This window comes from Cryptomeria japonica, chromosome 6 (genome assembly GCF_030272615.1).
Source record: "Cryptomeria japonica chromosome 6, Sugi_1.0, whole genome shotgun sequence".
NCBI classification, from domain to species: domain Eukaryota; kingdom Viridiplantae; phylum Streptophyta; class Pinopsida; order Cupressales; family Cupressaceae; genus Cryptomeria; species Cryptomeria japonica.
In genome coordinates this window covers 249,131,800-249,375,592 of record NC_081410.1, presented here as the reverse complement: position 1 = coordinate 249,375,592, position 243,793 = coordinate 249,131,800, and the positions used below count along the sequence as shown (strand labels likewise).

General features: G+C 38.0%; 1 protein-coding gene across 1 annotated transcript; it reads right to left on the bottom strand.

The window, feature by feature from the left end:
- Positions 1-11,529: 11,529 nt before the first annotated feature.
- On the bottom strand, positions 11,530-126,036 carry LOC131037281 (protein EFFECTOR OF TRANSCRIPTION 2). Its single transcript, XM_057969355.2, has 3 exons — positions 125,604-126,036; positions 84,026-84,427; positions 11,530-12,428 (listed from the first exon to the last, which is right to left on the bottom strand). Exons 1-3 carry the CDS (start codon positions 125,703-125,705, stop codon positions 11,799-11,801), a joined length of 1,134 nt encoding a protein of 377 aa, XP_057825338.1. The 5' UTR covers positions 125,706-126,036; the 3' UTR covers positions 11,530-11,798.
- Between the last annotated feature and the right edge of the window lie 117,757 nt (positions 126,037-243,793).

Genomic DNA, 243,793 nt, shown 5'->3' with positions numbered 1-243,793 from the left:
ACAAAAAAGACTTCAATTGATACGCAAATTCATCGCACAACTTGCAGATAAATGTCATCCTTTTTAGCATCTCCTTCATAAGAATATCAAGTTCAAATGGGATCATAAGTGTCAGCAGGATTTTCAAATTCTCAAAGATTATCTTTTGAATCCACCAATATTGATGCCACATATCCCAGGAAACACCTACTACTATACATATCAGCTACACAAATAGCATTGGGGCCACTCTTGGTGCAATAGGACAATGAAGGCAAGGAAAGAGCAGTATATTATATCAGCTACACATTGGATGGCTACGATCTTTGGTTGGCTATGAGCTTAACTACACACCGATTGAGCGTGCATGTCTTGTTGTGATTTTTGCCTTGTAGAAATTACGACATTAAATGATAATTCATAAAACAAAGCTCATTGCAAGGATAGATCCACTAAAATATCTTCTTAATAAGGCAACACTCACCGACAGATTAGCTAAATGGGTTATGATACTGAGCGAGTTCGACATTGAATATGTGGAAAGAAAACAAATTAAAGGAAAAGCTATTGCAGATCAACTGGAAAATGCACCTATGATTGATGACACTCCTATTGTTTCAAAATTCTCGGATGAATCCATTCTCATGGTGACAAATGCAAAGACTTGGCAATTATATTTTGATGATTCATACATGTAGTATGGCGCAGGAGCTCGCATCCTCTTCATCACACCTCAAGGGGACTCCATTCCTAAGTCATATCAATTGTCATTCCCTTGCACCAATAACATAGTAAAATACAAAGCATTAACAATAGGACTACGAATTGCAGTTTAGTGGAAGATCCAAGAACTTCATGTTTTTGGGGACTCTCAACTTGTAATTCATCAAGCAAATGATGATTATAAGACTAAAGATGAAAATTTAATGTTATACAAGAAAATGGTGGACGACTTCAAGCAGTATTTCACACAGATAATCTTTGAACAAATTCCAAGGGATAACAATCGAGATGAAAATGCCACAACTACCATTTCTTCATTGATTGATATGTCTCAAAATGAGACGTGCTATGAGTTCTTGGTGGATAATCTTTTGGTTCCCTCATATGAAATTACTCATGCCAAGATGATATGTGTTGTTGGTCCCGATTACCCTTGGTACAGTTTCATTTTCACTTACCTCTATGACAATATCCTTCCACCTGACCTTTCCAACAATCAACGTCGTACATTCATTCGTCAATCCTCCCGCTATGTCATCTTACCCAATACCCTTTATCATCGGGGTCTAGATGATACTCTCCTTAGATGCTTAGAAAGTGGCAAAGCTCAAATTGTGTTGCATGAGGTTCACGAAGGTATATGTGGTGCTCACTCTAGTGGCCCACCCTTAGCCAAGAAATTGATGAGGACTAGATACTACTAACATACTATGGAAAAAGACATATCAATTTGTTAGAAAGTGTAAGTAGTGTCAGATTCATGGAGACCTTATTCATGCACTAGCATAGGAACTTTAGCCATTTGCTACTCCATGGCCCTTTTGCCAGTGGGGACTCGACCTCATAGGTAAGATTCAACCTCCTTCTTCCAATGACCATAAATTCATTATTACAACTACAAAATATTTTACAAAATGGATCGAAGTCATCCCTCTCACCCAAGTCACCGGAAAGAAAATTGCAACTTTTATCCTTAATTATATCATTTGCCACTACAATGTTCCCCTTACCATTGTCATAGATAATGGGCGTCCTTTCAAGAACCAGGATGTTCATGAGCTTTTTGATCATTTCCAAATCCATCATCGCTTTTCCACCCCATACTACCCCCAAGGTAATGGTCAAGTTGAGGTGTCTAACAAAACTATTCTCAAAATCTTTAAAAAGACAGTCGATGACGCTGGCCGTAATTGGCATATCCAACTCAACCCCGCACTTTGGGCCTACCGCACAAGTGTCCACACACCTACTGGAGCTACACCTTATTCACTTGTCTATGGTGTCGAATCTATCTTGCCTATTGAGGTCGAGCTACCATCTCTGAGAGTTTCTTTGCGCAATATAACCAATGATGAAGATTACAGGGTCTCCCACTTACAAGATCTATAAAATTTATTAGATGATCATAAACAAACTACTTTTGACCATCTCAAAGCATATCAATAAAGAATGAGCCATAACTACAATCACAAGGTGAATCCTCGCACATTCGAGGTGGGTGACTTTGTTCTCAGAGAAAACCCTAAAAATCAACAAGATAGAGAGAAGAAGGGCAAGTTTGAACCAAATTGGCTTGCCACGTACGTCATCATAGCAGTCTATGGATCAGGTGCATATGAGCTCTCAACACCAGATGGAGAACCTTTAGAGGATCCTATCAACACCATGCACCTTTGCAAGTTTTATACATAGTTTTCCAGAATATCCCATTGTAAAAAATACAAAAAAATATTGAAAATACAAAAAAATCATAAAAATAGAAAAAACGTTACTCGGTGAAAACTTGGCAAACAAGAACCTTGTGATACAAAAATAATTGAAAAATAAAAAAAGTAGAGAAATAAATCCGTCCAACGGTGAAAACCACTTTGGTGGCGCCCTGGGCAGGTACCATAGTGAAAACCGGGTTACCGGTGCCATGTGTAGAGACATTGCTCCTCCCTCCTTTAGGATTCAATTTAATCCTTTCACTTTGCACGCACTCACAACCTACTCCATAATAAATTTACCCATTTCCATCATGAAGATTGGTTAGTCGTTCATAACAAACCTCCCTTTTCACCCTTTCCTTCCATAATAAATCAGGTCCAATTTGCAACTGGGGCAAAATCCTAAATCTAATGATGGAAGTGGTACCCTGAGCATCGCATGTTTTGAGGAGAATCGTCTTTTCATTCCTCCTTTTCGCGCACAATTCATAATAAAAGATCACTTGCATCACCAATCTACAATAAAGTTGTGTGCTTCTCTATAGTAAAATCATCAGTTTCATGGATTCAATTAGTTTCAGGTGAGACGCAAGTAGCAGTGGGCTTTCAACAAATCAAATATTTCAGCAGACTTTGGCAACAACAGGGTTTTCAGCATTATCTGTCCTTTATCAAGATAACAACATTGTGACTAAATCAAACATGTTAACATATGTGGCAAGAAACACAAATAACTTGAAGATTTCATTGAATGTTGGTGTCAAATCTTGGTTTTCTTTTGATTTCATCTTTTGGTGACATGTCTTTTAGCTTTTCCAAGTTGTCTTTGACTAGAGATTTGTGGATTGTCTCTTAGTAATGCTATGGCTTGTCCAAGGATATGAGAACATTGTGAGTCTAGTATGAACTGCGACATTCCTTGAAAATGGGTACAATGAACTTCTGGGTCAAACCTATACCTAGATGGTCATAACCTATTTGCCATAATAAATCTCAATGATGATAATAGCACAAGAAGCTCTTTCACTTCCATATCTTCTACCTTCCATCCCCTTTTTGGGTTGTCCCTTCCCGAGTCCATGTAGCTTATGACTGAGTATAATGACACACTAAAAAGATTTGCATTTCATATAGCTTTCACCTGCATCAATATATGTTAGCACATCATGCATATGTACCATGATAGCATCACATCCTCCATACATCATTGATTAGCATTTGCATTCTCATATAAAACATAAAAAGACAAAAATATATATCATGCATCTCATCATGTAAATAACTCACAAGCATACATTTATGTGCATTTTTGCATAACATACATATAAAATCCATAAAAGAATAAAAAATATAGTGCATTCCATCATGTACATATCCATCTCATTAAGAATCATAAGCATTATAGCATCAAAATAAAACATGTAACATGCATCATCATATAGAATCATTGCATCGCATCACATAGGAACACATTCATATAGTTTTCGCAAGGATGGATAATATCAGTGTCATGATATAATGATGTCAAAATCTCATATGGCTACAAAATCACCTGAGGGTGTCTATATCGTCATACAAAAACTAATACAAAAATGGGATCCTTGAGAGCTATGATGATGACCCTCCCTTAGAGTCGGCGGCCTCGGTGGAATTTAAGCACTCAAAGTACCCACCCTTGGCTCACCTCGTATGTCCCCTCCTCCCCTTGGTGGTACGGGTGCACCCATGACCCCACCACTAGATGCTCCCCTCATCTCTACCAGTAGTAGTAGAGCGTGAAGCTCTCCTGTAGCTCCCTGCCCTCAACTCTGGAGGTATTGCTACATAATAGAGGTTCCTCTAGTAGGCTATCTCATCACCTGCTTGGAGGCAAAAAGACAATCTTGTTGTAGTGTCACCTGCAGTTGTAGCCTTGGCAACCCATATGGTCTCCTCAGCGGTCGTATATCTCTATATGGCCTCATCTCTCTCTTGCTACATGTCTAATAGTTGTTGCATCAATCAAGTCACATCCCTCTCAAGATCCTCGTTCTCATCCACTTGTCCCATTGTGAGCTCTCGCAGCATGAGTAGCTCATCCTCCTCCTCCTCTCTGCCCTGTGCACCCTCCTCCTCCATACCTGGTTGTGGGGCATCTTGTCCCTGTCTCTATTCATGTCCTCGTCTCTATCCCTGTCCTTGTGCATGTGTTGCTACCTATAACACCTGTCCCCCTCTGCCCCTATGTGGCCTTGGTAGTCTACCTCCCTGCCCTACCTCTCCTCCTCCCTTATCACCCTCTGCCCTCCCTCCATCCCTAGGTCCACCTCTCCCTCTCACCATCCTCCTAGATCCTCCTCTCATCTTCCTCCTCCATCGGCCTCCACCCCCATCCTCATCATCCTCCTCCTTTACTGTAGGAATGGGCTCTATTAGATCCGTGAGTCTCAAAAATGGATGAGTTGCAAGATAGGCCGCATACTGATCATCCATACCCACATCAATAACATCGACCAAAATATCCCATGACATCGGTACCATCTGCTCAAACTGTGTAACTGTCGCATCATAAGACAAAATCGGTCCCCAACGACTTTGCTCTCTAATTGTCCAGACAAACTCACCTGAACCCCATGACATCCTCTGCTAACGACCAAACTACCTGCATACCCTATCGATCAAGTGTATATCTAAAATGTATGGAGTCTATCCAATCAGATATCTACTCCTGAAACAATACGACAGCTATGTAGCATCCTCCTCCTAGGCCTCGCAGTCTAAGTATGGACTCCATATAATGTTGTCAATATCATCTATAACTCTCCACCAGTAATCTACCTTCCCAATCCGTGGCTGGGAAGTAATCATGCTATATATATATGTGCATAGGACTGCTTGTGTCCTCTAAATATAAAGTGAATAGGCCTAGTCACAACAATATGCTCATATGCCCACACCTATAGAAGAGTAACCCCACATCCCAATCCGCAGCCACTGAGGTAAACAAACTGGTGCAACTCATGGTATCGATGCGGCAAAATGCATGGCCCCCATGCAAATCTCCTATGCTCTGTGATGAAGATCTCCAAAGTCATCCCCCATCCAATAGCTAACCCCTGTGTCACCCTGTCGGGACATAAGAACTCATTGATCATTCTTCCCACCACAACTGCTAGCCTTTGTCCGTTGGAATGTATAACATCCCAACTTAGGTGTCTTGGTCTCAACTCCAAATCTGGGTCTGTGAAGACTCATCGGAGTGCATCCCTATCTCTCTCTCTCGGTCATAAACTACAAGATTCCCATGGATCAGACCTCATAGTATCCTGTATGAATCCTCTAGAGTGTCTGACATCTCGCACAGTCAGCAAATAAAACATGCACGTCTCCGAGTGTCATCTCTCTACAAGAGCAGTCAACAATCTGGTGTTCGTCCTAATCTCTGACATGTATAGCACGTGTCTCAAACCCATAGCCTCAATATCAACATACTTCTCAAAGGTCAACTCTGGGTACAATCTTTGAGTCACAGGGAATCTCTCTCTAGATTCTATCTGGGGCAAATACTCCAGCATTCAGTCAAAGCAATCATGTCAATCCTAGTGGTACTCATGTTTATCACATAGTGCTACTTCTATCCCACTGATACTCATGTTCATCACATGGTGCTACTTCTATCCTAGTGCTTATGTTTTGCAGTTGATCCTATCTTGCTAAAGCACTCACTAGATTTTATCAATTCGACGTCTTATCCTATATTCAACTTAGCAAACCTACCTATTTAGGGTGCCTGTTGAGTGAATCCTCTCAACATCTTATCCAATTGGCAAAGTATGTTTATCACATAATTGTCAATTCTAGCCTATCTTTCATTTTGTCTTCCCTAGGGCACCTATTTGGGTGAATCCTCTCAACAGTTTATTCAATTGACAGCGTATGTTCATCACAAAACTGTCATTTTTTGTTGATTCTAGACACAACCGCGTTTCTGCTACGTAGACATGCTTTTACCCTATCTATATGTGTTTTGACAGCAAAACGTGTTTTTTTAGCACATACGTGACACTGTTGAACGCATACACACTTTTATCTCACAGACGCACCTGTTTATCACAGACGTGGTTCTGTTCTGCATAAACACAACTTCTAGACATAGACGCACCTGTTTATCATAGACACACCCATACCTATGCGTAGACGCGATTGCAATCATAGACGCACCCAAAGACGACCTATATGTGACCATCTATCCTTGACACGAGAGAACCCTAGCATAGACACGTTTTGGACCCAAATACCGTTTCCGCGTTTTTGTGTAACTATCCTAAAGTGCATTAATTGAAGCAATAAATGCGAGAACGTACAAATCAATGTTAAGGTACATACCGACCCACCCATGTCATTTGGTCTCTAGAACTGTCAGACGCGATTGAACCTGTGTAGCCTATCTGCCATCTCTTTTGCTCTGTTGACTACTCTTTAAGCTTTGTAGTGCTTTGATCTTCTGAATGTTGTGGATGCAAATAAGGATGTTTTTCTAGTGGCCTATACATATAGGTTGCTTAGCCTTAGTCTCTCATGTCAGTCTTTTCTTCCCGAGTCAATCCTTATCCTGTCAGTCTTTCTAGCTTTTCTCTCTTATTGAGAGATTGTCTGCATCTTTTTCATCCAATCTCTCAAGGGGGCATATCATTCCCGTCTTGGGGCAACTTTGTATCAGTTTTTTTCTTTGAGCCAACGTGACAAGCTGCATTGTGTCAAAGAGGGACAAAATGTAGACACCTAAAATTGTCCTCTTTAATTAAATAAATATTTTTATTTATTTAATTATTTTATTAGTTTTTCCTTCTATGATACATGTCTCTTATCTCTTAATATTCTCTTACCTACCCCCTTCATTATTTTATTATTTATTCTACCTACCCTTTAATCCTAGCTGACCATTTATTTCTTTCACCTTTTAATCTTATCCCTTTATTTCCTAAAGTGTCTTCTATATAAGAGGACACTTCCTTCATTATCAATCCTAATACATCTAATCAATCTTATGCAATCAAGCCTTCTTGTGATCAAGGGTCTTCAATCACAATATGTTCTTTATTGAGCTCTTGTGCACACATAAAATCTGAGAGCAAATATAATAAACAAGATCAATGGAGATAGGAGACAATGTAGATTGAAACCCCACTTGACATGTGAATGATAATATTGTTCATTTTGTGAATTTGCATGTTCTTAGGTATCTTCATTGATGTATGGTGAATGTTTGATTGTAGAACTAGGGTTTTTATTGTGGTTCAATCTTTATGATTTTACAATAGTTTTCATCATCATTTTTCACTGTATACACAATTAATAAATTTTATATTCAAATTTACTCATTATAGATCCATCGAAAAAAATGTTAACTTTCATATTTAAATTTATTAAAAACTTAAAAATCAAATTACCAAATTTTATATTTAAATTAACTCATTATATATATTTTGAAAAAATGTAAGCCACCTTTTAAATCTTTAAAATTAAAAATTAAAATTATTTATAAGTTATTTGCATGCTCAAATCAAATGGAAAAAAGAACAAAATGAAAGTCACAACTTAATAGAAATTATTTGTGTTCCACTTTTTAAAGAGTCCTATATTTACATTTGGCTCATCTGCACATAGGAGACTGCGTTCTTTAAAATGAAAAAAAATACTTTCAGCAGAGTACAAACACGACGGACATAGTCCAATTAAAGGAAACAAAATTTAAAAGAGGAATATTCACACATACTACGAAAATGACTTTGACAATATGTAGGAGAGGAAGATAGGATTAATCAGACGGACAACTTTCTTGTCAAAATCAATAACAAGAGTGACTTTTAATAGTTTTTATCTACAATATTGTGAGGTGTCGCTGAGTGGGATTTGCATGCTTTTAGACAGGAAGCACTCCGTATCTCACACACAATTTTTTGGTGCTACCATTTACTTCTTCATAATGTCCATCCAGCTTATAGAAGGAAAAAAAAAAAAAAAATCTCGTCATACTGTTTAAAAGTTTATAATAAATATCACCAGCCTCTTATTGTTCTTTATATACACAAGTACAAATAGAGGACCAACAAAGCCTAGACAATGTGTTTTAATTCCTCTTCTCGCTGCTTGGTTTATCTACAGGTAACTGTTTGTGCAACTAGGTTACTCTGAGTCAGCAAATTTTTCCTCTTCGAATTGTAGATACTATAAATTGTCCTCATTCTTAAACGAGAATTGCTTGTCTACATAACAAAAGAATTTATTGTCCCCATTCTTGAACAAGAATTGGTTGTATACACAACAAAAGAGTTATTGAAGTTGTTTGAAGCTTGCTGGAAGGGTGCAAAGAAAGAGGTAAGGAATACAAATTTGAAAGTGTTTTTCTTTTTAAATTTCTAAGTAAATTATTATAAAAGGACATATATATTTAGTTTTAATTTAATTATAACAATATAAATATTGTTGGACAAGTTGGGTATTATTGTAGTATTTTCTTGTGTCTTTTGTAATAAAAATTTAGAATCTTCTACACACTTGTTTCTTCACTATGATTTTGCCTATACTTGCTGGCAGTGGTTGTTTGAAAAGCTTAATCTATCTTTTGTTATTGGTAAGGATCTCCTTTCCCACTTTAGAGCTTGGCCTCTCCTGTTTGCCTCATCTTTCTATGCATGCCATTTGGAATATTTGGCTAGAGCGTAATAATAGGATTTTTAAATAAACAAGTTCTTCCTTGGCCGAGGTTTTATTGAGGATTGAATCTTCCATCTCTGAAGTTGCTTTGTCTTTTATCTATAAGAATTTGGAAACCCTTACCTCTTTTTCTCATTGGGATGGTAGGGTAACTCGAGTTTGGAGAATGTTATTAGTCTTACCTTCTCATGGATCTATTTTAAATAAGACTAATGCTATAAGTAAGAGAAATTTTGCTTGTTGGAAACCTCCTCCGCAAGGGCACTTTAAATTGAATTTTGATGGTGCTTCTCGTGGGAACCTTGGCCTGGCAGGGGCAGGTATGGTAATTTATGATCATAAGGTAAGATTTATTCAGGCCCGTTGTCATGCGATTGGTTTCAAGTCTAACAATTGTGCAGAATTCTTTGCTTTGTCCTTTAGTTTGGATATGGCTATATCTTTGGGAATTAAGGACTTGATAATTGAGGGTGATTCTATGGTTATTATTCAAAGTGTCATGAAAAAGAAGTCAAATTGTTGGCAATTACAATATATACTTGATCATATTTTGCAAAAATTAGACTTTTTTGATTCCTTCTTGATTTCCCACTGTTATAGGGAAGTGAATAAGATTGCAGATTTCTTGGCTAACTTAGCCATTGACAGTGATGCTAATATGCGAGAGGTAAGTGTGGATGAGATCCCTTCCTCGGTTTTGGAATATTTGAAGTAAAGAAGGGCATAGTTGTAGTCTTCCTCAACCTCCTTATTTGGTGTGGTTTTTCTTTGGTGTGGGTTCTGCTATGCTTGATCACAATGTTTATTTTGACAGGGTGTTTGATTATGGTTTCATTTCTGCTTTGTGGTATAATTATAACTAGTGGTTGGAGAATTGTGTTTCATAGACAGGGGTGGTTCAGACTGGTGTTTTTTGGCAAGCAATGGATATGCATCCTTTGGTGATCATACTTTAATCTTCCTTCTATATGCTTCTATTGGCGGCTTCCTTTATATCTAATGTGGCTTATGTAATTGAGACGGGTTTTTTGATGTACTATGCCAATGGGCATTTGGTATTGGGTAGAATAGGCTTGTGTTACTTAAGCAATACTAAAGGGTTTTCTTACTGGTTCTTTCCCTTTAGTGCTTTTTGAACCAAACACTGTAAAAAACTTTTAAAATTTAATATAGTTCAGTGGTTCTATCCACTTTTATCAAAAAAAAAGAAAAAAAAAAATTATTTAGTTTAAGATTATTATAAAAAATGTTAATACATTTTTTTTAAAATAAAATAATAAACAATATACAATAATATTAAATTTTGAATATGTAAAATAATTTAATTTTAATCAATACAATTATTTTATTTTAGTGTTTATAATATTTACATTGTATTATCAAATTATGTTCAAATAAATATTAATTTAGCTTTTTACCTTTTTTTATAAATTTGATGAAAGTAATTAAAAAAAAAAAAAATTGATTATTATTGTTATTCTAGTGTAACCAAGTTTGTCTAACATCATCATGCAAAAATAACCATTTTTTTATTTATATCTACCTATCTTTTTTAAGAATAATTGAAATTGTTGCTTTCACTAATAATACCCTAACTTAATCATTGGTCTATGTAGAATGGTAACAATCGGAAGTGCTCAAACTCAATATGTGCGGGCATTCTTAAACTTTTATATATCATATTAGGAGGTGATAGTTTTGACTCATTATGGCTAGACAATCATGTTCTATAAACATAGCTTGCTAGACAACATACTTAAAATTGAAATTGGTGCATGGACATATTGATGTAAGATCACCAAAGACAATACAAAATTAATCAAATTAATCCTACTTTTTTGGCCGTACTGTAATACAAAGGTGGTCTTCTATTGCACACAAGCTACAAGGTTCTTGTGTGGACGATCATATGCTTGAATGTGGCACAAATGGGTTGCCTATTAAAAGACTTATTTTTTATTACAATGAAGTATTTGTTCAACATATTAGAACAAAAAAATAATACAAATTTTGGAGGACAAGACAAAGGATGAACAAGTTCACATATCCTTGAAGTTACTAATACAAAATTTGTATATTTTTTTCCAACTGTGCTAGGATATAAAAGATTTTTCAACGATCAGCAACAAATGTAATCGATCTTGTAAGCTTATAGTTTTCGTACATTCTAAAAAAAATTGTACTATTAAAACACTTATCTTCACATTTCAAATTTAACTTATATTGTAGACATTTAATCCTAACAAAGTCAGTTTTCATTTCTTATGACTTCTTGATCCTTTAAATAAATTACCCAAATTATATTTGACTACAGAGACAACCATTGCACTTTGTTAGAATGCAAGTACTAGTTAAAATATATTTAAAACAAAAAAATAAATACACAATTTTCATATTTTTAAATTTTACCATATGACCAAACTTTATAATAATGGACCAAAGAATGTATTCTCAAATAAATAGCATACATGAAAAGAAAGTAAAATGTGAACATCATTCATTCAAACAATTGTACTCGGTATCCCACCAGACCACACAAATTAAATGAAACCTTAGTGAGAAGATCTCGGCAATACAGCAAATATTCATTGATAAACTGAAAAAGTTATTTTGCTTTGCATAAGACACATATATTGGCTGTATTTTCCAAGTACACCAGGATAGTTTTAGTTTTGCATTCAGAGGAAACGCCTACGTTGCCTGCATGCACAGGCGCATTCCTTTATGTATGTCACAACGCTTTCTACCTTTATCTGGTATATTCCTACAGGTAGATCCATCCACAAGAGCTACCCCGCATTCATTTTTATTTTTCGCAACTTCTCCCCTGTTTTCTTGAACTTTCGTACCAATTTTTACTGTAGTATTGCTTTCTTTAGTAATCTTTTGTCCCTTGTGATGAATGCATCGTTTTCTATTTTTAAGAGGAGTATCAGTACAGATACTCCCATCCTCTTTAACCACACCGCATATATTTGTACCAGTGGTGTCTATGTTGTTTTCTCCTATATTATTTACTGTACGAAGGCGATTTCTTGTGAATGAAAATGCCTTTAAATTGATCGTGGGTATTGTCTGTTTCTCTGTTTTGTTTGGCTTCTCCCCTTCAATTCTTATTCCTGCTTTCTTCTCAAATGGTATACATTGTATTTCTTCGAGTCTTTGTAGAAGTAAGCGAGGCAAGCTTGGCGATGTAAGCTTTTTCAGCTTCAGAAGCACATCATCAGGCCGCCTAGCAACATTTCCACCTCTATTCCAAGCATAGTCAAATGCTTTCAGTAGGCGTGCTTCACTTTCTTCTGCTTTGGCCTTCGTGTTCATCTGCAGATATAAACAAAAAGTGAGGTCAAAGACAAGTTCAATAAACACATAATTTGCTCTTACATTCAAAAATTGGAAAATTGTTCTATTATAGCCAAAAAGTTATTGTAAAGTTTGTTAGTCTCAACTGGTACTAAAAGGGGAGGGGTGAATCACTACATTACCGGTTTTTACTAAATGATACTTTTACTTTAAGCATGAACTAATTAACCATTCACTAATGTAAACATTTACTGCAGAAGATTAAGCATACATGAAAAGATACACAAAGACACAAATTTATCTCGTGGAAACCCAATAGGGAGAAAACCACAGTGTGAGTAGGAACTCACAAAATTTGTACTCTTCTGGAGTACGCCCGGTGAAGAGCCATCCCTGTTAGAAGATTACAAAGACACTGGTTAGGTGCCATCCGGTTAAGGGATTTTGATCAAGGCCGGTTAGTGTCTTTACCCTGTTAAAGGACTTAAAACATCAATAAAGATGTTACCCGGTTAAGGGATTTATACAATGGGACCTGTTAAAGTCCACCCAGTTAAGGGATTTAAGTTGTAGTTATTAGAAAGCAACAGATGGATGATCAGATACAAAAAGCTACACATTAGCCTGATCAGATCACAATTAAGTATCACTCTAGGTCTGCATCGGTTGTACTTGTTCTCCACAACTCTGCCTTCTGTCGGTTTGCTGGTACTTGAATTCTACACTGTCGGTCCTCTATCACCTGAGTCACTGCTCGGTGAAACCCCCACTCTACCGATCCTCTGTCACTCGGCTCTGCAAACTTTAAAACTCCCCGTGTCCACTTTCACATTGACTTCATTCACCTTAACAACAACCATCTCAAGAATGAGATATGTGTATTTATAGACCTTTTAGTCTATCGCCAACTTTTCCCTCCAAAACATACCTTTCGAAATTCCGTTGTCAGGCCTTAAATTGCGCTTCTGAAATGATGCAGGAATCTTTGTCAATATAGTCGAACATGCCGATAAGTCTGCCGGTTGACTGAGAGAAGACTCTCGATTTAGCTGGTTGTAACTGAACGTTACCAGTCTGTCGGTTACCGACTCTTCCGGTGTACCGATCAAAACTTGTCTAGCCGATTTCTTCCCGTATACCGGTTTGCTCTTTGCTTAGCCGATGGACATCTTCCTTGTCGATTTACTCACCGCTACCCGATCTCCTTACTGCTTACAGGTCTTCTCATTGCTTGCCGGTCTACTGCTTGTCGGTTTACTTATTGCCTGCCGGTTTACTTACTGCCCGGTTTACTCACTACCTATAGACTGTGAAGACTAAGGAGATGATGTTGCCAACAATGACAACCATGTCATTTACCGGTCATACAAAATTGCATCAAAATGCCAACAAACTCTCCCTTTGGCATTGGTGGCAAATTCTACAAACTGTTGTGCCGGTTCCATGGCCCCTGTTCCTGACAAGATTCCAAAAATTCCAAAATTCCTCCTTTTGCCATCAATGGCAAAGACTATCCAAGAAGATTTGTCAAAATAAAGCAAAAATCTCTTGAAAGTTTTCTTGAGCCACTTTTAGAGAAGATTCCCATGAAGGTTGAATTTGTTTCATGGTAGTGAAGTGGCCATGCAATGCTGCAATGAAGACCTCCATATCATCAACTGTCTTACAGTCAGGTGCATGAATTAGGCGGTCTGTCTTATTAATGTTCAGTTGCATGAAATCAATAATTGGTGCTAAAAAGCACTGGAGCTCTAACAAACTAAGACTTCTTTTGTCTTCTTCATCTCTCAACTTTCTGATTTTATGATTGAGCATTTTGACTTTTCTAGTAAAGGTTGATGTTGAGCTGCTAAGAGGATCAAACGAGCTTACCAAATCCTGAATCTCCTTTTGAATCTGATTTCTTTTATCGTCTAAGTCTTTGATTAAAATGGGAAAGTTTGAAGATTTCATCAATAGTTGACCAACTTGCTGCAGTATGGTCTTAACTTCTTCTATTTGGTTGAAAGAGCAACTTTTCCAACTGTTATCTGCTCCATTAGGTTATCTCCTCGCTTTGTTTAATATTGCCTTACTGCAACCTTTTCCAGATCAGTTGCCTCTGAACTGATTGCTTTAACCAAAGTATCCAACTGATCAATAATGGGTGCAGTATCATCAACTGCAATGTCCCGGATGAGATCAGAGGGAATTGTTTTGGCAGAAGTGAGGATTCTTGCCTTCTTTTTCTTCTCTCTCAGTTTTACCTTTTCAACTTGGATTCTCAGTTTTTTGGAGACTTTCATCAACTGTTTAGGGGTCATTTTCTTTATATCAATGACCGAGTCACCTTCTTCTTCCTCCTCTGTTCCTTCTTCCATTTCTAAAGTCTCAACTTTTGAGCTAGTTGCTGTGATGATTCTTACCTTTTTCTTTTCACTTTCATTGTCTAAGTCTAACTTCCTCTTTGCTGGAAGGGTATCCATCACTACTGTGTTATCTTTTATTTTCTTCTCTTCCTCTTTTCCTTCCTCTTCTTTCTTCTCTTCCTCTTTTCCTTCCTCTGATTTATTTCCTTCCTCTTTTCCTTCCTCTGTTTTCTTCTCTTCCTCATTTCCTTCCTTTGTTCTCTTCTCTTCCTCTGTCTTCTTTTCTTCCTCTTTTCCTTCTTCTGCTTTCTTTTCTTCCTCTTTTCCTTCCTTTGTTTTCTTCTCTTCCTCATTTCCTTCCTCTGTTCTCTTCTCTTCCTCTGTCTTTTGTTTTTCCTCTTTTCCTTCTTGAGAGAGATTAGGATTTGGTGACAATAAGGTTCTGTGAGGTGTATCCTCATAAGGAATGTCTTCAACTAACACTTCATCTTGACCGAAAAGTTTAGTTTTATCAGCTTCCTCCACGGGTGAAGTATGAACCAGTTGTTCAATACCCTTTGTTAGATTGGGGATGTCTAACACAACATTTCCTATGATGTCCTCAACGGTGAACGTATCAAATCCTTCAGTGGAGTCTTTTTCCTTAGCTTTTCCTTTATCAAGGACAACTGCACCTCTGTCCTGTTTAGTTTCCTGTTCAATTTCTTCTTCAACCTTCCTTTGCTGGTCCATAATTTCCTTCCACAAGGCAACACCTTCAGCGTGCACTTCTCTAACTTCCCCTACTGTCACTCTTCCAGTTTTGTTCCTTATTTTGAAATGTTGAATGCATGCTTCAGCCACCAGTGAAACTTGATCATGATCTAATTCATGTTGCACTTACATGAGTGCTTTTATTTTGAGCTCCTTTTCAGTAGCTAGAGCAGTCTTCCATCTTCTTTCAATTTGATCTAGCAAATCTGATGGGATTATGCCATACAATTCACTGGAAGTTCTACAAAAGTTGCGCAAGTTCCAGATGGAATATCTCCTTCCAACACCGCCCAGACCTCCAAATTCTTTGATGCCATGCACCATCTCATCAATTGTTGGAGCTTTGTTCCTTTCACTTCTTCTAACCTCCTTTATTTCTACATCTGATACAGTGTCACCTTCTTTCTTATCCTCTTTAAGCTTTGGATCACTCTTCCTCTTTCTGGTGTAAGTTACTCCTACCGGTCTATCTTTGCTTGGTGAAGATACCAAAGTACCTAGATTCTTTTCCTTTGTGTATGTTGCCGGTTTAGTTGCTGCAGTCCCCTTTGGTTTTGTTTTTGTCACTTTCTTCTTTCCACCAGTCAGTTCTTCATCTTTGGTAGGTGTGACCCCTATTTGCTCACTCGCACCGGTGGAGGTAGTGGCACCGGATGCTTCACCTCCATATTTCTTGTCAAGGGTATCAATCATTTTCTTTACTTTTCTTTTAATGATAGGCACCTGAAGTTCTTGTTTTATTTTAGAGCTTGCCTCCTTATATGTTCCAAACCTCTTTGCCTTCAAGTCTACCGGTTTAGATAGAAGCATATTGATATTAATTTTAACCAGATCTGCTGCAATCTCATACCCCATAGGTGGAACCCAAAAAGTTCTAGATTCAACTGCTTGGATAATACAACAATCTGTATCTACAAGAAAACAAATGTTGTTCTTGTATTTTTGCACTATTCCGGTTGGAATTCTTTCCCTCTTGTGCATTCTAGTTTGGAATTCCTTGAAATATCCCCACATTGCTTCCCCAAATTTATCTCCTAGATCCCTAATCATTTCACCTATCTAAACCATGATAGGTTTCTCTTGTGACCATACTACATTACCCTTACCGGGAAAATATTTTAGCACATAGAAAAATATACATACCAGTAGAGAGCCATATTTGAAGGATTGCTTCTTATCCTTCTTTATTCTTTCCATGTTCACCATGAACTGACTTTGAATCATCTCACATATATCATATGTTGCATTTTCTTTGATAATCCGATATCCAACATGGATGGCACCGCTCGGCACACTGTTCATCCGGCTTGATTGATATACCCTGTAACCCAACACTACAAAGGCAAATCTTACTTCAGCATCCTCAATATGAGTGATAGTCATTGCTCTACTATCACACCGGGATTTGGTTATTCGGGTGACTTCAGTTGATGAAATTGTTCTTAGGGTTAATGCTTCACCGGTTGCACTGAACCCTGTCACTCTCCAAATCATCTCTTTTGTGATCTTGATTGGTACATGATCTTCCAGCCACAAAAATTGATCATGAACCCTACTCAATACATATCTAACCCAGTCACCATGAAACTGATCAGGAAAGTCTACAGCATATGCCAAACCCTTGGTCTTCAGATGTAGGAACCCTGATTTCAACTGATCATTGTCACAGAACCATTTAAACTCACTTCGAATGAACTTATCTCCAAGTTCTTCGAGCTTGCAATGAATATAGGAGCGAAAATCTTCTACCAACAATACACCAAAGGGCACAGATGATAAAGCACCGGTCTTGTCGATTTCACTGGCTTTCATCGGGTGAAGCTTGAACTCCGGGTTGGGGTTCCTTGATAGCTTCAACCAACACAGGAGTCGATATCTGCGCTGCCATGTTGACCTTCAATCAAGATTTTCTCAGATGCAGTTGAAAACCCTTTCCTAGGGAATTACCAAACACCACTATCGCTCTGCTTGAATTTCTTTTTCGCACAAACAAAGCTTAGCAATTTTCAAATCGCCTTTGAACACACAGGAGCTCAAGAAAATTCACAAGTAGTTAGGTAAATGAAAATGCGCTACCATTTCCTTATTTATCCATTGAGATTTATCGACGCTAGGATCCAACAGTCAGATTTGAAGCTCACATCTTAAAGTACACCAATTTGACTTCACCGGTTATTTGTTGCCGATACCGATACTCAAATAAATTAGTCATAGGACAAACTACAATTAAGAACTTTTAGACCAAATTTTATGCATCACAACTATGCAGATAAACACATCCTTACATTTGTTGAGGGGATTCAAGAGTAATCTTACCATATGTGCTCCCCTTGGGCATCGGTATGCCTAGTTAGAAGTGGAATCGTCATCACCGATGGATGATGACTTGGTTTCAGAATGTCCTTGTCCGTCTTTTCCTTCATCCTTCTTGATCCATGTCTTTTTCATTTCATCTCTTATTTCTTCAGTTGTCTTCTTTCCTTTCAAGTCATTTTGCTCTTTCTTCTTGCTAAACTGGTTCTTGTCTACAGACCGGTTGTAGGATCGGCTCCTACATTCTTTGGCTAAGTGGCCGATCTTATGGCAGTTAACGCATGCCATACCAATTGTCCTCCATGGCCCTGAATTGTTTGTCTGACCCATTCTCATTCTGCAGTTTTTTGCAACATGACCAAGATTACCGCACGTAAAACAGGTGGCATTCAATTGATTACTCCTTTTAATAGGACTAACCGGTTTGAACGATTGTCTTGATACATTTGTCTTGATCCTGCATTCTTCAGATCTGTGTCCAAACTTATTGCATGTGAAGCAATGTTTAGTAAATCTTCTTCCATTTGGCATACTGCTCGATTGAGATCTTCACTCATAAGCAATGTGGCCACACTTATGACAATTTTGGCAATAACCATCAAAGGTGAAAGTCTTCTTTTGACTAACCGGTTTGTTTCTACAGGCATTGGTCTTATGACCCGACTTACAACAATGATTACAAGAGAATTTGGAAGACTTCATACCTTTTGCTCCTGGATGTGTAATGTCCCCTTCTCGTTGATGACCTTCTAGTGGTCCATTAGCCTATTCCTGAGACTTGTAGGCTAGGTGGAATGAAGAATGACAATCCAGCATTGATGAGGCGAGAACTTACTATTTTTAGTAAGTCAGGGGTTGGCCATTTTGGTGATACTGTCCTACTGAGCTCTCCATGCTCTGTCACTGGACGCAAAGATCATGATTTTCGGAGCAGTAGTTCATGACTTACTATTTTTAGTAAGTGGCAATATGGCATATTTCTATTTCTGGCAGTGGACAGGGTCCCGATCCTGCAGCAGTTCAGTGGTCTTCCTGGGTCAACTTCATCCTGGTTTTGACAATAATCAGTATTGGAGTCATAAGTGACATAATTAAATATTATTTCTTTATCCTAAGGTTTAATATTTAATTAATTTGATTAGTTACTACTGATTTATTGACTTTGGAAAAAATGCCCAATATCTCCTAAGTGCTAGGTGAATTTTATGTCTAGAAGGGGACGTCAAATTATTAATGGAGATATTATTTTATTTCATCTCAAGTGTTTGCTAAGTGAAAATTGTGGTCCTTGCTTTTTGGCATGAGGTTTGACTTGTGGAATGGCGCCACCCTTGGGGTCCACATGAGATGTAATGAAATGCAAATGGGGAAAGATGAATTTAAAGCATTTGCATTTGAATTTGGTGATGTGAGGTTATAAATAAGAGCTTTGGGCTCCCATTCTTGGCATCTTGAAAATTTCCATTGTTATGCTACCAGATTGGCGTCAGAACTTTGAGGCTTCGAAGTGCGTCTCCCTAGTGCTTCTCGGTTTCGTACTTGAAACATAGTACCTAGCTGTGTGTTGTAATCTACTATATTCTTAGTGTGTATCTTTTTCCTTTTTGGTGTTTGGAGCGATTTTGGAACTTGCTGGTTTGCCTGTGGCTGAAGTGCATTTTTTATCATACCTCTCTGCTGGAGTGACTAACTGTTATGAGTATTGGCTCATTCATCCTTCCTAGTACTGGCGATATACACTGTAAGTTTGTGGCATCTTTGGTTGTGTTTTGAATTTATCAGACAAAATCGAAATTCCTTAGCTAGGCGTGGGGTTTTGAAGTGCATTGGGATGCGTGCAAAATTATTAAGGGAGTTATGATAGCTTGTCTTTGGTTGGTTGTCATCGTAGCTAGTCCAGTGTGGGTTTGGGACTGATTTTGGGTAATTTGGATATGTATTGAGAGAGTTGTGAGCATTTTAGTGATTCCTTAGGTTGTTGGTTTTGCAATTCCAGCCTGCAAATTTGATGTTAGCAGAATTTTAGGTTCTTATTTGGATATTCAGCATTTCTCTCTTCTCATATCATCTTTATTATTGTAAGGTTAAGTAGTAGTACTACTAACCAATTCTGATTTGTATTTCTCACCCCGCTGAAAAGTGGAAGATGCTGGCTTGCTGCCTATTATCAAGTAAATTGTAATTTTAGTCCTCCCACTGCATAAGTGGTCGAGTGATGTCTACGTGTAATGGTCCTCCCGCTGCATAAGCGGTTGAGTTGAGATTGTTATGTAATTTCAGTCCTCCTGCTGAAATATTGCGGTTGAGTGATTCGTGCCTTTGTGTGTCTCTCTTGGCTGGTTCACCGCCAAGTTTCTTGCATTCCCGTTGGATAAGCGGAAGGGGCTGGCTTGCTGCCCAAGCATTGTATTGTTTCCAGTTATTTGAGCTAACGATCCCCTCAACACCGTATGCTCTCACCTTCCCACATTGGGCACTTGGTGATCAGAAAGTGGAAGGGTTGCTTTTCCAACATGTTTCAGTTTATGCTTTCTAACCTTAACGGGTTATCTATTTGTTGATGACTATTGTTGGGCTAAAAAAAATAAAAAAAAATAACTGGGCTATTACAATGGTATTAGAGCTAGTTTCCCTGCCAGCCTGTGAGTTTCAGTGGGTTCAGAAGTCTCCATGAGTGACAGAGACGTCAGATACTACAACCGAGAACAGAAGAGACAGCAGTTTCAGATTCTGATAGTGCCGGAAGAGGACACATTCTCAGAAGTACTGAGGAACAAAGGAAAGGATTTAGATTCTTCAGACATAGTTGATTCAATGGCAGACAAAACTACAGAACATAATGAGGCACCTGATAAGAAGGCTGAGAGACAATTCAATGCAATGATGGACATGATGTCCCTACTGCTGGCCAAACTTAACCAGAATGTTGTTGGGACCCCTAACCAACCCAACAATGGACCGGAAGCCAGCACGTCTAATGCTCCTGTAGGCAATGGAAGTGGGAGTAACAACGTGAGCAACAATGGAGGTTCAACCCCAAGACCTTTACGTCCTGAATTTCTGCCAAGAGAAGTACAACAAGCTGAAATGGAAATACCTACAACTGATGAAATAAGAAACAACTACATGGAGTATGCTTCTCTTCCTGGTGAGATCTGAGATATCCTAATTTTGGATCAGTTTATGAATCAGAAAATGAAGAGAGGAAGGAGGAATGACTATAAGTTGGCTGCCCCAAGAGATTATCAGCAAGCTCTTGGAAGAGTGACCTTAGCACACTTTGATGGAAGCGCTAAGAGCACAGCTAGAGCATGGGTGCAGAAGTTGGACAATTACTTGTCCTTGAGGCCTATGCCGGAGGAGGATGCCATCAAGTTTGCTACCTTGCACTTGGATGGAGTGGCCCACGAATGGTGGTACCATGGGTTGGTCACCCTTGGTCATAACTTAATCACCACCTATGCTGATTTGACCAACAAGCTGATTGAGAGATTCGACACCAAGGATCTAGAGGTGAAGTTTAGAGAACTTGCACAACTCAAGAAGCAAGGTTCGTTGGACACTTACGTAACTGAATTCCAAATTCTGTCAGTTATGGTATCTCTGAGAAGCGGTTAGTTGTCCTTTTCACTGAAGGACTTGAGGAACCTTTGAAAGGTTGGGTTAAAGCTTTTGATCCGCCCAACCTGGCAAAAACTATTAAGAAATCTCGAAGCATGGAGTTGGCTGCCCCAAGGAATAAAATTCAGTCCAAGCCTTTTCCTTTCAGAAAGGATAAGAAGAAGTTCACAAACCAGACCAAGAGGTTCCCTCCGCATATGGATGATGAGCTCCGGAGGAAGAATCTTTGTTACTCTTGCAGAGAACCTTGGGCCCCCAGACATAAGTGTCATGGAAAGGGCATTTTGCATCCGATGGAGTGTTATTCTGCAGATGGATCAGATTTTGAAATTTCAGAACAACAGACTGAAGTTGAGGACATCAAGTATGAAGAGGCTCCTGAAGGGCCTGAATTTGGGTCAGAAGATAGAGGAGTGGTTGCTCAATTCTCGAACATTCACAAAAATGAGTCCTTTAGAGTTCGGGGTGTGATTGGAGAGCATCGTGTCATTGCTCTCATTGACACAAGAGCAACACACAACTTCATTGATGAGAGGATTGTTGCTATAGGGGACTAGTGGCAGAGGAAGTTTAGGGCTTCAAAGTCATGGTAGCAGATGGCTCCACTATATCCTGCAACCGAATGATTTCTAACATGTCTCTAAAGTTGGGAAATCATGAAATCAGAGATGATTTTTTTGTGGTGAGCATTGGTGGGACTGATGATGCAGTCCTCGGGATTCAATGGCTGAGATCTCTCGGTGAGATCACACTAAACTTACAAACCATGGAGCTGAAATTCATATCTGAAGGGAAGAAGGTAGTACTGAGAGGAATGTCGCATGGTGGACTTAAAGTGGTATCCTTGAAAAGGATGGAAAGGCTGATCCGCCATAATTAGGTGGAGTGGGCAGCAGAGTGTTTGATAATGCCTTCAAATCCATTGGTAGACAAGGGCAGCTATTCCTCAAACATTCAAGCAATGATCAAGGATATAAGTAAGATCATGGTCATGCCCTCAGAGCCACAAAAAGAGAATCGAAACTATCCTGAAGACATTCAAGCCTTAATAACCAAGAGAAGCAAGGTGTTTGAAAACCCACCTCCTGGGAGACCCCCTGAGAGAGATGCCGAACACATCATTGAGCTTGAAGAAGGAGCTAAGCCAGTTATGACTACTCCTTACCGATATCCTAAGAAGCAGAAGGATGAGATTGAGAAAGCAATTCAGGAATTGCTTGACATGGGTTACATACGGCCTTGCAAAAGCCCCTTTGCTTCAGTTGTTCTTTTGGTGAGAAAGAAGGATGGGACCATGCACATTTGCGTGGATTACAGAGCCTTGAATCAGAAAACCATCAAGAATCGGTATCCTATTCCGAGAATTGATGAGCTCATTGACGAGCTACATGGTGCAGTGTTCTTCCCCAAGATTGACCTCAGGTCGGGGTATCATCAGATTAGAATGAGAGCATCAGATGTGGAGAAGACCGCTTTCAGATGCCACTTTGGGCATTTTGAGTTTCTAGTCATGCCCTTTGGCTTTACTAATGTACCCGCTACATTTCAGTCATGTATGAACAGAATCTTCCAAGAACAACTAAGGAAGTTTGTTTTGATATTCTTTGATGACATACTCATATTCAACAAATCTTGGAAAAAACATTTACAGCACTTGGATGAGGTGTTAAGCATATTAGAATCTGAATCCCTGTTTGCCAAGGAGTCCAAATGTGAGTTTGGGATGGAAGAGTTGCTCTACCTTGATCACATTATCAGTGTAGGTGGTGTGAAGGTGGATCCTGAAAAGATTAGAGCCATCATTGATTGGCCTTCTCCCGAGAACATAACACATTTGAAGGGATTTTTGGGTTTGTGTGGGTTTTATCGGAGGTTTGTGAAGGGATATTTTTAGTTGGCTGCCCCCCTCACAGATTTTACAAAGAAAGGAGCTTTTGAATGGTTCGAAAAGGCACAGACAATGTTTGAGCGGTTTAAGGGGATCATGAGTTCCTGCCCTGTTTTGGCATTGCCTGATTTCACCAAACCGTTTGAGCTACAGTGTGATGCATCTGTAGAAGGTGTTGGTGCAGTCCTCATGCAGGATAAGCATCCTATAGTCTTTGAGAGCAGGAAATTGAGAGGTCCTGAAAGGCTGTATTCAATTTATGACAAGGAAATGCTTGCCATAATGCATGCCCTTGCGAAGTTTAGGTAGTATTTGGTGGGGAGTAAATTCATTGTTAGGACTGATCACAATAGTCTTAAACACTTCATGCATCAGAAAGATTTGAATGAAAGACAACAGAAGTGGGTGAGTAAGCTGCAGGCTTACGATTTCGATATTGAGTATGTTAAGGGTAAAAACAATGTTCTGGCGAATGCCTTATCCAGAAGACCCCATTTAAGCTCACTATGCGAGCATACTACTGATTGGAGAGAGTTGTTGCTTGCTGATTATGCCAAAAATCAGTTTGCAACCAGCCTTATAGAAGGTACTTTTCATGATGAAAGGTACAAATTGGTTGAGGGATTGATACTGTACAAGGGAAGAATCTTCATAGTGGCTGAATCTAAGTTAAAAGAGAAGATTTTGAAGAGTTTCCATGACATTCCCCTCGCTGGTCACCAAGGTTATTTCAAAACATACAGGCAGGTCCGGGAGAGATTTTCTTGGAAGGGATTTAAAAATGATGTTTTGAAGTACATTAAGGAGTGTCATACATGTTAGAGGAACAAAGATGAGCACACTCTACTAGCTGGTTTGTTACAACCCTTGCCTATTCCCGATCAAAAATGGGAAAGTATTTCCATGGATTTCATCATGGGGTTGCCTCGGGCGCAAGGGAAGGATAGTAACTATGTGGTAGTGGACAGACTCACAAAGTTTGCTCATTTCTTTGCTATCACCAGTTCTTTTACAGCAACTCAAGTTGCTGAAGTGTTCTTCCGAGAGGTGTTCAGATTACATGGGTTACCGAAGAACATTGTGAGTGATAGGGACAGCAAGTTCCTAAGTGCTTTCTGGCAGGAGATTTTCAGATTGTGTGGTACTGTGCTCACTCCAAGCACCAGTTATCACCCCCAAACATATGGGTAGACCGAGATAGTGAATAAGTGGTTGGAAGGTTATCTTAGAAACTATGTCTCGGAGCAGCAGAATGCATGGGTGAGATGGCTTCACCTAGGAGAGTATTGCTACAATTCCTCCTATCACATGTCCATCCGGATGTCACCATTCATGGCACTATATGGTTATGAAACTCCTAGCTTTGCGGACTTGGTATTTGGTGATAGCAGGACCCCTTAGGCAAAGGATATGATGCAACAAAGTCAAGATATTCTGAGGATTCTGAGGGACAATCTCCAGCATGCACAGAATCAGCAGAAGTTGTATGCTGATCAGCAGCGAATTGAGCGCACCTTTGAGGTGGGCGACATGGTTTATTTGAGGCTCCAGCCCTACAAACAGTCTACTCTCAAGAAGAGTGGGGTTGAGAAATTGAAGCCACGATTCTATGGGCCTTTCAGAGTCAGCAGGAGGATTGGAGAAGTGGCGTATGAGTTGGAATTGCCAGCAAGCAACAGGATCCATAATGTATTTCATGTGTCTCGCCTTAAGAAGGCCCTGGGACATAATGTTGTTGCTTCAGCTGAGTTACCTCCGCTTGATGAGGAGGGAGAGTTGGTTTTGGTTGTTGAAGCTATCCTTGATTTCAGGGAACGATCTTTGAGGAGAAGAGTGATCAGGGAATACTTGATCAAATGGAAAAATCTACCAGCAGAGGATGCTACATGGGAAAATGAGGAGATTTTAATGCATCTAGCCTTACAGTTGCTTGAGGACAAGTAATTTTGGGGAGGGCGAACTGTAATGTCCCCTTCTCGTTGATGACCTTCCAGTGGTCCATTAGCCTATTCCTGAGACCTGTAGGCTAGGTGGAATGAAGAATGAGGGTCCAACATTGATGAGGCGAGAACTTACTATTTTTAGTAAGTCAGGGGTTGGCCATTTTGGTGATACTGTCCTACTGAGCTCTCCATGCTTTGTCACTGGGCGCGAAGATCATGCTTTTCAGAGCAGTAGTTCATGACTTACTATTTTTGGTAAGTGGCAGTATGGCATATTTCTATTTCTGGCAGTGGACAGGGTCCTGATCCTGCAGCAATTCAGTGGTCTTCTTGGCTCAGCTTCATCTTGGTTTTGACAATAATCAATATTGGAGTCATAAGTGACATAATTAAATATTATTTCCTTATCCTAAGGTTTAATACTTAATTAATTTGATTAGTTACTACTGATTTATTGACTTTGGAAATAATGCCCAATATCTCCTAAGTGCTAGGCGAATTTTATGTCTAGAAGGGGATGTCAAATTATTAATGGAGATATTATTTTATTTCATCTCAAGTGTTTGTTAAGTGAAAATTGTGGTCCTTGCTTTTTGGCGTGAGGTTTGACTTGTGGAATGGCGCCACCCTTGGGGTCCGCATGAGATGTAATGAAATGCAAATGGGGAAAGATGAATTTGAAGCATTTGCATTTGCATTTGAATTTGGTGATGTGAGGTTATAAATAAGAGCCTTGGGCTCCCATTCTTGGTATCTTGAAAATTTGCATTGTTATGCTGTCGGATTGGTGTCAGAACTTTGAGGCTTCGGAGTGCGTCTCCCTAGTGCTTCCCGGTTTCGTACTTGAAACATAGTACCTAGCTGTGTGTTGTAATCTACTATATTCTTAGTGCATATCTTTTTCCTTTTTGGTGTTTGGAGCAATTTTGGAACTTGCTGGTTTGCCTGTGGCTGAAGTGCATTTTTTATCATACCTCTCTGCTGGAGTGACTGACCGTTATGAGTATTGGCTCATTCATCCTTCCTAATACTGGCGATATACACTATAAGTTTGTGGCATCTTTGGTTGTGTTTTGAATTTATCAGACAAAATCGAAATTCCTTAGCTAGGCGTGGGGTTTTGAAGTGCATTGGGATGCGTGCAAAATTATTAAGGGAGTTATGATAGCTTGTCTTTGGTTGATTGTCATTGTAACTAGTCCAGTGTGGGTTTGGGACTGATTTTGGGTAATTTGGATATGTATTGAGAGAGTTGTGAGCATTTTAGTGATTCCTTAGGCTGCTGGTTTTGCAATTCCAGCCTGCAAATTTGATGTTAGCAGAATTTCAGGTTTTTATTTGGATATTCAGCATTTCTCTCTTCTCATATCATCTTTATTATTGTAAGGTTATGTAGTAGTACTACTAACCAATTCTGATTTGTATTTCTCACCCCGCTGAAAAGGGGAAGAGGCTGGCTTGCCGCCTATTATCAAGTAAATTGTAATTTCAGTCCTCCCACTGCATAAGTGGTCGAGTGATGTCTGCGTGTAATGGTCCTCCCGCTGCATAAGCGGTTGAGTTGAGATTGTTATGTAATTTCAGTCCTCCCGCTGAAATATTGCGGTCGAGTGATTCGTGCCTTTGTGTGTCTCTCTTGGCTGGTTCACCGCCAAGTTTCTTGCATTCTCGTTGGATAAGCGGAAGGGGCTGGCTTGCTGCCCAAGCATTGTATTGTTTCCAGTTATTTGAGCTAACGATCCCCTCAACACCGTATGCTCTCACTTTCCCACATTGGGCACTTGGTGATCAGAAAGTGGAAGGGTTGCTTTTCCAGCATGTTTCAGTTTATGCTTTCTAACCTTAACGGGTTATCTGTTTGTTGATGACTATTGTTGACCTAAAAACAAAAAAAAAATAACTAGGATATTACAAGATGGTTTCTTTTATCATCCTTCATCCTTTTGGATTTAGATGATTCTCCAATTTCCATAGGACCTGAACCGGGGTAACCAAGGCCAGTTGTATCCTTTGTTCTTCTCTGAGCTTTCAACTGTTTATCTACCTTCTCAGAGCTTTCATTGAACTTTCTCAACTTCTCATTTCTCTCATTCTCAGTTTTCAATTCACTCTTGAGTTGTTCAATCTCTTTCATCAACTTCTCCTTTTTTTCTGCATTGTCATTCAGATGCTTGTGTATATATTCATTCTCCTGATTTAGAATTCAGATTTCTTCATCTTTCTCAATCATGATTGCATCATTTTCTCTCAGAGCATCTTCAGCAAGCCTCCTGGCTTTTTCAGCTTTTGACAGTTCTTCTTCTGCCTCCCCTTTTCTTTCATCAACACTTTTGTGGGCTTCCAATATCTCAGTCATTCTCAGGGCCTGACCTTCTTGTTCTCTTTTGAGATGAGTAATTTCTTCGGTCAGCTTCTTGTTCTTTTCCATGAGTTTTGAGACCGCTTCTTCATATCCACTCTATTCAGAGAGTTGATCTATGATATCTTGACTCTCATTTAGCTGTTGAGCTAATTCCTTCCTTTTTGCAAGAGATTTTCTCAGTCTCTCTTTCAGTTGAGCAATGATTTCATTGGCTTCATCAATCTGCTTCTGATACCAGTACTCTTCCATGATCTTTATCCTCAAGCTGTCAAGCTTCACTTCAAAGGAACTCTGCTCTGATACCAATTGTTAGTCCCAACCGGTACTGAGAGGGGAGGGGTGAATCACTACATTACCGGTTTTTACTAAATGATACTTTTACTTTAAGCATGAACTAATTAACCATTCAAAAATTTAAACATTCACTGTAGAAGATTGAGCATACATGAAAAGATACACAAAGACACAGATTTATCTTGTGGAAACCCAATAGGGAGAAAACCACGGTGTGAGTAGGAACTCAAAATTTGTACTCTTATGGAGTACGCCCGGTGAAGAGCCATCTCTGTTAGGAGATTACAAAGACACTGGTTAGGTGCCACCCGGTTAAGGGATTTTGATCAAGGCCGGTTAGTGCCTTTACCCTATTAAAGGTAGTCTGGTTAAAGGACTTAGAAAATCAATAAAGATGTTACCCGGTTAAGGGATTTATACAATGGGACCTGTTAAAGTCCACCGAGTTAAGGGATTTAAGTTACAGTTATTAGAAAGCAACAGATGGATGATCAGATACAAAAAGCTACACATTAGCCTAATCAGATCACAATTAAGTATCACTCTAGGTCTGCATCGGTTGTGCTTGTTCTCCACAACTATGCCTTCTGCCGGTTTGCTAGTACTTGAATTCTACACTGCCGGTCCTCTATCACCTTAGTCACTGCTCGATGAAACCCCCACTCTACCGGTCCTTTGTCACTCGGCTCTGCAAACTCTAAAACTCCCCCTGTGTCCACTTTCACATTGACTTCATTCACCTTAACAACAACCATCTCAAGAATGAGATATGTGTATTTATAGACCTTTTCGTCTATCGCCAACTTTTCCCTCCAAAACATACCTTTCAAAATTCCGTTGTCAGGCCTTAAACTGAGCTTCTGAAATCATGCAGGAATCTCTGTCAATACAGTCGAACATGCCGATAAGTCCGCCGGTTGACTGAGAGAAGACTCCCGATTTAGCTGGTTGTAACTGAACGTTACCAGTTTGTCAGTTACCTACTCTTCCGATGTATCGATCAAAACCTGTCTAGCCGATTTCTTCTTGTATACTAGTTTGCTCTTTGCTTAGCCGGTGGACATCTTCCTTGCCGATTTACTCGCCGCTACCTGATCTCCTTACTGCTTGCCGGTCTTCTCATTGCTTGCCGGTTTACTTACTGCCCGGTTTACTCACTGCCCGGGGACTGTGAAGACTAAGGAGATGATGTTTACAACAATTACAACCATATCATTTACAGGTCATACAAAATTGCATCAAAATGCCAACAAAGTTCACCAATGCCCAAACTAGGATGGACCATAAATTAGAGCCATCCTGTTGTAGCCAAAAGCACAGAGAACATTGGCTGGGTTTAAGCATTCAACCTATGGAATGATGCAGTTGTACTCCAAATATATTGAAATGAATATGAAACAGTTTGGATGGTGTACGTTTGAGCCAAACTAGGCAATTCAGATTTCACCCAAAGCACCCACAACGACATAAAAGGAGTGAATTGAATTGCAACTAAAAGTGAGTATTAGCAACAAAGTCTACAAACAATCCCATGAGATTAGGATGCATAGCAATAGGTAAAGGATATGATTCTGATGAGGTAGAACCAAATTACACCCCCAGCCCAGCCTAGGACAGGAATGCGGTTCTCATCTGTAAAACTGCGCAAATTAGAAAATTCAAGCATTTTTACCTCTCTAGATTTTTAGACATAGATTTTTTAGTTCTGTTCTTCTATTCTTTCTGTCGTGACTCTATATATCTGCTCTAGAAATTGTCCTCATAATTGTTGTCTGAAAGGTGCTCAAAAAAGAGATTTATGTGGCTCCCGACCACTTTGGCTTCATTCATGGGGCAATCGAAAGCCTTTTTCTTAGCATTAATTTGTCATTATGGTAGTTTGTCAAATATGGGTTGTTTACAAATATAACTGATTATATTGGTATTTGATATAAATGTTCAGGTGCATATATGTTGCAGGCACTGCAAATACTTATATGCATGCTGGTTGTGTTACAGGGTTTTTGGGCTCAAAAAATCATTTGATAACCTTAAAAAATAGTGGAAATAAACCGAAAAAGACGGTTATAGGGAAGGAAATGGCATAGAGAGCTGTACCAAAGGTAATGAATTCATTTGGAAAGGAAGTATAACTGAAAATAAATATTAAGGCATCTTTTTTGTTTTAGATTATAGACAAATTTTAGACCTAGGGGATGCTATATTCACTAAATCAGTTGGTAGGATGCAAGGATAACAGAGTACGCTAAAGCAATTTGTCTTATTGGAACTCTAAGATAGCTTGAAATCTGAACCTTAACTTTCATCATGTCGTCGATGAGGAGTTGAAATCTCTTAAGTCTCTTGTAAGAGGGATGGAACCTGCCTTCATGCTAATGCTTTTGTATGTATAGTTAAGGTTTGTCTTAAATTGACAAGGGGTGGGTCAATAATCAATTATTATATACATTCTGTGTTTGAATATGCTATCTTGAAGGGAAGCATATTGTCTATCTGATAATAGCAAGAAAAGGCAAGCATTGCTTGCCCAGTAATAACAATAAGACAGAATCATCTTGATTGACTGATAGTTAAAAATGGACACACTTTGCCACCTGTAAATGTTTTCAATTTTCTATTCAATGAGCAAGATATATAATGTTATTGTATCTTTCATGTAATAGTCAATTCACTATATAATAAGTCTAATTATTATATGGTATGTAGCAGATGGAGAAAGAGCATTTATTAATTTCGATGTTCTTCCCACATTTCACAGACCGATATATATATATATATAAAAAGGAGATCAAGCAATACCTTGATCGGTCATGTCTATTAGACATGACCGATCAAAATATTACTTGATCGTGCCTCTTCAAACCATAATCGTGTTAACCGATACCAATCGGTGTGTATGCAATTAACAAATTAACCGATACCAATCGATGTGTATGCAATTAACAATAATCCCAATACCAATCGGTGTGTATGCAATTAACAAATTAAGCGATACCAATCAGTGTGTATGCAATTAACAATAAACCCGATACCAATCGGTGTGTATGCAATTTATCAATAAACCCGATACCAATCGGTATTCTGTGCATTACGATTTGTAACCGATGTTAATCGATATTTAGGCATTGGTTAAGAACCCGATTGTTAATCGGGATTTATATGCAAGGTTATATATATATGAATTGAGGAATACGATCACAGCAAGATCGTATATATGTGAATATCTACATAAGTTTTGAGTTATCATGCATACGATTATTGGTATAAGATAAAACTGAAAATAACATATCAAAGAGTAATTATTGTAGACGTCTAAAAACGGTCAACGCTTGCGGAGTCATACTTTAACATTGGCGCATTGCCTTATCTTAGGGTTTTGCGTCGCATTAACATTTCTCCTATGTTACGCACTTGGTCTTTATCATTTGCGAGCATCGAGTCTTTCTTCTGCATTCTTCATTTGTCTCGCTTTCAAATTTGGTCTTGTCGATAACAATCTTCAGTCATGATTTTGGTCGATCCTTGTCCTTGCCAATTTTGTCATTTTGCGATCGATCCGTCATCGATCCTTGTCCTCTTTAATCATGTCAATTGGCGCTTTTCAATTTGATCTCTTTATCAATCTTGGTCAACTTATCAATCAAATCATTTATCAGCACTGATCCTTTGTCAGTCAAAATCATGATCATAATCAACCCTACATCAATCATCTTTTGTCAAGACCTAATTGTCATTCTTGCATTTTCTAATTCATCTTCTAGGGTTTCATGATTTATTCATTTAATCTTGTTTGTCATTTCTCCCTCTAGGTTAATAATTTATTTATTTATCCTAAGTCTTCTTGTCACAATTAAATGTTTATTTAATTGGCTAACTAATTCCTCCCTCTTTGTGAATTAATTAATAAATGAAAAATTGTTAATTAATTCACTTAATTCCTAATTTCCTCATTTTCTAATTCCTAATTTCCTAATTTCTATTTCATCTAATTTCAATTCTCTCCTATTTTTCTCCTAATTTCATGGGAATGACTTTTCAAGTTGTCATAATTTGTCATAATTGACAATCAATCAATTTTGACATAGAAATTTGTCATAATTTTGTCATGAATTATCAATCAATCAATCTTGCATAGAAAATGCAAATTTGTCATAATTTGTCATATTTGTCATTCCTGATTTGCAATTTCCATTTGAATCTCTTCATGCTAATTTGATCTTCTCTCCAATTTGTCTATAAATTGGATGAATTTCTTCAATCCCAACTAATCACTTTTTCGAATCCCTGACTACCTGGTCGAATCAATCACGCTTCGAGTATTCTTGCGCTACTATCTTGTCTACTTGCTTTCATCTCATGTGTATGCACTTGTAGGTGAGATCCACAAACAAAGCTATTTGAAGAAGAAAGAAGGACAATGGAGTCACATGAAGGAGACATTCAAGTCTGCATTTGGTTTGCTTAAGTTTTCAATCTTGAATATCTTGTTTTCATATCTCTATTGGATGTAATTAGGATTGATCATTGCATTTGAGCTTTTGTGATTGAGCTAGGCTAATGTTTATATTTGCTTTGATGATTTCCGATTTCCGAGCTACATTAATTGGTGAACCCGACGTGAGCTAACCCCCTAATCATGCTTTTGAGTGCTTTTGAGATGATTTGCAGGTCAAAAACCCAAGAAACAGGGTAATGCAGGGTTTTCTGGGAACTTTTGTGCCTGTGTGAGACAATCTGTGCCTATGTCAAGCATTTTGCGCCTGTGTCAAGGACAATCTGCGCCTGTGTCAAGCATTCTGCGCCTGTGTAGGGCCAGAAACAGAGGTAAAAGGCAGTGTTTTTTACTTGCAAATTGTTCTGTTTTGCATGCTGTTTCTGCTTTTTGGTTTTTTGGTACTGATTCTCTGTGCAGCACCTTGGCATACGCATGACAAAGACAACAAATGAAACTACTAACACGTTTTATGCAGGTTCGATAGTCAAAGACTAAACATATCAAACTTCTGACTTGGGTTTTTGCAGGTTGCCTTGGACTACAACTAAACTTTGTGTTTGTAATTAATATTTAGGCACCTAGTATGATTTCTAAATAGGATGGAATGAATGTATGTTTGCTTTGATTGTTGAATTTGACATTGGAGTAGGAGAGTATGCTCTCATCCTTCTTAGGGTGATCAGAAATCCAGATCTTCGATACCATGCTCATGTTTTTTATTGTGTGTCACCTTTAGAGGGTCTGCCTTCCCGACCATTTGCTTTTGCAAGCAAGTGACAATCGTGAGAAGGGAAACGACCCAAAGTGAGTACGGTTAGAATACCTTGGCATTCTAACTCACTATAAATAAATAACTGATGAGCGAAAGCTTTGAAGGAAGGGTTACGTGGGAATTGTAGTTACTTGGGAAGTGATGACCCTTGAACTCTTTCTCATATCAACATCTAAGTAGGACCTCACGGTCTAAATCGTGCTTGCGCGACTACATTTGTTTGGTATCTTGGTGGGCTTAATGTCTCAATCACGCTTGCATGACACCAAGGAGTAACACTTAACAGAAATCCTTACTAAACACCTTGTATTTAGAGGCCAAAAATCCTTCTAGTTGCTTGAGAAGGACAAGTTCGGATACTTGGAAGAGATACTAAGTTCGCCATGGGGAGATTTCCATGGGGACTGATGCTTGGCTGCCCTGAGAAGTGAGTGTCGTGGAGGGGAGCCCGTGGGGTCAAGCATCTATGTATTCTCCTTGAATCCCATAACGAGTCTACCTCTCAAGTACCTAATGTCCTTGCCTACCATAAGAAATGTATGAATGAGCATGATTGTCTTGAGTCTAAGTTGAAATATCTTGTATTCTTTATTTGTCAAAAGTTGAGTTGTGTCTCATTTCGAAAACAAGACAAATTGATTCAAAACAAGGTTAAACACAAGAACATTTCATCCAACAAAGTTCAAAACACCTTCAAACATGGTTGTCAAACATTTTTCAAAATCTTGTCTCAACATTCATGTCACTTAGATTTAGGTTCATCTTAAGTTTGCATTTTGCAAAGTCATTGTCCACTACCAAGGTTAGGTTTCACCTAGATCATACTCCTTTGCATATCAATAAGGGTCATCCGTTTGCATGTGTCCTCTTGCATTAGAGTAATACCATTGTCATACATTCATATTTGCATACCCTAGGTCTCTTCATTAAGCTTAGGTCATTATCATATCATATTAGGGTCATTTGCATAGTAGTTGTCCCTTTGCATATAGTGTCAAAACTAGGTTTTGTCATACTTGAGTAATCCAAATCTTTGATAAACCCTAAGTCATTGTTAGGAAGTCTAGACCTTATCAAACCTTTTCTCTTTTTGCCATTATTGTCATTTCGTCAAACCTAGCTTAGTATCCAAGCATATAGGGGAGACATTGTCATTTTGTCCTTTTGTCACTTGGTCCTTTTGTCCTTTGAGGTCTAGACATCATCTCAATTTCCTAAGGGTCTCTTTTAGATTTGCATTCCAAAAAGTTTGTCAAAATCTTGAAAAACAACCAAAAACATAGGTTGCATTCTTGCCATAGATTGCATTTTCACCTATTTAGTTTGCATTTAGTTGCATATCATATATTATCCTTGAAAAATTCCAAAAAAAAATAAAACATTGCATAGTGACATGTTTATTGAAACAAGGTTCCAAGCACCAATGATGCAACAAAGTTTGACGTATCAACCGACAATGCAATCGAATTTTAATCCAAGGCAATCACAATTATATCCAACCCAACAACAAGGCAATATCGATCAAACTTATCATGATGATGTAAATGTCCAAATACAAAAACTAGAGGAGAAACTAGCTCAAGAAAATGAGATTTTGGAACAAAGAGTGAAAAACATTGAGAAGAATAGATCACAAATGTCCAAAATGTTTCAAAAATTTCCAGGTCGAAATCCAAAGATTGAGCCAATTGATGTAAGATCTCTTCTTGAACGATCAGACATACCAGCTCTCCTCTCCCAAATAGAGATGATGAATCAATTTCAAGAAAAGAGACAACATCAATTTCAACATTACGTGCCTCCACAACAAGAACAAGGTGTTTACTATCAATCAGATTTTCAACCAATACAACCAATGGTTCAACCAATTGTTCAACATATACAACCAATACAACCAATGGTCCAATTTCAACAATATGTCCAACCAACTATACAATGTCCACAAATGGTTCAACCAATGGTGGAATATCAATGTCAACAACCACAACCAAACATTCAAAAACAAAGGTTGCAGCACACACCAACCCAAGTTTCAAACATGTCAGAACAATTGAACCAAGTCCAATATCAAAACATGACATCAGACCAGAACCAACTCCTTTCCAAACAAGTTCAAATTCCAGATACAACTATGTCAAAACCTCGAAAGAAAGGTGGCTTTATTGCAAGGATCTTAAGGAACCTACCAAGTGAGTTCTTTGAAGAAGATCAAGATAATACAATTATGTCTAGCAATGCCTCATCCCCCCGCAAACAAATTGACTCTCCAGTGGCATCTATCCCTACACCTTTAGAAGTTTCACAAGAACCTTCCATATTGTCCTCATCAAACAATACACCCAAGGATGCAATTATCCAAGAGCTATCCATAGTTGATTGCCAAGAGAATCCAATTCATGATGCACATCCTTGTCATGTTTCAGAAATACAAGACCCAAGGCAACCATGCACTTTATTGCCATTACCTGTTTTAGAGGACCCCATTCAAAGTCCCTCTTCCTCATGTTCAAGCATTGATTCCTTGCTAGAATCCATCACAAATGTTCAAAGTGCATTTCCTTCATGCCAAACCATTGATCCCTTGTCAGAATCCCCCATTCATATCCAAAGTCTAACCCCATGTCAAGAGGATAATTTAGAGCATAAAGAAACGCGTGTTAAAACAGATCAAGATCAAGATCTTGAAACCTTATCATCCCATCCAATTGTTGACCAGGACCCCATGTTCCCAGACACTCACGATGATTCCCCTATTCTTGTCCATCCTATCCAAAGTCCTATTGACACTCCATTCCCCGAGCAAGATCAGGATATTCCAATCCATCCAATCCCAAATGATCCCCTTCCATTCCAAGAACACAATATCCTTTCAAATCCCATTGACATTCCACTTCCTAAACAAGATCAAGATATCCCTTCCATCCTTTCTGATGATCCCATTAAAAGTCAAGAGCAAAGCACCTTTAAAGAGGATTCCAATGATCTTCCTCCTTGTCAAGATCAAATTCTTCCTTCAGATCCTCCACAAGATCCACTTGTTCCTCCATCTCCTAGTCTTAATGCTCCATATACACTCCAAGGGCGCATTTCTTTTGATGATCCCATTATTTCTCCCATTCCATCTCTTGAAGAGCCTGTCATTGAACCATGTCCCCCTCATGATCCTAATCCCCCTCACGATTCTAACGTGTCAGTGCAAGATGTTCATGAACCCTCGACATGCATAATGGGTTCTTCCACTTTGGTGCAATCCGATCCACTTCAAGATCTCATTATTTCTCTCATATCATATCCACCTCATAATGGACTCGCGTCTTCTTCCCAAAGAAAAGAGTCTCCTACAAGTCAAGATATTCATAAAGGCAAAGGAGTAGACCTTCATGAGAAAGAACCCCTCCATATCAAAGAAAATATTAAGGGTCATGGCCTCAGTGAAATTCCTCAAGACGTGGGTACCCCTACTATATCCAACATCCCTACTAAATCCAACATCCCTTCAAAATCCAAACATACACCTTCCCCATCATACTTTCCATCCATCTTAGGTCCTTATATCCCTTCCTCCTTTATGCAAGGTTAGCAAAGGCACACATCCTTGAGTAAATTTCATCAATCCAAAATAACTCCATTTCATTCCTATCCATCCATGCATTCCTTTCCCCCTCCAAGCAATTTGGATGCCAAGTATAAAAGTCATAAGTCTAGCAATCCATATGTATTCAAAGATCAACATGTCCAATATAATCAACATGTCAAAACAAAGAAAAATTTGATCTATAAAGAAAAAGAAATATCCAAAAGGTCACAAAGGCCCACTGAGCAAAATAAAGCAAAGTCAAAATATATTTGGGTTCCTAAATCCCTTGTGCAAGCAATGCACTCCAAGGAACCACAAAAGCATAAAAAATCAAAAACCATGTGGATCCCTAAGCGGCTCCTTGAAGCACAAAAGCCTAAAGAAACATCCAACTTGGCATCCAAAGTTGCTATTCCTCCATCCAACCCTCTCAAGTTTGTTCCTCCATCACCTTCTTCATCCATTTTGGGCTCTTATGTCCCAAAATCCCAAGCTATTCCTCCATCACAATCTTAATATCCAAAATACATCTTTCCTCCATCAGTCCATCACCCCTCAAGGTGTGTGCCAATGTCAATCTTGCCAACTTTTCTATCCTCTCAAGCACAGTTCTTCCAATACCCTATCCATTATCCAATTCATATTTTCCATCCTTCGATCCCTTTGGTCCAATCCTTTACATAAATCCTCGCCTTAGTTTCATCTTATTTTCCATGTCCTTATCCTACCGACGTCTTTGAGCATACTTTTAAAGGTCATGGTCCATTTTTTTCAAGGCTACTATCCAAACAAAAAGACGCTTGAGTCCTTCTTCCATCCCCTATCATTTGTCCATCTTCTATTGAAAAAGTCAAAATCAAAAAAAAAAAAAAAAAGTAAAGAAAAACAATTCGTCCACTGGTGAAAACTTGGCAAACAGGCGCCTTGGGCAAGTACCATGATGAAAACCTGGCAAACAGGCATCATGCGTAATCTATGAACTTCTTGCACACCACACTTGGGGGCAAGTTTCCTCCTTCATATCCTTTTGTCCTTCATTGTTCCATTATCCTATCAAACCCCTGTCATTACCCTCCATTATCCTATTGTCCCTCATGTCCATTTCCTCTTTCCACCTTTTGATCTTGACAAGGCTGAGGATCATCATGAGCATCATGCATCTTGTTTGCAACTTTTAGTCCATCATAGCTTTTGGTTATTTATCCATTTGCTTATTACAACCTTTCATCCATTTTCCCTAGCTTATTGCAACTTTCTGCCACTATCCCGTATCCTATCCCGACTTCAGCCCATGTCCCTTATCCATTCTTGGTCTTGCTTATCCTATCCATATCTTATCACTATCCATACACTCTGTTTCATTCCTTGATCTTGATCTGACATAAGGACGCAAAATTTAAACATGGTTTCAAAAACCTCTTGACATGTCCCTCGTGCCATGTTCACTGCTTTACATTGTCATATCCAGTCTCTTGTCCCATCACGCAATAGCCCTTGAAAATTGCATCCATATTGTCTCCATAATAAAAGGCCTTTGTCTTCCCTCTATCCACCATCATTTCAACAAGCCTATTTATTCACCTGTCATATTCCTTGCCTTGCTAGACACTGGGGGCAAAATCATAAAAATTGAAAAATGTCCTAAAATAATAAACAAAAATTGAAAAAAATCCTGAAAACATTCAAAAACATCAAAAAAATCATGTGTTCATTTTCAGCTAAAATGTCCTGAAAAAACTCCCTAAAAAAATCAAATAAAGTCCTGAAAAAAAAAAATCCTTAAAAAGTCAAATAAGGTCCTGAAAAAATGAACACAAAAAAAATTGTAAAAACTCAAAAAAGCAAAAAAAAATAAATATATCCTCTTGGTGCATAAGAATTGAGTATGCATCCAACGACACGCAATCACACATTACGCTTTACTGCAAATCATGCCTTAACAAATGAACCTTTTCAATCAAACCAGACATTCAAACTGATCACAATTGTCATATCAATCAATCAACATCAATATCATCTGTCCTTGTCACTATTATCATGAGTCTTATACAGGGTGTGGTATACTCGAAACCAGACTGTGTCGTCTTAGACAGGGTACCGCATTCCCTGAAACCAGACAGCATGATCATCCTATCAACACTTTCAACTTTTGACAATGAAGATCAAGATGTTTGTTTGACTTGTTGAAATTAGCGAGTCTTATCATTTACTAATTTCTCTTCGATCATATTCCTATGTTGCTCGATGATGTCACTGAGTGATTTAGAGTGACCGGGATGGTTCATGGTCCCTTTCTTTTTTGTTGTGATTGCTGTTTGTCTGCAATGTGTCTGTCTTTTGCAAAAAGGGTTGCATTTCAGCTCTGGCCTTCAATGCCATGATGCTACGCATCCATTTTGTTACATTAAATAAAGGTTCTCACCTACAAAGTGCATTAGTGAAAGCAAGTTTTTCTTCGTCTCTAACTGTCCTTTGTCTCATTTCTTCTTACTAACATTTCTTCCGTCAGTCTGGTCGCGGTCTTTTACACCTTCCAATGCTTGTCCTTTGTGCATCCGACCTCCGATTTTTGATCCGTTCGAACCTATCGTCTTCTATCATTCTTATCGATCAATTGGCCTCTTTTCTGGATGTTTCCGGCCAATTCCTCGAGGGAGCATGCATATGTCATTGTCAGTGTTTGGGGCATTTTCATTATTGTTCTTTGAAACAACACTTAAAATCGCAGTCTCAAAGAGGGGCAAAATGTAGACGTCTAAAAACGGTCAACGCTTGCGGAGTCATACTTTAACATTGGCGCATTGCCTTATTTTAGGGTTTTGCGTTGCATTAACATTTTTCCTATGTTACGCACTTGGTCTTTATCATTTGCGAGCATCGAGTCTTTCTTCTGCATTCTTCATTTGTCTCGCTTTCGAATTTGGTCTTGTCGATAACAATCTTCAGTCATGATTTTGGTCGATCCTTGTCCTTGCCAATTTTGTCATTTTGCGATCGATCCGTCATCGATCCTTGTCCTCTTTAATCATGTCAATTGGCGCTTTTCAATTTGATCTCTTTATCAATCTTGGTCAACTTATCAATCAAATCATTTATCAGCACTGATCCTTTGTCAGTCAAAATCATGATCATAATCAACCCTACATCAATCATCTTTTGTCAAGACCTAATTGTCATTCTTGCATTTTCTAATTCATCTTCTAGGGTTTCATGATTTATTCATTTAATCTTGTTTGTCATTTCTCCCTCTAGGTTAAATAATTTATTTATTTATCCTAAGTCTTCTTGTCACAATTAAATGTTTATTTAATTGGCTAACTAATTCCTCCCTCTTTGTGAATTAATTAATAAATGAAAAATTGTTAATTAATTCACTTAATTCCTAATTTCCTCATTTTCTAATTCCTAATTTCCTAATTTCTATTTCATCTAATTTCAATTCTCTTCTATTTTTCTCCTAATTTCATGGGAATGACTTTTCAAGTTGTCATAATTTGTCATAATTGACAATCAATCAATTTTGACATAGAAATTTGTCATAATTTTGTCATGAATTATCAATCAATCAATCTTGCATAGAAAGTGCAAATTTGTCATAATTTGTCATATTTGTCATTCTTGATTTGCAATTTCCATTTGAATCTCTTCATGCTAATTTGATCTTCTCTCCAATTTGTCTATAAATTGGATGAATTTCTTCAATCCCAACTAATCACTTTTTCGAATCCCTGACTACCTGGTCGAATCAATCACGCTTCGAGTATTCTTGCGCTACTATCTTGTCTACTTGCTTTCATCTCATGTGTATGCACTTGTAGGTGAGATCCACAAACAAAGCTATTTGAAGAAGAAAGGAGGACAATGGAGTCACATGAAGGAGACATTCAAGTCTGCATTTGGTTTGCTTAAGTTTTCAATCTTGAATATCTTGTTTTCATATCTCTATTGGATGTAATTAGGATTGATCATTGCATTTGAGCTTTTGTGATTGAGCTAGGCTAATGTTTATATTTGCTTTGATGATTTCCGATTTCCTAGCTACAATTATAATAATCATCAGACAAAGGAATGATAATTGAAGTCTTATCATAGTGTATCAATGAGATAGATGATTGAATGAGAGACTTCATTTATCTCTCATTCAATCATTTATCTTATCGAGGCTATCATGTATCAACACTCCCTCTTAGCTAGAGAAGATAAATGAAAGACAACATATCTAGCATCACATTTCGCATGATGGTCTTATAATCTTACTTTCTAAGGAATCATATCACCTAGACATGTGACATGAAGTATCATCAATCATATGATATAGGAAATCACATCACCTAAGCACGTGACATGAAGTATCACCTAAACGCGTGATACAAAAGTTCATCACATCAACTTGTGATGACAAGATATCACCTAAGCACGTGATATCAGTATTGCCTAAACACGCGATACTTAAGAATAAACACATGAGAATAGTTAAATTCTCAATTTATCCAAGTTGTGGTATGTGCACTAACATTTTATCCAAATGTTTTACCACAACACAATCATGGCACATCCATGGCATACCAGAGATCCAACATGATAACTGGTTTGAACATCATAAGATTGTCACCTTATAATGTCTACATACAAGTTTTCATTATCTGAGAGATCGTCACCTCTTAGACATGAACACAGGGGGTTAAACCCATAAAAGTCCTAACATGACAAAGAAGTTTACACATAAAACATCTTAATAAGTATAGGAGTACAAAGAAAATTAAATTTCAATCATACCAAGACCTTTTCTGAAGTGCTCAACTTTCACCCTTGAAAGTGGTTTGGTAAGAATATCTGCTGTCTGATCTCCTATACAAATGTATTCCAACTGGATCACATTCCTATCTACCATGTCTCGTACATAATGATATGGAATCTCAATATGTTTGGATTTGTCATGAAACACTGGATTCACTGAAAGTTTTATACAACTTTGGTTGTCGCAATGAATAACTGTAGGCTTCATTGGTTCACCGAATAACCCCACAAGCAGCTTCCTAAGCCATACTGCCTCTTGAGCAGCCATGGAGGCTGCAATGTATTCGGCCTCAGTGGAACTCTGTGCTACCGATGACTGTTTTCTGCTAATCTAGGATATCATGGCTGATCCTAAACTGAAACAACATCCTGAGGTGCTTTTCTTGTCAGTTACACTTCTAGCCCAATCTGAATCTGTGAATCCATGTAAATCTAGTTCAACTCTCTCATATTTGAGACCAAGTTTTAGGGTACCTTGTAGATATCTCGTGATATGTTTTACTGCTACTAGGTGTATCTCCTTTGGTTCACACATAAACTGACTCAAGGCATTAACTGCATAACAGATATTTGGTCTCATATTTACAAGATACATCAGGGACCCAATCATTTGCCTGTATAGAGTAGGATTTGAGGGTTGTGATTCTGTTGCTGCTTCCTTAAGTTTATGAAGGTTTGTTTCCATTGGAGAGGTCATGAGTCTACAGTTTAGCATTCCAAATCTCTTCAAAATGTCCAAGGTATATTTACCCTGGTTTAGTATAATGCCATCAGAATTCTGCCATACTTCCAAACCTAGGAAGTAATGAAGGAGTCCCAAGTCCTTCATGTCAAATTCTTTAGCAAGGTCTTTCTTACACTGATCTATGAGGTGATCTTTTCCTGTGATTAACAAATCATCAACATATAAAATCAATATCAGCATATCACCTTTGTCTTGCTTATAGTAGAGATTTGGATCTGCATCATTCTTTGAGAAGCCTAGCCCAAAGAGATAAGTGTCAATTCTTTCATACCAAGTCCTGGGAGCCTGTTTAAGCCCATAAAGAGCTTTCTTGAGTTTACATACATGAGATTCTACATCATAAATCTCAAACCCTTCAGGTTGCTCTAGGTATACTTCTTGTGCAATCTCTCCATTAAGAAATGTTGTCTTTACATCCATCTGATGTACTTTCCATCCTTTTGCTGCTGCAATGGCTAAGACTGTTCTTACTGAGGTATATCTGGCTACAGGTGCAAAGGTTTCTTCATAGTCAATTCCTTCCTTTTGTGAGAACCCTCTGGCTACAAATCTAGCCTTGTGTTTCTCAATGCTGCCATCTGCAGCATGTTTGATTTTGAAGAGCCATTTGGAGGTGACAACAGATTTTCCAGCTAGCCTAGGAACAATCTCCCAAACATCATTTTTCATAATGGAATGGTATTCCTCAAACATGGCATTCTTCCATACTTGATGTTTAAGTGCATCTGATACATTAGTAGGTTCAGCTTTTGAAAGATCATTCATGAGAGCAACATAGTTGGTAAGTTTGTTAGGCCTTTTGCTTTCTCTGAAAGTTCCTGAAGGGGCAGCATACTTCTGAGCTTCTTCTACAGTTTTGGTGGCCCATAGTGGTCTTTTCTTGAAATTTTCTCTAGGTGGGTTTTGAGTTTCACCTTCATTTTCTCAAGACTCTCCCTCTGAAGCTCAGGAGCAGGGTCTTCATCTATGCTAGGGGTAGGGATATAGACTTCAGGTTCTATTGAGCTTTGGGCTCTTTTGAAGGCTAAGTCTTCTTCAAAGATTACATCTCTACTCAGTTCAATATTCCTCTAACCAGGTATATAGATTTTGTAAGCCTTGGAGGTTTCACTATATCCTACAAGTATTCCCCTTTTTCCAAAAGGCTCTAATTTTAATCTTTTCTCCTTAGGTACATGAATATAGACAGGGCACCCAAATATCTTAAGGTGGCTGATATCTGGCTTTGTTTTAGTAAAGACTTCCTCAGAGGTTTTATCTTCAAGATGGGAGTGAGGACATCTATTTTGTATATATAGAGCAGTGTTGAGCAGTGCTGATTGCTTCTGCCCAAAGATTGGTATTTAGATTCTGATCAAGAATCATGGCTTTGGCAGCTTCTACAATTGTCCTATTTTTCCTCTCAGCTACCCCATTTTGTTGAGGATTATAAGGTATAGTAAGCTCCCTCTTAATCCCAACATTTTTACAAAAATCTTTAAACAAATCTGAGGTGTATTCCCCCCCATTGTCAGTTCTTAAGGTTTTAATTTTATTTCTTGAGTAATTTTTTCTGTTAGTGATTTAAATTTCTTAAACCTATTAAGGATCTCTTCTGATTCTTTACATTTCAGAAAGTAGATCCAAGTTTTCCTAGAGTAGTCATCAACAAATATGACATAATACCAAAATCCCCCTAAAGAAGGTACGGACATAGGTCCACATACATCAAAATGAACTAACTCTAAAACTTTGCTTGTTTTCCTAGTACTATTTTGAAAAACACCCTTAGCATTTTTACCTAGGGCACATCCCTTGCATGCCCGTGAATGATATTGCTTTAACTTAAGTAGGCCTATGACAAGGTTTCCCATTGATGATAAAGCTCTAAAATTCAGGTGACCTAGTCTTCTATGCCAAATTTCATTAGCATCTGTAGTTTCATGGATTAGGGCTAGGTTGGGCTCTGTGCACAGCTCATACAAGTACCCTTGTATTTGACCAATGGTTTTAGCTTTCTTGATAGATGAATTCTTTGGCCAAGCCAACACTCTGTTGTCCATGAAGGTCACTCTGTACCCATTATCCTCTAGTGTTGATATAGAGACAAGATTTCTCTTGATGCCTGGGACATATAGTACTCCTTTAAGTTGCAATGATACGCCTGACTTCAGTTTGATGGTGCAGGTTCCAACTCCTCTGACTGGATGTGTGGAGTCATCTCCGATAGTCACTTCCTCATCATTCTCCTCTATCATGGAGTCTAGCACTTCTCTAAACCCTGTAATGTGTCTGGATGAGGCACTATCGATCACCCAGGAGCTAACCTTGTTTGATGCTTGGTTTGTAAGTGCTGAGTACAGTACATACTTCTCGGAGTCATCTTCCCCTTTAGATTTTCCTGCTTTAGCAAATGTGGCTTGTTGTTTGGCTCTTTCCAGACATTTGGCAACATAGTGTCCGAATTTGTCACATCTGTAACATTGGATATGAGAGAGATCCTTCTGGGAGATATTCTTGCCTTGACGACCTTTCCTTTTCCTAAATTGTTTCTTCTTGCTTTTCTTATTGGAGTTTGTATTTAGGACTTGGCGATCTTCATCTATATTCTTTTGTTTGATCCCTTTCTTATTTAACCTTGATTCTTCTTGGAGACAGTCTACCCTTAACCTTTCAAACTTTGGAAATTTAGCCCTTGCACTGATGGCTTGGACGAATGTTTCCCATATACTAGGCAACCCATCTAGAGCAATGAGTGTCAATTCTTTGCTTTGGATCTCATATCCAAGGGTTGCTAGCTCATCCCTTAAGGCTGATATCTGCATGAAACAGGCATCGACTGACTCCCCTTTGATCATAGCTATATGATTTATTTCTCTCTTTAAAGCCAAGGTTCTACTTGCATTGGATATCTCGAATGCATCTTCAAGTACTTTGAACATGTTGTAGGCCGTTTCATGTTTCCTTATGATATGCATAATATTATTCCTCACCCCATCAACTATGATTTTGATGGCCTTTTCATTTCCCTCTATCCATGTCGCTTTGTCAAGTTCAGTCTCAGGTTGAAAGATCCCAAATGGATCCTTTTGCTGTTTCTGCTGTAAATTCTTAATTAAACATACTATATTTTGGTAATTTTCCGGTGATCTTATAGAATAGACAAAAGTTGCAAAAAGGAATTGTTTCTTTTTGGGTTTTGATGTTATAAGTAAAGTAATTGATAAATAGCAACAACTATGAAATAAAACAGTAAACAATGTTCATATGTAAGAACACTTAAGCAATCTGAAAATATTGCAAATCATACCAGGAAAATAACCTAGTTTTGTATTCAGCAAGAATCCAAACATTTATTTGGAGTTGTTCTCAATCTGGATTGATGCCAAATGGAGGAATATTATACAAACAAGGCGTGGTTGCAAAGGAGGAGTGGAAGCTACTGCAAATCACGTGCCAGCTGAAATAGACCAGCCGCCCTGTTGAAACCCCCAATATGCATGCTAAATCTTCAAGACAAGAAGATGTGTCTTCTACCTCTGACAATCTCTGTGCAATCCTGGATAAATCTACTGTCAACTCCTGCTGAGGGCTACGTCCTAGCAAGATCAGACCTGGGGTTTGCGTCCCAGACCAAAATCACTCTTCCCGAGCAATTCCCAAATTCACAAGTTCCAAAATGATCAAAGATGCTATCAATTAGGTTTTCATCTCCTTATAACTCCTTTCCCTTTGCAAGTCGAACCCTAAAGAATAATAAAGCTTGCGCTTTATAATTAAAGTGACACTTTCCCAATTATGACGTTAAACTATAGAAAAATATCACTTTATTGTGAATATATAGCTTCAAGCATCCAAAAAGACTCCGAGAGGTGAGAATCATGTAGCAAAGTTCAAGACCTTTCCAACGAGCTATAACACATAGGCATATCAAACCAGATGAAGCCAAAAACCCCTTATTACTCCGAAATGGCTATATACATAGCCTTATTTTAATTTATTTAATCGCTAACTTAGGAAATATTTAAATATATTAAAATATTTCCATAGATCCAATAATAGCCCAAAATAACCAACCAAACATGAATCTGACTTTGTCACTTGTCTGTGACTGATGCCAAACAAGATGGGCCAACTGGCAGTCCCATCCCTAAAATCTAGGGATACTCCTAGAAACTAGGAAACACACTCCATCTTCCTGAAACTGAAACCATGGTATGGTCCCGTGGAACCTCAAATATGGAAACTGCCACAACCTCCTAAAAAGTAGGAAACTCTCTTCAAACACCTATAACTGCTCAAAAGGATCCTACTCTACTCCTTGGTCCCCCTGGTGGTCATTCAGTCAACTGCCAGTTCTCCCTAAAAAATAGGAACTGTCATCTGAAGGTCCAAAATGGCTCACAGAGCCCTTGCAAAGCTCCATGACCCTCAAAATGAGTCCCCTAACCATGTCATTGACCTACGGGAACTCAAATGGTAGGTCAACCCCTACTCTTCTCATGTCACCTAGAAAAGGGGACATTACAATCTTCCCTTCCCGAAGATTGCTTGCCTTCAAGCAATCTGCACCTGCACGCTGAAAACCAATTCACTGGATCCCATATCAATCTGATAAACGTTGCTTCACCCAACCGCTGCGCTACTCTGATATAAACATTTTTATACCCAAAGTGAAGCAACTCATCATGGATCCACTGAAGAAATACACCACACATGTCAATACCAAGATCGCAAATCTTTGCACTGTCATATCCATCCATCATGTCAATACTCATTATACTGCTGCTGTGAACCTGAACATCATCTAACCAACTAAGAACTTCACTCCAATTGAAGCCACAAGTACTACCAACCATCAATGCTGATATGAATCCATCAATGAGCCAATTTCCAACAAGTAAAGTGTGTTGAATACTTTTCCAAGACCTCCAAACAGTTGTTGTAACTTTACCTATATTTCCACAAATTAATGTGCCTTCATTAAAGGTTGCTAAGTAAATGTTTTGTTGAGCCATGTAACAAATGAAGTCCCTTACATGCTGATCTTCATAGCCAACTATCAAATCTAAGAAAACTGAGTCACCAATCAATAAGTACAACGCTGCCTTATCATATGAAAGAGGTGACAAAATGAAAGGTGCATTGGGAACACCTTCTATGCCAATAAAGGATAACTCATTAGTGGCCGGTCCACTATGAGCCTCATTATCAATTCCATCACCACCATGAAAAAAATAACCAATATCAGCTGAAAAATCAGAATTAGATAGCTCGTGTTCCTCCTTACCAATATGGTGATGAGTATCATGAATGTGCTAAAGTTGAAGCTTGGCCTGATGAGCTATCAACTTGGCTTGCTTGGCTCTTGCCAACCATCCTTCATTCATCCTCTGAGATTGCTCTATATCAGCTGTCCCAAAATGCACAAAATCTAATTTATGATGGATTGTATTATTCACATTATCATAACCCATGATTGCACCATGTGTACCTTCAAGTCTAGAATGCAAATCATTATTCTCTTCTTGACCAAAGGCTGCCATATCTTGAGGAAGAGAAGTTATATCACTTTTGTTATGAACCTCATGGGGTGGCTCGAAGGACATGCTAGAGGTTGTTGATTTGCCAAGTTCAACATACACCTCCCCTATCAAGATAGATTCACACACATCCATCAAACTCTCCTCGGAACCATCACCATTAGGCACATTTTCTGTTTTGTTCCCATCTTCTAAGGTCTGATTTGAAAAATCAGACTCATTATGACATGTATCTTCAATATCAAAAGCATCAGTAACACCCAAACAATGAGTGTTTGCATGAGATGACCCCTCACAACCATCATCCTCATGCACCAAAGCATCGAAATCTTGATTATGCTCAGTAGCAAGACTGTTGTCATAAAAGTCAGGGCTGCTATGGCTTGTTTTCCCCTTGCATCCCTCTTGTTTAACACTCATATATTGTGTGCCAACTGTAGGAATCCCTCCTACAACTTCCTCCTCATGTGCCATGACCTTTGAATCATCATTGTGTTCATATGAAGGACTGCTGTTATAAAAATCAAAATGGTTGCCATACCTTTGTGACATGTTTTCAACATTCATAGGTACCACTTCATCCCTTGTAGCATGTTCATCAAATTCCTCATAGAGATTTTTACAAATCTCATTTATGGATGAGTCAATTGGTTCTTCTCTTTTTATTTGCAGCTGATATGAATTCATAGCATCTTCAGCTTCATCCGGAATACCCATAAATTGGGTGAAGGTAAGCATATCCTGTAGCTTTTTTGCAAGGAAACAATACCCATGATAGTTGCTTATGACTGTATCATTGAATGTTTTAACAGGGGGCCTCCTTGTACTTTTAGATGTAATTGTACCTCTAGTGTGTCTTGAACTCTTTGAAGGTGTTTGATCAAATGCCCTTCCTACTTGTTTATTTTTACATAACCTTGTCATGATGATTCTTTTTATGTCCAACTGAAAACCAAATCCAATCACACCAAGTGAATGCAATTACCACCCCACAGGCTGGCAAGATTAGGCTCTGATACCACTGAAAGATCCCAAATGGATCCTTTTGTTGTTGCTGCTGTAAATTCTTAATTAAACATACTATATTTTGGTAATTTTCCGGTGATCTTATAGAATAGACAGAAGTTGCAGAAAGGGATTGTTTCTTTTTCGGTTTTGATGTTATAAGTAAAGTAATTGATAAATAGCAACAATTGTGAAATAAAACAGTAAACAATGTTCATATGTAAGAACACTTAAGCAATCTGAAAATACTGCAAATCATACCAGGCAAATAACCTAGTTTTGTATTCAGCAAGAATCCATACATTTATTTGGAGTTGTTCTCAATCTGGATTGATGCCAGATGGAATATTACTGGCAACGAACAAGGAAGACCAAATATGTTGAATACAACCCTTCAAGCCAACATACAAACAAGGCGTGGTTGCAAAGGAGGCGTGGAAGCTGCTGCAAATCACGTGCCAGCTGAAATAGACCAGCCGCCTTGTTGAAACCCCCAATATGCACGCTGAATCTTCAAGACAAGAAGATGTGTCTTCTACCTCTGACAATCTTTGTGCAATCCTAGATAAATCTACTGTCAACTCCTACTGAGGGCTACGTCCCAGCAAGCTCAGACCTGGGGTTTGCGTCCTAGACCAAAATCACTCTTCCCGAGCAATTCCCAAATTCGCAAGTTTCAAAATGATCAAAGATGCTATCGATTAGGTTTTCATCTCCTTTTAACTCCTTTCCCTTTGCAAGTCGAACCCTAAAGAATAATAAAGCTTGTGCTTTATAATTATACTGACACTTTCCCAATTATGACGTTAAACTATAGAAAAATATCACTTTATTGCGAATAAATAGCTTCAAGCATCCAAAAAGACTCCGGGAGGTGAGAATCATGTAGCAAAGTTCAAGACCTTTCCAACGAGCTATAACACATAGGCATATCAAACTAGATGAAGCCAAAAACCCCTTATTACTCTGAAATGGCTATATACATAGCCTTATTTTAATTTATTTAATCACTAACTTAAGAAATATTTAAATATATTAAAATATTTCCATAGATCCAATAATAGCCCAAAATAACCAACCAAACATGAATCTGACTTTGTCACCTGTCTGTGACTGATGTTGGACAAGATGGGCCAACTGGCAGTCCCATCCCTAAAATCTAGGGATGCTCCTAGAAACTAGGAAACACACCCAATCTTCCTGAAACTGAAACCATGGTATGGTCCTGTGGAACCTTGTTGACGTGTTTTTTACGCACATGCGAACACAAAATAAAATACCTAAAGGTACCTTATCCTCTCTTGAGTAAAGTTTCCGAATGCTGAAGATATCGCGAAAAGGATCAATCGGAGAAACTTCAAGGTTCTTGTATGTAGGGTCTCTACTTGTGGATAAGCTCTCTGTGGTATGATGTGATTTGCTGGAATCACAAGGGGACATACACTTGATGACTGAACTTCTGATTTGCTTTGAATATTGCTGGAACACAGGATTTCACTGCCTTAGATTCGAAAAAAAAAGGAAAAAAGGATGAGGGCGAGGAAAGGATCTAATCCTAACACTAAGAATGTAAGAGCAATGAATGATCTTTGATGAAATTCTAACTAAGTCTTGTTTTGACATCCCAAGACCATCTCCACAAGGTTAGTGCGATCTTCGAAGGAAAGCTTTATGATGTTCAAATCACCACTACCGGCATAGACACCATCAGGCTGATGCATATCAATGAAGAAGCGACAATTGAAGTTAAGCTTAAGCTGAATGATTCCAGTTGACTACACAAGGCAAGTCTGCAATCAACAAACTGCTAGTAGTATGGATATACGAATTTCACCATCAATCAAGCACATTTCTTCCACTCATCTAATAACATGAAATCAAATATGAGAAGTATAGAGACCATGCAAATTGTCGAATCGACCCATAAATTTCACCATTTCTTCAATGAAGTTTTACAAGTCTTTTACAACATCTTGGCAACAATCTTTGCCTTCTCTCTCTACTCTACTCTAATTGCTATTCTATCAACTAGCTAATCACCTTCTAACTACTCTCTATTCGCTAGCTTCTTTCTAACTGCTTCCAACTGCCTTTACAAAATGAAGAGTTGGGGCTTATATAGTGCCCTTAATACAATTCGATGGCTAAGATCAATTTGAGATCAATGGCCAAGATTCAATAATGAAAACCCTAATTAGGGTTTGTTACAACCATTACATAACATTTAATGCTTGACCAATGATATAATTGTATTAATTGGACACATGTCTTCTCTGAAAAATTCAACCAATGGATAGCCGGGGTAGGTACATCGAAGTTTGTGCCACCTCCCATGAGTTAGGTACATTGAATCTGGACATGCTGAGGTGGACCAACTGGAGAAGTGATGACTGGGATGCCACCTCGTCTGACACTTGGTTGATGCCAATTTGATGTTGCTGAGAAGCTAGCTTTAATTAACTCTTCTGAAACTATCTGCTTCTTCAACGAACCCTTGCTCTGACTTCTTTTGTCTTTGATGTGCAGGATGATGATGTACCTCGCCTTGAAATGCTGGATTGGAAGAGGTTATTCCTGATGATGCTGGATCGAATAAGGTCGTCCCTGTCGATGCTAGGCTGGAGGAGGTCGTCCTTGATCTGGCTTGATTTTCCAACTTCGGGATCTCCATTTGATGCCTACACAACATTTCACAATTAGTATTATATCTTGAAGTGTAGAAATTAGGATTCAAAAGGAAGATTTAAGATTTTAATTAGGAAACTTCATGATAAATCTTGAATTATCATTTCCTAATTAACTATGCCAAACTTAGAATTTTCAAAATAAAAGTTCAAAATTCAAATCTTCAACAATGGTGTCAAGATGATTTCGCCATACCTCCTCTTTGAGCATTAAACTCTAAGAAATGATGCAAAAATAGATGAATTTCGCTAGGCAAAATGTAGATCAAAGCCTTCTCTTGAACAAATTAAGCCTCCTCTAGCTTGGAAAAGAATAAACTCCACTAGCCTCTTCAAAAATCTGGAACTTCGCCTTCAAATACCTTCAAAAAATCTGGAAATTATCCTCCAATCTAGCAAGAAATTCGCCTCTCCAATAGCCTTCAAGATGAATTTCGCCCTCCTTAGTCTCCACACTTAGTAGAAATTCGCTCCACTCCAGCTAGATTTCGCACCTTCAATTAGCTCTCCAAATTCGCACTTGAAAGGATGATTGAATGATTTGAATTGTGAAAAAACACCTCCAATATATAGAGCGCTCACCCCTTGATTCTTGTTGAGGCCGACCTAGCAAATAAGCTTTAAAATAAAATAAAATCCCACTAAGAAGAAGGCCGACTTAACAATAAAGGCAAAATAATGACTATTAAGCGCTCGACTTTTAATTTTTTTTTTAATAAAAATTAATTTTAAATGCCTCCAAGGGAATTTTTATTAATTTCAAGGCTTAAAAATTAATTTATTAAATTCAAAATGCCTTAATTTAATGTGAATTTGATTCAAAATCTCCGAAGGGCTCAAAATTAGCAAATTTGGTGAATTCGTTAAGAATTTCAACGCTCAAATATGGTAAAAATAAAGAATGCCACTAACTTTGCCCTAGACCCTTGGAGAGGGACAGGAGTGAACTTTCAATTTTGGCCTTGCATTCCTCATTTTTCCTTGCTCAAAACTTCATCTAGGCATTTAAAATGGCATTTTTAATTGGAGTTTTGAGTTTAATTCCACTTGATCTCTAGGAGGAAAGTGCCTTTAGGACCTGTTCGCCCTGGACCCTTGGAGAGGGACAGGAGCGCCTTTTCACTTTTGCTCTTAATCTTTCATCCTTTAATTGCCAACTCTCATTGTGGGGTAAGTAATGATCTCTCTCATCCATTCCATACACGTTTAGTTTGCTTTTTGCAAGGCAAAATAGGTGTTTCAAAGACTTTCGCTCTGGGCCTCCAGTGAGGGACAGGGGCGACTTTTGTGTTTTAGCCTAGGATTATCAAGTTTTGAAGTCAAATCTGTGTTCACTATGCTTTAGAAGACCCTTTCCACCTTTGCACAACCTCGCCTTAGCGTAATCTTGGAGGAAAGTTATTGGTTTTGTAAAAATCGCCATGGTCCTTCAGTGAGGGACAGGAGCGCTTTTGAGTCCTTTGCACAAATTCTTAGTCACTTCAACCTTCAAATTACCCTCAAGGCGTAGAACATCACTCTTCACTCCCTTTTGAGTCTTGGAAACAAAAAGTTATCTCGAAATGCAAAGAAAGTGGGCACACTTAGAAATTTCGCCCTAGACCCTTGGAGAGGGACAGGGGCGAATTTGCAAATTGTCATCAAAATTTGTAATCCTTGCATCTCAATTCCACTTCAAGGCATTTCAAACATTGTCTCAAACTTGTGTCAAGGCTTAGATTTGTCCAAACTTGGAAAGAAAGGCTGGATATTAGGTTTTTCGCCCTGGTCCCTCAAAGAGGGACAGGAGCGAAATTTACAATCTAGGCTAAATTGCTCAATCTTTTAGTTTCAAATCACTTCACAGGGCAAGGTAAGATCATTTTCAAGGCCAGGAACAAGGTTTCAAATTCAAGCGAGTTGGCAAACGAAATCTACAATGAATTTCGCTCTGGACCCTCAGCAAGGGTCAGGAGCGAAATTCCCAATCTTGGCCAAAATTCATCATTTTCTTCAAGGTGTTCAATCAATTCCAAAGTCCAAACAAAATGCTTTGCAAATCAAAATTTGGTCGAATAAGGCCAGGAATGAGTCCTAGGTTGATTTTCGCCTTGGACCCTTTGGAAGGGTCAGGGGCGAGATTCGCTTTGGACCTCCTAAGAGGGTCAGGAGCGAAATTTGCTCTGGATCCTCAGCAAGGGTTAGGAGCGAAATTTGACTTTTTTGAACTCTCTGACAAGATAATTTTATGGAATATAACATTTAAGTATAAGAAATTATACTTTAAGTTATATTCCATATATACTTTCAGGATGTTTGAGAGTGGTTTTAGACCTCCAGGAGCTATATTGCAAAATCTAATTTTTGGAGGTTTTTCAGTTTCCAGACTTAGTCAAATTTCAGGATCTAGACATTCCAGACTTAGCCAAATTTCAGGATCAAGACATCACTCAAGCAGGACCTGCTATCCTATTGATCTCCCCAACAGCACTCAAAAATGCAAAGGCTAACCGACAAAACCCTAAAAGACCTAAAAAAACAAACCCTAAAAAGCAAAAAGCAGGGGTCCCCATTTGCAATGGGGCGATGTGTGAAAATGTCACAACAAACCTCAAATATGGAAACTGCCACAACCTCCTAAAAAGTAAGGAATCGCCCTAAAAAGTAGGAACCTCTCTCCAAACACCTATAACTGCTCAAAAGGATCCTGCTCTACTCCTTGGTCCCCCAGGTGGTCATTCAGTCAACTGCCAGTTCTCCCTAAAAAATAGGAACTGTCGTTTGAAGGTCTAAAATGGCTCGCAGAGCCCCTGCAAAGCTCCATGACCCTCAGAATGATTCCCTAACCATGTCATTGACCTATGAGAACTTGAATGGTAGGTCAACCCCTGCTCATCACATGTCACCTAGAAAAGGCGACATTACACAGGTTCTGTGGTTTCAGCTTTTACAAATGATTCAACTTTATTTTCTCTTAGAATCATCTTGATTCTGAACTTCCATGTTGAGAAATCATCGCCTCCTCCGAGTCTATCTTCGAATCTGATAGTGCTTGCCATTTGGAGAAATGTGATGTTGGATATATTCTTGACTTGAATTTAACACAAAATTGAAGAGCCGCAAGTTCGATTTTAACTTGGCTCTGATACCATGTAAATGTTTTCAATTTTCTATTCAATAAGCAAGATATATGATGTTATCGTATCTTTCATGTAATAGTCAATTCACTATATAATAAGTCTGATTATTATATGGTATGTAGCAAATGGAGAAAGAGCATTTATTATTTTCGATGTTCTTCCCACATTTCACCGATCGATATATATATATATATATATATATATGCAAATAAAGGAGATCAAGCAATACCTTGACCGGTCATGTCTATTAGACATGACCGACCAAGATATTACTTGATCGTGCCTCTTCAAACCATAATTGTGTTAACCGATACCAATCGGTGTGTATGCAATTAACAAATTAACCGATACCAATCGGTGTGTATGCAATTAACAATAAACCCGATACCAATCGGTGTGTATGCAATTTATCAATAAACCCGATACCAATCGGTATTCTGTGCATTACGATTTGTAACCGATGTTAATCAGTATTTAGGCATTGGTTAAGAACTTGATTGTTAATCGGGATTTATATGCAAGGTTATATATATATGAATCGAGGAATACAGGATCATAGCAAGATCGTATATATGTGAATATCTACATAAGTTTTGAGTTATCATGCATACGATTATTGGAATAAGATAAAACCGAAAATAACATATCGAAGAGTAATTATAATAATCATCAGACAAAGGAATGATAACTGAAGTCTTATCATAGTCTATCGATGAGATAGATGATTGAATGAGAGACTTCATTTATCTCTCGTTCAATCATTTATCTTACCGAGGCTATCATGTATCAACGCCACCTAAGTGAAAGGATGGGTTCTCTCTATGATGCAATTAGTTACCAAGAAAATTAACTAATGATCTAGATTATACACTTCATGTACATCATTACAATTCAATGCGACTGTTTGCTTGTCATATTGAACCATGCCTAAACAGTGTGTTGCAATCAACTTTCATCAAATAGGCCTATTTTGGGCAAACAAATGAAATTGTTCTTGGGGCATGCCATCTTCAATACTAATATAACTTGCTACATTTTCTTTGTGGATGCCTTAGAAGCATCTAGTTATAATTTTATCAGGTGTCGAACGCTAAAGAATGGTTGGGTTGGGGAATGTTTCCTTGAGGAATGCACTAAAATATGTTTGGTTGAAGATATTAGATTTTCACAGACATAATACCATGTATCTAGATACAATTGTGTATATGTTTTACTGGTTAATATCCACGTGTTTTATTTTTTATGTACGATTCTAGTACATAAAATAAGTTATAATTCAATGGTAATGGGAAGATCCATGGAAAGTTGTTATTAAGTGCATGAATGAGTATCATGTTAAACTTGTACCCCTCAAGCCATTAGACAAATCGGTGCTTGTTGATGATATTTTATTAAATGGTTCTTGGGTTAAAAGGGTGCTCTCAAGCCATTAGACAAATTGGTGCTTCTTGATAAATGGTTCTTGGGTTAATGGGACATGTTATAAGGAGTCTCACACACAGACACACCTACACCCAAAACTAGTAAATTGGATGAAGGGATATGATGGATTCAAAGAGTCACTAAAAGTAGGGCTAGGGAACTTTAGTGCTTAGCCAAGGCATGGAAATAGGGGTGCTAAGACATGAATTTTTCACTCGTACACTACATTTCAAACCTAATTTGTCAAATGTTAGGGTCACCATCAATAGTTGGTTTGAAGGTTTATTAATCCCAATATCAAAACTAAAACCTTTGGATTTCAACATGAGTACTTAGACAAAGTGATTAACGCAAATGTGGGATTGTAAAGACAAAAAGATGAGGAATAACTTGAAAATGAAATCTTTCAATCACTCTTGTCTACTTTGCTGATTGGATTGAGGCAACAACAAAATACTTCTATAACTGCACATAGTTTAGCTAAAAAAGTTGTTTGTCGATGTGAAGAAAAACTGAAACTTATTTTTTTCTTGGTAGGTAAATCACTGCTAAGGGGCAGCACCCATATATTACTTGAAATAAAATTTACAAATAAAGTCCATCGGCATAGGCTGTTCTGTTCTACTACATATCAACCCTAGATCCTCCTATACATATTAATATCTAAGCCACTGCTCCCCACCCCACCCCCCCCCCCCCCCCAAACAATCAGCCTCCATACCACAAAAATGGAGGCGTGTAAACTTCTATTTCCATTACCAATCACCGTAGACAAAATGGTGACTATATCTTCATCCTAACTTGTAAAAGTACTTAACTATACAAAAATTGACTACACAACGAAAATTGGGGGAAAGAAGTTGCCAAAACTCGATTCCACACAGCCACCATGGTATTCTTCTTCTCTTGCCTTTTTAATTGCCAAGGCTCTGATCACCACAGGGCATTCTGGCCCGCATGCATCATGGGCTACTGTGTTCACCATCTCCATGGGGTCGCACATGTCATTCTCAATTTTTTCCTCTTCCTAGATGAGAGTCCCAAAGTTTAGGTTCATGTCTGGTTCTGGTTCATCCTCTTTCAACAAAACCTCCATTTTCATGTATTCCTTTACCCACCCCTCCTCCGTGATCATCAACATCCCAGTCAACCTCTGTAGAAATACAATGCTTCTACCAATCTCCTCCCTGTGTCCTACTAGAATGTTTGGCTCCAAGGTTTAAATGAGAGGAAATTTCCTCACCTCACCACCCCGATCTTTATGCATGTAATAGTTTTGCGGCAGCGGAATATGCAAATTTTCATCCACATTGTCCAGAACCACATCAATCTCTCCCATGAATGTATGCTTGAACACCTTCTGACACAACACCTTGGCCTCAATCTTCGGTTCACCCGCCGTCAGCACCACCACCAGAAACATGGCGGACACATCAAGGTTTACCCTATGGCGATGGAAGGCTGATAGGAATTCCTTCCCCAGGATGGTCTTCACCACATGAATAACCAGAGTATGGTCCATGGTGAGAATAGACATCAATCTTTTCTCACTCACCTCCTCCAAAAAGGCATTTGTCACTTAGTCGACTCTAGCAATATCGGCTTGTCCATTTCTTCTTTTTGCTACTTGCAAAAAATGGCACACTAAGATGACACAAATGCTGCCACCCCCGCCCTTTTATCATCGTCTACCTCGTGTCGTCATCATGACTGCATAAAAAAATTGATTATATTTGTCATCCAAAATGATCTTGCCCAATATAACATAAACCTTAGGAGATTTGCAGCCAAGTTGTCTTGCACAATTCCTCTTGATTCCGTATTATCGATAGTGGTGGCAAACAATCAGAGATCTAATTGTTTGCCACATTTTTACTCTTGGCACCTGTCATATGTGCCCCAATGCTTGCCATAAATCCTTTGGCCTTACATTTATCAAGGCACTTCTCAATCATGATTTCTCGTGTCCCACTAGTCACATCACTTGCTGATCTCTCCTTTTCCATTTTCATCCTCCCGACACTACCCCTTGTACCCTATTTGCAGCTTTCTTGGAGATTTTATCTGTCATGTTCCCTTCTCTATAAACATGCATGATCTTGAAATCCATGAATCTTCCTACCGGTGTTTTGATTGGTGCCAACCATCTATTGAATTTCCAATTTGGGGTGATGTTTTGGCGGATGGTATCAATGGTGATTAAGGAATCACCCTCTAGATGCACTTTCTCCGCATTCAGCTCAAGGCCCAATTCAAGGCCAAGTAGTGCTGCCCGAAATTCTGCCAAATTACTGGTGGCCAACCCTAACGATTTAGATTTATCTCCCAATACTCTTCCTTCATGGTCTCTAGCAGCACAACTTGCGCCACTTGGTCCTGGATTGCCCGCTGAAGCTTCATCAAAGTTAACTTTTATCCATCCTGGTTTGGGAGCTGTCCATTGAATGCCAACTCTTGGGTTGACAGGAAGATCAACCTTCCCTGCCCCATTAATGGGGCAAGAAAAAATGGAAACTTTATTTGCCTATTGAGATTGAGAAAGAATTGGTGACTGCAGAGCCTGAAATTTAGAATGAAGAATCTTCAAATTTTTCTTTTGAGGAAGAAGGGGCATTTTAAGAGGTATGTATTGCTGATTTCCAAAATAAACTTTTTGAAGGACTTGACTTCCACGATGACATCCAAACAAAATATATGGAGAGAACTATTCTTGATGAGAGAGTTGATTTTGGTTTTAGCCCAAGTTTGTTTGATTCATAACAATTTGAAAGTGAGGCCTAATAAAAAATTGAAGGAGAAATGTATGAGCCCTTATTGTGTGATAGGCCAAGAGCCTTTGCTGCAAGGTCTACAAAAATGCAAGGATTGAAGAATCAATTACTGGTCCTAGAAGATGAAAAGACAACGACAAAAATCTTTGAAGATAGGACAAACTTTGAGGGGGAGCTCTAGGATAATTCAAATGAAAGGTATGCCAATAACATAAATTTTGAAGTCTTTGATGATGATATTTGGTTTGCTACAAATTTAAGATTAACAAATAATGATGAAGTCAGCGATTTTTTTTTTTGAAATCAAAGGAGAGGTGCATGAGACCTATGGCAACCATAATAACACTGTTGGAATGTATGAAGAAAATTCTGATTTTAGTATGTCTTTAACATCAATTCATCATCTTTGCAAGACTTCAATATTCATGAGGAAGATTGGAATAAACAACTATTGATGACAGCTGAAAATGAAGTGTGAAACTTATCTAAGTTGGATGACTCGAGAAGTTTTGTTGAAATATTAATGCAAAAGGCACAAAGAGACCAGCTTGAACAAAATATAACTTTTGCAGATTTACAACTAGTATAGTACATTGGAAGAAATGAAATCAGCATATTTGCACCTGATCAACTAGAGATATGGCTACCAAATTCACAAATGAGGCTTTATCTACATCTAGAGAAATTAAGGCAAAGGTTGATGAGCTCAAATCAACTAAAGACTCTTTGGACAACACTCAAATAGCCTTATTTGAAGCAGAAGAACAGCTTGCTGGTGTCCTAAAATTCAAGGAACTAGAGAATGAAGAGAGGGCTAAAGAAATCAAGCAAGTAATTGATGAATTTGACAAAATTCAGGAAAACTTTGATCTAAAGCATTAGTCAATGAAATAAAAAATTGAAAGTTAATCAGCAAGGGAATTGGCTTGAGCTTGAGGATAATGACAGTCTTTTGCTTGTTGATAACCCACTGTTTGAGATGGATCTAGAGTCATCTTTTGATAATCCACTCTTTGAGTTGGATGATAGGGGACTTCTGATTTTGATGACACAAATGATGAGAATATTAAGATATGGGATTGAAGTGTGGTGTTCAACCATGAGGTGGTATCAATTGATTTGCTTAAGGGGCCACTCAAGATTGTTGATGGCATAATAGGTGGCCTTGTGGGTTCACTACAAGGAGAGGAATACTATTATGATTTAGAGGTTGATGGGGTGGAGGGTCTTAGTGTTTGGACTTCAAGAATTACCAAATGCCCTCTAGATGAAATTCATATGATTATTAGGGCAGCATAGCATAAGCGTGGTGGAACTATTTTTGAGGTGAGTATCTATGCCTAGGATCATCAACTTGGGTTATTGGAAACTACTGATGATGGAAGAAGTATACCATGGGAGGTTATTGACCAAAAATGCAAAACTAATGTTGTTACCTTTTCGTACAACCATCTTATGAGTCCATTTGTGTTCTTAAAAGTGGATTGAAGGGAAATTTTGAGCAAGGTTTGGAGATCTATTGAGTTGGTAACTCTTGGACAGGTGATTTCAGCCCAGAAGATGTAATGTTCCGGACCTATACGGTGCAGATCAACCGTACGGTGGAAGGGGACACACGTGCGGTGACTGGGTGGACGTACGGTGGGAGAGGAAGACCGTACAGTAGGGGATGGAGAGCACGACGTACGGTGTAAATGTCGTATGGTGGAGTGAGGGGAGGCGTAAGGTATAACAGTCGTACGGTGGAGCCCAAAGGGGCGTATGGTGGTGAGGAGGGTGTACGGTGTGGCCATAGGAGGTCATACGGTGGGGCCAAAGAAGGTTGTACGGTGGTGAGAAGGGGAGGGGTGGTAGTACGATGTGTGGCTGTGAAGATGCAGAGGTACGGTGAGCTTCAATGGTTGTGTGGTGACCTTCCGGAGTAATGGATTCTGAATATTAGGAGTCCTCCTTATGCATGTAAACCAGATTAACAGAGACGCAGAGAAAGTAAACAATGATAAAATTCAAGATTTGCCAGATCCGGAACGAGTACAATGACAGAATAGGGTGAGAGGTGAACCTCACCGAAACTGTAAATACCAAATAGGGAGGGTCTTTCACCTCCGAAATGGCGGATGACAGAACTCCAACAGGAATTCGCACAATAGAGAAAAGATACCAAAAATTCGCATACCTACAACAATGACTAACACGGCCATATATATGGGCTCCGGGAAACTTCCCGAAGGGTTACAAACGGGCCGACACGACCAACCAAAACTTGCCTAATCTAATTAAATAAAAGGGCCCGAAAGATTTGTTATTAAATTTGGGGCCTTACAAAAAAGTAATTATTTAATTATATCGGGGACATCATAGAAGATGATCAGATTTGTCATCTTGGTTGAGGACCTTCAGTTTTTTGCAGTTGCTCTTCTTACAGGCTGCTGATCTTTCAAAAATCAAATTGTAAGTTGCTAATTACAAATTTGAACAGCTGTGAATTTACTCATTTTCGGACCATTGAGCCACTTGAAAGGGTTAGTTTATGGTTTTAGATGAAGGAGATGACTATTTCAGCTAGCTGGGTTCTCTGTTGGATGGGCCTTCAACCACTGAACAGTTCTCATTTCTTGTTTTTAGCTTGCACTTTTGGTTTGGACAGGAAATTACCATTATGCTGGAGTGCAGGAGGTTATAAATGAGGAAGTTAACATTAACTTTCTCGAATTTAGTCCAATGGTGCCATGGGATCATGTTAATGAAGGGAACATTTCCAAGAAGTTGACTGAAATCTTCCAAAGTTTGGTTGCTCTTTTACAAGTATACTTAAGGAGGTTTCGTTTGCAAGTGCTCAATTGTACAGTGCTCCAAGAAGGAGTTATAAAGCTCCTAGATTGGTTTGAGATCCAAGAATTTCATTGGTGATTTGGTATTGATTGGCTGACTGAGATTGGCAATTGCTTGAGCGAAAGCAATTTTTAGAAGGGAGGACTGTAATTTCCCCATTTTTTTGCCATATTGTTAATGAGCTTTTACCTAGTTCTGAATTTTTCCATCAGCTCCTAGGTGTGCTCGGGAGAACTCAAATCTTCTTGGAGAGCTCGAGTTCGACTATTCTTGGCATTTGATGATGGTTTTGAGCTCAGATGTTATTTTGGTTTGTAGAGGCCTCTTCGGCCATTCTCTACACTTCTTGGAGAGCACACCTATTTGTAGTAAGTTCTCATTCTGACACCAACTTCAATTTCTTCTTGGCATGGTCAATTTCGTCTTTGGGCACCTTGGCGGTGTTTTCTGCAACTTGGTTGGGAATGTTTAAATTATGCACTAAAGTTATAAAGCTAATGTTATACTATATTACTTTAGTGTTTTAATTTAATAAAGTAACATTATGTCCCCCTAAAGTAGACACTCGGGGGAAGGGGACTAACACATGAGACATGTTAAATATTTCAAAAAGGCATTTGTGTGGGAATGTTTTATTTTACATTTCAAATTGGATTTATTTTCCCTCCAACTCTATAAAAGGAGTTCTTGAGATCTCATCTTCATCATGCAAAGAATACACATAAGTGAATGTTGTCAAATTGAACTTGTGAGTTCTTCCAAGATCGATTGAGGATGAAAACCCTCTTTTGGTTACTAGTTTTGGATATGAAAGACAATTGCTAGCTGGTTAGAATGGTTCTACTTCAAGAATCACCATTGTTCTTCATCGTTTCTGCACATTGGAATTTCAAAATGAGGATTTTCAAAGTGTTTTGAATCACACACTTTCAAGGTTCATTTTTGAGAATTATTGCAGAGATCTGTTTGTTATCGGGAAAAGTGTATAGTTAGTAATGTTAATTATCAATAGTTAGTTAGCCGACGGGTAGGTAGTTGGAGTCGCGACGGTTGTGTCGCACCCCTTCGGCTGTCATATATTGTACCATCTCCGGGTGTTGGAGGACATGTAATGTTGACGACGGATATAATATGAACATCCTTTGACATTAATGGCAAGCTTATCCTGGTACTTCTCTTGTATTTGCATTGTGCATTACTGTTCAGTTTCTGTATTCTTCCTGTTTACCCAGTGAGGTAAACATTTGGCGCCGTTGCCGACACGAACTCGAAACAGGAGACACGGAGACACGGATGGCGCACAGACACAATGGGCCTACCCGTTGGTGAAGTGAACCCGGAGGTTGACGATGCCCAAACAGAACTCTACGTAGGAGAAGACACTGCGACGAGAGAATTTTCGATTCTACTCCAAGTAGCCATTCAGACGTACGTGCGACGAGAGGCGGCGGAGGCGGAAGTCACACCAAGTGCCGTGTGGACAGCGTTGGAAGTGAGTCCGGAGGTAAATCGGTTCATGAACCATCTCCCTCGACTGCTAGCACAAGCATCGTTGGCACAACAAGCTCGCCTGGAGGAGATTGCCCGGGAGGAACGACGCCAAGAAATTTTGCAGCAGTACGAAGAACAGGAAGCAGAACGAGATGGCGCCAGGGGCATTTGAACCATACGGGGCGGAATAAAGAACACTATTGTAATAATTATGTCTTATTGTTGGCATAAACTTGTCTTCCATATTATGAATAAATAAAAGTGTCCTACTTTTTATGTCAAGTATATAGAAAGCGGTCTGGGAATTAATGCCCAATACACTGAATAAAGACAAAAATAAGCAACAATATATAGATGAACGTGCAGTAGCCCAACGTGCCTTGATCCTTGAACAGCAAGCGGAAAGGCGACAGAGGTATAAGCGAAGAGAGGAGGAACGCTCCGAAGGGGACGGTGAGGCCAGAGGCCACCCACGGAGTCGGGAGGAGTTACTTGCGGAAACCCGCCGCAGGATAGAGTGTACCCAAACCCAGTTGAGGGAGTTGAGGGACTTGCCACACACACCAGAGGCTAGCAAAACTCCAAGGAGTGGGGAGGAGGCAGGAGAGGGAGAAGACACCGGGGCTGCCAAGAGTGTCGGAGGGACACCGGGGCACGGCGGTCAAGCACCCCCTATAGGATCTGACCCATCCGGAGTAGGACAACAGCCACCACCAGTAGTAAAAAGGCAAGGTATGGCACAAAAACAAAAACTTCCAAAGTTCCATGGGGATGGGAAAGAAGACCCTGTCCGCCACTGTCACACGTGTGAAACAATTTGGGGAGCGAATGGTGTTACCGATGAGGACGAATGGGTAACACAGTTTCCTGCAACCCTGAGGGGCGTAGCCATCGACTGGTTTTCGGATACGGATAAGGCTAAAATTAGCACATGGGCAGACTTGAAGAAGGAATTTCAAGCAGAGTTTCGTCTCCTAAGAGACGATAATGAGATTGTAGCCGAAATCTACAGCACGAAACAGAGAAAGGACGAGACTGTTCGAACCTACAGCCGGCGGCTCAAAGAGCTGCTAGGAAAGATGGAGAACCAGCCGGCAGACGGACTGAAAAAACGGTGGTTCGTGGAAGGTCTCAAGAAATCCCTTAGACGAAAAATGAAGATAGTACCTCCCTCTTCATACTCCGACGCCTATAACAGGGCAATGGATTTAGAAAGTGAACAGAAGACGTCCAAGAAGAAGAAAAATAAATCCTCGTCGGAGGATGATTCCTCTTCTGACAAAAGTGATAGCAGTGATGACGACTCTAATCGGAAGGTACGGGCTCTCCAGAAAGATATGGAGCGAATGATGAGAGAGATAAAGGCAACCAAAGGAAGCACAAGCAAGGGCGACGAAGGGGAGTTATGGTGCACGGACTGCCGTACCGACGAACACACCAAGGGGTCTTGTCCGAAAAAAGCATTTTGTGATATTTGCCAGATTGCCGGACACCTTACCAAGGAGAGTCCGTACAATATGAGGACCCGTAGCCAACAGGTTCTCTTTACAGAACCATCTGTGTCAGCCAGCACGTCCCAGCCTGCGAGCAACAACGCCTCGTCTGGCGGCTACCGAAACAACAGGCGAGGAAGAGGCAATAATAACAATACGAATAATAGAAGCCGAATCCAATATGACGCTAAAGGGCGGCCGATGATACAATGCCGAGCTTGCAATCACTGGGGGCATTTCGCCAGAGACTGTACAGTGGAGGAAGCACCACAAAAACTTTGCAAGTGGTGCGGTCCGGGGGACCATGATGATGGCAATTGTCCGAAATCTGGCGTGAACCTATTGAATGTAGAAACGGAGGATGCACTCGCCATAACAAGGTCCAAGACGAAAGCAGCCACTTATCCAGATCCCCGTACGGAAAAACGAAAGGCACTGGAGGCACGAGCGGAACTGGAGAAGGAAATGTCAATGAGTAAGGATGCACAGGGGCTTGCGGGTACTTCTCGCTCTCAAGGAGAAACAAACATTATAAACCAACTGTTACAGGTCGAGATACCCATCAAAATCAAGGACCTCCTGGAAAGTATGCCGCACTTGCGAGCGACATTGTTGCAATCCGCAATAATAACCCCAGTAGGCCAACCAATACATGGCAAGGACAATCTTGGCGAGACAGCGGCGGACCCATTAACCCTGACGATCAACAATGGTAGACACCTAGCAGTGGTGGAAATGGGTATATTGGGCACCATCCTGACAGACACAATTGTCGACGGCGGGTCGGGAGTAAATGTCTTGCCAGAGGAAACATGGAAAAAATTGGGTAAACCTACCCTCTGGCCGTCCACCTTTAATTTATTGGGAGCAGACCAACACGGCATCAAGCCGCTTGGCACACTCATGGCGCAACAGGTGACGATCGGAACACAGCCGTTCGTCTTGAATTTTGTGGTCATCCCATTGAAGAAGAAGGGGTACGACGCCATCCTCGGCAGAGGCTGGTTGGTGGCGGCCAAAGCAAACCACAATTGGAAGAAGAACACCTTGTCCATGGAAAAGGCTGGCCGAAGGTATACCATTGACCTCAAAACTCAACTGGTCAGTGAAGAGTTGGCGTCAGAGTCAGAGTCCGACGGAGACGATACCGACGAAGGAAAAGAGGGCAGGGAACCAGATGACGAAGGCATCTTAGGAATTCAAGCCTGTTCTGAGGATGAGACGGATTCTTTGAGAGGGCTCTTCCATTGGCAAATGGAAGACTATGAATTATTGTACGGGTGCAATATGTTGGGGATTGAAGGACCTGACATGAACGAGTTTCCGCCAGAGTACGGACAATACAAGGAAGGGGATGTCCCTGTGGATGACGCACCAGCGCACAAGTTTGACAAAAGTAAGCCCATAAGGTACGAAGAATCCGCACTTCAAGTTACAAACCTTGGGGAAACTTCAGAACAGAAAAATATTCTAGTCGGCGACAACTGGAATCCCGTCTTAAAGACGGCGGCGTTCAAAATCTTCACAGAATACAAGGATGTGTTCGCTTGGACATATAAGGACCTCAAGGGGGTACCACAAGAACTGTGTGTACATCGGATCCCTCTGGTTCCCGGAGCCGTGCCCGTACGGAAGAGGCCATACAGGATGAACAAAAATTATGCGGCCAGGGTAAATAACGAAATTGACCGCATGCTTGAATCAGGGATTATCTTCAAGGTCCAAACGAGTGAATGGGTATCACCCATTGTGATATCCTTGAAAAAGGAGGCCGATCAGATAAGAATCTGTGTAGACTTCAGGTGTTTGAATGCTGTCACAATTAAAGATCCGTTTCCCATACCGTTCACAGACACCATCCTCGAGGAAGTCGCGGGTCATGAAATTTATTCGTTTATGGATGGATTCTCCGGATACAATCAAATTTCCATTGCAGAGGAGGACAAATTGAAAACCACCTTTGTCGTAGAAGATGGCGTCTATGCATACAACCGGATGCCATTCGGGTTGTGCAACGCGCCAGCTACCTTTCAACGGATAATCCTCCATATCTTCGATAAAATGTCCATAGGGAACTTCAAAGCATTCTTGGATGATTAGTCCATTTACAGCACGGAGGAGGCACATCTGGCCGCACTTGGTGAATGCATGGAGAGATGCCGACGAGCCCGCCTCGCCCTAAATCCCAAGAAATGCAGATTCATGGTGCCTCAGGGCAAGTTACTAGGGCACATCGTCTGCAAGGCTGGACTAAAGACGGACCCTGACAAAGTACGGGTCATTGTGGAGATGGAGGCGCCCGACGATGTCACCGGCGTCAAGTTATTTCTTGGACACATCGGGTATTATAGGCGGTTTATTAAGAACTTCGCCCAAGTATCATACCCACTTGATAAGCTGACACGAAGGGGGGAGCCGTACGTCTGGGGGACGACACAAGAAGAGGCTTTTCAAGAGTTAAAGTCACGATTGGTGGGTGCGCCAATCTTGACATACCCAAACTGGGACAAAGAGTTCCATGTACATGTCGACGCATCCAACTTCGCCATAGGGGCCACCCTGGCACAGGTCGCAGCCACGGGCTGGACCACCCAGTATATTTTGCAAGTCGACTCTTGTCAAACGCAGAGAGGAACTACAGTACGATGGAGAGAGAAGCCCTCGGCATGGTATACTCCGTCCAAAAATTCCGACATTACTTATTGGCGACACCATTCACATTTTATGTGGATCACCAGGCGTTGATGTATTTGGTGAACAAGCCAATCATCCAGGGGCGGATTAGTCGATGGTTGTTGCTATTACAAGAATTTACGTTCAACATCATTGTCAGACCTAGCAGGAGCCACGTCATAGCCGACCAGCTATCACAGATCAAGTCGGGAGAGCCGGCCGAAGGCGTTAGTGAGGATTTTCCGGACGCCCATCTTTTCCGCATTGCCATCCTTCCTCATTGGTACACGAGTGTGGGTAAATATCTGTCAACATCAAAATTTCCGAAGGAAATGCCACCAGGCGAAAGACAGAAACTTGTATTAAGAAGCCGAACATTCCAACTTATAAATGGTCTTCTCTACAAAATGGGACCTGACCAGATCCTACGACGATGCGTCTTGGAAGAGGAAATCCCAGGAGTATTGAGAGAAGCCCATGAAGGGGCTGCTGGAGGACACATGGGACCGGATACGACAGCAAGGAAGGTCCTACTAGCGGGCTTGTGGTGGCCGACACTGCATAATGACGCCAGAGAATGGGTGACAAGTTGTGATACATGTCAGCGTGCTGGGCGACCGTTAAAGAGGGATTTCATGCCACTTAACCCGACGCATGCTCAAGAGTTGTTCGAAAGATGGGGGTTAGACTTCGTTGGTCCATTGAAACCAAGTCGCGCCCGACGATGTAGATACATTGTCGTGGCGACAGAATATTTGACCAAATGGGTCGAAGCGAGGGCTTTGCAAGACAACTCCGCCGTCAGTACGGCGAAATTCATTTATGAACAGATTATCACCCGGTACGGAATACCTATTCAACTGACAAGTGATAGAGGGGGGCACTTTGTAAATCATATTGTTCGACTACTGACAACTGAGTTCAAAATTTTTCATTCTCTATCAAGTCCATACTACCCCAGGGCAAACGGTCAGGCTGAGGCGACCAACAAAATCATCGTGTCGGTAATTTATAAGTCCTGTGGGGTGGAAAAAGAAGACTGGGAAGAGCGTCTGCCTTCCGTACTTTGGGCGTACCGCACAACTTACAAAGTAACTACCGGGCAGACACCTTTCCAATTGATGTACGGCCAGGAAGCTGTGGTACCGATCGAATTCATGGTGCCAAGTCTCAGAATCGCTATTGACAACAAGCTAGGCGACATGGAAAGCCTTCGAGAGAGACTATACGCCTTAAATAAGTTGGATGAAAGACGGACGATGGCACAATGGGTGACAGACGTGGCCCAGCAACGCAGGAAATACTGGCATGACCAACACATTCGGCGGGCGAGGTTCACGCCGGGCCAATTAGTCCTAAAGTATAACGGACGGAACGAGATTAAGCCCGGCAAGTTCAGAGTGAAGTGGCTAGGCCCTTACAGGATCCGAGAGGTCGCAGCCAATGGATCCGTCAAGCTCTCGACCCTCGACGGACAGGAAATTCCAGAGGGCATCAATGGCTCAAAACTGAAAGTGTATCACCAGAGGTTGGAAGTGCGCAAGAGCAGCCCGACAGGAGGCGCGCAGTCGCAGTCAGATAATAAATGAAAAAAAAAAATTATTAGAAAATTCGAAAAAAAGATATATATGAAAATTTGAAAAAAATATATAAAAGAAAAATTGAAAGAAAAAAAAGAAAAATTGAAAAAAAAAAAGAAAAAAAAAAAAGGAAAAAACAAAGAAAAAGGGACCACCGTACGGTGGCCACGTAGTGGCACCACCGTGCGGTGGAAGCCACCGACGGTGGGACCACCGACGGTGGACGCCATCGTGCGGTGGAAGCCGCGTGGGTGTAAAAGCCGCCTACCGAAGGAAAGCCGATGAAAAGGAGATAAAACGGAGCGCAAGGGAAAAACGCAACGCAGCGAAGGAAAAACCCCGCACCACCACGCCTACCGAAGGGAAAAGAAACAACGCCGCACAGGACAAAGCAAGGACACCGCACGAAGCCGCGCATGGAGAGAACCACCGGAGGGAAAATGACTACGATCGAAGATGGGTCGTGCGGGAATTTAAAGAAAGATTTAACCGGTGGTCACTGATCTACGCAGGGGTGTAAATGGCTTAAGAGGATGTTAGGAACCCTCGATACAGCGTTGGAGAAAGCTTATACCCAGCAGTTTTAATTCTACTTTAACATGCTAAACCCCAAATATTGAATCAGCTGCCATATTAATTCCGAAAGGATCTGCCACCGACCAGCAGCTACTTGCATTTTATGATCAACTTGCCGCTGTGACTACCGTGCGGTGTTCACACATATAGGCCGACAAAAAGCTACCGTGCGGTGTTCACAAATCTACGCTGCAAGAAGTGCGAGAGGTGGACAAGAGGATTTTTTTCAGGAGGTAGTTGGGGATTACCGCCGTACGGCCTACCTGTCAGGAGGTAGTTAAGTGCCTTCCATCCGACAAGGGAAAATCAAGAAGTGGTTAGCAGGTCAATGGAGTCTGCGGGAAAAAGAAACTGGAAAAAACAATTGCAGGATAGCAGCCATAGGAAGCCGGATGCACGTATTCTTCCTTCAGGTGTTCGAATAGCAGGTGGCACAATGGAAGCCAGGTAGAAGAAGAAGACACCACAGCAGCCCACTGCACGAGGGAAGAACACCTCCACTTCACAGAATATCACCTTTGAGGGATTGAATGGGGTGGAATGTCGGAAATGGTGGCAAGACACGCCGGATGATAATTTGGTGAAGACAAGTCTTCGCCGAGCAGGGGTAGAATGGGCTATACGGATGCCTGTGTTCGCCATTCGCGAGTATGAGGGAGCATTGCGATATATGGTTGATACCTTTGATAGCCACTCATGGACGAGCACATTTGAGTATCTTGGGAAGGATATCACCATATCCTTCAAACCGGCAGATTTCACCAGAGTATTTGGCATCCCAGGCATACATGGCAAGAAAGTGGACTTGAAGCCGAAAAAGATGACACGGGAAGAAAAGGAACATTGGATTAGGCGAGTGTCCCGAGACTTGACCCCAGTAGAGTTGGCGAGTATCGTAGACGCCACGAAGGGTCGTGGGATGCGTAGGTCCTTTGTCGCAGAGGGTCATTGGCGATGCATTATGGACGTCATCAAAAGCAGGTTGACAGGGTCGGGTAGGGCATCAGACATCGCTCTACCACAGATAGTATTGATGAACGGGTTGATGAACGGAGTCGTGTATGATTGGGCCACCTTGTTGTCAGAGCGGATGTGCGCATTCTTGATGATGGAGCAGCGCACCTTTTACATGCCCCACTATGCCATTGGACTGTTCTTGGAGGCTACGCGGGAAGCAGTGCCAGAGGCCGAGTTGGAAGTTAGGCCACAGGGACCCTTGGCGAAGGGTGAGCCTCCTATCATGCATTGGCGACATCTGGATATTGGACACTCTTCCGCGAAGCGGAAACGGGTATTAGAGACCACTGCAGCAGAACCGGATAGTGGGCGAGAAACTTCTAGCAGTGCAGAGGATTCCGAGGATTCGGAGGATGAGGATGACAGTAGCAGTCGGGCCACAGACGAGGGGAGGATGGAGCCCGCCGGAGAGCGAGTGTTGTTTGCACCACCCACACTCCCACTTGGCACACTTGTGGGGTCGTCGGCGGGGCAGTACTTCGATTCCGGCATTTGGGCAGAGCCGCACGCCTGTTACACTCGGGCCCATGCAGCTAGCCGTAGCACCTTCCGCCATACCACCGCAGCAGGCTTGTGCACCAGCCACAGGACCGACTCCCGCAGAGGCATGTACTGACAGCACGGTAGAGTTGTGTGGTCCACCGCAGGGAGGCGTGGCAGAAGAGATGGTTGAGACGGAGCCTCAGGTGCGACTGGACGTCGTGGGATCCGACGCAGTGGTGACGGTTGCTGCCTCCTTGTTGGAGGAGCCCATCGCAGGACATGTTTCCGAGGGGGAGAGAGGATCGGAGGTGTTGAGTGCAGCTCCATCGGTGGCAGCGATGGGGAGTTGGCTAACCCGGAGATTCCAGATGACAGTGAGGCCACCCGTAGGAGCAGCTGTACTCTCACCTCGGCGAGAGCCTCCCACTGAGGTGGTGGATCTAGAGGATTCCTCGGCGGAGACGCAGGCACCAGCAGAGGGACAGGTCCTTGGAGAGGGTGTTCCTACCGGCCCAGAGCAGGCGACTGCTATGCTTGAGGGGGCGGGGGAGACACCATTGTGCCAGCAGGATGGAGCAGGTGTGGTCGAGGCGACTTTTGAGTTACCACGTGGGCTTCCTGTACCTACATCGGGGCTAGATGGAGAGGATATTGAGGTTTATCTGGCAGATATGGTGACGAGGGGTCGGCGAGTGGTGGCCGCAGCTCAGACACGGGCTCTACAGCAGGCTGTGGAGGAATTAGAGCAGGTCCTCCAGTTTATGCGAGACGGTTGTTCCGTAGCTTTCACCTCATGTTTTGAGGCACGAGGGTGGCCACTTACCCAGACGGAGGCGATGTTGGAGGCTTGGCGTGTGGCTCAGCACGTCGTGGAGAGTAGGGTGACGACTCTCGTCCGGGAGATTGAGCAGGTTTACAGGGAGGCCTACTATGCCTTACGCCAGACACAGCATGAGTCTGCGGTTCGCGAGGCTGCTCGAGTGGAGTTAGAGCAGGACATGGCCAGGCAACAAGCCTCGTGGGTAGCCGAGAGATCAGAGTTGGTAGCACAGCTTGAGACAGCCCGCGCAGAGAAGGTTGCGGTGGATACCCGTCTTTCGGAGGAGCAGAGTGCGCGGAGTCTCGTCCAGCAGGAGTTAGATGTTGTTCAGGCCCAATTGGTTCGCATGACAGAGTCGGCCGATACCAAGGAGAAGGAGCTACTGGAGGCTGCGCTTATGGTGAAGACTGCCTTAGAGAAGGTGTTGGTAGCAGAGCGGGATGTGGCAGCACGCACCCAGCAGGTCTATGAGCTCCGCGCCCGCCTGGCGGCCCACACACCCGCATCTCACCCTTCCACTTCAGGGACGCTTCCTCAGCCCCCTCCTTGACTTTATCTTGGTTGTATATTTATATTACATTGTCTCCATTTTGTTGTTAGTCGTCGGAGACGACTTCTTTTTTGGGGGGGATGATGTTATCGGGAAAAGTGTATAGTTAGTAATGTTAATTATCAATAGTTAGTTAGCCGACGGGTAGGTAGTTGGAGTCGCGACGGTTGTGTCGCACCCCTTCGGCTGTCATATATTGTACCATCTCCGGGTGTTGGAGGACATGTAATGTTGACGACGGATATAATATGAACATCCTTTGACATTAATGGCAAGCTTATCCCGGTACTTCTCTTGTATTTGCATTGTGCATTACTGTTCAGTTTCTGTATTCTTCCTGTTTACCCAGTGAGGTAAACACTGTTGTGACTTCGAGGGTGTTTTCAGGTGTACCTTTGCTGGCCATACAGTTGTGACTTTGAATGATGCCCTAGCTGAGTCGTACCACCACGTAACAACAAAAAAATTGGAGATTGATTACTGAAAGTCATCAAGATTGATTTGTCTTCATTCCTAATGGCTGGGTGATTCAGTTTTGGAGGTTGAGCTGGTGCGAGGGTTCCTTGAGCCAAGTGCTTGGTTTTTGGTGGGTTTTCAGCATTGTTGATTGGCGTTCAGGACTAGGGAGAGTTGTCATTAGCCTTAGTGTGAGTTTTAAGGGCTTTAAAGGTGATTTTGAGGGGGTGTACTTTTTTAGAACCTCCTGTTAATTGTTGGGTATGTTCTGAGCAGTTATTATTGGTGATTTGTTGTGGTTTGATGTAGTTGGGTGGGTTAGAGATCAATTGCAGGAGTTTGGAGTGGTTTGGACACCCATATGGGGTCATTGTGAAGCCATTCAAGTCTTGGTGCAAGTTATTCCAGTCAAGTTCAGACCTGCCTTGTGCTCAGATTTGCATATCAGACTTGTTTTCATCCATTGCAGCTAATATACAAGGTGTTGGAAGTGGCTTATATAAGTGCAACTTCAGTATAGTCCATTGGCATTGTTTCTTGCTGTTTGGATACCTTATTGAAGCTGTACAGTTCTGGGTATGACCAAAAAATTGCTGTTGCAGACCTAATACATATTCGGATTCACTTGCAGACCTGTTCACATTCATAACAATCAATTCAAAAGGTGCTGGAGATGTTGTTTCAGCAGTGCAACCTCAGTACAGTACATTGGTGAGTGTGGGTTGTGAGTTAGAAGAGTGTTTGGTGAAAAATACTTACTCTGTTACCTGTAGCAGCCCTTTTTGGGGACACCATAAGACATGCAACAGTAAACCCTATTCTTGTTTCTTGAGGTATCTCATGTCGGTTTACACTTGTTAATTTATTGCATATAATGAAGCATCAATTTAAGTGTTTATCTTCCAAGAAAACTTTTAACAGCAGTGAGTTGCACATTGAAATTCTACATCACACTTATGACAGCAGCGTGTTCTATATTGGCAATTTCTTAAAAAACAAATTAGGTGGAGGGCAGGCGTGAGGGGGGAGAGGGGCTTGGGGGCGAGGGGGGGGGATTATTACACAGTATATCATAAATCAACCTTAATAAGAATGTGATCATGTATCATTATGGAGCGATATGGAAGGACCGATCATGTGTATCTTGTTTTACCATTGTTGTCGTCACTTGACATCAAATAGACAAATTCATTCTTGTGTAAAAAATATTCAAAAATCCCAAACTCAGTAATAGCAAGGATAATTCCTTAGGAAAAATTTTCTAGTATTCACTTTTGACCTTGAAATTGATGCTTCCTCATAAAATGAAAGAATGCCATTGAAAAATGTATTGTTGGTTTTGTGGTCTTTACAGCCTTCGTCTTTGTTTTGATGTTTTTGTCATATTTTTTAGGTAGATGCTAATTAAATAGACTTTTAACCCAAGCATATGCTCCTTTCCCTCCAATATAAAATTCAAAAGCTCTCTCAAAGGATTATATCTTTGATACTGGGTTCTTTTGTTTTAGCTCGGTACCTAGTACGTGTACGGTTTGGGTTCTTCCTGGGTGCCTAGGTCCTTTGTGGGTCCTTCCACAAAGAACCTAGGCACCTAGGAAGTACTAAGGGCCATACCCAAGCACAGTTTCCTAAATTAAAATCTCAGTTTCACTCTCATAACTTTGTAACAGCATTTTTTCTCAGAATATGCCAGCAAGCAAGCAATTAAATATCATTTCAGTTGCTTTTGTGAGCTATACCTATGAACATGGGGTTAGTAAACTTTATATCAGCATTACTGAGATTGATTTCAGTTGATTTACATTATGCATATGAAGCAGCTGTTTGCTTATGCTTTGTGAATTCACTTTCTTTGTGTTGTTAATGATTTGGCATTTTGTCAAATGTGTGAAAAATGAAATTGAACCAGCTTCTGCACCTGACACAGCTAGTGTGTTACACTCCATTGTGATATTACTTATTTACTGTTACTTTGTTTAGTTAAAATACTCTAGCACATGAATATGCTTTGAATTTATTTATCTTGATTGGGAATCTGATGAATGAATATGCAATCAATGTGATATTTTGAGGTAAAAATCTATGATGTATATGCATGTTTTAATAACAGCTGACTACTATTGTGATGTGCTAAGTTGTATGCAGGAATGATCAAGCCTTCGGAAGGGAGGAAGAGTATCACTCAAGAGAAGAACTTGGTTTGGTAATCTTATATATGTACCTTATTGAGCTATCACACACTCACATCCTAGTTGGTCAAGTTGAGTTAAATTAGTTGGGGAAAGTGGTAGGTTGCCTTCTGTTGAATTGGTGATGTTTCGTAACGTTATGGTTTGAATGTCCTTGATTGGAATGTTTGATTGAATCTCTATGATAGGTTAAAATCTTTTTGCTAGCATACCTATATATTAATCGATTAATATATATATGATTAATGTATATATATCAACCGATAAATATGTTTTTTATTTTGATTAAGGAACAACACAACATAGTGGTGAGTGGAAATGGTCGACGAGTATGCTACCATGAAAGTGGAAGGCTTGGTCAAAATACCACGTAGAGGTAATACTTGGTTGACACGATACTTCATGGAAGGAGGGAGGAAGATGGGAGGGGGCACTCACCATAAAAGGTGGCACACCCTACTCTAAAGGGGAAGGGGGGTGGGGAGGGAGGCAATGGTTAATAAAACGCCACCCATATTAATTGACACTACCTTTTTATGCATGGGATCTCAAGCTTGAAGGGATACGTGGGGTAGGATAAATACCATGTGTACCCCATTTTATAGCATTAGTAATATGGTTAAAATCACACCTAATATAAAGGTGGACTTAGTCGATAGTCGTGTGGTATTTACAGATAGAAGCCTATTTGTTTAGGTAAGTAGTAAGTATGGTTAATCATCATTTGACTAAGTAAAATTAAGAATGATTTGTAGTAGAATTTTGTTGGACTATTTGTGTCAAATTTATAGTTAGAAGAGAAGCCACAAAGTCTTAGTGGTGGCAAATTAGAGAACTCAATTATAGAATTAAGTCTCTCAAATTTGTGTATAAATAGAGGAGCTCTCTTTCTTCTTGGATCATCTCTTTTCATTTTGCATATTGCTCATTGCTTTTTCGTCATTCTTCACTGATGAGAGAAAGAGGATAGTTCAAGTATAGTGAGGAAGTAGGATAGTTGTTATCTTTGAGAGCTTGTGAGATTCTATGTTTGTGGATAAGTTGTGAAGCTAGTGTGATTGTGAGTAGGAATCAATATCTACATGGAAGCTATCATCTAGGCATGAGGATTCTATCTTTTCTTTTATATTGAAATATGTTATATATAGAGTAAGATGTTGTAGAAGCTTAAGTAAAGCAATGATTGAAATTATGTTACTTGTAGAATCTGCATTCATAAGTTGATGGAAACTTGTTATTAATCTCTATGATTGGATTTACGATGTATATGCTAGCTAAGTTAGAATTGTGCAATTGTGTGTATCTTTAGTATGTAGGCATGATCGATTTGGTTAATCCTAGGGTTAGGTCAATCCGTGGATAACCTAGTTGGTCATCTTATTATTAACTTTATGAGAAAGATATGGGAAAAGAATAAATGGTCAGTATACCAAATAGAGCAATGAAGTGGGTGGACATACGACTCACACTCTAAGTACTGGGTGATGGATTATTTGGCCAAAGTAGTGTAGGCTGCCACTATCTACATTGTCGGTTCACTGTGATCTAGATTTACATATTTAGACAGGAAATGTCATACATGTAGGTTGTAGCCAATGTATGGTAGCTCTAGATATGTAGGACACAACAGTATGCTCACAAGGCTATTATTATGATGTCACCAAACCAATCTCTTTGTCGAAGGGTCGGGTCGCTCCAATTAGAAGAGGCACGGGGAACTATAAAGTCTTGGTTGGGTGGAAAAGCATTTGAGTGATGCTCTTCCTCATGCAGTTGGTGGCCGAAAATTGAGGATGTATGCCAATAAGGAAATCTGGATCATTTGTTTCTTTTATGTTTCATTAAGCTCATAGAAGCTTTGTATGTACTCAAATATTCCTAATGGAAATTTGAAAAGCAAAATGTAAATGCTTTCATATGTTTATGAATATGATATTGTATATGAATTATGATGCAATTGAAATGGGATTTATTTCAAATATGCATCTTGTTTATGTTATGGAAAAAGAAAAATCTTATTACTTGTCTATTGGCAATTTATTCTTTTCACTTGTGGTTAAAAACTTAGTAAATTGAATGGGTAGAACAATGGGCATGTTACATAGTTTTAGTGGCAATCCAATTGATTGTGGTTCAAATAAAATTGAACCAAATGTTGATATTGAACTTGATGCTTCTAATGAAGAACATGAATATTAAAATCGATTATAATTTGAATTTTCATTGTGTAATGACATTTTGAGACTTGAGTATTTTCATTTTTGCAAATTATGAATGAGGTATCAAAATATTCTATATTTTGATATTTATTGGCAATTATGGATTTATGAGTACCACTCTTCTTATAGTTATACACTGATACAGTTTATATTTTAGAATTTTGATGTTGAACATATACATACATACAGACAGACATACATGATACATATACACATACACACACATACATATATATATACACACACACACACACACATATAGCTGTACCCGCAAATCTGTACCCGTACCTGAATTGGTAGCGTAGGATTAAATGACCTAATTAGATCTTCTACACTGTTTACCTCACTGGGTAAACAGGAAGAATACAGAAACTGAACAGTAATGCACAATGCAAATACAAGAGAAGTACCAGAATAAGCTTGCCATTAATGTCAAAGGATGTTCATATTATAATCTGTCGTCAATATTACATGTCCTCCAACACCTGGAGGTGGTACAATATATGACAGCCGAAGGGGTGCGACACAACCGTCGCAACTCCAACTACCTACCCGTCGGCTAACTAACTGACCGCCGTAACTCATTATTACCGACGACAACATAAACATAATATACCAACATAACATAATGATTATTCCCGTCAACATCATCCCCCCCAAGAAAAGAAGTCGACTCCGACGACTTAATACAAAATAGAGATGAACGGCAGGAACTACTGACGCCAGTCGGGCCCGGATCTTATACACTTGCTGCGTCCTCGCCTGAAAACCCTTTTCTGCTACCATCTGATGCTCAAGTGCGGATTTCACCAATATTGCTTCCTTTGCCATCACAGTTCTCCTGGGCTTAACCCAAACTTGTCTGCAAAACACGTTTTTCAGTCTCAGCTTCCACCAACTGCTACTCAAATGATTCTGTCTCCCTAGCCAATTTGTCCTCGATAGCCACCCGTGCTGCTCTCTCGGCATCCAACTCCTGGGTACGCTGAACTAAGTCTCACGCGACTATTGCCTCCAACCTGGTGGTCAGCTCCTCCCGAGCCCTCTATGCATCCACCAAGGCAACCTCACGTCCAGCCGAGACATACTCCGAGTTCCTCAAAGCGTACCAGTCATGCCTGGAGGTGGCCACAATCCGTTGGCACAAATGCTAGGAGCCACCTCAAATCCTCCATCACACTCCCCCAAAGGCTAAAAACTGAACTGAATAACTCCCTGGTGTCATACAACTGCGCGGACCTGCAATGCCTTCCCTCAAACTCTGTTTGTTCGCAACCTCCAAATCCGTCTCCCTCTACGGCTTATGGCTTCCCTGCCAATTCTTGGGCTTCTTTCACACAATATGGACAACCACAACACTTCCCGTGGTCTTTTGTAGCTCAAAATAAACTGGGGGTCTGGGGGCAACGCCCCCAGCGGGGTCGAGGGGCAGCGCCCCCGCAGGGTCTGGGGCGTCTCCCTTCCAATATTCTCTGTATTCCGGCAGGTACACCTCTGTTGGTTGCTCTGGTTCCTCTACTTCGAGCCTGTAGCTTTGGAACATTTCGTAATCCTCCATTTGCCAGTGGAAGAGCCCGTTAGTCGAGCATACCTCATCTTCAGAACATCCCTCCAATTCTAGCACCCCTTCACTGTTCGGCTCCATCGCGTTCTTGCCCTTACTTTCATCGGGACCCCCTTCCCCTTTATTAGAGTCCTCCGAGTCGGAAGAGGCGAGCTCTTCGCCGACATTTTGGGTGTGTAGGTCAATGGTATATTTTCGCCCTCCCTTCTCCATGGAAAGTGTATTTTTCTTCCAGTTGTGGTTTACCCTTGCGTTGATCAACCACACTCTCCCCGGGATGGCGTCATAGCCTTTCTTCTTCGAGGGAATAACCACGAAATCTAACAAGAATGGTTGCGTACCAATTGTCACTTGCTGGGCCATCAACAGGCCGAGTGGCTTAATGCCGTGTTGGTCCGCTCCCACCAGGTTGAATGTGGGTGGCCACAGGGTGGGCTTCCCCATCCGCTTCCATGTTTCTTCAGGTAGTACATTCACCCCAGATCCTTCGTCCACAATGGGGTCCTTCAAAATGGTCCCACGGATACGCATTTCTACCACAGCTGGGTGTCTACCACTGCTCACGGCTAGTAACATCGGGTCAATCGAAGGGCTGACGGAAACCTCCACCTGTGGTGTACTCTTCGTAGCGGTGGCGGGAACCCCTACCTGTGGTGCACTCGACGATGCGGTGCTTTGCACATTGGTGAGGATGGCAGTCCTCAATTGTGGCATAGAGTCTAGAAGGTCTTTTACCTTTATCGGCACCTCTATCTGCAAGATTTGCTCAATGATGTTATTTTCCGCTTCCGTACGGAATGATGTACTCGCCACCTCGTTGTCCCGTCGTTTGGTCGTCATCTCACGTTCAACATTGGCCTTTGCCTCCCGTAATCGCTCCTTCTCCGTACGGGGGTCGGGATAAGTGGCTTTTTTCGTCTGGGCGCGGGTGATCGCCAGTACTTCTTTCTCACCAGTCTTCTCAGCCTTCTCAATGTTGAGGAGATTAACCCCTGCCTGCGGGCAATTTGCGTCCTCATGGTCGCCTGGCCCACACCAACGGCAGAGGTGCTGAGGGGTGGCTTCCTTCGTGCAATCACGGGCGAAGTGCCCCCACTGATTATAGGCCCTACATTGGATAATTGGCCGGCCCTTGGCGTCATACTGGATACGGCTTCCGTTATTGTTATTGTTGCCTCTTCCTCGCCTGTTGTTTCGGTACCCGCCAGACGAGGCGTTGCTTGCAGGCTGGGACGTGCCGGCTGATGCAGATGGTTCTGTAAAGAGAACCTGTTGGTTACGGGTCCTCATATTGTACGGACACTCCTTGGTAAGGTGTCCGGCAATCTGGCAAATATCGCAAAATGCTTTTTTCGGACAAGACCCCTTGGTGTGTCCGTCGGTACGGCAGTCCGTGCACCATAAATCCCCTTCGTCACCTTTGCTTGTGCTTCCTTTGGTTGCCTTTATCTCTCTCATCATTCGCTCCATATCTTTCTGGAGAGCCCGTACCTTCCGATTAGAGTCATCACTGCTATCACTTTTGTCAGAAGAGGAATCATCCTCCGACGAGGATTTATTTTTCTTCTTCTTGGACGTCTTCTGTTCACTTTCTAAATCCATTGCCCTGTTATAGGCGTCGGAGTATGAAGAGGGAGGTACTATCTTCATTTTTCGTCTAAGGGATTTCTTTAGACCTTCCACGAACCACCGTTTTTTCAGTCCGTCTGCTGGCTGGTTCTCCATCTTTCCTAGCAGCTCTTTGAGCCGCCGGCTGTAGGTTCGAACAGTCTCGTCCTTTCTCTGTTTCGTGCCGTAGATTTCGGCTACGATCTCATTATCGTCTCTTAGGAGACGAAACTCTGCTTGAAATTCCTTCTTCAAGTCTGGCCATGTGCTAATTTTAGCCTTATCCGTATCCGAAAACCAGTCGATGGCTACGCCCCTCAAGGTTGCGGGAAACTGTGTTACCCACTCGTCCTCATCGGTAACACCATTCGCTCCCCAAATTGTTTCACAAGTGCGACAGTGGCGGACAGGGTCTTCTTTCCCATCCCCATGGAACTTTGGAAGTTTTTGTTTTTGTGCCATGCCTTGTCTTTTTACTACTGGTGGCTGTTGTCCTACTCCGGATGGGTCAGATCCTATAAGGGGTGCTTGACCGCCGTGCCCCGGTGTCCCTCCGACACTCCTGGCAGCCCCGGTGTCTTCTCCCTCTTCTGCCTCCTCCCCACTCCTTGGAGTTTTCCTAGCCTCTGGTGTGTGTGGCAAGTCCCTCAAATCCTTCAACTGAGTTTTGGTACACTCTATCCTGCGGCGGGTTTCTGCAAGTAACTCCTCCCGACTCCGTGGGTGGCCGCTGGCCTCACCGTCCCCTTCGGAGCGTTCCTCCTCTCTTCGCTTATACCTCTGTCGCCTTTCCGCTTGCTGTTCAAGGATCAAGGCACGTTGGGCTACTGCACGTTCATCTATATATTGTTGCTTATTTTTGTCTTTATTCAGTGTATTGGGCATTAATTCCCAGACCGCTTTCTATATACTTAATGACATAAAAAGTAGAACACTTTTATTCATTCATAATGTGGAAGACAAGTTTATGCCAACAATATGACATAATTATTACAATAAGTGTTCTTTTATTCCGTCCCGTATGGCTCATGGTTCAAATGCCCCTGACCTGGCGCCATCTCGTTCTGCTTCCCGTTCCTCGTACTGTTGCAAAATTTCTTGGCGTCGCTCTTCCTAGGCAATCTCCTCCAGGCGAGCTTGTTGTGCCAACGATGCTTGTGCTAGCAATCGGGGGAGATGGTTCATCAACCGATTTACCTCCGGACTCACTTCCAACGCTGTCCACACGGCACTTAGTGGGACTTCCGCCTCCGCCGCCTCTCGTCGCACGTAGGTCTGAATGGCTACTTGGAGTAGAATTGAAAATTCTCTCGTCGCGGTGTCTTCTCCTACGTAAAGTTCTGTTTGGGCATCATCAATCTCCGGGTTCACCTCACCAACGGGTAGGCCCATTGTGTCTGTGCGCCATCCGTGTCTTCCGTTCCGAGTTCGTCTAGGCAACGGCGCCAAATGTTTACCTCACTGGGTAAACAGGAAGAATACAGAAACTGAACAGTAATGCACAATGCAAATACAAGAGAAGTACCAGAATAAGCTTGCCATTAATGTCAAAGGATGTTCATATTATAATCTGTCGTCAATATTACATGTCCTCCAACACCCGGAGGTGGTACAATATATGACAGCCGAAGGGGTGCGACACAACCGTCGCGACTCCAACTACCTACCCGTCGGCTAACTAACTGACCGCCGTAACTCATTATTACCGACGACAACATAAACATAATATACCAACATAACATAATGATTATTCCCGTCAACATACACATGGTCGAATGCTTCAGCTTTCATCCACAAATTTATATGTTATGCACATAATATTTTGAAAAACTTGAGGGGATGGGGCAATCCTTGTCTGCAATAAGATTGAGTGGAAGATTTGAATATTGAGCCCCAAATTATTTGATGGAAATTTCTGGTTTGACAAGGCTATGATTCGTCAATCAATTGGTTTATACCTTGTTATAGGATAGTATTGCAAATAGAAGTCATTGCTTGCTATCTCTGTTTCAGTCAAGATAACTTAGATGGATAGAAATATATAATCTTGGAAGACTGTGGGTCTAGGGTATCCCATTTATGAAATTCACTGACTTACAAGTTTTCTGAATGGAAGTTGCAGTTTTTAAGCTTAAGCATATCCAACTTCATGACAGTAATCATCATTACACAACAAACAAAAATTGATTTCTTGCAAAGAAACCACCCACAAATGAAGTCAAAGAACTAAAAGTTGCTAAGTACACAATTCAATTAAAACTAGCATGCACTATTTCTAACAACTAATCAGTATCAAAGTAAAAGCTGCAAAAACATTACCAACCAATTTTTTTAGACACAAAAGTTTATTTCCCAAAGTCAACTAATCCATCAATAAACACATTAATTTGCTGTGTCCTCCACAGTTTTCTTCAGTGAAAAATAGTAATACATTACTGCTACTAATATGTTTAAGTTTCAACATCTTCTGATTCCTCTTCTTAATTAATCACTGATTTTTAAATAGACCAATCTGAATGTCAAGCATCAATGCAAATCATTAAAAAGAAACCATTTGTATAAATGTTGTGGACTGAATGTGAGCAGATGGATATTCATATATGCTGATAGACTAAAAAATCTGAAAACACAAAAATTGAAAGGTATATATGCATCTTCTACCTATTGTTTCTGTTCAATCTCCTCAAACTGGATGAACTGTGATGAGAGTACATGCTGCCACACAGACATGCCATACAAGCCCACCAAAATCATATTTATGATTGGCAATATGACTTTAAAATATTTTAAGGATGCCAAACCTGAAAATTACTATTAAACGTGAACAAATTTACTGTAACTTAAAGGCTGAAATATAATCTATGCGAACTCTTGCAAGCCAAAGAATCAAGAGATAAAAATAATATCTTGTTTTAATCACTGACATGGAGAATTATTCATTATATCATATGGAGAAAGGAAGAGAGGAAAGGAAAACATGGATTTGATACCATGTTAGAATTTTGTATACAGAAGCAATGTCACAAAAACTAATCAATTCACCATAGAGAGAACACACCATAACTGAGTTCACTAAAACAAGCAGGATCATATACAGTCCCTTCTCCATAAAACTGGTGGGGACAGTTGCGAGGCATGTATAGATCTTCTAATGATGCTTTGTATCCTATAACAATTTTCAATACCACCTTCATGTGCACATACGGCACATTAAACTTAAAGCTACATAGTGAGAGTACGACTTAAGATTTGGCATTACTTATGGCTTGGACAAATAACTTAAAGCAGTCCAAATAATATGACGAGTGACGACACATTGTGCAATCTAAAAACTATTCCAAACATGATCAGACAGTGTGCAATCTAATGAAAAAATATTTCATTAGATGATCACACAGTGAAACCTAAAGGTAAAACTCCCTAACCAAATAAACACACATTACATTCCTTCAATATAGCTCAATTTCTATTTCCATCATATGTTACCTGAGAGCTTAATTTTCTTCATCTGTTTAGTTTTGAAATTTTCTGCTTTGAATAAAATTTTTATAGGACATTATAAATCATGTTTAAATGAACATAAGTTTCCATTTCATATAGAATCGAGTGCAAGGCAAGGTTGATGATACTTACAGCAGCCCACCGAAATGTAATTGAAAATCCCCTGGAAAAGATATCTGTAAACAATCCTGGACCTTGCTTGACATGTTCATCATATGAACATTTTGATTGTTGGAAGGATACATTCCACTTTTGAGTAAGGGAGAATGAAGATTTTCCCTCCAAATGAGAACCATCTCGTCCATAATGTTGAAGCCTCGTTCGAATGTTGTCAGCTTGGCCAAGGTAGACAACTACGACATCTTGGCATTTGAGTTTGTGCCTTTTACTGCCTAAAACAGAATTAGGGGAAGCTATCCCAAGCTCATAAAGACCGGGACAAGAGCAACTTAGAGGAAGACTGTGCACTCTATATCTTTCTGATCCCTCCTTGCCAAAATTATGATCTCCCCAATCAGATGGCCCAATAATAACCTGATAAGAGAATCAATTCATGAGATGGAAGTCTGTTGAGGACAATTAAAAAATGAAGAATGAGACAAAATGTTACATGCACAAGAATTAAATCAAACACAATAATAAATGCAGACATTAGCATCCTGGCATAGTTTTTTCTTAGGAGCTAATAAGCGGGCTATCTATTGAACCATGCCCCTAATATTGATAGTTCAATCCAAATTTTATTAGCTTGATATCCAATCACCTTATCTAGCAACCTTATATAATGGTTGCATTAAGATATAAAAGCATTTAGTGTACCAAGCCAAACATATTTGTCCAAAAGCTTATATCTTACAACATTTTGTCATTGTGGTCCTTGTTTATCGAAGTCCATACAATTGTTTAGGATAAATATAAGTTTAACCTGATCTTATATATCAAATTTCCATGTATTTTTCTTATCAATATAACTATATCTAGAGTTGTCTTCCTCATTTTTGGATGTGTGGGTGTTTTCAACCTTAGGTGTGCAGAAGCAACTCAAACCTTGTTATTTATTTTAGATTTATTTCATTTCCCTATATGTGTATTTGTTGCTTACATTATTTGTTGTATTAGTGCCATAAAGGATGTTATAGTGAAACTAGATGTTTGTTTTCTTTTGACCTTGAGGTATTAAGCTCTCCATTGTATCATTTTTCCTAGCAACATTTCCAATGTTAATTTTGCTCATTTTCTATGTATTATTCATCCATATTAGTGAAAAGTTGTAATATTTCTCTTAAATTTTTTTTTGTTTTTAGCAATAAGAGTTACAAGCAAACACCATAACCCGTTAAGGTTAGAGAAATAATCCAAACTGCTGAAAGGGAACCCTTCCACCTTTTGTTCACCGAGAGCCCAATCTGCGAAGGTGAGAGCATACGGTGTTCTGGGGATTGTTAGCACCATAAATCAAACTGAAATTACAATGCACGGGTGGCAAGCCAGCCCCTTCTACTTATCCAGCAGGATAGAAACTGAACTTTTGGCAGTAAACAAGCCAAGGGAAATAACAAGAAACTGAAACTGAAACTCAATCACTCTACCGCGTATTTCAGCAAGAGGACATTACATTAAGCTATCACTCCACCGCGTATTTCAGCAGGAGGACAATTGCATAAAACTTATCACTCGACCACTTATTCAGTGGGAGGACTGAGTACATAAACTGAATTACAAAGTAAGAAGGCGGCTAAGCCAGCCTCTTCCACTTATGCAGTGGGAATTACAAATAAGAACAACAAGAATGATTGATCAGTACTACTGAAACAATCTTACAAAATAGAGATATGAGATAAGATAAGAAGCTTAATGCTGATCTCAAACAATCCACTATCAAAATCACACCACACTTGAACGCTACTGCTGTTCTAATTCTGCAAGCTAGAAAACACACTATCCAGTCACTTCCAGAAACGCCAAAACACTCGTAACTTTCTCAAAACTAATTGGAATCACACCAAATAAAATGCAAATTGTTGGTTGAAAATTTTGTACACTTGGGCAAATATACAAAATTGTGGTGTCAACCACAGTGTGAGTAAAACTCTCCTAATTCAGGGAAGGCTTCCCCTATCTATCTACAACTTAAAACTAAAATGGGATAGGACGGCAGTCTTTCTTCTTCTTTCAAGAAAGCCAATATCCATTTCTCTTCACAGAAATGTGATAGCAATTTAACATAAAACAACAGTAACAACTTTTTGAAATGAAATGAGAGAAAGGAAATGAAGTTTCCTGAAAGCTAAAAGACTTCCGTCACTTCCTTTGGGACGGAATTACAATATCAAGCTCAAAGTCTTGATTATGTGAAGTCCTATCTACCCTTTTTCTATATTAATGATATTCCGAACAAATTATATCAGCACAAAGATTGAAATACCTTATTATTTTCTACGTAAAACAGTAAGAAGTAGTACAACCTCAAAGACTCAAAGCTATTTCTTACAAAATCTACTTCTAAACTCTCTTAAGAACAAGTGCAAGCACAAAGTCTTACAGCTCCTCTCAAAAGAATATTTACTCTAATTTATATTAACTTCCAATACTTGCAGTACAAAGACTGCAAATCAAATTCGATTAAGCTCTTAAAGAAACACTTGCAAAAAAGATAATATAGAACACAAACTCAAGAATGTAGCACAAAGACTCAAAGCTTGAGCAATTTTCTTCTATTTCTTTCAATTCTTGAATTCACACATGAAAGCTCAAAGACTTCTTTGCTATAAATTTGGTAGAGTTTTTGCTTGCTTTTCTAAAAGATAAAGATTACAATAGACCCCTCAAGTATTTATAGAAGAGGAGTCTTGAGAAAAAGGTGGGAGGATCCTAACTAACTTGAGAGATTCTCTCAACTACCAAGACTTATTCAAAAACTAACTATGACTTATTCCAACTACAGTCCTAACTGAACACAACGTGTAGTTGTTCTACATGTAATTACAAAAGTTCAAGTAAAGACTTGACTTGCAATTTACAAAATGTTTTTACATGTAACTTGTCAAACGAAAAACTACAACAAAGAGATTACAATTCTAGAAAAATCGCAACTAATTGTTGAAAAACACTTAAGTTGCAGCATGTGAAGACATGAATCTTTCGAACTTCTCGATGATCGTTCGTAGCTTAGCAGGATTCGGTTCGTGGATGTTCTTGGCAACAACCATGGTCTTCACGATAGTGTCATGGCATTCAAGAAACATAGAGTCGTTCTTCTCCAAAGTGGACTGGATTTCGTGCAAAAAGATTTGATGTTTCATCAAAACCTAAATTGAGGCAACTGAAAATTGTTCGCTCCTGCACTCATTATGAATCTTCATCTATAAATCTGCGAGCACTTCTTCTTCTGGTATCAACTCTCCATTCTGACTCATGATATTGCAAGAGGCTTTCTCACAGTGGGAAACAACACCTTGGAACACTTCAACTCGCAATCTCATCGCATCATCAATCTCCTCAATGAGGGATTTGTTCTCTACAAGTTCCTCAAATTCCAAATACATGACCCAGGAAGGAATAATGGAATGCTCCTAAAGAACACTCAACTGTTGTCGAGGCATTGTGCACCTAATTGTCAAGCTACCTTCAACCCTTTCCAAATTTTGTTTGAAAGTCTCGGAGGTATGATTCAATTTTTCTTCAATGGTCTCCAACTTAGACATCATTTGGAAAATATCTTTCAGCACTTGTGCACACAGATCATGAAGTTGATCCACCCAAGAATCCAACGCTTGTACTTTTTGAGCAGCTCTTTCAACTCCCCGAATTGATTCTTGTGAACCGGAAGAACTTGTAGGATTACTCCCTTAACCAGCAGGTTTTGTAATTTTATGAACAGCTACAACAAGTTGCCTATTCTCCTCTTCTAGCTTGTCTTTCTTTGCTAGAAGTTCATCATACCGCTATACTAGTGAAGTTACGAATTGTTGGGCATCAAGCTTGACCACTTCATGCGTTTGTTTACCCAATTCTATCCTTGTAACCCTGCAATCAGCAGCTTGCATTTCCTCACGTGGCTTATCCGCAAGGGCCTCAACAATTTCTGCCACTTTAATCCTGTTGTTGTCAACGGTTACTCTTGAGATTGTCTTGGCTTTTTAGCAACCTTGGACCTAGATTGCTTTAGTTGCTGATAATCAAAGCCATTAGAAGAGATTTCTTGCTTCTTCCTCTTTGGGGTAAAAGAACTAAGCCATGGAGGTAAAACGACCAGTTCTCCTCTAATAGCAATTTCTGTTTAAACAGTTGTGGTCACCCTGGGAGGAGTATCTGTTTGGATGGCGACCATGGTTTGCTCAGTAACCAAAAGGCATGAAGATTGCCTCATAAATTCTTCAAAGCCAGAAGTAGAGGTATCAATCTCTGACAAATGGATACATGCAAGAGTATCCTCAAGAATTTCCAGCAAACTCTCTTGTTGATGATCAAGAGGTGGCTCAACTGTTGAAATAGGAACGACATTCTGAGGAGACTCCACTATTATGTCAAGAGGAGATAGAGGCATCTCCAAGGAAACTGAGGAGGGAATCTCATGAGGTGAGTACAAAGGTAGTGACTTAGGAGCATCATCTGATTGTTGTCCTTCTTCTGGATTATCAGGATTGATCACATGAACATGAAGCCGAGACTTTTCCTTTCCACGAACTGTCACCTCCTCAGGAGGAAGCACTATTGCCCGACTAACCCGCAATTTGATCCTAGTGCTTAGAGATGATGCACCTTCCTTGTTGTCAATCTGAATCTTAGAATTACGTCCAAGAGGTCCCGTAAAGTCATCTTCTTTTCCAACCTTGATTTTGATGAGTCTAACACCATTACGTTTGAGCCAAGTGTTGGTGTTAGTTAAGATAGACTGAAATCTTTCCAGAATGGAAGTGCATTCTTTATGTGACCATTGGATTAAAGGAAGTGGGGCTTCCTCAACCCTTCGTGAGACATACTCTGGATCGAGCACATTACCATCATCAATCATTCCTTGCGGAATGTCCACCAGGTTCAGATCAATAGCCTGCTCAACAGTAAGCCTGCAGTAGTCCATCTTGAGAACCTCCATTTCTGTACGAAGATCTACCCAGATATCCTCAATACGATGCACATGTACGAAGGACTTTTTGATCTTTTCCTTCATACCCCGGTAATCAAAATTTGCCCTCAACTTAAACCTTTTGAGTTTAATCTCCTTCATCTCAGTCTCCATAGCTTTGGCTTTGACGGATGTGACAAGAGAATACCGGCCAATCTTCAATGGGTTTGTTTAGAAATCCCCATTTCGACCTTATGTCTAACAGATTGATGAGCGTGCACAACAATGATCTGTCTTCCCAACTCCATAAGAATGATCTTATCAGTCGAGTATCTAGGAAGCATGTACGGCTGCCCACTGTAGCATCTGACTCTTACATAAGTGAAAGTCAGGAATTGAAGAAACAAGCACCCATACTCATTCACTCTTTCCCATGCTTCATCTGACACTCTTCTGTTCTTTAGAGTATTGTCAAACTGGCCATGAAGTAACCAAATAATGCATCTTGAACCCTCCTGAAATGTAATCTACTGGGTCTCAAGGGCAGCTGATCATAATGTTCCCACATAGGTATAAGCGAGCGATCACCCTTGGTAGAAAGACTAGGGAAATGTCTGAGTGATGCTGCCAAATACACTAAGTATGAATTCATGTAGAAAGTCATGGTAGTAGGGATTGTTGCAAGTTGTTCGCACAAAGCATCACTGATAGTCTCTCTCCATGATATATGATGGGACTGCCTTATGAACATGGTAAATTGATACATCCAGGGCTCAAACACATTAGAGTGCTCAAGACCCATCATCGTGCTGAGGAGACTAATGATGTCTCCAATTTCCCACTTGAAGTCACAACGGTACAACTTAGCCCACCTCGTGAAGGCGGCTCGTAGCTCATGAATCCACTTGTTAATGTGGCATTTGCAGTCCTTTTCCCTCTTGACGTAGTACTCAACTGCACTATCCTTTGAAATTTCTATATAAACAGGTGCTGGTGGTATTCTGAAGACTTTCTCAATAGTATCCATTCAAGGCGGATTATTGCCTCACCATCATCATTTCTATGGTTCTCGCCTCCTTGTCGAAGTGGTGAGTGCAAGCGAGAACAAATTCAGGTTCTAGGGCAGCCACTGGAAAGAAGATGCATGATGAATGTGGCTGTCCAACAACCGTTGCATATTACTATCCTGCGGATCCTCCACCCTCTTAATGAATTCTGACATGTCCACATGCCCTATCTATGTATCCTTGATATGATCCAAAGGAGGGGAAACTTGTGAAGGTGAAATTTCATTCTGGTACTTGTCATATTTATACTTCATCTTCTTTAGAATGGGAGATGATGGTAAATCTGACATTGAAGAACAACCTGGTATGCTGCGATGAAGACTTAAAAGTGTTAAAGCAACATCATAATCAGCTGCAACTAACATTTTTCTTTCTTCAAATGGGAAGAACTCCAGTCCTTGCACTTCACAACTTTGTGAGAGAAAGATGGGAAATAAATGGGAATGCTAGAAACTTGACTTGGACCAATTTCGGATCTTGGGGAAAGTTTTACAAGTATACAAGTGGGGAAGAAGGAACATGCAATCGTATTTTTAAAACCTAAATGCAAGTATACTTGTAAAACAGAAAATGGAGAAATGAGTGAAAAATGAGATTTGGACATGTGGGAAATGACGTGAATGGAATGCGCGGATATAGGCAATGAGTATGAATAAAAATGGGAAGATTTTGGGAATGTCATTTTCAAGAAAATGGGAAGAACTTTCAACATGCAATCCGGTTCTAAAAACCCGATTTTGGAAGAATGGGTATTTTTCATCTTTGCAACTTGGAATTTCAACAAAAGATGGTTAAAGTCTTATAACCATAAGGGAAGATCAATTATTTTCATCCAACTTGTAATCGGGATTTAAAATCCCGAATACAAATAAAGAGGGAAAATGGGGAAGAACAATGCAATTCACAAATTGCTTTGCAAAGGGGAAAATCTCTCTCAAAAAACCGATTTTAGGGCAAAACCAACATATATACAAATTTACAACTAGAATGGAAAAACACGAAGACAAGAAAATGGAACAAGAAGAAAAGAAAACATACCTTGCTTCAATCCAAAATACCTCTTCAAAAGATGAAACCATCTTTGAATGAAGAAGACAATCCTTGCCACGTTTTTCCAAACTTGGATTTGGAGAATAACAGCAAAAACATGTTTCAAGATGCAAAAAAATGGGTCGAATCTCTATCCAAACCCCACGCCTAGGTGAAGGAAGCAAAAATGATTTAGGAGAGAAGAGATTCGTGGCACTTGAATCAACCAAAACGTGGCTTGGAGGAATCACGTGTTTGCTGTAAACTCGCCTTCAAACCAGCAAATGAATATACCAAATGGCGTGGGAAGAGTTTGAATATGCATGAAAATAGCATGAGAATCCAAAACACCTCTTCTTCCTAAAAAATCTTCACAAAAAAAGGTAAAACTCTCAACAAATTCACCTTCCTTGGCTAGTCGGGTTCTTGGAAGTGAAGAACAAGTTTTAATTTGCATGCAACAATGAAAATCGAATTTTTGAGTTCATATTATATGTTTAAAATGTCACTTTATCTTGCACAAGGCAATCAAAAAATGAAAACTTTTACTCTATGGCATGCTTCCCGAGACAGAATTTTGCTCCGCCCTTGGACTGCCTTAATCCTCAGTCCATCCTCGAACCACGTTTCAAATTTCATCGCATTCTGAGTTCATTTGCTATGTCTTTCCTTCAATTTCGGGTTTTTTCTCCCTGACTGCAGGTGGGAAATTTTCCTTAAATTGCAAGTTTTAATGTTTTTCTTTGTTTTAGTCTTTGTACGGAAATTTTTAGGTAATTACAAGTGCACTTTATGAAAAAAGAATTTGTAATTTGCTTTTTATTTCCCCTTGATGCTTTTTGGCTTTTTAAGTCATAATAGGGATTTTTTGGATAAGTTACAAGTTAATTTTAAATTGCATATTTAAAAAGTCACTTGTAATTCTTTTGTAAGATCCTATTTTGGTCTTTTTGCTTGTAATGGGGATTTTATTCCCCTATTACATGTGTTAAGTTATTAAAACTTGTTGAAGGGATTTTATTTTCCCTTTACAAGTAATTATAACTTGTTTTTCTCTCTCAAAAACCCGATTTGCTCATAAGAGAAAATAAAGGCATTTTAAACTTGCTAAAGGGTTTTTAAAACCCGATTTTGCCTTGTGGAAACAAAAGAAATTTTAAACATGTAATATGTAGTCCAAAACCCGATTTTCATTGTTTCATGCAAATTGAAACTTGTTGTTCACTTCCAAGAACCCGACCAAGTATTTTTCCTCTCCTAAACCAATTTTGCCACAAATTTTTCCCGATTTTTGTGGAGAAATTCATGGATCAAGGAGGCGATATGATTGCAATGCGATTTTTGTGAGTTTGGAAACACGTTGCATTTGATTTGGTAAACGGTTTACACTTCATTTACTGCGTTTTACTTCTTCAAAATTGTTTTTCACGTGATTATTCCAAGCCACATCTTAGGGTTTTGGTTTCACGATTTCACTTCATCCTTAGGCGTTTGGCTTTGGAACTCTCCTACGTGGTATTTCCTTAGCGATTTGACCCCTATTTTCTTGCATCTTCAACCACGTTTTTGCTGCTAAAGACGTTTTTCAAAAACATGGCCAGGGTTTTCAAGTTCGTTTATTGCTTACTTAAGGGATTGTCTTCTTCTTTCAAAGATTGTTTCATCCTTTGAAGAAGCATTTTGGATTGAAGCAAGGTATGCTTTCTTTTCTTGTTTCATTTTCTTGTTTTCTTGTTTTTTCTATTCTAGTTGTAAATTTGTATATATGTTGGTTTTGCCCCAAAATCAGTTTTGTGAGATAGATTTTCCCCTTTGCAAAGCAATTTGTGAATTGCATTGTTCTTCACCATTTCCCCTCTTTACTTGTATTCAGGATTTTAATTCCTGATTACAAGTTGGATGAAAATAATCGATCTTCCCTTATGGTTATAAGAATTTAACCATCTTTTGTTAAAATTCCAAGTTGCAAAGATGAAAAACACCATTATTCCAAAATTGGGTTTTTAGAACCGGATTACATGTTGAAAGTTCTTCCCATTTTCTTGAAAATGACATTCCCAAAATCTTCCCTAATTTTATCCATTCATATTGCCTATATCCGTACTTTTCGTTCACGTCATTTCCCACAAGTCTAAATCACGTCATAGTTGCAATTGATTATGATGTTGCCTTCACACTTTTAAGTCTTCATCGCAGTATACGCGATTATCCTTCAATGTCAGATTTACCATCTTCTCCCATTCCGAAGAAGATATAGTATAAATATGACAAGTACCAGAATGAAGTTTCACCTTCACAAGTTTCTTCTCCTTTGGATCACATTAAGGACACGAAGATAGGGCATGTGGACATGTCAGAATTCATTAAGAGGGTGGAGGATCCGCAGGATAGTAATATGTAGCAGTTGTTGAACAGCCACATTCATCATGCATCTTCTTTTCCAGTGGTTGTCCTACAACCTGAATTTGTTCTTGCTTGTGCCCATCACTTTGACAAGGAGATGAAAACCATTAGAAATGATGATGGTGAGGCAATAATCTGCTTGATGCAGATACTATTGAGAAAGTCTTCAGAATACCACCAACACCTGTTTGTATGAAAATTTCAAAGGATAGTGCAACCGAGTACTATGTCAAGATGGAAAAGGACTGCAAACGTCATATTAACAGGTGGATTCATGAGCCACGAGCCGCCTTCATGAGATGGGCTAAGTTGTACCATTGTGACTTTAAGTGGGAAATTGGAGACATCATTACTATCCTCAGCAAGATGATGGGTCTTGAACACTCTAATGTTTTTGAGCCCTGGATGTATCAGTTTACAATGTTCATAAGGCAGTCCCATCATATATCATGGGGAGAGATTATCAGTGATGCTTTGTGCGAGCAACTTGCAGCAGTCCCTACTACCATGACTTTCTACATGAATTCATACTTAGTGTATTTGGCAGCATCACTCAGACATTTCCCTGGTCTTTCTACCAAGGGTGATCGCTCACTTATACCTGTGTGGGAATATTATGATCAGCTGCCTTTAAGACCTAGCAGATTACATTTCAGAAGGGTTCAAGATGCATTCTTTTGTTACTTCATGTGCCAGTTTGACAAGACTCTAAAGAACAGAAGGGTGTCAGATGAAGCATGGGAAAGAGTCAATGAGTATGGGTGCTTATTTCTCCAATTCCCAACTTTAACTTATGTAAAAGTCGGATGCTACAATGGGCAGCCATACATGCTTCCTAGATACCCGACCGATAAGATCATTCTTATGGAGTTGGGAAGACAGATCATTGTTGTGCACACTCATCAATCTGTTAGACATAAGGTCGGAATGGGGATTTCTAAACAAACCCATTGAAGATTGGCCGGTATTCTCTTGTCACATCTGTCAAAGCTAAAGCTATGGAGACTGAGATGTAGGAGATTAAACTCAAAAGGTTTAAATCAAGGGAAGATTATGACTACCGGGGTATGAAGGAAAAAATCAAAAAGTCCTTCTTACATGTGCATCGTATTGAGGATATCTGGGTAGATCTTCGTACAAAAATGGAAGTTCTCAAGATGGACTACTGCAGGTTTACTGTTGAGCAGGTTATTGATCTGAACCTGGTGGACATTCCGCAAGGAATGATTGATGATGGTAATGTGCTCGATCCAGAGTATGTCTCACAAAGGTTTGAGAAAGCCCCACTTCCTTTAATCCAATGGTCACATAAAGAATGCACTTCCATTCTTGAAAGATTTCAGCCTATCTTAGCTAACACCAACACTTGGCTCAAAGGTAATGGTGTTAGACTCATCAAAATCAAGGTTGGAAAATAAGATGACTCTACGGGACCTCTTGGACATAAGTCTGAGATTCAGATTGACAACAAGGAAGGTGCACCATCTCCAGGCACTAGGATGAAATTGCGGGTTAGTCGGGCAATAGTGCTTCCTCCTGAGGAGGCGACAGTTCGTGGAAAGGAAAAGTCTCGACTTCACGTTCATGTGATCAATCCTGATAATCGAGGAGAAGGACAACAATCAGATGATGCTCCTAAGTCACTATCTTCGGACTCACCTCATGAGATTCCCTCCTCAGTTTCCATGGAGATGCCTCTATCTCCTCCTGACATAATAGTGGAGGAGTCTCCTCAGAATGCCGTTCCTATTTCAGCAGTTGAGCCACCTCTTGATCATCAACAAGAGAGTTTGCTGGAAATTCCTGAGGATACTCCTACATGTATCTATTTGTCAGAGATTGATACCTCTACTTCTGGCTTTGAAGAATTTATGAGGCAATCTTCATGCCCTTTGGTTACTGAGGAAACCATGGTCGCCATCCAAACAGATACTCCTCCCAGGGTGACCACGGCTGTTCAAGCAGAAACTGCTTCTCCTTCTCCTTGAGCAGCTACTAGAGTAGAACTAGTCGTTTTACCTCCATGGCTTAGTTCTTTTACCTCAAAGAGGAAGAAGCAAGAAATCTCTCCTGATGGCTTTGATTATCAGCAACTAAAGCAATCTAGGTCCAAGGTTGCTAAAAAGCCAAGACAATGTCAAGAGTAACCGTTGACAACAACAGGATTAAAGTGGCAGAAATTGTTGAGGCCCTTGCGGATAAGCCACGTGAGGAAATGCAATCTGCTGATTACAGGGTTACAAGGATAGAATTGGGTAAACAAACGCATGAAGTGGTCAAACATGATGCCCAACAATCCGTAGCCTCACTAGTTCAGCAATATGATGAACTTCTAGTAAAGAAAGACAAGCTAGAAGAGGAGAATAGGCAACTTGTTGCAGTTGTTCATAAAATTACAAAACCTGCTGGTGAAGGGAGTAATCCTACAAGTTCTTCCGGTTCACAAGAATCAATTCAAGGAGTTCAAAGAGCTGCTTAGAAAGTGCCAGGGTTGGATTCTTGGGTGGATCAACTTCATGATCTGTGTGCACAAGTGTTGAAAGACATTTTCCAAATGATGTCTAAATTGGAGACCATCAAAGAAAAATTGAATCATACCTCCGAGACTTTCAAACAGAATTTGGAAAGGGTTGAAGGTAGCTTGACAATTTGGCGCACAATGCCCCAACAATAGTTGAGTGTTCTTCAGGAGCATACCATTATTTCTTCCAAGGTCGTACTTGGAATTTGAAGAACTTCTAGAGAATATAGCCCTTGTTCTCAAATCCCTCATTGAGGAGATTGATGATGCAATTAGATTGCGAGTTGAATTATTTCAATGTGTTGTTTCTCATTGTGAGAAGGCCTCTTGCAATAAATGAGTCAAAATGGAGAATTGATACTAGAAGAAGAAGTGCTTGCAGATTTACAGATGAAGATTCATAATGAGTGGAGCGAACAATTTTCAGCTGCCTCAATTCAGGTTTTGATGAAACATCAAATTTTTTGCACGAAATCCAGTCCACTTTGGAGAAGAATGACTCTATGCTTCTTCGATGCCATGACACCATCGTGAAGACCATGGTTGTTGTCAAGAACACCCACAAACCCAATCTTGCTGAGCTACGAATGGTCATCCAAAAGTTCGAAGGATTCATGTCTTCACATGCTGCAGCTTAAATATTTTTCAACACTTAGTTGCGTTTTTTCCAGAATTGTAATTTCTTAGTTGTAGTTTTTCTTTTGACAAGTTACACGTAAAAACTTTTTGTAAATTTCAATTCAAGTCCTTACTTGCACTTTTGTAATTACATGTAAAGCAACTACAAGTTGTGTTCAGTTAGGACTGTAGTTGGAATAAGTCATAGTTAGTTATTGAATAAATTTTGGTGGTTGAGAGAATATCTCAAGTTAGTTAGGATCCTCCCACCTTTTTCTCAAGGCTCTTCTATAAATACTTTAGGGGTCTATTGTAATCTTTATCTTTTTGAAAGCAAGCAAAAACTCTGCCAAATTTACAGCAAAGAAGTCTTTGAGCTTTCATGTGTGAATTCAAGAATTGAAAGAAATAGAAGAAAATTGCTCAAGCTTTGAGTCTTTGTGCTACATTCTTGAGTTTGTGTTCTATATTATCTTTCTTGCAAGTGTTTCTTTAAGAGCTAAATCAAATTTGATTTGCAGTCTTAGTGCTGCAAGTATTGGAGGTTAATATAAATTAGCATAAATATTATTTTGAGAGAAGCTGTAAGACTTTGTGCTTGCACTTATTCTGAAGAGAGTTTAGAAGCAAATTTTGTAAGAAATAGCTGTGAGTCTTTGAGCTTGTACTAGTTCCTACTGTTTTATGTAGAAAAGAATAAGATATTTCAGTCTTTGTGTTGTTATAATTTGTTCTTGATAGCGTTAGTATAGAAAAGGGTAGATAGGACTTCACATATTCAAGACTTTGAACTTGATATTGTTGTCCCGTCCCGAAGGAAGTGACGGAAGTCTTTGAGCTTTCAAGAAACTTCATTTCCTTTCTTTTGTTCCATTTCACAAGTTGTTGTTTTATGTTAAAATTGCTATCAATTTTTTGTGAAGATAAAAGGATATTACCTTTCTTGAAAAAAGAAGAAAGATTGTTGTCCCATCCTATTTTAATTTTAAGTTGTAGATACATAGGGGGAGCCTTCCCTTAATTAGGAGAGTTTTACTCACACACTGTGGTTGAAACCATAATTTTGTATATTTCCCCAAGTGTACAAAATTTTCAACCAACATAGGCAAAATCGGGTTTTTGAGAGAAAAATACAAGTTATAATAACTTGTTAGGGGAAAATAAAATCCCCTCAACAAGTTTTAATAACTTAACACATGTAATAGGGGAATAAAATCCCGATTACAAGTAAAAACATTAAAATAGGAATTTTATAAAAGAATTACAAGTGACTTTTTAAATTTGCAATTTAAAATTAACTTGTAACTTATCCAAAAAATCCCTATTATGACTTAAAAAGCCAAAAAGCATCAAGGGGAAAATAAAAAGTAAGTTACAAGTTCTTTTTCATAAAGTGCACTTGTAATTAGCTAAAAATTTCCCTACAAAGACTAAAACAAAGGAAAACATTAAAACTTGCAACTTAAGGAAAATTTCCCACCTGCAGTCAAGGAGAAAAAACCCGAAATTGAAGGAAAAACATAGCAAATGAATCCAAAATGTGATGAAATTTGAAACGTGGTTCGAGGATGGACTGAGGATTAAGCCAGTCCAAGGGCGAAGCAAAATTTTGCCTCGAGAAGCGTGCCATAGAGTAAAATTTTCATTTTTTTGACAATTTTTTTATGTAATGGTCCATTTTTTAAAACAAAAATCAGGACAACACAAATGACTAATATAACATAGGCAACCAATCCAATACCTCAAACTCGCAACTTGGAAGCCTCGAATGTGTTGCACGCATCCCAAGGTAAGTCTGAAAATGGTACTACAATAGAAAACTTCGATTTGCAACCAAAAATTGTGATGACCACCAAAAGCCACGCCAAGATAGGAGAATGATTGTCTTCCCAATACACTTCCAAAGAGCCGATACCCAGAACGATGCAATCACTTGGTCAAGAGATATGAGCAAAATATGGTTTCAGCAACTCCGCGACCAGCAACAAGGAAACACTCCAAAATCCAAACAAAACTCTCCACAATTTGCAGAACACTCACGGACAACAATGGAATTATAGGAACATAGCTAGATACTATCTTCCAATTACGAAACTGACACTTAGCTAGGAAGCCACATTTCGAAGCTCAGATTTTCAATTGCCAAACCGGTAGCATAACAATGCAATTTCATAACATACCCAAAATGAGAGCCCAAGGCTCTTATTTATAACTTCTTGCTCCACCAAATTCAAATGCAAATGCCCACAAATACGCCCAAATTACATGTCCTCCAAGGCGCCCAACACATTTGAATTTAATTAAACATGTCCCCTCAAAATGGCGTCCACTTATTCCCAACTCCCTAGGCAAAGTTCAAACTTTTGCTAGTTGAACTTGCAATATTAAAACAATATAAACCTGACATGTCTAATCACTCTCAACGCCACTTGACTAAGGGAAATAATAATATTAGTAGCATATATTTATCCTTTTCCCTAAGTAACCCAAAACACAATTAATCAGTAATAAAATAATTAAATATTAAACCTTAGGATAAGGAAATAATATTTAATTCAATAACTTATAACTCCGGTACTAATTAACATCAAAATCAAGGATGAAGTTGTGCGACAAAGACCACAGAACTGCAATGAATCAGGTCCCTATCTGAGACTGCTAAAAATAGAAACGCTCAATACTGCCACTGTCTAAAAATAGTAAGCCATGAAATACTTCTCTGAAAATCATGATCTTCGCACCTAGAGAAAGAGCTTGGAAAGCTCAATAAGACAACATCATCCAAACAGCCAAACCCTAATTTACTAAAAATAGTAAGTTCTCACTTCACCAAAGAATCCAATGCATGTTATGCTACCCTAGAGCTCATGAAAAACCCAGAAGGAAACCATAGACAGAACTGAAGAATTCCCTCCTGATAAACCCTAAAAAGCTCGAGCAAAACTCCACAAAAGTTGGAAACCCTAATTCTCCTTTCCAAATAGCCTACGGGTCTCCAAAATAGGTCAATGGACCACTGAACTAATCATTGCAAAGAAGGGGACATTACAATCCGCCCTTCCCAAAATTGCTAGTCCTCAAGCAATGCCATCACAAATCCCGAAAATTTTAAACTGATCCGCACCAAAGCAAGTACAATCCAAGGGTCCCATGCCCATCTCAAGAAGAACCCACCATGCTGATGTTGCACGACTCTGATGACATCAATGAAAACATCACGCCAAAACTGCACTAACCTCCCTTGTAACTCCAAAATGTTACCATCTATGATGCTTAGATTGAAAAATCTTGAAGGACTGACATCACTATCGTGCAGCATCTCATGCCCATAAAGTTCTGAATAATCAATATCAACAATGCCACTATCTATCACAAGCCTGGACAATAGGAAATAAAGTCTACACAACTCACAATCAAACTCCACAACATATCTCCCCAAGGTGTCAAGCGGAGCCATGACTGTAAATGTTGCTTCTCCAAATCTCCCTACAAAGATGAAAACAATCCTTTGCAAGAGCTCAACAACCTCATCCCCATAGCTCCACATGAATCTATTAGGCCTCAATTGAATTATTCTGATACAACCATGGAGACTTCTGAAATCTCTTATAGTTCCCACTTCAAGCACCTCAAAATGATGAACCATAGAGAGCAAAGGTTCGTTGTCCCAATCATAAGTAGAAGAGAGGGCATAAGAATAACCACTAGTTAGAGCTTGAACACTTCCCATACATAGATACTGATAGCCCCAACTCGCCATATCTCTCATCTGAGACCATAAACCCATTCTGCCAAGAGACTGTGAAGTCTGAAAAAGAGTACACCAACAACCCACCAAGTCTGAAATGATTGACTTGAGATCTGATTTTAAGAAAATCAGCATCCAAGAAGATGAACAGTTGCTGCAACACAGGAAATCGTCATCCAAAACAACACATCTGCTCATGTCCAAGGCTGGAAAATACCTCCAAGCAATCTCCAATTGAAAGCCATTACTTGCATGACCAAAGAAATTGCACCAACTCCCTTGAATGAGAGAAAACCATAAAGTGAAGTGGTTAACTTGCAACCAATCAGCAAGCCCAAATCTGAAAATCTGATCCATTCTTTTCCAAAGAAGATGCCCAAGAGTATGCATTTGTTCAATGTTCCAATTTTGAAACAATATCTCATGGTTGCAAATTGCACCTAGATTCCAAACTCTGCAATGCGATCCACCCTCATCACTGAAGTCAAAAGGAATTCCCGCATCAAACTTGAAAAGTGGATTAACAAATGTCCAATCAGCATCTGTATCAAACAATGGACTATCAACCTGTTGATTACTATCAGAATCATGCTCCACCCAAACATTCTTCTGCTCCAAAATCACTTTTTCAAATCTTTGGGGACAAAGAGCAAGATCATACTCCTCCTGAATGCAATCAAGCTCCTCCATTACCTGATTGATCTCCTTGGCCATTTCTCTATTCTCTTGCTCTCTTAAATGTTTAGCGTCATAAAGTTGATTGTTTGCTTCAAGAAGTGTCTCTTGGACACTTTTGAAAGAAAGCCTAGTGGAATCAAGCTCAATGGTGAGCTCACTAACCTCTCCCCTCAATTGCTTATTCAAAGACAAAGTCTCATTAGCAAACTTGGTGGCAACATCTCTATCATGCATCATGTGTAAGAAAACAAATTTTATTCCTTCCATTGTGTTCTTGATCATGTGCAAATCAGCAAGGGGAACATTTTGTTCACATTGGTCTCTTGGTGTCATGAAGATGAATTTTTCAACTAGGCTTGTAATGTCACCCAATCTAGATAAAATGTGTATTTCTTTTCAGCAGACACCAACAATTCATTCTTCCAATCATAATCATGCAAAGCAAAGGTATTGCTGTTATAATGAATACCAAAATCACAACTATCACATTGGGCATCAAAGTCTTCTAGGCTGTCACAAATCACCTGAGCCTCTTCTTTATCACCCTCAACAATGAACTGTGACTCTAGATCAACGAGGTCACTATGTCTATGCTCAAGATCAGCAACATGCATTGATAAATCAGTCATGTTATCAACACCATCAATGCCATCTTCCATGTAAACATTGTTCTTTAAAACCAATACAATATTAGGATCAAATGTAAATTCATCCCATATTGGATCCTCTTCAAACTTAGTTTCTTTTACACTTGGATCCCAAATGCTAAAAGGCTGATTACTTTGTTTAGTTAAAAAGTGTTCACCATAGCTCCAAGCATCCTCCAACTTAGATCTTGAATCTTCTCTTAGTTTCCACTTCCACACGTTGCTATTCTCACCAAGAGCAATGCTAAAAACAAGTGATGTTTCATCTTCCCACTCAAAAAGTTGACTGCCATATGTTTTCACTATACCCATCTCAAACAATGGGTTATCATTGGAAATCACAAACTGATTTTCCAAAGAAAGTGAACTGCTGCTATGATTAATACCAAAATCAGAATCTGTCTCATACCTATTAGCAGTGACTCCATGGCTGCCACAAGTCTCATGTACCTCCTCTTCACAGTTCGTCTCATCATTGTATTTACTTACTTGGTCAACATCATCATCATAATCATCAAATCCCAAACTATGGTTTGTCTCCTTGACAGGATGAGGTGAAGGTGATGAAACAATGCTAGACTCATTTAGTGGGTAACCAAAAGAATTCATATCTCCTTGTGGCTGATCTATCATAGCTGGTTCTATAATCTCAATGATAGTATCCTCTTCAATCTTCATTTGCTCTTCCTTAGCAAACTCAACCCGCACAATAGTTCTACTTACATCTTCTATGAAGTCATTAGTCTCAAGACCTTCATTGTATAATTCCAAATGAGGTTTCTAGACTGTTGTTTTGTTCTTATTGCCAAACTGATCCTTATCACTACCAACCACATGCAAGTCTAGAGGAGTAATTTGGGGCTCTAACATACACTCCTCATGTCTCAAGGTTTCTCCTTCAAGCTCACGGTCATCTTGATGTGTCATGTGCACTTCTTCATTAAAAGCTTTGGATTTCGCAATAATCCTTGCATATGCCCTTTTAATGTCAGGATCTCTCATAAGCGTGGCCAATTCTTGTATCAACTCAGATATAGAATTATCTATTGTAGAAATTCTACCAAACTCTGATATGCAACCCCAAAAAATCACGAACCAACGGATGGCAGGGAGAACTTGTGCTTTAATCAATTGAACACACAGGCTGGAAGGAAAACCGGCTCTGATACCACTGTAATATTCCTCTTAATTTTTTTTTGTTTTTAGCAATAAGAGTTACAAGCAAACACCATAACCCGTTAAGGTTAGAGAAATAATCCAAACTGCTGAAAGGGAACCCTTCCACCTTTTGTTCACCGAGAGCCCAATCTGGGAGGGTGAGAGTATACGGTGTTCTGGGGATCGTTAGCACCATAAATCAAACTGAAATTACAATGCACGGGCGGCAAGCCAGCCCCTTCTTCTTATCCAGCAGGATAGAAACTGAACTCTTGGCGGTAAACTAGCCAAGGGAAATAACAAGAAACTGAAACTCAATCACTCTACCACGTATTTCAGCGGGAGGAAATTACATTAAGCTATCACTCTACCGCATATTTAAGCGGGAGGACAATTGCATAAAACTTATCACTCGACCACTTATTCAGTGGGAGGACTGAGTACATAAACTGAATTACAAAGCAAGAAGGCGGCTAAGCCAGCCTCTTCCACTTATGCAGTGGGAATTACAAATAAGAACAACAAGAATGATTGATCAGTACTACTGAAACAATCTTACAAAACAGAGATATGAGATAAGATAAGAAGCTTAATGTCGATCTCAAACAATCCACTATCAAAATCACATCACACTTGAACGCTTCTGCTGTTTTAATTCTGCAAGCTAGAAAACACACTATCCAGCCACTACCGGAAACACCAAAACACTCATAACTTTCTCAAAACTAACCGGAATCACACCAAATAAAATGAAAATGACTACTATAACATAGGCAACCAATCCAATACCTCAAACGCGCAACTTGGAAGCCCCGAATGTGTTGCACACATCCCAAGGTAAGTCTGAAAATGGCGCTACAGCAGCAAACTTCGATTTGCAACTAAAAATTGTGATGACCACCAAAAGCCACGCCAAGATAGGAGAATGATTGTCTTCCCAATATGCTTCCAAAGAGCCGATACCCAGTTCGATGCAATCACTTGGTCAAGAGGTATGAGCAAAATATGGTTTCAGCAACTACGCGACCAGCAACAAGGAAACACTCCAAAATCCACACAAAACTCTCCACAATTTGCAGAACACTCACGAACAGCACTGGAATTACAAGAACACAGCTAAGTACTATCTTCCAAGTATGAAACTGAGACTCAGCTAGGAAGCCACACTTCGAAGCTCAAATATTCAATCGTCAAACCGGCAGCATAACAATGCAATTTCATAAGAAGCCCAAAATGAGAGCCCAAGGCTCTTATTTATAACTTCTTGCTCCACCAAATTCAAATGCAAATGCACACAAATATTCCCAAATTACATGTCCTCCAAGGTGCCCAACACATTTGAATTTAATTAAACATGTCCCCTCAAAATGGCGTCCACTTATTCCCAACTCCTTAGGCAAAGTTCAAACTTTTGCTAGGTGAACAACTTGCAATATTAAAACAATATAAATTTGACATGTTTAATCACTCTCAACGCCACCTGACTAAGGGAAATAATAATATTAGTAGCATATATTGATCCTTTTCCCTAAGTCACCCAAAACACAATTAATCAGTAATAAAATAATTAAATATTAAACCTTAGGATAAGGAAATAATATTTAATTCAATAACTTATAACTCCGGTACTGATTAACATCAAAATCAAGGATGAAGCTATGTGACGAAGGCCACAAAACTGCGTTGAATCAGGTCCCTATCCGAGACTGCTAAAAATAGAAACGCTCAATACTGCCACTATCTAAAAATAGTAAGTCATGAAATACGTCTCCGAAAATCATGATCTTTGCACGCAGAGGAAGAGCTTGGAAAGCTCAGTAAGACAGCATCATCCAAACAGCCAAACCCTAACTTACCAAAAATAGTAAGTTCTCACTTCACCAAAGAATCCAATGCATGTTATGCTACCCTGGAGCTCATGAAAAAATCAGAAGGAAACCATAGACAAAAGTGAAGAATTCCCTCCTGATAAACCCTAAAAAGCTCGAGTAGAACACCACAAAAGTTGGAAACCTAATTCTCCTTTCCAAATAGCCTACGGGTCTCTAGAATAGGCCAATGAACCACTGAACTAATCACTGCGGAGAAGGGGACATTATAGTGATTGATGTATACTTGTGTATGTAATCAGATGAGCCGAGTTTGATGATGGTATTGTGTCTTTAAGGTGTATTTAATAAAGGGTGCATGAAACAAGTTTTAAATCTTTAAAAATCTCTAAATTTTTTTAGTTTTTCACTTTGTCGAGTTTAGTCGAGTCTGACTCCGAGTCCCGAGTCTGAGTCCGAGTCCAGGTCCGAGTCGGCCTTGCTGAGTCCGAGCCAAGTCCGAGTCCCGTTTCTTTGATCCTACCTAGTCAACAACCTTAAACCACATAATCACCCAATCTTGCCCAATTAGTAGGTATAGTTCACAATAACATCAATAATGATGTCATCATTTTTACTTGTTCAAACAAACCCCTATCTGTAAGACTTCTCTATTTTAGAAGACAACTTTGGAGGCCCTTAAATTGCTCATACAAAGGTATTTGTTCAAGCAATTTTTTTTTTAAATGGATCAATTGTCCAAGTATTTTGCAATGGTATACTTGGCTTCTACTCATGATGCTTGCATTTTTTAGAAAATCAGTTTTCTCATAGACTTTCTTGCATCAACCTAAATTTTTTAAACTTCTACATTGTAATGTCCGTAGTAAGAAACTTTCAAATATAGCTACTAAAATTGAATAAATTTGCAATGTGTTGATAAGTAGGCAATTTTAGATGATTAGTAAGAGATAGAAAAAGATTGCTATAACGCTCTATAACTAAAATGTCTGAAATAAAGTATGATCTGCATGCATAATGAATTTGATTTAGATCCTAATGCAAATCTGATTGCTATTCCTGATTTATTGTCCTTGTAACCATGCATCGAATTGTAAGTCTGCCTATATAAGATAGATTTATAGGCCTTGAAACTTGAATGAATTTCCTGATTGATATCCTTATAATCACATGGCTCTGTTATGAAGCCTTTTGTAATGTCCCCTTCTCAATGATGTGCTTTCAGTGGTCCATTGGCCTATTCCGGAGACCCACAGGCTATGTGGAATGGAGAATTAGGATTTCAAATGTTGGTGAAGCGAGAACTTACTATTTTTAGTAAGTTAGGGTTTGGCTGTTGGAATGATGTTGTCTTACTGAGTTTTCCATGCTCTGTCCTTGGATGCGAAGATCATGCTTTTCGGAGGAGTAATTCATGACTTACTATTTTTAGTAAGTAGCAGTATGGAGCATTTCTATTTTTGGCAGTGGACGGGGTTCCGATCCTACAGCAATTCTATGGTCTTCTTTACTCCGCTTCATCCTGGTTTTGTTGATGATCAGTATGGGAGTCATAAGTGATTTTATTAAATATTATTTCCTTGTTCTAAGGTTTAATATTTAAATATTTGTATTTACTAATTAAATGTATTGAGAATGACTTAGGGAAAAATAATTATCTTATACCAATGTGTTATTTTCCTAAGTCAATGGCGTAATATTTGGTGGCAATTTGGAATGATAAAACATCTCATGTTTTATATTTTTTATGTTGCAAAAAAAGTCACCAAAGGTAAAGTTCGAACTTTGCCTAGGAAGAAGGGAAGTGGGCGCCATGTTGGGTGGAGGCTTGAAATGAAATGAAAGGAGTTTGAGTTGAGTTTGGGCGCCATTTGCATTTGAATTTGGGGGAGCATGAAGTTAAAAATATGAGCCTTGGGCTCTCATTTTGGCATCTTGAAAAATTGCATCATTATGCTGCTGGATTAGCGTATGAACTTTGAAGCTTCGGAGTGCGGCTCCCTAGTATTACCGTTTCATACTTGAGATATAGTACCTAGCTGAGTGGTGTATTCTTGTGACATTTTTAGTGCATATTTTAGTATTTTCGAAGTGTGGTGTGTTTTCTGGAGTTGCTGGTTTCCCTGTGGCTAAAGCAAGTTTTCGATCATACCTCCCTGCCTGAGTGACTAGTCATTCTGGGTACTGGCTCAAACCTTCTTTATGATATTGGCAATATATCTTGTAAGTTTGCAGCACCATATTTTGAGTTTTAGATTTTATATTGCAAATCGAAATATTCTAGCTAGGCGTGGGTTTTGGTGAGTGCATTGGGATGCGTGCAGGGTGTTTTGGAGTGTTTGGTAGCTCTTCTTTGGTTTGTTCTTAGTTGTCTAGTGTCAGTTTGGGAGTGATTTGGGGTGAATTGAAGGAGATTTGAGTGAGATATGAGCAATTTAGTGAGTTTATGGGTTGCTAGTTATGCATTTCCAGCCTACTATTTTTGGTATTGAGTTAGTTTGATGATCATTATCTCATGTGTTCAGCAATATACTTCTACTCTCTCTTTCCTTTCTATTGTAAGGTTAAGTAGTAGTACTACTAACCGTTCTGGATTGTATTCTTCATATCACGCTGAAAAGTGGACGAGGCCGGCTTGCCGCCTATATCTGATATTTTGTAATTCAGTCCTCCCGCTGCATAAGCGGTTGAGTGATATTGGTTGTAATGATCCTCCTGTTGCATAAGCGGTCGAGTTGAGTTGTTTTGTAATTCAGTCCTCCCGTTGAAATATTGCAGTAGAGTGATTTGTGTTTGAAGTATTGTTCTCTTGGATGGTTTACCGCCAAGTTCCTTGCTTTCTCGCTGGATAAGCGGAAGGGGTTGGCTTGCTGCCCGTTATTGTATTTCAGCAGTTTATCTCTAACGATCCCCTGCTACCGTATGCTCTCACCCTCCCAATCTGGGCTCTCGATGATCAAAAAGTGTAGGGTTCCTTCCAGTTGTTTGGATTTCATTATTCTAACCCTAACAGGTGATTGGTGTGAATGTGATATTGCTCTAAAAAAACAAAAAAAAAAATTAGTGGGAATATTACAGTGGTATCAGAGCTGGTTTTCCTGCCAGCAAGTGAGTTTCGGAGTGGTCAAAGTTCTCCATGAGTGACAGAGACGTTCGTTACTACAACAAAGAACATAAGAGAGCATTTTCAGATTCCTTTAGTGCCAAAAGAAGATACCTTTTCAGAGGTATTGAGACACAGAGGGAAAGAAGTGGATTCTGCAGATTCAATGGATTCAATGGCAGATAAGGCTACAAAACAGAATGAGGCACCTGATAAGAAGGCTGAGAGACAATTCAATGCTATGATGGATATGATGTCTCAATTGCTGGCCAAACTTAACCAGAATGTTGTTGGGACCCCTAATCAACCCAACAATGGACCGGAAGCTAGTACTTCTAATGCTCCTGTAGGAAATGGAAATAGGAGTAACAATGGGAGCAACAGTGGAGGTTCAGCCCCAAGACCTCTGCAACCTATCTTCCTACCAAGAGAAGCACAACAAGCTGAAATTGAGATACCTACAACTGATGAAATAAGGAACAGGTATATGGAGTATGCTTCTCTCCCTGGAGAGATCCGAGATATCCTCACCCTAGATCAATTCATGAATCAGAAAATGAAGCGAGAAAGGAGGAATGACAAGAGATTTTCTACACCAAGAGATTATCAACAAGCTATTGGAAGGGTGACTCTAGCACATTTTGATGGGAGCACTAAGAGCACAGCTAGAGAATGGGTGCAAAAGTGGACAATTACTTGTCCTTGAGGCCTATGCCTGAAGAAGACGCCATCAAGTTCGCTACTTTGCACTTGGATGGAGTGGCCCACGAATGGTGGTACCATGGGTTGGTCACCCTTGGTCATAACTTGATCACCACATATGCTGATTTCACCAACAAGCTCATTGAAAGGTTTGATACCAAGGACCCGGAGGTGAAATTTAGAGAACTTGCTCAACTCAAACAGCAAGGTTCTTTGGACACTTTCATAACTGAGTTTCAGAGTCTTTCAGTTATGGTTAGCAGCATCTCAGAGAAGAGGTTGGTGGTCCTAGTTACTGAGGGACTTGAAGAACCATTGAAAGGTTGGGTAAAAGCCTTTGACCCGTCCACCTTGGCTGATGCAATCAAGAAGGATCGAAGCATGGAGTTGGCTGCCCCAAAGAACAAATTTCAGTCCAAGCCTTTCCCTTTCCGAAAGGATAAGAAGAAGTTTACAAGTCAGACCAAGAAGTTTCCTTCACGAATGGATGATGAGCTCTGTCAAGAGCTTCAAAGGAAGAATCTTTGCTATTCTTGTAGAGAACCTTGGGCCCCAGGGCATAAGTGTCATGGGAGGGGCAATTTGCATCAAATGGAGTGTTATTCTGCGGATGGATCAGATTCTGAAATGTCAGAACAGCAGACTGAAATTGAGGACAGCGAGTATGAAGAGGCTGCTGAAGGGCCTGAAACTGAGTCAGAAGACAGAGGAGTGGTTGCTCAACTCTCGAGCATTCACAAGAATGAGTCTTTTAGAGTTCGGGGTGTGATAGGAGAACATCGTGTCATTGCTCTCATTGACATAGGAGCGACTCATAATTTCATTGATGAGAGAATTGTTGCAAAGAGGGGGCTAGTGGCAGAGGAAGTAGAAGGCTTCAAAGTCATGGTAGCGGATGGCTCCACTACATCTTGCAACCGGATGATTTCCAACATGTCTCTGAAGTTGGGAAATCATGAAATTAGAGATGATTTTTTTGTGGTTAGCATTGGTGGGACTGATGATGCGGTCCTCGGGATCCAGTGGTTGAGATCTCTTGGTGAGATCACATTAAATTTGCAAACCATGGAGCTGAAATTCATGTCTGATGGGAAGAAGGTGGTATTGAGAGGAATGTCAAATGGTGGTCTTCAAGTTGTTTCATTGAAGAGGATGGAGAGGATGATCCGCCATAACCAAGTGGAGTGGGCAGTAGAGTGTTTGATAATGTCGTCAAATCCATTGGAAGACAAGGGCAGTTACTCAGCAGACATTCAAGCATTGATCACAGACAAAAGTAAGGTCCTTGGGAAGCCATATCTTGGTAGACCTCCTGAGATCATGGTCATGCCTTCCAAATCACTAGAGGAGAATCAAAGCTATCCCGAAGACATCCAGTCTTTGATAACCAAGAGAAGTAAGGTGTTTGAGAATCCACCTCCTAGTAGACCTCCTAAAAGAGGTGCAGAACACATCATTGAGTCTGAAGAAGGAGCTAAGCCGGTTATGACTACTCCATATCAGTACCCCAAGAAGCAAAAGGATGAGATCGAGAAAGCAATCCAGGAATTGCTTGACATGGGTTACATACGGCCAAGCAAAAGCCCATTTGCTTCGGCTATTGTCTTGGTGAAAAAGAAGGATGGGACCATGCGCATGTGCGTGGATTACCGGGCCCTGAATCAGAAAACTATAAAGAATCGGTATCCTATTCCGAGAATTGATGAGCTCATTGATGAGCTACATGGTGCAGTGTTCTCTAAGATTGATCTCAAGTCAGGGTATCATCAGATTAGGATGAGAGTTTCAGATGTGGAGAAGACTGCTTTCAGATGCCACTTTGGGCATTTTGAGTTCCTAGTCATGCCCTTTGGCTTGACTAATGCCCCTGCCACATTCCAGTCATGCATGAACAAAATCTTCCAGAAACAGTTGAGGAAGTTCGTGCTCATATTCTTTGATGACATACTCATATTCAGCAAATCTTGGAAGGAGCACTTACAGCACTTGGATGAAGTGTTGAGCATACTGGAATCCGAGTCCCTGTTTGCAAAGGAGTCCAAATGTGAATTTTGAATGAAAGAATTGCTCTACCTTGGTCACATTATCAGTGCAGGTGGTGTGAAGGTAGACCCTAAAAAGATTAGAGCTATCATTGATTGGCCTCCTCCTCAGAACATAACACACTTAAAGGGATTCTTGGGTCTTTGTGGCTTTTATCGGAGGTTTGTGAAGGGATACTCTCAGTTGGCTGCCCCCCTCACAGATCTTACAAGGAAAGGAGCTCTTGAATGGTTAGAAAAGGCACAGACAGTATTTGATCAGTTTAAGGGGATCATGAGTTCCTGCCCTGTTTTGGCTCTACCTGATTTCACCAAGCCTTTTGAACTGCAGTGTGATGCATCTCGAGAAGGTGTTGGTGCAATCCTCATGCAAGACAAGCATTCTATAGTCTTCAAAAGCAGGAAGTTGAGAGGGCCTGAAAGGCTCTATTTGATATATGACAAGGAGATGTTTGCCATAATGCATGCCCTTGCAAAGTTCAGGCAGTATCTTGTGCGGAGTAAGTTCGTTGTTAAAATTGATCATAACAGTCTTAAACACTTCATGCATCAAAAAGATTTGAATGAAAGACAGCAAAAGTGGGTGAGTAAGCTACAGGCTTACAACTTTGATATCGAGTATGTCAAAAGAAAGAATAACATAGTGGTTGATGCCTTATCCAAAAGGCCCCATTTGAGCTCACTAAGCGAGCTTACTGCTGATTGGAGGGAGTTGTTGCTTGCTGATTATGTCAAAAATGAGTTTGCAACCAGTATCATAGAGGGTACTTTTCATGATGAAAAGTACAAATTGGTTGAGGGATTGATTTTATACAAAGGAAGGATCTTCATTGTGGTTGAATCTAAGCTGAAGGAGAAGATTTTGAAGACTTTCCATGACATTCCCCTTGCTAGTCACCAAGGTTACTTCAAGACATACAGGTAGATCCGAGAGAGCTTTTCTTGGAAGGGACTAAAAAATGATGTTTTGAGGTACATCAAGGAGTGTCATACATGCCAGAGAAACAAAGATGAGCACATTCTTCTAGCTGGTTCGTTACAACCCTTGCCCATTCCCAGTCAAAAATGGGGAAGTATATCCATGGACTTCATCATTGGGTTGCCACGGGCTCAGGGGAAGGATAGTGTTTATGTGGTGGTGGATAGACTAACTAAGTTTGCTCACTTTTTCGCCATCACTAGCTCATTTACAGCAGCTCAGGTTGCGGAGTGTCATACATGCCAGAGAAACAAAGATGAGCACACTCTACCAGCTGGTTTGTTACAACCCTTGCCCATTCCCAGTCAAAAATGGGAAAGTATATCCATGGACTTCACCACTGGGTTGCCACGGGCTCAGGGGAGGGATAGTGTTTATGTGGTGGTAGATAGACTAACTAAGTTTGCTCACTTTTTTGCCATCACTAGCTCATTTACAGCAGCTCAGGTTGCTGAAGTGTTCTTTCGAGAGGTGTTCAGGTTACATGGGTTACCGAAGAACATTGTGAGTGATAGGGACAACAAGTTTCTAAGTGCTTTTTGGCAAGAGATTTTCAGATTATGTGGTACTATGCTCACTCCAAGCACAAGTTATCACCCACAAACTGATGGGCAGACCAAGATAGTGAATAAGTAGTTGGAAGGATACCTTAGAAACTATGTCTCGGAGGAGCTGAATACATGGGTGAGATGGCTTCACCTAGGAGAGTATTGCTACAACTCCTATCACATGTCCATCCGGATGTCACCATTCATGGCACTATATGGTTATGAAGCTCCTAGCTTCACTAACTTGATATTTGGTGATAGCAGAACCCCTCAGGCGAAGGATATGATGCAACAAAGTCAAGATATTTTGAGGACTCTGAGGGACAATCTCCAACATGCGTAGAATCAGCAGAAGTTCTATGCTGATCAGCAACGAATTGAGTGCACCTTTGAGGTGGGCGACATGGTTTATTTGAGGCTCCAACCCTACAGATAGTCTACTCTCAAGAAGGGTGGAGTTGAGAAGCTGAAACCACGATTCTATGGGCCTTTCAGAGTCAACAAGAGGATTGGAGAAGTGGCATATGAATTGGAACTACTGGCGAGCAGCAGGATTCATAATGTATTTCATGTGTCTCACTCTCGCCTCAAGAAGGCTCTTGGACATAATGTTGTTGCTTCGCCAGAGTTACCTCCGCTTGATGAGGAGGGAGTGTTAGTTTTGATTCCTGAACCTATCCTTGATTTCAGGGAGCGTTCTTTGAGGAGAAGGGTGATCAAGTGGAAAAATTTGCCAACAGAGGATGCTATGTGGGAAAATGAGGAGATTTTACTGCATCCAGCCTTACAGTTGCTTGAGGACAAACAATTTTGGGGGGGCGGACTGTAATGTCCCCTTCTCAATGATGTGCTTTCAGTGATCCATTGGCCTATTCCAGAGACCCGTAGGCTATGTGGAATGGAGAATTAGGGTTTCAAACGTTGGTGAAGCGAGAACTTACTATTTTTAGTAAGTTAGGGTTTGGTTGTTGGGATGTTGTCTTACTAAGTTTTCCATGCTCTGTCCCTGGATGCGAAGGTCATGCTTTTCGGAGGAGTAATTCATGACTTACTATTTTTAGTAAGTGGCAGTATGGAGCATTTCTATTTTTGGCAGTGGACAGGGCCTGATCCTGTAGCATTTCTATGGTCTTCTTTACTCCGCTTCATCCTGGTTTTGTTGATGATCAGTATGGGAATCATAAGTGATTTTATTAAATATTATTTCCTTGTTCTAAGGTTTAATATTTAAATATTTGTATTTACTGATTAAATGTATTGAGGATGACTTAAGATGATTAAATGTGTTATTTTCCTAAGTCAATGGCGTAATATTTGGTGGCAATTTGGAATGATAAAACATCTCATATTTTATATTTTTTATGTTGCAAAAAACGTCACCAAAGGTAAAGTTCGAACTTTGCCTAGGAAGAAGGGAATGGGCGCCATGTTGGGTGGAGGCTTGAAATGAAATGAAAGGAGTTTGAGTTGAGTTTGGGAGCCATTTGCATTTGAATTTGGGGGAGCATGAAGTTATAAATATGAGCCTTGGGCTCTCATTTTGGCATCTTGAAAAATTGCATCATTATGCTACCGGATTGGCGTATGAACTTTGAAGCTTCGGAGTGCGGCTCCCTAGTATTACTAGTTTCATACTTGAGATATAGTACCTAGCTGAGTGGTGTATTCTTGTGACATTTTCAGTGCATATTTCAGTATTTTCGAAGTGTGGTGTGTTTTCCAGAGTTGTTGGTTTCCCTATGGTTGAAGCAAGTTTTCGATCATACCTCCTTGCTTGAGCAACTAGTCATTCTGGGTACTAGCTCAAACCTTCTTTATGCTATTGGCGATATATCTTGTAAGTTTGCAACACCATATTTTGAGTTTTAGATTTTATATTGCAAATCGAAATATTCTAGCTAGGCGTGGGTTTTGGTGAGTGCATTGGGATGCGTGCAAGGTGTTTTGGAGTGTTTGGTAGCTCTTTTTTGGTTTGTTCTTAGTTGCTGCTTGTCTAGTGTCAGATTGGGAGTGATTTGGGGTGAATTGAAGGAGATGTGAGTGAGATATGAGCAATTTAGTGAGTTTATGGGTTGCTGGTTATGCATTTCCAGCCTGCTATTTTTGGTATTGAGTTAGTTTGATGATCATTATCTCATGTGTTCAGCAATATACTTCTACTCTCTCTTTCCTCTTTATTGTAAGGTTAAGTAGCAGTACTACTAGCCGTTCTGGATTGTATTCTTCATATCCCACTAAAAAGTGGAAGAGGCTGGCTTGCCGCCTATATCTGATATTTTGTAATTCAGTCCTCCCGCTGCATAAGCAGTTGAGTGATATTGGTTGTAATGATCCTCCCGCTGCATAAGCGTTCGAGTTGAGTTGTTTTGTAATTCAGTCCTCCCATTGAAATATTGCGGTAGAGTGATTTGTGTTTGAAGTATTGTTCTCTTGGCTGGTTTACCGCCAAGTTCCTTGCTTTCCCATTGGATAAACGAAATGGGCTGGCTTGCCGCTCATTATTGTATTTCAACAATTCAGCAGTTTATCTCTAACGATCCCCTCCTACCATATGCTCTCACCCTCCCAGTTTGAGCTCTCGGTGATTAGAAAGTGTAGGGTTCCTTCCATTTGTTTGGATTTCATTATTCTAACCCTAACGGGTGATTGGTGTGAATGTGATATTGCTTTGAAAAAACAAAAAAAAAATAGTGGGAATATTACACCTTTCCTGATTTATGTACTTGAAACATATGCTTTCATGCTATAAATTCCTGCTCTACTTGAGCGATCCCCAATGGGAAATAATAATCAAAAAAATGTTTTCTTATCTTGTACTCTCAACTCCACTCTCCATTTATATCTTCATATTAAATTGAAGAGAGACCTTTTTGAGAATAGTCATCTCTAATGAGTCATGTTTTTTTGCAAACCCACCTCTTCATTAAAATTTTAAACAGATCAAACTTCACAACTTAATCGCACCTTTTAATGATTATTATGCATCACTAATAATTGCACCTTTTCTTTCTCCAATCGTCGCTATCTCAAATAGTTGATTTCTATTAACAAAGGTCATTGTTTTAGGCGTTGCTTATATTGTCATTTCAATATTTAATCTTTGCATGTCTTATCAAAATTGCACCTCTACATGATACTTTTTCTTTCTGTATTAATCAATAGCATTTTTTACTTATCTTATTCTTTTTTAATCGTTGTTTCTAACCAAATTAATGATGACTGTTGTGCTTTCATTTGTTGTCTATTATTATGAAGTCGAACAATTTAATTGCTTGTTGTAATGTCCCCATTTTTTGGAGGCGGAATAATTAATTAAGTTGTCCCAATTAATGATATTTCTTAAGGATAGCTTAATTGATTAGTTTAATTAAAAGTATTAAGTTAATTATTTAGAAAGTTATCAAATAAATAAAAATTAAAAGTTTAACTTTACTCAATGCACAAATGACTACTTTTGACCTTGCCAATGCATATATATGATTTCCAAATGAAGAATGTGCACCAACAGCCAAGAGACATTTTCACAAACACTTGGCATGCAAATTACTGTCATCATGAATATGGACATATCATTTAATAATGGCCTGCAACTTATTACTCCTTTATTATATGCAATCACTAAATACAATAGAACATGTAGATGCCTTGATTCTAGGCTTACATTCATGAATCAATTACAACAATAGATCTGATATAAAATGACATCTACAGCAACAATACCAACAGACTAGTTTGGGAATGTAATCAATTACAAATCATGGTATGAACCTAATTATGAGATCGTCCAATGCTGAAGTTGAAGAAGCAAGCAATAACCAATTAAAAGAGTCTTCCTTTGGCTCAAATCGAACCCTTCCTCCAGCCGCCCCTGTTCTGAAGTGACCAGCCAATAACAAATAATTTGCAGCTTCCATGTGCTCTCTTATGCACCAAATATCATCGCTATACCCTCACAAGAAGAGCACTCCAGCTAGAAGATGGAATCAATGCACCAATGGACCATCATGAGCAAAATCGTGGTCTTTCCCTTAGTTGTTGTGAGTCTGAAGATGACTGAAATTAAACTCAAAAAATGGGAAGGTGTAACAGCTCTTATGTAGCAAAATCGATGAAGACTCTTAACACTAAAATGTCTCCAATGATCTCCTAATCGAACCTTATCAAAATTTGGCCCTTGGCCACAAATTAGGTTCTATGAGATGATTGAATTATCACCTCCACAAATGCAATTATCTCAGCTGATCGTCAATTATCTCAGCTGATCGTTTCACAGCCTCAAAATTGTTTAACCTATGAGAATTTCTGTTCCCAAAGGCTCAATAATGGCAGAAACCCAAACGGGTTCCTTCTCCATACAAGAACTCCAAATCAAATATCAAATCCTAGATGATTAGAAGCTTAACTTGACTTTCTTTTATACTTTTTCTCCAACCTTTCAAGAAGCTTCTAGAAATAATATTAAACTAATATTATTTCACTTAAGTGACTTTTATGATATAATATTAATTTAAGTCACTTTATTAAAATAATTAAATATAAAGTTACCTTTTATTTTTTATTTATTTGATAACTTTATAAATAATTAACTTAATACTTTTAATTAAAATAATCAATTAAGCTATTCTTAAGAAATATCATTAATTGGGACAATTGCCTCAAAAAAATGGGGACATTACAGTCTACCCTCCCTGAAATTGCTTGTCTCCAAGCAATCTCGGTTGTAGAGAAAAACTCTACTCCACCTGGATCCCAAAGGAAGATATGTGTAATGTCCCTACCATCACCAAACAGATTTTGTAACACCAGCACTAACACCACCAATTGAATCTGTTGTATCAACTCAATAGCTGATATGAACCATGCCAAAGAAAGATGTGCAATGGAAACCCAAGTAGGGCAGCCATTGATCAATGACGAATCTAAGAAGATTAAATCACCAACCAACAAGTAGACAGCTGCCATATTATATGAAATGGGTAACAAATCCAAAGATGGATTGTGGTCGCTCAAAGGAATGTTCAACCTCAACAAAATTTCCAAAATTAGACAAACTTTGCCTATCATTTTCTATCGTGTGTTGAATGTCATGCATGTGTTGAAGATGGAGCTTTGTTTGTTGAAACAACAACTTGGCTTGCTTTGCCCTTTCTAGCCATCCATCAATCAATCTTTGGGACTGCTCCATATCAGCTGCTCCAAAGTGCCTGAAACTTGTCCCAAAATGAGATGCAACATCAAAATTTCCATGTACTCTACTTGCATCATGTGTACCAACCATAGTAACACTTATGTCACTTCCTTTTCCATAATTAAAGGTTACAATATCATGAGAAAGTGAAGAGATACCGCTTGTATTCATGCACAGAAAATAGGGACTGTTTTCAACTTGTTTGTCCTTGCCTTCGAATTCCTCTTTGGAATGATGAACAATTTCATGGCCTTTGTGGCTTGAATCCATATTATCTTCCTCATGTTTATCACCCACAACTTAAGTGTTATCATAGAAAGATTCCATAATACTATCTTCCGCATGTGACAATGTGGTTACTTCATGTTGATGTAAAGAAGTATGACTGCTGTTATCAAAATCAGAATAGTTGTCATACCATTGTGTAATGTCTTCACCCCTTTCAAGCACCTCTTCAATGAAAACTTCATGCCCTACACTTGTAGACTCATCTTCACAAATTCTTCCATGTGTAAGGACTGTAATCTCATGAGAATTATGGAACATAATGCTGCTGTCCTCAAACAAATCAATGATGATATCATGCCACTGCAAAGTGTCTCCTCCATCATGTGTAGTCAAAACACTAGTGGCTGCTCCACTAGGTAAAAGGACCATTTTTCACATCCACCTTAATATCTTGGGCCTCTAATGTAGTAGTCTCAAGCGAAACTTCTTGCAAAGATGATGTAGACAACTCATTCCCGAAGGCTGTCCTCATATCCTCTTGAGTTATATCAGCATGCCTAACAAAGTCATCATATAAATTTGTGCATATCATAGGTGAGGTATTTCTATCCCTATGTTGTTCCACCAATCTCCTTAACAATTCATGTGCCATGGGTGACACATTTTGCTCACCTTTCCAAACAGCCTATAAGTCATTTGACATAAGTTTAGAAATTGTATCATCCTCATATAAAACTCAAAACATGATGGATTGCATAGAAGTAATCACGCTACTAGGATGAACCTCATCAATAACCCTCCAAAATATATGAAACATCTTGCGAATGATATCTACACAATCCAAGGATATCATAATGTTTTCAAATCTGAACTTTGCAAATATTTCAAGTAGTTTTAACCTCTTAGAAAAATAAGGGTTCTTGATGTCATCCAAACCTTTAAAGCTTGCTGCCATGATCAGAAGTATTTCTTTCATAATATGGCTGTCATAAGGATCATTAGGGGCTGGTATCCTCATAATTTCACTAATGCATGAAATAGTTGCAAGTTTTATCACCTCATCATGATGTCTCATAAGTCGTGGCTTAGCCAAAGAACATACCAATGGAGTTATAGCAAGTTGCATTTGTTTGGGATGGATCTTGTCCAACCTTGCATAAACAAGCCTCTACCTCCTCCAAAGTACTTAGAAGAACCTCCTTTTGTTGAGACGTATGTTCTAATTTCTTTCTTGCCCTGTAAATCCTTTCTTCCAAATCTCTTTCACTCGATGAAGCCATGCTTGTAACTATAAGTAACCACAGGATGGCAAGATCTTTGCTCTGATACCACTGTAATATCCCTTGTCCGGTCTGATGTAAATTTTGATGTTACATCTCATTTTGAGACAAGTTTCAGGCACTTTGGAGTAGCTGATATGAAGCAGTCCCAAAGATTGATTGATGGATGGCTAGAAAGGGCAGAGCAAGCCAAGTTGTTGGTTCAACAAGCTCCATCTTCAACACATTCATGACATTCAACACATGATAGAAAATGATAGGCAAATTTTGTCTAATTCTAGAAATTTTGTTGAGGTTGAACATTCCTTGGAGGGTAATTAAGGCGACCACAATCCATCTTTGGATTTGTTACCCATTTCATATAATATGGCAGCTATCTACTTGTTGGTTGGTGATTTAATCATCTTAGATTCATCATTGATCGATGGTTGCCCTACTTGGGTTTCCATTGCACATCTTTCTTTGGCATGGTTAAAATCAGCTATTGAGTTGATACAACAAATTCAGTTGGTGGTGTTAGTGCTGGTGTTACAGGATCTGTTTGGTGATAGCAGGGACATTACACATATCTTCCTTTGGGATCCAGGTGGAGTAGAGTTTTTCTTTACAGCTGAGATTGCTTGGGGACAAGCAATTTCAGGGAGGGCGGACTGTAAAGTCCCCATTTTTTTGGAGGCAGAATAATTAATTAATTAAGTTACCCCAATTAATGATATTTTTAAGGATAGCTTAATTGATTTTTTTAATTAAAAGTATTAAGTTAATTATTTATAAAGTTATCAAATCAATAAAAATTAAAAGGTAACTTTATATTTAATTAATTTAATAAAGTGACTTAAATTAATATTATACCATAAACATCACTTAAGTGAAATAATATTATTTTAATGTTATTTCTAGAAGCTTCTTGAAAGGATGGAGAAAAAATTATAAAAGAAGGTCAAGTTAAAATTCTAATCATCCAGGATTTGATATTTGATTTGGAGTTCTTGTATGGAGAAGGAACTAGTTTGGGTTTCTGCCATTATTGAGCCTTTGGGAACGAAAACTCTCATAGGTTAAACAATTTTGAGGCTGTGAAACAATCAACTGAGATTATTGCATTTGTGGAGGTGATAATTCAGTCATCTCATAGAGCTTAATTGGTTGGCCAAGGGCCAAGTTCACTGGAGTTGGTTTGGAATTTTTCAACGATTTATGGTTCATAAGTGCTTATTACACCTGCCAGCACTCTAAGGATATATCACAGTCATTGTTTCAGACCTGCCACAGCTGAGAGAGGGGCCACGATTTTGTTCATTGAAGCCCATACTTGCATCGATTCCTCTCTCCAACTGCAGTGTTCTCATCCTAAAGGGAGATCGATGATTTTTGGTGCCTGACAGAGGACCCAGCAGCTGTATATTATTTTCCACAACCTAAAGTGAACTAAAACAGGGGCGATTTGGGGGTTTGGAAGGACACATTTCCTAGTTATTGCTTGCTTCTTCAACTTCAACATTGGGCGATCTCATAATCAGGTTCATACCATGATTTGTAATTGATTACATTTGCCAAACTAGTCTGTTGGTATTGCTGTTGTAGATGTCATTTTATATCAAATCTATCGTTGTAATTGATTCATGAATGTAAGCCTAGAATCAAGGCATTTACATGTTCTATTGTATTTAGTGATTGCATATAATAAAGGAGTAATAAGTTGCAGGCCATTATTCGATGATATGTCCATATTCATGATGACAGCAGTTTGCATGCCAAGTGTTTGTGAAAATGTCTCTTGGTTGTAGGTGCACATTCTTCATTTGGAAATCATATATATGCATTGGCAAGGTCAAAAGTAGTCATTTATGCATTGAGTTCATGGTTTAGATATTGTTTGCAAGCATTTCTTATGTCTTGGTGTCAGACTGATAATATAGACCAGCAAGCTAGAAGATTGTTTGTGAATTGTTTGACAATATTCCTTGAGCTATAAACATCAAAATTTACATCAGACCAGACAAGGGATATTACACTTGTCCATTGGTAATTGCTGCACTTTATGGAATGAACTCTTAATTAAGTTGCTGCTGTTAAAATATGCAATCCCTGCTCATTAGTACTTGTTTTGTCCTTAATCAAACTGCTACATGTTGTTAGTGAATTGCATCTTTGCGTATCATTAGTCATCCCTTGCCTTGGATGATTGTTTTATTCTTTCCTTGGATAAGTGTCTTATGCTTTTTTGTTTGATTCGTGAGGGGTTATTACATAGACCTCATAACTTTCAAAAATGGCCTCAAATTTGAGTCTCATTTTTTGAAAGTGGACGATTTTCTTAGCACTACACAATAGTGCTATCTGGTTATCTTTATTATTTGATTGCATTTTCAGCTTTCTAGTCCACATTGGACATTCCAGTAGTTTGAAATTAAATTCAACTTTGTAATCACACTATATTATAAAGTGTCAAATATTTTAATTTGCTAAGAGTGTCTTGATGGAGCTATTTTCGGGGTAGGTGTTATTATAAAAAATAATCAATTGTAAAGTTCCATATAAGGTATTTGTTTTGGAGGATTTTAATGTCCCCATTTATTGTCATTCAAACACCTTTGATATCTCCAACTTTCTTGGAGAGTGCCAACCTTTCTAGAATGGAGTTTAGGTATTGGTGTTATGTTTTGGGGACAAATTCGAGTCCATTGATTCTTTTTGGGTGCAATTTTGACATTTTGAGTGCATTCTAGATTTCTTGGAGGAATATTCTATTTTTTGAAAGTGTCAAAATTTTATTATGTTGGATCTTCAGTGAGCTTCTAAGTTTGTTGGCATATTCAAATAACATTGTCGGGCTATTTTTAAATTTTCCATAATCTTGGTTAGTTGTGTGGATAATATTTTCATAATTAAATAATTAAAACTTAAATTGTCCAAATAACAAAAATAAAATAAAAGGACAACTTATGTTAACTATTTAATTGGAGTTTAAAGTCACTTTTATGGAGCAAAAAAGTTTATCATTTTAAAAAGTGATTTTAAAATATAATCTCCGAAAAATTCCTCAATGATCATAAAAAAGGCTGAAGAGACTCATTTATTCCTGGTCCATTTTGATAAAACTCTTTTGGGAATTTAAGCTCTTGTTCAGCTTTTCAATCCCTAAGACAAAAATCCTAAGGAAAATTGGTTTAGTGGGAGATTTACCCTAACAGATTTGCAGGTGGAGTCATTCAGATTTAACACATGTACTAAAGAATTGATAGAATGGATTTGTACTGAAAGTTTTATTATTTTCATAGAAATTATAGTGTTGTGTGCAAAAAGAAAAGATTGGATATTATTGTGTAGTGTGTGTGAGAAAGAAAGGAACCTATTTGAGATAAAAAAAAAAGAATTGAATATATGTATATTTGTGGAGCATATATACTGAATTGTACCAATTCTGCCCTAGATCTATTGTACCATTCTAAGACTCCTTGTGTGAATGTCCAAAGGAGTCGTACATTTGCAAGGTGGGTTGATTTACTTGTTGGGGGGCTTTCAAGCCTTGATATTAATCTGCTGCAACCCTTTTTTGACATTTTAGCCCAACACAACGTTACAAATCATAGTCACAGTTGTTCTTGAAGTTGTTGTACATATTAAAAGGAGAGCCATACCAATTTAGAAGATCAGAAAGGAGGACATGGAATGCTAAGGTGCTAATACGACCAGTCAAAATTCCATAACTGCCATCTTTGGTGTTCCTAAACCCAAAGTTTGAAAACTTGGACTTGACATGGACTCGGCAGCCCAAAATAGGACTCAGATTCGAGACTCAGCACGGACTCAGCAAAATACTCAACTAGGACTCAACCAAAAAAAAATTGTAATTTTACCAAAAAAAAAATCATTTAAGAATACAAAAACTTAATTTGACTATAATTTGTCATAATTCAAACATTACACACCATAGGATCTTCAAACATTCAATATTTGAAATTTTATAATGTATACTCGTAGTTTCAAACTTTCAAATGTATAACAGCATCGTAAGCTAATGTTTACATATAATGATATGTCAAAATGAGAAAAAAAACCAAATATAATCCACATCCTCCTCTTTCCCCTCCTAATGTAACTCAATTTGTTAGGCCTTGAACTAAAAGGTGCTACAGTATCAAAATGATGATGTATTGTTTCTTCAACATTGTCTTTTTGGATCTCAAATGCTCCTCTCCTCTCCTTCCTTTCCGATTTTTCTGTTCAGACCTGTTTTGGACAATATTGGACAAAATAAAGTGAAGAAAAAGTCACTTTTTAATGTTTTTTTACCTCCCTAACCACACCCAAGTGGACCCAAGAGTCTGCACCTAGAACTCGGATGTCCGAATCTAGGACTCGGAGAGTCTTGGGGTGAGACTCAGATGAGTACTCCCCAGAATTCTTCTAGAGTTGCTGCAAGAGTTAGTGGCAAGTGGACTCGGCTAGAGATAGGAGTTGGAAGTTTGGAGAGTTCTGGAGAATACTTGCAGAGTCCTCAAACTATGTTCTTCTTAACCTCCTTCAGAAGTTGAAATTTGCACTCCCACCCTTTAATTGCATAATGGAAGGACTTTACTTATAACATGCCTCTTTCATTTGTGGATATTATCTACTGTTGTGGCATCAACCTTATTGGACGATGGCAGGAATCTCATGATTATTGATTAGCTACAGGATATACAAGCCTAGAATGGAAGCCTTCACATCAAAAATTATAGCTATCGTCTTTACCTATATGTGGTGCCACAAAAGTAAACCCTATAGACTAAAACATGTCAAATCTCTTACCGTGAATTACTTTAACTGAGCATACGTTCTTTTATTGGATAATTTATCCTTAACAGCCCACAACAGTTATGAAATGAGGAAATGCAGTTCATTTATTGTTACCAGCTGTAGTTGATTAGAGCTTGAGTTGTGAAATAAACTGGTGCATGAGAGCGTGGTAAATGGCAGGCCTGGAATTGATTTACAATTCACGGAGATGGACATGATTTTTCTATTACAGCTTTCCAAAACTCTCAGATGCTTCCTCCAGTTTCTGATGATAAGAATATACATGTGCCGTTTGCTGTCACAGCTTAGTGCCTGATCAGAATGTGAAACATGTTGATGCTTCTGTAGTAATGCCCAACATTAGTTGAAGTGTACCTCATACAGGACCTTTTATAGAGCATTGGTGACTAGTCTATCGACTTAGCTCTGATTTATTTTAATTAGAGATTTTTTGTAGTCATATAAAGTGTTATGTACCAGTTTAATAGTTAGACTGGTTAACTAAAAAATATTTGTTTTAGCACTGAATTACACACTGAAACTCTTTAGCGTCCTTGACTTGAGCCTAGTATTTGTCTGATCTGTACTATATATAATAGAAATTTATAAGAAGGGCAATGTCTATCCGGGGATCAAATTGTACCGTTGACTGTACTTTCTTTTAATATTGTCTTTATTAATTAAATTGAAAATTTAAAAACAACTGTTTTCTGATTTTTTTTTTTCAATAAAAGTGGATTATTCCACTAAACTTTTTTATTAATATTTTTATTTTAACTGTTTTCTGATTTTCAATTTAATAAATAATATAAAAAATAAAAAAAGTACCGTCAATGGTGCATTTTGATCTCTGGATAGACATTTCGTAGAAAAAAGGTCGGTACTCAAAGTAATTCTCTTCTAATATCTGAAAAGAAGGAATGATCCAGTGTTTGGCAATGTTCATCTTATTGACTGTTTGTAACACAATGTTACCAGCTTTACCATGCAACGCCAAACCAATCCCCAAAGTTAATAATGAAAGTGGACAGAGATATAAAATCCCATTACAGGATTTGGCCTTCCCAAAAGTTGGAAAAGCTAAGTCTCTTATAGGATTTCAGCATTCACAAGCAGAAAGGAGCCAGGGGTGTGTGCATAGGGACCTTCTTTCCTTCAAAGTATAGAAAGTGCTCTGTTATCCAGCATTAGTATTTGACAGGGACTGGGGTCCTTGTTGATGACATTCGTGTACATTGTTAGACTGGAGTAAGAGGGATAATTTTTGCAAAGGTTCTCTTGATAAAATGTATAAAAGCTACAAAAATATGACTTCCTGTGAAAAATCATCGATCTAAATAGAGGGATAATGCAGATGATTCTTTTGTTGGAATGATTATAAAGTGGCTTTACTTTTGGTACTAGAAGCATGGGATTGTACCAGCTCAAAATCACAAAACATAGGTAGATTATCCTTTGGCTGAACTCACTGTTGTAATGTGTTTCCAAGCTATACTATCAGAAACAAGAAATTGATAAGAACCACCCACCCAACTGAGAATGTATATAATGGATTTAATTATATCAGTTGAAACATAATGTTTAATGTTGCATATATTTATAAATATGAAAATAAATAATTAAACACGATCTATAATTAATATTAAATCACAAGAAACATCCACCTGCAAGTGATTTGGTGGTATGGACCATTAAAGCGTGAATCAAGGGCTACAGGTTGCGTTTCTGACAACATAGTTGCCAAGGGAATAGATATCCACTTTGTTTTGCAACGGAATTAATGGAACAAAGTCCAGATAGCCTCTGTCTAGTATCAGTCTCAATTTATTCACGTAACGGCATACATAAACTTTGACGGAGAAAAAGAAAGCCTGATTTCAAGCTGATTAAGTGGATTTGATTACACCGTGGCACATAAATCTTTTTCGTTAAAATAATTTATAGATCAAACTCTATATTTTCTGAGAGAAAGACAGAGAGATTGGACAGTAAATGAAATGGATTTCATTGAAAAAAATTGGCACTCAAATATGACCCTTTTTTTCCCCAAAATAATGACGCACAGATCCAAGGAGAGAGAGAGAATGAGGCATACCGCCCAGTTGGAGAAAACTTTGCAATGTTGAACGTGGGTGTAATCCTCCCTTCTCAGTCTTGGGACTGCACATTCTTCTTCACCCTCAACTTTTAACCCCATTGAGTATGTAGGTCTCCCACCCCTCCAACTGATGAACCATTAATATAATCATTGCAGACGTTTATTTAACAGGCAACGCATTGCTTTTGAAAAAGATGAGAATGGTTTCTTTTTCTCTGACGAACTTCTGACTTTGTTTTATTCTTCTGCACTTTTCTCCAGGCCCCACGAGCCGTTGCTCTTAACATTTTCAAAGATGCCAAATTTCAAAAACTTAGCTTTCTTAATGGGAAGTTTAAGAATAAACAATTGCACTGTAATGCTACAGTTGGAAAATGTGATTTCCAGATTTGTTAATTCCTAAGAACTTCGAGCGAAGGGACGAGCAGGTTTTAGACAGGAGTAGATCGCGTCTTGATGCTTATATATAAATGAAGATGCGAGAACTCATAAGCATAGAGCTTGCTCTTGGTTGATTTTTTGAAAGGCTTTAGATACTGTAGAAAAACATATCCTAATCCAACAGCTTCAGGAGTTACATATTCAAGAGCGTTTGAATAAATTCTTCAATGACTCTTATCAGATAGTAGACTAGTTTGCCAAGTGGAAACTGTTGAGGGTATGAATGAACGAATGTTTTTAATAACGTCTACGAGGCCAAACAATCTATGAAACTCATGGGTAGCTAGTATTATGTATCTTAAATCTGCAACTCTTGTCATCCTTTCTTCTTAGAAGAGATTACTCGAGGTGTTTACCTTTAGCATCTCAATATAGTTGATCTGAATATCCTTGTAAGTTGTCTCTACCACTCCTTGAGTGCAATATCTACACCTTCTATCTACCCACTCCTTTTGAGGTATTATCCATCTTCGGCTTTCACATCTAAGTTGATGTGTGTTGGTTCCTATCTGAGCAATTAACATTTTTGCTTTCTATTTTATTTCCATGTCTATGTTGTTTTTTTGTGTATGCTTGTGTGTGGGATTGAAATATTTGATTTAGCATTCTTTTTTTCTCTTGAGTTGTCATGTCCACATGCTTTCTTTGAATTTTTCTTGTATGTACTTTTTTATTTCTCTATTATTATTTGGGCAATCTCTTAAGCTAATATCTCGCTTATTCATCTATTTAATCTTCTGCTTCATCCATGTGCTCTTCCTTCTATCTAGGTTCTTTTCTACTGCTATTTTTGGCCAACAATGTATCTCCATGTTTTTAAATTTTCTTAGATAACTTAGCAAACTAGAACATAGCTAACGCCTCAATAGGAAAAGCCACCCCCCTGCTAAGACAGATTTAATCTTGAGACTATTTGTGAGTAGATGTTGTTGTAACCTCTCTATTTGTCTTCATTTGCTTGTTGACATGTTGTTGCCTCATACTTCACATCCATAAAAGTACCACTAGAACCACAAGAAGGTCAAAAAGAGTTCTCTTAGTTTTTCAATCCCATAATTCAATTCTTTTACATCTATTTTATAGGTTGTAAATTTTGTGAATTAGATTATGTAATTTATTTTATATTCATTTTGATCATTATCAAGATGAGAAAGTGAAAGAGAGAGTTAAGAAGTAACTAACAGATCATGGTCACTGAATAAATGAGGGGAGAGAGGAAAACCAAAAATAAAATAAAATAAAATTTAGGAGAGAAAAAAACAGAAATAAGAAGGGTCAACCTTTTATTATGACACAAAACAAAATTTACAAAAAGAGAAGATCCAATAGTTGAGCATGCATATTCGAGGGTATTGTTATAGTTTGATCTAGAAATAGAACATATTCTCATTAACATTTGAATATAAAAATATCAATAAATGTTTAAGAAAGTATTAATCAATCATAGTTTAACATAACATGTGTCATTAATAGTCGTTGCAATGCAATGTCTCTCACTCTACAGATTTCAAATGAAGATCATGTGCCCTCCCTTACTGCGTTCTCTGCTATGTCAGTGGGCTACAATACTCTTGTGCCTCTTCTACTTTGTGTGCTCCTCACGGTGGTGCCCAACCTTCTAATGGTGTCTGGGACCCTTCGTCTCTGAATGCTAGTGTGGGTTCCCATGTTGGTGAGCCTTTCTCGCCCCTCTAACTATTGGTGGGTCTAGTGTTGCAGTTGATAGTGGTATGGCCAAGACTTCCGCAGGTGTGGGAGCCCCCCCACGGGGTACTTCTGGTGGGTGGAGCTTTGCTTGTGTGGCAAAATCTATTGTTGCTCTTCCCCCCAAGGGGAAATCTTGTACTCTTCCTTGTGCCAAGACCTTTCATGTTGTGGTTTGTGGCCAAGATGTGGTTGAGAATGTCGGTTTCTACCAACATTGTGGGTTGGTGTGCAAATTTGATGGGTTTTGGCCTTCCCTCCTGGATCTACACCGTTGGGTGAGTGATTCTTGGAAGCCTTTGGTTGTTGGTCCAATTGAGCTTTACCCTTGTGCTAAAGGTTTTTTTATTGCTTTTTTTGCTTCCTCTGATGATCGTGACTTGGTGCTAAGAAAATTGCGGGCTTCAGGAGTTTACTCTCTCTCAGTCAAACCCTAGACAACTTATTTTAACCCTCTTACTGAACCACTTAATGTGTTCTAATGTGGATTCATCTTCCCAATCTTCCTCTTCTTTTTTTGGAGATTTTTTGTTATGAGGCCATTGGCAACTCTATCAGACGCTTTTTGAAGGTGGATGATGCCACATCCTTTTTCGGCCATTCTGCTTTTTCTTGAATCCTTGTTTACATTGACATCTTTATGCCTCTCCCTGGGGATATGGTTCTTATGGTTGGGGATAGGCCATGGACCCAATCACTAGATTATGAGGGCCTCCCTTTTCGTTGTCGTAGATGCTTCTCAATTGGTCACCTAGCTATTAATTGTTCTCTCTCGTGTTGTAAAGGTTCTGGAACGTGGTGGAAAGATGTGAATGAAGTTCATTTGACTATTGGTGCTTCTGATTTTGATGACTCTTAAAATGATGATGACTCCTCCCAGGATGGGATTGTGCCTCTTACTATTGTTGTTGCCTTTGTTGCTCCACTGAATCCTACTCCTACTAGTGAGGTCTTTGTTGGCCTTGATGTTTCTACTCCTACTGCTCCTATTCTACAGCAATAGTTTGTTTTGCAATCTACTTCTGGCGTTGTTCTATAGCAATAGTCTACTCCTATTGCTATCAAAAACTCTAAGGGGATTTCCCCACTTGATCCTACTTGCAATGATGTCTCTAACAATAGTATTGTCTAGACTATTGTTTGTCACGGGTGGAAAGGTAAGTCCCCCCCCCCTCCTTCCAAACTCTTCCATGTTGAGTTATGGGTGATTCTCCCCACTCTTGAGTCAAGTTTATAACTTTCTGCTTTTGTGATGTTGGTTTGGCAGGCCTTTTAACAGTGGTCTTCTGAATTGTTGTTAATGCCTTGTTAGACTTGAGCTTGTATTGGGCTAGCACCCTAGTTTTGTTGTCTTTCTTTCATACAACCTATGAGTTGTTGTATACAAGGCTAGCTTGTTTTGCTACTTATTTTAATAAAAAACATAAAATGTGTCATTAATAAACAAAAATGTGTATAACTACTTATAATTGCATATAAAATACAAAAAAAGTAGTCAAAATATAATTTTACATAAGACATAAGTCAATCTAATTTAAATTGCAAATAATAATTATACTTTAGAATTTATATATTCATCCTTACATTTATTAGTTTGAGTTTCTACAATCTTGCAACTCTTTTGTCCAAACATATAATACATAGTTGTTCTATCAAATGCATACAAGATAATTTAAAATACACATGAGGGACCAATTTCTCATCCTAAACTAAATATAAAGAAGATATTTTGTATAACTTCTAATCTAAACACACACATCACTGTAAAGCTTACTCTTGATTGATTTTTGAAAGGCTTTTGACACTATAGAAAAACATATCCAAATCCAATAGCTTCACGAGTTACATATTCAAGAGCATATGAATATATTCTTCAAAGACTCTGTATTAGCGAGTGGTTTTTCAAGTAGAAACTACTAAGGTGTCAATATTACAATTGGTAGTTTGTAAATATTTTGGATTAGATTATGTGAAAAAAAAATTCTTTGTTTTGAATCACATTATATGATTGATTATCAAGTTGAGGAAGCCAAAGGAGAAATGAGAAGTGACTAATAGATCATGTTGACTAAATAAATGAGGGGAGAGATGTAATGTCCCCCTTTTGAAATAAGATTTAATAATAAATGATAATAATAATTTAAAACATAAAATAATTAAAATATAATATAACATAATTAAAATTTAATTAAGTTAATGAAATGTCAAAAGGCATGGGATGAAGAGTTATGACTCTCTCAAACATGAGATATAATAGGGGAAAGGGATCATTTGAAAAGGAAAAAGATGGAAGAAATGAATGGAAGCATGTGAATCAAGGAAGGATTAATGGAAGAAGAAAGGAATGGGAAGTAGAAAGCTTGCGTCTCTTTCAAAGGGCAAAAATTATGAAGGGTTGTACTATTTCAAAGGGTGGAAATTGTGAAAGGTTGTGTCTCTTGCCAAAGGGTAGGCATGATGAAGAGATGTGACCTCTCCCTCACATGGGAAGATACAAAGGGAAGAAGGTTCATTTAAGGAAGAGATGGAAGGGAGTTCATTTTTTAGAATAATTTATTATTCTCAAAGGTAGCAATGAAGGGTGGTGATTCAATTCTAATAAAGGGTGGTGATTCAATTCTAATGAAGGGTGGTGACTCAATTCTTATGAAAGGTGGTGACCCTTTCACCAATGAAGTATAAAAGAGATCATTCAAATCATTCAAGGATCACTTATCAATTATCATTCCAATCATTCAAATTAAGCAAACAATCAATCAACAAATCATTCTACCAAATCAGCAATCACTTAATCATCACTCACCAATACCTCAAATCATCAAGTCAAAGGAATTCATTCAATCAATCAATCAAACATCGAACAGATCATATTGGACATTAATAAATTAAGTATACAATAGTTCAAACATATATATTGTGATTTTGGTATGAGTTCCTTATACATTGCATAGTGAATATTATTTATATCTACTCATTGTTGATTAATAATGTGTTGTTCTTTATGATTGATTGATATGTGTGTATGTGTGGACACACGTAGACAACGTGCCATAATATAGGATTCTTTATATGTTCTACTTAATTATTATAGGCAGCCATGATAGGTACAATGAGGGATTACAAGGAGGGGACGTGATGTTGGGGTCCTCGTCTAGGTATATGCCACCTCATGGTAGTAGATTGGGGAGTCCCATGAGGCCAAGAGGGTACAAGGGGTATTGCCTTTGGGCTTAGAAGGGATGGACTTTTGGGGCACCCTATCATGAATACACCTGAACCCTCCATCATGGTGGATCAATACACTAAGGAAACCAATCATAGGAAGTGGGAGACGGATGCCATGCTGGATGGGAATGGTTATAGGGCATTTCACTAGGTACACCACCTCATATGGATGGCAAGGACCACATGAAGCCAAGGGGGATGGTATATCTGCTCTTGGGCCTAGGGTAGAGGATCTCTGGGGCACCCTATCAAGTCACCTCGTCTTAGCTTCCCTATGGTTGATTTTATTCAATAGATTAGATATATCTTATGATGAAATTAATATTTCTAATGTATACTTTTGATGTTCCTAATTAAGAAGATCTATTTTATGAATTATTGTTATAAATGGTTTCTAACATGTTGCAGAGTCTCAATCAAGTAAATACTATCACTAACCCAATTCCATTTCTTGTTCTATTTGGAAATTGTGATTTAGGGCAAAAACTAGGGCATCTACAAAATTGATACATTACACGGGAGGGACACCAAAACAAAGAACAAACTTGAAGGAAATAAATAAATAATAAGGGTAAACCACTTAATATGACAAAAAAAAATGTATAGAAAGAGGAGAATATCTAATAGTTGAGTATGCACCATTAGCTTTAGGGTACTTGTCATAGTTTGATCTAGTAATAGAACATATTATCATTATTGTTTGAATATAAAAAATATCAATAAATATTTAAGAAAGCCTTAATAGATCATAGTTAAACACAACATATGTCATTAATACACAAAAATGTGTACAACTTACTTATCATCTCATATAAAATACAAAAAAATAGTAGTCAAAATATTATTCCAAATAAGACATAAGTTAGTCTAATTTATTGTAGATAAGAATTATACATTATAATTTTCATATACATCCTTACGTTTATTAGTTTGAGTTTCTACAATCTTGCAACTCTTTTTTCCGAACACATAATATATAGTTGTTATATTAGATGCATACATGAAGTGTGTACTAAATAGAAAGAAGATATAATGCACAACTTGTAATCTAAATACACACAACTATCATTATATCTCATTTAAGTAATGTGAAATGAATGTTCATTTTGGAGACTTTCACAACAATGTTAAAGTACTTGCAAGACAAAAAGAAAATGTAAGGCCCACCATTTGGTGCATAACTCTTACTTACTACATATTTTAAATATCAATTTAGTTTATTAACACCCAGATTCCAAATTGAACTTAAAATATTTTTGCATTGTTTATATTCATAACTATTATAAGGGATCCTCTATCATCGTAATTGTTTCACATAATATTTGTTATTCAAACCCAAAACCTTGGTGAGGACCTTAAAATTAGCACATTTATGAGAAAATATAGAGTACATTTAGAGCATTTGTAAGTTCTAGGGGGTCTACATCTCATTTTGCATTTAGATCAAGTACAAAGCCACACAACCCCAAAGCTTCCCCTCCCCCATTAGGGAAACACACTACAATCTCTCCTTCAAAGTAATTTGTAATGTTCAACGCCACATTTAAAGAGTTTAGAGTTTAAACAATCCATTAGCAATTCTAATTTAATTTGGTCTTACAAGATGTGGTGTAAATGCTTCTATGTATATATATACATATATTTTTATTATTTGATGCAAGTTGGCATTCTTAATGTGTGATCCCTAGACAATTAAGTAAGGTGGTGATATGTTAGTCAAAATTTCTGCACTAATGGATCATGATATGAAGTGTTGTAACAAAATTAACTAATATAGATGAACAAGAATGTAAACTAACATTTTAAAATTAAAATAAATGAAGTAAAAACAAAGAGCTATAAAAAAGAAAAAATTATATAAAATTAAATGAAAAATTTAACTTTTCTTCATGTAAGTAGTAACATCAACTATTCATGAATGAGTACAAGATCATATAAACAATTCAAGAACTATTCCAACTTGAGTACATAAAAATTAAAGTACAGAAGGAGTTTAGAGTTTACAACATTCGATTGTTGGTATTTTGGTATGGTTTTGTCATTGATGTCAACACCTACTAAAACACTAGCACTTTGGAGATCCAGCAGCATTCACCGGCAAGCAAGTAACTATTGCACAGTTACTGGTATATGGTTCACTAGCAGGATATAATGATCACCGACACTTGGAATGATATGGAAGACACTTGGTAATATCAAAGACATCGTGTGGACATCTTATCTTAATGAATTAATCATTGGTATATTCATATTTGCATATTTGCTTTTACCAGCAAATAGGTCCAAGGTTATCTAGGGTTACACTGATAGGTTTATCTTTTCCAGATCAGCATGGCACACTATGGAGATGATTTTGTAAATGCATTAAGCCGACATGTTCAATTAGTTATTGCATCAGATATTATATTGTTTGTAAAATGTTTTTATTGTAATATCTTGTAGAGCCGACCTACTAAAATTGGTCTTAGGTTATGGTATAAAGGTAAGATCTTATTTGTAAGATCAAGTGTGGAATGCGAAAAAGAATTATGTGAAGGTATATGCGAGATTAAATAGTGCAATACATGCAGACATCATTTGAAGGTGAAGCTAGGTTTTTGTGAAAGCATATCAGCATTACACCCGTACTGAATCTAGCATATGAAGATGCTATTTTATGCAGTACATTCTTATTGGATTTAACCATCCAACTGTAGTCAGTGTGACTCCCATTTTGTGATTGAGCAGTGAGCTCTAGGTTGTTGGCCTTTCTGCATGTGTAGACCCCATTTATGTACACTTACTATTTGCAGTAGTATCATTTGATTGTGGGTAAGGTTTCCCACCATGGTTTTTCCCCTTACAAGGTTTCCACATACAAATATTGGTGTTATGTGTTGTGGATGACTTTTTGTTTATGTTTCATGCATTAATCTTTACCGGTATAGCAATTAACTGTTAAAACTGTCTACCAACATACTTAACTGGTTTACCGGTATTAAGCATTAAGTTGGTTAAGTTGTTTTTGGTTTGAATTTATTTGACAACTGATTCACCCCCCCCCCCCCCCACCCTCTTAGTTGTCTCCGGGACCTAACATCGATAATCTATTCTAATTCCTTTGTTAACCAAAGTAACTAACCATAGGGAAAGTATCATTAAGGCAATTTACCACCCAACCATAGATCTAGTGATCTCTTGTTCATCTTTCTACTAAAAGCGGTCTTGCCTTTTGCAAGGGTGCAAGTAGGTTAAAATGTCTAATGACATTTGAGCCTAATGCTTTGAACCTACACAACCTTGGTCGATCACACACTATAGATACCTCCTAACTAGTATGACCTCTGACTAGGCAGTGCATCTGGACCATGTGAACCGACAAACACTTATAATTGATAGTGTCACCTTGACCAAAAAAATTCATAGTTTCAAGAACAGTTTAACATGCAGTCATCATTCACCACCCTACTCGACTAGAACCAATAATAGGGATTAGTCAACTAACCAATCTTGGCTATATCTCTTATGTTGGTTGCATACTAACTCAGGTTTAGAGACACACTTATCTCTAGGTTTAAGAAATTCTATCTAGCCATTCTAGGTTTTGTAGTGTCATTAAAAAGCAACCCTTGCAATTTTCGACCACATTAGGGTCTTCACGTTGGCAAATCTAATTCCCAAGCCTGATCGGAGACCCGAGACTTGCTCAATCCCCGAAAACTGCACTTTTTCTGCCCTCGCACTACTTGAACCTACTTCATGTCCTGAGATAAGGGCAGGACAGGGGAGTGGCACCCCTATCCCTGAACTATTTTGGGGCCCCCTTTGTCCTATCTTTGCATTGGTCTTTGCATTTTCAGTGGGAAAACCTTCCCTATGTTGGCCTATGACAAAAAATCAGTCAATTGACCCTAATTGACGAATATATAAGTCGCATTTGTCCTCTCATTTGCACAAAAAGTTCAATAAGCAAAGAGTGGGCATAAGTTCAAGCAATTAAGCATACAAGAGCATTCAAGCATTCAAGCATTGAGCATTCTCAAGTCTCCCTTCAAGGCTAGGTGTTTCATTCAAGTCAAGGATTCAACCATTGAAGAGGATATCCCTTTCAAAATTCAATTTCACACAAGAAATTCTATCTACAACCTCCCTTGAGGTGATTTACATTTCAGTCTTTCATTTACATTTACTTGCAAGTACTTTCTTTCATCATTTGGTTAATTCCAAAACTGGGGTTTGACCTGAAGGCAAACCCCCAATCCCAACCCCTTTACCTATCTTTTTTGTGTGTAGGCTGCAGGTGCACAACTGTATTTGCAAATTTGGACTCCATTTATAGAGGCGGAAAAACCTTTTCGTTTCGCGGATTTTTCGGAGGACCATGTGCACTTTCAGCACGGTCCCGACAAATTTTCCTCAAATTCGCAGGGCATCTTTGTCTCGACATATTATAGCCAAATCCAGGTGCACAACTTCATCTCACGCTTCTATTTCAAGTTATAATCAGTTCTTTACTACTTTTACACTCAGTCTCGAAACACATAATTCAACCATTACTCATTCTAAAAGAGGGGTTAACTTGTCATTTCACACCTTTATCAATTCATTTAGCTCCTAGATTGGATCTAGTGAATTCCACCACTCTTTTAAATATAATATGGATAAAGTGTTTGAAGGGAAATCCACAATGAAAATTTTATCTCTCCTCGGAGGGAAGAAAAGCTTTCCTCTTGATCTCTCCATCATTCACTTTTCACCCCATTACATTTTGGTGAACCCGACGTCTTGCATGCTTTATTCTTAAAATCACTGCATATTTTTCATTTACGAGTTTAATTTTTCTGCAAGCTTAGTGGTTAATTCATTCAAAATCCTAGTTTTTAAAATTGAAATTGAACTTGTTTTTTGTAAAAAATTGCTTGCTATTGTCTTAGATCTGAAAATTGCTTTGTTTGTCAAATTCACAAAATTAAGAGGTTAATTGTCAAAACCATTATTTTTAAAAAACATCTTGAAATTGTGCAAAAATTGAATTTCCATTTAATTTTCAGATTTGTGATTGTTTTCAGACTTATCCTCTTTCCTAAAATTCAAATTTTCAATTTCCCTCCTTTTTCAAAATTCAAAATTTCAAAAATTAACTGTTTAGGTCCTAAAACCCTAATTTTTAAATTTAATTGGATTTTGTGTCAATTTCAATCAATTTCAATCAACTTCAGTTTTCTAAACATTTTTCAAGGTGTCCCTATCCATTAGGTTTGACCTTTTTCAAATTTGCAATTCAATTTCTCATTTTTTTCAAAACCCTAATAGGGTCCTATTTTCACATTTAAACCTTAATTTAGCCTATCTAGACATCGTAAAATCCACCAATTTTGGGGGGTTAGCTTTAAAATCATCGTAACATTCATCCCTAAAAATTTCAAAAAAAGTTGGTCGGACCATGTGCACTTTCAACACGGTCCCCGATTTTTTTCCCGACATTTCGGGAGATTGTTATGACTATATTTAATAGCTTAAATCCAAAAGATTGGCTGATTTTGTCAATTTTTTATCTCTCTAAAATCAAAACTAACTTCAAAATTCAACATCTCAAATTTCAAGAAATTTTTAAAAAATTAAGGGGTTAATTATAATCTGCCCTGATTTTGATTTTATCAATTTTAAAATTAAGTAGTATCCCATTGGCCCTAATTTTAAGTTCCAATTTCCTATCATTTATCATAAAATTATTGTTGAAAATTGTGTCATTTTCTTCTTTCAACAAAGTTCAAATTGTTTAATCATTATTTTCTCAAACTTTGCATTATTTAATTTTTGTACACTTTGTTCCTATAATTCAAAATCCAAATCCAAAATTTCAAATTTTCCCTCTAGTGCATGAGTTTTACCACTATTAGTCCTACCTATTCTATCTTTGTTAGACAAAGTATTAGAATTAAGGCTTCCTAAGGCTTAATTACCAAGGAGATGGAGCATAATTTGGGTGACTTCTTTATTGAGGATAATGGTAATTCTTCCCATCCTAATCATGTCCCCATCTATCCAATTGATGAATCCCATGGTGAACAAGAAGAAGCTTTGACTAGATTTTCCATAGATCAACTTTCAAAATTGGACAATCAATTTGATAACTTTCAACAATGGATGTCCCAAGAGTACCCTAATAGTGAAGCTATTCCATTAATTGAAGGCCTTAAATGCATGATTCAAAGTGATTAGAATGGAATTGATATATTGCATGGCCTTTCTCATATTGTTGATTCCAATGTCATGCCTATAAAGAGTTGTGCTGAAACCCTAGGTTATTCACAACCTTCAACACAAGTCAATCCTTCTATTCCTTTGACTAATAATATGGCTAGTATTCCTACTTTCACTTCAAATATCATGGCTACATCAACTCAACATGTCATACCTACAACCATTAGTCATGGGGGCAATCCCTCTTCTTCCTTTAATCCTCCATCTTTACCTATGTCTTCCATAAGCATTCTTTTTATCCCTCAACCAATCAATGTGACACAATGGGGCAATTCATTCAACAATTTTATTCCTCCTTTAAGTGTCCCATTTCCTACTCAATCATCTACCTACTTATCATAATGTCCAACCGCCTTATTCTCAATCAATGCCTTCCTTCAATAACATCACACCACCTTCTCAATCAACCATGTCTAACATCAATCCTTCTACTAAAGCAACCATTAATAATATTGCTCAAACTGTGTCATCATTACAACAACAAATCGCCTCTATAAGTCAATCCAAGTTTAGCGTGCCCCCCACGTTCAATGTTGCGAGCCCACTTTCTCTTGATATTGTTAGAGTCGTCCCTCATAAACATGTTGAATTCCCTCAATTGGAACTTTATAATGGAAAAGGTGATCCTTTAACACATGTCAAGACATTCCAAACTTTGTGTATTGACTTTTCTTATGATCAAAGATTGCTTGCAAATTGTTTACTAGAACAATTAGCAAATGCTTTTATTCAACAATTTCAAAACAACATAGGTCCTAAGATCACTTTGACTGATTTAATGCATTATAAACAAGGTGTTAAAGAAAAAGTGACTGATTTCATTGGTAGATATAAGCATTTGTGTTCTCAAATTTCTTTTCAAGTGCCTGATAATGATATTCAAAGAATCTTCATTCCTAATTTGCAAAAATATATTAGAGACAAACTTCTCCTTTCTGTAGTTGTGCACAACACTTCACAATTATCAACTGACTGTGAGTCAACTGGAGCAATCCACTCCTATGGCTCTGAGTGATAAGGGTGGCAGTGCTCAACAACCATTTGTGAAGTTAAAACCAAGCAAAGGATTCATCAAATTCAATGATAACATCAACAATAACAATGTGAATGCTAATGGGGAAAATGGAGGGAACAACGCAAGCAGAAGGAAATTTGAATTCTAGAAATGAAGGGAACAACGAGGTTGGTTCCTTTGGTTCTTTTGCCTTTGTAGCTCAAGGACAAGTGTTGGATGATGAGGATGGGAGATCGGATGGGGACCCATGGCATCGGGACCATCCTCCTGACCGTAAAAAGATGAAAGATTCTTCAAAATCGAGTCCCGAGGGCATGAAATTTGACTTGGAAAAGACTACAGAGGTGAAGGCTCTCAAACCCTGGAGCGGTCTTTTTGCACACAAACCTACTGGAAAATCGTCCTTCCCCTCTGTGGAAAACATCTCTGATAGAAAAACAGGTAAATTAGCTATTGTTGTTCCAGATTTGATTATTGATCATAGCATTTCTTTAATGGCCTTCTCTCTTGTGGGAAAGTTTGTTGGACCACGACCCAATATTGAGGATGTTAGATCATTTGTTAAGAGAAAATGGAGGCTGAAAGGTCAGGTTGATGTTTCAGCCCTGTCAAGGGGTTTTTTTGTTTTTTCCTTTTCTTGTGGGGAAGATCTGGAAGCAACATTAAGTGGTGTCCCTTTTGAAGGAAGATAAAGAGGATGAAATTAGTGGATTTGAGATCAAAACAATCAATATTTTTGAAGTCTTACAGACTCAGGAGGAAGAGAATGTAATCATTGAAGAGATTCTTGAAGAAGGTGAGATTGATGATATAATCGAATCCCAACATGAGGCCCTTCTCAGTAATGAAAAGGGATAAAGATTGCCCAAATGATTTTGAAGGACCTGAAGTTAATTCTGGAAGGAAGAACAAGTTCGGATTGCCTAAGGTTAACCTAAACTCTTTATTTCAGAATGTTGGAGTTGACATGCCCACTTTATCCCAAAAAAGAGGAGAACTGTGGAATAACATGCAAGTTGATCTCAAAGATGAACATGAGGAAGAAATAACAGGGAATGGAAAAAAGAAAAATAAGAAGGCAGGATGCCCTAATGGGGTGAAAACTAGGACCAGATCCAAGGCAGATATTGGTCTTTCCAAATCTCCGCAGGGTCGTAAAACCATGAAATGGCATAGGGACTAGGAGAGTAAGCAAAACATAGCTGATGGAAGGCAGCGAACTATACAGGAATCATGCTCCCAGGTTTCCAAATGAAGGTAATCTCCTGGAACATTTGAGGCCTAAATGGTCTCAATAAACAAGATATATTATAGAATCTCATTAGAGATCATAAGCCGGATATTATCCTTGTGCAGGAAACCAAAATGAGTAAGGAGAAAGTTGAGAATTTAAATTTCTTTAAAAATGGAGGAGTTTGTGGTAGTAGCTGGAATGGGGCCTCAGGTGGGGTGGCTATTTTTTGGAACAAGAAAACTATTTTAGGAGATATGATTGATGAAGATGGTAATATTATATCTATGGAAGTTAAAAGCATAACTGAAGGAAAGGAATGGGTGGTTACAAATATCTATGCCCCTAATTCCAAAGCTACTAGGAGTAAATTTTTGGATAAAATCTAGCAGAAAAGATGCTCTTTCCCTCAAGACAGCTGGCTGTTGATGGGAGATTTCAATACTCCACTGCAAGAAACTAAAAAATTTGGAGGAACTCAAGTCCAACTAGATAGCAAAACTGATTTGATGGACTTCATCAATGTCAATGCTCTTATTGATACTAATCTCACTAGAGCTTCTTACACCTGGTCTAATTGAAGGGATGGAGAAGACCTCATTCAGGTAAGGCTTGACATATCCCTTATTACTTATGATTGGATCCTTTCTCATAGATGTTCCCTGTCAGTTGTCAATAGAATTGGCTCGGATCATTATCCCATTTCTTTTGTTGCTGAGTCTATTAAGAGTAAACAATGTTTCCCTTTCCGGTTTGAGAAAATGTGGATTTCTCACCCCTCTTTGGAAAAATCCTTTGCCAATTGGTGGAATATTGATGTGGATGGAACAACCATGTAAAAAGTTGCTAAAAAACTTAGAAACATCAAAGATAACATTAAGATCTGGAATAAGAAGGTTTTTGGTGATATTTTTGAATAAAAAAAAAAGTTGAAGGAGGAATTAGAACAGATCCAAAACTCTATATAGAAAGATGGCTATAAAAAGTATCCCAAGGCTAAGGAAGATGATATTTTAGTCAAACTTCACAACATTATATCTAGTGAGGAAATCTATTGGAGATAGAGATCCGGGGCTATTTGGCTGGAAGTTGGGGATAGAAATACAATTTTTTTTCACATGACTTCTATGAAACATAAAGTTGCGAATAGAATATCTAGATTAATTGCTGAGGACGAATTCTTCTTAAGGATGATGACATTGGGGATGAAGCTGTTAGTTTCTTCTCTCAACTCCTCACAGGTAGTAAGGAGATTGATTTTGCTAAGCAATAGGATCTGGTTGACAACATCCCCAAGATTATTGAACTTCACCAAAATAAGGCCCTTTCTGCTATCTCTTCTGCTAAGGAAATTAAAAAAGCGGTCTTGTCCTTTCAGGGGGATAAGGCTCCAGGACTTGATGGCTTCCCCATGTTCTTTTTTCAGGAATTTTGGCATATTGTGGGAAAAGACACGGTCGATGCTGTTAAAGAATTTTTTGGATCAAGAAGAATCCTTAAGGAAATCAACTCTACTTTTATTGCCTTAATTCCTAAGGTGGTTGGGGCGGACTCCATGGGAAAATTTAGGCCAATAAGTTTATGTAACTCCTTTAATAAGATCATTTCTAAAGCTATGACTTCCAGACTTTTGGCTATCCTCCCCTTTATCATCTCAGAGGAGCAAAAAGGATTTGTCCCTGGTAGGCAGATTTTGGATTCTATCATCCTTGTGCATGAGAATATTCATTCTCTTAATGCTGCCAATAAAGAAGACTTTCTGATAAAGTTGGATCTGGCTAAAGCATATGACAGAGTGGAATGGCAAGCTCTTTTCAAAATTATGGAGGCCTTTGGATTTGATGAGAAGATAATCAAAATTACCAGAGAGATGATCTCCACCCCAATGTTTTCAATTCTCATCAATGGGTCTCCATCTAGACTCTTTAAATCTTCTAGGGGGCTCAGACAAGGAGATCGCATATCTCCTATCCTATTTACCATCTTGGTGGAGAGCATGAGTAGACTGATTAAAAAAATGAAAGTGAATAAAACTATCAAAGGTCTTCAAAAGTACTCACCAACAGTTTGTTGATGATACAATTTTAATGGGATATTCCTCTGTTGGGGACATTGTTGCCTTTAAAGGTTCTCTTAGCTCATATTCATTGGCGACAAGCCAACAATTCAATTGGGACAAGTCTTCTATCTATTTCATGAATACTCCTATCATAAGACATCAGAGGATTGCTAATATCATTGGGTGCAAGGTAGAAATGCTCCCCTCCACTTATTTGGGTCTCCCTTTGGGATTAGTTCCCCCAAACTCATTCTGGAATTTGTTAATTGACAAACTCAACAAAAAACTGGCTGGCTGGAAAGGATCCATGTTATCTCAATCAGAAAAGTTGCAGCTCCTTCAAGCTACTCTTTAAAATCTCCCTGTCTATGCTCTCAGTCTATTTGGTATTTCAGCTAAATTTGTTGAAGCTTTAGAGAGGATTCAGAAAAGATTTCTTTGGTCAGGGGTAGAAGAAAAAAAAAAAGGATTGCCTTGGTTGCCTGGGACAAAGTGTGTAAGCCAAAGAGCAAGGGAGGTCTAGGTATTAAAGCTCTTAGAACTTTTAATAAAGTTTTGCTTGCTAAACAGATATGGAGGGCTTATGGCATTAAGAAATATTGGAACCGGGTTTGGTTTGATAAATATATTCATGATCAACCTCTCCAGTCTCTCCTCTACTCTGAAGACATCCTTGTTGGGTCTTTCATATGGAATAGTATTATCAAATCCACAAAAATTGCCAAAGCTGGAGCTGGATGGTTCCTTGGCAAAGGTGACAAAATTAGGTTCTCGGAGGATCCTTGGATTAAAGATGAACCTCTCTTTAATCAAGACTGTAGTCAATTCATTGATGAATCTAAAAGAAGGTTTGGGTCTATGGTTTCTAACTACTGGAAGGAGAATAGATGGGTAAGGCTTGATGCTATTTATGTTGGGTTTCATTACTTCAGCAGGATCTGTTGTCCTTTTCTATTAATAAAGATTTTGATGATGTGTCCCTTTGGAAGAGTAATCCTAGGGGTAACTTCACTGTTGCCTCAGCCTATAAAAGCACATTTACCCAGATCAAAAACCCAATATGGGGTAAAGTTTGGAATAGAATTCGTATTCCTAAAGTTAACATGTTTTTTTGGCTTGCTATTCATAATAGGATTCTTACTACTGATAACTTGGCCCATAGAGGCTTTATGTTTCCTAACAAGTGTGAGCTATGTCAAAAAGAGGAAGAATCAGTAGATCATTTGTTCATCCATTGCTCCTTCACTTGGGAAATCTGGAGTAAGTTTTGGGTGAAATAGAAAGTTGATTGGGTTATGCACAACAGTCTCAAGGAAACTATTTGGCAATGGACCTTTCCCACCAAATTTCCTCTTATCAAGAACCTCTGGTCCTTGATCCTTCCCATGACTTGCTGGTATATCTGGAAAGAGAGAAATAACATAATCTTTAGGGAAGCTAAGTGCATGTCTCAGGTGGTCTTTGAAAAAATTTGCAGGGCTATAAAAGAAAACATAGATATTCCCCACAGAAACAACAAGTAGTGGTTTTTTGCTGACATGAATGATATCGAGAAAGGTATCCTTACTAAATAGAATTTGATTCACAAAGTTTGCAAATCTAACAATAAGACTAGGAGAGAAAATGTTGTTTGGAGATTTCCTGATTATGACTGGGTCAAGGTGAATTTTGATGGGGCTGCTAAAGGCAACCCTGGGAAGTCCGGGGGGGGAGGAGTCATCAGAAATTCTCAAGGTGTCTGCATTGCTGCTATTTCTTCTCCCTTAGGAGTTCAAAATAATCATGTTGTTGAAGCTTAGCCTATGCTAAAATGCCTCCAACTTGCTTAGGGTTTCAAATTTTAAAAAATATGGTTAGAAGGTGACTCCCTCAATATCATTTAGGCTCTTAAAGGTACTAGTTCTTCCTCTTGGAATATAACTAATACTATTGAAAGTGCTAAAAAGTTATTAAATGACTATGATAGTATTCTCATAACCCATACTCTAAGGGAATGCAATAAGCTTGCGGACCTTTTAGCTAATGAGGGGGTCTATTTAGAGGTGGATTCTAAATATATTGGAGAAGCCCAATGTAAAAGGGATGTTCGGGAGCAATTATCATTTGATCGTATTAATGGTTCAAGTTAAAATCATGATTACCTCTTGGGGTTCAGAAATCAAAGACAAAGATTGGGGGTATGTGAAATGTCAGTTAATAATTATTTTTAGGCATCATTTTTATGATCAATGGTGTGATGGGACTTATAATAATAAGTGTTGGATCTCTGCAGCCATTATTATTTACCTTTTTAAAATCACAGAAGGTACTCTATTTTGTGAACCCAGTATTTTGCTCAAGAGCCTGTGTTTAAGTCTTGGTCTGCAATTTGTGAGATATACCATTGAAGACTTCGACCTGCTTTTCAATATGGGAGGTAACCTAAACCGGAATGAGCCCTCTAGTTGTGAGAACTAGAAAAGTGAGCGAAAAGTGTGGAGGAGGCTCCATAGACATGGATTCACAGACTACATAGAAAAGTTGCATGGAAGCAAAAAATCGGTGTCTCAAGGATTTGCTAAGGGTTGGAACAACAACAAAGTTACTTTGTTTGGGGAGACCTAGAAGATTGATGAGGATTTGGTTGCGGAGGTCACGGGATTACAGAAGGAGGGCACAAAGTTCTACAGAGACCGAAAGTTTGTCACTGAAGCAATTAAAAATTTCTCAAAAAACTGATGATGATGCTAAGGGTTTTGATGGAATTCCTGACTGTTGATGGTAGATTTACTAAATTTTACAATTATCATTTTTCTATACTTAATCATTTCCGCCATGGGGTTAAGATTTATCTGCCCTTTTATTTAGCATCCTCCCTGAATGAGAGCTTGGCTGACCATGCCAAAAAGCCCAAATCTTACCCCATAGCCCATCAACGGCTTATTCTGCTCATTTACGAACACTTGAAGAAAAAAGATAGGGTTAGCAAGGATGATAATCTGGTGACAAATGCTCATATTTTAGAGAGTCGTAATGAATCTGAGTCTGAAGATGATTTGTCTGATGTTCCTATCCATAAATAAGGGAGGGCTGACATTGATAAAATGGACACGGATGTGGTTGATGGTATGGAGGAGGAACAGGGGAAGGAGGCTGATATTGAAGTGGAGAGTGAGAAGAAAGAGGATGCTGGAGAAGAGGAGGAAGGGAAAAGAGATGCTTATACTGAAAACCCTGATTCTAACCCTATGGTATTGGATAGCAGGACTGTTGCCCAAAATTCCATGGAGGAAGCTAACCCTAAATCTGTGAGCTCTGAGAAGAGAAGGGATACGGCGAACACCATTTTGAATGCTGCTCGAAATTGTACGCTGGAGTCTTTAAATTTTCAGAAGTGGGTTATTGAAAATATTACCAGCTATATATGGTGAAAATGGATAACAACAATAACGATATTGAAAGGCTAAATGAATTCAACCACAAAACCCTAGCCTAACAACAACAAAGATCCACCATAACATATGAAGATTACCTAAGACAAGCAAATCAAATGAAATCACAAAGATTATACCATCACGTGTCCAATAGGGTTTGGATCTCCATTCTTCCTATCTCCATTGATCTTGCTTGATATATTTGCTCTCAGATTTTATGTGCACAAGAGCTCAACAAAGAATGGAATGTGGTTGCAAGTAGGATCGCCTATGTTCAAAAGCGTAGTGTAGTCAAGTAGTCAACGGGGGGGGCATAGATTGATTAGAATGATTGATTAGGGTTGATAATGAAGGAAGCATCTCCTTATATAGAAGACACTATATGAAATGGAGGGATAAGATTGAGAGGTGTAAAAGGAGGTCGGCTATGATTAGAGGGTAGGTAAAAGAAATAATAAAATAATGAAAGGGGTAGGTAGTGTATGAATTAAGAGATGAATGACATGTGTCATGGGTAGAAAAGGTTAATGACTTAATTAAATAAATAAAGATTTATTTAATTAATAAAAGAAGTGGGATCAATTAAATAAATAAAATATTTATTTAATTTAAGAAAAGGATAATTTAAATAAATAAATGTATTTATTTAAATGAGAAATAAGGCTAGAAGAGGATAAATGAATGAATTAAATAAATAAAGATTTATTTAATTAATAGAAGAATTAAGCTTAGATAATTAAATAAATAAAATATTTATTTAATTAGACTGGACAATTTTGGGTGTCTACATTTTGCCCCTCTTTGAGACAATGCGGCTTGTTGCGTTGTTTCAAAGAAGATAGGATGAACTGATACAGAGTTGCCCCAAGATGGGAATGATATGCCCCCTCGAGAGATTAGATGAAAATGTCTAGAAAGATCGCAGACAATCTCTCGATAAGAAAGAAAGGCTAGAATGGACTGACCAGATAAAGTGACAAAGTCATGGGATAACGAAGACTAACACAGGAGACTAGGGCTAGGGTAGTCTATAAGATAGACCACGAGGGGAAAACATCCTCATTGTCATCCACACATCTAAGAGATCAGAGTGCAGAGCGAGATAGAGTAGCAGCAGTTAGCAGCGATGGCAATGGCTCACATATTCGATCGCGTTCGCTGATTTCAGAGGCCAGTAGAGGCAGGAGAGCCAGTAAGTACCACAAAACCTCCTTGTACTTTGATGCATTTATTGTTGTCATTAATGCATGCTAGGTAGAGTAATAAATGCGCTTAGAATAGGGTCCAAAAAATGTCAAAAACATGTAAGCGCGTCTGCGTTGGTGCCAGACACGTTTATGCGGTCTAAAAGAGCGTTTATGTCATGAAAGCACGTTTGTGTCCAAAAATGTGAATTTGTGTCTTCTAGGTCAAATCGGCAGTTCTGTGATGAACATACATTGTCGATTGGATAAGCTACTGAGAGGATACACTCAAGCAGGTCCTCTAGGGAAGACTAGGATAACAAATAGGGCTAGGATTGATAATTCTGTGATAGAACATACATTGCCAATTAGGAAACTAATCAAGAGGATCCACTCAAGCATAGGCCCTAGGATAAGATAGATCAAGGCACTTTGTGATGAACAGTGAGTACCAAGATATAGTACTTTGTGATGAACAGGGAGTACTAAAATATGAGCAGCACTTTGTGATGAACAGTGAGTGCAAGTGTGAGCAGCACTTTGTGATGAACAGGGAGTGCCAAACACGTAGTACTTTGTGATGAACAGGGAGTACCACTAGGATAGAAGCAACACTTTGTGATGAATAGTGAGTGTCACTAGGACTAAGATGATTGATTTGTGTGATTGCAAGAGTATTTTCCTATGCTAGAGTCATGGGAGAGATTCCCATCGACTCAGAGGTTGCGACCCAAGGTGATTGTGAAAAGAAGTGAAAGTAGGATAGCATGATGGAGACTTAAGATCAACAAGTATGCTTTTTGACTTGAAATTTTAGAACTTTTGCCCCCAGTTATTTTGATATTAGGGGAGATCAACTCTTGCTCTTTTTGCTTCATAGGATTTTTATCCTTGACTTTGATTTTTGCAAAGTCCAATAGCTTTTGATTTTGATTTAGACTGAAGGACTTTTCTTTATTTTTGACTTTTAGGATTTTCTTTTCAAAACTTGATTTTTGATCCCCAATGAGTAAGGGCCTTTGTGATTCTTGTCGATCCAAGTCTGGAAGTGGGGTGGAAATGGAATGAGTGGATGGTATGGTAAACTTATGTGAATTCTCAAGAGGGTTGGCGATACACTTAATAGATTCTTCGTTGGAATCACTCTTAGGACTATTGGTATCAAGAGATGCTTGCACCACTAGAGGAGATTTGCATTCAGACTTAGTAGCCACAACACTAGGTGGTTCACACCCAATTCCTTGGTATTGGAAGTTGCTTGTAGACTGTTCCTATTGACTGAATACCTTAGGAGATAGTGGGAGTTGATCAACATGAAAGATATACTCACCACATCCCAAATCTTTAATCTTGAATTTTTCTTTGAGCTCTACTTTCTTTGATGTAGAAGGTTTCAAGGATTCAGGATCCACATATGCCGATGAAGGAACAGCTTCGTGATTGACTGGGATTGTTATTGTTGATCGAGGTTGCAGATTGTTGCAATATATGAACGGATTTGGGTCAGCTTTGATGGTCACTTCAACTCCATTGTGTGGAAACTTGATACATCGATGATATGTAGATGGTACTGCGCTCATCTCATGAATCCAAGGATGTCCCAAGAGTATGTTGTATGTGAGATCTAGATCAAGGACTTGACAAACCACATCCTTTATAACTCGTCCAACTTTGAGAGGTAAAGTGACCATGCCTTTGGATGAACGCTCTTTGTCATCATATGCCTTGATGGTAATTTTGTTTGTAGAATTCATAGCTTTGTCAGAATATCCCAATTGTTTAATAGTGCTCAATGTACAAATGTTTAGACCTGCTCCTCCATCTATCAAGACTCGTTTGATTGTATGTTTGTGTATGAAGGCTTCAATGTGTAAAGGTGCATTATGTGGCTGACTTACGGAGGTGTCATCGGCTTCTGTGAATGTAAGGGAGTGTGGAACGAAAAGGTATCCCATCATGGATTGAAACTGGTCCACGTTTAGATCAGTAGGGACAATAGAGTCTCTCAAAATTTTATCAAGAATGGCTTTATGTGTGGGGGATATGCGCAAGAGTTCAAGTATGGAGATGAGCGCAGGTGTCTTCCCTAACTATTCTACAAGGTCATACTCAAGTTTGGTTGATGAGGAAGTGGTGTTTTTAGCTGGAGCACCTTGCAAAGTGAATTTACCTTGGCGGGTTGTAACATGACATTCAAAGGTAGGTTCATAAGAAGATCCAACGCCTTTCAAAACGATCTTGGGTCTCTGGGTAGAATTCTCAGGGGTTTTGTCCTTGATGATAATGGTAGAGACATAATTGTCCATCGAGATGTGATTGATGGTTGAATCATAGTTATAAGATGCTCTGGTATAGTTGGTTTGGTCATTTGTGACTTTAGCTTTTCCTTTGTCATGTTTTGGGAATGGTTCCTTAAACATTTCATGTTCTTGATTGGATGAGTGTCCTTCAATCTCAATGTCACCTCTATCAATGAGATCTTGTATGATGTTCTTCAGTCGATGACAATTTCCTGTTTTATGACCTTTGCTCTTATGAAACTCACAATACTTGTCATCATTCCACCAATTTGGTTTAACCTTTGGTTCATATGGAGGAAAATCTAGAACTGTGATTACTTTGTTTGCCACTAGCTTTTTGAAAATTGACTCAAGTGGTTCTCCCAATGGAGTGTACTTTCTTCGTGATTTAGAAGTTGTTTGAGTATTCACTTGATTTGATTTGGAAAAAATGAATTTGGGTCACACTGTATTGGCATCAACAACACCATCATTGACTGTGTTCTTGTTTTTATTCCAAAATCTTGGCTTGTCTTTTCCTTTAAAGTCATCTTTGTTTTCCTTGAATATCTTAATGACTCCTTGTTCAATTAGGACCTTCTCTATTGCTAAGCCTTTTTCAATGACATCCTTGAAGGTGGACAAACAAGCTTTCCTTAAGTCATAACCAATCTCTTTGTTAACATTTTGGGTGAACATTTCTACCATTTGTTTTTGTGGAATTTCACAAGAGCATCTGTTGGCTAGATTCCTCCATCTTTGTAAAAATGATGCAAAAGACTCTCCCTCTTTTTGCTTGGTGTTGCACAAAGTAGTGACTGATATGTCTATCTCTATATTGTAGGAGAAATGTTGAATAAATGCCTCTACTAAGTCACCCCATGACTTAATTCCAGGTGGAAGTTGGGAGAACCATTCCATAGCTTGATCACCTAGGCTCTGTGGGAATAATCTCATCAAATATGTCTCTTCTGCTGCTATCTCAATGCAAGTTGTGAAAAACTGTCTTATGTGTGCCTTAGGATCCCCTTTTCCTGTATACTTATCAAATTTAGGCGTCACAAAGTGTGTAGGAAAAGGAGGCATTGGAATGCTCTTGTCAAATGGATAAGGACATATGTCTCTCATTATGTATGTTGGCTTTGGTGTATTTATGTCCTTCATTTTCTTTTGTAAGTTCTTGATTTGTTGCTCCAACTTGCTCTTAGGTGGAGATCGACTTCTTGGACCATACCCCATGCTTGAGGCACCAATTGGAGGAGAAGGATGTTGCATATATGGATGATATTGATCATACACATGTTCATATGGAGGAGGTCTATAGTGATGCTGCATATATGGACCACTTGATATAGATTCATGTTGAGGAACGAAATATCTATTTTGTCCATGTATACCATACTCTACAGGCATGTCATGTTCTAATGTGTTGCCCCCAAATTTGACATGGGGTTTCCTTGTGTCCAAATTTTGAGCATGCCTTTGAATATCCAATTGCTTTGGTGGTTGATCCTTAGCATTGATATGTGATTGAGCATATTTCTCTACATAAGACTTCCATAATGGTTTGTGAAGGTGAGTATCATATGCTTGACCATGTGTATGTGGGACCTTTGGTTTTTGAAACAAAGATGATGGTGATTCAGGCACAAGATGTGGTCTTCTATTGCCTCCACTACTAGGCCTCCTTTGATCCATGTTGGAGTGAGGTTGTTGCAAAGGTCGATTTTCCATTATTTGAGACATGTCAAAATCATGAGGTATCTTGGCTCCACTTTGTGCCATCATTTGTAAGAAGTATTGTCTATCCCTCCTCATTATTTCCTCAACCAATCGATTGAAACGGGGATCTATAATGGATTCTTCCACATCTGCTGAATGTACTGAAAAGTTGTCCATATCATCATTGTGTGTATCATTGTTTTTTGTAGTGTCCATGTTCTCAACATTTGGAATGTTTCTATAGGCATCTATGTCAGGTAATGTAGAATTGAAAAAGATATCATTGTCATACTCATAAGAACTCATGTTTGCGGACTCTTGAGCCTCTTTAGTTTCTCTCCTATATTTTTGAAGATGGGTTTCAACCATGAACTAGGTATTGACCGAGATGTGTGAGACTAGATGAAAATGGAAAAAGTATGGAAGACTAAGAGTTGGATGGAATGTAAATGAATCTCAGGTGTACTTGCAATGTCCAAAGTGTAAGACCAAGTATGTATGTAGTAGAGTAGGTGTGGCTTCCAAAGAGAGGATAGTTTCTCTTGATGAGGTAAGTTGACCTTGACTCTAAGTCAAACCAAATGAGACCCAAAGGTGATAGACCTTGATGAGGGACCACTTAGCAAAATGTTGTTGTATGTAGTGTGTTGACAAAGTATGATGAGGACAAGCAAGTGACCTTTTGACTCAAGTTTAGACAAATGTAAATTTAATGCAAGATGTAAAGCAATGATGGACTTTGTGAGACCCAAAGACAAGTTGAATGCTAGATGAAAACCTGGAGAAACAACCTAGGAAGCTCAAGAATTCCGAAACTGATTGCTCTTGTTTGCTGGACTGTAAAATTTTTCCAATTTGTGAAGTTGTTGGTTGTGACCAAATCTGAATGTTTGACTGTTTTTCGTGACAAGAGGACACAATGTTGATGAGGACTCAATGTTTGCAAGTGTTTAGACTCAAAATGACTCCAAGAAAAGTGTTTTGTTTGATGTAAAAATGTTTTGCATACACTTGAAGACACAAAAGACACAATGTTTTGCTGTTTGGTCTTGAATGTTTTGAATGTTTAAAATAAGTCAAGCACAATTCTTATGGCTGGCCAAGACAATAGTTGTTGATCCCACATGAGGTTTTACCCCCGAGGCTATGCTATTCAGAGCGGATACTTAGATGCTTGACCTCACTGGCTCCACCCTCGACACTCACTTCTCAGGTTAGCCAAGCATCAGTCCCCATGAAAACTCCTCGTGGCAAACTTTGTATCTCTTCTAAGTACCGTATGTGTGTGGGCCGCTACCAGAGGTCCGACCTCCTGCCTCAACAACTAGAAGGATTTTGTCTTCTAAAACAAAAAGGTGCTAGTAAGGGCATCCACTCGTGTGGCCATACATGCGACACTTTCAGCTCTATAAGTACAGAAGGCTCCCAACTGGTAGGGGTTACGCCCTACAACTGATCAAATAAATTTGATCAAATGGGTTTATGGGGAGACATAGTGTCGGTATGAACTAATCAGCACACGTTATCCATAGTTTTCACCATGAATACAGTTGTTTATAGTGGTTCAGAAGAGGTGGGTTTTCCTCGCTACCACTTGGGTTGTTCTCTTCTCACTAGTAGTCCTAATGACCACATGGGAAGACATACCCTCTAAAGATGAAACAAAAAGAGCCTATTGCTCATGACACAAAAGACAATGGTTTAATTTTAGTGCACCGATTGAAGTGTTTGCTAGTCTATGAAAACAAGGCACACAATAAAAATCCAAAAACCCTTGCCAAGGACCTGCAACAAAGATTCATTAGGAGTTTGGATTGTTTGAAATAATCACCCCTTCCTGCAAGCACACAAGTTAGGTAAATTTTAGATCCAAAAGACTTTGTGAAATAGGGGCCTTCAACAATGCATTTTGTTGACCAATTCAAAGATGTAATTTATCATGAAAAAAAGACCACCTGTGAAATTTCAAGATTCCAAAAATGTAAGAAAATTAAAAAAATTTGCTAATTTGCTCCAAAAATAATTTTTTTATGAAAAATCATAAAAAATTCATATAAAATGCAAAATCAATCCAACAAATATGAAATTTTTACTGGAGAGTCCTGATGGTCTTCCAAACCTGCATAAAAAAATTTCTACAACAAATCCAAGCAGTTTGTGAGATATGAGTAAAATAATGCAAAACCCTAATTTTCAAAGATCTATTTTTGAGGAATGATTTTGCATCAAATTTAAAATAACAAAGAACAGATCTTGTGCATAATTCTGAGAGATTTCCAAAAATGTAAGAAAATTTGAAAAATTCGCTAATTTTCTCTCAAAATTAATTTTTTATGAAAAATCATAAAAAATTCATATAAATTGAACAAGTGATGCAAAAAATCTGAAATTTTTACTGAATCCTTCTTATACTTTTCCTGACCTGTACAAAAAATTTATGCCAAAATTTGAAACCATTTGTGAGATCTGATCAAAATAAGGAAAAACCCTAATTTTTAAAGATCCAATTTTTAGGGAAATATTTTGCATCAAAATTAAAATAAAAAAGAACAGATCTTGTGTATAATTATGAGAGATTTCCAAAAATGTAAGAAAATCCAAAAAATTCTCTCATTGGCTCTCAAAATTAATTTTTTTATGAAAAATCATAAAAAATTCATAGAAAATAAAAATTTGCTCCAAAAATTCTGAATTTTGGATTGAGAGCTCCTGATACTTTCTTCAACCTGCAAAAAATATTTGGTGCAAAATTTCCAAGCCGTTTGTGAGATATGATCAAATCTCTCCAAGATCTTGATTTTGTGTCCAAAACCCTAGCTACACAAGGTTATTCTCCAAATTGTTTTACAAAACAACAATATAGGGTTAGAAAAATCTGCAAAAAACATAGATCTAACAAAAATCCATATCCCACGGGGTGTGCCAAAATGTATATGGTGAAAATGGATAACAACAATAATGATATTGAAAGGCTAAATGAATTCAACCACAAAACCCTAGCCTAATAACAACAAAGATCCACCATAACATATAAAGATTACCTAAGACAATGCAAATCAAATGAAATCACAAAGATTATACCATCACATGTACAATAGGTTTTGGATCTCCAATCTTCCTATCTCCATTGATCTTGCTTGATATATTTGCTCTCAGATTTTATGTGCACAAGAGCTCAACAAAGAACGGAATGTGGTTGCAAGTAGGATCGCCTATGTTCAAAAGCGTAGTGTAGTCAAGTAGTCAACAGGGGGGGGAATAGATTGATTAGAATGATTGATTAGGGTTGATAATGAAGGAAGCATCTCCTTACATAGAAGACACTATATGAAATGGAGGGATAAGATTGAGAGGTGTAAAAGGAGGTCGGCTATGATTAGAGGGTAGGTAAAAGAAATAATAAAATAATGAAAGGAGTAGGTAGTGTATGAATTAAGAGATGAATGACATGTGTCATGGGTAGAAAAGGTTAATGACTTAATTAAATAAATAAAGATTTATTTATTTAATAGAAGAAGTGGGATCAATTAAATAAATAAAATATTTATTTAATTTAAGAAAAGGATAATTTAAATAAATAAATGTATTTATTTAAATGAGAAATAAGGCTAGAAGATGATAAATGAATGAATTAAATAAATAAAGATTTATTTAATTAATAGAAGAATTAAGCTTAGATAATTAAATAAATAAAATATTTATTTAATTAGACTGGACAATTTTGGGTGTCTACACCAGCATTCAGAGCAAACAGAGAGACTTGGAGTATAAGATTCACAATTTGATCAAGGATACTAATTCGGGGAAAAAGAGTGCGGAGGTGGAAACCAATGAAGCAGAGGATGAAATTGAAATGCGGGACTAGCCAGAAAAAGATCTTATAAAAGGTGATTTGAAATAACTGGAAGATGTGATTAGAATTGTCAAAGATAAGACCGAGGCTGATAACGAAATCATCATCAATCGGGTTGCTAAAATTGAGAAGGCACTGAAGAATTTTATGAATCATAGTCTTGAGGTCTTGAGGATCTCGTCTCAAAATATGAATGCCTTGGTGGATTACTTGGAGAGGAAACAACAAAATAAGGATATGGTAATCATTGATGATATGTCGACCTCCAGCTCTACTCCACAAATCTCCAAGCGAAGGACCAGGCAGACGACCAGTGATTTGGAGACAAAGACAAAAGACATTCAGCTGAAGCAGGAGAACAAAGATCTGAGAGAAGCCGCTAAGGCCATGATGTTGTTGGTTAAGAATGCAGAGGAGTCCATAAAATTTTTTATTTGATAAGTAATGCTGGTGTTTGGCTGCCCGTATCTCGCTGGCTCTGTGTTGTCCTTTTTTCCTAGCTGCTGGTTTTTCTGCTGGTTTTTTTGCACCTTTTGTCTAGGTATTGTCTTCTTTAGTTTCTTTCATGCTTATCTTTCGTATTGTAAGTGAGTTTCGGGTCCCTTAAAACCTGATTTTCCTTAATAAAAAATAATGTGAATGCTACAACAGGTGTGCCTCCTATTTCTAATTTTTTTAAAAGAGAAAGACAATTTACTCATTTGAATGAATCTTTACATAGCATTATCTCTCAGTTGTTACAAAGAAATGTTATTATACTTCCTCCCATAAAACTAGTTAACCCTTCTAAGGCAGCCTCACCCTACTTTGATAATAATTCGTTTTGCCAATTTCATCTTCAAACAGGTCATGACACTGAGAAATGTTTTGCATTGAAAAGTAAGATTCAAGATTTGATTGATAATAATACTATATTTGTGGCAGGTGTGAATGATAAAGGAAACAAATCAGTAGCCCCTCCTAATCAAAATCTTAAGATTTTTACTGATCCTTTACCTTCTCATACCTCTAACGTGATTGAGACTGAACATACCTCTTTCTCTCCTTTTGATATGACTACTACAGTTCATAATTTGGTGAATATGGTAGAGAAACAAAGGAAACCTAAAGACTTATATATCACATTTGACCCTAGTAAGACCATTAGAGCACCTGATGGGCCTCTATACATAGTTGTGAAGATCAAGGATATACCTTGACGTGGTGCTCTTGTTGATCCCTCCTGCATGGTTAATGTCATCACTGAGGAGTATCTTTTCATTTTACGATTGCATAAACCAATTTATGATGACTCTAATGTGGTTGTGAAGTTATTTGATCGATTCTCTTGTCCTACCATTAGTTCTATCACCCTTCCTGTTGAATTTCATACTAAATCTATGGATGTCAACTTTGTTATCATTCCTTCTTCTGAGCAATTTCGTGTGAAGTTGGGCTATCCTTGGCTATCTTCCATAAAGGCTATTTCTTCTCCAATCCATAAGTGTTTCAAATTTCCCCACAATGGAGAAATCATAATTGTTAATCATAGCTTATTTCGACCATCTGTAAGAAGCCCAGGTATTCCTATTGATTTCTTTTGGCCTAAACAATTTCAATCACTTCCACAAAGGAGCGATGCTCTTTTCCAATCTTATCAAAAATGGAAGAAAGATATGATTTTATCCTTGATTCAACCTAGATCTCCAACAATTGACGTTCCTATCATTCTTGAAGATGAAGTTCTTCCCCTAACAAATAGGAATAATCTTCCTCAACCTATTCCTATAGATGTAACTATGCCTTCTTCTCAAAAGAACAACAATATTTCTTCTATGGTTAGACTTGTACCACCTCCCCATGATTGACTTGGTCTCCTTCCTATACCTAATATTCCTCCTTTATATGGTGCAGCTCCACCTCCTTCCTCTTATAGAGAGAAGAGGCCCGCCTCTCCTCTTGTCCAACCTAAAAGACCTCAACCTAAACCTTCAATTATCAAAGAGAAAAATATTCCTCCTTCAACAAATGTTCCTCCTTCTTCTCAGTCTTTTGCTAAGACTCGACAAAATTGTTGTGCGAGAGACTGACGATGAAGGCATCGTGCTCAAGCTTGTGAAGTTGATCCTTAAAAAATTTGATTTCCCAAGACTCCAACGGTTGACATGATTCCCTTTTCTCCTAAACAAGATGTTGAATGTACATCTCCAAATCATAAATTGCAAAAAACATGTGATGGTTTTACTCCTATTCGTGTTCGCACTCCTCTTTCTATAAATCTTGATGAAGAAATGAGTGAAAATGTTATTCATGATGGCAATACAACTCCTAATGCTTCTGATAGTGACTATGAATATGTTGATGTGGACAAGCATTTATCAGCTGAATTTTTAAAAACCCTAATCCTAGCTCCTAGAATCAAACAAAGTGACTTAGCACATGAGCATAGTCCTTGTTTGGATCTTGTGATAGCTCCATCTATTGTGCTCAATGTCGCTCCTCTGGCGTGTTGCCCGCCTTCTTGAAATAGTGATCAACAAGATCGGGAGGTGGGTGACGTGATAGATTAGCAACATTAGCATTGTAGACCTTCTCCTTCTCTCTTGTCTTGCTCTTTGTTACTATTCTTCTATGTGTATCCTTGTTCTTCTATTTTTCCCTTAGTGTCTACTTGCAGACAATACAAAGCATTGAGATCTCTTTTGGTCTCTTTCATGTTGACTCAAAAAGACATCCTCTGTAATACCCCTGCCCTAATCAATCTCTAATCTCAGTTTAATCTTGTTCAGTTTATCTTAATATTATGATTATAGTCAGATGTTTGAATTAACGCATAGCTATTGATGTGGTTTTCACACTAGTTGTATGCAAGTTGTTTAGTGTACCTATTTCGTGGTATTAATATCGAGCTAACGCTTTCATTAAGTTTATATATGTATGCATGTATGACTCTTGGTTGCAGGAGATTTCAGGTACAACGTCGCATGAGTGCGAGGTTCGTCTTCACCTGAATTTGCAGGTTTGAGTGTACCTCTTTAATCTTTAGAGTTGGATTAGGTGGTCGTAAGACCCTAGTTGACCTTCGTCGTGCTCAAGTGAGCATCGTTAGTCGTCGTCGGTAATCCCTTTTTGTTCGGGTTTGCGAGTCGTCTGTTTGGTTGACTTTCTCGGTTTGCGTGCTTGGTGTGTATGGTTAAATTGATTAATTAGTCCTTAGTAATTATCTTGATTAAATATGTATTTGTGCATTAGAGATTAATGGACTTGATTAATCGGGATTTCGTTATGCGATTTTTGTTGATATTGGATTGCTCATTTTAATTTGGGAGCAAGTTCAATTAAATAGCTGATTTTGAATATTAAATGCATTTTGTATATGCTGTTAAAAAGGAAAGTATTGTATTTAAGTGCAATAGACTCAATTGTATTTTGTTGGCTTTTGAAATTAGAAAGGTTAAATTGGATTAAATGAGAAAATCGATTTTGAATTGAAAAGCAATTTAATTTGTTGTTAAAGTTAGAAAAGAATTAATTTTGAGAATTATTTTTAAATAAAAAAAAATTTAATTCCAAAAATGGAATTTTTGGTCAACTCTCCATTATAACCTAAAATTTGGGGGAAATTTTGGAGGATGGACAATTTTGGAAAATATTTGGGTTGGAAAAAAAAAGATTTTGGAGATGAAATTTGGGGGTTTTGGATGGAGAAGGAAGGTTTTGGGAGCTGCAGAGTGGGGCTCTTCGGCAGATCTTGCCAGGAATGCGAGATCAGGTAGGATCTGTTTACCCATTTGGTTTTAAAAAAAAATATATGTATATTTCCATTCTTGTGAAATGGATTTTAGTTTTAATCTTGGATTTGTGGGTTAAGATCTTTGCCTATGCCTGGTGTTCTTGCTAGCATAGCTGAATCGTTGTGGTAAAAATAGTTCCCTTTTGGCCCATTTGGAGTTTGGCTGGAAATTTTATTGGAGGTTTTGTTATTCCTCATCTCTTTGCTTGGGTGGTTTGATAACCCATTGTGGTTACCCAAAACACATTTTATTGAAACCGGATCTTAGTATAAACCGAAACTATAAAACAAATTTTGATTGCCGTTTTAAAATAATGAAAAAAAAAATATCGAACTGGGCGAAAAATTTATATATTTTTAAGGGTTTGGGGTTTGGAGGGCGGGGAGCGGAGCTCCACCCGCTCCTCCTCCCCTCTCCCGCTCGTTCCCCCGCTCTCGCACCAGTTGCACAGCGGCCGCGGCTCACTGTGGTGGCCGCAGGGACCGCGGTGGCCGCAGGGCGCCACGGGACCTGCGGGCACCACAGTGGTGCCGCCCGCGCGGTTCCCGCCTGTGACTAGGGCTTGGGCACCCAGCCGTCCCCGTTGGGAGGTGGGCCCCGCCTTAGCCTTTTTAAAAAATGCTTTTTTTTTAAAATTAGTTTGTTTAAAAACATTTTTTTTTTATGTATTTTTTTTTAGTATTCAAAAAAAAAATTGCATATAATATTTTTAAATATTATTTTAATGTTAAGTTTTAATTAGTTCTTAATTATGATTAAGGTGACATTAATCTTGATAAATGTTAATTTGATATTGATTAAGTTTATAATGGAGTTTATAGGTTAATCATTATTCAATTTCATTTCATGACTTATGCACTCCTTCTAATTAAGTTCTACAACTGTAATTTCGCAATCGAATATTATCGATTATATTCTGATTGATCTTGGACTAATAAATTTATATCTTACCTTCTAGCTGAATAGGGAAGTTGGCTAATTGAGGTAGTATTGTTTTAAAAACAAAATAGAATATTATGTTATTGGAAAATTGTTGAGATACGATGTAATTTCTAATTGATGATGTTAAATATTATCTTAGAACATATCATTTGAGTAATTGAGAAGTAAGTGAAATAATTATCGTTGGGTATTTGAATTTAAACGATGTGCTTTTGGAAATGATTGTCTTCATTAGATTCTCTTTTTATAATTATATTTCCGTGATCCGTATTATGCATCTGGGATTGAAAAAATATGAAACTGTAGGGGTCGGTTTTGAACCAGTATGTCAATGATGTTTTATTGGAGATTAAATATCTTATTTAATTGATTAATGGTTGTCTGAGTTTTATTAATATGAATTTGGTTTAAAAACTCATTATGGCTTAATATGTCTGTTCGATGCTTTGAACCTTAAGGAGTTAGAAAACCAAGAACAACTTATCCCTTGATGGGGTAGATAACTGTAATCTGATATAGATCTTGTAGAAACTTGATCGACGTTTAATGTTTAGATCAATTCGGAAAGATTGCATCTGTTGAATATTGTCTTTTCTGATTATTGCCTTTGCGAGTTTAATTTCTGTATTCGCCTTTAATTATGAAATAGCAAGAGTGCTTTGTTTGATAGGTCCTTGTCGTATGGAATGATTTGGGGTACCTGTTTCAGTCCTCGGTTTCGAGTTGACTGTTGTTTTGTGGTAGTGTCGTATTTGGTCATATCCTCTATGTGTGAGTCGAATGATGATTCGTGGTTGACCTTAGTCTGTCAGGTCTCTAGTTAGAGTACCATCAGTAAGTGTACCACTTTTGAGTCATGTTTGACCAGTTGATTGTTTCTCCCTTCTTGAACTCCGTTCGTCTGACCATGTGTATTCCTTGGTTTTGAGTTCGTCTGAGTATAGTCTAGTGTCGTATGGGAAAGTGGCTTTCAATTGGGGGCAGCGCCCAAAGTGGCTGCTGGTTAACCCGTCGAAAGTGAGTCTAATAAGTGATAACCTAACAGTAGATTAGAATGTAATCTCTAAGTAAGATAAATGTGCCTCACACATGGGATGAGTGCTAACATAGACTCGACATGCTGTGAGAAGGCCTGAAATGGCAAACCATCATCCTTGTCTTCACAAGAGGATGTGTGGGTCCACATGAGGCTTGGATGGGCCGGAGGCTCGGATTAGGTTGCCAGGGTAACCCAGTGTATGGGCCGGGACCTATGAAGACTTGCCATGGTAACCATACCAGGTTGTGTGATGACACTTGTCCCTACGTTCGCTAGTGTGTTGTCGTTTTGTCCTGTTAAGAGTACCTTTGTGGGTCGTCCTTTTTGTTTATGCCCTTGTGAGTATCGGTTTCATGATTGACCTTGGGTGGTGATGGCTCAGTTTTATGGATGCTCTCCTGGACCTTTCTATTAGCTTTGATTATGTTCAGCTGGATCCTGTTCTTTTCAGGGATCGTTTATGTATTATTGACCGATGCGGTCGCTTGTATATTGTTTGTATTTCGCCTTGATGGCCGGATTGTAATTAGTGTAACCTCTTGTATTCTTAACTTTATTATTTATCAAAGGGGTCTTGCAGTTGAGCAGACTCGGAGATGTAGCCCTTTAGGGGTGAACTCCGAGATCATTATGGTGTTATGTGATGTGTTCTCTTATGTTTCCTTTACTCAGCTTTATCTTGTATGGTTAGCTTGTGTTAGAATGGAGAAGTGGATAAATGGCATTAACTTTAAATACTTATATTCAGTCCTTTCTTGAATGCCATGTTGATCGAATACATAAGTGGATGAGATTTATCGTAGATGCTAGTATGCAATCATCTTTTAAAATGTATTAAATTGGAATATGAAAGAATGTAACTTAGAGTAATGGAATATATATTCAGTTGTGGTTGGAAAATTAAATATGCTTGAAAAGATCTCTTATGTTTTTGATGCAATTCTAGTGTGTTAGAATATTAGATGTATGGCTTGTAATTTTAAATGAAAAGCTTGAATGAAGATTATGAATAGATTTTAATGGATGAATCTTTGTTTGTGATTTATGTTTCCATCTTTTGAAAGAAATTATCCTGATTCAGAATTATCTCGTTATTAAGACATTCAGCTTATTGGATTAATTGTGTGAGTTAAGTGAATTGTGAAATTTAAGTAATCTCATTGGGAAACTCTTTAGGTGTTAGTTGATGTCTTCCGCTATGTAATCTGAATCTTTGATATCTTGTTGTATCTTAATGTGGTGTAACTTAAAAAAGAAAAAAAAAATTATTGCACTCTATTCTTGAGTTTTGGCTTAATCCCTTCGGGGTTTCCTGGCGGGGCATTACATCCTCTATTCCCTTTCTTCCAAGGTAGTGTCCTTTCTTTGGGGAATGATGATTATTATATGCACATACATATATGATATACATGAGTTATCATACAACATACCGACCTCGAGGAAAATGAAACTACCTCATGTTTTGTGTTTATTATCCTTGCAGTTATTCCTCAATTGGGGGCTAAATCCTTGCGATAGCGTGCTCCCTCTCTCTCTTTTTCTCTTGGGTGTATCCTACCTCAAATCAATCACTCCCGATAAGGTGTGCCCAATTGCTTTAACATGGGGGCATACACTCTGCTCATATTTTCCTTCTTGATACTTAAAGTTACTTAGTGGATTGGGTTTTGCTTTGTAATTTTTTGTATCCTTGATTTTCATGACTCATAGTGAGGGGAACCTTGCTACTTGCAGTCATGGTTTTCCCTTCTTGATCTTCCCTTTTACTTTGTCAATCAATGTTGTAAGATCCTAAGTCCACTAGGGGCTTGGTGTATCTTGCCTCCTTGGCGTGGTAGAAGTCTTTCAATCTTGTTTCCTTGTACTTTATTGACAGTATTAGCGTATGCTTATACTCTCGCTAAAGTGGGGGCTAAATGTAGTATCATAAAATTACAACCCTTGCAATTTTAGACCACATTAGAGTCTTCATGTTGGCGAATCGAATTCTCAAGCCTGATCGGAGACTCGAGACTTGCTCAATCCCCAAAAACTACACTTTTTTTGTCCCCTGCACTACTTGAACCTGCTTCTTGTCCTGAGATAAGGGCAGGACAGGGGTGTGGCACCCCTGTCCCCCCTAGGACCCCCCCTAGGACAGGGGCATGGCGCCCTTGTCCCTACCCTATTTTGGGCCCCCTTTTGTCCTATCTTTACATTGGTCTTTACATTTTCAATGGGAAAACCTTCCCTACGTCAGCCTATGACAAAAAATCAGTCAATTAACCCTAATTGATGAATACATAAGTCACATTTGTCCTCTCATTTGCAAAAAAAGTTCAATAACCGAAGAGTGGGCATAAGTTCAAGCAATCAAGCATACAAGAGCATTCAAGGATTCAAGCACCCCTTTCAAGCATTGAGCATTCTCAAGTCTCCCTTCAAGGCTAGGTGTTGCATTCAAGTCAAGGATTCAACCATTGAAGAGGAGATCCCTTTCAACATTCAATTTCACACAAGGAATTCTATCTACAACCTCCCTTGAGGTGATTTACATTTTAGTATTTCATTTACATTTACTTGCAAGTACTTTCTTTCATCATTTGGTTAATTCCAAAACTGGGGTTTGACCTAAAGGCAAACCCCCAATCCCAACCCGTTTTCCTCTCTTTTCTGTGTGTAGGTTGTAGGTGCGTAGTTGTATTTGCAAATTTGGACTCCATTTATAGAGGCAGAAAAACCCTTTTCATTTTATGGATTTTTCAGAGGAGTGTATACACTTTCATCACGGTCCTGACAACTTTTCCTCAAATTCATAGGGCAGCTTCATGTCGACATATTATAGCCAAATCCAGGTGCACAACTTCATCTCATGCTTCTATTTCAAGTTATAATCAATTATTTACTACTTTTACACTTAGTCTCAAAACACATAATTCAACTATTACTCATTCTAAAAGAGGGGTTAACTTGTCATTTCACACCATTATCAATTCATTTAGTATTCAATCTCTCTCCTATATTGGATCTAGTGAATTCCCCCCCTCTTTTAAATATAATATGGATAAAGTGTTTGAAGGGAAATCTGCAGTGAAACGAAGGGAAGAAAATATTTCCTCTTGATCTCTTCATCATTCACTTTTCACCCCATTATAGGTTCAAACTTTTTTGTTCTATATGAGTATGGATGGACAACTACCATTCACAACATGTTTATTTTACTTCAATTGAGTTAATTATTGTAGAGTTAAACATGAACCATATTCGTGAACATGAGCTTGCATTTTTGCACCCTCACATTTACAAATATACATATTCCCTTAGCTATAGGATTCACAATAGTTATTTTTAGTTTTGTTTTCCAACAAATTCTATAAAATGAACAATATTACAATATGGGGGATGCACAAGCATTCAGGCACACTGCCTAGAGCTCACTGCTCAAATACAATAAGGGCTACAACCTTGAAAGGCTCACTACCTTACTGATTAGTTACAATAATGAATTATAGAAAAATGAACTCTGAAATAGCATCTACAATGCTTGGATGAGTTCCAGTTGAGTGCCAAATATATTGACTGGGTCACCTTTGCTGATCTGCTTTGTTCTACCCTGTTTACTATCTCAGTCAGCTACCGGATCAAGAATACATACATGAAATTGCACCAAAATGGATTCTTGATCACCACTCGCTCACATACAATCATATCACTCACCAAAAAGATCATCTACACTGGTCTTATATATCCGCAATCACAAAATAGGTCATTTACCATGATGACCTGCTAGTGTAACATGTAGTCTCATGTCGGCTTGACTGGATCAAAAAAGATAATTGCAGATCACCAAAACAATAATAAAATGATGTGTCTATGTTGGCTCAATCAATCCAAACATGATACAATGTACCACAATCACCAGAAAGCTTCCAACCAAAAATGACATGTTCTTCCTAAAATACCTGTTAACTGGCTACCGATTGACATCTGCTTCTAGTTAAGAAGAATTAAGGCTACTAGATCGAATTTCCATGAAGAGTTTCCATTAATGACAACCCTAAACCAATAATTAACCATCAGAAGCCATCGGATGAGTGTAAATTGCCAACAATCTCCCCCTTTGGCATTGATGGCAACACTCGTGAAAAATGGCTAAGTGTTGAGCACTGTTCACTGGATTAAAAAAATTTCTAAGGCTCCCCCTTAGACAAAGAATTACACTCTTCAATACTATACATTTTTTCCCTTATATACAGAGATATACAGAGATATTTGCCAGATATTTTACAAATACTTGAAGATGTCAGCAAAAATGGTCTTCAAGGATCCTAGGATCCTAGGTGAGTATCCTACCCGCTCTTCAAGTTATCCAAAATAGTAATAAATGCACTAAATACAGTGGCATGGATCTCTACCTCCTTCAGATCGTATGACACGGGTTGTGCCATAGCCTTCATGCAATCTACCTTATTGCTTAGCATGGTGTCCAATCGGGGGGGCAATTAAGTTTTGGAGTTCACCAACTCTCCTCAAAATTATGTCCTTTTCCGCATTAAGCCTTGAGATTTGATCGTTTAGGGCCAAAATTTGTCCTTCCACACTACTGGTTGTAGCTACATTGGGATCAAAAGACTGAGAAATACTAGTAAGATTGCCCTAGCAAACACTTATTTGCTTGTCTATATCTACAGTGAATTTAGGCAAAATTAGACAAGACTTGTACAATTTTCCACCTTCTATCAGAGCGTCTGAAATAACTTGTAGAGCTTTATTTAAGATCACCCTATCATCCTCAATCATCTTCCATAATGTCTGCATCCTAACATTCTTAAATCTATCCAAAACTCTCTTAGTAGTAGACTTCTCTAAAGAATCAAAACTAGTATTTACACTGTTAATTAATTGCAACAATTTATCAGAGGGGCTATTATTATTAGAATCTAACTGTACATTCGGAGCCACCTTCTGCAAAACATCAACCAACATCAAAATGAGCTTCTTATCTTCTAACTCCAACTTCACCAGATCCTGATTGGCTTGGGCTTGCACAATAGCTGTGAGCATGAGTTTTTATGCAGGAGACATATGTCCAAGGTTCAGTGGACCATAAAGATTGATAAGGATTTGAGGTGGGGTGGTAGTAACCAGAGGAGTGACAATTGTCATATCAACTACTCCTTTTCTCTTGTTTGACTCTACAACCTTTGCCTCTGCACTCTCAGCATCCTTTTTCTCTTCTCCATCTACTTTATCTTGTGCACCGGTGTTGCCACTTGGTGTAGAATCATCCTTTTAGATCTCAGGGGCTGTTGAATTGTCCATCACCAGAGGGGTATCACTGGTCTCAGTATCAAGTGTTGTGCTACCTTGATCTTCCAGATGTCCCTCAGTCTAATTTTCACCCTTCTGATCATGGGAAACACCTTGCTTTTCTTCCAGCTAAGAGGATTGGAATGCATCTTTATACAAAGGATCATTTGCAATTATTTTTCTCCATATGTCCTTTGTCTCCTTCCTTAACTCTTCCACCTTCCCAATAATTAACCTATTTATCTTTTCCTTGCTTCTAAATTCTTTCTTGTTAGCCTCTTCAATTAGTCTTTTAACTTCCTCATGGGTGATACAGGTGCAAACATTTACCAGTTCTCTTTCTTTCATCTTCTTATAAGTTCTGTTGGTAGTTAGTCTCCTTGCATCAATAAGATTGTACAGGTCTTTAGGAATGTTCTTCTCCATCTCAATAAATGTTTTTCTGAAATTGTGAAAGTATAATACAACTGCTTCTTCCACTTTTGTATGATCAACTTCATTCAAATTTGCATAACATGCTCCGAGATTTTTTCAGATTACCATCTATAATTATTTCATCAATTAACTGATCTGCTGTCAATGAAGGAACGAATGAAGATTTACCTTGCTTAATACTAGACTCGGGTTGAGTTTTAATATTTTTTTCTTTCTGAGGTCTTCCGGTAGGGGCAGGATTAGATTTTTCCTTCTTGCTTTGTTTGGCTGCACCGGACTGCGATTTCCTCACCACTCTTGCAAATTCACCTTTCTTCTTCGCCTTGCCTGCTTCCTCCTTAGACTCTGTCTCAGAGGTCACCAGAGACAAAACAACATAAGTCCTCTGGGATTCTCCTTTTTCTTCAATACCCCTTTCTTGGATGGGCTAGGTTTTGAACATGATACCACTGGAGCAGGGGCAGACTTGGTCTCTTTGGGTTTGACCTTGGAGGGAATAAGATCAACCTTAGGCTTCTTGGTTTCCTCTTTGGCCTCCTTCTGAGCATGTTTTTCTCTTGCCCACTTCACCTCTTCCTAGGTAAACCTGTTGGATATGGTTGTTCATTGTTTCTACTAGGATATGTTGTCATTGATGTCAACATATTCTTTGATTTATTCCGATGTTATTGGGAAGATTTTTTTGATCCAATTTTGTAGTTTGATTTTGCTGATCATTGTTTTGTAGAGGTTGATATTGCCTCTGGTATATTTTGATGTGATCAAATCTTGTGTTTAGACTTTGGGATATTGTTTTGGTTGGTCTTGTGTATCTTCATTTATGATGGTTCATGATTTGGTACTCTGCAAGTTATCTTTCTTCGATAGTTGTTGATTGGTTGTGTTCTTGACTTTGACTAATGAAGATTTGAAAAAGTGGTGTTGGTGCAGTTGTTCTGGATGATTCTAACATTTTTGTTGGTGTTTCCTAGCCGTGTCCTATTTTTTTTGATGATCCGCATTGATCGTTATCTGAGTTTTTAGTGATTTATATGAATCGGTGATGATTTTCGTGTTATGCGGTATTTCTAGTGTTGTAGCATGTTGCGGTTGATATTGGCATGATTTCTGGTTGAATTCATTTGGAAATTTGAATTAGGACGATGCTATGCTATGTAAATCATTATATTGGTCTGGTGGTCGATCTTTATATCGTGTGATGTAATTTTTTAATTGTGAGTTGAGGGTTAGGTTTTAGCCGACCTTGTTATCAAGGTTGATGATTTATATATATAGGTGAGTTATCCATGTAGTTTGGGTGTTGATGTTGTGTCTACATTATTAGAGAGTGGTGTATGTGTGAACAAGTGATTTATCATTCGGTGTTGAGTTTGAGGAGAAACTAGTGTTGCAGGGCAGACAACTGTGCTTAACTAGAATTATAATCAGGCATTTGGAGATGTTATTCTTTCAGTTCATTTCTTTAGGATTGTAGTCTTAAGCTTGTTGTAAGTCAGTGAGACTTCCTTGAGGGTTGTAGCCTTTCAGGAAAATATCTTTTGAGCAGTGAGCTCCAGGTAGTGTGCCTGAATGCATGTGCATTCCTCATTGTAATATTTTCATATACTACTGCAAAGTATCATCTCATCGTGGGTAGGTTCCTACCATGGGTTTTCCCTTAATCGGGTTTTCCACATGGAAAATCTTGGTGTTGTGTGTTGTGTTGTTAATTTGCTTGTCAGTTTATTGCTGCAGTTTGTTAGATTTGTTGTTGTGCTTAAAGTTTTATATTCCAGTGAAGACTGATTCACCCCCCTCTCAGTCTTCCTTCTTTGTTGTGCTAACAATTGGTATGAGAGCTAGATCATCCAGTAGAAGTTGAATTGCTTGAGGAGATCCAGGATGGCAACTCAAGGTATTCTCATTAAGAAGGATAGTTCGAGGTTTGATGGAAGCAACTATACTATATGGAAGAACTGAATGGAAGTGTACTTGAAATGTCTTGGAGAAGATTACTGGAATATTACAAAGAATCCCTATGTTTCTCCTCAGAATGGACTATCTACTCCTGATGAGGTTAAGGAAGAAGAAAACAATATTAGAGTGAAGCAAGCATTGCTTAGTGCCCTGAGTGATTCAGAGATGACAAATGTTATGGGACTTCAGACTGCACATTAAATCTGGGAGAATCTTGAAATTATGTATGAAGGTGATAAACAAGTGAAAGTTTATAAGTTGTAGAGTTTGAAAGGAAAATATGAGGCATTGAAGATGGGAGATGATGAGAACATACATTGTTTTATGGCTAAGGTGAATGACCTTGTCCTAGGTATCAGATGTGTCGGTGGTGTAATACCCTAAAAATGGTCATCTAAACCATGAGCCCCTAATCTCGACAACATCACCAAGGTCCTAACCAAAAGGCAATTAAATAAATCTTGAACACACAATTAATTCTTTAATTATCAAATATCACATGGCAAAATCAATTACCCAATATTAATTAAATATTTATTTAATTAATTGAATCATTCCAAGAATATTCATTTTGATCAATTATCCTATTTTAATTTATTAAATATCTTTGCATATTTAATTAATTAATAAATTTGCCATTCAATCATGCAAAAAAGAATTAATTTGCTACAAAAAGAAGAATTTATTACAAAACAAAGAGTTGAATTGAAAATTAAAACAAAAAGAATTGAATTAAAAGAGAAATCAAACTTGAGATATTATTTCTTTTTCTAAATTGAGAACTTGAAATCGGAAAAGCAATTAATTGAATTATTAATTATTCTCTTAAATTGGAACTCAAAGCTTTTAGAAAAGAAGTTCAATTGCATTAAGAAGACTCTTTTCTTGATTAAATTGAAGAATTATCTATTTTTATCACAAATGCATGGAATTGATTTATTATTGTTTTCCAATGCAACTTGGACCTCTAATTCGAATGCATTTCAATTGAACTATAATTGGAATCTATCTCAAGGTTAACTCAACCAGATTTATCAATTGTTTCAATTAATTCTAAATTGAGCTTTTTCATCATCTCTCTATAATTCTCTATAAATTCAGTCATCAACTCTCATTCCAATTCACCCCGAAGATTGTTGAGAATACATCATTATTATGCTGATTTTGCTCTGGAGTCATTGATTGATTATTATTGCTTTTTTTTAGATTATTTGCATCCATCTTACATCCATTATTGCTTGCATCCATTACTGCTTGAAGTGATTTTTTGCTTGAATTATCCATTTTTTACATCCATATAGCTTAATATCATATAGATTAAATCCTTTGTCTTGGTGTAGTCTAGTCACTGGTATTGCTTATAACAAACTGAGAGCAATCTTATACTCGCATCATTTAGAAGGCAATGGGTCACTTTGCTATGGTTTATTTTTATTGATTATTGATTACTAACCATGCATATAATGACTTAATTGAAGTGTTGTGCTTGCAGCTACAGGTTCACTTTTTCACACACACAGGTGGAAGCATTAAGGAAGATGAAATTGTTGCTAAGGTGTTGAGACCTTCACCTCCTACTTATAAACATAAGGTTGCTGCTATTGATGAGATCCAGATTATGACTATAGTGACAGGAGATGTGTTGGTTGGAAAGCTTGCTGCATTTGAGCTAAGTGAGTTTGGATAATCTCATGGAAAGTCTGAGACAACATTTATAGCATCTGCATCTGTATTCGGTAAGCAGAAGCATGATCTTGATGAGTGTAGAATATCTAGATATAAGAGAGAGAGAAAAGAGATTGAAGAGAAAGAAAGAGAGCTTGATGAGCAAGAAACATTGATTTCCCAGAGATTGCCTAAAGGTGTCGGTAAGTATGATGGAAATTTTCTTTTGAAATGTTTCTCTTGTAATAAGATAAGATATTTTACTTCTAGATGCCCAGAGAGAATGGCTAAGTATGATAGGCATGATAAGTTTGATAAGCATGATAGGAATAATAGATATGAGAAGCATGAGAAGTATGATAAGCCTTATAAGTCTAACCAAAAGTTTAGGAACTAGAAGAATTGTTATTATGCTACTAATGAAGGTGTTATAGATGATGAAACAGAAGCAGAAGGAGATGACGTTCTATTTATTGCCATTAAAGAAGATAGACCTATACCTATTGATTCCGCTAGTTTTTTTGTTGAGGAGAAAGATTTGGCAACTAAGGAAAAAGAAAAGGATGAATGGGTGATTGCCAACGGTTGTTCACATTCTATGACCAGTGATAAAAGCAAATTTATGAGCACAGAAAGGTATGATGGTGGAATAGTTAGAATTGGAGATGACAAAGCCTGTGTAATTCGTGGGAGAGGTTCTATTTCTTTTGATGGTAAGCATAACACTGATGATGTATTGTATGTTGAAGGTTTGAAGCATAATCTTTTGAGTGTTGGACAGATGGTTGATAAGGGTTATGATCTACAATTCAAGGATGATAAATGCAAGATATTGAATGCCTCTGGTATAGAGATTGAATCTAGGACTAAGACTAAAGGTAACATTTTTCATTTGAATGTTGATGAGAAAAGTTGTTTGATTGCTAAGATAGATGAGCGTTGGTTGTGGCATAGGAGAATGTGTCATGTAAACTTTAATTCGATGATTAAGATATGTTCTACAAAAGTTGTTAGAGATATGCCTAAGATTGTTAAGCCTGCTAATTCAATATGTAAGGAATGTTAGTTGGGTAAGCAAACAAGGATTTCTTTCAAGAGAAAATAATATACATCTGATGGACTGCTAGATCTTGTGCATACTGACCTATGTGGACCTCCAAATGTTAGAAGTGTGTAGGGTGATATATATTTTATGCTGCTAATTAATGATTATTCCATGATGATGTGGGTTGTATTTTTGAAGGAGAAATCATAAGCATTAGACAAATCCAATATATTCAAAGCTAAGGTGGAAATTGATTCCGAATTGAAGGTGAAATGTTTGAGATCTGATAGAGGTGGAGAATTTTGTTCCGGAGGTGGAGAATTATGTTTCGGTGAGTTTAACTCATTCTGTGAGATGTATGAAATTAGAAGACAATTATCTACTCCTAGAACCCCACAACAAAATGGAGTTGTTGAGAGGAAGAACATAATTGTTTTGGATGCTGCAAGGACTATGCTGATTGAAGGAAATATTTTGAAGATCTATTGGAGAGTAGCCATTAGCACTGATGTTTACACATTCAACACAGTTCATGTCAAAGGTGATACCAATAAGACCCCTTATGAGCTATGGTTTGGTCATGTTCCTACTGTAAGATATTTCAAAGTATTTGGTAGCAAATTTTATATCAAGAGAGATGAGGATATAGGAAAGTTTGATGCTAGAAGTGATGATGGTATCTTCTTGGGATATTCAACTAAGAGAATAGCCTACCAATGTTATAATAAGAGACTGAGAAAGATAGTTGAAAGTGAAAATGTGAAGGTGGATGAGAACCTTGGGAATGAGATCAAAGCATGTAGTTATGATGATGGTCAACATGTTGTTTTGGCTCCTGTTCAGCTTAAAGAACCTAAGAAGAATTATCTGATAGAGACTGTTAATTTGGATGTTGTTGCTGTCGATGAAGAAGTATAGGAACTAGAGAATCAGAACAAATAGAAGACTCTGAGGTATGTAAGATTGAATCATTCTAAAAAATCAGATTATTGGTGATAAGAATAAAGGTGTGATGACTAGAAGAAGGTTAGTTGCTGAAGAAGTATGTTTGATTTCTAAAGTTGAACCTAAAGATGTTGTTGAAGCTTGTAAAGATGAAAATTGTATGAGAGTTATGGAAGAAGAATTAGATCAGATTGAAAAGAATAATACTTGGGAACTTGTGCCTAGACCTAAGGATAAGAATGTTATTGGTACTAAATGGGTATTCAGAAACAAATTGAATGAAGTTGATGAAGTTGTCAGAAATAAAGGTAGACTGGTTTGCAAAGGGTATTCATAGTAAGAAGGAATTGATTATGAGGAGACTTTTGCTCCGGTTGCCATACTTGAAGTTGTTAGACTGTTACTTGCTTATGCTGCTTATAAAGATTTCAAGGTATATCAGATGGATGTCAAATCAACCTTTTTGAATGGTGATCTAGAGGAAGAAGTCTACATTGAATAACCTAATGGATTTTGACTGTCAGATGATGGAGACATGGTATGTAAGTTGAAGAAATCTCTTTATGTATTGAAACAAGCTCCTAGAGCTTGGTATGCTAGACTAGACAAATACTTGTTGAAATTGGGATTTACTAAAGGTGTTGCTGACAATAATATGTATTTCAAGATTTAAAATGATAACATCTTGATTGTTGAAGTCGTTGTTGTTGATATTATCTTTGGTGGTGATGATGACTTGAGCATGAAGTTTACCGGTGATATGCAGAAAGAATTTGAGATGTCTATGATTAGTGAGATGAAATTCTTCTTACGTTTGCAGATTGCACAAATAGGAAAAGGTATATTCATATCTCAAACTAAGTATGTGAAGGAATTGCTAAATTGTTTTGGGTTAGATGATTCCAAACCGGTTGGAACTCCCATGGTGACTCGTTGTAAATTGTCTAAAAATGATGAATCTCTGAAAGCTAATCAGAGTTTGTACAAATCTATGGTTGGTGGACAGCTATATCTTACTTAGACTAGGCCTGACATTATGCATGATGTGTGTATGGTTGTTAGATATCAAGTTGATCCGTAGGAGAGTCATGTCACTACTGTTAAGAGGATATTTAGATATCTAAAGGGAACTGTGGATTATGGTTTATGGTACAATGATGGTTTCATGTTGTGTTCCTACACTGATGCTGATTGGGCTGGTGATGATGACCGAAAGAGCACTACCGGTGGAGCATTCTTTTTGGGAAATAAGTTGGTTTCATTGGATAGCAAGAAACAAGATTCAATATCCTTAGCTATTGCTAAAGCCGAGTACATTGTTGTTGCTAGTAATTGCAATCAGGTGGTTTGGATGAAGCAAATGTTGAAATATATCAGAGTTATTCATGATGAGCCTACTGTTATTTACTGTGATAATTCTAGTGCTATCAACATGTCAAATAATCCAGTCCAACATTCAAAGACTAAGCATATATCAATCAAATATCATTACTTGAGAGAACAAGTCAGTGAGGAGAAGGTGAAGCTGGAGTATGTATCTGCAAAGGAACAAATAACTGATATTTTCGTCAGATACATTTGTCTATTTGAGAGACAAATTAGGGGTATCCACCCCTCCTAATGAGAACTAGATACATTGAGTTGCATCGATTCAGTGGATTTCAGAGCCTTATCTTTCTATCCGGATTGGTGAGCCGGTGTTGCTCCTCTGTTGGAGTAGTTTGTTGACTTAGTTGTGTGTCACAGGGGGAAAGAGATTCATGTTTCTGTTTTTGGAGAGAGTTTGGTTATCTAGTTTGAAATCTTTGGCATTGTTGTCAAAGGGGGAGAAAGATCATGTGAAAAATTGCTTTATCTATCTTGACCTTAGGGGGAGTTTGCTGGTGATATCTTCTTTCTTTGCATTGACTATTTTTCACATTCATATGTTGCCATCAATGCCAAAGGGGGAGATTGTTGGATATGGTTGTTCATTGTTGTTGCTAGGATATGTTGTTGTTATTGATGTAAACATTTTCCTGTGATTTATTCTAGTGTGATTGGGAATATTTTTCTGATCTAGTTTTGTAAATTTGTTTTATTGATCATTGTCTTGTAGAGGTTGATATTTCCTCTGGTATATTCCAGTGTGATCAGATCTTATGTTGAGACTTTGAGATATTGTTTTGGTTGTTCTCATGTATCTTCATTTCAGATTGTTCGTGATTTGGTACTCCGCAAGTTATCTTTATTTGTGACAGTTGCTGATTGGTTGTGTTCTTGACGTTGATTGATGAAGATTTGAAAAGTGATGTTGGTGCAGTTGTTCTGGATGATTCTAACATGCTTGTTGGTGTTTCCTAGTAATGTCCTATTTGTTTTGGTGATCCACATTGATTGTTGTGCAAGTTTTTGGTGATTTCTATGAATCGGTGATGATTTTTGTGTTATGCGGTATTTCTAGTGTTGTAGCGTGTTGTGGTTGATCTTGGCGTGATTTCTGGTGGAGTTGATCATTTGGAAATTTGAATTAGGACCATTCTCTACTATGTAAATCATTATATTGTTCAAGTGGTCAATGTTTGTATCGTGTGATGTAATTTTTTAATTGTGAGTTGGTTAGGTTTTAGCCGACCTTGTTATCAAGGTTGATGATTTGTATATATAGGTGAGTTATTCATGTAGTTTGGGTGTTGATGTTGTGTCTACATTATCAAAGAGTGGTGTACGTGCAAACAAGTGATTTATCATTCGGTGTTAAGTTTGAGGAGAAATTGGTGTTACAAGGCAAACAACTGTGCTTAATCGGAACTGTAATCAGGCATTTGGAGATGCTATTCTTTTAGTTCATTTCTTCAGGATTGTATTCTGAAGCTTGTTGTAAGTCAGTAAGACTTCCTTGAGGGTTGTAGCCTTTTGGGAAAATATATTTTGAGCAGTGAGCTCTAGGCAGTGTGCCTAAATGTATGTGTATTCCTCATTGTAATATTTTCACATAGTACTGTAGAGTATCATCTTACTATGGGTAGGTTACCACCGTAGTTTTTCCCTTAACCATGTTTTCCATGTCAAAAATCTTGGTGTTGTGTGTTGTGTTGTTAATTTTCTCATCTATTTATTGATGCAGCTTGTTAGATATGTTGTTGTGCTTAAAGTTTTATATTCCAGTGAAGACTGATTCACCCCCCCTCTTAGTCTTCCTTCTTTGCTACTGCTAACAAAGCCCCATCTGCACTGCTACTTCCTCAGTCATCTTTGTAACTTTCCTTTTCCTAGAAGTTGCAGTGAATTGTCTGTGCAATTCAAGGTCTTTCTCCTTGAATGTTCCAAATCTTGCTTCTTTAGGATCCACTGGTTGACTCAATAAGTGTTGTGCATATGGATCAAGAGTGATAGAGTCAACTTCATACCCCCTGGTCATGATCCACACTATTGTATGCTCCACTGCTTCCATTTGACATTGATCTTTGTCTACCATGAAGCATATGGTTTGCTCATAGTTCCCAACAATCTCCTTAGGGATCCTCTCTCTGTTTTTCATTGTAGCTTGGAAAGATTTGAAGTTTCCCTAGAGAGAAGATCTTGTCATTGTATCATCACCTATTCCCCATAATCCATATTTAATTTGCATAGCTACTAGTCTATCATAGGCCCATTGGACCTTTCCTTTCACACCGGGTATCTCATTCAAGAAATATAAGGCCAAGCAAATAAAAAGAGTTCCATATTTGAAAGTGCACTTTTTATCTTGCTTAATATTCTTCAAATTACTTATCAACTCATTCAGGAGGACTGTACATAGGTCATACCTCATATCATTCTTCAACATCTAATATACAAAGTAAATGGCAGTTCCGAAGACGAAGTTATGTCTGTTGGACTGGTAAACTTTGTAACCGACCACCATTGATGCAAATTTCACATCATGCTCCACAAAATCATTTATGGTCATTGCCCTGCTGTCAAATTTGGAACAATAGTAGCTATCACTGTGTTATTCGATACTTTCCTCAGGCTAGGTACTTTGTCTGTTTCATTGAGGCATGTCACAACTTGAATCACCTATTTGGTAATCTTGTGGGGCCTATCAAGCCATATAAACTTATCATGAACTCAACTGAGAATGTACCAGATCTACCCTGCTTCATTGAACAATAGAAAATGGGCGAAATGCAAGAAACCCTTGTCCTAAAGAACCTTGTATTATGGTTTGAGATTTCCCAAACTGTCCACCAAGTGATTGTTATACAGGTTCAACATGTCCGCATTACCAAGCTCCTCAAGATCACAATGGATGTATGCCCTAATATCCTCATTGTGAAGGACATTGTAGGGTACCAAAGAAAATTCACCTTCCGGATCGTCTTCAACAAACTTGAAAAGGTGTTTCTTGAATACATGTTTGACCCTATCCTTAATCTCCACAACCAATGGGGTAACAATTCCAGAAGCTAAAGCCATTTCAAATTTAGGGTTTGCAAAAATAGATAGTCTGAATAGATAAATACCTTGATTCGTAACCGAGCGCTGAAATTCACTTTAGATTTGCTAAAATCACCGTTGAAATCACCAAATAGATTTTCTCTCCTTCTCTGCACTATTCGTTTGATCGCATTGTGACAAATGAAGTTTTGAAATGTCTTTTATCCTTCGAAAACCTAATTATTCATTGCAATAAATGTTGGAACCGGTTACCATGATTTTCATAGAGTCACTTATCGGAGCACTAAATATTCTCTTAAACTCCTGAATAACATATGCACATGTGATTTAAGCTTTTTGCAACCTTCCAAAATCGATTGCAGATTGCCGAAGAGGGGGTTCTTAGAATCTGCATGAAAAGTTCCCCCTAAGGCATAAAGCCCTAGTTATCGGATGAAGATTCTGCACCGGATTCAGGTGTGGTTCCATTGTCTACTTTAGATTCATCTTTTCTAATGCACATCTTCTCATGTTTATCTTTGATCTCTTCTACCTTCGCCTTTCCCTTCTCATCCGATTTGTTCTTTTCTACCGGAGCACTGTTCTTGCTAATTTTGCAGTACTTTTAAATGTGACCGATTTTGTTACATGCACGACAAACAACATTCCTCTGCATAGGTTTGAAGTTCATTTGATTTGGTCTCATCCTAAAATAGTTAGAGATATGTCCAAACATCCCACAAGCATAACACCTCTTTTTTTGGAAGTTATTCATTACTACTCTACACATATTTGACTTGTGACCAAAATTATTGCATATGAAACACTGACCGGTAAAGGTAGAAACATTACTCATATTGTTCATTTTATTATTCATCCTAATTTTGCATTGATTCGCCATATGATCAAGTAAAGCATCTACCATTGAATTTATGAGCATTAGGTTGTCTTACCAGAGGATTCCTGCTCTTCCTCTAATCAGATTTTGCATTGCCTTGTCCAGATCCAGAGGATTTGCCTTTCTCAAATCTAAGTCCTCGCATGTCCTTTTCATGTCTCTGACTTTCCAGCATCTCATCAAGCCTTGTTGAGATAGCTTTGAATTTGTCTTTGTATTTATTGGTAGTAGTAATTTCATCCCTTAATGCAACAATCTATCTTTTAAGTTCTTGATAATTATTCCTTGACTGTCATGTCAACTCAAGATTCAATTGATCATTCTCATAAGTAAGCCTAAAGGATTCATTTTCTCTTTCCTTCAATGATTGTGCCATATTCTCTTCATTTTTCTTCTGGTCCTCAATCTCCTTAGTTAGCCTCATCACAATGGATTGCATCTCATTCTTCAAGGCAATATTCTCTCTCTCAATCTTGTCACATTCATCAGCTTTACCTTGATTTCCCATGATTTGATCTTCTTTCTCCTTCAGCTTGTCCATCAATTATTTTGTCTTGTCTCTTGATGTGCTAACTTGATCCTACAAGCCATTAATAAAATCATCAGCAACATTCAGGTTTCTCTTCAAGGAATCGATCTCATTTCTTGTTGCATCAAGATCCTCAAGTGCCATACTAAGATGTCTCTGAAAATCGAAATCCATTGAGTCAATCTCCTGGACCTTCCTCAAGCGGTTAAGCTTCCTCAGAGAAACTAGGCTCTGATAAAAATTGTTGGTATCACATATCACTGGGAGGGGGGAGGGGTGAATCAATGATCTACCCATTAGCAGATTTTCAAACTTATCTTTAAAGCATCGGAAATATAAACATGTAATTGGAATGCAAAAAAATAGAACAAACAACCACAAAAGTATAACATTGGATTTTTACGTGGAACCCAAATGGGAAAAACCACAGTGGGATTTAAACCCACAATATTATTCCACTATGGCTAGTAGAAAAATAATATTACAATATGGGGAATGCACAAGCATTTAGGCACACTGCCTAGAGCTCATTACTCAAATACAATAAGGGATACAATCCCAAAAGACTCATTGCCTTACTGATTAGTTACAATGATGAATTACAACAAAATGAACTCTGAAATAGCATCTACAATGCTTGGATGAGTTTTGATTAAGTTCCAACTGTATTGATCTGCTCTATTCTACCTTGTTTACTGTCTCAGTCAGCTACTGGATCAAGAATGCGCATGTGAAACCATGCCAAAACAAATTCTCAATCACCACTCACTCACATACAATCATACCACTCACCAAAAAGATCATCTACACCTGTCTTATATATCCACAATCACAAAATAGGTCCTTTACCATGTCAGTCTGCTAGTGTAACGTGTAGTCTCATGTCGGCTTGACCGGATCAAAAAAGATAAATGCGGATCACCAAAACAATAATAAAATGACGTGTCTATGTTATCTTAATCAATCCAAACATGATACAATGCACCACAATCACCGGAAAGCTTCCGGACCCAAAACTTCTTTGTTCTTCCTAAAACACCTGTTAACGTGCTACCGATTGACATCCACTTCTGGTTAAGAAGAATTAAGGTTACCAAATTGAATATCCAAGAAGAGTTTCCATCAATGACAACCCTAAACCAATAATAAACCATTAGAAGCCACCAGATGAATTCCAATTGCCAACAATTACTGTATCTTCAAAGTTAATCTCTGCTTATATAAAGATTGCTATAAAGCATACAATTGTTTTGTTCATCTATAAGAGATGTTCTTGATTAAAGAAAAAATAGGTTTTGAAGGGACCCTAAACCCTTTAACAGAAAAACATAGAGTAGTCTATAATTAATAAGTCATTAAGCCTAAGAAGACCACAAGATCCAACTAGCCCCATATAAAAACAAAAATCAACATTACACGAAAGGAGCATTAGCTAAACAAGCCAAGATTACAAAACTAGAAACCAATAGATAAAACCAGACACAAAAACACTAGTAGAACCAAAACTAGTATAGGGACAGTAGAAAACCAACACTACTCCAGTTGCTTCATAGACTGTTCCATCTCATTTTTTATTTCAATCATAGTGTTGGTGATCTTCTTAAGCTTCTAAAAGTTGGGAGGAGGTCTCGCTACCTTTCTCTTCAAATTTCCTCTTGTCCTCTTACTGGGGCTCATGGATATGTCCTATTCATTATTGATTTCCACATCCACTATCACTTTCAATTGGAACTGCTCTTCAAGGCTGCAAATCATGTTCTTGAAGTTTTCCACTGTGGCACCAATCACACCATGAGTGGTCCTAACAACAACTTTGACAAACTCCTTAATTTTTACAATTTTCTCTTCATGAGTATGGATCCTAACTTCATTGTCTTTTTTGAAGTTATCAAAAGCTTCCATTGTAGTCTTAAGGCAATTGATGAAAGGGGCCTTCTCCTTGTTATACCAGGGGCTATTCTCAGTGGAAACCTACGCATTATCTATTTTCTTAACCTTGTCTTTAACTATCTTCAGGTTGCTGCTGTTGGCACTTTATTTTAGCCGGATATCCTTTATCTCATGGAAAATCCACTTAAAGATCTTAAAGGTATCGATCACCCCATCTCTGGCTAAGGCCAAGACATCATTCATAGTCTCCTCAGAATTGAGAAAATGCGAGGAGGGATCAAGGGTGCTTGGAAAGGGCTGACGACTCTCCATGTTCTAGTCAAGAAAAGATTCACTAGAAGCCAAAGGGAAAGGAATCTTACCCTAGCTCTAGGGTTTATCAACCAAAATGCTAGCATTCTTATCACCCAATTGAAGATTCTGAATAGGGGAAGGGGAGCTAGAACTGTGAAGTTTATTAGATTTAGGGCTTTTGGTAGTAATGGATTTCCCTCTAGTTTTAGGGGGAGACACAGTGGAAGAAAAGTCATCATCTTCAGTGTTAGTATGGTAATCGTCCTTCAAGGACTGAAAATCATCTAAATCAACATTAACCTCAAGGGAGGAGGAAGACATAGGAGGAAAAGATTTAACATATTCAAAAATAAGAAGGATCAAACCTTCATGCAAGATAGGGTTTTTGATAGAATCCTTCTTATGTTCAGCGATACTAGCATTTAGTGAGGATGCAAGAAAGAAGGGAAAATAAATTCTCACCTTATGTCGAATGTGGTTTAGGAGTGCAAAATGATAAGCAAAAGCTTTGGTATATCTCCCATCGAGAGTAACATAATCCATAAGCATCTTCAGGGCATCATCCAAAATGGTCTTAATCTTCACAGTATTATAGCTAGTTGTCTCGTCTCTTACCAAGTCTTTCTTCTCCTTCTCCTCTTCTGAGAAAAGCTTAACCGCCTTTTCAGAGAATTTTCTGTCTTTGTAAAACTTTGCCCCGTCAGTTGAGAGACCAATGTCAACTGTAGTGAGGTCCTCATTCACTACAATTTCCCTTCGAAGAAGGGTAACCGAACCCTTATTGTAATTTATGACAAACTCTTTGGTCACCTTGGCTTTAACCTCATGCAATTTTTCAATGTAGGTGGTGAAACCACCTTTCTCTAGGATTCTCCATATAGTTTTATTGTTTTTTAGCACGATACAGTCCATAAGCTCCACTCATTTCAGATCACCACCCTTTTGAATAGTACACCTTTGTACCTAAAAATAAGTCTACAAATGGCTGAAGCACAGTAGTTTTTCAAACAATAAATGGCCCCAAACTGAGAATAAATGCAATAAAAATATAATCGCACCCAGAAAATGTGCGAGTTGAAGGCTCTAGAATAGTAATAAATGACACTCACAAATAATACTCATTTCAAAATAAGTCATGTCCAAATTAGAGATAATCATGGCACATTAACTTCATAGGTGGTTAGGCTATCCAGCCTTATTAACCCCCTCACTTCATCATCTAGATGGTCCCCTTTTCACCAAATAATTTTATCGTGGGCTTTAACTCCAAGGCTGGAAAAATGGTCTGCAACTTTATTACCTTCCCTATAAGTATGGGAAATTTGACACTTATCAAAAGAGTCAATAGTTTTATGAGATAATCCAATCCAATTAGCGATATTCCATGAAGGATTCACTTCTTTTTTGATGCACTAAATTATTTTTTTGGAATCCCCTTCAATCCACACATTAGTACAATTTATTTTTTTAGCAATTAAAAGGACCTGATAGGCTCCAATGGCTTCAACAATGTGGTTTCTTTGGCAACCCAAGGTGAGTGCCACAACAATAATCTAATTGCCACTATTATCCCTGATCACTCCCCCACACCCAACAAGACCTGGGTTACCCTTTGTCACCCCATCAAAGTTTATTTTTACCCAACCCAAAGGAGGCTCATGCCAACAAGTACCATCATGCTACTTTCTTATTGGCTTGAAAACTATGGCAATATCCATTTGAATTTGCCAAGAATTTATAACCTTACAATCATAATCAGTGCATTGAACCTCGTTTCTCAACTGGGAACTATTAAGACAATTAAAATTTTCCTTCACAGCTCTCTGGATTTTGTGGAAAATGATCTCAGATAATAATGTAGAGTCTCTAAAAATTCTATTGTTTCTCTCTTTCCATATGCCCCAAACAAGATGAGGAAGGGTATAAGACCAAAGTCTTTTGATAACTTGATTTTTGCTAGGAGATCTCCAACAAAGGAATAGATCCAACATAGAGGAAGGGAAGACCCATAATAGATCCCATAATTGAAGCAATCTCCCCCATATTTTCTAAGAAAAGGGGCACCCAATAAAAAGATGGGAAATAAACTCAACATCACCCATACAAAGGAGGCAGATTTTGGGAAGATGTAATCCCCTTTTGCATAAATTTTCCGTAGTAAGGATCTTGTTTTAGAGAAGAATCCATGTAAAGATATTCACTTTTGGGATAAGGTTTTTAATCCAAGCCTTGGCCCAAATTGGGCTTGAGGAGTTATGATCCTGAGAGAAAATAGAAAAGGTAGAAAACAACGAATACAAACCAGAAGGATCAGCTTTCCACACCATCAAATCATCCGGCTGGTCCACACAAGCTGAATTCAAGAGAATTTGAAGAGGCATAACTCAAAATTGATTTGAACTGAATTAACCCAGAAACCATTCCTCCAATAATGCACTACCTTGTGACCAAATCTTCTAATACGCTCTTCTTTGAAGGGTTGAATAAAGAGTTGAGATAAAGAGGCTCATTTCCAATCCATAGATCTTCCAAAAAATTGATTCTAGAACCATTACCCAGCTTCCAACTAGCATCTTTAGCTGCAAGACTTCTAACCTTGATGATGTTGTTCTAGAGATAGGATCCACAGGGCAAACAATAAGAGGTAATGGATTACTTGAAAGAAATAACTTGACTTAAGTATTTGTTGTGCAATATTGAATATTTGCTTTGCTAAGAGCACCTCAATAAAAGATCTAATATCCCTCAACCTAAGACTTCCTAATTTCTTTGGTTTACACACCTCATTCTAGGCAATCAATAAAATTCTCTTTTTATTCTCAACTCCCAACCACAGGAACCTCTTGAATACTATCAATCAAATCAACAAATTTAGTTGAGATTCTGAATAGGCTTAGGGCATAGACTGTAAGGTTCTGTAAGGTCGCCTTTAAAAACTAAATTTTCCTAGCTTGACTGAGAATAACACCTTTCCAGCTAGCAAACTTCTTATTAAATTTATCAACTGGAGACATCTAGTAAGAATTTGGTAGTGCATTACCCAAAGGAAGACCCAGGTAAATTGAAGGGAAGTCTCCAACTATACACCCTGGTATATTAGCTATTATTTGTTGCCTTTCAACTGGAGTATTTATAAAAAAGAGGGAACATTTACCTCTCTTAATGAACTGTCCTGAAGCTTCGTCATAGGTGATGAGGACTTCTGAAAGTTCTGGCCTCTTTAATTGCCGAAGTTCCCATCAATATAGTATCATCAACAAACTGTTGATGCAAACAGATTGTTGTGTTAGATGAGGGGTGGAGCCCCTTTAGACAACCATCTCTTAGCATCTTTTGCAACTACCTTCCAAGACTACAAGAGACATACCCTTTCTTTTATGATAGCCATGAATGCTTCAACATAGCTATGCTTTTGAGCTTATTACATAATAGTCCACAATATTGGTGTGATATAAACTTATCGACCTAAAACCTGAAGTCTTAGAAATATTTCTTTCTAACAAGAGAAAAGAAATAAACTAGTGCTTCTTTCTTAAATTCAAAATTCAAACAAAGAATTTCAGAATTGGAACCTAGCTTACATGCCCATATTCCAAGTTGGATTAGTAGAGTACTTCTTCCAAGCCTTCAATCTTCCTTTCTCAACTTACCACGGTATTCCCAAACCTCTATTCTACCACAATTAGAGCTTCTTCAATTTCTTCGTTAGAAACATATTCCAAAAACAAGCTATACGATGCTAATCTTTTCAAGCTTCTTTTTGTATATATGTACAGATTTCAAAGGTTTCCTTATTAACTTTAAACCTCAATGATTATGCAGATTTCAATTAATTTATAATTCATTTCAATGAATTTCAAGTTCATTACGTTAAACTTCCATTTGAATGCATTGATTTATTCACTTACAAAGAGTTACACAATCATTCAATATATATTTCCATTTGCCTTTGCCTTGGATTCCATTACCCACACTGTTGGGCTTAACATCTTTTCTACAATATTAGATGTGGTGGATCATAGTAGGGTTCAACGCGACCTCACTTTATGAATATGGTCAACATAAAAGTGATTAATTTTACTTAAGTAATATGACTTATACATGTATGGTTGTTCATATATTCTTAAGTATAACCTTAAGCTATTATGCACGAATAAAAATTGATTTATAAAGTTCACTAGAATCACTTAACAATACTCATATGCATATGATATATACTATACATGATATATATATATATATATATATATATATATATATATATATATATATATATATATATATATATATATATATATATATATATATATATATATATATATATATATATATATATATATATATATACTTGCACCACATTAACATGTTGCACACATATATACATATGTGTATATATGCACTCCTTATATTATACATACATAATCATATATGTATCAAATACATTATATTTAAATTAAAGTATTAAGTTTGGAATGATTATTAGTTCAATTTATAGTTTAAACTTAGTTATACAATGGCTTAAGACAACATCATGAGTTCTTTGTTAAGAAGGAACCCTAACAACTTGATTGACTATCTAGGGTTAACCAAATTAGGTACCTACTTCACGACTCCACATCTCTAGGCTCTATAAGCAAAACATGTTATGACCAATACTTACAAGTTTCAAAGACTCAAATGGCAATTCGACCCTTCACTTTATTACCTACCATACTTGATGATACTTTCCCTCCCTTCTCAAATGATGATGAATTTCTTGGAACCACTAGGTCAAAACAATGTAGTTAGCTCAAAATCTTACCATTAATTCTAACATGTTAAAATATGACTAGATAGCAATATAAAACTTATTGAATTATCAAATAAAAGCATATCATATATGAAATTTTGAACCATTGTTCAATAGCATCACATATTAGTGCCAATCAAGCATAACAAAGTATTAGTAAAAAAGAGGGATGTAACATATTTCCCCCCTTATGAATCATCATGGACTTGATGATTTAAAGTATCAACATTAACATAAAAAAAAATAGTGTTTAACCAACCATTGTAAATAGTTCAACTGTTGTAAACATTAAACAAGTAAAGAAACTTTTGGTAGATTTCATTGAATAACCCTCTCTAGTTGCACTATCATCACAATATTAGTCCCACTGTACCTTACACTGCTTGACTTATCTATTGCCTAAGCAAATCCTACATACCTCGAGCACCCTGAGTGGCTCAATCATGACCACCCTAGGTCTTGTACCTGCAAAGAATACCAATCAAGCATGTGTGCACAATTTGGTATATACTTTTTAAGGTAAGATGTATGGAAGTTTTGAAGTTTTACCAAATTTGATGGCACTATTCTAAGGTTTAACTCGTAGGGGTACTTTCTCACCCACTTCAAATTTCCCAAGTGTTCTATTTGCATATATATATCTTTTATGCTAATTGTTGGCTTCTACTAACCTTTTTTTTATCAACTTAACTTGCTCTTCCATTTCTGAGAGCATTTTAGGACAAGGGTTTTCCTATCTTCTAGCTTATCCCAACTAATAGGAGTTTTACACCTCCTTCCGTATAGTGCCTCAAATGGTGCCATCTTTATGGATGACTATAGGAATTGTTGTATGCAAATTCAACCAAAGATAAGCAATCTTCACATTTGTATCATTGATCCATGTAGTGCATTCTCAAAAGGTCTTCCAGAACTTGATTGACCCTTGCTTTTTGGCCGTTTGTTTTTGGATGATAGGCTGAGCTAATGTTCAATTGAGTACCTAGTTCTACAAACAAGTTTTGCTAGAATTTGGGTGTCATTCTAACATCTCTATTTTATATTATCTTTTTTGGTACCTTGTGTAGTCTAAATATTTCTTGGACAAATTTGTGAGCTATAATGGGTGCCCCATATGTTAAGTTTCTAGGTATAAAATGGGCTACCTTAGTAAGCCTATCAACCATTACTAATATAGTGTTATGCTTGTTTATGGACATGGGAAATTCTTAGAAAAAGTCCACACTGATTATTTTCCACTTCCATTGTGGCACAACATTAGGCTATAACAAACTTGTTGGGTGTTGGTGTTCTACCTTCACCCTCTAGCATTTGAAACAATTGGCCACAAACCTTGCGAAATCGTATTTCATGCCCTTCTAGAAATAGATGGGTTTTATGTCTGATAGGATTTCAGTGACTCCTAGATGACCTGAATATGGTGCTAAATGCACCTCTTTCCATATTAGATTTCTTAAATCTGGAGATTTTGGCACATACATTCTGCCTTGATATCTCATTAGACTATCAGATTCAAAGTCCCCTCATATCTAGTGTCTTGCAAACTAATCTAAAGGGATTCTTTTTCTTAATGGTAATACTCACCTCCTTCTAGTTGTTGTAGCACTCGAGTCCTGAATTTTGTGTGAATTGAAACCATGACAATTATATGATGTCTGCAACTCAAAGCATCCACCACTCTATTTTTTTTCTTTTTATGTAATTGATTTCAAAAGAATAACTGGAAATTGATTCCTACCACCTCCTCTAGCATTCTCTAAGATTCAGTTGATTGAAAATATCTTTTCCCTTGGTGATCAAGTCAAAGTTCAAAGGGCTTCCCAAATAGGAAGTGATGGCACATTTGTAAAGCATGCACAATTGCAGGAAGTTGTAGGTCATGAGGCACACAATTTGGTCATAGCTCTTTAAATTTTGGGACTCATAGGAAATCACTTTCCCATCCTACATTAGAACTCCTCCTAGTCCTTCTTTAGAGGCATCAATTACTACCATAAAATTTTCCTCTAGATCTAGCACCTTAATTATTGGTGTTGTGGTCAGCTTCTCTTTGAGGAGTTCAAAATCCTTCTGGCACCTTTCAGTCTACTCAAAATATTTCCTTTATTTGGAGTGAGGTTATGGGGTAGGCTATTCATGAGAAGTTCATTACAAATTTCTTGTAGTACCTTTCCAAACAAATGAAGCTTCTTACTTCCTACAAATTTCTAGGGTTTGGACATTCTAATATAGCTTTTATCTTGGGTGGATCCACAACTATACCCTTAGCAGAAATGATATGCTCTAGATATTGCACTTCTTTTTGAAAGAAAGTTCATTAGACAACTTCCTATATAGTCTATGTTCTCATGGATGTTGAAGGACTATTTGTAAATGTTGTATGTGTTCTTCTTTGTTTCTCAAATATATTAGAATATCATCTAAAAACACCAACACAAATTTGTTGAGGCAATCATGGAACATGTTGTTCATAGTGTCCATAATGGGTTCTAAAAGTTGTCATATGAATATCATCATACTTAAGCCTCAATTGATGGTATCCTAACTACATATCTATTTTGAAAAATATTGTGGACCCTTGCATTTGGTTTAATAGATCATAAATTTATGGCACGAGACACTTGTTTCTTGTTGTTACTTTATTTAACATCTTGTAGCCAATACATAAGCGAAGGGTTCCATCATTCTTCTTGATGAAAATCGCAGGTGCCTCCCCATGGTGACACACTGGGTTGAATCAACTCCTTTCTCATCAACTCTTGCAATTTTTCTTTTAACTTTGTGACCTCAACAATTGTCATTTTATAGGGAGCTTTAGATGTAGGCTTTGTTCCTAACACCAATTCTATAGAAAAATCAAATAGCCTCTTTGGTGGTAATCCACATAATTCTTCAGGAAACACTTCCTGAAAATCTTGAAGATAGGGATATTTATCTTCAAAATATTTCTCTTGTCTTCCTTTCTTTTTTTATTCCATTCCACTATGATAGCTTATCTCATAAATAATCATATCATTGTGGAAACTTATTTTTTCAAACTCATTTAATTCTTCCATTTTGACCACAAATAATTGGCATCCTTTCTTTTTACTCTTCTTTAATTGGATAGTAGAGTGTTTTTGTAGTTTGATCTCATGTCAGGTGTCTTGCAAGAAAACCCTATTTCCTAGGTCACCAAAGCATTCTACTATCGCGGCAAAATAATCAACTCCAACTCTATGCTTTCATAACCAATTCATCCCTAGGATTATATCATATGAGCTTAATGGTGCTACATAAAGGTCGACTTTCATTGTGAAGCTAGGAAGCTCAACCCTAGCCTCAAATAGACACTAATCTACCCAAGCTCTTGACTTGGTTTCATACTCTACAATCCAAAAATTAGCCATAAAACTAGCTTGTTTGGGAAATTTACTTAAAATCTTAGTATAAATAAAAAATCATGTAGCTCTATTATGAATAAGCACTAATGGGATTCTCATAAAGTGTACCTGTAGTCTCGATTAGGGTGATATGATATTTTACTTGCCTATTATTTGCTGCAACATGAATCTCTACTAGAACGCTGCTTGTTGAGTTGGCAAGGGATTTCTTTGTTTCTGCCCTCCTTGAGTCTTTGTTAGGCACTGGTTGGCATAGTGTTCACCTTCACATGTAAAATACCCCCTAGGAGGTCCCCTTTTTTCTGTCCCCATGTTGGTTATCTCACTATCCTTCTTCGAATAGTTGTACCCCTTTTAGTCTCATCTAGAATCTTGGTGATTACCCTTGAGCCCCTTTCCACTCTTGCTGCTTGAATCATATCTCCACCCCTTTTGCTTGAAGGGTCGAGAGGACTATGACCACTTGACCTTTTTTTAGTTTCTATCTCTAATGACATCCTTTTCTAATAGCCTTCTCATTGGCTTCATCCATAATGGTTGGTGTAAGAACATCTACCAACCTACCTATTTGGTTATTGAGGTCCACGATGAGCTTCCTTATCTGGTATTTCTTGTCTATCTGGAATTGGGGTATGTACTTAAGCAATCAGGTAAACTTATCTAAATATTCATTTACGGAGAGTTCCCCTTGTTTAAGGTCGTGAAAATCTATTAATTTTTGCTCAAAAAAGAGTTGAGGCAACCATATTTGTCTAAAAAATTCTACAAATTGATCCCAAGTTACGTCAACTGACCTTAGGCCTAACTTGAACTTCTTGTTTTCCCATTGGCTGACAGCTTCTCCTATAAGTTGGTGAGCTCGCCATATAGCTTTCATGTTCTCATTATGTCACGGATCTCAAAATATGTTTCTATTTCGGTTAGCCATGCTTCGACAACATCGCCTGACACTGAACCATCATACTTAGGTGGCTTGACCTTTTTCATTTCGTCAGTAATGACACTAGAAACATGTTCTCTTTTTCTAATTTGAGTATAGGATTTCCCACTCTATGATCAGTTTGAGTAGTGTGATCCTATCTACTATAATTGTCTTTGAACTAAAGCTCTTTCTCCCCAGCTCTATTTTCATTATGACCCTCTACCCACTACTCCAAGTTTTGGACCTTGGTCTGGGTTTCTTGCATCATGAGGAGTCAATCTAGTTTAGCCACTAGAGAATCGGGTGGTCGAGATCCTCCGTCACTATCTCGGATGTTGGCCATCCTATAGATTTTCTTTAGGAACTTGTTAATTTAAACATTTGTTTAATTTCACTAAAATAAACAATTCATTTATTATTATAATTGATACACATAATAAAACATGCAACAAAATTTGTATATATTCATTGATCACTTTCAAAAAGTTATTGCATTTACATCATTATTTACAACCAAACTACTCTATTTAAGAGTCACTATCACTATCTATGATGAACTCTTCTTGCCCTTCAAATTCAAAAAAAGGAACTAGTCTAAGCTTGGGGTGGGTACACGATGTTCCTTTGGGTCAACTAACTCAATTTTATTTATAGAAGAGCTCTTAGGTTTGGGTTTAGGTTTTTGGTTTCTTCTTAGAAAGTATAGGTGCCCTAACCACTTCTCTTCCTAAAGATATTTATAGCCACCTCTCTCCCTTGAGTTGTTTTAATTATTTTGCCAATGTTTCTGTAGTGAAAAGTAAAGAGAAACAAGAATAATCATGCTTTATGTTGGTTGTCCTCCAAAGTCGGATATAGACAAGGTAATGAGCCCTTTTCCATTTGGTTATTTGTATCCACATCCTAGCATCACCAAAATGCTTTGTTTTAGTTGCTAGCCTAAATGTTTCCTTGGTGGTGAGCCCTAGGTTCAGTGTTGAACCTAGTAGCTCTAATACCATATGTAACAAGCTAAGCTAATATAGTTGAACAAGAATGCAAACTAACATTCTAAAACTAAACAAAATGAAAGTAAAAGCATAAGATTGTAATTCTTTTATATAAAAGTAAATAAAAAAATTAACTTTACTTCATGTAAGTAGTAACATCAACTATTCACGAATGAGTACAAGTGCATATAAAAAATTAAAAAAATATTCTAACTTGAGTACATACAATTAAAGTATGAGAGAAGTTTAGAGTTTATAGCATTTGATAATCCATTTTGATTCCTTTGTTAACCAAAGTAACCAACTAGAGGAAAAGTATGAACAAGGTGATTTACCACCCAAACAGAGACCTGGGAATCCCCCACAGATCTTTCTACTAAAAGCGGTCCTGCCCTTCACAAGGGTGTAAGCAATTAAAAGGGCCTAATGTCATTTGAGTCGGGTGTTTTAACCCTACACAATCCTAGTCGGTCACACACTATAGGTACCTCCTAACTAGTATGACCTCTGACTAGGTAGTTGGTGCAGGGGCACCAATAGGTCCAAGGGGCCTAATCACCTTTCATTTTTTTCATGTCATGTTTTTTAAATTGTAATAAGGACCTTGAGTCCATAAAGGAGTCCTTTGTAAGGCCTCAAGGCCAATTTGTTGCTATGTTGTTATGTAGGATGTAATTGGTGAAAAGTATTCAATCATTACCCAAGGTGTGGGAATGGTAGGGAAATGATTTGTAATCTCATTATAATCCATTTTTGGAATGTAGGTAAGTTTTAGGGGGCAATTGTGTTATCTCATGTGTTAGAGGAAAACGATGCAAAAGTTGCATATGCAACTTGACGACAAAATTGTCAAACTAATGAGAACTTCCCTCCCAATGGCTAGGTGGTTCAAAATATGGTTGGGAACGGTTGGGAAGGTGGTTTGAAGAATATTTATTCCTCAGGAGGTCAAGGCATAGGATGTTGGTTAAATTTATGAAGAAACCTAATAAAGCTACCTTTGATTTTCTGAAAATTTTGTGTAACAGTCAATTTGTATGGCCTAGTACGGATTGGTGATAGTCTGAAAGGAGCATGTTTGGTTGAAACTGTGAATTATATTTATTTTGTAGGTGTTTTGGTGAATTTTTATTATGTTTGGTGCAAGTTAGAGAGTTTTGAAGTGGACCGGGTCTGAAACCCTCATCTTACTTAGGGTTTTGGATAAAAATGGACAAAATCTAACATTCCTTGAGCCAAATTTCCTGATCTCTTGGGGAATGTTATATTTGCCAATTTATTTTAGGATTCAAGTGGTTTCAGAGGTAGCCATGGTGGTTGGTGAGAATTTCATATGGTTTTGACCTGACATCTCCATGTGACAGGTCTATGACATGACTGGATTTTTTTATTGAGAGCAAATTTAAGAGGTTTGGGCATTTAGAAGTGGTGGATTTTGGTGATTTGAGGTTAGGGGAGTCTTTTCCAAGTGTTGAATCAATCATTTTCATTAATTCTTTGGTAGATGCTTTGGAAAATAGGCCTAATTAGCCTTATTAAGTCTCAGAGTGCAACATTGGTTGACATGTCTGCATTAAGGGTCATAAGGATCGGTCTTGGATAGTGTTAGAGGTCCCAAAAGGTTGTCAAAAAATTACCTTTTTTTGTTTCCTTGTTTGAGAGTTTTGGAAGTTAAGCCTCATTCACCCATTAGGCAGGGCTACAAGGACTAGGAGGGGTTCCTGAAGCAAGTGACATTCCAAGAGTTATTTGACGCTATCCAATGGTTGTTTTGGGTGTGAGTGAGTCTTAAAAAAAGATAAATGATGCCTCTAATTGCCCAAGAAATTATGGCCTTAAGTTGATGTTCAAACCCCATATTGAGCAATACGTGTGTGTCATTGACCTTGAATAAGAACCATAGTTTGTGGATTGATCAAGTTGATGTTTGTCCAGGGGTTGATAAGGAGACACGCTAGTGTAGTGAACTTGTTCCCTTGTTGAATCTTACCCTCTACATCATAGTGGTATCAAAGCCATGTTTGGTTTGGTAAGGGAAGGTATCAGAGTGAGTGAGCAATATGCCTACAAAAGCCAGATCTGCAGTGGATAGGGAATTGAAATCCCTAAGAGAAGAGGTATAATCATTGAAGGAAAAAGAGAGGAGGATGGATAAAGGTGAAGAGAGTGATAGTGACCTCGAAGAAGAAGGAGGGGAAGGTGAAGGTGAGACCCCTTCTACAAGACCTCAGGAAGAGGAGATCCCTCTGGAAGAAAGAAGGTTCATCAATGCTTTGAAGTCAGTAAAAGGAGATGTTGTTGATGTAAAGATGGAGCTTCCTATGTGTGGAGGAAAGATGGATGTTGAGGAGTTGATAGAGTGAATTAATTCCTTGAACAATTACTTTGAGTATAAGGAGGTACCTGAAGATAGGAAGGTGAAGTTTGCCAAAACAAAGTTGAAGGGTTTTGCCTTGGTTTGGTGGAACTACACCCAAGGAGAAAGGGTGAAGCAAAAAAAATCCATTATTAATTCATGGGATATGATGGTGAAAAAAATGAAGGGACAGTTCCTACCTATTGATTATGAAGTTCAAGTATTTAGAAGGATGCAAAACTTAAAACAAAAAGACATGGATGTGGCTGCCTATACTGAGGAGTTTCACAAACACAACATGAGGTATGGACACGTGGAGAATGAAAGAGAAAAGGTGGATAGATACCTTAATGGATTGAGGTTTAATATTAAAGATGAAATCAACCTCCTTGTCCCCAAGACCATGGATGAGTGTTTCCAAGTGGCCTTGAGGGTAGAAGAAAATTTGAAGAGGAAGAGTGATCAGGAAGGTAGAGGAAGAGGTAGAAGTTTCAGGGGGAGAGGTAATTTTGGGGGCAGAAACCAATCTCAGAAGTCTCAAGGGGAGTATAGCCATAGTGAGAAAAGTGGGGATTCCAATGGTAGGGGAAGGTATAGAGAAAGGAGACCTAATGGAAGAGAGAGATCTGGTGGACCAGGCAGAGGTTCAAGCCCTTTCACCAGTAGGTGTTTCAACTACAACCAAGTGGGACATACTACCACTAGGTGCCTAGAGAACAAGAGTTCTAACTATCATAGAGGAGAGAGGAGAAATAATTTAGTGCAGGAGGATGAAGAGAGTGTGACCTCACCCTCAGTGAATGTTGCTGCAGAAGTAGGAGAGTCCTTTATGTTTAGAAGGACATTACTCAAGGTATCGGTCATCAAGGAGCCACCCTAAAGAAAGGCATTATTTAGAACCAATTTCAAAGTGCAAGGTAAAGTTTTTAAGGTGATCATAGACTCAGGTTCTACTGATAATTTGGTTTCAATAGAAATGGTTGAAAAATTGAAGTTGAGGAGGATTCCTCATGCTAACCCATATAAAGTCTCATGGTTTAATAAGGGGAAGCAGGTGCTAGTTGATGAGAAAACATGGGTTGAGTTCAACATAGGAGCCTACAAGGACAAAATATTGCGTGACATCCTCCCAATGGATGCATGCTACCTCCTTCTAGGGAGACCTTGGCGGTTTGACAGGAAAGCAAAACATGATGGAGAAAAGAACACCTACACCATCTAAAAAGATGGGGTCACATATAACTTGTTGCCACACTTAGAAGATGACAAACCTACTCATGAGGGTACTAGTGTAATGATGGTGAGTGATAAAGAGTTTCTAGAAGTTTTGAAAGAGGAAGGTAATCAAGGATATGCTTTGATTTTGAAGTCAACAAGTGGATCGGACCTGCCTGCTAGCAAGCAAGAAGATGCTCCCAAGAAAGTGTTGAATTTGTTGAAGTACAAAGGCATAGTTGTTGAAGAAATTCCTCATTCCCTACCTCCAATCAGGGATATTAGTCATCAAATTTATCTCATATTAGGGGATACACTACCAAACAAGCCTACCTAGAAAATGACCCCCTCTCAAAATGAAGAGATTGATAGACAAGAATAAGAACTATTGGATAAGGGGTTAGTGAAGAAGAGCCTTAGCCCATGTGTTGTACCAATAGTCATAGCACCTAAGAAAGATGGTAAGTGGAAACTTTGTACTGATTCTAGGGCAATTAACTAGATCACTATAGGGTATAGGTTTCCAATGCCCCAGATTGAAGACCTAATGGATTGTTTGGAAAGAGCATGTTACTATTCTAAGATTGATCTCAAAAGTGGCTACCATTAAATCATGATCAAGCAGCCCGAGATGAATGGAAGACTGTCTTTAAAACAAATGAAGGCCTCTATGAGTGGTTGGTTATTCCCTTTGGGATATCCAATGCTCCAAGCACCTTTATGTGCCTTATGAACGAAGTGTTGAAATATTTTATTGGTAAATTTGTTGTTGTTTACCTTGATGACATACTTTTGTTTAGCAGGTCAAAGGAGGAGAACCTAAAACATTTGGACATGGTCCTAAGGAGACTTCATGAGGAAATGTTGATGATCAACATGGAGAAGATTGTCCTCATGAAAGAGGAGCTGGTGTACCTAGGATTTGTGATCTCAAAAGGGAGTTTGAAGATGGACCCTGAAAAGGTGGAGGCTATTTTGTCATGGCCAACCCCATGGTCAATAGGAGATGTAAGAAGCTTTCATGGATTAGCCACCTTCTATAGGAAGTTCATTAAGAATTTTAGTCACATATGTGCACCCATCTTGGACACCATCAAGGGAGGACAAAAATGTAATTTTTCTTGGACTGATGCAGCAGATAGGGGTTTTGAATACCTAAAGAAGAGGGTGTCTCAACAACCCATATTGGTTTTGCCTGATTTTAATAAGTTGTTTACCATTGAATGTGATGCTAGTAACTTGGAAATAGGGGTTATCCTAAGTGAGGAGGGTAGGCCAATGGCTTTTTTTCAGTGAAAATTTCAATGAAGCCAAAAGAAAGTACTCTACTTATGACTTGGAGTTGTATGCCATGGTGTAGGCCTTGAAGAAGTGGAGGCATTACCTCCTAACTAAAGAATTTATTATGTACATTGATAATCATGCTTTGAGTTTTTTGAATAGGCAGGAGAAGCTGAACCATAAACACATGAAATGGGTGGAGCAATTGCAAGCATATACCTTGACCATTAAACACAAGAAGGGGTGGGCCAATAAGGTGGCAAATGCACTAAACAAGAGGATATATGTGGTGCAAGAGGTTTAGTTGCAAAGAATGGGAGTTGACTCACTTAAGAGTATGTATAAAGATGATGAATATTTTCATGAGATATATGAGGTTTGTAAACAATTATCCAATTCATATCATAGTGAATTCTTTGAATATATGTTGCAAAATGATTTGTTGTTCAAGTGTGGTCAGCTATGTGTCCTTAAATGTTCTATGAGGGATAATATTGTGAAGGAAAAACATAGTGGGAGTTTATAGGGGCACTTTGGTCTTGACATGACCTTAGACCAAGTGAGTAGATTTTATTATTGGCCAAGAATCCATATTGATATTAGGAATTTTGTGGAAAGGTGTGGTGTTTGTCAGAGAGCAAAGGGGTCCTCATCTAATGCATGGTTGTACCAACACCTTCCAATTCCTAACAGACCATAGGAGAGTGTTAGCATGGACTTTGTATTGGGTTTTCCAAGAACCAAGGCAGGTTATGATAGTGTTATTATTGTTTTGGATAGGTTTAGCAAGATGGCCCATTTCCTACCATGAAAATATACCTATGATGCTTCTCATATAGCAGGTATATTCTTTAAAGAGGCTGTAATAATCCATGGGTTGCCTCTTAACATTGTTTCACACAGGGATTAAAATTTTATAGGACATTTTTGGAGAAAATTGTGGAAGAGACTTGGTACTAATCTGTCCTTTAGTTTTGCATACTATCCCCAAATAGATGGTCAAACCGAAGTGGTCAACAGGTCATTGGGAAATCTCCTCAGGTGTCTTACCAAGGAACATGGTCAAGCATGGGACATGATACTCAGTCAAGAAAAATATGCATATAATGACTCGATGAATAGGAGAGCAGGGAGAAGCACTTTTGAGGTGGTTTATGGCCTACACCCCAGGGGTATTCTTGAACTTAGAGATCTGCATGGTGTGGAAAAAAGGAGTGCTCAAGCTTAAGATTTTGTTGCAGTCATGAAGGACATACATCAACAAGTGAAAGAGACCCTTCAAAGAAATATTGAGAAGTACAAGGACAAGGAAGATAAGAAGAAGAGAGATTTTCAATTCAAGATTTTAGATTTGGTGATGGCACACCTAAAGAAGGAGAGGCTTCCCAAGGGGAAGTATACCAAATTAATGATGAAGAAAATAGGACCCTATCGAATTGTTCACAAGTTTGGCACAAATGCTTATGAAATAGAATTACCACAAGGGGTAGACATTTCACCCATCTTTAATGTCTCTGATATATACCCTTATAAACCTCCTAAGAAGGCAGATTATGAAGTGAATGAAGAAGACCAAGGCACTATTGATTGGGCCAAGGAACTCCCACCAAGCCAACTGGTGAAGTTGGAATGCATTCTTGACAACAGGGAGACAAAGAAGACAAGAAGGAATACTTACAAAGAATACCTAGTCAAATGGGAGAACCTACCAGAGGAGGATGCAATGTGGATGAAAGAAATGGACATCAAACAACATGGGGTTGCAATAGAAGACCTCATCTCAAAGGGGACTTGAGATTTTCTCACCCCGAGAGTATGGTGCAGGGGCACCAATAGGTCCAAGGGGCTTAATCACCTTTAATTTTATTAATGTCATGTTTTTGAAATTGTAACAAGGACCTTGAGTCTATAATGGAGTCCTTTGTAAGGCCTCAAGGCCATTTTGTTGCTATGTTGTCATGTAGGACCTAATTAGTCAAATGTGGTCAACCATTACCCAAGGTGTGGGAATGGTAGGGAAATGATTTGTACTCTCATTATAAGCCATTTTTAGCATGTAGGTAAGTTTTAGGGGGAAATTGTGTTATCTCATGTGTTAGTGGAAAAAAATGTAAAAGTTGTCAAAGTTGCTTGTGCAACTTGACAACAAAATTGTCAAACTAATGGTAACTTCCCTCCCAATGGCTAGGTGGTTCAAAATATGGTTGGGAATGGTTGGGAAGGTGGTCTGAAGGATATTTATGACTGAGGAGGTTGAGGCATAGGTTGGTGGTTGAATTTGTGAAGAAACCTAATAAAGCTACCTTTGATTTTTTGAAAATTTTGTGTAACTGTCAATTTGTAGGGCCTGGTACGGATTGGTGAAAATCTAAAAGGGGCATGTTTGGTTGACACTATGAATGATATTTCATTTTTAGGTGATTTGGTGAATTTTTATTGTGTTTGGTGCAAGTTAGAGCATTTTGAAGTGGACCAGGTTTGAAACCCTCATCTTACCTAGGGTTCTAGATAAAAATGGACAAAATATAACATTCATTGAGCTAAATTTCCCAATAACTTGGGGAATGTTAGATTTGCCAATGTATTTTAGGATTCAAGTGGTTTCAGAGGTAGCAATGGTGGTTGGTGAGAATGGCAGATGGTTTTGACCTGACATCTCCATGTGATAGGTCTACAATAGGACTAAGTTTTTTTTTATTGAGAGCAAGTTTAAGAGGTTTGGGCACTTAGAAGTGGTGGATTTTAGTGATTTGAGGTTAGGGGATTCTATTCCAAGTGTTGGATCAGTCATTTTCATTCATTTTTTGGTAGATGCTTTGGAAAATAGGCCTAATTAGCTTTATTAGGTGTCAGAGTGCAGCATTGGTTGACATATCTGCATTGAGGGTCATAAGGATTGATTTTGGATGGTGTTAGAGGGCCCAAAAGGGTGTTAGAAAAGTACCTTTTTTTGTGTCCTTGTTTGGGAGTTTTGGAAGTTAAGCCTAGTTCACCCATTAGGCAGGGTTACAAGGACTAGGAGGGGTTCCTGAAGCAAGTAACATTCCAAGAGTTATAGAACTCTATTCAATGGTTGTTTTGAGTGTGGTTGAGTCTCAAAACAAGATAAATGATGCCTCTAAGTGCCAAAGCAATTCTGGCCTTAAGTTGATATTCAAACCCCATATTGAGTAATAAGTGTGTGTTATTGACCTTGAGTAAGAGCTATAGTTTGTGGACTGATCAAGTTGATGTTTATCTAGGGGTTGATAGAGAGACACCCTAGTGTAGTGAACTTTTTCTCTTTTTTCATCTCACCCTCTGCATCGGTAGTACATCTGGACCATATGACTTGACATACGCTTGTAATTAACAGTTTTATCCTTGGTTGAAGGTTTTCGTAATTGCAAGAACAATTTAATGTGTGGGTATGTGTAGGATGATGAGGGACCAAAAAATGGGAATATGAAAAACTTGCCTTCTCTACTTGCCCAAAAACACGAGAAATTTATGTTGACTTTTTTCTTGGCTTGGATGTCAATACATGTAGCCATGAAAAAAGCCAAAGCGTATCAAATATCTAATAGGTATCAAATATCCAATATCATTAAAATTATAAATTATATAATATATAATATAATATACTATATATTAATCACATATTATATATTATTTGATATATTATATAATATATATATATATATATATATATATATATATATATATATATATATATATATATATATATATATATATATATATATATATATATATATATATATTCTCTCGTCAGGGTGTCCTCGCGGCCCTAGCCCAACGCCCTGACCTTACCTTGGTTCAGGCAAGGGGCGAGCTAGGAGCGAGACTAGTCCTTGCGGCCGCGGTGCAATCAGCACCACCCCTAGGTGTCCGCGGCTGAACAAGTCCTTGAGAGAGAGTCGAACCCAAGACCCCAGGAAGAAAACCCGAGACTTAAGAAAAACTACTCTAACCTGTGGGGGTTTTGAAATGGGCCGAAGCCGATAAGATGTACATACCCTACCCCCTTGTGGGATTTGAACTTGTGACCTCTCTTTCAAGAGAACAAGTTCTCCACCATTAGGCCAACTCAAGTTGTACATCTATTATATTATATAATATATAATATATTAATATTATATTATATAATATATATGTTTATATATCAATTTTATGCATCATTTGTTCAAACATCAAAAGAAAAGGTATCGAATATCCAATGCCTGCGGATATTTTATATACACTATTGTGGACGCTCGTGGGTCACTTTACCCACAGGTTTGGAAAATATAGCGATCTGATATCCAATTGGAATCATATCCGATTTGTGGAGCAGATTTTCATCAAATCTTTGCATCAGGTATGATTTTTTTTTTATTTCCTTGTCTTTTTATCATTTATTCACATTTTAAATTTATTTTTTATTTCAAATATACTGTTGTTTGAAATTTGTTAATTATATCAAAAATTTCAACTTCAATCAGGTAAAATGGTTGATAACAATGAGAATCCACAACCACCAAACCCCCCCTCAATTCAAGAGTTAATTGGTCAAAATTTGAACCAATTGAGGGGTACTGCTAATGTCTATAGTAGAACCCCTTGTCTATCCACCATGTTAGATGCACTAAATGCTATAATCTTGAATGTAGAAACTGTCACCACTTAGCATAATGTCATTGTTTTGTGGTGAGAGTCCATGAGGGATAAATATGTGAATGGTTTGTCCTATGACAAGGTGAAGAATCTTGAGATATCTAAAGTCGATATTGCCACCCTATTTGTTAATCCCCACACCCAACAGCCTATAGATGTGGAAAAAATTAAACTTTCCATCAAATGGTGTCAAAATGATGATATTTGAAATAAATTTTGGGATCGTTTGTGGATGGTTTTTTATAGACCACCCCCAAAAAAAATCGATGTGCCATTCTACTTCATCAAGAAATTATATGTCAAGTTTGTTTTGGGCCATCATGTCAACTACTTTGACATCAGGCATTTCCAAGGTGTGGGGGAGATGTGCCCCAGGATAGACCTAGGGCAGTTTGAGTAATACAGGGCCCATATGTTCCCCCTCCTCTCCTTGATCGCCCACCTCTAATAAAGGCTCCATATTATTATTGAGGTAGCATCATTGACTATATTGGCTATTCATTCTTTAAGTAGCCTTTTGGTTTCTTAGGCCATGACACTAGCTCAACCACATGAGGGTGATGCTAGCGGTGGATCAGATGGTGCTGACACATCCATCAATGGTTAAGGATGTGATAGAGACATTTTGGGATATATATACATGTCTAGTTGGCATGTATATATTATATATGGACATACATTTTGTTTGAGTTGGTGTTTATGCCATTTTTTGTATATGGATATACACTTGTAATTATTCGATAATTTGATATATAGAAGTTGAGATTTGATATAATTTGTTACATCTAAATTTTAAGTGTTAAATTTGGTTGCCTTGGGCAACTTCACCAAATTTAATGATCTAAACCACACTTTTGGTTAGAAGGGCATATCTTACTTGAAACAATCTTTGTTTCCTCAAAATGACAAGAACTGATGTTTTTCACACCTAGATCTTCCAAACATATCAACTTCCATGTACGTCGTCACTATGTATTTGAACACAACAAAATTTCCCATTTTCAAATTATGATAATTAGCAAATTATTTCCAACCATATTCAAATTCCAATTTATGAATTGCATTCTTTAATTTCAACTCCCACTCCTATCCATTTGGGCTTTGCAATACCATATGGAAAGCAGGAGGTATGCATTGTATGAAACATATAACACAAGTTGTTTTCATAGTTGTAAATATAGTATATGAAATATTTTCAAAATGATTAAAATGATAGGAGAATATGTATAAAACTTACCAATTTCTCTGCAATCAACAATGATGTATTTTCACATAATAAGTATGGTTAATTATGCTTAGTAATGACGGAGGACAAGTAATTACAAAATTTGAAAAGTCATCATGGGCATAAATAGTCAATACCAACATGTTCAAATAGGTAGTTATACCCTAGACATCCTCTTTTTTTGCCTCCCAGGTCGGTCGAATGCTTAGTGCCATACCGTAGCGGCGTCGACCCTTGAGCGCCCTAAGTGCGAAAAATTGTCAAACTTTGATAAGCAATTTCTTGGATTCTGTGGCAGTCGTGAATGATCCATCTAAACCTACAATTTCAAGTGAGGGCCCTCTACAATTGTTTGTCTCAAATTTTCAATATTCAGAGCGGTTTTCGTAGGGCATCAATTTTTCACTTGACGTAAAAAACATCAAATGCATTCAATGAAAAGTTGCAATGGAGCCTAATTCTCATTTTGTTTGTCATGGGTGCAAATATTTGATGCCAAAATGTCAGAATAAGTAGCTATACCCTAGGAAAGCTCTTATTTTACCTCCCAGGTCAGTCGAACGTTCAATGCCATATCATAGCCATGCCAGCCCTTGAGCGTCCTAAGCACAAAAAAATGTCAAACTTTGATAGGTTATTTCTTAGAGTTTTTACCACTTGTGAATGATTTTTCTGAACCTACAAGGTCATGCGAGGTCCTTCTACAATACCTTGTCTCATATTTTCAAGATTCGGAATGGTTTTCATAGGGCAACGATTTTTATATGACACAAAAATCGTTAGATGCATCCAATGAAAAGTTAAAATTGAGCCAAATTATTGTTATGTTCATCATGGGTATGAACTGTAGGTTTCAACACATCCGAATAGGAAGTACTACCCTAGGCATGCTCCTATTTTGCCTCCCAAGTCGACTGAATGTTCATTGCCATACCGTAACAACACCAACCCTTGAGTGCCTTAAGTGCAAAAATTGTCAAACTTTGATAGGCCATTTTTTGGAATATATGGCACTTGTGAATGATCTGTCTAAACCTACATGGTCATGTGAGGGCCCTCTATAATATCTTGTCTCATATTTTCAAGATTCAAAGAAATTTTTGTAGAGCAATGAATTTTTTGTTGATGCAAAAATCGTTAGATGCATTCAATGAAAAGTTGCAACATAGCCTAATTCTATTTTTGATTGTCGTGGGCACAAAATGTTGGTGCCAACATGTACGTTTAGGTGGTTATACCCTAGGAATGCTCCTATTTTTCCTCCCAGGTCAGTCAAACACTTAGTGCCATACCGTAGTGGCCCTGATCCTTAAGCGCCTTAAGTATGAAAAATTATCAAACTTTGATAGGCTATTTATTGAAATTCATGTCACTTGGAATGATTCATCTAAACCTACAAGGTCACATGAGGGCCCTCTATAATAGTCTATCTCAGATTTTCAAGATTCAGAGCGGTTTTCATAGGGCAGAGATTTTCAATTGACACAAAAATCGTTAGATGCATTTAATGAAAAGTTGTAACTAAGCCCAATTCTCATTCTATTCATCATGGCCACAACCATCAATGTCAACATGTCCAGATAGGTAGTTATTGTAATACCATAAAATTGGTCACCTAAACCATGGGCCCCTAATTTCGACAACATCACCAAGGTCCTAACCAAAGGCAATTAAATCAATTTTGAGCACATAATTAATTAATTCTTCAATCATCAAATATAACATGGCAAGTGAATTATTTTATATTAATTAAATATTTATTTATTTAATTAAATCATTCCAAGAAAATCATTTTGATCAATTATCCTATTTAATTTATTAAATATCTTAGCATATTTAATTAATTAATAAATTTGCCATTTAATCATAAAAATGAATTAATTTATCACAAAAGAGGAATTAATCACAAAGCAAGAGTTATATTGAAAATAAAATAAAAGAATTGAATTGAAAGAGAAATCAAACTTGAGATATTATTTCTTTCTTCTAAATTGAGAACTTGAAATCAGAAAAGCAATTAAAAGGAATTTAATCATTCTCTAAAACTGGAACTCCAAGCTTTTGAGAAAAGAAGTTCAGTTGCATTGAAAAGACTCTTTTCTTGAATAAATCAAATAATTACCTATTTTAATCTCAAGTGCATGGAATTAATTGAATTATATCTCTAATGCAAACTCAAACTTATAATCTGAATGCATTTCAATTAAACTATAATTGGAATCTATCTCCAGGTTAACTGAATCTAATTTCTCAATTATTTCAATTATCCTAAATTGTGCTTTTTCTTGATCTCTCTTGTGATTCTCTATAAATTCAACCTTCATCTCTCATTCAAAACACCCTGGAGATTTATTGTTATTATACAGTTTTTGCTCTAGAGTCATTGAAGATATTGTGCTCGCTTTTTAAGATTATTGCATCTTAGTTTAATTTCTTTTTGCATATTTCATGATTGCTTGAATTCATATAGCTTACTATTCATCCATCTAGCATAATCTTGCATCCATTTAGCTTAATCTCATGCTCATATAGATTAAATCATTCTTCTTGGTGTAGTTTACTCATTGGTATTGCTTATACAAATCTAAGAGCAATCTTATACTCGCATCTTTTAGAAGGAAATTGGTCGATTTGTTATGGTTTTATTATTCATGCTTATATCTATCTAACCATACATGTAATGACTTAATTGAAGTGTTGTGTCTTACAACTTACAGATACTTATTCCACTTTTTCACACACACATTTCTGGCCCCCACCAACTAATTGACTGTAATCTCCAAAACCAACCTATGAATGCACCTATCTTTGCCAATGACTATATGATAGCCTACTACCTCAATGTCGTTGAACCAATGGACTCTTCCACCAACAAACAAAGTGAGAACATGATTGAAACAAATATCAAGTATCTTAGTCGCAAAAATCAAAAGAAGAAAAATAAAAGATCTGATGGCAAAAACCACATTGTGGTGGTGTCAAAATCAAAAAGAGAAAAAATAAAGGATGTACCTAAGGGTGAAAACCTCTCTGAGGCACCTGAAGGTGAGATACTTGATATACTACCAAGTCATTTCCAGGAAAGGTCTTCTATATTGATTAAACCAACTCAAACAGTCAATATTGGGAGTCAAGAGACACCACACATCATCCACTTAGCTCAATCATTATCAACAGAAGAATTGAAATATTTCACTAATCTCTTTTTAGAAAAGAAGATCAATTTTGCATGGACATACTCTGATATGCCAGGCCTGGATCCTGATCTTATCATGCATCATCTTTCTATCACACTAGGAGTTAAACCAGTCAAGAAAAAACTCTGTAAGATGCACCCTCACATGGCATTGCTATGTCAAGGCTGAGCTAGAAAAACAACTAAAACCTGGATTTATCAGAGCTATAGACTATGCTGAATGAATTTCAAACATAATACTTGTATCAAAGGCAGACAAATCTATTAGGGTTTGTACAGACTCTAGGGATCTCAATAAAGCATGCCCGAAAGATGATTTTCCATTGCCTAACATTGATATGACAGTGGATATGACTCATGGATATGAGATGTACTCACTAATGGATGGATTCTCTAGTTATAATATGATCAAAATAGCTCCTAGGGATCAAGAAAAGATAGCTTTAACCTATGCATGGGGAACCTTATGTTGGAACGTCATGTCATTTGGGCTAAAGAATGCAGGAGAAACTAACCAAAGAGCAGTAACTACTATCATTCATGATATCATGCATAAGAATATGGAAGATTGTGTTGATGACACTTTAGTGAAGACTATGAAGAGATCCACACATATTCAAGAGCTAGGCCCTATACTAGATAGAATGGAAAAATTCAAGCTTTGGCTGAATCCTAAAAAGTGTGCATTCGGAGTGGCATCTGGTAAACTACTTGGTTACATCATTTCAAAGAAAGGAATTGAGGTTGATCCTGAGAAGGTCCAAGCTATAATGGAAAAGCCACCTTTAAAGAATATCAGTCAAATGAGAAGTTTACAAGGACGTCTCCAGTCAATCAGACGCTTTATTTCTCAGCTAGCAGATAAGGTTCAACCTTTCACAAAAGTATTAAGGAAAGGGGTTATCTACAACTGGGATCAGGAATGTGAACAACACCTTCAACAAATCAAAGAATACCCATCCAATCCACCAATACTGATGCCACCAATTCAGGGTAAACTATTGATTTTATACATATCAACTACTGATTCATCACTGGGGGCACTTCTAGTGCAACAAGATGAAATAAAAAAGAGGGAGCTATATATTATATCAGCAGAACATTGGTGTCTTATGAAATGAACTACACTATAATAGAAAAAGAATGCTTGACATTAGTCTTTGCATCACAAAAATTGAGACACTACATGTTAGCACATTCCATCAAGCTAGTAGCTAAGATTGATCCGCTCAAATATCTTCTCAACAAAGCAACACTTATAGGAAGATTGGCTAAATGGGTCATGGTTCTTATAGAGTTTGATATTGAATATGTAGAACACAAAGCCATCAAAGGATAGGTGATTGCAGATCAACTTGTTGATGCTCCCCTTGAAGACACTCAACCGCTGCATATAGAATTTCTAGATGAATCAATAATGCACCCTACTCAACAATCATGGAAGATGTTCTTAGATGGGTCTTCCACTCAAAATGGTTCCGGTGCTGGAATACTTTTTATTACTCCTCAAAAGTATTCAATCCCTAAGGCTTATAAGATTCTTTTCCCTTGCACAAACAACATTGCAGAGTATGAAGCTTTGGTAAACGGGATCAAGCTGGCTATCGAATGGAAGGTTATGTAATTATACATCTATGGATATTCTCAGCTAATCATCAATCAAATCAATGATACATATCAGACTCAAGATGAGAAACTGGTGCCTTATAAGATAATGGTGGACGATCTCAAGAAATATTTTACCTTTGTATCATTCCAACAGATTCTCAGATCAGCAAACAGAGAAGCAGATGCTATGGCCACCTTGGCGTCCATACCAGAGTTACAAGAATCTAATTTTCGCTTTGAATTCTTGGTGGAAGAGTAACATTACCTTGCGTACGATTCTCCTGAGTCCTAGATGGTCTGTTCTATTATTGGACATGACTCATCTCGCTACAACCATATTTACTCTTATCTACGAGACCAAATTGTCCCAGAAAATCTTACCCGTAATGAGAAAAGGAACCTAATCCAAAATGCTTCACGGTACGTCATCATCGCTAACGACCTATTTAGGTGAGGTTTGGATAGTACTTTTCTTAGGTGTCTAGAAACTGAAGAGTCCCAACGTGCATTATCAGAAGTCCATGAAGGTATTTGTGGATCTCATTTGAATGGTTTTACTTTAGCTTGGAAACTACTAAGGGCTGGCTACTACTGGCCAGACATGGAGAAAGATGCTATAAAGTTTTCTAAAACTTGTGAGAAGTGTCAACTACATGAGAATCTCATACATGCTCCAGCAAGGGATCTCATACCCTTCATTACACATTGGCCTTTTCAGCAATGGGCCTCTCATTGGTCAAATACATCCTGCATGATCAAATGAACACAAGTTTATCATAACTACCACTGAGTATTTCACTAAGTGGGTAGAAGCAGTTCCGCTCATCAAAGCAACTAGTAAACAAGTAGCTCTATTCATCTTTAACTATATCATCTGCAGGTATGGGATACCTTCATCCATTGTGATTGACAATGGAGGACAATTCAAGAATAAAGATCTAGACGTGCTCTGTGAGAAATTCAAAATCAAACAACATTGGTCATCTTTATATTACCCTCAAGGAAATGGACAAGCTAAAGCATATAACAAAAACCCGTTGACTATCTTACACAAAATAGTGAAAAAATATGGGAGGGATTGGCATCTGCAGCTCAATCCTGCACTATGGGCTTATAGAACAAGTATTAGAACATCTATTGGGGCTACACCTTTTTCTTTGGTGTATGGGTCCAAAGTAGTATTACCTATTGAAGTGGACATACCATCTTTGAGAGTTTCTTTGCAAGGTCTTTTTACTGATGAAGACTACAAAATATCTAGATTGCAAGAACTCGAGTTGCTGGATGAACATCGGCAAGTGGTGTTTGATCATTTGAGAGTGTATCAAAAGAGAATGTCTAAGGGATATAACAAGAAGGTTCAAAAATGAGAATTTCAGGTTGGTGACCTTGTTCTGAGAGAAAATCCTAGAAATCAATATTTTTGAGACAACAAAGGGAAGTTTGAACCCAACTGGCTGGGTCCCTACATTGTTACTGCAGTCTTTGGCTCTGGTGCCTATCAGCTCTCAACATCGAAAGGAGAACAACTTTGTGAACCGATTAATACCATCCACTTGAAAAAGTTCTTCACTTAGTATTCTCTGCTCCAACAACCTGTACAGCTGAAAAAGTCCTTAAAAAATCATAAAAATCATAAAAGTCCTGAAAAAGAAAAAAAAAGAAGAAAAAAATCTCTACCAAGTAGGTGAAAACTTGGCAAACAGGTGCCTTTTGTACTCAAGTGCTCCATCTATCAATGCAATATTAGCATTTCCTACTTTTCCACATCTTTTATTTTGCTTGTACATATCTTTTAGTCACTTTTGTGACATCCTGGTTCTTTTAGAACCCTCATGGCTTGAAACTGATCAATGTCCTAGTCTTAGGGTAATTGACTGAGCAATTTACATGTCCTAAGTAGTGTCAACCAAGTCATCATTCTGTCAGTGATACTCGGTTGTCCACTCTGAGTCAGTCACCTGTCTCCTAACTACTGAAGAGTTTTATCACTGAGTAAACAAGAAAAACAACATAATGGAAAACAATCACTAAATAGTTTGAGATATGCATGAAAATTTTCTTTGTGTGTTATCTTTTATATTGGTTTTTGATTATTATTCCCTCTGAGTAACTCGAGGAAGTCTATCTTGACTAAGAGGAGCAAGGATTGGAGGCATAATATTTTCTTTGTTTTCTACTTGTAGAAATGATTCCGATGATCTGGAAACATCTAATCGGCTAGGTGTCTGTGATAAGAGCCTTCACATCAAGGTGAAATCGCCACACATACCTCGACTCCACTTATTTGTATGGTACAAGGAGGTTGGCATCATTTCTTTGTCTATTTTGAGCGAATTTCTTTAAATGTGCAATCCGGGTCCATGCGTAATATGTCCAAGGATATGAACAAAAAAAAGGATCATTGAGGACAAGATAGTTAATATTGCACATGAAAAGGAAGGAACTCTAATATGCTTGCTATCTTTGTATGCTTGCTATGTTTGTAAATGCTTAGTGATGAATATTAAGCATTCCAAATCCAATGACTAGTTTAAGTTGCATTCATTCTGCATTTTTTGCATTTTGAGTGATTTGTGCATGATAACAATGATCTCTTTATCTTCTGAATGAGAGTTTGAAGTATCATCATTTCTAAGCTAAGTGTTCTCTCTTTTTCATCATTTCTCTAATCAAGTACTTGTGTATTGAGATGTTAGCTGCATACATACACATCTTATATAGATTCATTATACGCATTCATTGCATTCATATTATTGCATAGAAAAGAAAAATAAACAATTTGCATTACTAGTTACTCATTTTCATCATTTATTTGCATATGAAAAGAAACAAAAATGAACATTCATATTCATTTGCATTACATACATCTATACTGAAAAGATATGCATACATATAGAATAAAGGATATAGAAAAGCATATCATAAATCGGTCGACACAAGTAAAATGAAATCAAATCAAGATCTCGTATATATAATCATCAATATCTTGGAGTACAAGTGATATAACTACCATATACAATCTCCCATTGGAGAAAGAATCATATAGGCTACAAAAAATGGGGTATCTAACAAAATCTAAGAGCTACAAAACATCTAACTCTCAACCTCTCCCTCATCGTCAAGTGGTGGAGGAGGTGGAGCCTGCTGACCGCCATCCTGTCTTGATGTCTGAGCTCCCTTAGATTGTGCCATATACTGGGAATAGGGGACAACCTACCGCGCTACAGGAACTGCTACGCAATAAGCCACAACATAATATGCTGCCCGACTAGTTTGGTGCAAAACCTCCTGCTGAAGAGCATCTCGCTCTGCTCTCATCTCTACAACCTGACGATCGCGCTTTGCTCTGAGCTCCACCAGCTAACGATCACGCTCAACTCTGATCTTAGATAACTGATGATCTCACTCTATTTTGAGGTCCGCCAGCTATTGGTCCCTCTCTATAAGTTATGTATGAGCCACTATAAACTGTGATTGCAGACCTGCTAATCATGCTCTCATCGATTATGCTGCATCAGCTGCTCCCTGATCCCTCACAGGCTCTCCGGCTCCATCTCCGCCTTTAGCTCTACCCTGATCATCCCTCCTCCATCCTAGCTCCACTCAATTTGACACCAACAACCCCTCTCCTCCACCCTCCACTGTCCTAGCTCCACTCAATCTAACACCAACAACCCCTAGGGACCCTCTCCTCTTTGCCGTTGTCTCCTGTCAACTTGTACCTTGCTGCTACTAGCACTAAGATCACCACCTGTCCACCTCAGAGCCTTTGCTCTCTGTACCTGCCTCTGTCCCTATCCCTATGCCTGCATGGGGCATCATCCTCAACCTCCTCTATCAAAGGCACCTTCTCTAGTGGATTGTGAATCTAGGGAATGGATGATTCTAGAACCAATCTCTGTACTGGGGAAATACCCCCGCATCTGCAATATCCTCCCAGTAATCCCACCTAAGATGCGACAACCTTGTCAACTCCTACATGCCCAAGGCATATGATAACCTAGGCCCCCATCCTCACCTCTCCTCATCTGCATAAAAAGCATATGCAGTAAACTCCTATGATATCCCCTGAGGCCTACCATACTACCTCATCACCCGAGTGACAACAAAGCGCTCAATGACTGTCACTTATCTACCGATGAGAGGATGAGTCATGAATAGATATCTGTGCACAGCTCTCCAGTTGTCCCAAGGCTCCAGACCCCTGTACGGTCTCCATACAACAACTATAAAATCATCCAGCTGTCATCTCTAGTACTCTGTCTTTCCCAGATGGGGCTGATTAATGTATCCACAATATCTATAAACAATCAGCTGCTGCGGATCTCTGGCATCATCCACTATAGGTCTGCACACTATGATGTGCTCCCAGGCCCATACATGCAAAATCAGAACCTCTGCTGCCATGCTCTTCCCCTCTCTATAGATAATCTCATGCATCTCATGATACATGTGCGCCAAAATACACGAACCCCATCCTAATCTCTCAGGGTGATCCACAAGCCTCTGCAACATCCTAGCCCAACCACATAAGAAACCCTGCTATCCCATGCTTGTCATAATGAAGCAACCAATAAATCCTGCTAAGACATAAGGCAGTGGAAACTGCTCACTGTACCTGGTCATCATATCATCCCAGTTGATAGATCGTGTATGGATGTCCTCATTGTGAAAAATATGCCTCAGAGCTAGTAGGCCAGGATGTTGTGCTGAATCATAATCCACCTTATCCCCAACAAATGGAATCCTGAGAATCCCGTATACATCCTCAGGAGTGATAGTCATCTCCCCAACTGGAAAATGAAATGTGTTATGCTTAGAATGGAATCTCTCAATAAGTGCGGTGAGCATCCCATGATTCACATGGATATCTAGCATCTATAAAAGGTGAGTAAATCCGCACAAATCAATATGTGCTCTATCTATATCGGATAACTCACGCACTAGCCTCATAGTCAGTGGATAGACACATAGGAAAAGAACATGTGGTAGTCGAATTTGCAAGAATCAAACAACAGAGCATCAGAGAATCATCCAAATTATGCTATAAGACATCTTAAACATCACACAAATCCAAATACATCAATTGCAAAATCAAAATTTCATGTTTGAACCTTTAAAAAAGCTCACTGTTTTTCATACGACATTTCACAGTGTGGGCAGAAACTCGTACGAGTCAGGAATAGATATAGGACGATAAAAGACTCTGATACGACACAAAACAAGCCTTTGAACAACAAAATGGTCTATTTTACATGCACTTGTACGATACAAGGGGAGTCCTAAAACGACAAAAAATTTCAAGGCAGTTTGTCGTATGACACAAGATGGCGTATTGCATGACAAAATGACAACATCCGACTATTAAAAGACTAAAAATTCAAAAAATCAACAAAAAAATTCAAAATTGATGAAATAAAAGGCATAAAATTAGACTGTTATCACTGGCTCGTAATTTCGTAGTCGATTATTACGTCTCTGGCGCTCAAATCGATGCTCTTGGATCAGAATGACCATTTTTCTTCATAGAAGGCTTTTTGAATTTTCAAACTTGGAGAGGTTAAAATGAATTGAAAATGACACTTGGACCCCTTATATAGCCCAAACCCTAATTTTTCAACTTGCTCTGATGCACATGAAAGTTGTACCCTTAGCTAATTTGCCCATCCTGATTCCATTTTTAGGATTGAAATCAAAATCTGAGATCATTCTCCTAGTCAATTTCAATACAATTTGGACCACATAGCACTTTTCATCAAATGCTCATTATTTCTTCAATTTGTGCTCAATTTCTCATCAATCATCGCTAAATCTTCAAATATTCCTCTGACTCAACCTTTGTGCTCAAGTCATTATCATCGCCAACAATTGCTTATAATAATCATGAACCCTCACTATATTTCAATTTCACTCCCGAGGGGGCATACTTGTGACCTTATGACCTCACATCTTCAAAGTCGAGAAAATTTTCAAATCTTCATCAAAAGTTGAGCAAAAATCTTTTCAACTAAAGAAAGTCAAACAAATTCTTATTGCTAAGGGACATCTTAGCTTCATCGCTTCATATCAAGTTGAGATTTCTCATTCATCTGAATCAAATCAATTGCTAGGGGCATATCAGTTTCATCGCTTCAAATCAAGCCGATATTTGTCTTCATCTGAATCAATCTCTTAACGTTAATCAGTTTCATCGCTTTTCATCAAGTTGATTATTCGTTTAAACTCAATTAAAATTTTAAAGAGTATCTTTGATCACACGCTCAATCTAAGCAGGTGTTCAGTTTCATCGCATCAAATCAAGCTGGACAGTTTATCTTCGCTCATCATGTCTTGATCCATCAAGTTCAAGATTGATTTTATCTTTGCTCATTGTGTCTAGTTCAATCAAGTTCTAGATCAGTAAGATTCGCTTCTTGATCAATCAAGTTCAAGTTCAGTATCTTTGCTCTCTATCGTTCCTAGTTCAATCAAGTTTGGGATCGGTATCGCTCTAATCAACTCTGTTTAGCTTCTTCACTTAAAATCAAGCTAAACACCTCGCTCTTCATCTTGTTCATGATCAATCAAGTTCAGAACTAGTATCTCCTAGAAACATCAACATATTCTTTAAACCAACGTGCTGCTCGGATATTAATTCAAAGAGCGGAAAATGTAATACCCTAAAATTGGTCACCTAAACCATGGGCCCCTAATTTTGACAACATCACCAAGGTGCTAACCAAAGGCAATTAAATCAATTTTGAGCACACAATTAATTAATTCTTCAATCATCAAATGTCATATGGCAAGTGAATTATTTTATATTAATTAAAATATTTATTTAATTAATTAAATCATTCCAAGAAAATCATTTTGATCAATTATCCTATTTAATTTATTAAATATCTTAGCATATTTAATTAATTAATAAATTTGCCATTTAATCATAAAAAAGGAATTAATTTATCACAAAAGAGGAATTAATCACAAACCAAGAGTTAAATTGAAAATAAAATAAAATAATTGAATTGAAAGAGAAATCAAACTTGAGATATTATTTCTTTCTTCTAAATTGAGAACTTGAAATCAGAAAAGCAATTAAAAGGAATTTAGTCATTCTCTAAAATTGGAACTCCAAGCTTTTGAGAAAAGAAGTTCAGTTGCATTGAAAAGACTCTTTTCTTGAATAAATCAAAGAATTACCTATTTTTATCTCAAGTGCATGGAATTAATTGAAATATATCTCCAATGCAAACTCAAACTTATAATCTGAATGCATTTCAATTAAACTATAATTGGAATCTATCTAAAGGTTAACTGAAACAGATTTCTCAGTTATTTCAATTATCCTAAATTGTGCTTTTTCTTGATCTCTCTTGTGATTCTCTATAAATTCAGACTTCATCTCTCATTCAAAACACCCTGGAGATTTATTGTTATTATACAATTTTTTCTCTGGAGTCATTGAAGATATTGTGCTTGCTTTTTAAGATTATTGCATCTTAGTTTAATTTCTTTTTGCATATTTCATGATTGCTTAAATTCATATAGCTTACTATTAATCCATCTAGCATAATCTTGCATCCATTTAGCTTAATTTCATGCTCATATAGATTAAATCATTCATCTTGGTGTAGTCTAGTCATTAGTATTGCTTATACAAAGATGAGAGCAATCTTATACACATCTTTTAGAAGGCAATTGGTCAATTTGTTATGGTTTTATTATTCATGCTTATATCTATTTAACCATACATGTAATGACTTAATTGGAGTGTTGTGTATTATAGCTTATAGATACTTATTCCACTTTTTCACACACACAGTTATACCATAGGCATGCTCTTATTTTGCCTCCCAGGTTGGTTGAACGCTTAGTGTCATACTATAGCAGCATTGGCCCTTGAGCGTCCTAAGTGCGAAAAATTGTCAACTTTGACAGGCTATTTCTCAGAATTCATGGCACTTGAGAATGATCTATTTGAACCTATAGGGTAATGTGAGGGCCCTCTACAATAACATATCTCAAATTTTCAAGATTTAAAATGGTTTTTGTAGGGCAGAAATGTTTTGGGTGACACAAAAAGCATCAGAGGCATTCAATGAAAAGTTGTGACAAAGCCTAATTCTCATTTTGTTTGTTGTGAGAATGAACCATTAGTTGCAACACATCTAGTTTGGTTGTTTTACCCTAGGTCTCCTCCTATTTTTCTTTTCAAGTTGGTCGAACACTCAACGCCATACCATTCTGGCGCCAACCCTTGAGCGCCCTAAGTGCAAAAAATTGTTAAACTTTGACATGCTATTTCTTGAAATAAGTGGCACTTAAGAATGATCTGCCTAAACCTACAGGATCACATGAAGCCCCTCTATAATAGCCTATCTTGGATTTTCAAGATTTAGAGTGGTTTTTTGTAGGGCAGCAATTTTTTTAGTTGATGCAAAAATCGTCAAAGGCATTTTATGAAAAGTTGCTATGGAGCCTAATTCTCATTATGTTTGTCATGGGTGCAAATCGTCGCTTCCAACAACTATGTTATCTATAGCTATAGCTATATTATATCCAACATAATCATAATCATCATTACACATAGAGGTGACCATTGTGAACAAAATTCATCACAAAATTTCATTTACATGTGGGTGAACCCACAATAGTGAGTTACACTTTTTTGGACGAATAAATTACACTCGCTTGTCTATAACATATTTTTTACCACTTTCGATCGAACCAAAAAAATCATTTGATCAAATGTATTATTTTAAATACGTTCGATCGAATATAAAATATTTAAAAAAGAGGGTTCGATCGAACCCTTTTTTTAAGTTTTTTTTTTAAAAAATTATTGGCAATTGACACTCATTTGATTGGTTTCAATATGTTGGCATTTCATATTTTGGTTTGGTTGTTTATAGACAAACACTTCACCGACACCAGTAGGTATCTTCACCAGTAGGAGGAATTCTATGGGTACTGACATTACAGGCCGACATGACTTCATCAGGTTACAGGTATTGGAGGACAACATCATTTGGGAGATCTGGCAATCAACAATTGATTTTGATATTTATGTATATATGCAATTGAGCCGACATGTATATTCACTTTGTAATTATCTATGTAGGTTGACATAAGGCATGAAGGATTGTAAGGGTATATAGGTCAGTTGATTAGATCATTTTTGATATGGGAGAATGTAATATGAGTGAGAGAGAGATATTTGTAATGCGAGGAATGGTGATTATTTAAGAGGTTATTCTGGTAAAGGTTTAGGGTAGCATAACCGGAATAGACAGAGCTTGAACCGAAACTCTATCAGGCATAGCAAATGCAGTTTATGAGTTCAGTTTTATGTTTTCTTATTTAGAGTAACTGTAGTCAGTGAGGCTTTTTTATGATGAGCAGTGTGATCTAGGCTGTAAGCTTTTCTTCATGTGCAAGCCCCCATTTTTTGTAATATCTCTTCATATGGCCAATGGATTGATATTGTGGGTCACAAATCCCACCGTGGTTTTTCCTCTTTGAGGTTTTCCATGTATAATTCTCTGTGTTATGGTATTCATTTGTGTGATTGGCTTATTGATTGCTTTACTTCTTTCATTCTTATATGTACTGATTTATCGGTTGGTGAATGCATATTTTAATAAGGTTAAAATTGATCATTCTAGTAGAACACTGATTCACCCCCCCCAGTGTTCTTGGATTTCAACAATTGGTATTAGAGCCTTTTGCCTCAGAGGAAGTTTAACAGCTTGAGGAAAATCTTGAATCTGGAATCCATGGATATGAGTTTGGAGAAGCAGCTTGAGGTAGCACTTGAAGATTGTGATGTTGAAAGGATGAAGAACTTTAAGTTACAAGATGAATTGAATTCTGCTTAGGAATTCATTCTTATCCTATAGGAGAGGCTATCATTTGTTCAAGCTAGGAGGAAGGAACTTCTGTAAAATCAGGATAATGATGAGAAATATGCCCTTAATAAAAGATGTCAAAAGTTGAGTCAGGAGAACATGGTCATGAGGAATGAAATGCAATCCCTAACTATGAGGATGTCAAAGGAGATTGAAAACTGGAAGATGAATGAAGAAAACCTTGGGAGATCCCTGAAAGATAGATCTAAAGAATGCATTCATTTGGTTCATGAAAATGATATGTTGAGAACTGATTTAGTGCAATCCCAGAGCAATGAGTAAGAACTTGAGAGACAAATTATAATTCTATGAGATGATATGACTATTGCAAGTGAGTACAATGAAAAATTCAAGGTTAGTTCAACACAACTTGATGAATTATTGAAAAGTCAAAGACATAATGGAGATTCTAGTGGACTTGGATTTGAACAAGGTCAGAGCTCCGGTACTGCAAATGAAGATCAAAATCAGAAGGCACCGGTAAGGCAACTTAATTCTTAAAAATTTAATGGTAGATGCTTTGTTTATAATAAATTTGGTCACATGGCTAGGCAATGTAGAAATAGAGAAAATTAGGACTATAATTCTTGCTCCCGGCCAATGTTCTAAATGCAATAAGTATGACCATAAGACAAAAGATTGCAGAATGAATGTAAAATGTTATGCATGTTGAAAATTTGGACATATGGCTAATCAGTGCAGGTCAAGCAATTATACCAGTTTTAGCAAAGCAATTCAAAATAATAATGTTACATGTTATGCATGCTACAAGGTTGGACACATATCTATGTTATGTAGAAGCGGAAATCCATTGATTAACAATATTGGATCAAATGATAAAGGAAAAGAGAAGGTCAATGAAATCCGACAAGATCATATCAAGAAATGGGTCAGGAAGTCAGATGATCAATCAGGAGATAGGAATGCTCCAGTTACTCAACTAACAAAGGAGGTTGCTCCTGCACCAATAGGAAGCTCATCCAGTAACTGAGGCAGATGCCTTAGGGGTAGGCAAAATTCATGATAATATTGCTTATGCCCCGGGAAGAGGTTCTGAAAGATGTTCCAGACATTGGAAATGCTTATCCGGCATGGAGATGTTCGACCGAGATCTAGTATCTTTCACTAGAAGTCATTCATATCAATGATGGATTAGGGTTTCTTGGAGGTTAAAAGGTTGAATCCACTTCATTTTTATCACTTTGCATTCAGAATGATTCAGAACAATTCAGAGTGAGTCTAAGGCAATTCAGTGTGATCGATATATTCTTGAGCGATTTCACCAGCGATCGGAAGAGTTCTTTAGGGTTTCATCAGAAACTATTTTAGGTACTTATCAATATTATCTTTCATCATGGAAGAGGGATCATCCTCTGCACCTACTTTTATTGCAAATCCTATTGTTTTTGAGGTAAATGATCATCCTAGGCTGATTTTCAAACGATGTCCACATATTGCCACCTTGGATGATTCGGTTGGCGCTTTTTCCTATGTTTCGGAAGGAGTTGTATATGTTGAAGATGTCAGAGCTTACATTCACTGCCACATTGAGGATCTGGGTACCAGTGATATTAAGAGCATATATATGAGTGAATTAGTGGGAGATTCTTGAAAGATCAAGCCTGAGTAAAAGCATATTGAGGATCTAGGGTATATCGACATCCTGGATATTCCTGAATTCAAGGATGAGATTGTCAGATATGTTTTGAGAAGAGTGCATGGATAATTCATCTAGTTGGATGAACCTTATAAGATCTTGAAGGAGGCCATCAGGGCCATCATTGGTTTACCACAGATTGGTCAGCGTCCAGAGAAGAAGATTTCTAATGATCAAGTTAACAAACTCACTGATGCAACTTTAGAGTGACAATCAATGAGGGTTAACACTATCACCGACATAGATAACAAATTTAGAAGCATGGTTATTGGATACGAGGTAACTCAATCAAACCGTCTGAACTCTGCTTCTAGCTCCTACATTTATGCAGTACATTAGATCATGAGGGAAAATGAGAAGTTAGATCTCTGTGGATGGATGTTAGATGAATTGTTAATTAACCTAGGGAAGATCAAAGGAGAAAAGAAGGGAGCATTCCTGTATGGAAATCTTATTGTCTGTTTGATGCTATTTTTCATTAATTAAACTCCCAGTTTTGGGAAGAGACAATGGGCATTTGATATCCCAATAGGAAGGCAACTGAAATAATCTATTGCTACATTGGGTAGTCAATGAGATGATAAGATATGGGGTTACTTCAAGGCATTCCAGAAGGCTATGAATTCTAGAGAGAGGGTTTCTAAGAAAATTGTCGAGAAATACTCAACCGAGATATGCTTCATGGTTAAAAAGGATGAAACTTTGATGGAAGCTGTCAAGCCTCGGAAGATATGGATTGAAGAGATTGGTTATGAAGTTGATGCATAGATTTTGGATGCTTATACAAAGATGTCAATTGATACACCTATTGATGAGGCTGAGAAATCCTTTGGTACTACGAAACAAAAAAAAAACAGAGGTTGAAACTGAGTTTAATCGGAAGAAGAGGGAGAAACAGTAGGGAAAGGTAAGCAAATTTGTTGAACAGGTTTCTCAGGATATGAAGGCATTGATTGATGTTGTTCCAAAAAAAGGAAGGAAGAGGAAAGAACCTGAAATATGTATTAAGCCTATTCCATCAGACTTTGGATCTGAAGATGACACACTCTTAGCATTCAAAGGGTATTAAGGAAGAAAGGTGAAGAATCTAGGGAGGAACTGACAGTAATTATTACTGCACCAAGTGGCGAAGCCACTAGTGCAAAAGAGGAAGTTATAAAAGTTAATAAACCATCAGAGGAGAAGAAAGAGGAATCTGAAAAGGAACCGGTAGTGAGTGCATCAATATTGTCAATTGACACCTCACAGGTAGAACATAAAATATTAACTGAGATGAGTTCTACTGAGCTCATGATGATGGCTACACAAACTATGACGAAGGAAGGATCTATGGACAAAGGAGTTATTGATCAGTCTATCCCTATTTTGCATAGACTTGTCCCAAAGTGCAAATTGACAAAGGAGCAAGCCCATCCAGTAGGCTTAAAATAATCACAAAGCACATTTCTAAGGACTTTCAATCTTTACAGCAGATATCAAACTAGTAGACATTGGAGAGGTTTACACAGGCTAAGAGAGCAACATTTGATCAGATGATTGAGTCGGAGAAGAAGGAGATTAATGATAAGCTGAAGTTGATTGATAATGCTTTGAGGCAATGTACTAATATTTATAAAGTATGTTGTAACACAGGTTTACTTACAACAGATTTTGATAAAAGGATTAAGGATACTGTGGAGAAGATTGTAGGTATAGTCAATTCTTTTGATGACTCAAATTCTTTGACTACATCTATTGATGGTCAGATTTTGGTTTTGGAAGCTCAAGTTTCAGCTCTTGAGAGGGATAAAGATAAAATTATAAGAAGAGATAAAGGTCTTAGAGGATTGGCGAGTCCTTGATTGGACTCATTAAGTGTACATAAGAAGGAGTGTATTGATATGGTTGGTAAGCCCACATCGACAAAGCTTAATGATAAAGAGTCACATACCCATATGCTCCATGGACTTGTATCTATTTTCGGAACACTCAAATCAGGTTGGGATACCTATCTAGAGATTTTGGAGAAAGCTTATCTAGAAATTTTCAAGTATATTCAGCTCCGATAAGGTATTTTGGGACATTATTTGTACAGACTTTCATTCTTTGTCCTAGATTTTGGTTTTTTTTTTGGAATTGATGTCAAAGGGGGAGGTATAGGTGAAAAATATATTCTTGACATTGGGAGGTATGGAGTATTTTATACAGATCATGATCACATATGAATACTCAGCTCAGGGGGAGTAGTCTTAGGATGAAACCAACAGAACGAAACCATTATCATTTTTCACATGAGTTTTGCCATCGATGCCAAAGGGGGAGATTGTTGGCAATTGACACTCATTTGATTGGTTTCAATATGTTGTCATTGATGACAACATGTTCCAACTTCATATTTTGGTTTGGTTGTTTACCGACAGACACTTCATTGGCACCGACACCGACACCGACATGTATCTTCATTGGTAGGAGGAATTCTATGGGTACCAACATTGCAAGCTGACATGACTTCATCATGTTATAGGTATTGGAGGACGATGTCATTTGGGAGATCCAGTAATCAGAAATTGATTTTGATATTTATGTATGTATGTAATTGAACCAACATGTATGTTCACTTTGTAATTATCTATGTAAGCTGACATAAGGCATGAAGGATTGTAAGGGTATATAGGTCAGTTGATTAGATCATTTTTGATATGGGAGAATGTAATTTGAGTGAGATTGAGATATTTTTAATGCAAGGAATGTTGATTATGTAAGAGGTTATTCCAATAAGGGTTTAGGGTAGCAGAACCAGAATAGACAGCTTGAACCAGAACTCTATCAGGCATAGCAGATGCAGTTTATGAGTTCAGTTTTATGTTTTCTTATTTAGAGTAACTGTAGTTAGTGAGGATCTTTTGTGATGAGCAGTGTGCTCTAGGCTGTAAGCCTTCCTACATGTGCGAGCCCCCATATATTGTAATATCTCTTCATATGGCTAGTGGATTGATATTTTGGGTCACAAATCCCACTATGGTTTTTCCTCTTTAAGTTTTTCCACGTATAATTATCTATGTTATTGATTCATTTATGTGATTGGCTTATTGATTGCTTTACTTCTTTCATTCTTTTATGTACCAATTTACCAGTTGGTGAATGCATGTTTTAATAAGGTTAAAATTGATCATTCCGGTAGAACACTGATTCGCCCCCCCTTTCAGTGTTCTTGAATTCCAACAAAAAGAACATTGTCATTAAAAAAAATTATGCTGGCCATGTTTGATAGAACATATGTTCCATCGAAATCGCTTTCTAGAGATCTCCCCTCCAAAATTTCTTGGTTTCTGCAAATTTCTGGCCTTCGAAACTCAAATTGGGGGTTCAAATGGAACAATATTGACAAACCCAAATGCATGATAGTAGTACTCGAAACAAGATTTCCAATGATTATTATTTTAATATACATTGAGTTTATTATGATTTCTTTTAGATTTACTAAGCATAGGTTTCTCACCAAATTTCAACTCTTGTGTTCAATGCTTATGGAAAAATAGTAAACAAGTGAAAAATATCTAAAAAATATCTACGCAATAGGTATTGAAGTCCTCTTTCCAACAACAAAAAAAAAATGACACATACACAAGTTATCAGCTACCAAATGAACAAATGTCAAAATTACAGTTAACTCAACTTCAAAATTTAATAAAATATTAAATATTAAAGATAATGTTATCAACCAATTGCAAACATTAGATATGGATATTACAAAACTAAATTTGAATGAATCACATTTATCTCTATTTTAGAGAAAAAGTTATGCCATACCAAATGAGTATCACTCTTTAAAAATGTTTATTTTTAAAAATTAGTTTTTGTGGGAGACAGAAAAATGGAAACAAATGGATTCCAATTTTTTTTTTAAAATATATATTTAGAATCTACACACAAAATGTCACAAACACCTTACGGTTTAACAATAGGGTGAGTGCACCAAGACGGGAGACCAAAAAGGTACCAAATTTGTTTTGGCCCCCATTAGGCCCTTTGGCGCATGCCAAATAGGCTTGGCGTACTGAACCTAAGGTTTGGGCATGCCAAATAAGGTGAGCGCCAAATTTGGCATGCGCCAAATGCATTTGCATTTTGTCAAGGGCATTTTCAATTTGGAAATTATAATTTATCCTTCTCTTCCAGCTTCTTTCTCTCCAAATATATAAATAAAATATAACATTTAAGTATACTTTAAGTTATATTTTATGTATATATTGTTAGGATGCTTGAGAGTGGTTCTAGATCTCTAGGAGTTATAATGAAGATTCTAGTTTTTAGAGTATTCATATAAATTTCAGACAATCAAATTTCAGTAATCAGCATGCCCGTATCAACATTCTGTGTCTCATGTCTCTCATTCTCTTTCCCTATATTTCTCCCCTCTCTCTTCCTCAACCCCTCTCTCTCTCTCACAAGTATCTACCTCTCTTTCCCTCCCTCCCTCTCTCACACTTGGGATTTAGCTCCCTCTAGTCTCTCCCTCAACCCCTACCTTCATCCCTCTCTCTCTCTCTCACACTCTCTCCCTCCATCCTTCTCATCACCTCTCTCTCTCTCTCTATCTCCCTCTTATTGGTTGATGGAAATAAAGGAAAATACTAGGGAGGGAGAGAGATAGAGGTTTATGGAAAGAAAGAAAAATACCAAGTGAGAGAGAGAGAGAGTGAGAGAGAGTTGAAGTGAAAGAGAGAGGGAGGGAGGAAGGAATAGGCTGAGAGAGAGAGAGAGAGAGAGAGAGAGAGAGAGAGAGAGAGAGAGAGAGAGAGAGAGAGAGAGAGAGAGGTTGATGGAAAGAGAGATATATTAGGGAGAGAGGGAGAGAGAGATTAAATGAGAGATGGATGGAGGGGTTGAGGAAAAGAGAGAGCCTAAGTGAGAGAGATGAAGGGAGGGAGGTAGGGGTTGGTGAAAAGAGAGGGAGAGACCTGAGAGAGAGAGAGAGAGAGAGAGAGAGAGAGAGAGAGAGAGAGAGAGAGAGAGAGAGAGAGAGAGAGAGAGAGAGGGAGACCAATTGAGAGAGATGGAGGTAGGAAGGGAGCCTAGATTGATGAAAAGAGAGGGATATACTAGGAAGATAACCTAAGTGAGAGAGGGGGAAAGAGAGAGAGGAGAAGGTAGGGGTTGAGAAAAAGAGAGAGATATCCCTACCTTCCTCCCTCCCTCTCTCTCACTCCCCCTCTCCCTCCCTCAACCCCTCCCTTTCTCCATCTCTCTCACTTCAAATATCTCTCAACCGCTCCCTTCCTCCCTCCCTTTCTCTCACATAGGCTCTCTCTATCTCTAGTCTCTTCTTCTCTTTCCATCAACATCTCTCCCTCTCTCACTTGGTCTCTCTCCCTAGTTTCTTACTCATTTTCCATCCCTTCCTCCCTCTCACTTAGGCTCTATCTCTCTCTTAGGCTAGTCTTGGGAGGGAGAGAGGATGGAGGGAGAGATACTTGAGAGAGAAAGAAAGAGTGTTAGAGGGAAAGGGAGAGAAGGAGAGAGGGAAAGAATGTGAGAGAGAGACACTTGAGAGAGAGACACTTGAGAGAGAGGGAGAGAGAGATAGAGAGGGAGGGGGAGGGAAATAATGAGAAGGAGAGAGGATGGGGGAGGGAGGAAAAAATAGAGAGATAAATACCTGAGAGAGAGAGAGAGAGAGAGAGAGAGAGAGAGAGAGAGAGAGAGAGAGAGAGAGAGAGAGAGAGAGAGAGAGAGAGAGAGAGGAGGGAGAGACTTGAGAGAGAAAGAGAAAGGGAGGGGGAGGGAGAGAATGAACATAATATGAAAATAGAAAGAGAGAGAGAGAGAGAGAGAGAGAGAGAGAGAGAGAGAGAGAGAGAGAGAGAGATGGATGGGGAGGGAGAGAGAAAGGGATGGGGAGGGAGAGGTAAATAATGGGATAGAGACACTTGAGAGAGGGGGAGAGAGAAAGAGGGAGTGGGGGAGATATAGAGAGACCTGAGAGGTGGATAGAGGAATTGTGTGTGTGTGAGAGAGAGAGAGACAAAGAGAGGGGGAAGGGGAGGGAAATAGAGAGAGGGAGAGAGGAAAGGAGAGAAAGAGAGACATAGAGACATAGGGAGAGACTTGAGAGGGAAAGAGAGAGGGAGAGAGGGGCAAAGGGAGGGGGAAGGGGAGGGAAAGAGTGAAAGAGAGAAACTTGAGAGGGAAATAGAGATGGTGAGAGGGAGGGAAGTAAAAAGGGAAAGAGAGGGAGATAGAGAATTGAGAGATAAAGAGAAAAGGATGGGGAGGGAAAGAATGCGATAGAGACACTTGAGAGAGGATGACACAAAGAGAGAGGGAGTGTGGGAGATATAGAGAGATCTTAGAGGTGGATGGAGGGATTGTGTATGTGTGTGTGTGTGTGTGTGTGTGAGAGAGAGAGAGAGAGAGAGAGAGAGAGAGAGAGAGAGAGAGAGAGAGAGAGAATTGAGAGACAAAGAGAGTTAGAGGCTAAGAGAAATATATGTAAGAGAGAAAGAGAAAGGTATGGGGAGGGAGATAATAGACAAAATGAGATAGAGACACCTGAGAGAGAGAGATATGGGGAGGAAGAGAGGGAAAGAATGTGATAGAGACACCCGAGAGAGGGGGAGATAGAGGAAGTGGGGGAAATATAGAGAGACCTGAGGGGTGGATGGAGGGATTGTGTGTGTGTGTGTGTGTGTGTGTGTGTGAGAGAGAGAGAGAGAGAGAGAGAGAGAGAGAGAGAGAGAGAGAGAGAGAGAGAGAGAGAGAGAGAGAGAGAGAGAGAGAGAGAGAGAGAGAGAGAGTGAGCTAAGAGTTGGAGGGATGGATGTTGAGAGAGAGATACCTAAGAGGTGGAGGGAGGGATGGAGAGAGAGAGAGAAAAGAGAGTGAGAGATAGAGAGCTTGAGTGAGAGGGAAGAAGGAATGGAAGGATAGTAAGAGATTAGAGAGAGAGGTGAAGAGAGGGAGAGAGGGAGAAAGAGAGATGATGATGAGAAAGGGAGAGAGGGAGGGGGAGGAGAGAGGGAGAGAATGGTAGAGAGATATACCTAAGATAGGAGGAGACTGAGATAGAGAGATAGAGGCTAAGAGGGAGAGATACAAGAGATAAAGAATGGGAGAGAAATAGAGATGGAAAGAGAGTTAGAGAGAGAGAATGGGAAGGAGAGAGGGAAAGAGAGTTAGAAGGAAAGAGAGAGACATAGAGAATGAGATAAAGTTAGGGGGAGGGAGAGAATGGGAGAGAGGTACACTTGAGAGAGGAGAGTGAGATAGAGAGATAGATGCTGAGAGGGAGGGCGACTTAAAAGAGAAAGAATGGGAGAGAAAGAGAGAGGGAAAGAGAGTTAGAGAGAGAAATAGAGAGAGGGAGAGAGGGAATGAGACTAATAGAGGGAATTTAAAATAAGAGGGAAATAGATAAAGAATGAAGAGAGAGACACTTGAGAGAGGAGAGAGATAAAGGCTGAGGGAGAGAGACTTGAGAAAAAGAGAGTGAGTGGGAGGGAGAGAGAGAAAGAGTGATAGAGGGAAAGAAAGAGAGACTTGAGAGAGGAAGAGAAGGGGAGGGGGAGGGAGAGAGAGACACACACACACAAGAGAGGGGGAGAGAGTGAGAGATAGAGATACTTAAGAGAGGGAGAGAAAGAGAGATATCAAGTGAAATAGGGAAAGAGAGGGATAGACCAAAGAGAGAGTGGGTGAGGGAGATGGGAATGAGAGGGAGAGATACTTGAGAGGGAAGAAAGTAGAGAGAGAGAGACCTAAGAGAGAGAGAGGAAAGGGTTAGGAAGAGAGAGGGTGAATGGAGGGAAGAGAGCAGAGAGATAATGCTGATATGAGCATTCTGATTACTGAAATTTGTCTATCTGAAATTTATATGAATACTCTAAAAACTAGAATCTACATTATAGCTCCTATAGATCTAGAACCACTCTCAAACATCCTAACAATATATACGTAAAATATAACTTAAAGTATATTTGACTTATACTTAAATGTTATATTTTATGTGTATATCCGCAAATAGAAAACTTTGTGCTTTCAAAGATGAAAATATTGCATGAAATACATTTGGCGTGCGCCAAATATGACGCACACCAAATAAGGTGTGCGTCAAATGATTTTTTGAATTTTTTTCATTTGGCGCGCACCAAATTTGGCGTGCGCCAAACATGTTGCCTTGGAAAAAACCAATCCAAAGGCTTGGATTTGCCTTGGGCATCCATCCCAAAGGCTTGGATGCCCTTCTCAGGCCCGAGACGTGTTTCCCAACAAATATTGAAAATTTTCTTTTTCTTCGTGCTCTCCATCAGGTTTGAACATGTTTGAATGCAATTAAAAAAAAACACCATACAATTTTCAAGCTCTCTCTTAGCTATCCAACCATATAATTATTTTCAAATTTTGATAATGTTAAGGTCTTCATCCATAATTTCTTTTGTTAGTGTGTCCATTTTTTGTCAAAAACCAACATGTTGTATTTTTACTCGTTTATCAAATTTTGAAAAAAGTTACATCCATTTTCAAAAAAAAATAGTAGTTTAGAAAGTAGATTCAGAGCACTTGAACTTTTGTTCTTGTTGCATCTTCAAATTTTGAGTGTACCTATCTTCAATTTCTCGTTGAAGTTCAGACTTTGTTGATTTTAGGGAAAAAGTGGCATCTTAAGTCCCCTTTCTGGTCCCCCGTCTTTGTGCACTTACCCAATAATAGATGTCTGAATGTGAAGTTTTTTCTCAAAATGAATATTGCAGTGTCAACGTTAGCTAAATAGTGTAACCCACTATTGTGGGTTCACCCATGTACAAAAAACATCATATACATCAATACAACTACATCAATGTCATCATGTACAAATGCATCGTATGTCATCAATACAAACACATCAATGTCATCATGTACAAATGCATCATATATCATCAATACAAACACATCATTATTATCATGTACAAATACATCACATATCATCAATACAACCACATCAATGTCATCAAGTACAAATACATCAATTCTATCAAGAAATCCTAGGTACAAAACTAAAACATTTGAATTTGATATTCGTGCTCCCTAAAGCATAACTCCAACAATTGGTACTCTCAAAGGCACCTACATTGCAATATTGTACAAAATATCAATATTAAAGAAAGAATATTGAGTAAAAGTAATTTTAACAATGAAAGTAACATAAACTCCAATTTGTCTGTGATTTTCATATTAAAGTAGTTGAGTCATGCATGTCCATGATTTTGTAATCCCTGCATTCTTAAGCATAATAAATTAGTTTATTAACCAAATAAATTAATGATCCTAATGAAACATAGGGATGATTGTATTAACAATGCACTGTACCTTTCATTCCTGACAATCAATTGGTATGAGATAGATATGCTTCATGATCAACACTATGAATCTACACACTATTGAATCAAGTGTCCATGATTTTCATAATACCTACTTTGCAAGCAATGAGAAGAATAAGTTTATTAACCAAAAATATTAATGAACCTAAACATGTAATAAACCTAACAAAACATAGGATGTTAGTATTAACAATGCATTGTACCTTCCATTCTTTATAGTCAATGAACATGAGATAGATATGCTACTCACGTGTGCCTAAAGGGTCATCTCTTTTCTTAAGAGTATTAAGTATTGCTTCGTGATAAACTCTACTAACTATTCATAGTTCTTTTTTCTTTGGTCTTACATGATGCTTCAACAACATAACATTTGTAGCTATAACAAGGTGTGAATACATGAGAATGGTTTTGTGTCTCTCATAGTTTTCAAATGTAGGTATGTCATTCTTTCTAATCATGTATGTTCACAACCAAGTTCCTACAACAACAACTGAACCTATAAGATACATGAACCCATCATCATCTATCATCAGTTGTGTTAGCTTCTTCTTTCCTTGTACACATCGTGCCAACTAGTAGTCTAATCTCCCCTCATTCCCCTGCGGTGCAACAACTACAAAAACATGCCCTGTCTGTAGAAGATTTGAAAGACGGTCATATACTCAACTGAAATTTCCATGTCATCATTTGACATGGATATTGTTTGAGATAAAAGAGTTAGATATTGTGTAATCCATGTATCCACCCACTCACTTGACTCACATTAATCCCAATCATACTAAATACAACTTTGACAAAAACAAGCCAACTCTCATGTTCAAATGGTCCATGTACTTGCATTTGAGCTACAAAATGAATGCATCTTTGAAGAATGTTTCATTGTATGAAAATCCAATCTGTTTCCCACTATGTGCTCCTCAACCAACCAAAATAATATACGCATTGGAAAATCAAGTGTCCCTCCCTATGACATTGTTGAACTACACTATTCAACAATAGAATGTGCATTGAAGAGTTTAACACCAGAAATACTTAATTACTCCTTGACTAGAGCTCTCTTCAAACATGCACATGCTCCATTATGCTCCCCCTTCCTATGCCCATCTTAAAAAAAAATCCAAATTTGAGGTACACCCCTCTCTACATGCCTTCTACTCAACCAATAAAACTTACAAGAATTCTTGAATTGACTCATGTAGTTATCTGACCATACGAGATGTCGATCTATTGAAATACCTTTCTCCCGCAAGAACAAAAAAATTTAAAAACAATGTTGTACATACTCAGAGGAGTGAGATTTATCATCACTCAAATAAAAATGATACTCCCTGATTATCTTCCTGTCCTCTTCTGTGCTATTAGGGGAATGTCTATATGTTATGTGAACAAAATAAGCAATTTGAATGGAATTCTAACACTGAGCTTGTACCTCATTTTGTGGTTGCAATGTGTATTTTTTTGTAAAATTGACCATCGATATAATAGTACCAATTGGGAAAGAGTTCTTATTGGTCCTCACAACTGGAATGACAACTAGGTAATAAAAACACAATTCAGGGATTGGACATCCTTATTGAACAACTAGCTTTCCTGTAGCAAAGGCTCATTTACTTTATCGACTAGGGACGTAAAGTTGAAATGGGCTAGCACTATATGTGCACTAAGTTCATATTGCAACCATTCTATCCTACTGCAGGAAAGGGAATTCTCTAAAATAAATGTGCAAAAACATAATGAAATAATACTTAATCAGAGTTCACAACTGAAAATAACTTAAGCAACTACTACCAAATGATAATGTTCTAGCAAGCGGGTAGGAACTACTCTGCCACTGTGGCTATAGGAACAAACACAAGAATTGTTTCCAGTGGCTGCAGGAACAATCAAATGCCAAAACAAAAATTATTGCAAGATGGAAATTAACTAAAAAAACAAAGGAATACTCACCAAGTGGGCCCCCTTGAGTGAGTATATCCAGAACTCTTAGGTTGCAACTGTTAAGCTCAAAATAACATTGATCTCTTTATTCCAAATTGACTGTAAAAATAGATTAGTCTAAAAGCTGGGTATTACAAATTCTATGGTCATTCTCTCCTCGAGAGGAGATAGAAACCTTTTATTTATATGGAAACTTATAATAGATTCCTAATTTATAAACCCACATTCCAATGGAATAGGCAAACAAGTTTTATTATACTAAAGAAGAAGTTAGCGTAGGAAAATAGAACAACATCTGTCCTGCAGCTGAGAAGATATAGCATGACTCGCTTCCTAGATCTAAGCTCCACTAAGAACAATTATAAAAGTCTCATAAACCATTCTACTAAAGAAGCGGTCAAGTGGCTTTGATCTTATTCAATGCTTCTTTCCTTTGATTGGGTTTGCATCATGGCAGTATGTTTGATGTTCCTTTAAACCACCAACTTAGTCTTTCCTTCTTCTTGGCCGACCCTGCATCATGATGTTAACATGCAAAAAAAGAATGTGTATATACTAATGTTAATATGATATAAATTAAACCATACTTAAAATTGATTTAGATATTTTACATAGATAAACCATTTAGAAACCATTATATGACAACTTTAAGTATTAGACAAATCAATTCCAGAAACACTTAAAAAGGCATTAACTAGGAGAGTATCCTAATCCAAATATTGTCTAAACACAAGACCTAAGCAGAAATACTATGACAAAAATCTATCAAAATAGAGCCATTATTTGGGCTCATCATCTCCCCCTAACCTAACCTCTTGCTGATCCTCCAACAATAGGAAAATTATGAATTCTGGCATTGATTCTGAAATTGCTAGGGGTAACTTGCCCATAACCTCCTATAGACAAACTGCAGTAGAATCCTTTCTTTTCTAATCACGTCCACCTTGAGCATTTTGTTGCTTCACTTTATGGTGGGTCACTATCCTTGCATCCCATTAGTGGCCATAGGAGGATGGGAGGCTGAAAACTAAGAGGCATCTTCCTTTCGTTCTTCCCAAGTGTATATATTTGGGTGCTCTCTTCAGTGTTGCATGATAGTTTTGTAAGGAGTGTGGCTCAGCTTGCTTCAACTCATCCAATAGGCTATTCCATCGCCAAACCAAATGTCCTATTGCTACCTGTCCTTTTCTAGTAGCCATTTTCTCATATTCCTTATATATATATCTTCACTTAAGGGCAGAATGTCTTTCCCGAAATCTGGCTGATATACAATCTTTTTCTAGTCAAAATAAAGTCTTCTTGGCTCTCTTAATTCAACCCTTAATGGAAGTGAAAGGTCAAGTTCTTCCTTTCTATGTATCTGGAACTTCTCTCCTCTTGCAATTTCATTTTTCACCCATGGCATGAGAGCTATCATCTGGATATCTCCAATGTAGAAGAGAGGGTTCCAATCAACATCATCAGGAACAACATAATTATGTAAATAAAATTCACAGAGTAGATTCTTGACGACTGTAGGAGATGTTTGATAAATATGATAGAATTCCTTAGGTGTCTGCAAAGAGAGACTTAGATCCCTAACAATTCTCATCATCTAGAAACAAATTTGTTGGTCATTTAAATACACAGAGTAAAATTGAGGAGGTGCTCAACATTGCATTAGCTGCGGTAACATAGTGGCTACCGTTTCCACCTTAGTTTTAAGCTACACAATCTCCTCATCTTTTTGTTCAATGATCTTCTTCTACTGGTTAATTATCCTCTACATTTCTTCTTTTTCCACTTCCCATTCCTGGTAAAGGGCAAGTGACATTGCATTACTGGTAAGAGAAGTTGGTGGTCTATGAATAGGTGCTTGAGGCTTCGTCTTTTCAACTATGCTTCCTGCTTCAACAACCTGCTCTACGACAGATGCTAAACTGTCAAGCCTATCAAAACCTACTTCTTCCTACAACTGCTCATGAAGGTTCTACAACACTTTTTCTTCATATTTTTCTTCTTCCCTTTGGATTTCCTTAGGTGGAGAAGAAAGAACATCACTCTGGGGTGGACAGTATGGCTCTTGTTTAGGAGAATCAATTTGAATGGTGACTTTCGGCTCCTCTGATTGTTCCTGATCTTTAGGCTTTTTCTAGAGCCTACTACTGCTTCTCTGAGATTTTTCTTTAGTGGCTACAGGACTGCTTCCTGTAGCTAATCCCTCAGCTACTTTAGTGGTTGCAGGAGACACTGTTTTTATGACTTTCCTTTTCTTAGCAACAGGAGAGGGTAAATCCCCACTTTTACTTTTCTCCTCCTTCTTTTCTATGTCAATTTGTTTCCCTTTGCCTTTTTCCCTTTGTGTAACAACCCTAGTTTTCATTAGGCTTTGTGAAGGAACCCCTACTGAAACTTTTTCTTGTAAGGGTTCCTATGCTTCATGAACATTTTTCTCTAGCGATATCCTGGAGGACGAGGGTTCAATAGGGGAACCAGGTCTTTCAAAATTTTCAAAATTTTCCTGCTCTAGAGATGGAAGCGGTTCTACTGGACCCACATTATCTACCCTAAATATTCTAATTTACAAAAAATTATTCCAAGACATCGGAGAGACATCTCTTAAAGATCTTTCAACCAAAAAACTTAATCAGACAATGATGAGAAATAGAGTGAGGCCTACCTTTCTATGTTCCTACTGCGCTTATGGAAAGAAAATTGTACAATATGTTTGGAAAATTCATCCTTCTTCCATGGTGTAGATGGCTTAGAAGCTTAAAATGATGGGAATGTAGACACGAGAATCTTCCTTCACAAGTTAAATAATTAAAGACATACAATGCTACTGCTCTCCATTCAGGTGGATAAGATTCTCATCTTGCTCCCTGTCTATCTATTACCAAAGGTGGGTCTCCCTGTCATGTAAACTCTTCTCTCGCACTATGTGCATCCTTAGATTCAAGGTATTTTTATCTATTTGTTGGCAACCCAGTTACTTCTGTTAGGATAATCGGTGAACAACTGAGAGGGGGGGGTGAATCAGTTGTTAACAGATTATATCATTTAATCTACTTAATAACCTTTAACTAGATTAAGTATCGGTAAAACAGAAAATACTGGTAAGAAATACAACTTAACAATTAAACAGATAATCAACACAATGAAACAATACCACATAACGCCATGATTTGTACGTGGAAAACCTGGAAAGGGAAAAACCATGGTGGGAAGCCTACCCACAGTCAGATGATACATCTGTAGATTGTATGTGATACAATGAGGGGCCTGCACATGTAGGAAGGCACACTACCTAGAGCGTACTACTCATTAAAAAAGAGTCTCACTAAATATAGAGAGGTTATAACCACCTCAAGATAAATGGACAACAATCCAGAGATAGCATCTACCATGCCTGATTACAGTCCCGGTTAAGCTCAATACTGGAGGCCTTTGACCTCTTCCTTAATCCCACATTGATCACCTATGATCGACCAAATCTCCTTCGCATATGATATTGCATTTCAAGACCACAACCATCTTTTCATTCCCATCCTATGATCTACAATGAGATCTTACATCATTTTATACCAACCCTAAGGCCTAAACCAATTAGGTCAGCCACCTAAAAGATATTGTAATAAGATCATTACATAAATCCATATTACAATGATATGCCATGTCGGCTTAAGACCAAAACAACAATAACCAATTCATAGAACATCTTGAAACATCCCGGTAACTTGTAGAGTACACGTTAACATGATATCGGTCCATAACCTAAATAGGAGCTAGACCTATCCTGGGTCCACCATACCAAAGCAATATCTTCATGCAGTTGAAGCATGATCAAATAACATCTTCAGCATCCTAAAATCCATGTAGAAGCCACACCAACACCACTTATGCATCCTGTCAAGATTCCTCAGTAAAAGCTCTATGCTGGTAAGGGTTTACAAGAGTGTATGATAGCATTCAACTACCAAGTCAATACCAAATGACCAAAACATGCTCAAGGAACATGTAACACATAAAATCAAACATATTCCATTGATCCAAACATGCTGGAAGTGTCCAATAGATAGTCTCTTTTGACGGTAACACTAAATCTTCTACCGGTAACCAAAACCTGTCTGTCGGTAACCAACCATAATAGCTAGTTTTGACATCAATGAAAAAAAATCAATGCAACACATAACCAATTAATCCATAATGCCAACAATCTCCCCCTTTGGCATTGATGACAACACTAGATGTGAAAAAAATCTAAGTACCAAGAAATGCTAAAGAAGTCTCCCCCTGTGGAAGACAACCAACAATCTCGTGAATATCAGTAACTCTCCCCCTGTGAATGATATCTCTGTAAGGTTCTGAATTTATTTTTCACATCACTATCTCTCCCCCTTTGACATCAATGCCAAAAATTTGACAAAAATATCAAAGCAAGAATATAAACCTCTGAATCTCAAAGCTGACTACTCCCCCTGAGTAGTAGTACAAATCATCAGTGCCAGAATGAATAATATTTCTGATAGTGCATGCCAGACTGATGACAAACTGCATCAATCAAGTCTTTTTCATAGGGGCAAATACCCCTAACCTGTCTCTCAAATACTGAAATGATTCCTCAGACAGTGGTTTAGTGAATATATTTGCAATCCGTTCTTTAGTGTTCACATAAACCAATTTAACTTTCTTTTCTTCTACCTTGTCCTTCAGAAAGTTATACTTTATTGATATATGTTTAGTCTTAGAATGAAATACCAGATTTTTAGACATGTCAATAGCTACAGACTTATCACAGTAGATAACTACCTGCTCACTATAATTTACCTTGATATCCTTCAACACTTACTTCATCCACAAGACTTGAGTGCAATTAGTTGCTGCTGCAACATACTCATCTTCTGCAGTAGATAAAGAAATGCATGACTATTTTTTCCTGATCCATGAAACCAGTTTCTTTCCAAGAAAGAAAACTCCACTAGAAGTGCTCTTCCTATCATCAGTATCTCCTGCCCAATTTGAGTCAGTATATGCACATAAAGTGAAATAATCATTTTTAGAATACCATAAGCCATATTCTATTGTTCCTTGCAAATACCATAATATCCTTTTTACTACACATTCATGATTTTCTTTAGGATTACTTTGATATCTAGAAACAATACTTACTACATTCATAATATCCGGTCTAGTTTGAGTCAAATATAACAGACCACCAATCATAGATTTATACCTTGTCGGATTTACCAATGTAGAAGTATCCTTGATAGATAATTTCTCACTTGTCACCATAGGAGTAATTACCAATTTGGAATTATCCATACCAAACTTCTTCAACAATTCCCTCAGATACTTAGTTTGATAGATAAAAATGCCTTTGTCAGTCTGAGTAATCTGCAAACCTAAGAAAAATCTCATTTCACCAATCATGGATATTTCAAATTCATTCTTCATAGTGTTAACAAATTCCATGCACAATTTATCTTCTCCTCCAAAAATGACATCATCAACAAATAATTTAATAATCATAATATCATCATTAGTGATCTTATAATATAAATTACTATCAACACTACCTTTAGTAAAACCAAGCTTCAAAAGATATTTATCCAACCTTACATACCAAGCTCTAGGAGCTTGTTTCAATCCATATAAAGCTTTCTTCAATCTACAAACCATATCTTTATCATCTACTAGTGAAAATCCATCAAGTTTCTCAATGTATACTTCTTCCTCAAGTTCACTATTCAAAAATGCACATTTAACATCCATTTGAAAACCTTATAGTTCTTATAAGCTGCATAGGCAAGAAATAGTCTAACAGCTTCAATTCTAGCTACAGGTGCAAATGTCTCACCATAATCAATTCCTTCCATTTGAGAATATCCTTTACAAATCAATCTAGCCTTGTTTCTTACAACTTGACCATCCTCATTCAGTTTATTCCTAAAAACCCATTTAGTTCCAATAACATTCTTATTTTTAGGCCGAGGAACTAAAGACCAAGTTTCTTTTTTCTCTATCTGATCTAATTCATCTTCCATAGCTTTTAACCAATGTTTATCCTTACAAGCTTCAATAACAGATGCCAGTTCAATTTGAGAAATAAGACATACCTCTTCATTTGCCAATCTTCTTCTTTTCATAACTCCCTTGTTCCTATCTCTAATGATTTGATCTTCAAAATGATTTAATCTTACATACCTTGGTGTCTTTTGAACTTCAGGTTCACTTCTTTGATCATCAGTCACAACTGAATTTTCTGATTGTTCTAGTGTAACTGTCTCAGTTTCCTTTACCGGTTGAGGCATTGCTAGTTTAGTTATGATCATTTCCACTGCTGGTTCCCTATCATATGATATAGATTGATTTCTGTACTGCTCATCCACTTTCACATTAGCACTCTCCACAATTTTCTGTAATCTTTTGTTATAACATCTATATGCTTTGTTTTGAATTGAATAACCAAGAAATATCCCTTCATCACATCTAGGATGAAACTTTCCAAATGAATCATCTCTTTTGATATAGCATTTACTTCCAAAAATTTTGAAATATTTAATAGTAGGTGTATGTCCAAACCATAATTCATAAGGGGTCTTACCGGTTTCACCTTTGATGTGAACTCTGTTGAATGTGTAGACTGTTGTACTCATTGCTTCTCTCCAGTAGATGTGAGGCAATTTGGCTTCCATCATCATAGATCTTGCTGCATCCAAAATGGTTTTGTTCTTTCTTTCCACTACTCCATTTTGCCAAGGAGTCCGAGGTGCAGATAAATTTCGCCTAATTCGATTTGTCTCACAGTAACTATTAAATTCATGAGAAGTGAACTCACCGCCTTGATTTGATCTTAGACATTTGATTTTCAATCCAGTTTCTGTTTCAACTTTTTCTGCCAGGGCTTTTTCTTCATTTATGATAGCCAGTTTTGGTTCATCTTCCTTTAAAGCATAGAACACCCATTGCTTTCCATTGCCAGATCCACTAGCAAAGTCTTTTGCCGGTTCATCTCCAGAGTCATCACTTACTCCTTCCTCATCTGCTATGTAGCATTGTTTACTTTTTTTGAATCTATATCTATTTTGATTAGGCTTAAATGATTTATTAACTCTTTCCTCAAACCTTGCATTCCTTTTAGGACATCTAGATGCAAAATGACCAATCTTATTACATGCAAAACATTTAAAAGGTGCTTTTCCTTCATACTTACTTCCTGTCAGACCTTTAGGTACTCTTCTAGCAAATAAGGCTTCAAGTTGCTCAAATTCTTCATCTTCTTTTCTCATGTCTTCCAATTATTTTGCATATAGAACTTTCCAATCACTTTTTCTCGTGGATGATGATTATGATGCATGAAAAGTAGGTTCAGACTTTACAGCTCCAAAAGATCCAAATTCTTCAAGCTCAAAAGAAGATAATTTCCCAATCGGAATGTCTTTGTTAACTGAAGAGTTAGCCATTGTTCTGCATTCATTAATTGCAGTTGCCTTCATCTTGTAAGCCAGTGGAAGGGCTCTCAAGACTTTGGAAACTATTTCATCTTCACTCAGAAATCCTCCACAACATTGAATTCCCATAACAATCTCATTTACTCTTTCCATAAACACAACAATTCTTTCATTATCTTCCATCTTTAAGTTTTCATATCTTACCCAGTAACCATAAAGTTTAGCAATTTTGACAGTCAGATCACCTTCATTCAGAGTTTGCAATTTCTCCCACATAACCTTAGCTGACGATTTATCAGTCAATCTCATGATCTGCTGATCAGTAAGTGCACACAAGAGGGCTTCTCTATCTCTGCAATCGTTTTCAATATTCTTGTCCAAGTTTGCAGGAGCAGGATTGCCGGATGCCAGATCATAAGGTGTATATCCTCTCTCAATGATCTCCCAAATATCCTTTCCAAGACATCTAAGATGAGTCTCCATTCGAATTTTCCATATCCCATAATTTGTTCCATCAAGCTTAGGGATTTCTCTTCTGAAAAATAGTTTCAGGTGGATTTTAAGTGTTAGCTACCATAGGATCTACCTCAAGTGGTTAAGCTTCTGCAAAAGAGGACCAAGGCTCTGATACCAATTGTTATGATAACTGGTGAACAACTGAGAGGGGGGGTGAATAAGTTGTTAACAAATTATATCATTTAATCCACTTAATAACCTTTAACCGGATTAAGTATAGGTAAAACATAAACAGATACTGGTAAGAAATACAAATTAACAATTAAATAGATAATCAACACAATGCAAAAATACCACATAACACCATGATTTGTACGTGGAAAACCCAAAATTGGAAAAACCATGGTGGGAAGCCTACCCACAATCAGATGATACTTCTACAGAAAGTATGTGATACAATTAGGGGCCTACATATGTAGGAAGGGACATTGCCTAGAGCATACTTCTCAGTATAAAAGAGTCTCACTGACTACAGAGAGGTTATAACCACCTCAAGATAAATGGACAACAATATAGAATAATGAACTGCCAAAGATAGCATCTACCATGCCTGATTACAGTCCCAATTAAGCTCAATACCAGAGGCCTTTGACCTCTTCCTTAATCCCAAATCGATCACCTATGATCGACCAAATCTCCTTCGCATATGATATTGCATTTCAAGACCACGAACATATTTTCATTCCCATCCTATGATCTACAATGATATCTTACATCATTTTATACCAACTCTAAGGCCTAAACCAATTAGGTCGGCCACCTAAAAGATATTGTAATAAGATCATTACATAAATCCATATTATAATGATATGCTATGTTGGCTTAAGACCAAAACAACAAAACCAATTCATAGAACATCTCAATTCATAGAACATCTCAAAACATCTCGGTAACGTGTAGAGTACAAGTTAGCATGATACCGATCCATAACCTAGATAGGCACCAGACCTATCTTGGGTCCACCATGCCAAAGAAATGTCTTCAAGCAGTTGAAGCATGATCAAAGAACATCTTATGCATCCTGAAATCCATGTAGAAGCCACACCAACACCACTTATGCATCCTGTCAAGATTCCTCGGTAAAAGCTCTATGCCAGCAAGGGTTTACAAGAGTGTATGATAGCATCTTATTACCAAGTCAATACCAACTGACCAAAACATTCTCAAGGATCATGTAACACATAAAATCAAATATACTCCATTGATCCAAACATGCCGAAAGTGTCAAACAGATAGTCGCTTCTGCCGGTAACACTAGATCTTCTACCGGTAACTAAAACCTATCTAGCGGTAACCAACTATAATAGCTAGTGTTGACATCAATGACAAAACATCAATGCAACACATAATCAATTCATCCATAATGCCAACAACTTCTACAATCCATTCCTCTATCACCACAATTCTCAACCCTTTTACCTGGGCTTCTCCATCTGAAAATGTGCGGGTAAATTCCCTTGCAATTTCCTCATTAAACTCAGTCAGCTTCAAAAAATAATCTAGCCACCCACTATTGTGGACTACTGGCTCACAATCTTGGTCTTGGAGAAGGATTTCATGAACCATTAGTTCATGACGAACAGGTGGACCACCCATTGCAACAATAATACTCTTAACTCACTAATGGCATAAATATGCCCAATTCTGCAACTGAAATATGCTCTTATTTGGTTGGACCCCAGTTGCAATTCTAAAATAACTCAAGGCAGAGAAAAGGAAAGAGTACATAATATCACCTCAAACCAAAAATTTGAAAAATTTAAACTCAATCTGAGATGACATAAGAATTATCTGCTAGAATAATTCACATTGTACTTCCCCCCCCAACCTAAGGTTTAATAGGTGTCCACACATGCGAAGGAGGACTGAAAATGACACTATGCAAATATCATGATGATAGGAAATATGGTCTAATTATATACACGTAACAAAAATAAATACACATGAGCATACTTGATATCGTGTGATAATGACTGCAACTGAAGAAATTTATTATATAGGACATTGAGCTGTCATGCACGGAAAGCGGGGTGGAAATGAATGAAGGAAGTGGAAGGAAATGAGTGAATGCAGAAATGAAATATTTATTGCACATAAATGTACTTCCACTAGATATGGAAGTATTTATTATGACCATGTAGAAAGGATTTAGCATGAAGAGGTAACGACAAAGCTGCCACCTATTGCTGCAGGAATCTCTAGATTTTTTGGTGTAGAGAATTGCTGTAGGAATTCCTCCTTGGAAAGAAGCGCGTGGAAGAGGTGCAGATGATGACCATTTACTAACAATTTGAATTTGATAGGATCAATTGTGGATAATTGTTCGACACCATTAGAGAATGTTTCAATCACCTCATAAGGCCTTAACCAACATGTCTGCAATTTTCCCAAGTTGTCTTTATACCTTGAATCATAGAGAAGGGCCCAATCACCTAGCTTGAATGTTTTGTCTTTTATATAGTGATCATGCCACTTCATGCGTTGATTTTGAATTGTTTCTCTGTGTTGCAGGGATGACTTTTTGATTTTATCTAAGGCATTAAGCTGCAAGAGCCTTTCTTGTTGTGTTGTAGAAAGAGTCATATCCAAGGCAATGGTTGTTTTCAAAGTTTTATGCTCAAATTCCATAGGCATCATAGCTTTTGTCCCATACACCATTTCAAAGGGTGTAAACCCTGTTGTGGTTTTCTAAGTGGTTCGATAAGCCCATACTGCTTCAAATAGCTTGCTAGACCAATCCTTATGGTTAACAACTACTGTCTTGGTCAATATAGATTCAAGTTCCCTATTAGTGATTTTTGCTTGTCCATTTGCCTGAGGATGGTAGGGAGTGTACTTCCTATGCTTTATATTATATTCATTAACTAGTGATCAAAGTGGAAGTGAATTGTGCCCCTTGATCTGTCATAATCTCTCTGAGAACTCCATACCGAGTAAAGATCTCTTCATAAGAAAATTATGCTACCTTATTATCCCTGGCATGCTTGAATGCTTTGACCTCAACCCACTTTGTGACATAGTCGGTACATACAAGAATGTATGACTGCCATTTGATGATGGATCAATTGGCCCAACAAAGTCTAACCCCCATTTGTCAAATGGTGTAACAACCACTTGTGGATGTAAAGGAATTTTATCAGACTGAATTGGTCTTGCCATCTGCTGACATCTATCGCATTTCCTAGTATATTTGACCACATCCTTATGCAAAGTTGGCCAATAATATCCTATAGTCAGTATCTTGAGAGTTCTCTTGGTAGCAAAGTGACCTCCACAAGGCTCATCATGACAGGCACAAAGAATATCATAAGTTTCATCTTCTCTAACACATTGCCTCATAACTTGATCTGGCCCTATATAGAATAAGAAATTTGCTATCCATGAAAAGTTGAAACTCTTTTCTACCAGCAATCTTCTTTCCTTTGGTAAGAAATGAGGAGGGATCTTGTTAGCTGCTAAGTAGTTAGCTATGCCAGCATACCATGGAATGTTCACATTAATTGAAAACAGATGCTCATTTGGAAAAGAATCATCAATGGCTTCAGGACTATCCTGTGTTTGGATTCTGGACAGAAAGTTTGCCACTACATTTGCTTTACCTGCCTTGTCTATGATAGTGATGTCAAATTCTTGCATTAACAACAACCATCATGCCAACATACCTATAATGGAACTTTTATTCATAAGGTACCTGATGACTACATGATCAGTATGCATAAAGATTTGACAACCAATGATATAGTGTCTGAACTTATTGAGGGAATAGATAACATCTAACATTTCCTTTTTAGTGACAATATAATTTAGCTTAGGTCCTTGCAAATGTTTGTTGATATAGTAAATTGCATTCTCCAAAACTCCTTGCTTTTGCCCCAAAACTGCTCCAATTGCAAAATATTATGTATCTGTATGAATGTGAAAAGGAAGAGACCAATCAAGTCCTTTAAGAAGAGGGGTCTGGGTTAAGGCTCCCTTAAGTTTAGAAAATGCTTCTTCACATGTTTGTGTCCATTCAAACTTAGTATCTTTTGTTAAGAGAGAATATAGAGGTCTTGCCATCTTACTAAAGTCCTTGATAAATATCTTATAGTACCTTGCATGGCCTAAAAAACTTCTTACATCCTTTTGTTTTGCAGGGGCGGGAAGGTCAAGTATTACCTCAATTTTGGTTGGATCAACTTGGATACCTAATTGAGAAATACGATGCCCCAACACTATTCCTTCTTGCATCATCATGAAACATTTTTCACTATTTAGGGACAAATTATGATCCTCACACAACTGCAACACTTTCGCAAGATATTGCAATGCTTCCTTAAAGGTGGCTCCATAAGCAGTAAAATCATCCATGTAAATTTCCATACAATCATGGGATATATCTGAGAATATACTGAGGACAACCCTTTGAAAGGTTGCAGAAGCATTGCATAGACCAAAAGGGAGAATTGAATAGGCATATGTTCCCCAAGGGCAAGTGAGGGTGGTCTTTTCCTGGTCTTTGGGAGCTATTCCGATCTGATTATAACCACTAAACCCATCCAAAAATGAAAAGTATTGCTTGCTTTCTAGAGAATCTAATACTTGATCAATGAATGGAAGTGAAAAGTGATCCTTTTTAGTAGCAATGTTGAGCTCCCTATAGTCCACACAAACTCTCCATTTTCCTCCTTTCTTTGGATCTATAACCAGGGGAGAGACCCATTGACTATCTAAAATAGGGTAAATGAATCCCACATTAAGCAAATTTTGCAATTCCTCCTTAACTATTTCCCTTAGTGTAGGATTAATCCTTCACTAAGGTTGTCTAATTGGTTTACAATCTTCTCTGATATAAATTATGTGGGTACACAATGTAGGATTTAATCCCTTGATGTCATGATAATCCCATGTGAAGGCTTGTTTTTGGGCTTTGAGTAGTTATTTTAATGACAACCTTTGGTCTACTGTAAGTTGACTATTGACATTCAAATTCCTTCCTGGAGCAACCTCTACTTGAGTATCTGACTAAATATTAAATATTTCAATAAACAAGAGGTTTAGATTTCCTGTGGTAATAAGGTATGAAGTATGTCTGTGGATGTAGGAGAACCTAAAGAACTTGCAGATGGAAGAAGAGTATGCAAAGGACTTGTTGGTATACCAGATGACTATTGAGCTACTGCATAATGATTTCCTATGATGTTAGAGAGTACCTTATCATCTTCTTGGAGTTCTATAAATGGTTCCCTAGTTAACATCATTAGTTGTTGACCATAATTAATTTCCTCTGCTTCTTGTCCTATATCTGGACATACTACTTGCTCTTGATCAAGTTGTGCTTGTGCTGGAGAATAAAGTGCAAGAGTTTTAGTAGTGATACCATCCGAAATGGTCATGTCCCTTGATCTACAACCTATGTATTCATTAGCTATAGCAAGCCAAGGTCTTCCCAAAATGATTGGATATCCACCCAATGTTGTCTTAGGAGAAAGTATTATGAAATCAATCAGATATTCCCAAGAATCTAGTGTGACAACAATATCCTCAACCATCTCTTCAGGTCAAATAGTAGAGCTATTAGCAAGCTACAGGACCGTTGGGGTAGATCTAAGACTAGTAATACTGAGTTGCTACATGACATCCTTGGTCATCACATTTATAGATGCTCCTAAGTCTATCAAGGCATTTTTTATTTGAGTTCCATTAATAACTACCTTCACATTAGGACTACCTGGGTCAAAATATTTAAGGACAACAACTTTTCCTAACATAATATCAGCCAATTTCCCTACTACATCTACTATGTTTGGTTCCTTTTTCTTGCATCCAAGTTTTTTTAGACATGCCTCTTTAATATATTTTCCATATATGGGAATACCCTTAATAGATTGAAGTAGTGGAATCTTTACACATATATGTTTTAATTGATCAATAAGATCAAAAGCTATGTCATCTTGCTGCCTAGACACTTCTACATGTAATCTTTGAGGAAATGGGGGAGTTCTAACAGGTGTGCTTGGAGTCTCAAATTGACGTACCTGCTCAAGGTTTCCAGGTTGACCAAGTGTAGTATCCAGAATGATCTCCTCAGATGGTAATTCTATTATAACTGGAGGAGATGGGGTAGGAAGAGTTGTTCCTGACTGTAAGTGAATATCACTTATATTGAGAGAATATATAGTATACTGATTAGGATCAGCTAAAAAAACTTGTTGTTGTTGCTAAGGTTTATTATTTGGATTTGGCACAGGCTATGTCGGTAGTTGAGTCAGCTTGGGTGGAGTAGCATTAGGAGCTGGTGGCATTAAAGTCGACTGTTGGGATTGTTGTTGTGGCTACAAGAAACTTGATGGTTGGTTTGCCCATTGTGGTGATTGTTGCTAGTTACGTTGAGGTGGTGACCAATTCCCTTATGACTATTGCCACTGAGAGGAAGGACTCTGATAATTGGGCCAAGGGGTTTGAGAGCTATTCCAGGACTGAGGAGTATAATTTCCAAAATTTTGGGAGTATGGAGGTTGCCATTGATTATTTTGTGCATTGAAGTTCATATAAGGAATTACAAAAGACAATGGATCTTGTGGCATACCTTATCTTGGAGGCCAAGGCCTTCATTGTGAAACATAAAAGAGTTGTTCATCATCTCCATATATTGGCTTGAAATATGGGGGAGCTTGTTGGCTGTCAATTTTAGCTAGGAGTTTACACTTGCAGTCCCTCTTCTTTTGTCGATAGTGAGGACAAAAATCAGCAAGCATGGCCTCTGCTTCCTCATGCTTCTTCCTTGCTTGAAGTGTATCCATCTGAGTAGCCATATTGGTAATAATATCCTCTTTAAAGTCCTTTAATAAATGAGTTATCTCCATCCTTAAAACTGTTGTAGATGCCTTTGCAATTGAAGAACCAGGCCTATAGTGTCTTCCCTTCTTGGCTAAAGCTCTGGAATACTTTTGATAGATTTTCCTGATGTCATCCAATTGAACTTGCATAATGTATCCTCCTCCCATAAGGCCTAATGAGTCAACACAGTCTTCATTGATTCCCCTTAAAAAAATCAACTTCATGGATTCTTCACTCAAGGTGCTATGCTTGGATATTCTGACACTAAATAAAAACCTCTCCAGATAATCTTCAGACTCTCATCTTCTTTTTGTGTCATCCGGAAGATATCATGACCATGTCGGTCCATTCCCCTGCAATAATCTTTGTATGTATCCAAGAAGTGTGTCTTTATTTCATCCCAGGTAGTGATTACATCTCTACCTAAACTCATAAACCATCTCAGAGAAGCTTCTTTCAGAGTAGCAGGGAATAACTTGAATAACTTCTATAGAGGATGTCAAATTCAAATAGAAAGGTATCTGGATCTTCTACCACCAAGCCATGAAATTTTGGAAGAGAAGAGGCTGGTATATTATTCAAGTTTGCATTATCATGTTGGTCAAGAGTAGGAAACTCAAATGTTGGGTTTACAGGTGGAGGTGGAGGATTTGCTGCCATTGGTCCCTGATAAAGAACCAAAGGTAAGATGTTTTTATCAGGGGGTTTGTTTAAGAAGTCTAGGTCTCCTTCCGAAAAATAAAAAACACCTCTATTTTGCACAAAAGTTTATGCAAAAGGGTTTACTTCTGGTGCTCGATATGATCTTATGTCATGAGTGGAATGAGAGGGAATAAATCTACCTAATACATCTCTTCTCCTTCTATGCATACAGATTTAATGAAGAAATTCAGAGAGATAACTAAGAAAGCTTAAACTTAATGGTTACAATAGGTTCTTAGTTTGGCACCATCCCCGACAATGGCGTGAAAAATGTTGGTCCTCACAATTGGAATGGCAACTAGGTAATAAAAACACAATTCAGAGATTGAATATCCTTACTGATCAACTATCTTTCCTATAGAAAAGGCTCATTTACTTTATCGACCAGGGACGTAAACTTGAAACGGGCAAGCACTGTATGTGCACTAAGTTCATATTGCAACCATTCTATCCTACTGTAGGAAAGGGAATTCTTTGAAATAAACGTGCAAAAACATAATGAACTAATACTTAATTAGAATTCACAACTAAAAATAACTTAAGCAACTACTACCAAATGATAATGTTCTGTTAAGCAGGTAGGAACTACTCTGTCGCTGTGGCTGCAAGAATAGACACATAAACTATTTTCAGTGGCTACAAGAACATTCAAATGTTGAAACAAAAACTATTGCAAGATGGAAATTAACTGAAAAACACAAAGTAATACTCACTAAGTGGACCCCCTTGAGTGAGTATATCCAGAACTCTTAGGTTGCAACTGTTAAGCTCAAAATTACATTGATCTCTTTATTCCAAATTGACTATAAA

Excerpts from the sequence above, each read along its gene's own strand:
- LOC131037281 (XM_057969355.2), bottom strand. The coding sequence starts at position 125,705 with ATGGGGTTAAAAGTTGAGGGTGAAGAAGAATGTGCAGTCCCAAGACTG. Across the intron at positions 84,428-125,603 it reads AAGTTTTCTCCAACTGGGCG|GTTATTATTGGGCCATCTGA; the intron begins GTATGCCTCATT and ends TTCTCTTATCAG. Across the intron at positions 12,429-84,025 it reads TTACATTTCGGTGGGCTGCT|ATGAACACGAAGGCCAAAGC; the intron begins GTAAGTATCATC and ends TTATATCTGCAG.